Below are 286,351 nucleotides of genomic sequence, written 5' to 3' on the forward strand. Positions count from 1 at the left end.
CTGGGACTTGAATTGGACTTGAACCGGTTTACTTGAAAAGACTTGATATTTTACCCCAAATACAAAATTTAACATGCATATTATATAGAGATTGAAAATGTGACGTCATTCACGGGTAGAACCGCAAAGGATTCTGGGAACTCGTGGCAAGCGGTACTAGCGCACGCAGGCTTTCAATTAAAATCAGTTATACAGCGATAAAAAGAAACACAAGAAGCCGTTGTATTATTAACTGTAATAGCCGGTCGCATGACAGCCACGGGAAGCCGACGGGTAAAGAGATCGGTTGTTATCGGATTACGTCGTTGAAGAGAAATTGTTCAAGCCATGTTTCCGAAGTAACAAAGACGCGACGGGTGGCCTGGATTGCAGCCATTCAAAGATCAAATATAACGTCCCAGAACTCTCCAGCTCACAGGTTAGTCTGCTCCAAGCATTTACACGAAGGTCAGTGTTTTTTAGTAGTTAATACGTCATTTTCATAACATAACTGGTGATATAGGTTACAAGCAAGTCTGGCGCTGAACAGAAATTGTCGCGCTATGCTCCTTTATTTATTGTGCATAAATAGTGAATTGTCCTGACACAATATTGCGTTTCGCTTCTGTTATTATGGTACATTGACAAAAACATATACTTTTATTCACAGGATAAAACAGGTTTTTTGTATCACTAATTGCCCAGTACGATTACAGCATACAATATTATTGTCACTGCTACATTTCTGTGATGCTACCAGAAATTATTTCCACTACTAATTAATTACCGTTGAGCTCAAAGGTCCTATTAATAAACGGTTAACGAATGTGTATTTATGACGACGATTTGTGAGACTGGTAAACTTATGATATGTACGATGGTCTTTACTTTCTACACGGTGCATTTCAAGGTCCTGCACCCATCCGTCGGTAAACTGTACCTGGGCTTGTTGCAGTGACCTGAAGTTACTAAACTTCATGAGTGTATGCACTCACTCCAAGAACCGTATGATTATAAATATGCATATAAATATGCTAGGATGAGATAGCTGACTTCATCTAACTAGCAAATGTTGTCCAGGCTACGTTGGTGATACAGTTTTTTTTAATGTATATGATATTTTTGTCATGCGATTTTAAAGCCGGTCCTACAACCGCATCCAAGAATAACATGCAGCTTATCTCAGAACTGTCGGTGAAAATTATTCTTGGAGCTAGGTTTAATTGAGCTGCATTTTAAAGAGGTGCAATTTCACAATTTGTGTATATTTTCTAAGTTCACTATTTTGTCATGTGTTGAGAAAAACACAGATTTTAAAATTACATGGTCTAATATTTACATTTAGCATAACTGCAACATTATTTTTTCGTTGTTTTTTTTTTTTTAAAGACTCGAAAGGACTTGAAATTCAAAGTTTCAGACTTGTGACTTGACTCGGACTTTTACACCAGTGACTTGAGACTCGACTCTGACTTGCCTGACATTACTTGAGACTTGACTTGAGACTTGAGGATAAAGACTTGAGACTTACTTGAGACTTGCAAAACAATGACTTGGTCCCACCTCTGATAATAACCACTGCAGCCAAGAAGAGAGCCTGACGAGCCCAGTTGTAAGTAAGCTATTAAGACTCGACTGTACACCGTGTTCCTGTTTTCCTCCGAAAACAATAAGTTTCGTTGGAGCAGTCTTTCAACGCCTCTCTCTGTCAAGAAAAGTTGACCCACACAACAAAGTAAAGCTATTTTTCGGCTACGGACCCCGCCGTATTAGTCAGAGGTCCCTTTACTACAGTTCGGAGTCGTGGACCTTCAGTAACAGTAATAAATCACACAGCAATAGTACATTCACGTTGTTGTAAAAAGCATGATAATATATTAAGTAATCCAAAGTATTCAGAATACGTTACTCTCATTGAGTAACGTAACGGAATACGTTACAGAATACATTTTGGGGCATGTAATCTGTAATCTGTAATGGAATACATTTTAAAAGTAACCTTCCCAACACTGCATATAAATGGGTTATGAGAACAAAAAGTAAAAAAGTATTGTAAACTATAGAAGTGCACCTGTAGATAAACATAGCTACGAGGTAAACAGCACATTTGCTTTTATTTAATTTATTAAGACAGATGAAGCTCGAAACAGACCAGCAGCCTCAGTCTGAGATAAACTGCACCATTTAATCTCAGATTGTAGAACACCTGGGGGTCACTGTAGCTCTGTTTCATCTCCACCCACCTCCAGCATTCACTCACCAGCCCCATACTGCTGCCTGAGGATGCCTGCGTCTCCTGACAGGGGTGAAGCTGATGACCTGGCCACTGAGGTGGTGGATATGAAGGGAGACAGGAGACCAAGCTGAGACTCTTGAGACACCCGCTGCTTCCCCAGCCCTGGCATTTGACCTCCTGCAAAATTTTTGCAAGGCTCAGAGGTGGCCCTCCAAGATGAGGCACCTCCCAAAGCTGTGATGGTATTCCTCAGTGATCCACGGTTCTGAATGTGTGACACAGCCTCTTCAGCCACCATGCTGTCAGCCAGTGTGACATGCAGTGTAGCATGAACATTAAATTCCTGACTTTCATCAGCCCACAGATCAGAAACACGGCACTCATACACGCCCTCGTCTTCTTTCTTCACCTTGGACAGGCTGAGGCTGTGAGAGATGGCATTGCCCTGAACACGCACAGTCTGAAAGTCAAGCACAGAGATCATGGGAAAAAATGGCAATGCCTCAGTAACATCTGCTTTTATTATGCATTTTATTCATCGACCTGTAGTTCCATGTTTTATGACTAACCACCAAAATGTGACTCTTCATTAGTTGCTCAACACATCAACACAAAAGATTTATAAAGCCTTCATTATCTCTAATAAGGACACATGTTACTAACTCCTATATAACATATTATTTGCTAGTTTAGCATAAACTAAATGTGCACAAGAGGAATCTTTGAGCCTCACTTTTGTGCTGCCGCAGATCAATCTTCATGTGCCAGAAAGAATTTCATGCTCTCTCTAAAGTGTGAATATCATAGAACAAATCCAGGGAATAAAACACTTTCAACGGGACAGTAAAGCGGGTACTTACACTTATTTTTGTGGCTTCTCTTGAAACATCCTAAAAAAAGAGATACTTTTATCAGTTTTGAAAATCTCACTGAATGTCAGCTGCACATTTTGGCAACAACACGAGTTTTCCTTCATTTTGTTTCAGAGAGAGGAAATGGCACAAGCAGAGCTGTTTGTCTCAAAGACACCGCTGATAGCCTCTCTCCTCTCTCTTTGTCCCTTGGGTGTGTTTTCTTCTGCTTTCTTTCCCCCCTGCTACATGTTGTAATGGGCTGAAGGGGAAATGAATTTCCATATGCGCTCATGATGGTGGCTTGAAACACCAGACCTATCAGATAATGTTGACAATCACCAAGTGCCCAAAGTCTGAGTGATGTGTGGATTTTAAAATGGTTCAACAAGTGCTGCTTATCGCTACTGAAATGTGGAGAAATGCTTTAGCAGTATTCCCAAATATAGTCAGTGTTAATGCTTAAAGGATGTTAAAATAAATTGTAGTGCAGATGATGCAGGGTAGAGACAGAGACACACACATATGCGTGAGGGCTATAAGTACCTTGGCTCTGTTAGCCGGAGCAGTGATCTGCAGCTCATCTTCAGACATATCTTTCTTCAGGTACCACCACTGGATCTCCAAAGACATGGGTGCTGAGCTGACAGCTTTAAAGGCGCAGGGCATTTCAACATCATCTCCTTCCCCCACACTCACATCTTTAGGGACTTCAGTAAATGTAGCTTTGGTGTGTAAGGGTAGAAGAGAGAAAAAGGTGAGACGGCAATTTTGCAAGTTTTTAAATGAGCAATGCCCTCCTCTGCAGATTGGTCTTTCATCTGCCCCTATTTAAATCACATCCCTTTCATAGTCTGACACGTTTCTACTGAGGTATCCAAAAATCTCCCCTGGCTTTATTTAAGTGAAAGCATTTTATTTATCTATTCATGTTATTAGAGAAGGATAAGCTGCTTAGTGTCAGCATTAGCAGGGCAAGTGGCGCTTAGCTGAAGGAGCTTTTTAATGCCAATCTATCTCCGATGTTTCCTTCATGTCACTTCACTTACCATTGGCACAAATCATACAGGCTGAGTTGATAAGGAAACAATAAAGGATCCCGTCGAGTCCCGTTTTTTCCATGTCACAGTTAATTCTTATCACGTTCACGAGCGTTGGACGGTCATTTGACCTGGACGCGATGTTACCCGCCTGCTCAGATAACTCCAAATACAGGCACAGAAGAACCCCGATTCAGACGCAGCAGCAGCAGCAGCAACACGCAGGATCCAAAGCTGAGCTCGGGCATAATTAAACTATTATTACAAATAGTGGATCCCTCAGAGAAGAGGCGCCTCCTTCGTTCCCAGCTGACTACCATCTGAGAAAACGAACTTCCTGATCAGGGACTTCCTCTACCTTGGTACAGTGCTTCCCTGAAAGAAGAAAGGCTCCATCCTCACTAACGGTCTTGTGCGTGTGTTAAAGGTCGGAAGTACTGCAGCTGAGGCAGCCAGAGACCAACAGCGATCGCTGCTGAAAAGTGCAGAGCTTCGTCGCTGCGCCTCCTCTGTCTGCTGTCACCGACCTGCAGCCCTCCCGCTGCTGTGCACGCTGCAAAGAGACACACACACACACCGCCAGTCTTGTCTTCCCACTGCTTCAGGGCTCCAAATATAAATACCAATTTTCTTTTATGCATTGAACTCACACACTTGCTGAATTAGTGTGAAAGCTGAGCTGAGTCATATTAATTGAACGACACGTTGTTAATGGAAATGAATGAAAATGTAACTTTTCAAAGCCGGTGAATTTTAAAAAATCTATTTATGTAAAATGATAACGAAAAAAATGATTGACTTTTCATGTTCAAAGCTATGATAGTTGTAAATGAACCTATTCAAAAGTAATTTTAAACTTGTGCAAATGATGACATAAAATCTTGCAGCAGCCTCTCTGTGATTTCTCTATCATGATCCAAGGTGAGCATCACGTTTTCGGGTGTATTTTTCCATCCCTGCTCAAGTGGGGGAGACGGATAGTTGTAACACACTGCAATCCAAAATATCTGCATGTCTCTGTTATTAAATAGTAGAGCTATTTTTTATTTTATTTACTAATTGCATGGCATGAGTGAAATTTTACAATTAACCACATAGTCTGGGTACGTTGTAACATAATGTAACACAATGAAATAAGGGTGCTGACAAAACCTTAGTATGTAATCTTTTTTATTCAACACTTAAATGCACGGATAAACATTTGTGTGTGTGGAGGTGTGTGTGACAGAGTGCAGAAATATGGATTTTGAACCTATTCTAACAAAAACAACAACTTTTCACCAACTGAATATTTCATTCATTTTGTTTGGCCTTCATTCAGTCTCGCCTCATTGGCTCAGTGGGCATTGTAACCTACAACTCTTGCACTAAGATTTGAACATAATAATGAAGATGAAAAAAATGTATTTGTGCACCAGCTTCATTAACTGAATTGTATGCGTTTGTGTCAAGTTTTTAATCACCATCAGATGGCTGACCTTGGTGTGGTTTGCAAAGTGCTTCAGAAAGATGAGGAACTCCATCCATCCTATATTTCCATTACCAATACTTCCTACTGGCCCATCTCTGACAAGTGTCTGCATAACGTATGCATGGGAACACAAACATTGGAGGAGTTGTGTTGCCAATGGCATTAACTGCACATACAAGGGTGAACCTCTCTCTGCTGATGTCATTGCCCCGACTTGTTTAGTGCCACATTTGCAATCATTCTGTCTGGGGTTTGCACAGTTGTTATGCCAGTCTCATCAATATTCAATATCAGTGCTAACAACTAACCTGATTGGCTACCTCCCTGGACTTTTTGAGTGACAACAACAACAACAACAACAACAACAACAATAATGTGCAATAAACACTCACTCATTCTTTTATTTATTTATTAAGTCATTCTTTTTTTGCTCATACCTTTCTTGCACTTTAAGTTACTGTGTTGTGTTGTTACTGTGTTGTGCTCAGTTGTGTTTAGTTGTGCATAGTGCCAACATGGAACAGTTTCCACTTTCGTTGTACTATTGTAGTAGATATGACTGTGCAATGACAATAAAGAGTTATCTTATCTTAAATTACATTAAAACATACCAAAGTAAAGCAATCTCTCTCCTTTCGTCTCAGACATCACTGCCATAAAGCTTCTCTTCTGCCACTTAATATGTGCATCCAGCCGCTACATTACTGCCATCTTGTTGCCGCAGTCGGCTATTGCTGCCAAAAGCTTTTTGTTTTTTTTGTTTTTCTTTGGGAGCAACATCTGATATATGTGTGTTATTTTTCTTTTCTTTTCAGAATCAGAATCAGAATACTTTATTCATCCCGAGGGAAATTAGGGGTTACAGCAGGCAGCACGCTAATGGCGCATGCGCACTCACAAAGGAACCTTCTGACCAACTTTACACAAACATCAATGTCATTGCAATGGTGTTATGTCTCTGTCTCTGAGGGCGTGTCCATCATGTAACAATGACTGGAGCTGGCCAGCAACTTTTTTCTGATAAAGTTAGGGTTCTTGCACATGCACGCTGTCTTTGACAGGAAACTAAGGGGAAACCAGTGTGAGGCAAACAGGAGCTGGTCGTTTTTTGTTACTGCTCTGAGATCAGTTACAATTTGCACTTCCTATGGAAACACAGCTAGCATTAGCAAATAAATGAGCTCCAGTGATTTAGCATCCTAACAAATGAGCTTCCTCTTGCCTACCACTTTGGCCAACATGTGTGATGTATAGAAGATTGATTATTTGATCAATTTGATATAATTGATCATTTTAATATAATTTTTGAAAACTCAAGATGTAGACCTGTGTTTCTGAGGTCATGAACAACTTCTATTTCCAGTAGTATATGGCTAGTCAACGCAAATGTGATTTATAAAATATGATGATGGACATTAAACATTGTAAATGTCCATTGTAAATGAGCTCAGTCTTAAACACATGCAAGAGTAATTTTAATTAATACTGATCGGGGGCGTGGGGGGGCGGACTGGCCCTTTCAGCCCCTCTGCCACATGTCTTACTCTCTCTCTCTCTCTCTCTCCATCTTCCTGTCACTCTTCACTGCTCTGTCCAATACAGCCCCCCAAAAAAGGCCAACAAATATTTTAATAATGGTGGGGAACATTTTTCTGCAGAATAATCATTTTAGGTAAGTGGGTGACTGTAGCTCAGGAGGTAAAGCAGGTAATTTACTGCTCGGAAGGTTAGTGGTTCTATCAGGGCTGGACTGGGACAAAAAAATCGGCCCGGGCATGTTGACTACAGACCGGCCCACCAGGTATTATAGGAAAAGCCGTAAAGCCTGTGAATGAAAACGAACCCTGTTGTGACAGTGATGTACACTGTCTTGTTGGTATATATGTATCAATCTAATAAACTTAAACCTACACCATCACTTACATCATCAGACATTTTTAAATGAGAATAAGAAAGTGCACTACCTGCGACTACCGCTGGTTTCCTCTTTCCAGCGCAAAGAGGGCACTAAACAAACACGAGAGACGGGACTTGCGACAGAAAAGCCGATCAGCTGATCATTGATCAGTTTCATGATTGAAGTAGCAACAGGAGAGGGAGGGGGAGAGAATGAGAGAAGAAGAGGCAGCTGTGCAGTGTAAAGACACAGAATAACTCCAGCTTTGTGATTGGTTTTCATTCTAGCTGAAGTACAGGACAAATCGTGTTTCTTTTCACCTCAATATTCTTTTCACCTCAATATTGAAGTTCAACCTCCTCGGCTGTAATTAGTCCAGCCCAGAGTTGATCATGACCAATTGGCCAATCCACCACCTTTCATTGTTTATACCACAGGTGTCGAACTCCAGGCCTCGAGGTTTTAGATGTGTCCTTGATCCAACACAGCTGATTTAAATGGCTAAATGACCTCCTCAACATGTCTTGAAGTTCTCCAGAAGCCGTCATTCAGGTATGTTGACCCACGGTGATATCTAAAACCTGCAGGACACCGGCCCTCGAGGCCTGGAGTTCGACACCCCTGGTTTATACCATTACAACAGAAAAAAACAAAAAAAACATCGACCCATAAAAATGGAAAATTGCCATTGGGCACCGGGCAAATGGCCGGTATGCCTGACGGCCTGTCCAGCTGTGGGTTCCATCCGTGTATCTTCCAGTCTGCATGCCAATTAATCCTTGGGCAAGATACTAACCCCAGGTTGCTCTCCAATGCATCCATTAGCGTTTTATTGTTAACTAGAAAGCACTGAAAAGCATAGAAGAAAGGGAATGCGGTGTTGTATACAGCGCTCTGAGTACTCTGGAGAGTAGAAAGGGGCTATTCAAGAATCAGTCCATTTGCCATCTATAAGGTTCCAATAATACAGTTTTATGTATCATCATCATTATCAAGCCTGTAGACTCCTGGTGGACATAGAGCTGCAACAACACCACGCCAACGGACTCTGTTCTGAGCCGTTTTCTTCAGCTGGGTCCACGTCATTCTGGCGGCCTTTACTTCACTCTCGAGAGATCTTCTCCACGTCTGTTTGGGTCTCCCCACTTTCCGTTTTCCTTGTGGGTTCCAGTCCAGTGCTTGCCATTGTCGAATGGTTTTTGATGTCTTGACCGACCGGGTTCTGTCTGGTTCTCTTCCACAGGTCTGTGTTCGAGATCTTCTCAGGCCATCTGATGTTGAGGATGTGTCGCAAGCACTTGTTGATGAAGCTCTGTATCTTGCTGGTAATGGTGTTGGTCACCTGCCACCAGAGATGGGGAGTAACGCGTAATCCGATTACTTTTTTCAAGTAACGAGTAAAGTAAGGGATTACTATTGCAAAAAAGGTAATTAGATTACTGTTACTTTCCCCGTAAGCACGCTGCGTTACTGCGTTACTAAAACCATGATTTTTTTGCGAGAGTGTCTCATGTCAATGACGTAAGCGAGTGCGACTTTCGTGGCAACAGCTGTGTGCAGATCAAAAACAGATAATATAACGAGTGCCGGAGAGAGTATGACCGTGCAGCGTTTAAAGCGTGGAAGTACTGACCTTATGTGCAGGTGTGACCGCGGCGGCACACCTGCACCGGGGCAAACCTCCGCCCCCCCCACTCCTGCTATACAGGTGAAAATAGAGCAACAGGACTGCTGAGTCTTTTATTTTATTTTGACCAACACTCCCTGCCACATCTCGGACCCATACAGGAGGACTGCTTTCAAATTGGTGTTGAAGATGCAGATCTTGCTGCGCTGAGATAAGGCTTTGGAGTTACAGATGGGTCGCAGGATGTTGAATGCAAGCCTTTCTTTGTTGATCTGGCTCCTAATGTCTTCATCTGTGCCACCATTGCTGTTGATTAATCTTCCTAGGGTAGACGAAGCAGTCGGTTTCCACTAAGTCTTCTCCCTGTAGCTGCAGTGGATCTTTTTGTCAGTTGTTCATCTGCATCACCTCTGTTTTTCTGATGTTGATCTTCAGGTCAGGTAAGCTTGGACTGTGCATGTTGCTGCTTATGGGACAGAAGGCTAACGTCCTCTGCAAAATCCAGGTCCTCCAGCTGTTTGGTGAAGGTCCACTGGAATGCAGTATTGCTGCCTTCTGTGGTTCCTCTCATGCTCCAGTCCATGACAATCAGGAATAATGTCGGTGACAACATCCAGCCTTGCCTCCCTCCGGTTTTCACTGCGAAGGGGTTGGTCAGTTTTCCCTTGTGGATGATCTGGCAGGACGAGTCTTCGTATAGCTGTTGGATGATGTTGATGTGGGATTCCATGGTGCTGCATCAGTTTCCAAATGGTCTCCCTGTCGACACTGTCGAAGGCTTTTTCAAAGTCAACGAAGATTGTGTACAAGGGAGACGGCCATTCGATAGACTGCTTGATGATGATGCGCAGAGTGGCGCAGAGTGGCGATGCGCCGCCACCTTGTAAACAAGATGGCGGCGCGGCAATAGCACGCAGCGGACGCTCTGGGGCCAAAGTGGTGCTGCATTGTTTAAGTTTTTTGTGTGTTTTTTGTGTGCAGCGTGTTTATTTTGCACTATGTATGGATATCGTCGCAACTGGTGTCGGTGTCCGTGCATACAACAGCCAGACACTTTTCAACCTAAATAACCCGGTTGACAACATCCAGGATGGGCTGCGGGAAACACTGCGTGAACTCGGCTTGCTCCGCGAACCAGGCCTCGAAGCCTCGGCGTTGCCTGATGCCGGCGGCCGGAGGAGGGGACATCGGAAGCGGTGCGCAAGGAAGCGGAAGCGCGGCAAGCGGGCGGGAGTCTGTGCTAGGCTAAAAACAAACCCTAGCCGGCCGGCTCTACCATCCATCATCTTATCCAACGTCTGCTCCCTGGATAATAAACTGGATTATATCCGACTCCAGCAGGCTACACAGCGTGAGGTTAGAGACTGCTGTGTCTTTGTTTTCACAGAAACATGGCTCAGCGACAGAGTACCGGACACCGCTATTCAGCTAAACGGGCTGGCCTCGTTTCGCACCGACAGAAATGCAGCTCTGTGCGGTAAGACTCGCGGTGGCGGCTTGTGTGTTTACATCAACGCGAAACGGTGCAAGAACTCTGTGCTAGTTTCTAGTTATTGCTCATCGCTGGTGGAGTTTGTGACTGTTAGATGCAGACCTTTTTATTTACTACGGGAATTCACCACTGTTTTCATTATCGGAGTGTACATTCCACCTAGCGCTAACGCTAAGGAAGCGCTATGGGAACTGTATACAAAGATCAGTGAACTGCAAAATACACACCCGGATGGACTGTTTATTGTTGCTGGAGATTTCAACCATGCAAATCTCAAGTCAGTGCTTCCTAGATTCCATCAGTATGTGGACTTTGCAACGAGAGGGGAAAACACGCTGGATCTTGTTTACACAAACATCCCCGGCGCATATCGGGCAGAGCCCCGCCCCCACCTCGGCTACTCAGACCACATCTCTGTTATGCTAATTCCAGCATACAGACCACTCGTCAGGCGATCAAAACCGGTTCTGAAGCAGGTGAAAACCTGGCCAGCAGGAGCCATCTCTGCTCTTCAGGACTGCTTCGAGAGCACTGACTGGAACATGTTTAGGGAGGCTGCAACTTACAGCGACTTCACTGACTTGGAGGAGTACACGTCATCAGTGTCCAGCTACATCAACAAGTGCACCGATGACGTCACTGTCTCCAAGACCATCATCTCACGACCCAACCAGAAACCGTGGATTACTGCGGAAGTGCACGCACTTCCGCAGTAATCCGAGACTCTGCCCTCAAAGCGGGAGATAAGGTGGCGCTTAGAAGAGCTAGGGCCGAACTTTCTCGGGCCATCAGAGAGGCGAAGCGCGCACACACCCAGAGAATCCACAACCACTTCAAGGACAGCGGCGACACACGGCGCATGTGGCAGGGCTTACAAGCCATCACTAACTACAGGATGACATCACCTGCCTGTGACAGTGACGGCTCCCTCCCAGATGCGCTGAACAACTTCTACGCTCGGTTCGACAGGCAGAACAACGTGGCGACGAGGAAGACCACCCCTCCTCCGAACGACCAGGTCCTGTGTCTCACTACAGCTGAGGTGAGGAAAACTCTACGCAGAGTCAATCCACGTAAAGCTGCTGGACCAGACAACATCCCAGGCAGAGTGCTCAGAGAATGTGCTGATCAGCTGGCAAATGTTCTCACCGACATCTTCAACATCTCTCTGAGCAGTGCCGTTGTCCCCACGTGCTTCAAGGCCACCACCATCGTCCCCGTGCCCAAGAAGTCTTCGTTGTCCTGTCTCAACGACTACTGTCCTGTTGCACTTACACCCACCATCACGAAGCGCTTTGAGCGGCTCGTCATGAGACACATCAAGACCCTGCTGCCCCCCTCACTGGACCCACTGCAATTTGCGTACCGCCATAACCGCTCAACGGACGACGCCATCTCCACTGCACTCCATCTTGCCCTCACACACTTGGACAAGAAGGACTCACACGTTCGAATGCTGTACATAGATTTCAGCTCAGCATTCAACACGATCATCCCCCAACAACTGATCGGAAAGCTGAGCCTGTTGGGCCTGAACACCTCCCTCTGCAACTGGATCCTGGACTTTCTGACCGGAAGGCCTCAGTCAGTACGGATCGGGAACTACACCTCCAGCACCACCACACTGAGCACTGGGGCCCCACAAGGCTGTGTGCTCAGTCCTCTGCTGTTCACACTGCTGACTCATGACTGTGTAGCAACACACAGTTCAAATCACATCATTAAGTTGGCTGATGACACGACCGTGGTGGGTCTCATTAGCAAGAACGACGAGTCAGCATACAGAGAGGAAGTGAAGAGGCTAACGGGCTGGTGTAAAGACAACAACCTGTCTCTGAAGGTTGACAAGACAAAAGAGATGGTTGTTGACTGAGCATCAACGGCTCCTCTGTGGAGATCGTCAGCAGCACCAAATTCCTGGGCGTCCACCTGGAGAAGGACCTCGGCTGGTCCCTCAACACCAGCTCCCTGCACAAGAAAGCCCAACAGCGTCTCTTCTTTCTGAGAAGACTGAGAAAGGCCCGGCTTCCACCACCGATCCTGACCACCTTCTATAGAGGAACTATCGAGAGCATCCTGAGCGGCTGCATCACTGTCTGGTTTGGGAACTGTGCCATATCGGACTGCAAGACCCTACAGCGGATAGTGGGAACAGCAGAGAAGATCATCGGGGTCTCTCTCCCCTCTGTTGAGGACATCTACACCACACGCTGCATTCGCAAAGCCACCAACATTGTGGCTGATCGGACACACCCCTCTCACACACTCTTCACACTCCTGCCATCTGGAAAAAGGTACCGAAGCATTCGGGCACGCACATCCAGACTGTGCAACACAGTTTCCACAAGCCACCCGTCTCCTCAGCACACACACAAACATTATCACTCAGCTTAACTCAACTACCTCAAAACATTGAGACTGGACTGATTAATCAACACAAGCGCAAACACACTGACCTACACCACCAAACCATCGTACACACCAACCTGTAAATGCTCTTTTGCACAATATTATTACTGGACTTTTTGCACTAACTTCTTCACTTCCTAATTTTTGCTGCTACACTAAGGAATGTTTACTGTTCCTCCACTACCTCAACTCATCATCACAAAACCTTATTATTATGTTACGTTGTGTTTTTTTGTCACACTGTCACTTTGTTGCTCTTGTTTGCACATTTGCACGTGCACTTTGTTGTCTGCTGTCTGTTAACCAAAAAAAAAAGGCTTCCTTAGATAGTTAGACAGTTAGTTTTTGTTCATTTATGTTGTAATTTATGTTAGGTCAGTCTGTCTTGTCTCTGCTAGCCAGCTAACTAAGATAAGAGATAAGATAAGATAGAAGCTTATTAATCCCTCGGGTGGGTTCCTCTGGGAAATTCGGTTTCCAAAAGCACAGCACCAACAGAAGTTTCAGTTACAGAATGTTATATATATATATATATATATATATATATATATATATATATATATATACACACACACACACGTATATAAATACACACACATATATAAATACACACACATATATAAATAAAATATACAAAGGGGATAAATAGGAATAAAAATAAAAATACAAGTGAATTGCACATTTCAAGTATTGAGGTCTATTGCACCATTGACGATTTACAAAGGTATTGCACAGTGAGGTGAAGAGGCACTACAGCTTAGTTGTTCCCCCCTCTTTGTCCTCCTGTTTCCCCTCCCTCTCCCCTCCAGAGAGGAGTTAAACAGTCTGATGGCGTGTGGGACAAAGGAGTTTTTAAGTCTGTTAGTTCTTGTCTTGGGGAGAAGCAACCTGTCACTGAACAGACTCTTCTGGTTGTTAATGGCCGTGTGCAGAGGATGCCCAGCATTGTCCATAATGTCCAGCAGCTTCTTTAGTGTCCTTTTCTCTGCCACTGTCACCAGTGTCCAGCTTCATGCCGACCACAGAGCCAGCCTTCCTGATCAGTTTCTCCAGCCTGCATGAGTCCTTCTTTGCTGTGCTGCTCCCCCAGCACACCACAGCATAGAAAAGTACTCCAGCAACCACCGACTGGTAAAACATCCTCAGGAGCTTCCTGCAGATGTTAAAAGACCTCAGCCTCCTGAGGAAGTACAGTCGGCTTTGGGCTTTGTTATACAGGTGCTCTGTGTTGCATGACCATTAAGTTGCATGACCATTAACTAGGCCTCTTAGTTAGCTAGTTTAGTGTTTTCTGTTAATTTATGTTGTAAATTTATGTTGCATGTAGCACCTTGGTCCTGGAGGAACGTTGTTTCGCTTCACTGTGTACTAACTGTATATGGTTGAAGTGACAATAAAGCCAACTTGACTTGACTTGACTTGATGTGCTCTGTACATGATCTGTCTTGTCTTAATCCTGCCTGCTCTGATCTCAGTCTCTTGTCCAATGCCTCCTTCATTCTCTCCAAGATGATTCTGGTCAACACCTTGCTGAGGATGGACAGCAGCATAATTCCTCGCCAGTTGCCGCACTGAGATAAATCGCCTTTCTTGGGGAGCTTCACCAGGTACCCAAGCTTCCAGTCAGCAGGCACTTGCTCCTGTTCCCATATTATCACTAGGATAGGTTGCAGCATCTCCACTGCTGCTGCCACGTCTGCCTTGACAGCTTCTGGAAGCCCTGGTACCTTTCCATTTTTCAAGGACTTGATGGCTTTGGTGATCTCTGCCTTGATTGGTGGACTGCTGTTGATACAGAGGTGCTCTTCTGCTGGTGGTAGGTCGGGGACTGTTTGCGGTGTTAGTCGATTCAGGATCTCTTTGAGAGTAAATGGAGTAAACGGCTGTTTTTCCAAACAGCTGAACTCTTCTACTGGTTCACCACAGGGTTGCTGTCTCTCTCCTCTACTGTATATTTTGTCACTAATGACTGTCGCAGTACACAGGCTAATAGGCATTTCATTAAATACGCAGATGACACAGTCATTGAAAGCCTCCTTCATGGTGAAGAGGATTCCCATGGGCCTGTTGTGGATGAGTTTGTTTCGTGGAGTGATCAGTCCTTCTTAAAGATCAACACACTGAAAACCAAGGACATGGTTATTGACTTCAGGAAGACATCCCCCCATCCTGCACTAACAGTGGTGAATGGTGCAGCCATTGAACTGGTGGACAGTTATAAGTATTTGGGGGTTGTTCTTGATAAGACTCTGTCCTTTGAGTCACAACTTGCTGCTACAGTGAAAAAGGTTCAACAAAGACCTTTTAAGGAGGTTGAGAGGTTTTAATGTTTCATCTGTAATGATGACTCTTCTTTTTATAAAAAGTTTTATTGGATCTGTTTTAACCTTCTGTATCATTGCTTGGTATGGTAATATTTATTTGAATAATAAGACCAGACTTAGCAACCTGGTTAAAGTGGCTGGTCAGATTTCAGGGAGGTCTCAGGTCCAGCTTGTGGACTTCTATGACAGGCAGGTGCTGAGGAAGGCAACCTCTGTCATGTTGTGTTCTTTAATGATTTTCAACTGCTTCCATCAGGTTGTCGGTATAAAGTGCCTGCAGTGAATACAAAGAGACATAGATTGTCTTTTGTACCTAGTGCTATTATCATGGTTAATAACTCTAAACCATAAGGGTTGTTGCCATTACACACTGCACTTTTTCGATGATAAATTTAGGTTGTTTCCTCAGGGCTTATGGACATACTGCAAATTTCCCACTGGGGACAATAAAGTTACCATTACACATTGAACACTGAACCCATCTTCTTCTTTGTTTCTTGTCACTTGTGATTGTTTTCCCATTCTTGTCCTTGACTGGCTTCCTTGAGTTGAAACTTTTTCCTGACAAGGTCTGGGTGATCTCATACACTCACCTCATGTTGTTCTGCTTGGCTGCTGTTTCTGCCTCTTTTGTCATACTGTGCACAAATTGTCTTTTGTCCCGTCTGGCGCTCTTCTTCACTTCTCGGTTCACTTGACATCTGTTAATTTTTTGCTTCACCTCCTTTCTCTTCTCTATCTTCTCCCATGTGTCTTTTGTCATCCCATCTTTCTGCTCCCTCTTCTTCTTCCCCAGGACTTTGGTGTAAACGGCCTTCCAGGTCTTCTGTATTTCTGTCCAGGGCTTCTCTAATGTCTTTTCGACCAGATCCCCCAGCACCTCAAATCTGTTCCTGACTTCACAGTTGAACTCTTTTGCTTGCTTGCTGTCTTTCAAAAACTGTATGTTGAACTTGTGATGTGGTCTTCCTGAAGAGTCGCAGAAGAATCTCAACTTGGTCTTCAGTGTTGCCACTAGCAACTGTCCCAACTCTCCATAATACAGTTTTATGTATACTGAGGTGTTTTCATAGTGTTGCAATAATAACGAAAGAGGATGTATGTTATATCACAAGACACGGTGGTAAGAAGACTGATCAATTTGTTTAACTAACTCGTTTACGCAAGGCATTTTGTAGAGGGCATAGGAGGCGTGGTATTTTTCTTGAAACAACAACTGTGATCTCCACATTTCAACCTCTTTTCTCGAAATGATCAATAATATATTTCCCTTAATGTAGCCCCAAGCCCTTTCGTGGGGAAGTGAGACGTAGAGAGAGTGGTGGAGAAACGGCCACGCCTGTGATCTGACGTGACGCTAACTGAGTGCAGACCGTCAGCCCGTTCTTGTGGGTCACATGACAGGCCAGCCTTCCCGACTGAGCTGAAACACGTCCCATAACCATGGTAAGCACTTTACCGAATACCGACTTTAGTGCAACGTTGTGCATTCCGACATTTGCCTGTGTGAAGTTTTGACCGCTGGAAAAACTCATTTTGACTGTGTAACGTGATTTGATCTAAAGTCAGCTGCGTGAATGGTCCTTTGGCCTAGCTCGGCGTTTGACAGCAGCTAGCTAAGCTAACTAGCAGCCGACTGAAGCTATCGAGCAACTAGATGCAACATTTGTTTGTCTTTGAAACACTCATCGTGCTCCTATATGCAGTATGATATTTGCAAACAAAGGCTGCGGTACACATCAACATTTCTGACGCAAATTAAATAAGACTGTACAGTTAGGTTTTTGTTAGCGTCGTCTTTCGCTTTGCTGTGTCATATTTTAATGTAAGCATCTAAATGTTGCCTCCGACTTAGAGTAACCGAACACGGAGCATACAGACGGAAGCATGTCGTGTGAGATTGTGCAGGCGAGCTCAAACACCTGTAGCAGCTTCGTTTGGTCTGATGGACATTCAGTCGTTTCTGTAAAACTTTTTTCTTCAATTCACGGACGATCCTGCCATCAAACCTCAGTAGATACAGCCGTCGTGACTTCAAACATGCAAACAAATCTGACTCGATGTGTTTTGGATTTAGACATGGAAACAACAACTCGGGAGTCTGCTGAACTCCTCAGACTGCTCCGTTTTTTCCTTTCTCTTTTCTGGCGTTATAGACCATCAGACAAGTCAAACTTGAGTTCTTGCTTTTTATGCTGTGTTGCATGAAGAAAATCCTGCTAGATCAATCAAGGAGTGCTATAACTTGTATTTCCATCCTCTGTTGCAGCCAGCAACACAGCAGTCACCCCAGGATGAACAGGAGAAGCTTCTGGATGAAGCTGTGCAAGCTGTCAAGGTCCAGTCGTTCCAGATGAAGCGATGCCTGGTAGGAGCATTTCAGTTTATAGGACTATCATCTTGATTGTGATGTGCTTTTTAAACCACTGGTTCTTCCTAAGGATACTCCTGGACTTTTATGGTCTTTTTGATTAAAAGGAATACTACAATAATATGGATAATCAATAGAGATGGCTAATATAACCTCAAAATTCTGTCATGATATTTAAAGAGACTGTGAAGTAATCATATTTCTTACACTATGGGGAAAAAGGATGAACTAAATTTTATTGATGTAAGTAAATGAGGGGCATTTTCCATCAGTTAATCCCCTTTTCCTTTTCATAATGATGTCTCAAAGATGAATTCAAGGTCCGTTCAGGCTGTTCAGCGTGTTATACATGAAGTGTTTCTTGAATCACGCATGTGTTTTGGATGTGATATGTAATATATTTGTGGCCTGCAGGACAAAAACAAGTTGATGGACGCCCTGAAGCATGCCTCCAACATGTTGGGTGAACTAAGGACCTCCATGCTTTCTCCAAAGAGCTACTACGAGCTCTGTATCCTTTACATGTGCTGATTAGACATTTATGTCTCATCTAAACAGGCTGACTGTATAACAGATGCTACTAGCCAGTCGTTACATGTCACAGTTTATAACTTTATGATGTTTGAGGTGGGGTTGTCATATTGTCATTCATTTGCCTTCATGTTAATGTTAATCATATTTGAAGGCAAATGAAGCAGCAAGCAGGCGGGAGATATTCACTTGAAAAGGACAAGGAGAATAAGCGCTGCCTAGTATTTTACTGCATGGTCACATTGATTTGGGGAGAAAACTTCAGACACTGGGCCAGAAGTTGAAACAGCGTGGACAGTATGCTTGCATTACAACAATATCTTGTTTAATAAATGAGAGCTGAATGAAGGCAGTGCAAACTGATGTTTGAAAGTGCAGAGCTGGCTGCCTTCTAAAGTCAAACACTCAGGTTGCCATTGGAGATCTCATCCAAAATAGTCTTAGTTGAACAACTGTTGGAAAAAAGGCAGAACTACTGCACTCATTTAATTCATCCCCGTTTTTAGTTCTACTGATGCTTCCTTTGAGGATTTGTTGGAGTGTAAACTCTAGGCTTATAGAGCCGTAATGTAAAATTGAAAGAACACTTAATGCTTAGGTGGCCTGACAGTATTGCGCCTGAACACACTGTGTGCAGATTGAAAGTGAAGCCACTACATTATAAACATGCTGCAAGGAACTGCATTGTTGAATGTGTATGATTTGTGGCGTGTGTGCATTGGTCCCTAACACTGTCTGCAGATATGGCCATCTCTGATGAACTCCACTACTTAGAGGTTTATCTGACCGACGAGTTTGCCAAGGGACGTAAGGTGGCAGATCTGTATGAGCTGGTCCAGTATGCGGGCAACATCATCCCCAGACTGTGAGTATCAACCAACCTGAACTTCTGTCAAATGTGGAGCATTAGTGGCGTCTGTTCAGCGCTGTCTTCCTTTTACCCAGTAGAGAGGCGACATTAACATTTCAGCCATACAAATGAAGTGCTGAAAAACACGTGTTTGGTCTGAAAAGGTTGCAAATGTGCATCAGTAAGGCCAATGTCTCCATGTTATCTGCTTTTTGTTTGAACTGATATTTTCCTCCTAGGGCTATTTTATTATGGTGATATTATTTCAACTCTAGGCCCCTGTCCCAGGTTTCTACCTGCATTTGTGGATATAGCTCAGACCATACACAAGCAAATGTGGGCTGGTCCTTGTGTATCTGTGTCCAAATATTTAGACATTTGGATGCAGAGGCAGTGTTTCAGAATTAAATATTTCGATCTGTTGATGTAATGTTAATATGGATTCTGGTTGTGATGTGTGGATTTTTACCCCTCAGCCGTAAGAGGCTGAGGGGACTGTTGTTGTCAGCATGGCAGGTGAGCAGGTGCGTGGGAGGACAGCGCGAACATCTAAGTTTGTGAATGCGATAACTGGAGAATGAGGTCATGTAGGAGCTTCACATTGATACCATAGTTGACTCTGCTATGAGTCTCGGACGAGTTTCATTCCTGGTGATTTTGACCTCGTGGTCAGAATTAAGTTTCATGAAAATCCTCTCAAAATCTTGTGAATGTGATAACTTGAACAAGGCGACATAGAAATTGCAAATTGATAACATAAGTGTCTCTACTAGGAGAGTGAGGGTTAGCAGTGGTGGTCGCCAGTAAATGTGCAAAAGTTACTTTTACACATTAGTGGGTAGTCGCATTGGTGTAGGTGAAATGTGATGAATCCACATTTGTCACCTTGTGAGACTGTTGTCTGTTTATACTAACTTTATTCTCTGAAGTTGTGGAGACGTCTGTCTAATGAAGTCTTTTGTTTCCTCCCGTCTCTCCAGTTATCTGCTAATTACAGTGGGTGTGGTATATGTTCGGTCCTTCCCGCAGTCTCGCAAGGACATTCTGAAGGACCTTGTTGAGATGTGCCGTGGTGTCCAGCACCCACTCAGGGGCCTCTTCCTCAGAAATTACTTGTTGCAGTGTACTCGCAACATACTACCAGATGATGGAGAGCAGTCAGAGTAAGTAAGCTGAGCTTTTTCCCTCTGTGTGCACCCACGACTATCACAGTAGTTGTGGGTTTTTTTCCCTTTCCAACATTTCAATTACAAAGGAGTGTTTGCAACCGATGTTGCAATCTCTTTGCTACACTATACTATTTGCTTGTCTGCCTTTGCATTCATATGAACTTCAATGACATCCCATTCTTAATCCATAGAGTTTGCAGCTGTATATAAAAGCTTTGACTATTCTTGGAAGGCTTTCCACAAAATTTAGGAGTGTTCTATGGACTTTTTAACCATTCTTACAGAATGGCATTTGTGAGGTCAGACACGAATAAGGCCTGGTTCACAGTCTCGAACTCATCCCAAAGACAATCTATCAGGTTAAGATCAGGACTCTGTGCAGGGCAGTCAAATTCTTATGCACCATATTTGCTCCTCCATGTCTTTATGGACCTTGCTTTTTGCACTGGTGTGCAGTCATGTTGGAACAGGAAGGGGCCAACTGTTCCCACAAAGTAAATGGTAAATGTATTTATATAGCACTTTACTAGTCCCTAAGGACCCCAAAGTGCGTTACACAACCAGTCATCCACCCATTCACACACACATTCACACACTGGTGATGGCAGCTACATTGCAGCCACAGCCACACTGGGGCACACTGACAGAGGCGAGGCTGCCGGACACTGGCGCCACCGGGCCCTCTGACCACCACCAGTAGGCAACGGGTGAAGTGTCTCGCCCAAGGACACAACGACCGAGACTGTCGGAGCCGGGGCTCGAACCGGCAACCTTCCGATTACAAGGCGAACGCCCAACTCTTGAGCCACGATCGCCCCACAAGTTGGGAGTATAAAATTGTCCAAAATGTCTTGGTATACTGAAGGAGTAAGAACTAAGTAAGAACCATTCACTAGAACTAAGGGGCCAGGCCCAGCTCCTGAATTTCACCCCCCCACACCTTAATCCCCCCTGCATCTGATGCTTTGCATAGTGATGTAAGGCTTGGGCATAGAAACCCATTACATGAAGCTCTCTACTCCCTGTTCTTGAGCCAGTCTGAAGGCCATTTGAATTTTGGAGGTCTATAGCGATTGAGTCTGCAGAAAGTTTGCAACCTTCACACAGAGCCTTGTAGGTTTGTGTTTACTTGTGTTATCTTTCTCTAATATTAACATTTCTTTGAGAATTTGAAACATTTAAAAATGACAAACGTATAAAAACAAGTAGGAAATCAGGAAGTGGCCACATCTTTGTATGTCTGCTGTATTTTTTAATGCTAGTATTTTGTTGGGTACCCCAGCTGTTTAATACATTGGTAATGTTATAATTAGATCTTATTAGAAGTCATGATAGATCTGTGAAGTTATTTTAACCAGGCCTGCAACGCTTTTTCAGAATCTTTATTCCATATTTAGTGGTGAAGAAATTTCTAGTAGTTGGGGTTATGTATAAGTGACATAATGATGATGACAAGTGAACCGAACAGAGAAGGTAACGTCAGACTCACAGGAGGAAGATGACTCTGAAGATCACAGGTACTTTATAATAATGGCTTTTTAAAACATATAGATGTTAATTATCGCTGTATGTGTGATGATGTTCCTTCATTCAGATTGCCCCATAGGGTACATAGAGACACGTATACATGCTTACACTGTGGTCATTATTGTAAGCAGGGATGGGAATTGATAAGAATTTGGTGATTCTGATTCTATTATCGATATCACTTTGAGAGTCACCACCATCCTAAGCAGCATATGAAAGACATTCATGCAAATTATTTACATGCTGAGTGGCCAGATGTTTATGGGTGTTGGAGGTGTTTCTCCTCTTGTTGTGATCAGGTCATTACTCCAAAGTAAAAAACATTATTACACAGAACGCCTTTCTTAAAAGTAATGCATTACATTACTTAATTTCTCCCTGGAGAAAGACATTCGTTATGCTGCTTTTTACATTGCTTTCAGGTTACTCTGTTTACTGACCTAAATCACTGGATCGGATATCGGAGAGAAATAAAAAATGTAACCCGATCCATTAAATATCAAAAAAGCACCTCAGAAAACTTGCGACACAGCGTAACTCTGCTCATAACCGTAGCACGTCGGAGCAGTGTGGTCACGTGATAGAGCAGCTGTGTGTGTTTGTAGCCTCGCTACCAACCCAGCATTTCATCTCCGAGGAAGTGATCCCCGAGAGAAGTAAAGCAAGTGTGTAAGTCCATCTCTGAATGTAAAGCATTCCTGCGTTAAGCTTAACAAGCGATATATGGAGCGACTGCCTCTTCTTGCTGCTACTTCAATCATGAAACTGATCAATGATCAGCTGATCGTTTCTCTCCTTTGTTTTTGGTCCACTTTGCACCAGAAAGAGGAAACCAGCGGCTGAACAACAGCAGCACGTTTAAGCTTGATCAGCTGTTGTTAGAATTTATTTAATATTACTTTCTACTCGAGGATCTTTTTCTACGTAGCTGACGTAACTGTGCAGGGGCGGATCTAGCAAAGTTTAGCCAGGGGGGCCGATAGGGCATTAACTGGGAAAAGGGGGCACAAAGACATACTTTTGTTTCTTATTCTCATTTAAAATGTCGAGCTTTTAATAAATAATTATCTGACACCCAAAGTTTTAATTTGATGTAAAATGTATAGAAGTCCATTACTGTATATAGTAACTATTAAGTCTAATATATATACCCTAGTAAGCTATAGTACTTTTTCCTTTGGGAAGGTACCATCTGTGCAGTCTGCAATTTTGTTGAAGAAAGATGTTGAATCTATTTAATATTTCTTGAAAAATAATTTATTTCTGTGCATTTTTTTCACACTGCATCAAATTAAAGTTGATTACATCGATTAAGCATCATGAGGTGGAGCGTGAGGGGTGGTTCCCTATTTTTTTATTTTTTTTGCTGGGAGTTTGCAGCCCTATTAGTTAGGTTGCTTAATATTTCTGCTAAGTACTCTTTAAAATACCAGAATAGGGAGGATGGTGCAGGTTTAAGTTTATTAGCTTGATCAGTATTGCTGAACTATGAAACATTTTTTTTTTGCATACAGGTATAACAGAATCAGAATCAGAATCAGAATACTTTATTGATCCCTGGGGGAAATTATTTTTTGTTACAGTGCTCCATTTTAAACCAACATTAAGACAAGACAGACAATACGCTAACTAAGAATAGTACAATATATACATATATATACATACATACATACATAAGTCACTCATAAATAAATAGTTGGAAAAGAAACATGTGTAGCTGTAGCAGCAAACAGTGTGTTAAGTGGATGCGTTGTACAGGGAGCCACAGGCAGGAATGATTTCCTGTGTCGTTCAGTGGTGCATCATGGGTAATCTCAGTCTCTCACTGAACGAGCTCCTGTGACTGACCAACATGTCATGGAGTGGGTGGGAGGTGTTATCCAACATTGTCTTTATCTTGGACAGCATCCGCCTCTCCGACACCACCTTGAGGGAGTCCAGCTCCATCCCCACAACATTGCTGGCCTTACGGATCAGTTTATTAAGTCTGTTGGCATCTGCGACCCTCAGCCTGCTCCCCCAGCATGCAACAGCATAGAGGATCGCACTGGCCACCACAGACTCATAGAAAATCCTCAGCATTTTCTGGCAGATGTTGAAGGACCTCAGTCGCCTCAAAAAATAGAGACGACTCTGGCCCTTCCTGTAAAGTGCTGTGGTGTTTTTAGCCCAGTCCAGTTTATTGTCAATGTGTACTCCAAGGTATTTATAGTCCTCCACAATGTCAACACTGACCCCCTGGATTGAAACAGGGGTCAAGTGTTTCCTGGTCTTCCTGAAGTCCACGATCAGTTCCTTGGTCTTTGCCACGTTGAGCTGCAGATGATTCTGCTCACACCACGTGACAAAGGAGTCGACCACAGCCCGGTACTCTGTCTCATCATCCCTGCTGATGCATCCAACCACCACAGAGTCATCAGAAAACTTCTGAAGATGGAGGTCTCTGTGCAGTGGCTGAAGTCTGTGGTGTAGAGGGTGAAGAGGAAGGGGGAGAGGACAGTCCCCTGTGGTGCCCCTGTGTTGCTGATCACCTTGTCAGACACACACTGTGGGAGACGTACATATTGTGGTCTTCCTGTCAAGTAATCAACAATCCAGGACACCAGAGAAGCATCCACCTGCATCGCTGCTAACTTATCACCCAGGAGGGTCGGCCTGATGGTTTAGTGTAGTTGTTGTTTTAAACTTGAGTATGAACTTATACAAAATGCAGCAAGATATTTAAAAGTCAGTTTTATTGATTAAAAAACTATCGGATTCATATCGGTATTGGCAGATATCCAAATTTATGATATCGGTGTTGGACATAAAGTGGTATCGTGCCATCTCTAGTAATGACCAATCATTACGAGGCGTGTGGGACACATGCCAACACAAATCCCCAAAGAACACACGTGATCTTTTCTTAATATTTGGGTATGAGTACAAAGATGAAAGAGACTAAATAGAATTTATTAACATTTAGGTGATGTAATGTAGATGTGATCTGTGAACTGGACTTTTCTATTCAGGGATATTAAGCAGGATTTTTCATATAATAAATTATTAAGTCCACTGTTTGGATTAAAAAACGCGTCACTGTTCATGGTGTTATATTGGTGTTTTAATAGTTGATACTGGGAATTTAGAAATCACCAGAGGGGAAGGACAACTCTAGTCCTGCAATCTTCTGCATCCCTCTTGTTAAACTGCAGCTTTTACTCCACAGGGGAACAGAGGAGATGACCGGTGACATCAATGACTCCATTGACTTTGTCCTTCTAAACTTTGCGGAGATGAACAAGTTGTGGGTTCGAATGCAGCATCAGGGTCACAGCCGAGACCGAGAGAAGAGAGAAAAGGAGCGACAAGAACTGAGGATTCTGGTGGGCACCAATCTAGTTCGGCTCAGCCAACTGGAGGGTGTCAATGTGGAGAAATACAAACAGGTGTGTTTTTGCTGATCTGTGCAGTGGGGACTGGTCTCAGCACAGAAATCGATTTGTTGCTGTCATCTTAGAAAGAGGAGAGCTGCTGGTTCTCTGGTGTGTTCAACACTGATCACGACTTTCAGAAATGTGCGAGTGATGTTTGATTATCTGTGTTTACTTATGTTATAGTGATAGGGTTGTTATCAACTCAAGTAACGTTATGTTGACATTACCTGACTTCCTGTGTCTTTTCTGCATTTACTGGAAGTCCCAGAGATGTGATATAATATATGACTACACATTGCTTTATTTTCACCAAAATCAACTATGGCCACTGTTATGGCTTTATTGTGTGGTAATGGTTTGACACACACATTAGGGCGGAGTTATGTGCTCCAGTGAGTGATCGTCCTATCGGCCTCCTGTGAGCGATAGCATCACCACTGTGGGGGGTGGTAGAGGAGGCTAACACATGTGTGGCCCAAAAGCAATACGAAGATTCAGTGTTATTATGCACATCTGATTAAACTATGCTGGACGTCTGTGCGTAGTGTCAAAGTGGTCATCCCGTATTATCCTTTTATCCATTCCAGGATGCTTTTGGATGTAACCCCACTCCTCACTTTGAGTTTTCACAAAGCAGGATAGCACTTTGGAAGTAATGATACTCCAGAAACAAGTACAGCACAATGTCGTATCCTTGAGCATTGATGATTCTTTTGACATTGAATTGTAATGTTTCAGCGTCGTGTTTGCTGCATTTGACATGTATTTATACCGTACATACTTACATACATACTGTTGTTGTATTTATGATAATTTGTTCAGTCAAACCATTTTTCTTGTGCCTTTTTCTCTCCACAGATTGTTCTTCCTGGAGTCCTGGAGCAGGTTGTGAACTGCAGGGATTCACTGGCTCAGGAATATCTTATGGAATGCATCATTCAGGTACCTTATGTGAAAATTCTCGAGTCTCATTTACAACTAATCCAGTAGACCAGACTTTACTTGCTGTTTGTACCTTAGTTTATAACACTGGCTTTAGGGAATAGTAGGGATGACCAGAAATCATGCACTGTTAGTAAAAACAAACAAACACTGTACCATGTTAAAGGAAAACAAATGGGGGATTGGTCACATGTAAGCAGATTTGTTCCACCCGCCGTGTTCCCCAATAAGCCAACATTATTTGAAAAATTCAAATGGCCTTTATTTCAATCATCCTGGTTGTTTCAAATATATGACGTGCAGTCACAGTCATTCAGGCCTCAGCTAACATAATCTCGTCTCCGAAGGTTTTCCCAGACGAGTTCCACCTTCAAACACTGAATCCTTTCCTGCGTTCCTGTGCTGAGCTACATCAACATGTAAATGTCAAGAACATCATCATCGCCCTCATTGACAGGTATGGTTTTATTTGCTGGAGTGTAGCAGAGCTACCCAGTGAGCAAACTGCAATTTAGTGCTTTTTGAGACTGGTTGACTGACAGTACCAGTTACAGTTAGCCATATATTACTTTATTCTATACATTTTAAAAACATTAGTTTGTATTTAAATATTTGTATCTTAATCATAGTCAATTTAGAGTTCTCATTCAACCCAACACTTATGTCTTGTTAGGTTGTCGGAGGAAATTGGCACAGGGAGCTAACCAGAAGCTTCTAGCCAGTGCTAACCTTCACCACTGTGCTGCTCCATAAGCATGTTTTTTACTCTGGTCCCCAAGCTTAAACCTTTAACTGCAACATGAGGTTTCCAGCATTTTGTTCTTCCTGTTTAAACTAATGATGATTTGCTCATAATAATGCTTGTTCAGCAGTGAACAGTACAAACCTTTTAAAACCCTGATGCACAGCTGAGCTCAAGGACTTACTGTTTATGGAGATGTTTTTAAGCCAGCTTCTGATTTGTGTTTCAGACTTGCTCTGTTTGCTCATCGAGAAGATGGCCCAGGGATCCCTGCTGAAATCAAACTGTTTGACATCTTCTCTCAGCAGGTGGCCACTGTAATTCAGGTACGTTTCCTTAAATTCAACAAGGTTTGACATAGGGGTAGGCAATATATACTTGATGTGTCGCGGGTTTTTCCACGTATGATGATTAAAATGCCTTTATCATAACCATCGAGTATAGGTTGCCGAGGAAATATTAAGCTGTCTGCACGTAATTCACTGCAAGTTTTTGGTTTTCTCCCACACGCACAGAATGCATCATTTACCGGCACATTTTTGGCACATTGCGCTGAGCGAGAGTGTTTATATACTATCAGATAGGGGGAAATATGGCGATAGTGGGAGTTGCAGACTTGCTGTCATTTGGATTTCCAAGGTGGATGTCGAACAAAATGCGGTAATTTACAAAATATGACATAAAACTGTTGCTACAAAAGGTAGCAGTACCACAAATGTATTCCGCCAGCTGAAAAGTCATCCCCTGCAAAATTACGAATGTTTTAAACTGCGCGTGTGAACATCTCCCCACACACCAAAGAAAAGCTTAAATAAACCAGCGGCTGTGATACGAACTACAACAGCCAGAGAAACGGGGAAAACAGCACACGTGAGTCTGATTGCATGTTACTGTTTAACATGCAGTATATTTGTGGTGTTCGACACTTGCAGTGTAGGAAGATCTCTGCTTTCAGACAATGTGCCATTGGCTTGGTTGTGTGAAGTCGAGTGAGTTCGTGGCTTCCATGTTTGTTTAGGCACATTTTACAAAATTATGTAACAGATGTTTTCATTGTTTGTTGTTTTCGCTGTGTTTGCTGGTCGTAGAAATGGTTTATATGAGCTTTTACCTGAGATTTGGAGGTTCAGTGGATACCACACATGCTGATATTGACATAAAAACCTGACTTCACAGAGGCTTAAGCTGCAACTCACCCGCGGTACCGGGGGAGCTGGGGCGCAAGACCTGTCATGATATATCTAGAGTGTATCACAATATAGACAAACATTGTATTTGCCCTAGTTTGACCAAAGTAGATGACAGAGTTACTTTATTGAATGCAAAAGGTTTTTGGGAGAGAGCTATCCTTAACCATACGACTGTGAGCACATTAAAAGCACGTAATATTATTATGGAGCCACATTTAAAGTCTAACAGAGATGGTATATCATATTAGGATCTTAGCAAACTAGCAATCATAATTTATTTGTTACAGGACAACAGAGTCAAAGGCGGAGCCTCTCAAACTAGGTAGAGTACTAGAGTAAGTGTAACTAACAATGGGACTACTGCTCCCTTCTGTTGTCTACTCTTTCAGTCTCGCCAGGACATGCCATCAGAGGATATTGTATCGCTTCAGGTCTCTCTCATCAATTTGGCCATGAAATGCTACCCTGAACGTGTAGATTATGTAGACAAAGTCCTGGAGAGTACTGTGGAGATCTTCAACAAGCTCAACCTGGAACAGTAAGTCTCTGGCCCCCTGATGAACTCCTGAGTGAGCCGTGTGATGTCATGAAATCATAGAGCTGTGTTTAATAAAAGCTGCAGAATGCATTCATTCTTATAACATAAATTTGCATATTGAGATGTGTTATTAGTATTATTGAGGAAACTAGAAACTTGGTTGCTTTCATGAGTTGTGCAGATGAAAGATTTTACATCTCAGGACATAATAATCATCTTAACATTTGGCAAATACATCGTCAGATGCACAAAAGCACATGACATATTATACAGTGTCATTATTTATTTAACAAGATGGTAAGTCAGTGAAGCGGTACAGTCCAGGCTTCCTGCTTCCATGGGCATTAAGTAGCCGCCAGGTCCTGATTATCACATGCACTGTATTCTTTTAAGATTTTTACCTTACAATAGAAAGCGCCCTGAGGCAACTTTTGTTGTGATTTGTCATTTTTAAATAAAACTGAATTAAAAATGGTGCTTGGCTGACTGATCATCAGTTAAATGTGACCCCTCTGGTTGTTTGTAGGTGTGTCAGTAGTGAGTCAGCTGTGTGTTAACACACTGAAGTACCATGTTACAATAATCACATTACATATGTGGCATGCTAACACTAAGCTTGCAAAGAAGTCGACGTGATTTTTTTGTTGTGCCGACCGCAGACCAGCAGACCCTTCAGCAGGTAGCAGTCGTGCTGCATTTCTACCTGTTCGTGTTTCTAATGTAGAATCACCAATTTGTTTGGCCCTTTGGTCGGTTTTCAACTTTGCTTTGTGTTAAATAGCTGAAATCTAGGAGAAAGATCAAATGTGTCCTCATTAGTATAGATTTGTGTTGATGTGGGACTGCAGCCTAGAGTCAAAAGCAATGTAACAGTTACTGTAATTAGGCAAAGTACTGGATTACTTTGAAGAATAACAAGTAATGAGTAATACATTGCTTTCTTGAGAAACAACTGCAACACTGGTGTTGCAAAGCAGGAACAACATCAGCAGTGATCTGAGGGAAGCAGCCCTTTAATCTGGGTCAGGCTAGAAGACCATTTCCAATCAATCTGAACTCTGTGCAGTGAGAAAGATTATTCACAAATGGAAAACATCCAAGACAGCCCCGTCCAAGAGCGTGTTGTCCCACACAATCGACCCAAGAGCTCTGGAGGCCTCAGTAAGCATGTTAAAGGTCAAAGTGCAAAACAGAGGTTACAAGTATGCCTGATTTGGAAATGTTGCCATTTTCCAAACAAAATGTCTTCTCTCTGAAAAGAGTTTGACAGTGTGACTTCATTTTGCAAAGTTGCAACTGAACAAAGTCCTTTAGACAGATGAGAGCAAAGATGTTTGGAGAAGAACAAACACAGCATGTCAGCAGAAACATCTCTAAGCATATGCTTACTTTTATGTGTGTCCTCACTCAGTTTCTCAACTTTAATAATTTCCACAAACTTGATCTTTGAGCCCATACTGATCCCCCCTGAAGGTATGAGGGTTTTTTTGTCCCTTGGAACTGTAAACCTGAGTCGGCTTCTTTTAATCGTGCAGGGAAAAACATTTTCAGTCTCCTTTCTTCTCCCTCCTCTAGCATAGCAACCAGCAGTGCGGTGTCAAAGGAACTTACCAGGCTGTTGAAGATCCCGGTGGATACCTACAACAATGTGCTGATGGTCCTGCAGCTCAAACACTTCCCACCACTCTTTGAATACTTCGACTATGAGTCCCGCAAGAACATGAGTTGCTATGTGCTGAGCAACACATTGGACTACAACACCACCATTGTGGCACAAGAGCAGGTTATTAATCTAACAGCTGTAGATTTGTATTTAAACCGACAGAGCATCAGACAAAACACCCCCCTAGCAACATTTTACATAAGAAAGGATGTGTGGTTTTCATAGATACAGTTTTTGTAATTATTTTTTTACACATTTAAATATCGTCTTGATGCATCTCAATCATCCAGGAACGTAAATCTCCCAAAGTTGGTTCTGTTCATCTGGACGCAGCGTTTTCAGTGGGAGAAACGTTTCGTCATCATCAGGTGACGTCTTCAGTCTCAGCTGACTGCAGGTTTCAATCTTATAAACAGGACATTTGCATAATGACTGAAACCAGCCCACTGAAGGAACAATGGGCTGGGAGGTCAGTTCCTTAATCTTAATTATGCAAATTATCATGACCACGGATCAAAGACCACTGATCGATGGCCATGAGTCCCATTCACAGAGAGTTGGAGAATGGCTGCAATCACAGCATGTAAGATGGTGACAGAACACACCGGGTCAAAACACGCTGCACCAAAAACTGGTGCACCCCAAGGATCGGGTCCCCCGACACAAACAGAGTAACATAGTGTACGCTGTTCAGTGCAGGAGGAGTGCCAGGATTTATACGTCGGGGAAACCAAACAACCTCTGGCTACAACACAGAAGAGCCACCTGCAGTCTATTTACACCTACAGGCCAGTGGACACTCTTTCAATGATGAGGATGTAACATCCTGGACAGGGAGGAACGCTGGTTTGAGGGCGGAGTCAAGGAGGCCATTTACGTGAAAAGGGAAAGACCATCTCTGAATGGAGGAGGGGCCTAAGGGTACATCTGTCACCATCTTACAATGCTGTGATTGCAGCCATTCCCCAACTCTCTGTGAATGGGACTCATGGCCATTGATCAGTGGGCTTTGATCAGTGGTCATGAGAATTTGCATAATTATGATGAAGGAACTGACCTCTCAGCCCATTGTTCCTTCATTCGCTGGTTTCAGTCATTATGCAAATGTGCTGTTTATAAGGGTGAAACCTGCAGTCAGCTGAGACTGAAGACGTCACCTGATGATGATGAAATGTTTCTCCCACTGAAAACGCTGCGTCCAGATGAACAGAACCAACTTTTTGCAGACACATTTATATAGTTTCCCAACAACCTTGCAAATAGGCTTGTCAAAGTTAACAAACACCCCAAACTACAGTCGCCGTAGAGAAGCCCTCACCGACAGATGAAAAAGTGATGTTAACAGAAAACTTATGTAGGCTGTTTGACCACAGCCACAGTCTCTTGCTGAATGCACGCTGGTTATGTATGGCTGAAGTATCATCTGTACTTTGTGATGCAACTTGTCATATTTGCTTAGATTAGTGAGAAATCTGTATAAAAGTAGCTGTTTTTTCATTTTTGTTTTAGTAGTTTCATGTTAAAGTATTCTTTAAGGTTTTTGTGCAGACATCTAACCTGGTTACACAGTTTGTAAATAGTATCGGTTTAATGTTGTACCCTTTGTTCCTCTAGGTGGACGCCATCTTGAACTTGGTGTCCACACTGATACAGGACCAGCCAGACCAACCAACTGAAGATCCAGACCCAGAGGACTTTGCTGAGGAGCAGAGCCTTGTGGGTCGTTTCATCCATCTGCTCCATTCTGAAGATCCTGATCAGCAGTATCTTGTAGGTGTTTGCGTTAACATTGTGTCTTTCTACGTTCTCAGTCATCAAGGTTGTGGTAGTCTTGAGTGCTTGAAAACAAGGCAACTGGACATTTGTACAGGCAAGGCCAACAACGTGCCATGGGCTCCTCTGTGTCCCCCACTGTAGCTAAGCTTATCATGGAGGAAGGGGCTGAGAGGGACGGCACTGAGCCACAGGTTCAGGTATGCGGGTGACATTCACTGATTTACCAGGGAGGATATCAGGGTTACCATTCCTGGACTGTGCTTTGCTCGTTAAGGAGGCTGTAAGCCTCAACATTGAAGTTTACCGGAAGCCGACACAGACTCCCAGAAGCCTACGCTTTGACTTACCACACCCTCTGCAGGGCTCGCAAAATCGCCCCGCCCGTCGGGCTATATGATAACCGATGGGCGGGGCTGAGATAGATTTTGTTCACCCGACCGGAGATATTGCTAGCTCCGGGACGTGGGGCAAGCGATTTTGCGAGCCCTGCTCTGGAAGACGAGCGTGGAGTCATCAGGATCCTGCAACGTCAGGCAGAAATGTATCTTCTGAAGCAGAAAGGAAAGAAGAGGAAGAGTCGTGTGTTTAAAAAAACAAACAAAAAACCATCTTAGATATGTGGTTCTCCCAACTGGACCTAAATGAAATCAGCTGCACACTCACGTGTATCTCTACATCTAAAGGTCACTCAGGATACCAATGTTCACATTTTGGACCAAGAAGACAGGTGGTTTGCTAAAATGAGATCATCTGTGTCCACTGTGAACCATCTTCATTGAATAGAGGCGTAGCCTATGACACGAAGTATCAGCCACTTACTGTGCAGTCTGACATCCTTCCAGCCACTTCAGGTGACCTCAATAGCTCCACTGATGGTGGGGTGACAGTGTCCTACACCGGTTTCACCCTTAACACCCAGTGATGACCTAGGAATGTTTTTTGGCTCATGTGATGACTCGCATGATTAACTCATTCACTGCCAGCCATTGGCAGTGAATGAGTTAAACCCATTGACTCATTCACTGCAATTGATGGCTATAGACGTCAATGGCAGTGAATGAGTTAATAGTGGATCAATAACCCTCAGGAACCAATCCAAGGTTTAAATTAACCGGGTGCACTTGCCTCAGCGGCTACGTCGCCCTTACTCCAGTGGTGAGAATGAGGAGCTGGATGCACTGGTTGCCACAGAGCGGTGTGCTCAGCCCGACGTTATTCACTGTATTTGCTCAAAACTGTTCAGTCGTGAAGCTGTATTTATTTTTGTTTTACTAGTTTTATGTTGAAGTATTTAAGTTTTGTTTGGGTCTGATATTGGAACAATGATGAGACTCACTGTAGAGAGGAGATCCAACACCCGAACACCAGCAACACCGTGGAGGTCATTGTGCGTTGGTGGAAGTCCAGGCAGTGTGGACGTCATCTTCCTGGATCTCCACATAATATCTTACCTGTTGTTTCTATTCTTGATTGTGTGTATATGTGAATGTAATGTTGTTATGTGTGTGAAGACATAATGACAATAAAGGATTCTTATTCTTCTTCACTCCACCTTTTGTTTTCAGAATTAAAGAAGCCTCGTGGAAATGTATCTGAAGTTGTAGAAGTCCAGTTGTCTTCTTTTCAAGCATTTGAGACGAACCCGAAGAGTCTTAATTGTGCACATTATGTATTAGAAAGAGTCCTGCAGGTGGTCTCCTTTAAGTTGCTGCTAGAGATTCTGAGAATAATGCTGCAGTGTTTCCTTTGTCCCCACCTTATCTAGTTCTTGGGAAAATTCCAGCAGTTTGTACTTCTGTGAGTGTTTTTGCTGAGACCAGTGGTTTTCACTTAACTTTGTTCTTGTTTGCTTCAGATTCTTAATACAGCACGCAAACACTTTGGAGCTGGTGGAAACCAAAGGATTCGTTACACATTGCCTCCCCTTGTGTTTGCTGCCTACCAGCTAGCCTTTCGATACAAGGAAAACTCCTCCACCGTGAGCAAATGTTATTTTTCATCACAAAGCACATAATGCATTTTCTTTTATGTCCTGTTATGAAATCATACCAATTTCTTTTCCTCTTAGGATGACAAATGGGAAAAGAAGTGCCAGAAGATTTTTTCTTTTGCCCACCAGACAATCAGTGCACTCATTAAGGCTGAGCTCGCCGAGCTGCCTCTTCGACTCTTCCTGCAGGGGGCGCTGGCTGCAGGGGAGATTGGCTTTGAAAACCACGAGACTGTAGCGTATGAGTTCATGTCACAGGTAGAATGTTTAATAATACTGTCATGCCTTTAAATAGTTTATATACATACATGTGTGCACACTACCGGTCAGAGTTTTGGATACCTGAGTTTTTCCAGTTTTTTATTGAAAATTCTGCAGTTTAATGTCTCATTGCACTCTGAAATGAAAGCGGTTGGACTGAAAAGAAGAAATCATTGAATCAATTTAGAGACCAACATGTATTCTAACCCTTTGACCCAAAGTAGCCACCTTTGGTGTCTGAAAACACCCGTGGCACTCTTTCTACAATAGAAATCAAATATTGTTCAGAAGTTCTTCCCATATCTGTTGCAGAAGTTCCCATAAATGAGGCACTGCTAGTTGCTTTGCTTTCACTCTTCTGTCCAGTTCATCCCAAACAGCTTGATGCGGTTTAAGTCTGGAGACTGTGACTTATGTTTTGGGTCATTATCTTGCTGTAGGATGAACCCCTGACCAGCTAGTCATATACCAGAGGCTATTGCATGGGCCTGCAGAATGCTGTTCTGTCCTGAGTGCCTTTGATGGTGAAGGAAACTGTACTCCCTGACTTTCTTTGAAATTGCTGCAGAATAGTTTTAAATGTTGAACCCATGTTCTGTTCCCTGGAAAAGGCCTTTTGGATGATTCTCAAATGTGCAGAATGTTTCAGTTTTGGCTAACTTTACCTTTCTTTAACCTCTGGCAGTTCACCACTTACCCTTGTACCATTTGAAGCTATTCACTGAACTTGAACGACTTGAACTTCAATAAATAATTGGAAAAATTGGGGTGCTCTAAAACTTTAGAGTGTATAACCAAAAACATAACTTTATTTTGTTGTATTTTAAAACCATTAGACCGCTACAGTCCTCTTTCTGTCAATGGGTGGTGTTGTTCCATCCCCTCAACCTTTTCATCTCTTCTCTTGGTTCTCCATACTTTGTCCATATTAGGCATTCTCTCTCTATGAGGATGAGATCAGTGACTCCAAAGCTCAGCTGGCAGCCATCACCTTGATTATTGGCACTTTTGAGCGAATGCGATGCTTCAGCGAGGAAAACCACGAGCCCCTGAGGACTCAGTGTGCACTGGCTGCGTCCAAGCTGCTGAAGAAGCCTGACCAGTGCAGAGCTGTCAGCATCTGTGCCCATCTCTTCTGGTCAGGTCGCAGCACTGACAAAAATGGTGAAGAGGTGTGTTGGAATTAGGCTTTTTTCCCCACACACTAACATAAAGTTGTTGAAGATGGTTGTAGTAAAATCATGTGCATGCAGATGAGTGACGTTCTAAAAAATGACATTTAAATGGAATCATCAGTGTGTGGTGTAGGACTTTGTTCTAGAGGAGGAAGAAGGCTAAACAGTCACTGTATTAAACCCCAAAAGATTAGTTATGGAATCAAATGGATGGAAGGATCAGCAAGTTCAGTTTTACGGGACACAGTGCGCTTTAACACACTATATAATGCTGTTAATGCTATTGTGCACTTTAGTCTTTTTGCACATCTCTAAATGCTCCCTGCTCATTTTACACATTTAGATCCGTGATGGTAAGCGGGTGATGGAGTGTCTAAAGAAAGCCTTGAAGATTGCCAACCAGTGCATGGATCCATCACTGCAAGTTCAGCTTTTCATTGAAATCCTCAACAGATACGTCTGCTTCTATGAGAGGGAAAACGATGCGGTAAGACAAAAAAATGTTTGTGCTAACCAGTAACTGGTCATTTTGCCAGAGAGAATAATTTCTTCATTTGCCTCAAACCAACCACTCAAGTTAAAGTGTTGATTAACAGTTAGGTCCAATGTTCCCGCTAAGCACTGCTGGCACGTCTCTGCGCACAGAACATCTGCGTTGCACACAAAAAAAAATCTAACCTGAATTGAAATTAAAATTAAAACTTTAACAGTTTAGTCAGTGAGTGACTGGCTGCTCCTGTATGGGATCAGAACGATGCCACCGTATCCCACAGTCCAGCCAATGATGCGATTCACATTCGTATATACGCAGCTAATCAACGTCGACAGGCTATGACAGCGTCCTTATGTGCCGGTGTTTTAGCAAAGCGGCTGATGTGGAGTGAAGCCACGTTAATGACAACGTGTACAACCATTGGAGATGTGAGCAGGACAGACGGAACAACTGACGGACAAAGTGTGGACTTTATACCAGTTTGTAAATTGTGTTGATCGGCCACGTAAAACCAGAGTTATGATAAAATATCTGCAATGTTTGTTTTTCTTCCTGAATACTGTCGTTGTTTATATTTACTGCGGGAAGAAACGGTAAAAACAGCGTTTTATAAGGAAAACGCTCAAAAGCCTGTGAGCAAAAACTCCACCCTTTCCTATTGGTGGAAAATGTACCATGTGGACCAATCAAAAAAATGATATGGCAACATGACATTTAGTTGTTTAGGAAGGAGGAAGTTTTAGGAGTGACGGCGTGTTTGAGATGTGAGAGATTTGCAACGTTTAGCGTAAATCTTGTGTAGTTAGTGTGTAGTTAGTGTGTAGTGTAGTCAATAGTGTTGTTGTGTGTGTCAGAACAATGAGGCGACTGCTGAGTGTTACAGGTGTTACAGCAGTGATACATCTCCTGTTGTCAGGCCTGCAGGTATCAGGCTGTTGTTCTCCTTCATCTCATAGTGGACAGAAATTATTTTTTGGAGTGGCACAGATAATTTGTGTGGCATCAGATTTGATGCAGAACAGCTGATTGTAGAGCAGGGCGATATGGCCAAAAATATTTATCACGATATATATTTGAAAATTTACGATAACGATATAACTGACGATATAATTGATGCAAGACAAAATACAACTCCACAACATTACTAGCGCAAAAAGACAACCTTCCATTTATTTTCACTTAAACAAGAAGCTGGTTTTTATGTACATTAAAGCTTTATAAAAATGTAACAGTGCAAATGCAAATTCCTTGCTGAAAGTTTAACCAAAAGGCATTTCCAGTAGAAATGGGCTGACATATCCTGAGCATAACCATGTATAATATCCACTGAAGTTAAAAAGAGGTGCTTTGCAACATTAAACTGCAGTGTGCAGTACGCATTTTTCGGACCATAAGGTGCACGGGATTATAAGGCACATTAAGCGAAACAAAGCAGTCAGATAAATCAAACTTTATTAAACTCATTCTTCTTGCTTCCTCCACTTCTGTACCATTGATTCATTAATGTTGAATTCTCTGGCAGCTGCTCTATTCCCATGTTGTTGCAGTATATTAATGACTAACCTCGTATTGTGGATGGATTATCTCAGTTGTTCTCCTGACTGAAGTTTGGTCCGTTTACAGCATCCTGCCATGCGATTGCATTTGTCTCTAACCATGAGGAACCTTAACGTTAACTTTTATAAGTGGAAAAGTGTTAGTGTTCGTCCTCCAGCTTCACTGTTTATGTTATGCTAACATAGCTGTGTCGCTAGCGATCACGTAGCACATCATTATTTACCAGCTAGCCCAACTTCAGTAACCCTACAAACGTCACTGCTGTTTAGTTTCCTGTCTTCATTTATGTTGGAAGTGATAGCAGAGCTGTACGTTTGAATTTTTTCAGAAATCTCTGTCAGAACATGCAATATCATGCTTAGGTAACTAGCGAAACTAGCGAGCTAACTTCCGCTAGCTTCCTGCTAACTTCTAACTCCGTTAAATGTAATAAATTTTGTTTTCATGGATGCCTGGAAGTTAAACTTTATAGTTACACCTGGTAAAGCAGCAATGCTGATCGTTTTATTAAAGATGAAAGAATTTAGACAGTTTTTAACTCTCAGTGATGCTGCAGTGTTGTTTGACCTGAAGCATACGGAGTTTAGGACCCAGATTACTCCCAGATTTAAGAGCATCTTAGTCCGACAAATACGACAATAACGACGGCCGCTTGCATGTTCTGCAAAAAAATGTGCTTTGTTGTGTATCTGACGGACAAACACCAAACCAGTTCCACATCACGGAAGTTGCACCATTTTTACAAACCAGTTCTGGTTCATCTGTTTCACTCAACAATCGGCCATGTGCGTATGAAAACAAAGGCACTGCGCACGCGCGTTTTACTCCCATTCTATCGCGATATTTCATTTTCCTATCGTTGCCTAACATTATACCGGTATTACCGTGAACGGTATAATATGGCCCAGCCCTAGCTGATTGTTCTGTAAATAGTTTGAAATGTTTATTTAAAACCCGCCTTGGCTGCATTTTAGGTAAACTGCTGCAAAAACTTAACTCAGTTACTTTTTTGAAGAAGTAACTACAGTGGGGCAAAACAGTATTTAGTCAGCCACCGATTGTGCAAGTTCCCCCACCTAAAATGATGACAGAGGTCAGTAATTTGCACCAGAGGTACACTTCAACTGTGAGAGACAGAATGTGAAAAATAAATCCATGAATCCACATGGTAGGATTTGTAAAGAATTTATTGGTAAATCAGGGTGGAAAATAAGTATTTGGTCAATAACAAAAATACAACTCAATACTTTGTAACATAACCTTTGTTGGCAATAACAGAGGTCAAACGTTTACTATAGGTCTTTACCAGGTTTGCACACACAGTAGCTGGTATTTTGGCCCATTCCTCCATGCAGATCTTCTCGAGAGCAGTGATGTTTTGGGGCTGTCGCCGAGCAACACGGACTTTCAACTCCCGCCACAGATTTTCTATGGGGTTGAGGTCTGGAGACTGGCTAGGCCACTCCAGGACTTTCAAATGCTTCTTACGGAGCCACTCCTTTGTTGCCCGGGCGGTGTGTTTTGGATCATTGTCATGTTGGAAGACCCAGCCTCGTTTCATCTTCAAAGTTCTCACTGATGGAAGGAGGTTTTGGCTCAAAATCTCACGATACATGGCCCCATTCATTCTGTCCTTAACACGGATCAGTCGTCCTGTCCCCTTGGCAGAAAAACAGCCCCATAGCATGATGTTTCCACCCCCATGCTTCACAGTAGGTATGGTGTTCTTGGGATGCAACTCAGTATTCTTCTTCCTCCAAACACGACGAGTTGAGTTTATACCAAAAAGTTCTACTTTGGTTTCATCTGACCACATGACATTCTCCCAATCCTCTGCTGTATCATCCATGTGCTCTCTGGCAAACTTCAGACGGGCCTGGACATGCACTGGCTTCAGCAGCGGAACACGTCTGGCACTGCGGGATTTGATTCCCTGCCGTTGTAGTGTGTTACTGATGGTGACCTTTGTTACTTTGGTCCCAGCTCTCTGCAGGTCATTCACCAGGTCCCCCCGTGTGGTTCTGGGATCTTTGCTCACCGTTCTCATGATCATTTTGACCCCACGGGATGAGATCTTGCGTGGAGCCCCAGATCGAGGGAGATTATCAGTGGTCTTGTATGTCTTCCATTTTCTGATGATTGCTCCCACAGTTGATTTTTTCACACCAAGCTGCTTGCCTATTGTAGATTCACTCTTCCCAGTCTGGTGCAGGTCTACAATACTTTTCCTGGTGTCCTTCCAAAGCTCTTTGGTCTTGGCCATGGCGGAGTTTGGAGTCTGACTGTTTGAGGCTGTGGACAGGTGTCTTTTATACAGATGATGAGTTCAAACAGGTGCCATTCATACAGGTAACGAGTGGGGGACAGAAAAGCTTCTTACAGAAGACGTTACAGGTCTGTGAGAGCCAGAGATTTTCCTTGTTTGAGGTGACCAAATACTTATTTTCCACCCTGATTTACCAATAAATTCTTTACAAATCCTACCATGTGGATTCATGGATTTTTTTTTCACATTCTGTCTCTCACAGTTGAAGTGTACCTCTGGTGCAAATTACTGACCTCTGTCATCATTTTAAGTGGGGGAACTTGCACAATCGGTGGCTGACTAAATACTTTTTTGCCCCACTGGATATAATTAATTGCTCAACATTGGTCATTATTTACTGTATTTTGCAGACAGAGTTACTGACTCTCTCCCAGACCACAGACTCAGAGTACAAGTCAGAGCTTTATAAAAAAAAATTAATTAAAAAAAAGTTGTTTTCAAAATTGGAGTTCAAGTTATTTTTCCTTCCAATAGTGTTAACATGCTGCACAGGTCAATGACTAGATTTTTTAACATTTTCGTTGTAAGTGGGTTAAAGCAGTTAATTAAAGATAGTCTAACATAAATGCTGTAATTTGATTACTTTAATAAACATGTAGCTTGGATGCTGGCGTGACCACAGTGCACACGTCTGCTGTTGCTCACAGTGGTCCAAGGGACGCTCAGTTTGTGTGTTCGCTCAGACACGTGAAGCATTAGAGGGAACATTGGTTAGGTCTATAAATGTTTGGACAATGATACGGTTTAATAATGTTCGCTCTGTGCACAACAACCGTAGATTTTAATAATCAAAATTACTAAAACAGTGTAATTATCCAGAAGCTTATAGACCTAATTCTCTATTGTCTTACAAAGCTGCAAACAGCAGTCGGAGGGCTTGTGCGCCCTGTTGCATGTCCAAGCATGCCATTGTCAAGTTGAACTACGGCTTGGGCGTGGTGTGGGTGAGCCGCTATCTGGTCTGGGATGTTGATTGGTGTTGTTATTTACGCACTAAATATACTACCTTTGCCGACTAGGTGGTGATGGAAATTACCTACTTACTACAAGTCACCCTAATGCATATCATGCACGGATCCACCAACTGAAATGTTATTTGCATGGGATGATGATTATCATCTACTGCTGATTATCTGTTGCCACTAGGTGGCATTGTGTCACTTAATATTAGATCCCGACTACAGTTGTTTTCATGCTGGCCACACACCCCCGTCATGGAGTGTGATGTCACATCACCTAGGGCTGTTCGATATAACGATATAAAAACGTCCATCGTTTCATTTTACGCTATCGTTTGTTTCGTGGTGTCGCAAAATAAACTGTTTACAGCAATATTTTTTCATGGTTCTGATGTCACTGTAGTGGCTGTATGAATTCCTTAAAGTTCTCTCTTTCTCTTATATTTAATATAACCACACTACGGACGGAAAAGCACCTGTATTTATGCGTTGTCGTTAGCAACAACGACGGTAAAACCATCGCGTGTCTGCTTGTTCCACATAAACCTTTCACAATAAAGCTCAAGATCCTGTTGAGACTTCAAAATAAACTGAATAACGTGAACGAGTATGCAGAGTATTTTTTATTAATCCTTTATTTATCCAGGTAAAAAATCTCATTGAGATTAAAAATCTCATTGAGATTAAAAATCTCATTTCCAAGAGAGATCTATTTACGGATGAGAAGCAGAAAAGAGCCGTCAGGTGCTAATAAATAAAGCTCAGACTCAAACGTTAGAACAGGCTTTCCCCCGCAGCACGCCGTGTAATAAATACTCACAAAGAAACGGCGCCGTTACAACTTAAGTCTAAAAATGTATTGTTTGATGCATCGGTTAAAACACTCGACTCCAGCTACACGACGCGCAGCTGGAAACACTTCATGCAAGTCGAGCTGCTCGAGATTCACAGAATTTACAGAAAATGTTAAATGTTTGTGATTTATATCGTTATCGGACGATATAATTTTTATATCGGGACATGAGCTTTTGGTCATATCGCACAGCCCTAACATCACCTGTCGCGCCACCTTATTTGTGGCACTGTGGGTGATCGAGCACTTCTCTCCTTCGTTTTTTTCCCCTTTCCCTTTATGGTCATGTTTCACTGTGCTGAAGAATGACCTGTTGTCTTAATGAGTGTATTGAATCCTTGTGCTACACTCAAAAAGGTGCTTTGTGAGGTGACCTTGAAGCGCTTTGGCTAGTCTGCTGAGGAAGAGCTTCTTGTGAAGCCAGGATGTGTAGATGTGCTTTTTAGACTCAGGTTGGTTCGCACAGGTTTGTATATGATTTTGAAAATGAACTTCTGCCACATTCTTAACAGCATCTTGAATCTGGGCAGTTATTTTTAAAGTTATTTACTTAAATGTGAAGCAAGCCCCAACTTTAATTTCAGTGGTCACAAAAAAGTTTTTTAAAAAAATGTAAAGAGCCAGTTAAGGTAACTCGGGCATCTGACAAGGATGCCTGCTGGGCGCCTCCTGGGTGAGGTGTTCCAGGCATGTCCCACCGGGAGGAGGCCCCGGGGCAGACCCAGGACACGCTGGAGAGATTATATCTCTCGGCTGGCCTGGGAACGCCTTGGTATTCCCCCGGATAAGCTGGAGGAGGTGGCTGGGGAGAGGGAGGTCTGGGCTTCTCTACTTAGGCTGCTGCCCCCACGACCCGGCCCCAGATAAGCGGAACAAGATGGATCGATGGACACTTAAAAAATGGCATTTATATTGTGGCTGTTGATTGGTTGTCAGGACTCCTTGAGCCCTCCTCCCTATGTAGTCCCTCCTCGGACCAGGCCCCTGTTTTTATTAGTGTTTGGTGGGATTGTTTCCGTGACCAACCCTGGCATCCATGTCGGAGCTGGAGTGAGGCTTAGCCATCAAATTGAAAATGTGTCACTTTTTTACAGTCGCCTTTGTGTAAAACTCAGATTGTTGTTTGGATTTGAACAGTTGCTCTTATCTATTCCAACTGACCCACAGAGCGTGCACATGAATACTTTGGTACGAGTGAATGTTGTCCACCCAATAATATTAGAATGTAAACAGGAACCCTTGTGCTGTTCCTCCTCTTCCTCCCATCCAGGTGACAGTCCAGGTGTTAAACCAGCTGATCCAAAAGATCAGGGAAGACCTTCCCAACCTGGAAGCTAGTGAAGAGACGGAGCAGATCAACAAACACTTCCACAATACACTGGAGCATCTTCGTCTGCAGAGGGAATCCCCTGAATCTGAGGGCCCTGCCTACGAGGGCCTGGTCCTTTAAAGCTAATGTAGGTTGGAAAATATAAAGTCCCTTTTAGATGTTCCACTATATTAAGAGTAGACGACCGCACACTATCACAAGAATAAAGAAGTTGTGTTAAAGGCCAGGAATAGAAATAAACATTAAGAGCTGAAAGACCTCCTTTCGGTCCTTCATTTAGTTGTTGATGTCTCTTCATCATTCCTCCTTGCTATCCATCCTTGCATGTGTAAAGCAATGCTGCACGTAACTTTAGTGTGCAAGTCTTTTATTTACCATTCCTTTATAAGGCCACAATTAACCAGTTTGTCTGTATCCTGCACTATGTTAATGTTGATGGAGGACTTGCTAACTGTGTCATCATGCCTTCAGTTGTTGATATCTGTCCATATTGAGAGCGAATGTAATAGCCAAGTGTATAAAAACTACAGAAAATCTCAAAGTTGTAGTTGTCTTGCAGCGGGTTTGCATACGGCCTGGTTTCCTGAACATGAATAATCAATAACTCTGCTGTTCTTTAGGTTGGCTTTGTGGCAACTTTAAACAGATTGTGCCAAACCAAACTGAAGACCAGATGACCGTGCGATCTTTGGCCGTCACACTTCAGCGTTCTTCTTTTTGCCACATCGTGCTCGTCATTCTCTCTTTAGGCTCCTTATAGTGTCTCGTTTGAAGTCAGGACTTCTCACCACTGGATTGACCTGGTCAAAACTGTGGTGTGTTTGCATGCTTTAGTGTGCTTGGCATCAGAGGGCCAGTGTTTAGTTCACTCTCTATGGATCTCACTAATTACACACTGTTTTTTGTTCTTCCCCATGATATTTTTTGATAACAACCATGTCCTTTTGGATGAACATGTTAAGGAGGTGCAGCAGTTCCTCAGGATTGTATGTTGGCCGACTTGTCAGTGTACAATGGTGCAGAAGCTTTGTGTCGTTTTCCACAACATTTATTGATTTCTCTTTCTTGCTTATCAATGTTGATTTGTTGGAGTCGGCATTGAACTGTTACCTTTTTGCTTTTAAATATGTGTTTAAATGCACTTGTAAATCAGATAAATAAAAATACAGACTAAGTAGAAATGATCATTGTCTCTGAAATAAAATTGACATTAACAGTTCTTGAACTTTACTTATTTTACACACAGTATTTCCTGAGTGTGATTAGACTCTGCTGTGCTGTTGTATGTTGCTGAAGGATTATTTGGTTGTGGCTCAAACTTTGATTCAACGTTTGAAATGGAATAATATCAGTAACAGTTGCATTAAGATAGACATATAAGTCTATCTATATTTAACCCCCCCTCACCATGCGAGCTTTCTTTATCCTTCAAGCTTGGCCCTTGGGAACTTGAGGAGGACTGTGCTCTTCTGGACAGAGATCTCTGATGTTGTTCCTGGACTTTGCTGGTCGGGAGTCACTACACCTTTTTCCCCAAGGCCAAATAGACTTGATTAACACCAGTATGCTAAAAGAGATTAAAGAAGTCCTTGTGTGTTTAAACAGGGGGGTCTTCGTTTTGTCCTTTGATTCCAACATCAGCAGCATTTTGTCAACATGCTCTTCTATTAGGAGACTGTTACTCTTTCACTTTTTGCACTCATATCATCTTAAGTAACATCTAATCCTTTTGGCATATGTTAATATAAAGAAGTGCAATTTCATCAGTGTGTTTCACATTATAAAGAAATGATACTCTTCCCTAACCATCACTGGGTTATAATATGTAATTTTATGTATAACACTGAAAAGGGGTCTTTTCGGTTTCGTTTTATTATTTACTTTTGTGTATGACAAGCTACAACTTTTCTCTGTCAGTAGCAAGCTCCCCGGGCTTCATAAAGTTGAGGTAACTTAATTAGAAGAGTGGCTGGAGAGAAACACTTTCCTAAATGACCTCAGTGACTCCCTGGCCAGCTACTCTGGTTTGTACCACACCAAAGTAAAATCCCAGTGGTGCATGTTAAAATGAAAGAAAAGCAACTAACTTCCTGAAAAACAGTGTAGTCATGTATACTCTACACTGTAACATGTTAGTACTCGATTCTGATTACTATTACTAGGCAGTTTTCGTACCCGTGAAGCTAAGCTGGTGTACTGTATGTTATCAGTCTGTGTCTTAAAGTCAAATTCCCGACAGTTCCGGGGACTAAATTCTACTGAAGTGTGTCTGAGGAAGTGTGGCACGGTTCATCCTCTTTCCTGTCGAAAAAACTGTCGTATATAACTGTAGCTTTATTCGTTCACATACCAGACTATGAATATAGCCCCTGACACAGACTTTCAGCATGGCTTTTCCATTCTGCTCCCATTCGCAAACCTAACTTCAGGCTTATGTTCCAACTATCCTTTTCCCCAAGGAACTTGAACGCAACGCTACAACAGAAGGGCGAGCTGTGCGCATGCTCGCAGGTTTTACGTTATTAGAAGCCTATACAGAAGCGTGTACCTATTCGTTAATGGGGAGTCGTCATCTAGTTAGGTAGATATCGAAGTGGTTTTGTGGCACGTCTGTGTCCGCGTTTGCTGGATAAAGACCTGCGGCATTCATGTACTGACAGATATTTAAGTTACCGTAAAGCTGTTTGCGTGTCGCTGGAAGAAGGGACGATGTCGGCAAATAAAACAAAGAAGGTCAAAATGGCTACTAAATCTTGTCCTGAATGCGACCAACAGGTAAGAAAATACATCTTTAATTTTTAGGGCTGTGTTACTGATTGCGTTTCGTTTTATTGATACCAATCATGGCAGCCTACGGTAGTTTCCAGCTCTAGAGACGGAAACGGGGTTCAGTGCGAGCCCCGGTGATCACGATGTTTCTCAAACGGCTCAGCTGGTAGATGTTGATTTTCCGTTCGGCAGAGAGAGCATCGGCATCTATGTCCGTCTTCACGGTTGTGGCTTTGTGACTTTGTATGTATAAAACAGACGGACATATGATCACATATTTGCGTTAGTAATGTAAGGGACTGGTTCAAAAGTTCAGTAAATGAGTTGGGCTATAGTAGCGCATTTTCATTACCGTACCTCAGTTACTTGTGATCTTCACTGAGCATTTCGATTGGTTAAAGATAAAAAAAAAAAAAATCAGCCCTTTGGCTTTGTGAGCATCTCTTCCTGGAACTACGGTAATGGTGCTGGATCACAATGGACTCTTCAAATTAAAGCCAACAGTGGGTAGACTGCAACAAGTCTACATCAGTAATGCGCATGGTTAGTTACACAGTTCGACCCTGTCCTCACACTACCACCACACACAAGCATGTGTTACTGCTAGTGATGTGCGATACCACTGATTTCCTTTCCGATCCGATACCAAGTAAAATTCAGGGTGGTATCGGTGATACTGATCCGATACCGATACTCTGTACAAAAACGTAATGTTTCATTGCATTTCATAATACAATATACAATTGTATTATGTAATTGTAATAATAACATAACCATATTGCTTCATAATGATTAGAGGACATCAGACAACTTGTTTTTATTGCTTAATAATGCAGAATAATCATATAGAAATTAAAAAAAAAAAACTGACTGACTGGCTGTTTGTGGAGGTAAAACACATGACTCTGTTTGCGCTCAGCCATTGTTGTGAGTGTGCACGCCAGAGGCTGCCACACATTTATACAGCCGTATTCCGCACATGACTATGAAAAGCCTAAGAGGAAGTAGTTCCTTCCAAATTAGACGATCCGAATGATATAGTTTTTTTTCCACTGCGTTCATTTTAATGGAAAAACTACAAATTTACCCCAGAGTACTAAAATATATATATTATAATATGAGAATTGATTCTAGAACATAAATTGCTGGTATCAGAAGAATCGATATTTCGGTATCGATTCGCACACCACTAGTTACCGCGTTTCTTTCTTTTCATTAGCTGCGTCTGGCTTACTCTTCTGACCCTGTGAATAAATCCGTTGAAAATAGTTCTGCTCAGCAGTAAAACGGCTGCTGGTAAGATGTAGATGTTACACTTAGGCTATAAAAATATGAAATGGGTGCAGTACAAATGCCAGCATTTTATCACTGTTTAATTAAATATTCCTAAAAGCAGTTGTAAACAACATGTGCATGGTTTTGCAAAATTTTAACTTTATACCAAATGCTGTTGCTATTTGTAGTTTGAAAAACTGTAGATGAGTCATTAGTTTTTCTTTCTTGTTCACTGAAAGAAATCTGTCCGTTTTGTGCTGGAAAAAGTGCATTATAGTCAGCTTCAGTGTCTGAAGCTCCTCCTCAATGGTTCATAGAAACCATACCTGTAGATACCATCCATTCACCTTTTCTGCTTCCCACAAAGACATGGCGAGTGGAATCAAAGATCTCAAATTTGGACTCATCAGACCAAAGCACAGATTTCCACTGGTCTAATGTTTATTGGCTAAAACAAATCTATTTTGCTTGTTGCTTTTCCTTGGTAGTGGTTTCTTAGCAGCTATTTGACCACAAAGGCCTGATTTGCACAGCCTCTGCTGAACAGTTTATATAGAGATGTGTCTGCTACTGGAATTATGTGTAGCATTTATCTGGGCTCTAATCTGAGGTGCTGTTAACTTGTGATTTCTGATACTGGTGACTCGGATGAATTTATCCTCAGCAGTAAAGCTGCCACAAACGATTATTTTGATAGTCGACTAGTCACCGATTATTTTTGCGATTAGTCGACTAATCAGATCATCATCCATTGGATGTAAAACTACAGCTTATTGCACCAGCAGCATCTGCTCTTATATAACTATCATTAGCTTACAGCTTTAGGTGTGTAAGGTCTGTGCTAACTAACAATAAAGACAAGATGGTAGTTTATTAAATTTTAATGAAGTTTGCAGATTGTTTCGGTGAAGTTTAATAAACTCCTTGCTATCTAAAATATAACAGGACACCGGAGTAAATTCTCGAGCATCTCACACTTCTGATAATCAGCTGTCTGCTTGACGTTTATTCAGCTGTGTAAAAACTATAACTTTAATCTCAGCCAAACCGATTTACTCAGGAACAAATAAAATACTGAAAAAAGCCAAACAATAACATGTTTAAGTTATCTAAGTGACTCATATATCATGTTTAACCTGAGCAGCGAAAGACGGAGGTGGGTTTGAAAACGATTTGCCGGGAGTCCGGTGTTCTCGCGGCTCTAGTGAGCCTAGCCCCTATGGCGTGATTTTTGTGCCACTATTCTGAGCGCACGTAAAAAAAAATGCTAGATGGTGGGTAACAGGCATCTCCAAAAACGTTAGAGCACTTATGCAAATATTTGATGTCTTGATAAATCGAGCAGGTATTTGAAGTTTACACAGCACCATTCTCGCATGAAAATATCTTAAAAGTTTATTTTGTGACCCAGAAAGAGTAATATTTCAAACTCCGCCACTCTGTGTTCCTCCGCCACTGCCTCGTTTGAGTTTTGGACGAAATGGATTCTGGGATATTGCATTTCGTCATTTCGAGCTGATTGGAGACCAAAACAGCCAACAGATTTTTTTTTGCATCCAAGTCTGTGATTGGCTGGTTTTGTTGAGCGCGCACGGACAGAAATGTTGAGAGCGCGAGCAACACGTTGCGAGCGAGCGCAAGTGCAAAAACTGAGCGACAGGGGCTGCTATTGTGTGCGTGTGTATGGATAATAGCAAACACTGAAATACATTTTTTGCACGCAGCAATGAATTTTGTTCACTCAAATTTAGCTTTTCTTTGCTCAAAAATAAATTTCTCCTCAAAATACAACACTTGCACCTGGAATTTATTTTTACGTGCGCTCAGCATAGTGGCACAAAAATAACGCCATAAGCCCCCGGCTAGCTATCGAGCTAGTGGGTAACAGACGTCTCCGAAAACGTCGGAGTGCTTTTGAAAATATGTGGTGTCCTGATAAACTGAGCAGATATTTGAGGTTTACACAGCTACATTCTCGCCTGAAAATATGTTAAACGTTTATTTTGTGACCCAGAAAGAATAATAAGAGTAATATTAAAACTAACTAGCTGCCGCCATTGTTGGAAACTGTGCTGGGCCACGCTATGAATTCTGGGACGCAGCTTCTTCTTCTTCGGGGTTTAACGGCAGCTGGCATCCTTGTACATGCAGTGCTGCCATCTTCTGTTTCAGTCCGTTATTACACTCTTAAATCCTGCCACTTATTCCTGCGTCTTTTGTGATCTTGCAAAGCTTCAAACGACGCGTCGACTATTAAATCAGTCGTCGACGATTCTGATAGTCGACCTAATCGTGACTAGTCGACTAATCGTGGCAGCCCTACTCAGCAGCAGAGGTGACTTATGTTGTTCCTTTCCTGGGGCGGTCCTCATGTGAGCCAGTTTCATCATAGCACTTGATGGTTTTTGCGACTGCACTCGTTGACACATTCAGAGTTTTAGCAATTTTCCAGACTGACTGACCTTCAGTTCATAAAGTAATGATTGACTGTTTTTTCTCTTTACTTAGCTGATTGTTTTTTTGCCATTACATGAACACTGACAAGACACACCTGTAATGTGAAAACCATTTCAGGTGACTACATCATGAAGCTCATTGAGAGAAGGCCAAGAGTGTACAAAGCAATAATCAAAGCAAAGGGAGGCTATTGTTATTAGAGTTTCAAGATGGCGCCAGTGTGTGTGGCTCGCCGTCTGGCTCTTCCTCTGTTGTGTTTGCTTATGTTGTTTTTTATTGCTAGAGTCAACTCTCTTTTAATGTACAATCGCCAAAAACTGTTGGACCTCCGACTAGTTGCCAGTGATCTTACCAATGCAACTTATAATGGACATAAGGCGTTACCTCCATTCCTGTCTGGGATACCAGCTAACCTTTGTCGGACCCTGGCCCCAGCCTCACGGCGAAAGCGTTTCAGACGCCGGGGCAAACGTAGCGGTCTACTCGTGAAACTTAAGGCGTACTTGATGCGCTCTTCCCCGGCTCTTTGGAACGAACGTGGATCTGTGCCTTGTCATGCCTTTTCTCCGTGCTCTCTGGAGCCCATCGATGCCTGGCTGGTGCCCCTTGTTGGCTCGGATCAGATGTCCCAGCCACGAAAGATTTCCCCTCATCTTCGTCGGCGCGGTGCGAACCTACAGAACTTGCGGCCGCTGCGTCGGGTCTCGCTGTCAGCCACGAACACGCTGACCTCCACCAGGTTTGGATTGGTGAACACTAGATCGCTGAGTAATAAAACTTTTATTTTAAGGGATTTATTTATGACCCAAGGACTGGATTTCCTCTGTATAACTGAGACATGGTTGAGGGCCGGTGAGTCCAGCGCTTTCACAGATCTCTTACCTGATGGCTGCTGCTTTTTAAACTCTCCTCGAATATCAGGCAGAGGAGGAGGACTAGCGGCTGTTTTTAAGAAGCAGTATAAATGTAAACCACTGCCATTATCAACCTCACCTAGTAGCTTTGAACTGAGCATGTTTGAGCTAGGTCGGTCTCACACAGTGCTCTGTGCTGTGGTTTACAGACCCCCAAAATACAATAAGAACTTCTTAAATGACTTTTCTGATCTGTTGGCTGAAATTATGCCAAAATATGATCATGTCCTTATTATTGGGGACTTCAATATTCATGTGTGCTGCCCTGACAAGCCAATGGCAAAGGACTTTTTAAATCTTATTGACTCTTTTGATCTTGTGCAACCTGTGTCTGTGCCTACACAAAAATATGGGCACACGTTGGATCTTGTTTTAACTCATAATTTACCTGTCTCTAACTTAGAGGTTTGTGACATTGTAGGGTCGGATCATTAGCCTGTCTTGTTTGAGGTTTTCCTTCCTTTTACCAAAGTTAATCTTCCTCCTGTTGCTGCTAGGAGCTGTCGTATTTTTAACCCTTCCTCTGCTGGACAGTTCTCTATTGTTTTTAATCAGAACGGCGGCCTTCCTGATTTCATATGCAATGATACAGAAGAGCTGAGTACGTGGTTTTACTCTGTCTGCCAAACTGCTTTAGATTCAGTGGCCCCCTTTAAGCTTAGGCAAGTAAAAGCCAAATCTGAACCCTGGCTGAATGAAGACACCCGGGCTGCCAGAAGAAAGTGTAGGAGAGCTGAACGTAAATGGAAGAAGGATCAACTTCAGGTGTCATACCAAATGTTACAAGACTACTGGAATTCTTACCAGAAAATTGTAAAAGATGCTAAGAGGAAACATTTTGCTGCTATTATTCAGGCAAATTGTCGTAAGCCTCATGTCTTATTCAAGACTATTGACATGGTCCTTCATGCTCCACAGACTGCTGGTGTCGAGTCTTCTCAGGAAATTTGTGAAAACTTCCTGCACTTTTTTATTGATAAAGTGCCATCTGTCAAAGCGCAGACTTCCCAGTCCGTTCCCGACCCTTCTACCCCTGTCCCTAGTTCTGCTGTCTTTGACAGGTTCGAGCCAGTTTCCTTGCTCTGCCTGCAGGAGTTGGTTGCTCACATGAAGCCCTCAGGCTCCCCTTATGATGCTCTCCCTCCTTGATTTTTCAAAGAGGTTTTTCTCACTATAGCATCAGCTGTACAATCCATTGTAAATAGTAGTTTGTCCTCTGGTGTTGTACCTGTCAATCTCAAACATGCGGTGATTCAGCCTCTACTCAAGAAACCTGCTCTTGATCCTGATATTATTGCGAATTACAGACCTATTTCCAAACTGCCTTTTATCTCAAAGATTCTTGAAAAGGTCGTTTACAAGCAATTAATGTCCTTCCTAGAAGAACACGGTATTTTAGAAGTTTTCCAATCTGGTTTTAAAGCTTTACATAGTACCGAATCTGCCCTTTTAAGAGTTTTTAATGATGTGTTTTTGGCAAATGACTCAGGTGACTGTGTTATTATCGTGCTGTTAGATTTAACTGCTGCTTTTGATACAGTGGATCATAATATTTTAATCTCCCGTTTAGAGCAGTTGGTGGGTATGCGGAGTGCCGCACTGCAGTGGCTCAGATCCTATTTGGCAGAGTGAACTTTCTCTGTGAAACTGGGGGAGTTTGTATCCTCTACTGCTTCTCTTCAATGTGGGGTTCCACAGGGTTCAGTTTTAGGCCCGCTTCTTTTCTCTCTATATCTCCTACCCCTTGGGTCTATTTTCAGGAAACATGGGATTTCTTTCCACTGCTACGCCGATGACTCCCAGATTTATTTCCCACTTAAAAGATAAATGGCTTCTCAGTAGACCCGCTGCTCAGATGCCTTGATGAAATAAGGGCCTGGATGGCTTTGAACGTTTTACATTTTAATGAACAGAAAACAGAAGTGATGGTTTTTGGTGGCGCTTCTGAGGCCACTATTATAGATCTTGGTTCACTGGCACAGTATGTTAAACCAGTCATCACTAATCTGGGAGTTAAAATAGAGGCAAATCTTAAACTTGAAAGCCAGGTCAGAGCTGTTGTAAGCTCTAGCTTTTTTCATTTGAGGGAATTAGCCAAAATAAAGCCTATCTTATCGAAACAGCATTTTGAGACAGTAATCCATGCCTTTGTTACTTCTAGGCTGGATTATTGTAACGCACTTTATTGTGGGGTTAGTGATGCAGCTCGTCTTTTAACTGGAACAAAAAAGTCTGAGCACATTACCCCCATTTTAATTTCACTCCACTGGCTACCTGTACATCTTAGGATTGTTTTTAAAATTCTCTTATTTGCTTTTAAATCTCTTAATGGCCTGCCCCCCCCCCCCCCCCACCTCTCGGAGCTACTACAACCATATACACCTGCCCGTTCCCTTAGGTCCGCCAATTTGTTATTTATTTTATCTTATCTCATTTTAATTTTCTTTACTTATGCTATTAGCATGTACAGCACTTTGTGAACTCTGGTTTTATGTTAAAGTGCTTTATAAATAAAGGTGGTATGGTATTAAGAATCTAAAATGTAAAACATGTTTTGTGTCACTTCACACACATTTGTTTACTACATAGTTCCATATGTGTTCATTCATAGTTTTCATGCCTTCAGTGAGATTGTAAAATGTAAATAGTCATGAAACAGGAGAAAAAACATTAAATGAAAACGTATGTCCAAAAACTTTGACTAGTAGAATATGAAGGCAGATCCAAAGAGAGCCAACATCTCTACTGTTGGTGTGTGAATTACAATGTTGCTCTCCAGTTGTGCTGAAAGAAACTACAACTTTCTCATGAAAACTCTTGCCAGACTGTACATTTAATGTGCAAATAGAGCTTCACCAGCACAGTGCATTAAGGGACTGTCATTCATGCAAATGCAAGCTGGTGATGGAATATGAAGAGATGGCCAAAACCAAAAGTAAAGTTGTCGACATTAAAAACTCACGTTGGTGAGCTGCTGTATTTTAAAAGACGCAACGGCCCATGTGACTGGGATGGAAGCAGCACAAAGGGGCTGAGCTCACAGGCTTTTGGTGTCTGCTAGAGGAAGGAAAAACATCACCTTCAACAACATTTTGGTAAATATGTTGGTGTGATCACAGCATCATCTTACTGGGAGGTTATAATTATAACGCATTCACATGTTGTAGTTGCATGTCATAGGGCTGTTGCTATGGTAGATAACATAAAGGTAGTCTGTTGGCCTCAATTTAACAACAGACGTTCTCTGCAGACAGTGTCAAAAACATGTGAGTCTTAAACCTGCCTTCTCCTCTAACGCCATCAGATGGTTGCAAAAGGACTTTCGGTCCCATCAGATTGTATAGGAAATTACTTTTTGACTTTTCCTCTGTAAACACTGCTAAGTTCATGGACTCAGTCACAGGTTTTGGGTGATACTGAATAAAAGTTTATTTCAGAATACTGTGTTTACTGAGACTAAAAGCGAAAGCTAAGAAGTGAAATTGAAAAATCAGCTATTTGACCTGTTGCACCTTTCAATCGGGATGGGGTTGTTTGCGGCACACGACTACTTCCTTTCAAATAACCACTGAAGGCTGTTTCACCTTTTTAAATAATTTGGGTAGTCAGCAGACATTTAGAGATGTAAGTCTATTAGGGGTGGGCGATATAAACAATATACGATAGAAACTATATAAATTTGGCCAACGATAGAGATTTTGACTATATCGCTCTATCGCGATAGCGCATGTTGATGATGTCATCAAGCTGCGCATGTTTTGGTCGAAAGCATCGCAGCGGCTACAACCATTATCATCTGCAAATGATGGCGGGCGACAGTCACAGCAAAGAGATGAAGCACTGTTGAAATATGGGGAAAGCCAAAAACTGCGCTTCCTCCACTTCCGTAACATTGATTCATTAATGTTGAATTCTCTCGCAGCTGCTCTGTTCCCATGTTGTTGCAGTATATTAATAACTAACCTCGTATTGTGGATGAATAATCTCAGTTGTTCTCCTGACTGAAGTTTGGCCCGTGTACAGCATCCTGCTATGCGACTGCATTTGCCACCAGAATACTCACGTTAACTTTTATCGAGTGGAAAAAAAGTTGGCGTTCATCCTCCAGCTTCACTGTGCTAATGTTATGCTAACATAGCTGTGTCGCTAGCAATCACGGAGCACAACATTATATACCAGCTAGTCCAACTTCAGTAACCCTGCAAACGCCACTGCTGTTTAGTTTTCTGTCTTCATTTATGTTGGAAGTGACAGCAGAGCTGGACGTTTGAATTAGTTTCAAAAATCTCTCAGTCAGAACATGCTGTGAAATGTTTAGGTGTAAACTAGCGAGCTAACTTCCTGCTAACTTCTAACTCCGTTAAATTTAATAAATTCTGTTTTCATGGATGCCTGGATGTTAAACTTAATTGTTACACCCGATAAAGCAGCAACGCTGATGATTTAATTAAAGATGAAAGAATTTAGACCGTTTTTAACTCTTAGTGTTGGTTTGACTTTGGGACCTGAAGTGGACGGAGTTTTGGACCCAGATTACTCCGCGAAGCTCCTCCCTACGGCAGCCGTAATGCTCTGACGATCCATCAAGCAGTGCCGCTTACCAAAGTTGTACTAAAACATTTTTAACAGATTTCTGCAGCCAAAATCTGTTCGAGGTCAGTAAGCACAACCAGAATTCATACATAAGGCCCACTCTCGATTTTTGAGAATATTAAAGGATTTTAAGTCCTTATAGTGTGGAAAATACGTTATACAGAAGAAAAGAATATATCGCGATATATATCGTTACCGCACGTGCTTCAAATTATATCACGATATGGATTTTAGGTCATATCGCCCAGCCCTAAAGTCTATTATATCAAAATTTGGTCACTGTAGTCCAAACTAAGAAAATTCAAAACAACGTTTCCACATACTCATTCAAACTGTACTTTTTCTACTCATATTAATATGGAGCATGAACATTTTTCTTGTAAAACAAAGGAGGGCCTAGCAAAAAAAGTTTGGGAACCGCTGAGAGAACCCACACAAACATGGAGCGAACATGCAAACGCCACACAGAAAGGCCCCGATCAGATGGAGAAGTCAAAGTCCATCTCGATGTTACTGTTGCTTCTCACTGTGAAGCAATAGTAATCAGTGCGGCACCGTGCTGTTCATCTAAATGATATTAAATAAACAAAGAAACTCAGCCTGAAAATAATTGAAATTTTGACAAATTGCATGCAGTTTTTTTTCTTTAAATTGTAATTGTGAACAGTTTGTTGGTTAAAAGGCAATAATAACAATAATCCATCCATCCATTTATATAATAGTAATATAATAATTTATTTTTATTATTGTTGTAGTAGTAGTTTGTCATTTGATTATTATTATTAGTAGTATTCATTTTAAAGACTTGTTTAAATTCCTTAAAAATCTGTGCTTTGTTCGTACACATTGGTCAGGGGGACTTCTACACTTGTTTGTAGAGCACAAACCACTTCATGACTAAAAATATTGATAAATCACTATAGCTGCTGCTGTATAAAATGTTTATACTGGACTGGTTCTTACACAATAAAACATAGCCTTTATCCACTGAGCACTCAAACATACAACTTGCATCATTCACATCTATTCATGCGCCTCAGCTGTCGTGCCGTAATCCTTTGAGAGAGAAGAGTCTTATCTTTTGGTAACCCTTCCAAACAAGTCATACTTGTTCAGTCTGTTTCTAACTGTACTGTCATGAACTCATGAACCTCTAACATGCTAAGTGAGATCTACACTGTCCAGTGAAAAACATTGACATCAGTGAAACTTAAGTGGACGCTAGTGGGCTTGCAGATGTAGAAAATACAATCAAACCTTTGGCTAAATTCTTCTGCAAGTAATGAGTCATAGTGCGCAATGGTTATGATCCATTTAGTGCTAAAAATGGCATGATTTAGTGGATATCTTCATTCACTCCATTGAAGTTTATCAACTCATGTCATTTATTTGGAATAAACCTGCCCTGTGTTAGCTTTGATCCTTGAGATATGTGTCAGACATGGAGACCTCTAAGAGTGTGTCAGATTGTCTGCTGCAGGCTTTGTGCAGCTAAAACAGGAATCCACCTTGTGGAAATGATGTAGTGATGTTTTAACAGTAATGTTTCTTATTTCTCACTCTTTCTAGATTCCAGTGGCGTGCAAGTCCTGCCCATGTGGTTATGTATTTATTAGCAGGAAACTCCTTAATGCAAAGTTAAATGAGCGCTCCTCCCCAGCCATAGCAGGTAAGTTGGTAGTTGGTGAGTTGAAGATACAGTAAACCTACAGCCAATTGGAATCACCAGTTATTCCAACATGCATGTTTTTGGATTGCACAAAGCTAAAGAACAAGTAGTGCTGTAGGTTAAAGAAAAATGTGAAAAAATAAAGTGACATGATTAGGAAATTGCTACGGTACTTAGTGCAAAAACATACTGTCATATAACACTTAAATAGACATAAAAATAAGAATTAAAAGTGCTAAGTAGATAGATATATACATGATATATACATGAGTGCAGGTGGTGATCAGTGCCAAACATGGAATGATGCAGTGAACACAGCGTAGGGTCATGTGTTAGTGGTGGGAACAGTCATACGGTTATTGTTCATGTGTCCAACAGCAGAGGGGAAGAAACTGTTCTTATGGCGAGAGGTTCTGGTGCGAATGGACCGGAGCCTCCTGCCTGAGGGGAGCAGGTCAAACAGACTGTGTCCAGGGTGAGAAGGGTCAGCTGAGATCCGAGCTGCACGCCGCAATGTCCTGGAGGTGTACAGGTCCTGCAAAGATGGGAGTCTGCAGCCAATCACCTTCTCAGCAGAGCGCACAACACGCTGCAGTCTCTGTTTGTCCCTGATAGTGGCTCCAGCGTACCACACGGTGATGGAGGAGGTGAGGATGGACTCGATGATTGCAGTGTAGAATTGCATCATCGTCCGTGTTGGCAGGTTGAATTTCTTCAGCTGCCTCAGGAAGTACATCCTCTGCTGGGCTTTCTTTATGACAGAGGTGATGGTGGGCTCCCACTTCAGGTCCTGGGTGATGGTGGTACCCAGGAAGCGGAATGAGTCCACAGAGGTGATGGGGGTGTCAGTCAGGATGATGGGAGGGAGTGGAGCTGTGTGCTTCCTGAAGTCCACAATAATCTCCACTGTCTTCTGGGCATTCAGCACCAGGTTGTTGTGGCTGCACCAGGACACCAGACGTTCAACCTCCCTCCTGTAGGCAGACTCGTCCCCGTCCGAGATGAGCCCAATAACGGTGGTGTCATCTGCAAACTTGATTAGCTTGACAGACTGGTGGGTGGAGGTGCAGCAGTTGGTGTACAGGGAGAAGAGCAGAGGAGAAAGAACACAGCCCTGAGGGGAGCCGGTGCTGATGGTCCGGGAGTCCGAGACATTCTTTCCCAGCTTCACATGCTGCTTCCTGTCCGTCAGGAAGTCAGTGATCCACCGGCAGATGGGATCAGGCACATTCATCTGGGAAAGCTTGCCTCGGAGATGGTCTGGAAGGATGGTGTTGAAGGCAGAGCTGAAGTCCACAAACAGGATCCTGGTGTAGGTTCCTGGGGAGTCCAGATGCTGCAGGATGAAGTGTAGGGCCATGTTGATGGCGTTATCTACAGACCTGTTGGCTCTGTATGCAAACTGCAGGGGGGCCGTGAGGGTCTTGAGGTAGGAGAGAACCAGGTGCTCAGTCAAAGGAGCTTGCAAAGAAAAGCGTCTGGACTTCTTTAAGTTGCTTGAAGACGTTTCACCTCTCATCCGAGAAGCTTCTTCAGTTCTAAGGTCAAATGGTGGAGAGTCCCAGATATAAACCTAGTGGGAGTGACCCCCCACAGAGGGACAAAAGGACCCCCTGATGATCCTCTAACACTTAGAGTCCCCCGAGAGCAGCCATTTGGCTTTTCTACCTTTAAAACTCGCCTTCCAGCCAAATGGCTGGTAGGCTTTTAGCTAGGCTTTAGCTTCAGCCAAGTGGAAGCTAAATTGTCTAGTCATTCATATGTAAATTAGGTTGTTATCTGGGAATTCTGGAGGGGAGTGGGGGTGTGTGAATGAGGGGGTGGGGGAGCTGCTAAAAGCTGTGAACTTCCTTTTGTGTTTCATCTTGATGCATTCTCAATCATCCAGGGAAATAAATCTCCAAAAGTCACCAACTTGGAGTGTTTCAGTTTGCCATCTTAGAGAGAAATCAACACACATGGGTGTAGGTCCTTTGTTGCTGAGATTTATTGATAAAAACAGTACAAAAAACCAACCATTTGTACACATATTTACAAATAATAATAAAAAGTGAGTGAGTACATTTCAACATTTTCAGCAATCACTCACAATCCTGGCACTGCCATGGTATCTGTAGTCTGCATTTACCACATGTGTGTCTGTAGCAGTGAACACATCGCAAAGAACATATATATATAAATATATATATAAATCTCAGCAACAAAGGAAATACACCCATGTGTGTTGATTTCTCCCTAAGATGGCAAACTGAAACACTCCAAGTTGGTGACTTTTGGAGATTTATTTCCCTGGATGATTGAGAATGCATCAAGATGAAACACAAAAGGAAGTTCACAGCTTTTAGCAGCTCCCCCACCCCCTCATTCACACACCCCCACTCCCCTCCAGAATTCCCAGATAACAACCTAATTTACATATGAATGACTAGACAATTTAGCTTCCACTTGGCTGAAGCTAAAGCCTAGCTAAAAGCCTACCAGCCATTTGGCTGGAAGGCGAGTTTTAAAGGTAGAAAGGTAGAAGCTGCTCTCGGGGGACTCTAAGTGCTAATCGCCTGAGCCAAGGTGTGAAACTGGGTGTGGGTCCCAATCAGCCAGAGTTTCAGGTGTGTTCATTGTGAAACCTGGCCCCAACTTATCATGCGAATTCCTGAGGTCAGATGGCCCAGGATGTGAGTGGGCGTTAAGGCGTCTGGGAAGGGATCTCAAAACTGGATTATAGATGGCAGAGAGTTGGTGTCGTAAACCCCGCCTCTGTTCAAAGATGGTCGCTCACAGTGGACATAGATGCTTCTTTCACTCCTCTTTCAAACCATCTGTCCTCTCTGTCCAAAATGTGAACGTTGGCATCCTCAAAGAGTGACCTTTGACCTTTAGATGCAGATGGACTGCTGAGTCTTGTCCTGTGGAGGTGGCTCTTCTGTGTTGTGCCATGCGCTTGTGAAGTGGCTGTTTGGTCTCTCCAATGTAGAGGTCTGAGCATTCCTCGCTGCACTGTACAGCAAACACCACATTGTTAAGTCTGTGTTTTGGCGTTTTGTCTTTCGGGTGAACCAGTTTCTGTCTGAGCGTGTTGCTGGGTCTGAAATACACTGGGATGTCATGCTTGGAGAAAACTCTCCTGAGTTTCTCTGATACACCGGCTACATAGGGGATGACAATGTTGTTGCGTCTGTCCTTCTTATCCTCCCTCGCTGGTGTCTGGTCTTCTTTTCTGTGCCTCTTTGCTGACTTTAAGAACGCCCATTTAGGATAGCCGCACGTTTTGAGTGCTTCCTTTACATGTGTGTGTTCCTTCTTTTTCCCTTCAGGCTTAGAGGGAACACGTTCTGCCCGGTGGTGTAGGGTCCTGATTACTCCAAGTTTGTGTTCCAGAGGGTGATGGGAGTCAAAGAGGAGGTACTGGTCCGTGTGTGTGGGCTTCCGGTAAACTTCGATGTTGAGTTTGCCGTTCTCTTCAATGTGCACAGCGCAGTCCAGGAAAGGCAAACAGTCGTCCTTTGTGTCTTCCCTGGTGAACTTGATGTTTTTATCCACAGCGTTAATGTGCGCAGTGAAGGATTCCACTTCTTGTGTCTTGATTTTGACCCAGGTGTCGTCCACATATCTGTACCAGTGGCTGGGTACTCTTCCTTTGAAAGAGCCAAGAGCCTTCCTTTCCACTTCCTCCATGTAAAGGTTGGCTACAATAGGTGACACGGGGGAGCCCATGGCACAGCCATGTTTTTGTCTGTAAAAGCCTTCGTTGTATTTGAAATATGTAGTGGTGAGGCAGAGGTCTAACAGTGTGCAGATCTGATCGGGTGTGAAGTTGGTCCTGTCCTCCAAGGAGCTGTCTTCTTGTAGTCGTTTTCTGACAGTCTCCACGGCCTCCGTGGTGGGTATGCAAGTGAAGAGAGAGACTACATCAAAGGACACCATGGTTTCATCTGGATCCAGGGTAAGTTTCTGGACCTTGTCGGTGAAGTCGGTGGAGTTCTTGATGTGGTGTGGGGTGTTCCCCACGAGAGGCGCAAGGATGGTAGCAAGGTGTTTAGCAATGTTATAAGTGGCTGAGTTTATGCTACTGACTATGGGTCTGAGTGGGACAGCTTCCTTGTGGATCTTAGGAAGTCCATAGATGCAGGGTATGGCATCCCCTGGGTAAAGGCGGTGATATGTAAGGCGGTCAATAATTTTGTCCTTTTCAAAGTCTTGAAGGCAAGCTATAACTTTCTTTTTGTAGCTGCTTGTGGGGTCTTGCTTTAGGGCTTCGTAGGTATTGTTGTCACTGAGGAGAGTAGTGATCTTTGTATGGTAATCTGTAGTGTTTAGGACCACGGTGCATCTTCCCTTATCAGCTGGTAAAACAGTGATGTTGTGGTCTTTGCTCAGGGAAGCGACGGCCTTCTTTTCCTGTATTGTGAGTAGGGATGGGTATCGTTTAGGTTTTATCCGATACCGGTGCCAAATCGGTACTTTTGAAACTGTGCTCGAACCGGTGCTTAAAGAATGGAGAACACAAACTTTGTCCAAAAACCTCTCATGTTCAGCTGTTTTTTTTTTTTGTAAAAAGATAACAATGTTAGCCTTTTCTGCAGCTATGGGGCATATATGGTATCACTCTTGGCTGGAAGCAGTGCTTAAACAATGGAAAAAACAAACTTTGTCCTAAACCTCTCATGTTTAACTGTTTTCCACTTTTTCTTTGGTCATTTTAGCCTTTTTGGCCAGGGTGAAGGGAGTATCTGCCATCAAACAAGAGGACAGCCGCATGTAGCTATGATGATGTTTGCTAGTTCACCTTACATGCATTAATGTAATAACGTGGTTAGCCTACTCAACGTAAATTACACATGAACAACATTAAGCTACTCACGCAGAGAAGAACGGCTGCTGCTGCATCATCATCCTCATCATTTCTGCTACACTGGCAGGGCTAGGGGCCAGGACTCTATTCTTCGGGTTTTTGGGGGATGTTGCTCCGGGTCCGATAACTGGCAACCCACCCGACGTGCTCGGTGTGAGGTCTCGCAGCAAGCTATCAAATACGGCGCATTTCTCGGCTTTTAAAAAAAACGCTATGCGTCGCCAGGTGTTTCATCGGATTCTTGGTGTTACCTCCTTTGACAGTATCACAGTATCAGCTTAAAGCACTTGTTGCTGCTGAGTTTGCATATTTTGCTGTGAAGTACAGCCAGACTTTTGACCGCTTTGCCTTGGACATTTTTAATCTGGAGCTCTGCTCTAACAGAACGTACGTACCTGGCCCCGCCTACTATCCTCGGAAACGTAAAATGATTGGCTAGAAGTGTATCACAGCTCAGGAAAAAAAAGCACCGAAATAAAGCACCGAAATGTGCGCTGCTTTTCGGTCTGGTTACTACCGTTTATGTCAGAACCGGTGCCATCATGGCACCGGACACCGGTACCCAACCCTAATTGTGAGGTTGGATGGAGGGACTTTGGCACTGGAGAGCGTGGCTGAGACTTTCATCCTGATTTGCTCTGCTTCTGTCTGTGATAATTTATTAATCCGTATGGCAGATTCTGTGGCTGTGATGAGGTCCACTATGGGCAACTGTTGTGGAGAAATGGCAAAATTGAGTCCTTTGGCTAATACTCTCTTTTCAGGTTCAGTGAGAATCCTGTCTGAAAAGTTCTTAACCCATTTCTCCTGACTGGCATCAGGTGTGTTTTCTTCTCTGGGTTGTGTAGGTTCAGGATGAGGAGTGTGTGTTTTTGAAAGCAAGGTGTGGAATTTCCTGCGTTGTCTTTCTTTTCCTTTAGAGTGTTGGGCCCGCTGAGCCTTGTCCACAAACTTGTAAACCTCTTCTAAGATTGGAGAGGGTAGAAGGGTTTCCAGTTCCTGCAGGGTCTGGCTGATCTTGTTCTGGAGGGCATCTATAGTGAAATGGACCTGTCTTATCCTTTCACTTAAAAGGTGATTTTGTGCTCTCTGTAGAATCAAGTCTGCTCTGTATCCCCTGACAGTGGATCCAAGGCGCAGGCTCTTAGGAACAACTCTGCTTTGTCTGCATCTTAGGTTGAAACGGAGATGGTTCCTATAATCCGCTAGTTTCCTTGATTCCCTTTCATACTCCCGCACCAGTTGAAGGGTGTTCCTCCCAAAATGGTGCTCAAACCCCCAACCAGGTGCTCAAATGACTTCATGACCACAGATGTCCGAGCCACGGGTCTGTAGTCATTTAGTCCAGTGATCCTAGGTTTCTTGGGGACAGGGATTATGGTAGAGGACTTGAAGCAGGCAGGCACATGACATGCCTGCAGTGAGGAGTTGAAAATGCCAGAAAACACTGGGGCCAGCTCGTTTGCACAGTGTCTGAGGGTGGCAGGAGACACACCGTCTTTTCGAGCATTCAGACTCTTAAACTGCTTCCTCACACCTGCTTCATGAATATGAAGAGTTGTGGTGGGAGGAGGTGGTGTGAAATCCTCTTTTGTGTGGGGTGAGGAGGGGGGTGTTGTAGGTGAACGGTTTGAAGGTGGTGATGGCTCTATGGAGGGGGGAGAGGTGGGGGAATGAGTGTCCAAAGTGCCTCTATTGTTGGGGTCGTTGGAGGTGTGAAGGCTGCCTGATGGCTCGTCTAAACGACAGTAGAAGTCGTTAAGGGTGTTGGCTAAGAGCAAGTCGTCAGTGGAGTGGGGGGTTTTAGGCTTGTAGTTGGTGATATTCCTAAAACCTTTCCACACAGAGGCCGAGTCATTCTCTGAGATCTGCTGCTGCATCTTCTCAGAGTGCTGATGTTTGGCAATGTCCACTTCTTTAGTGAACCTGTACTTGGCCTCTCTGTAGCAGTCCCTGTCTCCGCTTCTGAACGCCTTTCTCTTTTCCAGCCACAGCTTTTTGAGTTTAGGAGTAAACCAGGGTTTGTCATTGTTATAACTCACCCTGGTGCGTGATGGCACAATGCTGTCCTCACAGAAGTGGATATAGGAGGTGACAGTGTCCGTAAACTCGTCCAAGCTGTTAGAAGCAGCCTTCAGTGTGTCCCAGTCTGTGGTCTCCAAACACGTGCGAAGCTCCTCCACAGCCTCGTTGCTCCACAGTTTTTTGGTCCTCACGACAGGTTTGGAGAGCTTCAGCCTCTGTCTGTACGCGGGGATTAGGTGGATCATGACGTGGTCAGAAAGTCCGAGTGAAGCGCGCGGCACCGCGCGATAGGCCCCGCTGATCGTGCTGTAACAGTGGTCTAATGTCCTCTCCTCTCTGGTCGGGCATTTAATATACTGCTTATATTTTGGAAGCTCATGGCTCAGATTGGCTTTGTTAAAGTCCCCAAGAGCAATGATGAGAGAGTCCGGGAATGTCCGCTCCATGTGCAGTATCTGCTCCGCGAGGGCACACTGAGCTGCCTGCGCATCTGCGTCTGGCGGGATGTAAACAGCGGCCAGGGTGAATGAAGCAAACTCCCGCGGAGAGTAAAACGGTTTGCAGTGAATAAAAAGGTATTCCAGAGAGGAAGAGCAGTGCTGAGCAATCACTGTTTCATCTGTGCACCAGCCACTATTGATGTAGAAGCAGACCCCTCCACCTTTGGACTTACCGGAGAGAGCGGCCTGCCGGTCCGCGCGCAGCAGATGGAAGCCCTCCAGCTTGAGCGCGCAGTCCGGGATGTCCTCACAGAGCCACGTCTCCGTAAAACATAAGACACAGGAGGAGGCAACGTCTCTGTTCATGCTTCTCATCAGGGCCAGCTCGTCCATCGTATTCCTGAGTGAACGTACATTGGAAAGGAAGATCCCAGGAAGAGCAGTTCGCAGTCCGCGTCTCCTCAGACGCCCGAGTGCGCCGGCTCGCTTTCGTCTCCTTCGGCGTCTCTCTTTCTTGATCAGAGTCTGCAGTAAATCTGCCGCAGATGTGACAAATATTGGAAGTAAATCCACAGGTGTTGTAGTCCTGTAGTTAAGAAGCTCTTCTCTGGTGTAAGAATATCCAGAGGAGTGCCCAGACACAGAAGTTATGCACAAAAACAAAACAGAAGTAACGCACTGAAGCACCAGGGCATATATATATATATATATATATATATATATATATATATATATATATATATATAATTTTTTTTTTTTTTTTTAGGGGTGCAACGATACTCGTATCGATATTGAACCGTTCGATACAGTGCTTTCGGTTCGGTACGCATATGTATCGAACAATACAAAATTTTTAATTTATTTTATCAACTTTCCTTCTGTCGATGCTGTCTGTGTTGAGCGCTCAGTGGATCTGCGCTCGACAGTGCAGCCTAGGCGGAGTAGTCGAACGCAGATTCACTGAGCGCAGGGCAAGCTAGCGAGACAGAAGTTAAGCTCTCCTTGCAACATGGCAAATTGAACCTCCCCCACCTCATTCAGATCTGGCGTTTGGAATTATTTTGGTTTTCATGTGACGTATGACCCTGAAGGTAAGCGAGTCATGGACTAAAGTAAAACAGTATGTTGGATGTGCCACGCAATGCTCAATTACATGGGTGGGAGCTAGTGCGTTAGCGCAGTTAGCTCGTTAACGTGTTGGCCGTCCAGCCCCACGCACGGGGCGATCCGCGGTAACTCGTTAACGGAGATTGCGTTAATGCCATTTCAGATTAACGCTGACAGCACTAGTGGGAACACAACGAATATGACTGCACATTTACACCGACATCATCCTAGTGCAAAGACAAGTGGAAGCAGACAAAAACAACAAGCATGCTACAAACTTTACCCGAGTCATTTAGACAGCCGTTAGCACATGATTCTCCTTATGGGGACCTGATATGTTTAATATGCTGCTGAGAATATAGCCCAGAAGAAGCGGATAGTATAGCTTTTATTTTGGAAAGATTTCTCTGTAATAAACTCTCTTTTCCAAAGATGAGTGATTCCTCAATCAGATACAGGGCTCGCAAAATCGCTAGCCTGACGTCCTGGGGCTAGCGATTTTTTCAGTCGGGCTACCAAAATCTATCTCTGCCCTGCCCGTCGGGCTATTGTAGGAAGGAAAAATATATGTCAATGCTTTTGCATTCTTTCAGAAATGTAGCTGGGTAATTATGTCATTGGCATCGGTGAGCCACTGTCAATATGTGACATATTGAAGTCGCGTTTGAATTTGCGCTTGTCTTTTGCTTTCACTTTGCAATCGTGCGAACTGTGTATAGAGAGCGACAGCACTGATCTGTGAGTGATGATAATTTGTGCACCAATTCCTCTGACATCGTCTTATTAATTCAATTCAATTCAATTCAATTCAATTTTATTTATATAGCGCCAAATCACAACAAAAGTCGCCTCAAGGCGCTTCATAGATACAGAGAAAAACCCAACAATCATATGACCCCCTATGAGCAAGCACTTTGGCGACAGTGGGAAGGAAAAACTCCCTTTTAACAGGAAGAAACCTCCGGCAGAACCAGGCTCAGGGAGGGGCGGCCATCTGCTGCGACCGGTTGGGGTGAGAGAAGGAAGACAGGATAAAGACATGCTGTGGAAGAGAGACAGAGGTTAATAACAGATATGATTCAATGCAGAGAGGTCTATTAATACATAGTGAGTGAGAAAGGTGACTGGAAAGGAAAAACTCAATGCATCATGGGAATCCCCCGGCAGCCTACATCTATTGCAGCATAACAAAGGGAGGATTCAGGGTCACCTGGTCCAGCCCTAACTATATGCTTTAGAAAAAAGGAAAGTTTTAAGCCTAATCTTAAAAGTAGAGATAGTGTCTGTCTCCCGAATCCAAACTGGAAGCTGGTTCCACAGAAGAGGGGCCTGAAAACTGAAGGCTCTCCCTCCCATTCTACTTTTAAATACTCTAGGAACAACAAGTAGGCCTGCAGAGCGAGAGCGGAGCGCTCTAATAGGGTGATATGGTACTACAAGGTCATTAAGATAAGATGGGGCCTGATTATTTAAGACCTTGTATGTGAGGAGCAGGATTTTGAATTCAATTCTGGATTTAACAGGAAGCCAATGAAGGGAAGCCAAAACAGGAGAAATATGCTCTCTCTTTCTAGTCCCTGTCAGGACTCTTGCTGCAGCATTTTGGATTAGCTGAAGGCTTTTCATTAATCGTTAGCTTACTATGCAAACATGACAAGTGAAATCTCCCGCAGCTTAAACATGTGAGAGGTTGATCGCGCAGAGAATCGCTGAGCTTATGTGAGTGCATGTGTAAAAGCATTTCAGTTCTGCTGAGCCAAATAAGACAGGTCGGGGTGAAGAAGTGACAGCCAAAGAAAAGCTTACCACAAAACGGAGAAGTTATGACAAATCAGACTATAAGGCAAAAAGAAAGTGCAGCTTTATGGTTTCATGGACAAAAGAATTTCTGTGGCTGCGATATGACGAGCTAAATAACCAGGGCTGCACATAAGTGGTCCGCAGGTGCGCATTCGCTGTCAAAATAAAAAACACGCACAAGATAAGAAGTTGCAACGCGTGTTTGCGTACATAAGATTTTCTGGAGGAGGACAGACATTTGTTTAGAACTCTTAAAGATGTCGAAGAAGCTCCTTTAAGCAATTACTGTGATGTTCCTCCACCTCCAAACAAATGTCAGAAGGAGTCCGAACCACAAAAGAAGCACGTATTCTCGGAAAAGTAGTTGCAGGAGGTGAGCTGGCTTCAAACAAATGATGAACGCACAGAGATGTGGTGCAGAATGTGCCGTGAAAATTTAATAAATGACAAATTAAAAAGGCATGAACATTTTTTTTTGTATCAAAAAAATATCGAACCGTGACACCAAAGTATCGAACCGAACCGTGGATTTTGTGTATCGTTGCATCCCTAATAAGAGCATATATATATATATATATATATATATATATATATATATATATATATATATATATATATATATATATATGCTCTTAACTCAAAAAGATCAATTGGAGAATAACTTCAGCAATTACTTCCTCTAAATCATCAACCCCATTTTTACAAGAAGTCCTACCAATTAATGGTTCAATCTATCTCTATTAATTGCACAGGCCTTCAAGCTGGCAGGAGTTAAACTGTTACTTAAAAAAGTCATCTCTTGACCCAGCGGTCTTAGCTAATTATAGACCCATCTCCAAACTCCCTTTTGTTTCAAAAATTCTTGAAAGAGTAGTTGTTAAACAGTAGATGCAGATGACTGCTCTGTTCATGTGCAGAGGAATGGAAGAGTTTCAGAGCTCATCACAGCACAGAAACAGCTTTAGTGAAGGTTACAAATGATCTTCTTATGGCCTCTGACAGTGGACTCATCTCTGTGCTTGTCCTGCTAGACCTCAGTGCAGCGTTCGATACTGTCGACCATAATATTTTCTCATAGCAATCAGAGTATGCAAATTACATTAAATGTAAATGGAGAGTCCTCTTCACACACTGAGGTTAATTATGGAGTTCCTCAGGGTTCACTGCTAGGACCAATTCTGTTTACATTATACATGCTTCTCTTAGGCAGCATCATCAGAAGGCATTGCATACATTTTTAACTTTCTGTCTACTATCTGATTGGCCTCCTGGTTTGTGGGAAAGACCTTGGAAGCCCAGAAATACAAAATATTTAGCTCCTTATACTGCCCATACACAGAAACCGTGTGATTGTGAAAACATGAATGAAATGTTAAAAATTGGAGACCTTGCTCAAAAAACAAAAGAGAGAAAACAACAAAAAAACAAAGCTGCTTTTGGTAACAAGGATTTGGGTGGAAGTCTGAACAACACCCCCCTGAACAGATGGCTAAACAGCATGTGGTATTTGTAATCCCTGCTTTAGACAAGCTGGACTTTAGGCGGAGGAGGACTGAGCGCATTCGCAGAGAGAGAATTGAGTGTCCTCTAACCAATGACATGGAGAACAGGAGGAGACCCCGGGCTAACAGCCAATCAGATCCCATACGAAGAGGACGAGGCAGACCAAAAACAGTGGGGCTGAAGAAACAGGAAGAGGAGAAAGGTAAAACAAGTCATATTCACAGATGCATTTTGTGGCACTGTTTTTTTGTTTGCTCATTTTAGGGACCTTTTTTTTAGTTTTGCCTTTGTTGTGTTGTCACAGTACAAATAGACAGGAGGACAAAAGAAATGAGCAGGAACTCACTAAATAAAGTGGCTATACAAACTATGGAATAATATCTATTAAATTACAAATGCATCCAATGAAAATGGGGGGAAACGGCGAGGTTAGATCTAGACTACCTGGCGCTTTGATATTGCCTTCTAGAGCTCAGTCTGCCCGTGACAGGAAAACCAGCATTGCCACAAACTTATACACACGATAATTAAAAATCCTCTTCTTTTTATAATTTGCTTGGGAAATGTGTGCAACACTTTCCTGCAATAAACATACATGGAAATACATACTTACGATGGTATTTACAACTGAATATTTGGTGTGAGCACCTTTATTCCTCAGCACATCCTGAACACTCTGAGGCAGTTTTCTGTCATTTCTTTAAGTAGTCTTCAGGAAGTGGAAGCTCTCCAGGCTTCTTATAAGTAAGTACAGATACAGTTTCAAACTGGTCCTTTGTTAAGTGTCTCATATGCAGACACAGCACTGCTCACCACTTTTTATATTCAAATGATTTATGTCCATGTTAAGCAGCTTAACAGACAAAGAAATATGATGATCAGAAAGTAAAATATAAAGTAAGGAGGGTGGATCAAGACTCCTGCATGTTACTGTGTATTAGCAAGGACTTGTTTGCACATCTTGCACTGATTCTGGGTTGACTATGCAAATCTGCAAAAGCAGAATGAAATAAATTGCCTTTGAGTTGTGTTGTGGAAAATTTAACAATAACCTGCAACACACCCAGTGAGCTTGATTTGAAGTGGGTTTAATAAACACATTGCAATGTGGAGAGAGCTCCCAGTGAAACCCCAGGGCCATCTCTGAGTTGTGGCCTCACATCTTACATGCAGAGACGCAGACAAAGAACGTTCCACATTATTTATTTGTAACAAATGTTTGGAATCATGTCTGATTTTCGTTCCACTTCTCACGTGTGCACCACTTTGTGTTGGTCTTTCACGTGGAATTACAATAACATTGATTCATGTTTGTGGCTGTAATGGGACAAAATGTGGGAAAGTTCAAGGGGGCCGAACACTTTTCAAGCCACTGTAGATCTTGCCACTCTATCTATGCTGTGTACTGCACTCTTCACTGTTGTAGGGCCATCAGCCCATTTAAAAGGTGTAAAACATCTTGGGGAAACTAAAACAACCACGTTTAACTCTGGAAGAACAACCGCCTTCTTTAGGTGCTTCCAGCATGTTTGAGGCCGATCAAAATCCCTCAATGAAATGTGATGAACCCAAATCCTGTCTTTACGGTGTCACACAATGTTTCGAAGTTCTGTACACATGTCAAAAGAAACCACAACTGCTGTTATTTTTATGTTTCCTCAGACAATGAGGGCCTAATGCACTTATGCACTGACATGCTGGAAAATCAGTCTAGCTACCCTACAAAATGAGCACAAGTTGCTGTAAAACCTGCATGCTATAATTACTCCAGTCACTTTCACTCATGCTCAGGACTCTAACGGAGTTTGTGATGTTCAGAGAGTCGTGTAAATGCATATCATTTGTAAAATGATTAGAAACGTCACACCACAGAATTTTTTCAGGTAAAACTGCCTGACTGTTTAATCAGGTGTCATCTGCATTCATTCGCTGATCCCTGTTGGGTGGCACCGAGTCTGCTCTGCAGTCGCTGAGTTGGAGCTTGGCACGCTCTTGTTGGATTGATCGTTGGGTCCTTCACATTTCTCTCTTTATGTGCGTTTGTGTGCATTTTATTTTTACCTTTGTTGCGATCCTACGGACTTTTCTCAACCTCCACACGCAGCCGGCCACAGTTTCCCAACCCAATTTTCATGTGTTCTCACATTATCAACAACAGCCTTCATTTCTCCTCCATGCTCTCTTCTCTCCACTTCTCACAGCTGCTGTGTCTCTCCCACCTCTGCAGCAGTTCACGGTTGTGGCGTGTCAGAGGCCCAGTGGGCCGTTCTTCTTCAGCTTTGCCTTTTATCTTTCACTCTTTTCAGTCTCTGTCTTTGCCATTTCAGCTCCCAGTATGGCAAATGTGAAACTCGGTCTTCTCAAGTGCATTCACACACAGTGATGTCGCTGGTGAACCTCAGCTTGTGATCAGGAGCGCATGCTTGCATCCATGATGGCATTCGTACATACTGCTACATGCTGCTGAACCCTTCAGGGTTTAGGGCAGTGCTGCTGTCTGTTCACCTTGTTGACTCTTGAAGTCGACGCCGTTGCTCTCGAACTGCATTTTGTCTTCAGGGAGAGATTGATTGTCCTCGAAGCTTGTTCTTCAGTGTAACATCTACCTGAAGGTGAAGCTGTGTAATATTCAGCCAAAGCACGGCTGGTGTGGTTCCAGTTATGTTAATCTATCATTTTGCTCCGGCCGCTGAGCTTGTGGAGGGCGCTGATCCAGTTCCGCAGCCACCTGTACCAACACACATATATTTAATATCATTTTCATCACTGCTCAATAACACTTTGCCTCTTGTTCTTCTATCCATCACTCTCTGTTGCACACACACTTCACTGCATTCCTCTTCTACAGCTTCTACACACTTCATGCTGCATGTATTCTTTCCCATATTTCTGAAAGAAAAAAAAATCATACAATCAAAACCTGGATTTGCCCGGACCACCCGAGGGGATCCTCCGACGGCCTCACTGGTCGCACTGCTGGGCTCAGCTTTGTGGACAAGCGCGTTCGCCGTCCGGCCTTTTCTTTCTGGTCCAACAGTGTTAACCACCATAAACTAAGGACAGAGTCCTTCCCACAACAGTCCTGAAGTCAGGCGTCGTATTCCTGAGGTTTCCCTCCCAGTGGTCCATCCAAAACAAAACAAAAACTACAAATAAAAAAACTTTTATCCCTGTCAGCATCTCTTTCTATCACACAACCATCTTCCACACACTTGGAGTTTTCAACCAGACCACGTAGAGGAAAGCCTCCCACGGCTCCAGTGGCCGTGTTGCTGAGCTCAGCTTCCTTTGTACGAACAAGCGCCTCCTCTGACCTCGTTTTCTGCTTGGCCGTCACCTAAAGATTTACATCCCTGATGAGCAGAAGACGTTCCACATGCATGTAAACTGGTGACAGGAGTGCTCTTACTATGAGAAAGTGATATTGCTATAACTAATGTGATGTGATTAAATATGTGATTAATGAAAAAAGAAATCTGCCACCACAGTTGTCTTTAGAGCAAAATGCTTTTGAATCTGTATGTGGACCTTATATTATGTGCACATGCTCCATTTGCCAATTTGGTTTTCAAACACAAGCAATGTATTTATTTACTAACAGTTTCTGAAGTAATAGGTGTATACTGAATATGGCCTTACAGTACAGATTGCTCTAGAATTTGCAGATACTGTTATGGTACTATGGGTCTGAGACTGCAGACACCTGAAACTATAGCCAGTGTTGTTAAGTACTTATTGCCGTGTGTGTGTGTGTGTGTGTGTGTGTGTTTTCACAGACAAACAGGAGAAGGAGGTGGATATATACGCGAGTCTCTCTGATGAGAAGGCCTTTGTGTTTTCTGTGGCATTGGCTGAGATCAACCGCAAGATCCTGGCGCAGAGACTTATCTTGTGAATCAAATCCAGAGTAACTAAGAAAACGGATGACCAAAGAGACGAGACCTCTCTGGAGCTGAACCTGGCTGTATTTCACTTGGATTACGAGACACAGTTCATGAAACTGCAAAGTCTTATCTCGTCATGGCGAGAAGGATTTGTGTTGGAATATCAGTTGCAACAACCATGGATCAGAAGACTTTTCCATGAAGTCAAAGAGAGGAAGAGCTTATATGTTATCGTATTCAAAATAAATGGACTGTTATGAAATGATCTTTACTGGAATGACCATGAAAAGACAATACATTTGCATACACGAGATTTAAAGCAAACTGTCAGTAATTAGTGCTTTGCACAGTGCTCACCATATTTTATATAATGTTAGGAATCTTCTGTAGCCATGCTTCACATGAGTTTCACAATGCCTACAATGTGGATGGACTAAAAACTGCAGTCAGCCCAGTGTTCAGCTCTCCTGGAGGAAGGTGGATGTTTCTGAGGCAGAGACACTAATGTTGCTTTTCAAATCTGTCCAACTTTGATTCCTTCTGTTCTTTTTGATCGCTATTGGTGGCTTTGGATGTCCACAGTGACGCATGAATCTGTTTGATTACTTTATAAAAATGTATTAAAGACAGTCAACCCAAACATTTGACATGTAGTTGGGACTCAAATGTTTATCTTTTCTAACTTTTGGTTGTAACTGCTGATCCCATTTCATATGTCAAACTTTGGCTTGCAGCGCAGTTGCTTATATCTGTATTTGGTAGAATAGCAAAGATGGTTGTAGAACTTCCAGTGGGAAAATGTTCTTTAAATCTTATTTTGGCACTAGGTTGAGTGACTTTAGATAACACCTAAACCTAAGTGGCCTAATAAGTGTCCAAAGGCATTTCTTAACATGGATTACAAACAGTTGCTGTACACATGGGTTACTTTGAGGAAATACTGAAACAAAGCAGTTAGATTGAACTGAACTGGCTAAAGGAGAGCTCTCAAGGTCCAAATGTTTCATTTTAGGAGTGTTGTGTGTGTACAGTAGGAGAGTAGATTTGAAATGAAACCATCAGCTTTTATTCAAGGATTAAATAAGAATATAGAAACAAAAAGATTTTGCAACAAATTGAGGAGATTGATTCAAACACCAAAATCAAGTGGACAGCACAGTGCAGAGCTATTAATCACACCACAACAGCGTCCATAGGGTTTCTTCAGCCAGTCAGAGTTAATCAGGTGACCATATCCCAGTTAACGATGCTTTTATTAATCTCTGGCTCTCTTCCACAGCATGTCTTTATCCCGTCCTCCTTTTCTCACCCTAGCTGGTCGTGGCAGATGGCCCCTCCCATCCCTGAGCCTGGTTCTGCAGGAGGTTTCTTCCTGTTCAAAGGGAGTTTTTCCTTCCCACTGTCAAAGTGCTGCTCATAGGGGGTCATATGATTGTTGGGTTTTTCTGTATTATTATTGCGTCTACCTTACACTATAAAGCGCCTTAAGGCGACTGTTGTTGTGATTTGGCGCTGTGTAAATAAAACTGAATTTTCACGAAAACAAAACAGACTGAGATTAACAAACCCGGCATTTAGGGAACTTCCTGACTTCAAGCATTTTCATACAATGCCAAGGATTTGTATCCGGTTACATTTAAAACAACATCAATACTTTTGTTTCATTATGTCCCTTAAAAGATGGAGAAACAATGCACTTTAAAGCTCTAACAATAACATGTTTGCATGTTATGATTGAGTATTGTAGGATTAGATTGCCTATACGTAATCTTTGCTTTTTCACTTTTCGTGAGCAAGTAGCACCAGTATTATGTACTAGAGTAAACTATCGTGCAGCGACTACAGAAAACCTGTGAAATCAACAAGGAAGATGTCATGATGGCTTCTTCCAACTATGTCCTTCTTCTACTGCATGTCACCTTCCATTGAAACTGGTTATGTGTCACCCTGTTCCACAGATGAGATGGAATAAAGTCTCAGGTCCGTAAGTATTTGGCCAGTGACACAGTTTTGTCATTTTGCCTGTGCACGGCATTACAGAAGGTTTGGAAACAAACCTTCAGGATATGAATGACGCGCAGACAAAATAATGTTTATGCGTTTCTACACACAGTACTAAGAAAACAATTATCTGAAATAATCCTATATAGATACAAGTGTATATTCAAAATAATGTAGCAATAATAAAATGCTGGAATTGGAACTTTGAAGAGACGCTGCTGACTTATCCAAAAGAAATCATGAATGTGTATACTGAGGATGAACCCTGAAGTCTAGCACTAACATTCATGAGCCAGTGTGCATGTGTTAATAGTTTATTGCTGCTAAAGGAGAAAACTACTTACTTACACAGTGCTGGTGCTTAAGCTAAGCTCCCTTATGATTCTGGCTCAATCCAAATAACTATACATGTTATACTGTGACACTGGAATTATGAACAACAGTTACATTTTAAAACATTTTAAAGTAAAACATTCAAACATTGCAACGCTGCCAGTAAAAAGCATATTTTTAAGAACCAAAATGAATTCCTGTTTCTAACCAGTCACATTTGTAGGATTCATCTCCAACAGTTTAACCTCGAATCAAACCTGATAAAACACTTAAGGATCACATGACGCATCATGCATTCATCAAGCCAATCATACAGTCACAGGGGATGACCTTATCTTTTAAAGGCTGTAAAGAAACATTATTTAAAAGGAGTTCTTTTCTCATGACTGCTTAATGGAAAATGTATCTAGTATTTGTCTAATGCTTTAATAAATATACACATTTAATCTTGATGTTAGCGCACACAGTGTCTGATATGCAGATTAGTGTGTATAGAAGCTGGAAGTGGGACACTTGTTATCTATGCATGAACACACAGTTAGCCCTGTTTGCAGGAACAGCCAGTTATCTGACTAAAATGTTCAAAGGCTAATTAAGACAAACTTTGAACTCTTGCTAGATGAACAGCTAAACTGTGTCCAACCAAGACCTGCAACACCAAGGTATTAATAACTCTAAATGGCAAAAATATATGTTTTAATATCAGAACATCACAAGACCTCATGTGTAGTCTGTTAACACCCTGATACATGAATCTAAGAATGCTGCAGCTGGGATGTAGTGCAGCAGCCATATCCATCTTTCCATTTCATATTTCACCAAGGCCACATGTGCCAGTGGGCACAGACCTGAGGTCAGAGTGGGGAAGTCAGACATCTGTTGATTTGCTCAGTTTCTTTTCACTGGAAAACAAAGCACACAAACACGATTTATAGAATAAGATCAGAAGAAAGTCCACAGAATGTAACATGCTCACATGCTGAAATATGTCACAATAGCCAAAGTACAAGACACTTCTATGGATTCACACTGACTGTTGGAAGTCAGGGAATACTCAAACCAGCACTTCCAGTTCCTGATTCCATCTCAGTTCAAAATGTTTGCTGTCTTCTCTTGACTACTACTACTACTACGCTACTTTTAAGATTAGCAAAAAATAAAGTTTCAATTCTAAGTATATAGTTAGGGCTGCATCAAGTGACCCTGAATCCTCCCTTAGTTATGCTGGAATAGACGTAGGCTGCCGGGGGATTCCCATCATGCACTGGGTGTTTCCTCTTCAGTCACCTTTCTCACTCACTATGTGTTAACAGACCTCTCTGCACTGAATCATATCTGTTATTAACCTCTGTCTCTCTTCCACAGCATGTCTTCATCCTGTCTTCCTTCTCTCACCCCAACCGGTCGCAGCAGATGGCCCCGCCCCTCCCTGAGCCTGGTTCTGCCGGAGGTTTCTTCCTGTTAAAAGGGAGTTTTTCCTTCCCACTGTCGCCAAAGTGCTGCTCATAGGGGGTCATATGATTGTTGGGTTTTTCTTTGTATGCATTATTGTAGGGTCTACTGTACAATATAAAGGAGGTGACTCTTGTTGTGATTTGGTGCTGTATAAATAAAATTGACTTGACTTTGCACATTTAGCTGTGATTCTACCTCTCAAACCTAGATCGTATGTAAATTGTGTACATTTAAAAATATTTATTGTGGCATGTTTTACTTAGGTTTAATAAACTTTGTCTCTTTTTTCAGGTTGTACACTGAGACATTCCCCTTCAACTAGTTACACCATAGTAAAGGTGTTTTTAAGGAACATTTTATATTGTTAGCAGGGAAACTGGCTTCATCTCAAGTGTTTGGATATCCCTATAACATGTGGAAATATTTAAGAGGCATTCTGATAGTATAGTTGTAAAACATAACTTTACTCTTACCGTAGCTCGTGTTTCAGACGAGTCAGTTTGTCTTGCAGACGTTCATTTTTCACTTGCGTGGGATTATCTGGGACGAACCAGGCTGCTATAAACTTGCACATCACTAAAACATGCTGGAGAAACACAAGAAAATATTCAGGTGGATATTTCAATGTTAAAAACAACCCAGTCTGAGCCACGTGTGATGAACAAACCTCAAAGAGGATGATAAAGGCAAAGCGCACAGCCAAGACCATCCAGAACTGAGACTTCAGCGAGTAGTCGTTTTCATTCCTGTAGTCTCTGTAGCTGCACATGTAACACAGTCCTGTTAATCACATCTGTGAATGACTCGTATATTTACACCAAGCAGAGTAATTCTGCTTATGTTAAAACATAATATATCTGTTATGTTTTAACCTTGAAGCACTTTGGTTTTAAATGTGCTATATAAATAAAGTTGGATTGTATTCTCACCTGCACTCTGTGATGCTGAAGTTATGCCTTTCCCAGGGATTTATGAATGCATCGAAGTTTGAACTATTCATATACGCTGTTGACAGAGTGTCATTAATGTAGCCCTCCATGCAGCTGCAACAAGAGCACGAAACACATGAGACGACACAGAAACCAGTCATCTCACATCTTCACACGTTTCTCTAGCAGCTGAAATCTGACTGACTCTGTGTAATCGAGCTTTCCCTTAGCGCACGGGCCATAATGGTAACGATAGACAAGTCGAGGAATAAAGTCCGATGTGATTCCAATAACCAGACCATTAGCGATCACTGCCAGCACACCGATGGCCTCCAACAGCTTTGTCCACACACCTGCAGACATATTAAACACACATTATATAACATTTTCAACCCACAGTGAATGTTTTGTGCTGACTTATAATGGACATCAGTGAGTTTAATCCAGCTCTTGATATCTTATTGCTATAAAAAAAAAAACATGAATACTGAAACTTTGAATTATGGATCCGTTTCTGAGTATTTGGAAACTGAGGCCATTTTGCTGGTCAGTCTCTTAAAATGACAGAGTGGCTTTATTGGATTCTAACCAGACAAGCTTGTTACAGGCACAGCTGCACTTATAACAAGCAAAAACGAAAATCTGAAAATTGGGACTGTATATAAAACTGGCTGTAAGTCTCTAATGGTTAATGCAGTAGTTCTGTTGAATCCTTGAAACGTTAAAGTCTGCACTTCACTGTAGTGCTGTACTGTGTCATGGTATAAACCCACACAGCTCACCGATGTCATTAGTCTTCTTGGGTACCAGCCGTTGCTCCAGGCGGACCATTTTGATAGCATCCAGACGGATCTCAAAGATGTTGTTGACGAGGGCTAGAAGGGGTGCGAGGGGAAATGCTGCCACGAATATGGTGGTGAAACTAAACTGGATCACTGGACAACACAGAGATAAGAATTTCATAGATTTGAAGTCATTTCAGAAAGCATTCACATTTGTTTCATGATGAAAGATAAAAACCTGGTGTAAAAAAATTATTTTCACCAGTTCAACAGTCAACTCAGGGCACTTTATGATTTAACCTCCTAGGACCTGCGTCCACATATGTGGACATCACTTTTTGGGTTATTTAGACCAAAATACTCAATTTTGCTCTACAAGGGCCTGATGTCCACCTACGAGGACATTATGCTGCTACTGTTCTATCAAAATTTTAAACGAATGTCCTCTTATGTGGCTCTCATTTTTCATAAAAACAAAAATAAGGTTAAAAAAAAAAATCTGGTAATTCTTTGTTTTTACATTCATCGGGCCCCAATCAGCCCAAATATCAAAGAGAAATTAAAAATGCTGCTGTGGAAGAGTTCGGGTCTTAGGAGGTTACGGTAGAGATCTGAAAAACGTCCCTGGTGCCAGAACCCTGGCGATCAGATGATCCCCTCTGTTTAGGAAAGATATGAAGGACATGCTGGTGCCCAGTGATGTCTACTGGAGCAAAAGCTGCAGCTGATTCAGTTTGTCTCTAAACTGCATCTGCTCATGACTGTCCTCCAACATTTAACCTTTGCACAAACATGTCAGGCATTCTCACTCGGGTGCCATTTGTGTGAGAAACAACTGACCCTGTAATCAGTGAGTTGTTTTTTGAAGATGTGGTCAGGAGACTAAGAGCACCCACCCATTTCCAAAAATTCATTGAACAGGCTGAAGGCATCACTGCTGGCCAGGTGGTAGTTACGCAGCCATTCACGATGTTTGCAAATGTCACATGGTTCAATACATCCATTTTCCTCTCGACAAGCCTTCCTGTAACAGTGACCGCATTTCCTCTCCAGCTTCTTTGCAGCTTTTTCATTCACAAGTCTTTTGCACCAGCTGGAAACCATACACATGAAGAAGTACAACACATTGATTACACCATTTTCGATGAGGTCCTGTAGCTGCTGAGCCATTTCCTTAAAGGAGAGCTGTAATGAAAACAGCACACTTACGGTACTGTGAACTCAACGATGTTGTTGAGAGTCTGTTTGAGCAGCATGATCACAGCCATCTGGATAAAGAGGTCTGTCAGACAGCCGCTGGGATGACACTAGAACACACGACAGTGATGAGTGTTAGCACTCAAACATATATATGGATGTTTGATTATCTCCATACCTCTTCCAGTCGATGCCCAGCGAGACGCACATAGTTTCCTGGATGGCCATTTATCCTGTGACGAAACAACGTCACATAAGCAGTCAGCTGGGGGAACATCTGTTATAATGCTCTCAGTATCATATCAGAGTAATGACAGCATGGTAAGTGTACAGTAACGTACTCTACACTATGTTCTGTGTCACTCTGTGAGGAAGATCTTCCAATAAGAGTTCATCTGCTGACCATTTTCTAGCTGACCGTTTGCATTAGAGAATTTTATTTTACCTTCCGACTTTCCAAGATGTTCATTTTTTATATATTTAATATTTTTTTATATATATTTTACAAATGCATTTGAGGAGTCTGAACAATGACAGGTTGGATATTTCTATACATGACTAAAACATAAATAACAAAAAGTAAAAATCTAACTTGGTTTGCTGTCAAAACCCAAGATCATTAGTCAGCCAATCATTTAAGCTCTAGTTTGTCTGTCATCTTAATGTTTAAAATAAATAAATAATAATAATAATAATACAGAGTACCTGCCCAGAAAAAAGGCCACATAAAAGAGAGAGGAGAAGAGGGTGAAGAACTGGAAGGTGAACATCTTGACTGTGAAGCTCCTCTCGGTAGCAGCAAGTGAGTTCAGCTTCTCTGAATACAAACACATGCACAGACAAACAAAATGTCTTATATTTCGTTTTCTCAGGAAAACATGTCAAAATTAGTTTATTACACATGAATGAGCTAAAATATAATGGCCTGCTTATCATTGCCACAGGCTGTGCTGTGGTTGCTGGCACCAAGACAACAGGTGCTTTAAAGCTTTCAGTTTATGCTTCGGAGCTTCAGCTGATCACAACAAAACCTCCGCCTACACCATCAGCCAGCCCAATGATCAGTCCCCACTTAGATCAGCACCACTCTTTAAGAGCACCCAAAGCTTTCCCTTTCCTGTCAGTAAACATCAGCTTTACTGACACGTTTTGCTTCTCCAGCTCATGTGCCAGAAGGCCGTCAGGAGCAGAATCACATGATCTGTGTTTCCCCCTTTTTCTGATTGGTCAAAATAGTCTGGCTCAACTGTGAATATATTAGTATCGTTATTGTTTGCAGTGAAATAAATTGCTTCTCACCAATATCACACAACTTCAGGGAGACCCATCTGTTGACCTGCAGGTGGAGTTAAAGACACAGAAGTTAATTATACGCATCACGTTGGTTGGATCCATACAGCAGCACTTTTCAGGAGATTCCAGTCAAACTGTCCTCTGCGTCTTTCAGCTTGAAGACTACATGTAAAGGTTTTTTGTCTAAAGAGCATTATCAGTTGAGTTCTATAAAAGGCAAAAACCCCATACCTGTTTTAAATTAGTCTGCTTTTGCTTTAATCCCCCTGAGGGCATGCTGCTCTGACTCTTTGGATCTCCTCGACTGAATATGGATAGAGCAGTGCTTTTAAAGGCTGGCACTGGCATGCTGGACGAGGATTATGTTGGTTTGGTCGAAAAGAAAGTAATATGTAGGTATGATTATACAGTGACAAACAGATGACTAGTGATGACCCTTGAACTGAATCAGCTTGACCCAGAGGGTGAGGGTTTTGGTCCAGACAACGAAAGCATTGATGGACAAATTACATCAGGTGTTTTGATCACATCTTGTATATTGACCTGTCAGATCAGTTTCAGGGGCAGGTTGAATGCTCCGATAGCTGTGAGACGCTCTGGCACAACAAAATTATTTTACTCACTTTTACTGGCTGCCAGGACTGCAGGAAAACAAAAGAGGTCAAGGATGAAGTGTCAAGACAGCAGAGACCATCAGACCTCATTGGCCCAGTCCAAACGCCCACGTAATAGTCGGGAGATTTCAAAATCCAACTGAAATGCGACTTCATGGGTAATGGTAAGGGTAAAAATCAGGAGGGAAAGAACGCAACTTAAAGACGCAACTTTCTTTCCAAACCTACACAGACAATAAGGAGAGCAAATCTCCTGTATGTCTGTTGCCAGACAATGTGGAGCAGTTTTGATAGCAAGTTTGGCCAAACAAGTTTCAAATACACTATCCTTTGGTTTTCTGTGCATGCTTTTGAGAACGACAGCCTCTCTGTTTTAGAGGTTCACCATCAGTTGGTCCCCAGACTCATTACAGGGCAAAAGATGCAGAGGCTGAGGCCGACTGTTCACTTGTGCTCTAAGTCAACACTCAAAGCACTTTATATTTTGAAAATGTACGTACAAATATATACAATGCATTTCCTATGATTTTAAGTGCTTTCTAAATATCACACTCTGACAGTGTCAGTGTCTGGCCAAAGGCCATTTGGAAATGAGGCAGCCCACAGCAGCCTGAGCCACAGCAGCCCAGACTAGAGTGCTGCTATAGTAGACAGCAAACACAAAGGGAGACCACTGTGTGCTCCCCAGCTTCAGCTGGCTGCAGCCCACGGCAAGATTTACAGAAGAAACTTGTTCAAACAGCATGTTTTTGGCTCTGTTTAAGCAGGGTGTGCAGGTTGGCTTTTAAACTTAACATGCTGGGAGATTGGTCATTGTTGCACACTGCAACAATGACCAATCAAAGGGGTCCCCTGGTCCCCTGGATAGTATTTTAAGCTGGTTAAACGGAACATGCTCTTCCTGTTCATTCTGCCAACACTGAGTGATGAAGATCCAGGTATACATACGCGGGTCATGATCTGAATGGTGATGTAGTGCAGCACAGCTCCAAGAAAAACAGATACAAGGTTGGCGTTGTCTTTCAAAAACTCCCATTTACTCTCAGACATCAAGGGCGCAGCGACAACTCGAAATACCACCAGAGCATGAGCGAGGCCGATAATCAGCATCAACTGCAAAACAATCACATCAACACATACTTTTATTCAGTGGGCCACAATTTCATTTGGGTTTTTATTTTATTTTAAAAGTCTGATTTTTATTTTCCATAAATCAGGTTCATGTTCTTCAAGATCAATCCAGATTCTGCACCTGAGAGTTATATAGCATTACAGTTCTTGTTTCAGGACTTTAAAGTGGTTGTGAGCTGGTTTTAGTCAGCGATGTGTCCTAGAGTTTCTGAGAAAAATCACACCAAGGAATGCTGCACACAGGCCCCATCCCAAACTCCATCCACAGCACGTGTTCAGTTTTACATATTTAGAGGTTTAGATGTGTGATGCATGGTCCAGGTCTCTTACCATGAGTGTGACCAGGATGAGGACCAGGGTACTCCGTAGATAGGAGTGTCTGAACTGTTTAGCTTTGCAGTTTGGATCATTCACTAGTTCCATGATCAGTTCCTCCTGATGAGATGCGCACACACAGATATTCACACATTAAACATATATAAAGGCAAGGCAAGTTTATTTGTATAGCACAATTCAACAACAAGGTGATTCAAAGTGCTTTACAGAGACATTAGAAACAAAAACAAATAAAAAGCATGATTTAAAATTGATTAAAACAAGCAAATAAACTAACTAACTAATTAACAAACAAACAAACAAAACAGTATATAAAATCAAAACAGATAAAATCAGTAGTTAAATGTAAAGTAGAAATTTGTGTTAATATAAGGGTTTTAACAAGAGCAGTAAAGGTTGAAGATGACAGAAATAACTTTATGTGACAAATTAAATGTCTTATCACTGCAGACGGGTGATGATTATCAGCTGATCAGAGTTCTTTATGCACACATGAAAGTCTTGAACTCTTCATGTGTGCATTTTGAGATCAGTGAATGAATGTTCGTGGTTAAGCCAAGTCAGTCATTATATGAGAGCAGACCCCAAACGACAGCATGTAACATTTTATTGTACGCAGACACAGCTAAAGGTCTTACCTCCTCTTCACACCAGTCATAGACCTTCCATTTAGAAACATGTTTAGCTCTGTGTCTCTTCCACAGCTCCAAGAACAGAGTGGCTAAAATGACACATTTTAATTCACCCAGAAGTACAAAAGAATCAGACATCAGATCCAATTTAATTACACATCACAGATGCTCAAACACTCACCCCAGATTGCCATGAACATTGCAAAAGCCACAGTGCCCTCATTGTCAAACAAATGTGTGACCTGTGCAGACACAACACGTGTGTGATGAAGAGCAAAATAATAACAATCACATCAAGAGCAGGACTGTTAGCTCTTCACTTAGCTCTGTATCATTGGAGGGGGAGGGGGGGGCTTTAAAGGGTTTTTGCAGCCAAGAAGAAGAACTACTGGTGGGAGGGGACTTTACAGCTGGTAGGTGTATTTTTGAATGTTAAATGATTTGAACTGTTTATGCATACACCTGAGACAACACATGAGAACAAGATTAACAGAAGAATTAAGGTCACCTTAGCATAGGTGCAGCTGTCTGACAGTTGCCATGTCCCACACCTCTTTTCACAGCGAGGACACATCGTGATGTTGGACTCGCACACTTCCTTACTGGGGACCAAAAGTATTATACATGATACAATATTAGGCCTTATAATACTGGTATGGCTCAGCCATGTATTTTAAATTTTTATCTTTAAGATTGTCTGAGATTCATCGTTTTGTATAGAAACAATATAGCACATGATGTTATTACATAAGAGGGTTGGTGTTGAAAAAGGCGAGGCCATAGAGAAACACTATAACACCCAGAATAGCAGCTGGTACCAGCAGTTTAGTGTACCAGGCAAGCCAGAGGTAGTACAGAGCCACCTTCTCCCCGAAGTACGACCTGCAAGGAGAAAGCAAACAAACACATGTTGGTACACTATAACCGTGCACTTTACCATTTACCCTTTAAAATAATGAACCAGGTCAAAGGTTCCCTTTCTGAAAACATGACAGTTTTCCTTCTCTGAAGAAATCCAGCGTAAAATCTATCATTGCTTTATGAAGCCAAGAGAAGTTGTCACGTTCTGCTAAAAGGTCCAGCAGATGTGCAACAGTAACAAGTGTCGGGTTGAAAAAAGGAGACAAAGCAGTAAACTTGGTAAATAGCAAAGAAACAAATCTCCATGCTCAAAAGGGGTTTTTTATTTTAAACTAATGTTTCTATTACTAATTAAACTAAAAGAGACGACCAAGCCGCCATTACCTTTAAAAGAGGGAGAACAAGAAAACCAGGCATGGTCACTACACTGCAAAGCAGGAGCAACCAGCCACCAAGCACACGGCTCACTAACTACAAAACCAACCGGCCTGTCTCACACTAGAGTGCACATTCAGTGCAACTGGATAGTGTAGTGTAGTGCACTCCTTTGGAGTGAGAGTTGCAAGTTCCAGTCCCACCCTGTATCCAGTGAGGGTCCTGGCTGGTCCCCCCGTGCTAAAACTGAGCCCTGGAATGGCGCACCACGTCTGCAGCCTGCCCGCAGCTCGGACACAAGCATCTCACTACATGTTCACTACATGTTGTACTGTGTATGTGACAAATACAATTTGAATTTAACTTTCTTAATTGCTGGTTAGAGTAGGCTGTCCCTTATCAATAGTACATTTGTACAATGGCTGAAACTAGCATCACTGAATGAACAACGGGCTGTTAAGTCTCTTCATCATTAATGTGCAGATTGTCACTGATCAAAGACGACTGCACATTAATGATGGACGTGACTTGGCCGAGTGACGAGATGTTTCTCCCACTGAAACGCGACGTCCAGATGAACAGAATCAACTTTTGGGATCATGACGCTGTTAGACAGAGAGAGAAACCATCAAAAACAGTTACAGGGATAGACCGACTTGATGTCATTGACCGGCTGTCTGCTAAACAGAGCTGTCCATCGAGCCCATTTTTTCCTCAGCTCTTTCTGCTGCTTTCTCTGAAAGGCACAGGGAGGGGAGGGGGGACAAGGAAGCATCAGGATTTCTGTAATATGTAATACAAAGAAGATTTTATGGCCAATTCAAAGCACAGATTGAAAGCTAATGTCTTTTCTCACAGTTTCAAATACTAAATTGTTCTCAGACTTTCTGTACATATGTAAATATTTAATAAGGATCTTTCATCTGTTTTGTATTTTTATGAACTGATGGAGTTTCGTGCTCACAGAATCAAGTATGTTTGGCATTTATCAAGACCAAACACACTTTGAAGAGCCATAAACACGAAGACAATACTTGTATTTCTATTACACAATTAGTCATTTAATAAAATCTACAGTGCTATTAATGCTCAAATTCTTAGCCAGTATTCAGTGCTTGTTTCGTACTTTGTTTCTTTACTGTGCTTCAGAACTGAATCTGATTTCCTAGTGAGGCTGTAGTTTGAGTTGCTTTGCACGTTGACCGAGAACATGGCGAGTAAAGAGCAGCAGGTTAGTCTTACTCACTTCATGAAGACAGAACATCGTTTCAAACACATCCTTCATTAACAGCTCTTCCAGGTTTTCTGACACAACAAAACATGTTTACATGAAAAAAAGTTGCACATTAACATACATACAGTACTTCCACGTTAGCTAAAGATTTACAGATTCTCTCACCTCCTGTGTTGATGTACGTGTGATGAAGGATGAAATGAACAATTCGGATCCTGGAGAAAAGATAAAAGGCTCAAATGAACACAGTGTGGATGCGTGGCGTTTTTAGGATTTATTTTTGGGCCTTTTTGTCTTTATTTGACAGTTGTGTAGTGAAGAACAGCCAGGACAGAGGGGAAGAAGTCGCAGGGGAAACACACGGGCTGCAGGCCAGACTCACACTCAGGCATTGCTGCATTTCGATGTGAAACCTGACCCTCAGATTAGCACAAATGAAAGAAGACCTTCCACGAGGAGTTTTATTAAACGGTTTCATTCTTGCATTGTGTAACAGTCCACAAAGAGCTCTCACACTAGTGTGCATTCAGAAAGTATTTGCATGCCACTTGTTTCACATTTTGCCATCACAGCCTTATTCCACCTCACAATCCTACACACAACACCCCATAATGATCAAATGCAAACGCCTGCTAGGTGGCTGGGTTAATCCAGAGTTCTTTTGGGTTTGAGAAGGATTATGTTATTTATTGGTTCTCACCCCAACCGGTCGCAGCAGATGGCCCCGCCCCTCCCTGAGCCTGGTTCTGCCGGAGGTTTCTTCCTGTTAAAAGGGAGTTTTTCCTTCCCACTGTCGCCAAAGTGCTGCTCATAGGGGGTCATATGATTGTTGGGCTTTTCTCTGTATCTATGAAGCGCCTTGAGGCGACTTTTTTTGTGATTTGGTGCTATATAAATAAAATTGAATTGAATTGGTTAACAGTGTTTTGTATTTCTCTGCGTTTGAGTTTTCTTATTATCCTGACCCCTGGTATCGCTTTCTTATTTTATCATTTGTGTATTTCATCTTAGTTAGTTATTGATGGTTTAACAGTACATCTTTGTCTTTCCTTGCGGTGTTCTTAGTCTCATCTTTGTGTCGGTCTTCTCTCCATGGTTGTCTGTCTGCCTCCAGTTCATGGACCCTGAACAATGTTCAGTCAGGTACAGTAAGGTAAATCTGATTGAACATTGTGTTATTGTATGTTTATCTCACAATATTAGGAACCATGAGGCAACTGTTGTTGTGATTTGGTAATAATAATAATAATAATAATAATAATAATAATAATAACTTTATTTATAAAGCGCTTTCAAACAAAGTGCTGTACAACTGTTTAAAACTGTATAATTAATTTAATTAAAAACTGAACATCTTTGGAGAGATCTGAAAATGGCTCTGCATCGTTGCTCCCCATCCAACCTGATGGGACTCTGATGGAAAAGGGCTCGGCGGGGGGTGAGAGAGAGAGAGACAGTGAGAGAGCGCAAGAGAGAGAGAGCGAGCAAGAGAGCGAGCGAGCGAGCGCAAGAGAGAGAGAGCGAGCAAGAGAGCGAGCGAGCGAGCGCAAGAGAGAGAGAGCGAGCAAGAGAGCGAGCGAGCGCAAGAGAGAGAGAAGAAAGCACCAACATCTCCTCCTGTAGGAAGAGTTTGTCACCTGGTTGCCTGGGTGACGGCTCCTTTCTCATCTCCACAACAGTTGCAAGAGTCAGAAACTTTCAGCAGGTACTGGTAGACTTCAAACATCTCACTGGGAGCACGTATGCCAAAAAAGTCTTTGTTGTCATGGGTAATCCTCTGAAACACACACATATACACATGCATGCGCACACATTATCATCACTTATTCATTCAGCTGTTCGTGCTTTGTTACATCAGAGATTTTTGGAGAAACTCACAGTGATGTGTATGTTTTTCTTTTTCAGCTGTGCTATGAAGGCTTCCTGTCTCAAAGTCTTTTGCTCATTGTCCACTTTATCGGCGACCAGCACATAGTCAAATGTTCTGTGGGTGGGCTGTTCAAAGACAAAAATATATACATGTATACAAATATATATGTATATATACACACACAAACAGAGAGGGAGAGAAATGGGAACATTGCACCGAGATAGAGCATGCAAACGAGACGAGAGACACAAACCGTTTCAGAGTTTTATCCTGAACATAAGCAGGAGATAAACCTGAATGTTTCCACGTCTGATGTCACACAGCTTTGTATATTTTATGTCTGCATGTTACAGACGACATTTGTCTGCTGTTATCTTGTTAATGTAGGGAAGTTTTAGAGAGCGACAGCAGATTCTTACCAGCGAACGAAGTAAAGGCTCAGCGTCATCCTTCTTGCTGCCCCACAGCTCCATATTTTCCTTGCACACAAACACACATACACAGTCAGTACTGAAATATACTCCACCACATGACATCATACTACACACATTTCCAATATATTGAAGACAAATTAAAGCAAAAGGCCTCTTTCAAACTTTTGAAACTAGAATTCATACATTTTGAAGTGAGAGTCAAACTCATAAAGTACAACACAGTTTGTCACTCGGTGCTCTTCTGGTAGCTCTTACAACAGTGCTGCTATGAAGCAGTCACTGGCTCGGTACCTGGAACAACTTTGTAATGTGTTATGCATCTTCACACTATGAAACAGGGAGGCCATAACCACATATGTAATGAGTTGTAACACACTTACTCATGACTAAATACTGGAAAAGCAATGCTTACAAGCACAGCTGCCAGTTATCCTGCCTGGAGGATTTTCTTTCTTTAGCTAAAACACTGTGATTCTGACATATGAATGTTTTTCATTTCCACAATTTTGGAAATATACGTCATTGTTCATCTGTAAAACATGCAACTCTGCACCTGTCCATGTCTGAGACGGATCATCTGCTGCCAACTGCACCTTCTTCATGTTAACACACACAAACCATTTTAATCACAATTGGATTCAACATTCAACACCAACCTGTTTCTGCTCAGCTTCTACAGTTTGTAGCTGGCATTACCAAATATACACCTAAAGGTACGATGTGCTTCACAAAGTCTTTAAGAGCTCCAAATGAAGTTCCACATTTAATGTTGAAATGGTTTATTATTAACGCCCTTTCCTTTTCTAATATCTTTCATGTACTTAGTTAAAAAACAAAGAGTACTAAGACCAGTGTGTATTTATTGTAGAGGGAGAGCATTCACAGCAGGTTGGTCTGGACCGATAGCCTGCTTGTCATTGACCTGACAATTACAACCAGTTTCATTTTCCTTAATCAAGTCAGAGTGCAGAGTCCAGCTGACATCATTACTGATGTAAATTTAGTTTCACTAAATCATCCAACACACGTTTATTATAGTCACCGTTTGCTATGAGTGGAAGCAGGATGTCAGTGACACATTTCTATTAAACATCCGTACATTTGTAAAGTTTAGAAACATGAGCAGAGTGTCAGACTCTGTCCTCTCCGGCCTGTGGCTGCATGCAGGCCCAGACCTGCCCGGAGCTCCTTTGTTTCTGCTGCTTGTGAAGCTCGTATCAGTGTTAAGTGGCTCACAGCATTCACACAGTTACTATCTGTCAGTGGCAACCTTTAGCATGGGTGTGACCCAGTGCCCATCCTAACCTGAAACTGATTTACCAGCTATTGGGTTACTTTCTTTAGGTGCAACCTTTGAACATCCTGCTTCTCAAATACAAACACCGTGTTTTTATTCGGTACTACATGTCAAGTCAGTACAGACTCGCCTGGCATTCTTCACACTAAACTGAGAATCAAGCCTCACGACAACAGGACAGGATTTCAGACTGTTGGAATAATCTGAGAGTAGCTAAAAACGTTTCTACAAATCAATAATAAAGCAGTATTTTCTTCGTGGACATGATTTCATTCAGCTGCATTTCTATCCAGGTCAGTTTCCAGTAAAAAGCCAGAGACGCCCCATCTCTGTCAGAGGATGAAAACACAGGCGCTCCATTTACCTCGACCTTCTTGAAGAACATGCTGAAAGGTGCTTCAGAGCAGATGTGGGTTCCGTCTCTCGACACTTCTCCACCCAGCAGCTCAGCAGTGTCTCTCCATCACTGCCGCAGGAACTTTGATGGAAACTCTTTCTAAACCAGCTCGTAGCGCTTCACTTCCGCATATTTTAGCTCCGTGTTTGTCCGTGTGGCGGTACAGGTGTGCCTTTTTACCTGTAGCACTGACGTCACATTTCAAAACAAGACTGTTGCGTTCAGGTTCCCCGGGAAGTGTAGTTCACTTGAGCATTCAAATCCTGAGAAAAACAGTACCTGTCCTCTGATCTGTGTTTGGCACGTTTTTAATTCCGTCTCAGTCAGTGTACGCCACACTGCACTCGCTTAAACTGTAAACGGGCTTCTGCTCTTGTTAATGCTTTAACTTTGGTTTTAAATGTCATATTTATCGGTTTTTCCGAAAAATAATGATATATGACACATCGATATATGTGCGTGTTAACTTATCAAATTTATACTCACTGTAATTAATTCTGTTGTGATCTAAACTGGCCACACAAATTCACCAAAGTCCCAAACTAACATAATGACTGGTCTGTAGGTCACCTCCTCAACCATGTAAGCAACAGCAGCTGCAACAGAAGGGCTCAGCTGGAGAGCGACATTGAGAATATTCTTCAGAGAAACCCTCAATCTTTTATTTTGTTTCCTCACTTTGAAATTCACAGCACAGCTTATTTATATCTGATCATTTAAAATAACAAAAAGACTTCCTCTTGTGTCCTTTGTGAAGGTGTCTGCTTCTCGACTACATGCAGCCCAAACTGCATGGGTGTAGTTTCACAGAATCAAAATAAAATGCAATGACTGATTCATGGTTTCAGTTGGGGAATCTGTAGCTGTGACTCCAGCCTGTCTGATGAAGCCTCAGCAAAGTGAAACTTGGAGCTGGTCTGTTTACATGCCATGTTCCTGTCCATGAGTTTTCTTCAGCAAGCCAAGCTACTTCTTGGAAAGACAACCTGAACACACCTTAAACATCGTCGGAGTTACTACAAAGCAGCCTTCCTTGTTTTAAAAAACAGAATCACATTTAAACTTTGCCATGAGTCTGTAACCATGACACAAACAGCAGGAACACTGTTCCTGCACAGCAGCACACAGTGAAAGGCCTCTGTCCTTTTCATGTTTAACAACACATTTCTAATTTGCAGAAGATAACAAAACTGCCGTCATCCCTAAAGTTGCCATGCAAAACTCCAGTTATAAAGCCTGCAGGTGAAGTACAGAACCATTACAGCATCACTGATACAGTCTGTATGCAAACACAGGCTGTTAAATGCTGAGATATGTAGGAAAAACTGTAACAGGGAGTGTGCACAGACACACTTTGTAATCATGGTATCCAGCTGTGCAGGATGTAGTTAAACTTAAAGGTGTGTTATGTAAGGTGTGTTAGCTAGTCTCAAAATGAAGGCTGAGTTTAATGTCACAGCTTCTTATTCACACTGAAATGTGAGCTCTATTTTTGATGCAGAACTTTCACACTTTTACACACACACAACATGTGGGAAATAGCGCACTGTTACACTGATTCAATACAAAAAGCACCTGTTTGTCACCTGTGCAGCTTAATGCAGAACAACGCAACATCTCAGGCACAAATTCTAACCAACATATTGTGGCATGCAGAAAAGTGTCCATGTCATCTCGTCTTTATCCCCGAGTTCAGTAAACCAAACTTAGCACAAAAAGTAAGAGAAAAACAGAATTCACTTTCGCGTCCCATTTATGGATATAATTCACTTCATGTTTCGTTCAGTTTATGTTCTAATTCTACTTCTTTGTCTTTGGCACATTTTCACATGAACATTTATAGTAAAATAATCCTATTTAATTCAAATACAGTGGAATTCTTACTTCTCCCTTTTAAAACTCTGGAGACAAGCCGAGGATGAGCCCCTCAACTCTGGACCTGGGCCCGCTGAAGGTTGCCAGGGATTGCAAGTGGACTTGGATCAGAGGCTAATTTTTCCCACAGAGATCGTAACAACTACTCTGCGACCAGACCTCGTCCTTTGGTCTAACTCCTCAAAACTCAGTCGTTGAGCTGACGGTAACATGGGAGGAAGCAATTGAGGAGGCATTTGAGCGTAAGAACCAGCGGTATGCCAACTTGGCAGCTGAGGCAGAGGACAGAGGCTGGAAGATCAAGGTGCGTCCAGTGGAGGTGGGGTGCAGGGGCTTTGTTGGCAGTACAACAGCAAAGCTGCTCTGAGAGATTGGGATCAAAGGACAGGCACAACGGCAGGCTGTAAGATAGATAAGATAAGATAAGTCTTTATTGTCATTGCACAGTCATACATAGTACAGTAGTACAATGAAACTGGAAAACTGTCCTACGTCGGCACTACATATAACAACACGACACGATATGACACATCACAACGCAACACAAACAACACAACACAGTATATTAACTTAGTATAAAAAAAGAAGAAGAAGTGTATGTGTATTGCACACTGTTATTATTGCACATTAATTATTATTGCACCTCGTTATAAATGTCCATCCATCCATTCGCTTCCGCTTATCCTGTTCAGGGTCGCGGGGGGCGCTGGAGCCTATCCCAGCTGTCATAGGGCGAGAGGCGGGGTACACCCTGGACAGGTCGCCAGTCTGTCGCAGGGCCAACACACAGGGACAGACAACCATTCACTCGCACATTCACACCTAGTGACAATTTGGATTATCCAATTAACCTATCCCCACAAGCTGCATGTCTTTGGACGGTGGGAGGAAGCCGGAGTACCCGGAGGGAACCCACGCAAACACAGGGAGAACATGCAAACTCCACACAGAAAGACCCCGGCCTGATGGTGGAATTGAACTCAGGACCTTCTTGCTGTGCGGCAACAGTGCTAACCACCGTGCCACCGTTATAAACATAAATATTATTATTGTTATTGTTTTAAACATTGTTACCTCCCCCCTAAAAAAGTCCAGGGAGGTAGCCAGTCAGGTCAGCTGTTAGCATTGATCAGGGCTGTTGTGAATTAGAGAACTAGCTAACACTGCTGAGAGGACCAGTCACTGGTTATGGCTAAAAAGGGCTGACATCACTTTGGCAGCTAAGGCAGTCAGCTAACCGCGAGACAATTACCATTTATTTGTATTTATTTTATGCAACTTCTTGCATTAAGTCATTTTAAAAGTCAGACATTTGGAGGTTAGTGGCTCCAGTCCAGCTCTACACACACACACACCTGGATACACCAAGGTCAGGCTCTGAGTGAGGCCTGTCACTATCATTATCACAATTATACTACACTATTATACTACTACTATATACTGGATCATAATAATGGATTGCATTTATATAGCAATTTTCAAGACCCTCAAAGCGCTTTACAATGCCAGTATTCATTCACTCTCACACTCACACACTGGTGGAGGCAGCTACAGTTGTAGCCACAGCTGGGGCAGACTGACAGAAGCTGCCATATCGCCCATCGGCCCCTCTGACCATCACCAGTAGGCGGGAGGTGAAGTGTCTCGCCCAAGGACACAACGACCAGGACAGAGAGAGCTGTCGTCCCACAGTTAACTTAAACATATTTATTTTTTTATTTGCACTCAAAATGAATCAATTTTCAGCAAAACCCAATAATTACAGTTCTGTGTTAAACAATTACAAAACTTTCAGATTCACACACACCACCACCAAACTCAGACATTAGAACAGTTGTTTCTACTACTCAAACTACATTTCTTATTTATATATTAATCAAACTAATTCTGATTTATATTTGACCAAAAATGCTTTATTATTAGGAAATAGAGAAAAGCATTTTTACTCACATAAGGCTGGATATTAAGACCTTTTAACCTCTCTGAGCTGTGTTGTGGAGGTGGCTAGTTGGAGGATTTCAATCTCTTTCTACTAATGCATAGCTTGGGAAACAAACAACAACGTGTGGGACTAATAAAGGTTATCTTATCTTATCTTATTGGAGAATTCATTAATGAAGCAGAACACGTGAAGTAGGCAGAATCTGGACTCATCGTTGAGAATAACTTTCCCCCACATGTTCAGGTTCAGTGGACATGTTGCTGATATTGTCACGATATTCATGTTCGATGTTGAAATACCTGCAGCCCACATGCACCCCATCGAGGCAGGAGAATGCCCGATGGTAACAGAATATGACTAAGTGCAAAGTATTAACTTGACCTTCAAAATCCCCAGATCGCAGTTCAGTCTAGTCTGCAGGAAGAATGAGTGATCCACGAGGGCCCTGCCTATAAAAAAATCTGGATTTACAGGATCTGTAACACAGGGGACTCTCAGAAGTCTCGCAGAGTCGGGTCTCCCTGGGTCAGAGCTGTTTCAGCAGCCGGAGGAGCCACACAATTTTAGACGAGTAGTTTACAACTTTACAACAGTTTTATTCCAGAAGATGGCAACAGTGTTAAATCAATGGTTAAAACTGACTTATCCAAACATTTGTAATTTGGATCCATTTCTTCAATTAAAAAAAGGACAGTTTATTCAGACTGGAAGATGTAGCAAATAATAAACCCTTCATTTTACTTAACATCTCTTTACATTTTGTGTACTGCCTGTCTCATTCATTAATGTGTTGGTGAAACTGGTGATGAAGGTGTGTTTATTTGTTTTTAATGGTAGTAATTACTATCACTGGGAAAACTTTCCATTTCTTATTTTCTCAAAAACCTTTGAATTCAACACTTTATCTCACAATACCAAATACAACAGGAACTAAAATTCGACAATAAGGAAACTGGAAGTATGAAGTGAAGCACTCTGGAACATCGCTGCTGGGTGAAGCAGAACAAACACAGGCATGCGGAGTAAGAGTACAGTTCACATATGACCGTACGATGAAACACTGAGCTGCTGACGGTGAGGACGTCACTGCCGTCATCAGTTGTCCTCACAGCCGGGACGCTTCCTGTAGTTTTTAGTCATCATATTCCTGAAGGAGGTGAACTGGCACCTGGACTCTTCTACCTTCTTTTCTTTTTGCACCTCTTTCTTTTCCTCTCCTTGACCCATAGCTCCACTCGTGTCCTTCTCTTCATCTTTTTGTCCTTTCTCAGTTTTGTCTAGATGTTCTTCTGTTTTCCTTCCTTCTGCCTCTTCGTCCTCCTCCTCCAGTAGGTGACTGAGATGCATTCCTGTCTCCTTTGCACTCACAAGAGAAAGCTGATCATTAGGTTGTTCCTTCGGCAGTTGCTTGGGTCTGAAGATCATCTTGTGCTGGAGGTCACAGGGGGAACTGCCTCTTGCCTCTTGCCCCAGGCTGGACAGGAACTGATAAGCCACCCTGCTATTTTCCTGATCGCTGCTCTCATTCACATCCTCCAGACTGTAATGTGTCCAGCGCTCAGGATGCACTAGGTAGTCTGGGACTAATCTCTTCTTTGGTGGTGTGGGACAGATGGATGACGGATGGCTTGTGTTTTGACTGTGAAGTGAGGATTCGTCTGCAACAGTGTTCTGATTTAGAGAGGAGAAAGTCTGCCTGCCAATACTGTCTAGGCAGTCAAAGATACTGTGGCTGCGGTCAGAGAAGGCTGAGGTACCTCCACTCAGACTGAATGAACTCTGAGATATGGGAATAGCTGCTGGTGCACACACATCATCATCATCATCATCATCATCACTGTGGTCTAGGTCTGGGTCAAATGGAGCTCTGCTGGGTTGTTGTTCAGGCTCAGATTCATCACTGGCTGACAGCTGGTCGCCATCGTCACTGTTTATCATATCACCGTGCTGTCTGACATGCTTCTGATCACACATCTTGACACCAACACTCTGACGAGAACCTGATGAGGGAGAAAGGAACAGAGCTGTGCTATAAATAACCATCATAAGGCCAACAAGGCTCAACTGTTGTTCCTCAAAGAACATTGCAAAATCAAAAAAAGCATTTCATGCTATTGTTTTGTAATTATATTTAAACTTGTTCTCTTGACGCTGCAGGGACTCCTGTTACAATGACAATAAGGATATACAGATTCTGGACGAGTCAAAACTGGATGCCAATACTTTGTGTTTTCCACAAACTCTCCAAGTTTTCAAACTGTTTCAATGTCTCTGAGCTTCTTTACTGGAATGCATCATTACAACGGTGGTAGAAAACCTACGATTGTACACTCGAGTCTGAAATCCAGCTGTGGCAGCCACAGCACACTACAAAAGAGGGGGTGAGAGGTGCACGACCGACTGAAGCACGTGACACAGGATGTGATGTCAAATTCAGCATGCAACACCCTCGACATGGCGATAATTATTAATAACAATATTTAAGTCATGCCACTAATACTGTAGAGTGAGCGTAGGCCATAATAATACACTGACCTTTATACTTAAGTGAGCACTCAAAGCGCTTTCTGCTGCAAGCCTCATTCAACCAATAACACACATTTCATGCAAGTGCTTCTGTTTACATTATAGAGGCTTCCTTCATACTGCCATCATTAGTATCATTCCCAGCTCTATCTGTCAATGAGCAGAGACACCACCCATCAATTAGTTTAAAAACAGGAATGTCTCAAAGAACTGGATGACCTCTAACTTTCTGCTTCCAAGTTCAGCTCAAACGGAGATTATTGTACTCGGCCCTAAAAATCTTGGGAATATCAAAGCTGATTCTTCCTCTGGAGGGCATTTCCTGCAGTAACACTGTGAGGAATCATGGAGTCATGTTTGACCAGGACATGTCTTTCTCGCCTTCAGTACTCAAGTTAAACATTGCAATCAGTGGCTGACAAAGTGACTGCTATACATCCTTCACTTATTCGGGTAAAGAGTGGCACTAACATAAATTCTTTTTAAAGAGAGATGCGGCCAAGAGGACAACAGAAACTGTAACCGTAACCGGTATAGCTCTGACTTACTTTATATAACCTTTTTGCAAACCCTGTTCTCCACAGCCTATCTAACAATAGAAGTAAATGTACTGCACGCTGGAAACACAAAGAAACATCGAAAATTACTTTGTGGCACAGCGCTGCGCGGATCTCCCGGGTTACTGATTCTGCGCAGTCCCGGCTCCTGTCCAGCCAGCTAGCACGCTAATGCTAAGTGCTGTTGCGCTGCAGAGCAGCGGTAAGAGAACTGCCGGGGATCATTCTCAAAAAACATTTCACCCTGTCAGTGGTTTACCTGACTGCTGGCGCTAACACCGACCCGGTAGTTTACAACGACGCGTAAACATCGACTTCCTCTACGCTTGCGTCTCAGAAGCTGCTGCCCCCAGCGGCCACAAACTGTGGCTGCAAAAGGATCAGACGAGCCTCCCGCGAAAAGTCTACACAGAAAAGGCGCGTTTCACTCGGGAAGCATCCTGACATATACTATGCACCGTTTTATGTTTGGAAGGAGAGTGCGGTGGCTGCCTTTTGTTGACACGGAGAAAGCTTATGATATATCGCGGAATGTTTTTAATAAAATTAAAGGAGATAGGCATTAATAGTTCAATGTTTGTTTGTTTTTATATTTTTTACATGATCGGTGAATACAAGTAAGAACAGCACAAAGTGTTTCAGGGATTTGTTTTGTTTTCTGAGAATGGTTTCTCCCAGGGAAGTATAGAGCGTCCACATTCTGATCTATCATTATTACTGATAAGTTTGAACATTTGGAGAATGGATTGGGCTTTTCTGATGATGGCATAATCTGGAAGATTGGTAAAATGTAATGTTTGCTTTTAAAAAGATAAAAGAAGAATTTAATAATAATGAGGATCATCCATGTCAAGAGATTTTAAAACTACGTTGGGGAAAGGAAAAAGGATGCAATCAAGTCATTTTGGCTGCACAGTAGACAAGATTACAGGGATTAATGTTAAGGGTCTGAACGGGATGATGGGAAGGGCCAAATGTACCACTGTCCAGTTGACTGTCTGTCCTTTGCCAATAATTTCAATAATTTTATACTCGTTTTGATACTGCAGATTTTAAAGAAAGGACAATGGACTGTGATGGCTGACGTAGCCCAGAGCACTACAATTCATCTGTCTGAGGAAATGGTTGGCAAATGTTTGTCTATGATTGAGCCATATAAAGCATTTTGAAAGCTTGTTAAGCACAGTTGAAGGGGAACTTAGGATCTTGATCAAACTGTTTTGGTTTGTATTAAATACTTGAATAGTTCCTAGAATACGGAAGACTAGTGTAATTAAGAAATAATTAAGAAATAATTAAGCCACTTCTCAACAGGCCGGGTTCCAAAGCCCTTAGTGAGTTTCGTCCAGTGGCCCTGACCCCTGTGCTTAATGTATGGAGCAAGTGGTTAATAAATAGCTCACCTCTTCAAAAGTGGATCAGTGGGAAAAAGTCACAAAGGGCACAGGAGGTGCAATGTTGTTGATTTGACTTCTGCCTTCAATGCAATGAGGAAATACATTTTACTTCAGCGAGTATTTAACGTGTGTGGGGGGGGGGGGGGGGGGGGGGGGGAATAATAACCTCATTTGTTGATTTATCTTTGCAAAAAAGAAGAGCTTGTCCCAAATGCACAGGCAAGAATGCACATCAAAAGAATCCATATAAAGAATCCTGCAATCCATGTTGCAGGAAAATGAACTTTTGTTTTCAAGAAGAGGCAGTATAACATTATTGTTCTTTACGAAATATGAGAGAACTGTTACATAATTTACAAAACAACAAATTGCAGCTGGACATAAAGATGTTTTGGACAAATTTCTAGTTCAGATGTTCTTTTTTGTTGAGTTAATAGAGAGAATATAGTTTATAATTTTATTATTATATATTATAAATATATGGCTTGATGTATACTCAATCATCCAGGAAAGGAAATCCCAAAGGGTTGATTCTGTGTGTCTGGATGGAGCATTTTCAGTGGGAAAAACGTTTCATCACTCATCCAAGTGACTTCAGTCTCAGCTGACTGCAGGTTTCCCTATAACCGTATCAACAGCACATTTACACATTGACTGAAACTACCACTGGCAAACAATAGGGTGTGAGGTCAGTCCTAGATATATATGTAGAAAGTTAGTATACCATTCACACTTCACTCCAGTTGGTGGAGGTACTGCACCAAAACGTTACTTGCTAACCGCCAATAAGAAGCCGAAGAAGTCCGCTCCAGTGTATATTAAAAACTCAGTGTTCAGTTCTTTTTTAATCAATTTAATCAAGGGACTCTGACACAGATAGTTGAGCATTGCTGAATTACTCTGAATTTATTTTTTTTAAAATGTGGCATTCGCAGAATCAGTTACAGATGTCATTCCCTCTTCACTCTTAAAAAATGGACAACCTATCTGTCTGGACCCTATAATGACATCAGTGTCCTCTTCATTAAAACAAAAATAATTGCAACATACAGTCTGTATCACCATATTTTCCAAAACAGAGGACACTTGACCCAGTTTTTAACATATTTAAACGATGCCTTCGTTTAAATATGTTAATTAAAAATGAAATTAAAAAATGGAATTAAATAATGGTACAGAAATAAGGCCTCATCTGTATAAGAAAAATACGACGGTACGAGGGAATTTTTTTTGCAGTTCGTCTGAAAAGCTGCAGTTGTGCTTTGGCATTTTTTAAACATCAATAGGCGCTGATGCACGCAGTCTGTCCCGTCTGTGAGCGCAGAACAACCACAAAGCTGCTGCTCAGGGATGAAGTCACACATACGAGTCCTCTGTGGGAAAATCCGGACATTTTCATTAGTCTCGAAAATCCCCCCGGTTTTTTGCTGTTTCACCATTACACTGACATTTCCCAGTGCTGATATGTAAAACCATTAAAATACAAAATCTTAAAATACAAAAATACAAAATCACCAGACCCGGCATGTGTGCAAAATTTCATGAGTTTTTGAGCATGTTTAGGCCCTCAAAAAGGCCCTTGTTTTTCCTGAATAATAATAATAAGAAGAAGAAACGGAGCAGACACAATAGGGCCTTCGCACTCTCAGTGCTCGGGCCCTAATAATAATAATAATAATAATAATAATAATTATTATTATTATTATTATTATAAGAATCATCAGGGCGGACGCTACTCGACACGTCTGCACTAGGGGGCGGACCATCCCGCAGCTGCCCTGTTGTGATTGGTTGAGACACTCCAAACCGGGATATTTTGAAAACAGGGTGGCTGCTGCTAGTTTTGTGACTGTTTTCCGAAGAGACGTTAGTGGCTTTCAGCCTAAACGTGCAGAAGAAAAGATTTTACAAGTTCTTTATGGAGCAGGATTCGCGGGATGCTGCGTGTCCGGGGAACGACGCCTCAGACGTGGTCGTGGTTAATCTGGACTTGGGTAACGGAGACACGGACAACGGCCCGGCCGGTAAAGGCTACGGCGGGGCGGATATAAATCGAGGTGAGGTCAGCAGCAGTGATCATCCACGTCCGCGTTGTAATCTTTTAAAACAGGAACCAGCTTGTAGGTTTCCTGCCGTGCATTTGACTGCTCTAGCACTGCTTAACTGACCCATGTGTGCTAATGACAGCGCATATGTGTTTGTAGCAGGCCTGTCACGTTAACGCTGTTAGCTTTCATGTTTCGCTCACGCGACGCGTCTACGCAGACGGTTCTGCAACAGTGATGCAGATAAACGTGCACACATCGTGCTGTAGGCTGAACCTTCAACACTACTGTGGCACTAAGCTATGCTTACATTTTGAATGGCTCTTTCAGCCCTCTGTGCAAATGTACCACATGCTAGTATACGCTCCAGCTGTTAGGTGTCGCAGATTAAGTGGTAACGCTCAAACAGATGTGTGGTAGACTTGCTTTTCAGGAGTCCCTACAAACCAGGAAATAAACGCTGAATATTTCATTTATGAGGTTAATTTAAACACAGTCCGTCAGTCTTATTGCTTTTGACCAGTAAAATAGTCCATGTGAACAAAGATTTTCCTCCATGGTGTTTCCGTCTTTAACAGCCTTGTTTAAAAACGAGGAGGAGAAGAAAGATGAAGATGGCAGTGATGACGACAGTGGAACATACTACTATAACACTGAAGCGTCGGGGACTGGGCTGCAGAGACGTGAGCCACCTTCGGGAGGAAGTTCAAGTCTTCCTGACACGTTCCAGACCAGCCACCTGTTGTTCTACGAGAGGTTCAAGGCCTACCAGGACTACATGCTCGGTAACCAACGTCTGCTAATATTAATAATCGTAACCCTGAGAAATTAGACTGCTGATCTCAGTCCTTGTGTTCTTGTGTGTGTAGGAGACTGTAAGCCTTCAGAGGTGAAGGACTTCACAGCAGACTACCTGGAGAAAACGGTGGAGCCATGTGACTGGTTGGCTCTCTGGTCTACTGATATCTTTGATGTTCTGGTGGAGGTAACGTAATGCTTTCATTAACCTGTGATCACACAGTCTAGTCATAACGACGCTGTAAGGACTGCTTTCCATCCCCCTCTGATGACACGTGTGAAAGCGGAGTCTGCAGGGTGATGGCTGTAGCTGTGTACTCCACTCTGCATCATGTTTAGCTGCGTGCAGCAGTGCAACAAGTGCAAACAAAAACCATCTCAGCTTTGTCAGCTTTATCAAACACCGATTGCATCTTGAACTTGTGACAGGAATGATGTTTGTGGCTCACACTGACTTGATGTCATTCATGACAGAATGTAGGCCAGCGAGTCCTTTACAGCAATTTAAATGCCTACAAACGATGCTGGCTGCCGTTCAGCTGTAGTGGTTGTAGGCTGTCAGTGCGCCGTCTACCTCAGCTGTCAAAATGTCTGTTGTCCACATCATTTACTCTGGAGGGAAGTGTAAGTGTGAAAGGAGTCGAGATGCGTGGATCAGTCACTTTTGGCTCATGACAGAGATGTTGAGGATATTCTGAACTTTTCTGTCACTAAGTCTTGCCTGTTTTATTTTTGTGCAGTCTCTGTTAGGAGAAAAGTTGCTTAAAGTGGATCCAACGTTGCCAGACTCTGACATTTAGTGAAAAAACTTTTATATTGTTTAAGAATGTAATCTAAGTGTTTATCAGAGGGAAAGTGTGATTTGTAGGACACTAGAGCCTGACATGCTGGCATGATGTTAGCTTATGACCAGCTGGTCTTTATCTGGCTTGTAGTCAGCTGTCCTGAGACAGAAGGGCCAGATGTGTAATCTGCTGTGACAATTTCAGGAATAAACAAGCATGTTCATACATTGTCAAAGGAGCTTGCAAAGAAAAGCGTCTGGACTTGTTTAAGTTACTTGAAGACGTTTCACCTCTCATCCGAGAAGCTTCTTCAGTTCTAAGGTCAAATGGTGGAGAGTCCCAGATATAAACCTAGTGGGAGTTTCCCCCCACAGAGGGACAAAGGACCCCTGATGATCCTCTAATCACATGAGCCACGGTGTGAAAGAGGGATTGGGTCACAATCAGCCAGGGTTTCGGGTGAGCTCATTGTGAAACCTGGCCCCACCCTATCATGTGATTTCCTGAGGTGAGATGGCCCTCACACCCACTCAGGGTGGGTCCTTGGTCCCTCTGTGGGGGGTCATTCCCACTAGGTTTATATCTGGGACTCTCCACCATTTGACCTTAGAACTGAAGAAGCTTCTCGGATGAGAGGTGAAACGTCTTCAAGTAACTTAAAGAAGTCCAGACGCTTTCCTTTGCAAGCTCCTGAGGCTACGATGACCTGGATGACTGAGAACCTTCACAGACACATGTTTATGCAAGTTTTTCTGTGTTGGAGCCCTGACTTCAGTTCAGGAGACAAGGCATGAGGTGAGGAGGAGGGGCAGAAGACAGAGGCCAGTGGTGAAGTCATGTAGGTTGAGAGTTAGGCATTTGTCATCTTTAAATTTAAAAAGTACGTATCTGGCGAGTCTCCAGTGACATACAGAGGTCCAACCTGAGCGCTGGATTCGAGGTGGCGGGCCAACATAGCCTGTGCTCCAACATTGCTCCTGTGAACTCTTAATGGATAAACGTTTTTAAGAACACATCAATTTGTTAGGAAATGTTATTGCACACTAATCAATGTATATTTATGAGTGCAGCAATCTTTTTTACTAAAAACATTACTTTCTCTACCTTTTTAAAATTTCTTTAGTTTTTCTGAAAGTGCTCAGTGGTTATTTTATAGTTTGGAAACACCACCCACAGTGCTATAGTGTTAGCTACACTATGTCACAACTATAGTGCACTGTAACGCTGTTGATGCCATCAGTGACTGTAGCTCACTGGAAAAGGACCAAAGAGGGGGCTGCACAGTGTCTGCTGCCTTTACAGAATGTAAATGCACATAATCAAAGGCGCAGCAAACAAACGTGCGTGCTAATGTAGAGCTTGGAGGACGTTGGTTTGTAATCCTTGGGTTGTGGCTGCTGGTGGTTTCAGGTGCGAGACGTGGAAGTGAAGGACCTGAAGGCACGTGTGAGGCTGGTGCTGCCTCTGCAGTGTGATACCAGAGGCGTTGAGCTCCATGAAGAGGCCATGACGTCTCTCCTGGAGGCCACTCAGCACAAAGTGCCCCTGCAGGAGCTGCAGGTGGTCTACGAGGAGTCTGGGGACATTGATCAGACTGCCCTTGCCCTTGAGCATGTAAGGTAGGACTTGGAGGCCACGGGGAGATTACATGTTGTTGTTTTGCCCTGACGTATATGTGACATCCTTTCCTTTCATCTGCAGGTTTTTCTATAAACACATCTGGAGGGAGTGGGATGAGGAAGAGGAGGATGATGACTTTGACTACTTTGTCCGCTGTGTGGAACCCCGGATACGACTGTGAGCACTCTAGGATGATCCTATATTAAGAAGTGTTGGTTTGTGCCCGTAGCCCTGACTAAAACATGTCTTATCGTAGCTACTACGACATGTTGGAGGACAGAGTCCCAGCAGGCCTGGTGGCAGAGTACCAGTCCTTACTGGAGAAGTGTTCCAAGTGCTTCCAGCAGTTCTCCGCGTTGCGCAGTGGCCTCAGTGCCGACTCGGACTCGGAGCTCGACAACGTGTCCATGGTAGAGGGCCTGAAGCTCTGTGACCAGCTGGAGAGCTTCAAACGCAAGCTGCGCATCATTGAGAACCCCCTGCTGAGGTAGTGTGCATCAGGGCTGGGCATCGTCACTGATTTCTAGAATCGATTCGATTCGATTTGAATCTGGGAAAATTGCCTCAGACAGTCAGAAATATTATAATTCAGATCAGTACATTTCCATATTTCTGTATCAATAAAAAGGAAACTGACACACGCAAGACTTTATCAAAGGTGTGAGCATCACAGCAGAGGCCTTTGTGTCAAAGTAGCTGAGCATAAAACACAGAAAAACATGAAGGTGGTTTTCCTGTTCTGGATTTTATAAAAACATTCTGCAGTACATCAAAAACGAAAGAAAACCATTAATCAACATATGAACGTTAGCTCTGACGTTACAGCGGTGTTATTAGAGATACGGCTAACAGGCATTTTGTATAATTTTAAAGAGTTTAAATTTGTTCAGTAAGTAAGTTATTATTAATCCTTTATTTATCCAGGTAAAAAATCTCATTGAGATTAAAAATCTCATTTCCAAGAGAGTAAAGGGGAAAAAAAACAGCGTCCGACAGGCTGTAAACAACGGTAGACTTGTGTGTAACAAGCAAGCGAATAATGCAAAAAAGGTTAAGAGGTGAAGCGTATTTTGGAGAGAGATCAAACTAACAGCGCAAAAAGGGCGTGAACACAAAGCGCCGACCCGCCGACGGATCAGAAACGGCGAGCTGTCCGCTTTCAGCCCCGACCGTGTCCGTGCTGTCGGGTGACAAAGTCACATCTCACTGATTCTGATCCGTCGGCGGGTCGGCGCTTTGTGTTCACGTCTCTGTGCAGAAGCCGTGTTCCTGCTCTCAGTTACTGTCTTAGCTGTTTGGTGGTTGTTGAAATTTTGAGGTTTAACCTGAGATTCTGGCATTTCGGGCAAAATAAATTTATATTAAAAAATCGATTCAGGATTTTAATGAATCGATTTCACATTATCCAAGCCAGAATCGATTTTAATCGATTATTAAAACCCTCGTGTGCATGTCCTTCATTGTTCCTTCTCACGCCCAGTGTTCTACACCCCTCCTCTCATGTAGATACGTGCTGGCCTATAAAGGAAATACGAGGCAGCAGTGTGTGCAGAGCAGAGGACCTCGAGCATCAGGCGCAAAGGTGGTTCATGTGGTTACTGCGTCCTGCAGCACCGTCCAGCTGCAGTCTCTGCTTAGTGCCAGACTCATTCCTCTATGCTCATCTGAAGACACTGAAATTCAGGTCAGTTGCACAGAAGCATAGCTGCGTGTCCAAAGATCACGTCAGCGAATACATTTGGAGTTTGGACCGGATTGTTTCTTCTTCTTTTCTACTCTACCTGAACTCAAAGCGCTTTTTACAACATGCCTCACACCCACAAGCACTTCTTTCTATCCTTTCTTTCCTTCTTTTTAACGTTCACACTCCGATTGATGCATCAGAGAACAACTTGGGGTTAGTACCTTGCTTAAAGGTATTTGGCATGCAGACTGGAGCAGACGGGGATTGAACCACCAACCTTCCAGTTAGCAGATGACATGCTCAAACCCCTGAGCTACAGCCACCCAAACCTTCACCTTAACCCCTCGCACTGACAGCATTCATGCTCTAATATACACCAAATTTTAATGTTGTTGTCTTGTAACCATAGTGAGGCGACTGTAAGCTGCTAATGGTGACTGTGTCATGTACGTAGTTCCACAGAGAGCCGGTATCAGCTGTGGATTCGTGCTATCAGGGCGACTTGGTGATTGTTCTCCCAGGAATGTACAGTGTCAGCAGCTCCATCTTCATACCAGACTCCATCACCATAGAAGGTAGGACACTCACGCCATGCTTGTGTAGAAGTGATGCTAATACATGGAAACCAAAGATGTCAATTCAGATGTTTTATGCATGATGTGCCGTTCCTCTTGAAGAGCCCTGTTTGTGTGTCCATCAAATTAAGAAGTACATGCAAGCTCGCCATGGTTGAAATGAAGGGGCCACTTTGTTTTACGCAAACGTTGGTTATAAGTTATTAACCTGGGAGCTTCACAGTGCACTTCATAGTTGTATGTACAGGTAGACTGATCTGTGATGGTCACATGCAGCTACACTTCAGGACCCCTCGAACATTGACACCATCAGCGGAGCTCCTGAGCTGCAGCTGAGCCCAAACGTTCGCAGGTTGATATATTACAAAAAAAGACAGCACATACGCTGGTGCTGTGATATCATATCACCTGTGATAGCACTCGTACATTAATACAAACATTATTATTGCTATAGCAACACCATTCAGGGAGACGAGATGGACATCAGTTATGAAGGTGCTGACGTGGAGCCGGGTGTAAATGCCTGCACCTGCTGACACGTCTGAGGGTGGATCGCACACATTTCCATCTTTGTCACATTTTCTTCATCCTGAATGCCGCGGTCTGTTTGCCAACTCAGCTGAGATCTCCTCTGATCGTGGTTACAGTTACATGCAGCCACCATTGAATGGAAAGTGTGTGAAATGCAGAGCCCCTTTGTGTGGTTTCAGGGGCTTCTTTAACTGTGTGTGTGTGTGTGTGTGTCAGGCTTTGGGTTTCCTGATGAAGTGGTGATTGAGAAGAAAAGCAAAGGTGACTCATTTGTGGAGTCTACAGGCGCTGATGTCAGACTCTCCAACATCAAGTTCATCCAGCATGATGCCATTGAAGGCATTCTGTGTGAGTATTACGTGCTCTGAGCTGCCATCACACTAACGCATTGTGTCATATTCAAACAGGCAGGGACGCAGGAGCTAACCTTTACTCTTTAAAAACCCAGCCGCAAACACTAAGACAAGTGCAGACGTAGGCTGATTACTTCATTTTGGGTGTTGTAGCTTTCCTGAACAAAGTGTCAGATCAGAAGAACAGTAAATGGTAAATGGCCTGTATTTGTATAGCGCTTTTCTAGTCCCTAAGGACCCCAAAGCGCTTCACACTACATTCAGTCATTCACACACTGGTGATGGCAGCTACATTGTAGCCACAGCCGCCCTGGGGCGCACTGACAGAGGCGAGGCTGCCGGACACTGGCGCCATCGGGCCCTCTGACCACCACCAGTAGGCAACGGGTGAAGTGTCTTGCCCAAGGACACAACGACCGGGACTGTCGGAGCCGGGGCTCGAACCGGCAACCATCCGATTACAAGACGAACGCCCAACTCTTGAGCCACGCCCAGTATTCTGTATAACTTTCAAACGCACACCTTAAACAGATAATTCTGAGGAAATGATATCTCGCTAATTTAGAAGATCATCATTTAGCCCGGAAAGCCAGTTTGCTGCGTTATAAAAAAAGCTCTCCTTAAAGCTACAACATCTGACTGATTTTCATGACTAATTGAAGAAAATATAAGCAGCCCTAGGTTTGTCTCTAGCACTGTAGCCAGGCTGACAAAAAGTCTGTACCACAGGCCTTCAGGCTGGCAGTAGTTAAACCGTTACTTCACTCAAGCCATCACCTGACCCGGCGGTCTTAGCTAATTACAGGCCAATCTCCAACCTTCCTTTATATCAAACATCCTTGAAAGAGTAGTTGTCAAACAGCTAACAGATCATCTGCAGAGGTTTATTTGAAGAGTTTCAGTCAGGTTTCAGAGCTCATCACAGCACAGAAACAGCTTTAGTGAAGGTTACAAATGATCTTCTTATGGCCTCTGACAGTGGACTCATCTCTGTGCTTGTCCTGCTAGACCTCAGTGCAGCGTTCGATACTGCCGTGTGTGTGTATATATATGTATAAAAGCTGCTGCTGGTAATCAGAAGTATAAGAATATTTTGTAGATATTTCTGTATATTTTTGAATTGTGGTGTTGGACGAAGAAGAAAATAATCCTATAAAAGTAACAACAACTTAAAACAAAAACTATCATTACTGTTTAATTTTAGCTTGTTAATTTTCACAAATACTGTAAAGGTGTTTAAAAATAAGCAACTTTTGATGTTTTCAGTTTAGTGAGGAAAAATCCAGTCTGTCTTCAGCTTGAACAAGTGTATTGAAATCTGGCTGAATGTCTAAGGTGGCTATTCAAAGTACAGCTAAGAGGTGATCATCAGTGACAGAGGATCTGGATTTGTTGAACTTCATCACTGAGAATGTGTGTTCACATACGTAGGTAGATCCTAAGTGGAGTAGAATTCTCTGGGCTTGTGTGGAAAGTCTTTGAGTGGAGAGTGAAACTCGGGCAGTGGGACTGACCTAAACTGCTCTGCCAGTAGTGTGTCAGACTAGGGAGAAGAAACTGTGTGCATTTCACTCTTGGCTGTGTTGAAGTCTTGAAATTGGCTTGAAAACTCACCATGCAATGCTTCCAACATGGATGAGTACCTGTGGAGGTGATCAGCTGGTGGTGTGGCTTCCTTGAGTGTTGGCACGTGAGTGAGAATATTGTCCCACATTTGGCTTAAGAGAAGCTGCAACTTTCTCTTGAAAGCCCTCACTGCTCTGTACGTTGCATGCACAAAAAGGCCCTTGCTTTGCAGTTTTCCCACACCGAGCCTCCTGACAGCTGTGTGGTAGCTTACGTTTTCCTCCAAAAGTTCAACAAACTGTCTGTGATTCAGTGCTCTGCTCTGATGAAGTCCAACATTTTTAGCTGTCAGACTTGGTCAACCATCTGTTCTCACACCTATCGCTTTGTCCCATTTCACGCCCAGCTTCTCCAAGCATGCATTTACCTTTGTGAAGAAATGACTCCCTGTCCCTTTCATTGACTGCATGGCTGCCAGCTCCTCCGTGATTTTGAAGTCTGCAGTGATCCCACGTAAAAAGACGAGTAGCTGGGCAGTGTCACGTACACCGCAGCTCTCATCCACAGCCTGGGAAAAGTAGTCAAAGTCAAACATGACCGAGGGGGCCAGGGGTAGCTGGCATCACCTGACGCTGTGCAGACAGAAGCAGATAATACGTCGAGGGTTTTCAAAATAAAAGCAACACAGTTGTATTGCATGCACAGCATAAACACTTGTTAATTTGTGCTTACAACATACCGTATGTGGCCCGTGTAAAATGCCCAGGTCTGTTTTAGGTCGTGTGGTCAGTTGGACTGGAGGTTGTGTTTATCTTAGGTGCATGGTGTTGTGTTGAGGTGTGTAGTAATGATGCCTTTCTTCTCGTTCCGGTTTGACTGCCAGGTGTGCGTCAGGGGACTCTGAATATGGAGAACTGTGTGCTACAGTGTGACACCACTGGAGTCATCGTGAGAACATCTGCCCGTCTCACCATGAACATGTGCGACCTGTATGGCTCCAAGGTGAGACCTGAACTCCACCCATCACATGGTTTTCTGGAAACAAAAGATATGGCCAGTTCCTCCATGCTGTGAAGTAGGGCTGCCACGATTAGTCGACTAGTCACGATTACGTCGACTATCAAAATCGTCGACGACTGATTTAATAGTCGACGCGTCGTTTGAAGCTTTGTAAGATCCCAAAAGACGCAGGAATAAGTAGCAGGATTTAAGAGTGTAATAACGGACTGAAACAGGAGATGGCAGCACTGCATGTACAAGGATGCCAGCTGCCGTTAAACCCCGAAGAAGAAGAAGAAGCTGTGTCCCAGAATTCATAGCGCAGCTCAGTTTCCAACAATGGCGGCAGCTAGTTAGTTTTAATATTACTCTTATTATTCTTTCTGGGTCACAAAATAAACGTTTAACATATTTTCAGGCGAGAATGTAGCTGTGTAAACCTCAAATATCTGCTCAGTTTATCAGGACACCACATATTTTCAAAAGCGCTCCGACGTTTTCGGAGACGTCTGTTACCCACTAGCTCGATAGCGAGCCGGGGGCTAGGCTAACTAGAGCCGTGAGAACACCGGACTCCCGGCAGATCGTTTGCAAACCCACCGCCGTCTTTCGCTACTCAGGTTAAACATGATATATGAGTCACTTAGATAACTTAAACATGTTATTGTTTGGCTTTTTTCAGTATTTTATTTGTTCCTGAGTAAATCAGTTTGTCTGAGATTAAAGTTACAGTTTTTACACAGCTGAATAAACGTCAAGCAGACAGCTGATTATCAGAAGTGTGAGATGCTCGAGAATTTACTCCGGTGTCCTGTTATATTTTAGATAGCAAGGAGTTTATTAAACTTTACCGAAACAATCTGCAGATTTCATTAAAATTTAATAAACTATCATCTTGTCTTTATTGTTAGTTAGCACAGACCTTAAACACTTAAAGCTGTAAGCTAGTGATAGTTATATAAGAGCAGATGCTGCTGGTGCAATAAGCTGTAGTTTTACGTCCAATGGATGATGCTCTAAGTAGTCGACTAATCGCAGAAATAATCGGTGACTAGTCGACTATCAAAATAATTATTTGTGGCGGCCCTACTGTGAAGTATGTGTTACACTGGAAACTATGCTGACCTGCCAGCTAATGACCTGACACAAGATCAGTAAAGCTTTGTGTAAAAAAACAAAACAACCCTATGTCCCAGTGTTCTTGTTGTGTGTGACGGTTCTCTGATCAGCTGACTGGTTATGCTGCTCCTTGTCTGTGTGCAGGGGGCAGGTGTGGAGATTTACCCCGGCAGCGTTTGCAGTCTTGTTGGTAACGGCATCCATCATTGTAAGGATGGGATCCTCATCAAGGTGAGATGGGATTCATCTTGCCAATATTCATATTTCTGCCAACTCCATCGTCCTGACTTTGTAAAGCTGTTATCACTGATGCTGTATTGTTAGTAGGCCTTTTACCCCCATTGTGGACACAGTAGTGCTTGTGCTTTGAGTGGCAGTGATGCAGTGGTTAGCACTGCTGCATTGCAACAAACAGGCTGCAGGTGTGATGCCCAGCATGTGCGTGTGCGTGTAGGACTTTGCTGATCAGATGGATGCAATGCCTTCCATCACCATGGAGAACAATGTGATCCACAACAATGAAGGCTATGGGGTGATTCTGGTGAAACCCAACAGTGGGGAAGAGCCCAGCATCCCTGTGGGCAGAAGTGAAGGTGGGTAAGGTGGTAATGTGAGGCAGCTTTGATAGCCCAGTGCACAATCTATAATCAGCTGCCCTTTCCTCGCAGAGCACCCTGATGCACACACACAAGAGGAAAAGCAGGGAGGATCTTTAGACCATCACTTGATCTCCACCTCATTTTCAACACCACCTGTCAGCACCACGTCCAGCAGCAGCCCCTCGCTACCTCTTTTGGCTGGGTCTGCTAAGAACAGCTCAGACGGTGATGCGGCTGCGTCTACAGGCAGGAAGTGGCAGTTTAGCCGTCAGCTAAGCAGGAACGTGGAGATGTCCAGCCAAGCTGTTGAGGATCTGAAAGACCACCAAATCTTTGTGTCCTTTCAAGGAAACCAGTTCAAGCGCAACGGCATGGGCGATTTTGGCACCTTCTGCTACTAACACTGTGACCTAACGTTACCCCTCGGCATTTCTGCCCAGTGTGTATGATGACACTAATCTTTTTGCCATAAAATAAATGTTGCAGGAATGTGTTGTTCTGATTCACGTGTGTGGAGCTGTGCACAGGCAGGTCTAAATATCAGCTCTGATGTTAACGTCCAGTGGCTGTGGATCAACCCTTCCTGTGGAATTTGCACAAATTCTTTTATCCGTTTTATTCCTCTGAGCTTTTTAAAAAAGAATTTAAATCCACGTTTGGTTTCTGTTTTATTCTGAGGTGGTGGCTTGCAGAGTGCTGAGGTTCACACAGATGCTTTTTAGAACAATGAGTTCAGATTTTTCAGACGTGTATGACAAAGTTAACAGTTTAGAAAAGTTTTATTTGCCATGTTCTGAAAACAGAATAAAAAATTAACTCTACAGTTTAATATTTAGAAAGAACCAAGTGTGGTTGATGATGCATTTTGTGAAATGGATGAATAAAATACATTTTAAAGTCATATTTCCATCCTCTTCTGTCTGGATGTGCACCTCACCTGGGACAAAGAACACATGTCGGACGGGTCTTTGCTGGCAAACTTGTGTGGCCGTCCTTGACCAGTTCTGTGCAATTCCATTAATGAAGAACAAAAACAAAACGTACAACTCCTTTTTAAATACCATGGTTTATGTAGTTAGGTCCTTATATATGTTTAGACACTGACAGGGGGGGGGGTTAACCTCTTTACTGAAACACTCCAAATATAGTTACATAATTATAGTTACATAACAGACATGTTTTTGAGTCTCAGCTTTCAGTGTATTCTTTCAGGATATGTTCTGTCATCAATGTCATAAAAGAGCTGGAGCTGATGTGAGGTGTGGTGCTTTCATGTGACAAATTTTGCTGTGAACAGGCAACAAGAGGTCAAAGTAGATCTCCATGCAGGTGAAACAAGCCATCTGTTATGTTGCGGGTAAGATTGACCCAGAACAGAAGTGATGTCACATGTCATCTGCATCACTACAGAAAACGGAAAAAAAATCAAAATTATAAAAGAAAATAGTAAAATAATCAATGCCAGTGTTTCTGACACTTTTAAATGAGTAAACATGCCCAGGGAACATAATTGGTGTTCCTTGAAACCAACATAACAGAGAAAGTCAGAGTGCTGGTGAACATCCACAGGAGACAGCAGTGGTAGATGATCATTTCCATGGTCAAGAGAAACCCCTTGACAACAACCAAGTGAACAAAACTCTCCAGGAGGAATAACAATATCCAAGTGTACCATAAAGACAAGACTTCCAGCTCTGGAAAAACATCCTTTGGCAGATGAAGACAAGATCAATCTACCCGAGTGATGGTGTGGAAAACCTCATGATCCAGAACATGCCACAGCCCCTTTAAACACAGTTCAGGCAGTGTGATGGCTTGGGCATGCATGGTAGTGAGTGGCACTGGCACACTGGTGTTTATTGATAATGTGACAGAATTCTGAGGCGTCGATTGCCTGATCTTCACTTATTGAAAGGAAAGGCCCACAAAAGAGCAACTGGAACTGCAGTAAAGGCCTGGCAGAGCACAAAAGAGGACACCCAGCATCTGCTGATGTCCATGAATCAAAAACTTCAAGGGTTTTCTACCAAGTATTAGAAATTTCCATTTTCTGTCATATAATTTGTCCGATTACTTTTGAGCGCCTAAAACGAAGCGATTGGGTTACAAAGAAATGTTTTAGCTCCACAATTTAAAATTCATCATGTACAGAACCCAAATTAGAAAAATGTCCGTCTAAATATTTCTGGACCCAACTGTATTTACAGCATCTAGACAGCTGACACTTTGACTTCACAGCCTCACCTGAAGTGGCTGTAGTTGCCAATGTCACTGAAACGTGCTTATTTCAAAGTGTAATCGTCTCCAGGGATGCGTCTCCTGCTACAGTGACTGTAGCACCACTACTCCAGCACTTACTGTGTCGCAGGCCTTTTAGAAGCAAATCCCGCCACGTCGCTTCATGACATTTTTCAGGCAGTTACTTTGAAAAACAGATCGAAGTAGAGGTGGGGGGCAGGATAAACTTCAACCCTGACCAGTGGGACATGAAACTGGTCAGCCACCTGTCAGATCTGATAAAAACCAACTAAATGTGCTTTTCCCTGCAGGTCTACTTACAGCACCATGAGTGTTTGCACAGATTTCAGTGTAGAAGTATGTCTGGTTTATAAAAATGCTATAAGGCACTGTTAGGCAGAGGGCAGGCCTCAGGTTGCTCCACACCAGATGCTGCTGGACTGCACCAGATGACTGTTCAGACCTGCACGGGGGTGGATTCCTGACTCGGCATGTGCCCAGGCTGAGAAGCACTGCGTCATCCTCGGGTGATTTCAGAGTCCACATGATAACGTTTTCATGGCTTGGGATGAGCTAGAAAAGCTTTGCGCATTAGTGACGCCTGAAGTTGTCCACAACATTTGTGTCACTTAAGAGTCCAACTGCTCACATTGTACAGAAACCATGTAAAGTGTATTTTCACGTCCATGAGACAAACAAACAAACAGCTGCACATGTGACAAAGACACTGGACAAAAACGTCATTTTATCTTAAGGAGTTATACAAACATTTCATGAATCCTTCTGTTCATCTTGCTATTAACATGACACCAGTTTACTGCTGGTGGTGTTAACTATCCTCCGTCCCAAACAGGCATGAACACAGTCCAGGCAGTACAAGTGACACAGAATCATTCCACATAAGGCAGAGTGTTAGATGTTTTTAAGCAAAGCGCAGTGCAAAAGTCCCATTTGTGTCCAGGTCTTCTTTAATCAAAATATTGCTTCATGTGTTCAATAAAAAATAATCTCAGGTTACGTGCTGGTTAGCTGTTGAACTCCACAGAAAATCTGCCAGCGTCCTGTGAAACCTGCTCAGAAAGACCCGAGCTGTGGATGCCAGCTCACTGGTAGTCTTCAGAGTCCTGGTTACTGCTCATCTCCAGCTCCTCAGCGCTCACCATGGCAGGGTTTATAGCAGCGTACCTTGTCCCGTGAAACTGGCGCATATGAATCTGTAGACAAGTTAAAACAACGTCAGCTGACAGCGTACGACACACAACGACATGATCAGTGAGAGAGCACAGCTCATCCAACATGAAAATCATCCTCCGTCATCTAAAGCTGCAACAGACTATCCTGCCTGCAGAAGACGAGTTCGGCTAGAATGTGTTTGTGGAGAAGTGCTACACAGGAAACAGACCTGGAAGAAACAGCCTACCTGTATGTAGAGGTTGACCTCAGCGCTCCTGCACAGGTACGGGAAGTTTCCTCCCGTTTTCAGGTGCGCTCTTCTGGCGTTAGGATACAGCTTATACATCTCCTCTTTGGCTTCCAGTGACAGAGCGCTCTGATCAAACACCTCAACATCCAGAGGAAACACCACATCAGGTGACAGGAGCAGCTGAATGGGTTCTGCTATACTTCATGACAACTCTGCTTTAACACTTACATCTATGATGGTCACAGCAACGTCCTTTATCTTGTGTGGCTCCACATACGAGTTCTGACAGTTGAGCGTTAGTCGCGATGCTAACTCACTTTGGTTCAAACTCTCCAGCTGCGGGACCAGGAGGGGAGACAGGAGAGAGGTGCACAAGGTTACACTGCTGTGTTCACAGTGGGCAGTCGGAGGGTCACCCACCCACCTCTGGCTCTATTCAGACACGGCTGATGGAGCACAAGGATGTCACTGCACTGGTTTAAAGAAAGCTGTCGGCAGCAGTTCAGGCTGTGTCGATAAATAAAAGGTGTTCAAATCAAATATTGAGGTTTAAGAATTGTATACACTGAGTTTCAGCCTCATATACTGGGTTTCCGTATATATTTGTATAATTGTTGCACCCATTTTCCAATTTCTTAATTAAATGGTCCTGTTCTTCAGCCTGAAAGAACACCGTGTTTAGCAAAGTGAAATATCTCTGCCTTGGAAAAGCTGATCGAGCAGTAAGGTATTCTGTGGTAACAACACTGTACAAGTAACAGACGCGCACACACTTACCCTGTCTACCATGAAATCAATTGCATCTGCCATTTTAGGGTCCACAGGTCCTTTTGCAAAGTTTCCCAGAACAATCTTCTTCAGCAGGAACGCTGGCATCAACCAGAAACTGAGGGACAACACAACACACATGAAATTGACCAAACACTTTGATCCATCCACCATCCATCCATCCATCCATCAAAAGCACCTGTTTGCAGTCCATGTCTGGTTAAAGATGGAGGTGTCGCTGAATGAGTTGCAGAGGATGAGCGAGTGCACTCGGGGAGACTTGTGTGTATACTCAGCAAACTTCTGAGCCAAGAATCCTCCCAGAGATGCTCCAAACAGATGTACCTGAAGAGTCACAGCAACACCGTCACACACTCGAGGCACACCTCGAAGCGGCCATGAGCTCTGCACCTTAATACACGTTCAGTTAAAAACAACATGTGAACGGTAACCAGCAGGAGTGAGTGAAAGCTGTCCTAGTTTTGGGTAAACATCTGTTCATACTGTGGCCATGATGGCGAGTGCCAGCGGTGTCCAACAGCAGGTTTCACGAGGTCGCAGTTCCAGCCATTCAGATGTAGCTCTGCATCCATATTCATGTCATGATTACATCCACACGCCTGCCACTGTCAGCAGTTCTGCTCTGGTGTGAATGGACTCCGCTACACACACTTTCTATCACAGTATCTGCAGAGTGCAGGAACTGCTTTCCCCACAAGGGGGCACTGTGGTGGTTCCTGAAGCACACTGCTCATTAGCCTAACCTGTGTTTTAGACCCTGGCAGAGTTCTGCATGACCTCCGTTTCTGCTCTCAGCTCACGGTCAGGGTGCTCGCACTCATAAGCTGCGGTTCTAGTGCTTTGGCCAAATCCACTGAGCGGGATCAAAGCCGACTGAAGCCTGACTGACACCAGCATGTAGGGATTTCAAAACCCGACAGCCTTCCATAATATTGTTTGTGTGTAGGCATTTATGAGTTCTTACTGAGATAAGGTGACAGCGCAGTTTAAAAACAATGATTATTACAGAGCCCAGTGCAGTCAGAGCCCTCTCTTTCTTGACCACGGTTGAGGTAAAGTTGTCAGCAGGAGGTGGGAGGACTGTTTGATCACAACTAGGGCTGCCACGATTAGTCGACCAGTCACGATCACGTTGACTATCAAAATCGTCGACGACTAATTTAATAGTCGCTAAATTGAAGCTTTGTAAGATCCTGAAAGACGCAGGAATAAGTAGCAGGATTTAAGAGTGTAATAACGGACTGAAACAGGAGATGGCAGCACTGCATGTACAAGGATGCCAGCTGTCGTCTAATGCCAAAGAAGAAGAAGCTGTATTGTAGCTGTGTCCAAATTTAAGGGCCGCATCTTTTGGAGGCCGTTACGTTACAGCAGGGGTCTCCAATCCCAGTCCACGAGGGCCGATGTACCTGCAGGTTTTAGATGTGTCCTTGATCCACCACAGCTGATTTAAATGGCTAAATTAGCTCCTCAACATGTCTTGAAGTTCTCCAGAGGCCTGGTAATGAACTAATCATGTGATTCAGGTGTGCTGACCCAGGGTGAGATCCAAAACCTGCAGGGACACCGGCCCTCGCGGACTGGGATTGGGGACCCCTGCGTTACAGTGACGTGACAAAGGCCATCCAAGTTCAAAGACTCATCCAAATGCGTCCTCCTTTCCCCCAGATTGGAAGGATGGCTCAGGTGTGTCCTTTGTGGCCCAACCTATCCCACAATTCATAGCACGGCCCAGCCAATTCCAGTTTCCCACAATGGTGGCAGCTACTTAGTTTTAATATTACTCTTTCTGGGTCATGAAATAAACTTTTAAGATATTTTGCAATATCTTAAATATCTTTCTAACATCTTAAATATGTAGCAGTGTAAAATTAAAATATCTGCCCGGTTTATCAAGACATCACATGTTTGCAAAAGCGCTCCGATGTTTTCGGAGACGTCTGTTACCCACCAGCTCGATAGCGAGCCGGGGTTCAAGGCTCCTTAGAGCCGGCAAGAACAGTGAACTCCCAGCACATCGTTTTCAGACTGTGCGCAGTCTTTAGCTACTCAGATTAAACTTGATATAGAAGTCATTTAGATAACTTAAAATGTTATTGTTTGGCTTTTTCAGTGTTTTATTTGTTCCTGAATAACTCTGTTTGGCTGAGATTAAAGTTTAAACACAGCTGAATAAACGTCAAACAGAAAACTGATTAAACTGAAGTGTGAGATGGTCGAGAGTTTACTTCAGTGTCCTGTTATATTTTAGATAGCAAGGAGCAGACGGCCGAGTTTATTAACCTCCAGAGAGACAATCTGCAAATTTCATTAAAGTTTAATAAACTATCATCTTGTCTTTATTGTTAGTTAGCACACACCTTACACACTTAAAGCTGTAAGCTAAGGATAGTTATATAAGAGCAGATGCTGCTGGTGCAATAAGCTGTACGTCCAATGGATGATGATCTGATTAGTCGATTCATCGCAAAAATAATCATTGACTAGTTGACTGTCAAAATAACCGTTTGTAGCATAATCACAACTCTGGTCTACATACAGATCAGTCACCGTCAACACAAAGTACGGCCTTACTTTATCCAGTTGCAGATGATCCAGAAGCTTCCTGAAGCCATCGCAGAACTCCATGAGATCCCAGTAGACGGGATACTGCAGCTGCAAATCACAGCACCAAAACAACGCCATCACCTTCAGTTAGTGGTGTCAGGCATATTCCATTATCTGGTTAGTAAGTTTGTACTTGGAACAAACTGTGTGGGGTTAGCAATGAACATTTCAAGCAGGTCCATCATGTCCCCGACTCAGCGGCAGACACTCCCACAGTTTCACAACTTCCTGACTCGGGCTGGGTATCATCACTGATTTCTAGAATTGATTTGATCCCGATTCACAAGGTCCCGATTCGATCCACGACTCAATTAGATCCAATTTTAACTCAGACATTCAGAAATATTATGATTCTGATCATTTATCAGTACTGACACTTGTGAGACTTCATCAGAGGTGTGAGCATCACAGCAGAGGCCTTGTGTCAAAGTAACTGAGGATAAAACAGAAAAACATGAAGGAGATTTTCCTGGCCTGGCTTTTTATAACAGATAACCTTAAAAACATTCTGCAGTAGAACAAAAATGAAAGAAAACCATGAATCAACATCTGAATATTACCTGATGCTGCTGAAGTGAAGCAGAGCAAAGTTACAGAGGTTTGATTAGAAACACAGCTGAGCGTTTTGCAATTTGGCATAATTTTAAAAAGTTTGTATTTCTTCAGTATGACACAGCAGAAATGAGGCTTTGTTGTTGGAAGTCATTAAAAAAAACAAAAAAAACAGCGGTGGACAGCGATGTTTGACTGGTGGGTAATTAGTAGAGCTGGGCGATAGAACGATAACGATATGTATCGCGATATAACTTTTACTCGATAGAGAAATTAAGCTATCGCGATAGACCTCGCCGCTCTTGTCCTCTTAAAAAAAAAAAAAAAAGGTCAGCCAATCCAAATTAAGTAGCGCAGAGCCGAACCAATCACAGCCGCAGCGTCACGTCGCGTGACTTGTTACGTACCGCACAAGTGCCAAGCCGCACGTGTGTTTGTTTGGGAAGCAGCCAGCGGGTAATGGAGGAAATGAGTGCGCCGACTAGAAAAATCAACCGAGCGTGACCGAAGAGAAAACAGATGATGGTTCCAATGCCGGAGAGATTGTCGAACGGAAGAGCCATAGAAGTTCCGTAGTGTGAAGGTATTTCGGCTATTTCAAGTCTGACAAAAAATAGAGTAGCTGCACTGTAAATTGTGCCGAAAGCAAGTCTGGAAATACAATAAACTGGTGCATGCGTCACACTGCGCCACGTTATTGTTTCGGTGAAATGAATTTCTACAATACTGTTAATTCTACTCTCTGCAGTGTTTAAATGCTTACATATACACACAGTTACTGTCCCTCCACACATACGACTCTGTTCTGCTTCTATGCCCCAGCTTTGTTTACTTTTTCCCACCGAGGCTTCTAGACTTCTGATTGGCCAATATTTCTGCACGGTTAGGAATCTAGCGCCACCTGCTGCTTTGGCATGTTCATAGCAGCGTTTTCCTTCATTTCTGCCTTTATGTGTGGACGGGATTATTTTTTTAAAACGAAAACGGAAAATCTCCGTTTTCAAAAATACCCGTGTACGTGTGGACGTAGCCTCAGTCTCTGACTGGAAGCGCTAATTCGTCATTCGGCTTTTGTCAGACTAAAGTAACTGTTAAAACTGTTTGAAAAGCTCAGCTATACAACAAGGAGAGATTGAGAATTTCCTTTTAGTTCTCAGTTTATTTGATATTGACAAAAGTTAGTCAGTTTTGTCTGTTCTTCTGTAAAACAAACTAAGATTTATTTTTAGAATTAATATTTTGTTTCTAAGTGGAATTGACAATTTAGTCTGTTTCGTTTGTTCTATTTTGAAACTTAAACGCTTTAGCGGCTGCCTTTTGTGTAGTTTGCAATATTTGCCTTTATTTATCTGAAAAAGTCTCATGTTCCTTAAGTACATCTACCCTGTTGAACTTATTATGGGAAATAAATATTTAAATAAAAACAAGCTGCTGATTATTTCACATTTTACTTGTGAGCAACGGCACATTTAAATCTTACAAATATAGTTATTTGGCTTATATCGTGATAGATATCGTTATCGCCTGAAATGAAAAAAACATATCGTGATATGAAAAAATCTCATATCGCCCAGCTCTAGTAATTAGCAAGTAAATAATGCAGAAAACAGGAAACTGAGCTGTTCAGGGATTTTACCGTGGTGGCAGCAAAGCAGCAGAAGTCAGAGGGAATTCATGACGATGTTATCAAACATGAAGTGTAGTTTGAATCTTTTGGTTTCGTGAATGTTGGTCGGAAAGTGAGAAAACCTGCAGCATCAGAATCTGTGAGCTGTCGGCTCACAGATGCACCTGATGTGTCAGGTCCACGCTTTGTGTTTGTGCTGAATCCGCTCACCTGCTCTCATTTACTGTTTTAGCGGTTTGCTGGTTGATGAAATGGTTTTGTGAGGTTTAACCTAGGGCTGGGCGATAGGACCTAAAATCCATTTCACGGTATAATTTGAAGCATGTGCGGTAATGACTTACATCGTGATATATTCTGTTCTTCTGTATAACGTGTTTTCCACACTACAAGGGGCAAAAGCCTTTAATTTTCTCAAAGATCGACAGTGCGCCTCATGTATGAATTCTGGTTGTGCTCACTGACCTCGAACCGATTTTATGCGGTACCCGCTAGCTTCCACCTAAACATGACATAGCATGTTCTGACTGAGAGATTTCTGAAGCATTCAAACGTACAGCTCTGCTATCACTTCCAACATAAATGAAGACAGGAAACTAAACAGCAGTGACGTTTGCAGGGTTACTGAAGTTGGGCTAGCTGCTATATAATGATGTGCTACGTGATCGCTAGCTACACAGCTATGTTAGCATAATATAAACAGTGAAGCTGGAGGATGAACGCTAACTTTTTTTCCCCCACTCGATAAAATTTAACGTGGGGGTCTGATGGTCAGGGACAAATGTAATCGCATGGCAGGATGCTGTAAACGGACCAAACTTCAGTCAGGAGAACAACTGAGATGATCCATCCACAATACGAGGTTAGTCATTAATATACTGCAACAACATGGGAACAGAGAGGAGAATTCAGCATTAATGAATCGATGGTACGGAACTGGAGGAAGCGCAGTTTTTGGCTTTCCCCATATTTCAAAAGTACTTCATCTCTTTGCTGTGACTGTCGCCCGGCATAATTTGCAGATGATACTGCTTGCAGCCGCTCCCATGCTTTCGTCCAAAACAGGCGCAGCTTAATGACACCATCAACATGCGTTATCGCGGTAGAGCGGTATAGTCAAAATCCGTGGGCCAGATTTATATAGTTTCTGCCGCCCACCTGTAGTTTAATCTGAGATTCTGGTGTTTCTGGCAAAATACATTTATATTTAAAAATCGATTCAGGATTGAATGAATCGATATTGCTTTATCCAAGGTAAAATTGATTTTAATCGGAAAATCTATTATCAAAACCCACTCCTAATCCCGACTGAGGCTTTGTGCTACTGTGGCAGAGCGTCTCATCTTCCAGTAGCAACTGGACTTAATATGTTATTCAAAGAACTGCCAAAGAAATTTGAGGCAGACTATCCTGTGCAGAGTTACTGCACACAATAGTCCACCGGGATCGCTCACCGAGATGACTCTGTAGCCCCAGCCCGTCAGAGCCAGCACCTGCTGGAAGAACACCTCCGCTGTGCCGCTGACTGGAGGGAGGAAGATGATGGGACAGCGGACACTCTTTGGTCCAGCGTCGTACAGTGACCACACCTTACTGTCATCGTCATCAACAATAATCTGAGGAGAGAAACACATGACAGAGACCAGCTGCCTATTTAAAACAACATGCCAACAGAAAGACTGCAGCTCTTAAAGGTTGTGATGGAGACTAGGGCTGGGCGATATGACCCAAAATTCATATCTCGATATTTTTTTTTAAGTTTTAAGTTAAGAACAAAAAGAGAGTTCTAGTCACACTGTGTCCCAGATGTCACACGGGCACTTTTATTTACATACAGCGTAGATGTACATGAAGAAATTACTCAAAAATAAATTATCAGCATTTATTAAATAATCATGGTCCATAAATAAAAGAAAACAATGTTGTTTTTGTGCATAACAAAAAGCTCACAATTGTGCAGTCAAAATGTAAACTAATAGACGCTGAGCGTAATAACAAAGAGACAGATTTCACAGCTGCACCACGTCTCTTACAGGTGCCATTTGTGGTCCTTATACACACAGTACGGTAATATTACGTTGAAGCACAGAACGTATCACTCCGCGAGGCTCCTCCTCGGTAGCTGTAATCCTCCGACAATCCATCAAGCAGTGCAGCTCCGTAGCTTAGCAAAGTCATATTAAAACATTTTTTGACAGATTGCTGAGCGCCGTGTTCCACATAAAATCGGTTCGCGGTCAGTAAGCACAACCAGAATTCATACATAAAGCGCACTGTCGATTTGAGAAAATGAAAGGATTTTAGGCCGTGCAGCCCCTCCGGGCTGCATGTCGTTAGCGCGGTTAGCTCGTTAGCGCGGTTAGCTCGCTAACACGTTGACGCCGTCCAGCCCCACGCACGGGGCGATCCGCGGTAACTCGCTAACGGAGATTTTCCTCTTTCATCTTGTCATTGCCTGCAGGTGAAGCTATGGGGGAGGGAGAGTTGTGTTCAGTGAAGGAGAGGCGAGGTCGAGTAACGTTGCGTAGAGACAAAAGTGGACGAAAGAGGCAAACCTGCGGCTCCACAAGTATAATTATAACGTAACATAGACTATATCGATATAAACGATATTATCACATCTTATATCTCGTATGAAAATATATCGATATTTTTAAAAAACTCGATATATCACCTAGCCCTAATGGAGACCAAACATTTTACAGTTGCCGTTTCCTGAGCCCATTCAGTCACATCTCTGTTTTTCAAAAGCATTCATTATATGTTCTGATTTTTGTACATTTTATATTCATTTCATCATTCAGCGTGAATGTGATGCCAGGTTCTTTGTTGGCCATTCTACGTGCCGCCCATCTGTGACTAAATGCTCACTACATGTATCCATGTTGGAGTTTTATTACAGCGTTCACTAAATACAGAATGATGAGTGCTGCAGGCCTGGCTCATGTTACATATATGCTGCGGTAAACGGACTGCTTCTACTCTACCCAAACATTTTTCTATGCATGTGCTTTCTATCCAGCATTCATTCTGTTGGATGCCTCAGTATATGCTGTTATTTTTGGGCCTCTATTCTGAGTGCGCCTACATAATTTTTGCAAATACAAATGTTGCATTTTGAGGAGAAAATTATTTTGAGTGAAGAAAATTCATTGCTGCTTGCAAGAAATGTATTTCAGTGTTTGCTATTATCCACACACACACACACACACACACACACACACACAAATTCTGATTGGCTGTTTTGGTGTCCAATCAGCTCGCTAGCTACTGCATTCCAGAAACACTGTCCAAAGTGTAGCTGAATCCAGTGGAGTGGTTTGGTTTAAACTAGATTAAAACCCATTTTTGGGTAGTGTCTTTAATTATTTTAATTTAAAATATATAATTTTTAAGACCATTGTTGGTTTTATTCTAGTTTAAACCAAACCACTCCACTGGATTTGGCTAGTAGCTAAATCTTTATCTAATATCTTTTATCCTGTCTTTCTCTTCTCACCCCAACCAATCACAGCAGATGGCCCCGCCCCTCCCTGAGCCTGGTTCTACAGGAGGTTTCCTCCTGTTAAGAGGGAGTTTTTCCTTCCCACTGTCGCCAAAGTGATTGCAATAAGTTTCTTAATTATTTTGTGGAAAAGGTTGCTAGTTTGAGACCTCCGACTCTACCTATTGCTGACCCAGCCATGCATGGTTCTTGCTCAAGTCTGTTCTCTGCTTTTCTACCAATTGTTTTATCTGATTTAGAGAAACTTGTGTTGAATGCTAAACCGTGTGGCTCTCCAAATGACGTTGTTCCTCCCCGTTTTCTTAAAAAGGTATTTCCTATCATCGGACCACATATTCTGAACATTATTAATACTAGTCTTTTGTCTGGTCAAGTACCTAGGGAATTTAAGCATGCAGTCATACATCCTTTACTTAAGAAACCAGGCTTAGACAGTTCAGTCATATCAAATTTTAGACCCATCTCTAAGCTTCCCTTTCTTAGTAAGATTCTGGAAAGGATTGTTTATACTCAGTTGATGGACTACTTGAATGACTCTAAATTGTCAGAAATCTTTCAGTCCGGCTTTAAGCCATTCCACAGCACGGAGACAGCCCTCGTAAAAGTTATGAATGACATCCTGATAGCGACAGACCGTGGTAAATATGCAGTGCTGGTCTTGTTGGACATGACAGCTGCATTTGACACTGTGGATCACGATTTGCTGATCTCCCGCTTACAGCACTGTGTGGGAATTACTGGTTCGGCACTTTTGTGGTTAAAGTCCTATCTTTTAAATAGGACATTTTGTGTTAAGTTGGGGTCGGCCTCATCCTCTGTGGCCCCTCTGCTTTGGGGTGTTCCACAGGGATCTATTCTTGGGCCGTTATTGTTTTCATTGTACCTCTTGCCTCTTGGCGCGATTTTCCGAAAGCATAAAGTGCCATTCCATCTATACGCAGATGACTGCCAGCTCTACTTACCTCTTAGTCATTCTGATAGTCTCCCAACTGGACCTCTGCTTGACTGCCTTACTGATGTCAAAGCATGGATGGCAAAAAACTTTTTAAATTTTAATGATCGGAAGACAGAAGCAATTTTATTTGGCCCAAATCGTTCTTCTCATACTCTGGATGTTGATCTTGCAGCTTTGACTTCCCAACTAAAGAGTTCGATCACAAATCTCGGAGTTAAAATTGATTCTGCACTCACCTTTGATGACCATGTAAACGGGGTGGTAAAATCAGCATTTTATCACCTCAGACGTTTATCAAAGGTTAAGCTCTTTCTTTCCAAGCGTGACTTGGAAAGCGTTATTCATGCCTTTATTACCTCACGTTTAGATTATTGTAATTCTCTTTTAACAGGGGTTGGGCAGGGCACTTTGTCACGCTTGCAATTAGTGCAAAATGCTGCGGCACGATTTTTAACTGGTAGAAGAAAATTTGATCACATCACTCCGATTTTGGCCTCTTTACACTGGCTTCCAATTGAATTCAGGATCCGTTTTAAAGTCCTTTTATTGGCTTTTAAATCCCTAATGGTCTGGCACCTGTTTATTTGTCTGATTTGTTGAAGCCCCACGTCCCCACTCGTTCCCTTCGGTCAGCTGAGCAGTTGCGGCTTTCGGTCCCAAAGTCACGGCTGAAACTTAGAGGAGACCGAGCGTTCTCTGTTGCCGCGCCGATGCTTTGGAATAACCTTCCTCTCCATATTAGACAGGCTGCATCAGTGCCAGTTTTTAAGTCTTTATTAAAAACCTATTTTTATTCCCTGGCTTTTAACTCTGTGGGTAACTGACATTTTTATTTTATTTTTTTTATTTTTTATTGTTTTTTAACTTTATTGCTATGTCTGGTTTTATTACTATGTGCATATTAGTATTGTACAGCACTTTGGTCTACCAGGTGTGTTTTTAAAGTGCTATATAAATAAATAAATAAATAAATAAATAAATAAATAAATGATGATGGCTTATGGGGGGGGGGGGGGGGAGGTCATATGATTTTTGGGGTTTTCTCTGCATGTACTATTGTAGGGTCTACCTTATAATATAAAGCACCTTGAGGCGACTGTTGCTGTGATTTGGCACTGTGCAAATAAAATTGAATTGAAATTGAACACTTTTTACTCTCTACTGCACAAATATGGGCACTGCACAGCTGTGGATTAAATGAAGCTTGGAAACAAAAGATTTTTTATCGTCCATGCCGCCCTAGTTTAGCTGTCCGAGCACGTGATGCTGAAAGCAGCGGCCCTGTGACTACTGCACACAACATCAGTATAAATGTGACCATGTGACAGATGGCTGACTGACCAACATGTGTTAAGGACAGAAGCCTTCAGTGCTCACATGACAACAAAGCAGGAAGTCTGCAGTGGCAGAAAGCCTCATGCACACCAGATCTGAGGACAGCCAGGCATTCAGTAGCTCACAGACTAACCACTTGGAGCCTAACTATTTCCTGGCACGGCGACAGAGTGAACCCATGTTCAGACAGCACCACCAACAGCAGTGTGTTAGTGTGAGCAGAACTAAGCTGCTGTGACTCTCCCTGGAGGAGTGTCACTGGAACTAAAGAGAAGATATCGTGATGAAGAGCAGCTCTAACACATGGACGGGGGAAACGTGGTACATACTAGCACATAGTAGTACTAATGTACTAAAGTACTAATGTAGTAAAACTAGTTTGTGGTGCAACTCAAATGCGGCTGCACCAAAATCCTGTGGATCATATGAGATGTTGTCATGTTCAGTGCCAAAGGTCACACCGAGCACACGACTGGTGATCTGACCACAAGAATGCTTGTGCATCCACGTGTAACCCTCCATGTATTCATGTGCACTGTCACAATCACTATGACATTTCAAAATGAAATACACTGCCATGTCAGAAACACACGTATAACAACATAAACAACTCCAAACAACGTTTTTAGAGCGTTTCCTGCTCAGTCATCTCTGAAAACTCAGACATGGATGATGATGATTCTGAAATTATACCTTCATATATCACATACATTTACTTTTAAAGTCCTATCCACCCACCTTTCCCCACTTTAAAGTCCGAGGCCAAATTTGAACATGAGCATTTAAAAACTATTAAAGAAAAAAGTCTAAATTGTCTTACATCAAAATCAGGGTCTGTAATTTAGAACAGACGTTAAAAAAACCTCAAAGTTGTGTTTCTAATGCCACTTCCTGTAAACTCTCCCCGACTCCTCCAGGGTATGCTCGCAAAAATATTTAACAATCATTTTGTAATTAGTCGAACTACATGTGCAAACTCTAGACTGCCTACTGACATTTTTGTTTTCATACTGCTCAATCCAGCACGAAAGTTAAATAAAAATGGCTTTTTCTTCATGTTGTGGTTCAGTGGAGCAGAAGGCCTCGGTGAGCTCGGATCATAGTTTCGGTTCCAGCCCGCCTCCGCCATGCACCTGTACTAAACAGTAACCTGGCTTCTAACCGCAAGCGAGTTTGTTTTTCCTCGCAGGCACAGAGAGGACATAACAAGTGTGTACTTCCTTAATGACGCAGTGGGCCGAGCAGCTCTGTGTACTCACTCTCTTCAGTGGCACCGTGCTTCTGAACCAGTTGTAGTCCGGAGACACTTTAATCTCGTCCATCTGTGGACACACAAAGTAGCAGTCACAGGATGGCGGCGTGCTTCGGCCGGGGGAGGTTCGGGGAGAAAACACCACCCGCCGCGGCTACCTGCTGTTAGCTCCGCGGCTAACTGCACGAGAGCACCGGCTAAATGACTTACCACAGATGTTCACCGCGGCCCGAGACGCCGTGACGCCGCTGTTCCCGTGCTACCTGTGGACGTCAGTCACCGTATTCGAGACTCCAGGTCCATGTCGGGGTACCGTTTCTTAAGCGGCCGCCTGCTCATGTGACTCTGCTTTCACACACTTCCGTAAAAGCTCCTGGCTGCCGCGTTCACCTCCGTGCCACTTCTTCTATTGGTTTAATGAAGAATGAATCGAAAGCTTCCAGCGCAGCGCCCCCTGCTGTTTCCTTTCAAGCTAATAATCTAATTTATCTAACGCAAATATGGCGTAACTGCTCCAGGTTTGTATTATCTGCAGTGATGAGGATAAAACACAGAAAAACATGAAGGAGATTGTCTTGGCCTGTTTTTATAGCAGCCAACCGCCTTAAAAGTATTCTGCAGTAGAGCGATAAGTAAGCAAATCATGCAGAAAACAGATTTTTGATGGTAAACTGTTCTTGGAGCACAACGAGAGAGAGAGAGAGAGCTGTGCAGGAAGCGTGATATTATTGCGGTGGAAGCAAAACAGCAAGAGTGAATCTGTGACGATGTTTTTCAAACATGAAGTGTAGTGTCGTCTCCCAATTCAGGGGGTGAATCTTTCGGACCGATTTGAAAGCTGATTATGTCACAACGAAGGCTGCTGCAGAAGCAGATGAAGAATATCGAAAAACTAAATGTTAACCCTTTGCACATTTCATGTAATTTTGCTTGGCAGTTTACTTATTTTTACTGTTTGTCCTTTTTTGTGCTCCTTTATTTCATCTGCACTTGTCTGTTTGTGACGTCTGCACTGTGCCGTGTTTTTGTTATTCAATAAATGCATTGCAAAAAACAACAACAACAAAAACAAATGCGTCCTCCGGATTTGAAGATGGGACGGGGGTATCCTTCGTTGTCCACGCTATCCCAGGATTCATAGCATGGCAGAAGAGTAAGCTTTTAATAGTAAGTACTCAGTTTTATGTCACTCATTTATGCGGCGAAACAAACGTTTTAAGAAGCCTTGCACTTCCGGCCTGCGAAGGCCATGTACGTCGAAGGATGCCCCAAGAGCACCTGGCTGCAGCCACTGTGGAGCTCCACAGTACAGTGTACCTTCTCAAGGATGCGGCCCCTGAGTGGCTGAGTTCCACATTTCCGCCTGTAGGTGGCGATGATGCAGCCGCAAGTTGGTTACTACACAAACATCTAGAACTAAAGAAGAAAGTCGCCGCGTACTGTTCTGTTTCAGCGGTGTGGTTCCGAGTTTTCTTCAAGGATACGGTGACTGTTACCAGGCCATGGATAGCTCGTACCGCTCAGACACTTCGGGCTATAACAGCAGCTATGTGCACTCGCAGTACAGTCACCCCGCGCTTCACGAAGCGCGGGAGCCGGACCTCACGGCTCCACAGTGGACGCCTCCGCCGGCTTACGACGCTCGTCCCTTCGGTGTGGGTTTCACGGGGCCACCTTTTGCCCAACCTTATGGATTTGACCCCTCTGTGCCCCCGCCTGGTTTCGGCTGCCCACCCCCCGGACACCTCCTGAACGCGCCACTCCCAAGCATCCCCGGAGCCCCCCAGCAACTCCAAACACGGCCTCACGCTCCTCGCTGTGACCGTGAGCTAGCGTCAAACCGCAGCCACACGGAGCACCGTGGCCCGGTAGCGACACGGGATCCGGACGATGATGTGACCCGGCAGAGGAAGCAGGACACGAAATGGGTCAGACAGTTCTTACAGGCCACAGGGAAGAAGAGCTGCGGGAGGCTACAGAGCCAGCACTCGCCGCAACTGAGCTCCATCTCCTCCCTCAGACAGGCTCTGTACGGGGCAGCTCAGCTCATTTCACGGCTGGAAGACCTTTGTCACACTCTGACTCACTCTCTGCACGGTGACGGTGAGTGGACGCACTCATACTTAAGGGCTTTAGGCATCAAGGCAGAGCTGGCGGACAAAGCCAGACTTCTCGCCGACACCTCACGGTTAGGTGAGCTGAAGGCTCAAGTGTCCCGGGCTGCTTGCAGGAGGCTCCGCAGACTCAGAGCCAGGAGAGAAGCAAAGACGGAGGAGAAAGACGCGGAAGAGCGCAGGTCTCTCAAAGAGACCGCTGTAGACAAATGGAGGATGAAACTGATGCAGGAAGTGGAGGAGAAGAAAAAGGTATGAACGATTTTGTCAGCCACGTGTTTAAAGAGTTAACTGTTACACTTCCCGTGGCTGTAATCATGGCCAGGGTTTCATATTATGAAGCCAACTGCATGTTTGGGACAGTTTGTTCCACTTTTGGCTCAGATCATAGTGCTGCAAAGACTGTGTTTATGAGCGGCAGCCAATCAGACTGCAGCAAGCTTAAAGAGCGGTTGGTACTGAAACAAGAGGTGCTCCAAAGCGCTTGTGTCAGGGCTGCATCAAGTATGGAGAATGAAACGCTCTGAAGAGGGCTCATTATGGCCACAGCTTGTTCCGGTCATAGCGCCTGTCGTCCTGTGTGGTGTTGTTCCAAATGCTAACATCAGTGTTTGTGTTGCAGGAGAAGGAACTGAAGATGGCTGCAGACTCTGTCCTTTGTGAAGTTAGGAAGAAGCAGGCGGATGTGAAGAGGATGCAGGACATCCTGAGATCCCTGGAGAAGCTGCGTAGGCTGAGGAGAGAAGCGGTATCCAAGAAAGGTGGGAGTAGGTGTTGTATCGAGCTGGATGCACTCTCAGAGTGGACTCTCCCCCTGTCTATCAGGTTGCAGCAAACCTGAATCTTTCTTATTAATTTATGCTGGAGTCTTTAATGCTTTAGTATTGAATGGGCTTTGCAGACTTCACCATGGTTACAGTTGGACAATTTTTCCGAGCCTTAAAAACATTTGACAGACCCCCAAAAGTCGTTGGTGGCGTTTGAATGTGTTCTTACTTAAAGACATGTTATTTGCTATAATGATTAGGGGTGACATACATTTTTTTTCCTGAGATGACACAAAAATGGGTGTCTGGTGGGATGCTACGAAAGAATATTTGAGGACGAGGATTATTTCCTTAGCTTCCTTTTATGAAGAAGACAGCTAATGAAAATATCACCACACAGGAATCTCAGCTAAAAGGAGGCTTTACATTCTTATACTAAGAACAGGGCTATGAAAGAGAGCCTTTGATTGTGCTGAATGGGATTATTTGTTTAAGACATTAGAAAAAGTTGGCTTTGGCCTTCGTTTTGACACATGGGTTTATATTGGTTGCATTTTATTCACAGAGATCCATGAGACAAGGTTGCCCCCTCAGCCCTGGGTTGTTCACAACTGCCATAGAACATTTGGCACAAAAGTTGAGAAACAACATGAAAGTTGCTGTGGACAGCAATCATCATAAACTTATTTTATATGCAAATTCATAACATGACATGGGCAGAATAATGCCCATGTTAGGACAGTCCCCTTATACTTTATTCAAACAGTGGCAATTTTGGTGGTCCTCAGATGGTCTCAGATACTCCTGTATACAAATTGCCTCCGACTATACTGATATGGTCAAAGCAAACATGAGACCAATGCTGGAAAAAATTGGTAGATTGTTTAGAATAAACCTTACACAATGATGACTGCACATTTGATTTATTATATAATATCTAGTATCCCACTTATATATTCAAGATTCTTACTTTAAAGAACTGGATAGTTTGATTCAGCAGTTTCTCTCGGGCAGGTCAAGTCAAGTGGCCTTGTTGTCAGAAAGTTCCTCCGAGACCTGGTGCTACATATTACATATAACAGGCAATCAACAAAAGACTATATAAAGTACAAGTGTGCCAAAATTGCAAAACAAACAGTGCAACACCAGAACTATACAGACACAGGACAGTGCAGTCACAACACTGCAACAATGACAGTGGGTTGTGCAAAAAGTGTGTGTATGAGGAAAAAAAAGTGCTTGTGGTAGGTGTGTGTCAGTCCACTCATTGAGTGTTCAGGAGTTTGATGGCTTGGGGTTTGGTTCCCAAACTTTTTTTGCTGGGCCCCCCTTTGTTTTGCAAGAAAAATGTTCGCCGCACGCACACACACACACACACGCCCATATTTTGGTTTATTTCACACCTCAAACATTTAGTAAACAGTTAAGCAAATACAAGTAAACAGCAATAAATTACAGGTAGTAATAAAATAAACTACTAACTCTTTCACGCTGCGTCCGCACCTACACGGGTGATTTTGAACACGCAGCTGGTTCGTCCACGTAAACGACGTTTCGAATCAAAACTGAAATTTTTTTTAAACTCTTTTGCTGTAACTGCTGTCCTGCTGTAACTTTACTGTATAAAGAGCTCACATCTCCAACATGTCAGGAGTAGTTAGTCATTATGAGAAGTGTTTGTGAACTAAAAATCAAGAATGTGGGATCCTGTTAGTCCCTGATTTAAACAGCCCAGCGCTGCTCCTGACGCAGGGAAAAGCAACCCTGCAGGGAGACCTACCTCTGCACCTGTGCAGGTGAAGCCAAAGGGCAGATTTGCTTCACCATATTTTCTAGTCTTTGGCTTAGAATGAAGTTGGTTTGGAAACATATTCAGTGACGCTTCATCTCCTGCTTTGCGTTTGTGTGGGCGCCCCGTGCTGGCAGTGTCCAAGCATTTTGTTTTTGTTTTTTTTCCCCTTTTCATACTGCACCCCCCTGCAATGGCTTTAAACTCGCACATAGATTCAGACATGAGACATGTGACTCCATTTATGCCAGGTGTCGTGGAAGTTTAACACTGAAAAGTACAGCACTTCTTTAAATACAGGTCATCCTTGACCCCTCAGAGAAAGAGAGAGTGTCACCTAAAGACTGCTTCCTGCCTCATCCCACCACTTCCTGAGAGATATTAGAACAAAAATCTCCACCTGTCGAATCCCCCCACACGGCCCCTGGGTGTCTCCAATGTCCTCACGAAGCCTAGTTGAGCATGCAATAAAGTTGAAACTAAATGCTGTCCCGCATGAATTCAACTGAGTGACACAGAAGCGAAACGTGTGATAAATAATAAAATACATTTCCATCACACAGGCATTGTGACTGAGTTGCAAAACGATGAGGTGTTCAGCAGCACCCTGGAGCAGCTGAGACTGGTGATAAAGAGGAGGACTGTAGTTTACTCGGCAGAGGAGAAGGCCCTGATGGTGATGCTGGAAGGAGAGCAAGAGGAGGAGAGGAGGAGAGAGCGGGAGCGCCGAGTGAGGAAGGAGAGAGAGCGACAACTGCAGAGGAAGCACAGAGTAGACTCCATGCTGTTTGGGGGTATGGCTGTGCACGTGTGTGTGCATGTGTGTGCGTGCACAGGATATGACTGTGTTGTCATCCACTCCTGTTGTGTTTGTTTGATAGAGGAGTTCCCAGGCAGCTGTGCCCTGCAGCCCTTCAGAGACTATTACAGCCAGGCGGAGCACTCGCTGCCTGCGCTCATCCACGTCAGGTCAGTCTGCTCGTCACACATCTTTGTACACTTTGCTTTCTCTGTTGGGCTCTTTGTGAGGAAAGTGTAGAAAATATGAATAATAATATAATAATAAATTTTATTTATAGGCGCCTTTCAGACCCTCAAGGTCACCTCACAGTAACACGTAAACAATACCATAAAAAACATAAGAAAAATGTACATATAGCAAACATGGTAGATAAAATCTAGACACAAACAGTCATAAAAGTATAAAAGCAAATATAAAAACTGAGCAGGTAAAAATGGCCTAAGACAGATCAGGTGTATGCAGTTCCAAACAGATGGGTTTTGAGTAGTGATTTAAAAGTGGTGAGACAGTGTGTGGTCCGGAGAGCAAGTGGGAGTGCATCCAAAGTCTCGGGGCAGAACAACTAAAGGCTCTGAGTCCAATGGTAGTCAGGCGAGCAGGTGGAACTGACAGAAGGGAAGCTGAAGAAGAGCGGAGTGTACGAAGGGGCGAGTATGTGTGGAGAAGATCGGATAGATATGGAGGAGCGAGGTTATGAAGCCCTTTGAAAGTGAGAAGCAGGATCTTGACACGGAGGTGAACTGGGAGCCAATGGAGCTGTTTAAGAACAGCTGTTATATGTTCAGTGGATCTAGTTCTGGAAATAATACGAGCAGCTGTATTTTGAAACAACTGCAATTTATGGATGATTTATGAGGTAAATCATAGAGAAGAGAATCACAATAATCCTGACGAGATGTGACAAGAGCATTGACAAGTATGGCGGTACTGTGTGGTGTGAGTGAGGGACGAAGACGGTTAATATTACGGAGATGAAAGTAGGAAGACCGAGTGATATTATTTATATGTGCTGTGAAGGACAGAGTGCTGTCGAGGATGACACCAAGACTCTTAACCTGAGGGGAGGGTGTGACATCAGAGTTATCAATGGATAACAAAAGACTGGTTGGAACTAGAGTCAGTTTTGATCTGGAGCCTATTAAAATTCTGTTTTATTGCCATTAAGTTTAAGAAAGTTGTGAGTAAACCAGAGCTTGATTTCACTTAAACAGTCAGAAATGGATGTGGGTGGGAGAGTAGCTCTGGGTTTGGAGGACAGGTAGAGCTGGGTGTCATCTGCATAGCAGTGAAACTGGATGTTATGCTTCCTAAAAATATTACCTCGGGGTAGGAGGTAGATGATAAAAAGTAAAGGACCCAGGACAGAGCCTTGGGGTTCACCGGAATTAACTGGAGTAGATACTGATCTGTGACGGAGTAATTGAACAAACTGTGAGCGGCCAGAGAGATAAGAGGTAAACCAGGCGAGTGCTGAACCATTGATGCCAATAGATGCTAATCTGTGAAGGAGGATGCGGTGGGAGATGAGTCCAGAGTCAGCTGCAAGCAGAAGATCATTGGAGATTTTTACCAGAGATGTTTCTGTGCTGTGACATGAACTGAAGCCAGACTGAAACTGTTCGTACCGGTTATTGACAGTGGTTAAACTGGCATCTTATGAAAACATGGCTCGTGGTCTCTTAGATAAATATTATCAGTATAACTGTATTTGGTCTTCTTTCACCAGTTGGCTCTTTGCCACTTGATGTACATGTAGGTAAGTGAGTAGTGGTTGGTGTGTGCAGAACAGAGTACAACAGTGTCCCAGCCTGAGTTGGCTGGGACGTCCACTCTGGGGAAGCGTGGCAGCGGTGTTGAATGTGGATGATCCTTCTCGCTGCAGAATGAAGGGCTTGGGAATGACAGCAGCTGCTGACATCCTCTTCCTCGGCACCGTGTTCAACATACCTGAGTGCTGCAGACCTTCAAACTTCTGCTTTCCTCGAGGTGTTCACACTGATGATGATGAGCTAACTAAGTGTGTGTTACTCCCACTCTTCATTCCAGTGGCAGCAGCAAGGCTCGTGTGGGGACGTAACAGCTGCAGTTGCGTCTGGTGTTTGCATTTATCATAGTTTTGAATGTTCCCACATGTATAATGTTAGAAGTGACAGAGAGAGGACTCGTATGGCAAAAACAGCTGTTCAGTAAGAGAACGAGCTATGATTCGTATACCAGCAGTTTGACTAATAACATGAGTTCTGCCACCCACGTATTTGTGTTTCAGAAAAGAATGGGACACATGTTTGGTGGCAGTAGATCATCCTGGTAGTTCATCCGTTCCTCAGAGCTGGGTCCTGCCGAACCCCCCATCAGACCAGGCCTGGGCCTCCGCCCTGCAGACGAGTGACACGGACTGTGAGAACCTCTGACTGGTCCTCGGCTGCACAGTGCAACAACCAGGTGACGGTGACAAAGATGGCCGCAGCTTACCTGGAGCTTTCAACGCGCTTCCATCGACACTTAGACGAGAGGAGCAGCAGTCTCTGCATTTGAAACGGATGTAAGCCTTCTTGGGACAACAGGAAGTGTTTTATCTGTGAGGTGCAGCGTGGAACAGCCCACAGTATGGACTTATGCCTGTTTTCTTTACTCAGTAACAGTTTGTATTTTACTCTGATGAATTTTCTAAAGACAAAATAAAATGAACAATATGAAGTTGTCACGCAGTTTATTATCCACAGCAACATATTACTCATGGTTCAGTGCCCATGTGTTTAGGAGAAAGTGTCACCTGTAGCCCGACTCACATGAGAGGGGTAAACGCTGCTCGATCACAGAGGAGTGGGCACAGCAGGACGGTGTCTGCGTCCTCTGATCGTGGCTTTTCTCAGCTCTGTGGTGTGCAGCAGCTTCATTTCTATACAAAGACTTTACACTATATTGTTAGCTACAAATACTACAGCCCCCCTTTAAGACGTCTGGTCTTCTGATTAGCTGCCCTGTATAAACATCGGAGCCAAGAGCTGAAAAGGTGTTGATCTCACAGGGATCACGTGTACTTTCTTTGACCTCTTCGGTCATGTTGCCATGTTTAATGATTGTCCTCCACTGTGAAAACACGTAATGCACCTAATAAAGTGACCGGGAGGTAAGTGTGGCCACTATGTTGTTAGGTATAATTAGTGTGTGTTAAGTCCTTATTGACTTCAGAACAGCCTTAGTTGTCACGCTCAAGAACTCAGTCTGACATTATTTGGGCTTTACCTCACAACGGCTTATCCTAAAGAAGATGCCTGCGCATCAGCAACAATACTTGGGTAGACTGGCGTTCAACAGTGCTGAGGAGGCACTAAGGAGCTCTTCTGCAGACAGTTTAAAGCAGTCTGGTCGTTCTCCCCTTATTGCTGCCGCAGCTGCTGCCACCAAGCTGCTCATTGTGTGTGTGTGTGTGTGTGTGTGTGTGTGTGTGTGTGTGTGTGTTTTAAAGATGCCATCAGATCATCAGTTTCTGAAATACTCGGGTCAGCCTGGCACCAAGTCCCTTCAATCACCTTTTTTCTTTGTGCATTCTGATATTTAAACTTCAGTAGTGCGTCTTGATTGGGTCTAGATAGCTAAAGGGATTAAGTTGCTGCCGTGTCATTGGCTGATTATATACTTGAACACCTAATAAAATGGTCTGTGTATATACACATATACATTCAGACTCAGACAGGTGCCCTGGAGTCTAACATTTGTGTGACTTCACACAAATATTAGGGACATGTGGGTGTCCTCGCGACTGCAGGCACCATCTGATGTCCTTACTTGCTTCTCTTGAGCTGTCAACTGTGTACACAGTAAGTCAGCTGATGAGGGTTACTGGAGATCAGTGGATTAGTGTCCCAGGTGGTTCTCTAAGTGATGAATGATACATCACAAACTAAGTGACTGCAGCTCTGACCACACAAAGACACAAGGGTAAGCTTTTTTTCTATTTTCAACAGTGTATTTCATTAGATCTCTCCGTGTGTATATGCGTGTGTGTGTGTGTGTGTGTGTGTGTGTGTGTGTGTGTGTGTGTGTGTGTGTGTGTGTAGGGAGAGTGGGGGATTTAGAGCACATTTTATTGTATTTATGAAAGGCACATAGTCTGCTATGTGACTTAAAGAGTAGTGAGTGTGCAGCATCAGATAATTATACTTGTCTTAACAAGTCTTGCACAGCTTTTGAACTTAGAAATAGTCATATACACATTTGTTCTTATTCAGCAGCAGAAAGCGTCAGAGGTGACACACAAAGCCTTCAGCATCTGTGGTCTTTGGTGTTACGAGTCCTCGGCCATCTGTCTGCTGGCTGTGTCTTCATGCTGCACAAACCTGATTAGTGCTGAGTGCACAGTTGTGTGTACCATCTCTCTCACACACACACATTAACACCTAGAGACAAACTGTAGGTTTGTTTGTTTGTGAAAGAGGCCGTCCATTCTCTAATCTGAGCTCGAGATGACAGAAAGGAAAAGCTCATGATGACTGTTTTCTAGGAAAATCCTTTCTCGCTGCTTCATGCTCTGTTTATGAATGTGATAAACACTTCAGCAGAGCTCCTCTTCGTCCTTGTTTTCCGGATAGGAGTAGTTTCTATGAGCCTAGAGGAGGATAACAGAGGCTGCATCATTCCTACCGATGCAGAGTAATGATGGTGTCGTGGTACCTGTGTGCTGATGACTGAGAAATGGATTGAGCGTTGTTGGCAGTCTGACATCTTTATTCAAGCCTGACTGAGCATGGAGAACACAACTGTACCTTACAACAAAAATTGTACTGTTTGACAAAAAGAGTAGTTGAAGGAAGATTTATGGATTGATTGTGCTGATGAGGACAACCTGTACTCACTGAACCGCTTCGACGTCTGATGTGCATCACCTTTATGAAGATGAAAATCGCCTGCTGAAGTTGAGTGGAATCCCCTCTGAGGAGGACAAGACTGGACTTGGACTTTGTAGCACAGACTTATTACTGTAGAATCTAAACATTCGACAGTTGTTGATCCAAAGTAACACTCAAAGCAGTGATGCTCTTACCTTTCTTCACATGCTGGAAAAAGTAAATACAAAAAGCATTAAAAGAAATTATAATAACCCTGTTATCACATAATGTTAATTGTTTTTATAACCTTATTGAATATATTAGCGATAACAATAATGTTTGACAGATTACAGAGAGAAAAAAGAGACGGTGTTCTATTTGGCCTAATGGAAATCTTCAGGCTTCTCGTGGGAGGAATCATCAGGGACTCTAATATAAAAGCAGAAAATATTGAAAGGCCAGCAGAAGTGGAGTGCACACTTCTGCAGTTAGAGCGGAGGGGTTAGAACAGGGCCACTGCCTGAACGCTGCAGCTCTCTGAGCTTGTGGAAATACAGATTGTTGTGTTTCCTTTCAGGGAGCACGGCGGTCCACATTACAGATCCACAACTGGAGGGATTGTGTGAGTTGTTCTATGGCTGACTTATCTTTGTTTTCTCAGTGGACTGAGCAGTATGGATGGTGTACCTCTGAGGGTGCCTCAGAGTGCTTCCTTTCAGGAACTAAAATATTCTGTCAGTACGACTGTCCCTGACTACTTCAACATCCTGCAGGAGACAGAGGTGAGTGTGTTTCTCTCTCTTGTGTTTCCCTGTTTGTTCCTCCTCCTTGCTGTTCTGTCTGTTGTGCAGTGTACCTTCTTTGCTGCACTGCTTTGAGCTGTCACCATTATTTCACTCCTTTAAAAAACACCAAAACAAACAAACCCTATCACACTGACAGGTGATAAGTTACAGGAAGAACCATGGCTCAATATCTGACTTTTTATGTTTTTTGTATGTATGTGATTAGTACACACTTACTAGCACTGCCAAATAAAAGACAACATTGCTCTTTACAGCTTTATGAGTATATGAAAGATGAAGGTCGATCTCGGACAAGAATGTTACAGCTGATCAGATTCCATACACAACATCACAGGTCTCTGTGCAGAAGAGTGCAGTCCTAGGATCAGCTGAGATACTGCACAGAACCCTCAAACTCGCAGGTAGAGGGCCTTGCACATACCACTAAAGGATGTACGCTTTAACAGGTAGCACTGGTATGGATCTGTCTTAGATTCAACCAGGTGCTGGAAACATTTCGTAGATTTTGGTCCATATTGACATGACGTCAGAACCCTGCACAGGAGGGTAAGCCACAGAAGATCACAGAAAAGGCTGGATGCTTGCTGAGTGCTACATCTAATCACTTTAATAGAAAGTAGATTAAATGGGAATGGGATAGAAAAGGTGGTCGTGACAATACAGAACATAGTCTGTCTGTTATTTTTATTTATTTATTTATTTCATTTATTTGTATACCACTTTGGTCTACCAGGTGTGTTTTTAAAGTGCTGTACAATACAAATTTAAATATAATAGTAAAATAGCAAAAACCAGACATTGCAAAAAAAAAAGAAGTCAGTCACCCACAGAGTTAAAGGCCAGGATGGAAGATAAGAAACATCTGACCCCAAAATAAAAACTGTCATCAAAGCTACCTGGGCTTCAAATCACCTCCAAAGGGCTACGAGGGGATTGTCTCCATGCCACATTAATGCAATAATTAATGGGAGAGCATCCCTATCAAAGTATTTTTCATCCTCATTACTGAGTACAAATCAACATACTTTCCAGATGTTAGACATTTCTGTATTGTAAATGGTTTTTAGAGTAGTCATTGGTAATAATGTGAGATGCTAGATGCTATGTTTCACAAGCCTTACATTAGCCAGTCAAGTGTTGTTTACACTCAACTGGCTAATGTTAGCAAGCCAAAAGACTAAACAATAAAATAATGAAAAGCCTGTCATCATTGAGTTGAATTTAAAAATGTAGCTTCAGACCTACAGAAGGACTTACACGATGTTTGCATGTTTGACAGTATGGATTCAGTCTGGAGAACTGGGTGCTAACTGGGCTGCAAAGTGGCTTTGCCACCCAGCACCAGCTTAACCCCTCTTCCTCTTCATCAAGCCTGCTGTCATCTTGTCCACCATACTGGATGCTGTTTAGCAGCCCTCGACAGCGGTCCCACAGCCTCAACTCCTCCATCCTGCGTACCAAGGCTACCATCTCACCTTCAGATGACGAAGAGGGCACTACACAGAAAGCCAGGACGAGTTCCATAGTGACAGTGAGTCCGGGGGAACAGCGTCCTTCTGCAAACTGTCAGCGTGGTCAGAGGAAAGCACAGAAGGCCTTTGTCCCTGACCTGCTGAACCCCCCGGCCTGTCTGAGCAGCCTGCCCCACCAGCGCAGAAAGAACCTGCGCCAGTGTTCACTGTCAGTGCTCGACACGCCCACACAACAAGATCCCAACACAGAGACTTATCCCCAGAGCACTTCATCACACACAGCCTCGGACACGAGGATCCCTCCCAGCAGAACCAGCACAGCCAGCATGGTAAGAGGAACACGTGAGCTGTGTGTTTATGTGTGCGTGTGCTTTTGAAACTTTTACTGCAGAATGTAATACACAGTACAATACAGCTGATGACTGTGATACAGCATCACTGTCCAGGGAAAAAACACTAAATTCATACAGCCGTCTTCCAGCTTTACTTTGTGTTTATTGTCATAATTTCAGTATGTGGCTGTTCATTCACGAGGCCATGTGAGTCGGCAGTGTGGCGAAGTCTCAGTAGTCTAGACTATTGATAGTTCTATTTCCTGTCTAAATATAGCTTGAAGCTCATGGCAGTACCATCACCTGAGCTGCACGGTCAATCTCGAGTATAACTAGAACCAGACAGGCTCAGCATGATAACAGGTTCACTCTGTTTATAGTCAGGGTTGTGACTATTGAGATGTGTCAGATATTCTCATGGGATTACATTTCTTTTAATGTCAGCACTATTAACTATGAAAGGAAATAAGGTCTTCCTATCCAGCTTTTCTCCATTTTGCATTTTCAAAATGTTTTTCATGGATTTACACTCTAAAAATAATCTGCGTAAAGTATGCTCTCTGAATGCAGCCAAGGTGCAAGAGCTTCACGAGGATTAGCTAGTGTGAATTCTCACTAAAGCTGCATGTCAGGTCTACCATGCCCTGTTCTTTCTCAGCCACTCACTACATTCACTGCAGTCTGCCATTTCTTAGATATTCAGACCAGACACCTGTAGAAACCCCCCTGTCATGTCAGGCCCCAGGGGTTTGTCCTCCTCTGCTTTGGACTCTACAGCAGAACTCCTGTCAGCTCTAAACCCAGCGGAGAGAGAGTTGCTGGAGGCCATCACTGCAAGGGGCTACTCTCTTCATACTGCCATCACTGCCCTTCAGAGGACAGGACAGCAGACCCCAGATGAGGTCAGTGTTATATCCAACAACAAGGCAGTGCTGCTCGAAAACACTTGGTCAACTTTTGGCTCCAGCTGTCGGGATCATGCAGTCTGTTCTATAAACACTGATGCAGTACAAATACAGCTACTATAAGTCAGTGTGAAAATAGTGGTCACACTTGGACCTACAGCATTATGGGTCCATGAACCAAACAGAATAAATCTGAAAGGACAAGAAAGGATAGGTGAGAAACCAGGATCAGCCTTAACTGTGCATGGATTAAATAGCTTTAAAGAAACAAACTTAGTCCTTCAGCAACATTTGTTAGTTCTGATGCTGGAAGATTAAAGACTAGTGTATTTCATGATTTCACAGAGCTCACACTCTGATCTGAACTCTGTGCCTCAGTCAGTATGAGGTTCTCTATCATTGGCTTCGTCTGCTCACCCCTAACTTGTCGTGGCAGATGGTTGCCTTCCCCAGCCTGGTTCTGCTGGAGGCTCTTCCTGTTAAAAGGGAGTTTATATTTCCCACTTTCACCAAATTTCTTGCTCATAGAGGGTCACATGATTGTTGTTGTTTTTTTCTGTTTTCTCTGTATTAATGATTGGTCTTTACTAGAGATGATGCGATACCATTTTTTTTATGTCCGATACCGATATCATAAATTTGGATATCTGCCGATACTGATATGAATCCATATAGTGTGTTTTTTAATCAATATTTTATTTTTTAAATATTTTAATCAATCAATTTTAATATCTTGCTGCTTTTTGTATAAGTTCATACTCTGTTATACCTGTATGCAAAAAATACACTGCACCCAAAATATTTCATAGTTCAGCAAAATGGATCAATCTAATAAACTTAAACCTGCAGCATCCTCCCTATTCTGGTATTTTAAAGAGTAAGCAACCTAACTAATAGGGTTGCAAACTCCCAGCAAAAAAAAAAAAAAAAAATAGGGAACCACCCTCCACCTCATGATGCTTAATCGACGTAATCAACTTTAATTTGATGCAGTGTGAAAAAAATGCACAGAAATAAATTATTTTCCAAGAAATATTAAATAGATTCAACATCTTTGGGTGTAAGATTCAGATAATTATTTATTAAAAGCTCGACATTTTAAATGAGAATAAGAAAGAAAAGTATGTCTTTGTGCCCCCTTTTCCCTGTTCATGCCCTATCGGCCCCCCTGGCTAAACTTTGCTAGATCCGCCCCTGCACAGTTACCAGCCGTCAGCTGCGTAGAAAAAGATCCTGGTGTAGAAAGTAATATTAAATAAATTCTAACAGCAGCTTATCAAGCTTAAACGTGCTGCTGTCGTGCTGCTCTATTACATTTTTTATTTCTCTCCGATATCCGATCTAGTAATTTAAGTCAGTATCGGACCGATACCGATACGTAATATCGGATCGGTCCATCTCTAGTCTTTACATAACAATATAAAGCACCTCAGGGTGGCTGTTGTTCTGATTTTGCACTATAAATGAAATTGAATTAAATTGTTATCTTCTTAATCACAGTAATAAGAAATGACTGCCTTACAGAGCATATTATTGTGTTCCTGTTTGGTCTGGACACTGTGCTTTGTGTATGTTAGAGCAGAAACAGGTTGCAGTAATGTGTGGATGGTGGATTAGTGTTAGTCAGAGCATTACTAAAGTTTATATACGTTGTAGAGGAACATCCACAGTTTCAAAGGCCTGTAACAGAAAAGATGACACATACGTTTTAACGAAATGGTTGGTTTGGAAAGTAAGTTGTTGAGAAAGTTCTACAGGAAAGTTAATTTTTTTTCCCCAAATCACTTTAAACTTACTCTCAACTTCACTGAATATTGAAAACAACAACTGGCCCTAATATAATCCTCAGCTGTCGCACTCATGCACCAGGGTTGTGTTTTTGCTTTTATTTATCACCCATCTGTAAACAAATGGAAAATATAAAATTACATTTTACAAATTAAACTACACATATTCATACTACTTTTTAATTTATTACATAAACCTTACCCAATGAATCAATCAACTGACTAACAAAAAATTATTTGGCCGTTATTTTGGTTAATAATGGAGTTCCACCGGGTTCTGTGCTAGGACTAGTTCACCCAGATACCCAACTTTATCTATCCGTAAACCCAGATAATGCGCAACAATTAGTTAAACTGCAGGAATGTCTTAAAGATGTAAACATATGGACTACCCAAAATTTCTTGTTTCTAAATGCAGATAAAACTGAGGTTATTGTATTAATTGAATCTGATTGGAAACAGTCAATAACTTTTTCCATGTGACAGCTCTTCTCTTGTATGAATGAATATTTGGCAGATCTTGAGTTATCTGGTGGCGTGTGACCACTTGTGTCAGCTGGGTTATGACATGTCCCAGGTGGAAGAGGCCTTGGAGATGTTTCAAAACTGTGAAACAAAGGTAAGTTTTTAAAGTTATCGGAGACAACAAAGCTTGGCACTTTTTGTCTGATGAAGTCAGTTCGATTAGAAACTTTAAAGAAAGTAAATGTTTTCTTTCTCGAGGCAAAGGAGTTCCTACACCTGCTGAATCAGTTCAATGAGATGGGCTTTCAGAAGAATGCCATCAAAGAAGTGCTGCTGGTTCATGAAAACCACCGAGATCGGGCCCTGGAGGAGCTGATGATGCGTGTGTCCTGATAAAACACACACACTTTTCACATTGATATCTTGCAGACAATCATCTGTATTCTAAAAATTGCAGTCATATCTGACCTTGTGCTGGTATGAAACAACTGCACACATATAGTTGATGCTGACACTGCATTGTTAGATGATCTATTCATATTTCTGAATTAACCCATATCTTCTTTACCACTTTTTTAGATTCGTTTTGGAACAAAAATACTCTGATTAAAGTCCTGCTGTGTCTAAATTTTGAAGTGACGTAAATATTTGTAGTAATTGTGAACAAACTTATTAAAAGTGTGAAATTAATTTACACCATGACCATCTGTTTTCTTCAAGGACTGTGCAATAAAAAGTGTATATTACAGGGTGGGTCCCACAAACAAACACGATAAAAAGCTACATTAGTGCTAGCTTTGCAGCTTCATCCATCAATCCTGCTTTGATTCCTCCGTAGACAGTCTGAACAGTAAACAGTCTGAAATAATAGTTTGGGCAGACTAAACCAATTCTTTAGAGGTGCGATTGAAACAGCTGCAGTGTGGGCTGTAATCCTTTGCCACATATTATTAGAATAGAAATCAGAATGATGATCACCAGCTTTTAAATGTGCTGAGAGCATCCCAGGGGACATCTGTGACAGACATCAGTGTCTCTCAGGTTCTGGCTTGGGCAATTTCCTAAAAGGGAGGGAGTGGGTTTAGGAAGCCTCATCAAAAATGTATATATGGATCCAATCCTGCCAAAACCTTTCATCTCACGCCGGAGCCTCCATTTGTTCTCCTCTATGGTGTACTCTGTGGTCACGTGTCTGCTGAGCGTGAACACAGAATCTCCTCTGACCGCTGCCGTGAACAGAGAGCTCTTGCTGTTCCCGTACTGACCGGACATCACTGTCCACTGATCTGAAGTCAGGTTGTAACAGTCCATCACACATTGTAAGAAGTCTTCACATGGTCCATTCCGCATCACATAGAGGTTATCCCTGTGGGCCACCATATGAAGACCATAACTGTGCTGGCGGATGAGTGTAGTGACCAGATTCCACCGATTGTGTTCAGGTACGTACTCATGGATGTCTGTGGCCCCTTTCCCTTTCCAAAGACAGATATAGATCCTCTTCATGGCTACAGTGGACACCACTGAGGCTGCAGGGCACGGGAGGGAGGAAACAAAACTCCAGTTCTGATCAGACAGCCCATATCTCTCCACTGATGACAGAGCCTTCTTGTTATACTCCCCTCCTATAGCATAGAGACATCCCTCATGACCTATCAGAGAGAAGTTGTAGCGTAGCTGCTGAGGTCCACAAATCACTGACCATGAATTGGCCACGGGATCGTAGCAGAATCCAGTCTCCACCACCTTCTTGCTTAAATCATACAATCCTCCGATTATGTACAGTTTGTTGTCGAGGACTGCCACGCCTGCCATGATGGTGCTGGTGCTCATAGGAAGATGTGTGAGGATTCGCCACTCTTTTTGCTCTTCATCCAGATGACACACTGTCCTCTGGGCATCCTGGAGCAGCTCAGTGGATGGAGAGTGACTGCACACTGCCATGTAGCTACTTGGGAGAAGAGACTCAATGTACTCCAGCAGCTTACTGGGTAAGCTACGAACCTCCTCCCCTAGGTCAGCGTAGATGTCTCTGATGAATAAAGCTGCTCTGTGGAACAACTCCCACTCTCCGTAGGTTGCAGCTGTATGAAACATGAGCAAGCAGTTTTGGGAATTTATAATATTGATCAAATGCTTGGTGAGAGCTGGCACCTGGAGAAAAGCCGTACACTCTATTGCTTCGACGATCTCGTCACTGTTGAGGATGGGTCGCTTCCCATCCAGCACCTGCAGCAGAACTTGAAATCCCAGATTCCCCACACATTTCAGCTGGACCTCCTCCTGTTTAGACTCTCTCATTCCTGACTGGAACAATGCTCTGAAGTACTCACAGTTTTTGACTACAGTGGGTTTATCCACAGTGAAAACACAGTCTTTAATGCTGACTCGCAGGCTGTCTGCTCCCTTATATTGTCCTGACTGTTGGCTCAAGTGTGGGCAGCTGCTGGACTCCATGACATCTGTTCCATAAATCTTCATTTCATCTCCGGTGGAACTGGAAACGACGAGAAAAGTTTGAATCACGCCAAACTACAGCACGTAGACTGCGTCGTACCACAAGCTTGAGCGAATCCCTCTGATCCAGACCAAGGGTATCTGACACTGTATAAACTATTTGTTTGCAGAGCTCTGACAACAGACTCTATACATAGCAGCTAGAGGTGTGTCACAGTTCAAGTACATTATGAGGACATGCAGCCAGAGCAGAAAGAGGAGCTGGATAGTAGCTGTCAGTGTGCTGATGATTCACCCTTCATTTGTGGCTGACAGTTCTGGAACAGCTGAAGCTTTGTCCTTGATCGACATAAGCAAGAAAACTAAAACAATGGGCTTTTCCCCAGGGGCAGGACCTCCACTGGTATCTTTATCTTATGTTTATTGTGTCTTTTTCCAACGTGTTTCCAACACTACAGTCGACATAAAGGCAAATGTACAGGTCTACACAGGTTATAGTAAGATTCTGCTCATAATTTCAAAATTAGAGTGAAGTTACTCACCCCGGTTCTGTTAGCCGTCAGGGCTGGGGGGCTGGGAGGAGGTGCTGGCCGTCAGACTGGGGTCTGGGATGCGGGGCCTCCCTGGTGGTGTGTTGGTGGTCCTTGTCGTCTGGGGCTGGGCGCTCATGTATGTACCGGCTCACTCCTGGTGGCCGATTGGTGGGGCCGGGCGCCTGTGGCCCGGCTGGGCTCCTTCCAGGGGGTGGGATGCCCTCAGGCCTCTGGTCTCAGGGCCTGAATCTCGGTCCTCTCTGGCACAGCTGGCTGCAGGCAGAGCCCGCGGGCACGCCACTGCAACCCCCTCTGGTCTCTACTCCGCAGCTGCTGGGTGACCTCTCCTTTGGGGCTCTACTCAGCTCTTCCCAGGAGGGTGGCACGGTTCCCCCCCTTTGGTGGTGCTCCTCGGGTCCTTGTACTCTGGGGCCTCTGGATATCTGGGGCCTGGATCACCTCCATACCTGCTTCATACCCTGGTGGACGGGGCTGTGGCTCCCCACACTCCCTAGCAGATCGTTACATGGAGAAACCTTTGGAATGCAAGCATGCTGATCCACACAGGTATGCACACAGGTGTACACACGGGTGTTCACAGACGCGGACTACAGCTTTCTTGGCTGCTGCCTCAAAGCACATTGTGCGCTGTCTATCTTGCGTGCTGCACAATATCATTTATTATTTAGTATCTACTGATATCTACTGCTAGCTAGTTTATTGTGATGGTGCCGTTTTTATTATGTTGCTCTTTGTTGTTTGCTTTCTCTTCTGTTTTTTTCTCCATACAGGTGACCCAGGTGTTTTGTTTGTTTTTCTTTCTTTTTTCTCCCCCTTCTCACCGTCTCTTCTCCCCTTTGGTTTTCTTTCTCTCCCTCTCTTTCTTTCATTCTTTCTCCCTGTCCTATCCCACAGTCATGTCTGTCCCGTTTGTAGCAACCGAAAATAAAATAAATTCATAATTATATTAAAGGTCAATCAAATGGACCAATATGGCAAGGCCATGATGATCCACTTGGTAAAATAAATCCGCTTGGCATCTTTCTTGGCCTTAAGACAACAATTCTGATGCTATAGATCCAAACGGGACACACAAAAAAACAACAAAAACAAAAAAACAAAATTAGAGTGAAGTATAAATATCTTGATCTCACTTTGGAGCCTACTTTAAAGGTTAAACACGATCATGCTAAAACTTGTTCAGCTTTCTAAAATTTATCCTACAGATTTTTAAGTAAATTAGGCCTTTCCTAACAGGAAGGAAGCTAGAGTACCTAGAGAGAACCCACAAGGACAACATACAACCTCCACACAGAAAGGTGCAACTGCAATCACTACTGTGATGCCTGTGTGTTAATGTTTGTACAGTAAATGTCTAAGTGTGTAAATTGCTGCTGAGAGGTCCTGAAGCAGTGTCTTGGTGATATAATTTAGCCTAGTCAGGGCTCTAGACTAACTTTTTGCCATGGGCATACCGGTACGCCTAACTTTAAAAAGTTGAACGTACCGGCACAAAAGTTAGGCGCACACAAATTTTATAATAATTTATATAATATAATGTGTTTTTCTGGATACACTGTTCTTTTTCAGCATTCAAAGATTGATGAAACCGTGTCAGAGCACTGGCTATGAATTTCAGAAGGATCAGGCCTTAACATAAGGCAAGGCAAGGCAAGGCAAGTTTATTTGTATAGCACAATTCAACAACAAGGTGATTCAAAGTGCTTTACAGAGACATTAGAAACAAGAACAAATAAAAAGCATGATTTAAAATTGATTAAAACAAGCAAATAAACTAACTAACTAATTAACAAACAAACAAACAAACAAACAACAGTACCACCTCCACTGGACCCAGTGGAGGTGGTGAGTGACAGGAGAATGGCGGCTAAGCTGTCATCCCTGTTGACAACGTCTCCCACCCCATGCAGCAGACTGTGACAGCACTGAGCAGCTCCTTCAGTGGGAGACTGCGGCACCCACGGTATGGGACGGAGAGATTTCGCAGGTCTTTCCTCCCCACTGCTGTCAGACTCCATAATAAAGACTTTAACTGATCAAGCACACACATCCATACATGTGCAATAACACTAAGTGCAATAATCCTTTCTGGCATCATTGTATTTTTACTCAGTTGTATATAGTATTCGTATTCTATTTTTATCTTATTGTATATTTTTATTCTATTTTATTCTACTGTATATAGTATATTATTTTATTCTATTCTGTACAGCTGTGTACTGTATTTATTCTTATTGTATTCTAATTTTTGCATCATAACTTTTGCACTGTCCACTTCCTGCTGTGACAAAACAAATTTCCCACGTGTGGGACTAATAAAGGTTATCTTATCTTATCTTATCTTATCTTATAAAATCAAAACAGATAAAATCAAAACAGATAAAATCAGTAGTTAAATGTAAGTTTTGAAATTTAAGCTTAAAGTGTGGATTTGGTGCTTTATTCAAATGCAGCTGAGAACAGGTGAGTCTTCAACCTGGATTTAAATAAACTGAGTGTTTCAGCTGATCTGAGGCTTTCTGGGAGTTTGTTCCAGATATAAGGAGCATAAAAGCTGAATGCAGCTTCTCCGTGTCTGGTTCTGACTCTGGGAACTGATAAAAGACCGGATCCAGATGACCTGAGGGACCTGGAAGGTTCATACTGGGTCAGGAGGTCATTGATGTATTTTGGTCCTAAACCATTCAGAGCTTTATAGGCCAGCATCAGAACTTTAAAGTCTATCCTCTGACGGACAGGCAGCCAGTGTAAGGACCTCAGAGCTGGACTGATGTGGTCCACTTTTTTGGTCTTAGTGAGGACTCGAGCAGCAGAGTTCTGAATGAGCTGTAGTTGTCTGACTGATTTTTTAGGTAGACCTGTAAAGATGCTGTTACAGTAATCAAGCCTACTAAAGATGAATGCATGGACTAGTTTTTCCAGGTCCTGTTGAGACATCAGATCTTTTATCCTTGATATATTCTTGAGGTGATAGTAAGCTGACTTTGTTATTGTCTTAATGTGTTTTTCTAAGTTTAGGTCTGCATCCATCACTACACCCAAATTTCTCGCCTGGTTTGTGGTTTTTAGATGTATAGATTGAAGTTCTCTGGTGACCTGTAATCGTTTTTCTTTGGCGCCAAAGACTATTACCTCAGTTTTGTTTTTGTTTAGTTGGAGAAAATTGTGGCACAACCAGTCATTGATTTCCTCAATGCATTTACCAAGAGCCTCCTCTCCTGCTCACCCTGAAAACTTCCAGGAGATAGCTGCTTACATTGAAATGATTCATTAAATAAGACAGCAACCCCTCCTCCTCTCCTGCTCACCCTGACCTCACTGATAAAACTGTAGTTAGGAGGGGTCGTCTCGATGAGAACAGCTCCACTGTTACTTTGGTCCAACCAAGTTTCAGTTAAAAACATAAAATCAAGGCTGTGCTCAGTGATTAAATCATTAATTAAAAATGTTTTCCCAGCTAGAGATCTAATGTTTAATAAAGCCAACTTAAGTGTTTTAGAGGTATTACTTGTCCCCTCGTGTTTGGGAGCAGTCTGTGGCACACAAGGTATGTTTACTATGTTTAAAGATCTTTTAGAGTGCAGCTCTCTGTGTTTTGACCAGGCCACATGTCTCCTGTCACCTAAAAGTACAGAAATTTTAAAACCTTCTAGTAAACAGAAAAGTTAGCAATAGTTCTTTTCCTATTACAGCTACATCCACTTCTGTCGTGCCTAGGCTGCTCACTAGGGCTGGGTATCATCACTGATTTCTATAATCCATTCGATTCCGGTTTTCAAAGTCCCGATTCGATTCAACTTAGCCTCAGACAGTCAGAAATATTATAATTCTGATCATTTATCAGTACTGACTTCATCAGAATTGTGAACATCACAGCAGATGCCTTTGTGTGAAAGTAACTGAGAATAAAACAGAAAAACATGAAGGAGATTTTCCTGGTCTGGCTTTTTATAGCAGATAACCTTAAAAATATTCTACAATGTTCTGCATATAAAGTTTAAATTTCTTCAGTATTGAACAACAGAAAAAATAGGCTTTCTTGTCCGAGGCAAGGCAAGGCAAGTTTATTTGTATAGCACAATTCAACAACAAGGTGATTCAAAGTGCTTTACAGAGACGTTAGAAACAAAAACAAATAAAAGCATGATTTAAAATTGATTAAAACAAGCAAACAAACAAACTAACTAATTAACAAACAAACAAACAAACAAAACAGTATATAAAATCAAAACAGATAAAATTAGTAGTTAAAAGGTTAGTTTTGAAATTTAAGCTTAAAAGTGTGGATTTGGTGCTTTATTCAAATGCAGCTGAGAATAGGTGAGTCTTCAACCTGGATTTAAATAAACCGAGTGCTTCAGCTGATCTGAGGCTTTCTGGGAGTTTGTTCCAGATATAAGGAGCATAAAAGCTGAATGCAGCTTCTCCGTGTCTGGTTCTGACTCTGGGAACTGATATAAGACCAGATCCAGATGACCTGAGGGATCTGGAAGGTTCATACTGGGTCAGGAGGTCATTGATGTATTTTGGTCCTAAACCATTCAGAGCTTTATAGGCCAGCATCAGAACTTTAAAGTCTATCCTCTGACGGACAGGCAGCCAGTGTAAAGACCTCAGAGCTGGACTGATGGGGTCCACTTTTTTGGTCTTAGTGAGGACTCGAGCAGCAGAGTTCTGAATGAGCTGTAGATGTCTGACTGATTTTTTAGGTAGACCTGTAAAGATGCTGTTACAGTAATCAAGCCTACTAAAGATGAATGCATGGACTAGTTTTTCCAGGTCCTGTTGAGACATCAGATCTTTTATCCTTGATATATTCTTGAGGTGATAGTAAGCTGACTTTGTTATTGTCTTAATGTGTTTTTCTAAGTTTAGGTCTGCATCCATCACTACACCCAAATTTCTCGCCTGGTTTGTGGTTTTTAGATGTATAGATTGAAGTTCTCTGGTGACCTGTAATCGTTTTTCTTTGGCGCCAAAGACTATTACCTCAGTTTTGTTTTTGTTTAGCTGGAGAAAATTGTGGCACAACCAGTCATTAATTTCATCAATGCATTTACCAAGAGCCTGTACAGGGCCTCGGGCTCCTGGTGACATTGTGATATATATTTGTGTGTCATCTGCATAGCTATGATAGTTTATTTTGTTGTTCTTTATAATCTGTGCCAGTGGGAGCATGTAAATGTTAAACAGAAGGGGTCCCAAGATGGAACCTTGGGGAACTCCACATGTGATACTTGTCTGCTCAGATGTGAAGTTACCTATTGATACAAAGTATTTCCTGTTTTCTAAGTATGTTTTGAACCAGTTTAGTACAGTTCCTGAAAGACCTGTCCAGTTCTCCAGTCGTTTGAGTAATATGTTGTGGTCGACTGTATCAAATGCTGCACTGAGATCCAGTAAAACTAGGACTGACATTTTTCCACTGTCTGTATTCAGACATATGTCATTAAACACTTTGGTCAGAGCGGTTTCAGTGCTGTGGTTCTGTCTAAAACCTGACTGGAAGGCATCGTAGCAGTTATTCTGTTTTAAGAAGTAACTGAGCTGTTGAGAAACTGCTTTTTCAATGATCTTACTTAAAAATGGGAGATTTGAGATCGGCCTGTAGTTGTTCATTTGTGTCTTGTCAAGATTGTCCTTTTTCAGTATAGGTTTAATTACAGCAGTTTTTAGTGATTCTGGAAACACACCTGACATTAAGGAAAAGTTGACGATCTGTAACAGGTCTGACTCTAAAGTCTTTGAGACCCTTTTGAAAAACTTGTTGGCAGGACATCTAAACAGCAGGAGGAGGAGTTCAGTTGACCTAAGATGTCCTTCAGGTCTTTGCTGTTAATCGGGTGAAACTGTTTCATAGTGTTTAAACAGTTTTTCAGTGGACACAGTACATGGACACAGTACATTTCTGTGAAGAATTTGGCAAAGTCATTGCAGGCCATGGTCGAATGAAGTTCAGCTGCCACTGGCACAGGAGGGTTTGTTAGCCTGTCAACTGTAGAAAATAAGACCCGAGCATTATGGCTGTTTTTAGTGATGATGTCAGAGAAGTAGGACCTCCTTGCACTCCTCAGTTGTAAATTATAATTGTGAAGTTTCTCTTTATAGATGTCATAATGAACCTGGAGGTTTGTTTTTCTCCATCTGCGCTCAGCTTTCCTACACTCTCTTTTTTCATTTTTCACCAGTGTGGAGTTTCTCCATGGAGACTTTTTCCTTCCAGAGATAACCTTCACCTTAATGGGAGCAATAGTGTCCATTACATTTAACATGTTAGCATTGAAGCTATTGACGAGCTCATTGACTGAACCTTTGGACAGGTCAGGTGTTAATGGGAAGACCTGGTTAAAGATCTCACTACTGTCTTCAGTTATACACCGTTTTGTGATCACTGCTGTTGATATATTTATGTGGTCTGAGATTTTACTTTCAAAGAAAACACAGTAATGATCAGACAGGCCCACATCAGACACAGTAACCTTTGAAATGCTCAGGCCTTTGGAGATCAGTAGGTCAAGAGTGTGTCCTCTGTTATGTGTGGCCTCTGTTACATGCTGAGTCAGCCCAAAGTTCCCCAGAGTGTTACTCAGGTCTTTAGTCCCTTTGTCCTGAGGGTTGTCCACATGGATGTTAAAATCCCCAACAATAATTACACAGTCAAAATCATTTAAGGTCATTTAAGTGAAAAAAAGAAAAAGAAAAGAAAAAGACAGCAGCCGAAAGCGCTATAAACAACGGTAGACTGGTGGGTAATAAGCGAATGAATAATACAGAAAACAGAGATTGGAGACGGGAAACTGTTCTTGAAGTACAGAGAGAGAGAGAGAGCTAGCTGTGCATGAAGTGTGATTTTAATAGTCGTGGAAGCAAAACAGCAAAATTCATGACGACGTTGATCAAATGTGAAGCGCAGTTTGCTGCTTCTTTTGCTGCTGGCTTGGTGGATTTTGGTTGGAGAGACAAAACCTGCAGCTCAGAATCAGCACAAAAAGACGTAAACACAGCGCGGACCGGACGCATCGGATTCGCTAAGCTCCGACAGCGTGTCCGTCTACGGGCCGTCGGGTGAGAAAGCCGAGAAAGACAAAGCTGATTCTGATGCGTCGGTCCGCTCTGTGTTTATGTCTTTGTGTGGAGTCCGTGTACCTGCTCTCATTTGCTGTTTGGTTGTTGTTGAAATGGTTTTGTGAGCTTTAATCTGAGAATCTGGCGTTTCTGGCAAAACACAGTTATATTTAAAAGTCGATTCAGGATTTAATGAATTGATATCGCTTTATTCAAGCTACTCACCTCCCACTTCCACCTGCACTTTCAACTGGACCAAGGCCAATCAGAGAGGTCCCACCCCTTACTATCTCTGATTGGTTTAGTCCACGATAGGGGCAAAATGTGTGTCTGTTGTTGACCACAGGGAAGGTTGCAGATTTTTTTTTTTTTTTTTTTTTGCTACCCGAACAGTTGGTCGCACAGGTGCAACCAAATATTTTTTTTTAGTCGCACCACTGAAAAATTTGGTCGCATTTGCGACCAAATTGGTCGCACTCTAGAGCCCTGCTAGTATGTATTTAAAGTAACCAATTTTAGGAGTTAGAAACTAAGTAAGAAATAAAAGATCCCAAAACAAGATTCATAATCTTATACTTCCTGCTCTTGCTTGGTATATCACTTTACAAACAAGATCAAAAAGACTTTTTGGGACTTCCGGTTGAGCTTTGATGGAGTAGGACGCGAGTCTGGGAGCTCCCGCCGATTTCGATTAAATTGTTATTTATTCGCGCGTTTTGGCCGTATTTTCAGTCCTGTTTTGGTTTGTGGATTGTCTTGTTGAGAAGTTTTACTCGGGCCGGCGTAAAATGGCAGCAAAAAATGTTAAAACCCGCAGTACTATTCAGACACAACTGAGGCCTAGTTTGCAAACCGCGACCACACCCTCGAGTGAGCCGTCGTCTCCTGCAAAGCCTCCCACATGTCAAGCTAATCCTGATATTGAGGCTCTCAAGGTCGAGTTGCTGGCTTCGCTGAGGAAAGATATCGCCGACATCTTTAAAAAGGAACTTCAGGATGCTCTGGGTGATGCTTTGTCTACCATTAAGTTCGACCTGCAGGCGGTGAAGACGCAGCTGGCGATCGATAAAGCTGCAAATGACGCTACCATGTCTGAGCTAAAAGGTACGGTGAAGGAGATGGAGCACGCACTTACTGTCTGCTCTGATGATATAGCTGAGATGAAAAACACTATCAAGGGTCTCACAGCTCATGTAGCCAAGCTGGAAAGTAAGTGTGAAGATTTGGAGTCCAGATCGCGGCGAAACAATGTTAGGATAGTGGGAGTACCGGAGGGCCCTGACACGTGCACCACTGCCGCCGTAGCTTCCTTGCTAAAAGAAGCATTTGATCTGGGGAAGGAGCCGCTTTTGGATCGTTCGCACAGGACCCTCCAACCCGCACCTAAGCCTGGCGACCGTCCACGAGCCATTGTATGCAGGTTTCATTACCACACTGACTGTGTCGACATTTTACGACGTGCTAGAGAATGCCGACAGATTAAGGTTGGAGATCGGACCATCTCCGTCTTCCCCGACTACACCGCCAGGGTGGCACGGGCTCGTGCTGCATTCAACACGGTCAGGCAGCAACTCCGTGGCATTGACGGTGTTCGGTATGGCCTGCTTCATCCAGCGCGACTCCGCATCACATATAAGGGTGTCGAGAAGGACTTTGTTTCGGCAGAGGAGGCCAGTGATTATGTCAAAACTTTGATTTCTGGGTGAGCTTCGTTAGCTCCTCAGCGTGCTAAGGGTTCACGCTCTCCTTAGGTTTAACGCCACCTGTGCATTGTTTTCTTAGGCCATTGTGCTGGTTATTGTACTGTTGGTGTGCTGGTTCCTTTTATTTTCATTGTTATTTATTGAAACTGGATCATATAATATACTCTTGAACTTCGGACCAGTCCGGCACAATCTTCTCCAAGCTTGCTGCATTGATTTGCATAGGACTGAGTTGTTTTTAGTTTCTGTTAAATTTTTATTTATTTATTTTTTTGTTTGGTTGTTTTTGTTTTAATTGTTTATCTATTTATGTATGTTGTTTTTGTTTTTTGTTTTTTTAAATTTTATGCACTTTCGGTGATTTGTTGGAAAGTTCTCCTTCTGAGGAAGTCATATTTTGTACTGTGAGATCTTTTTTTGGTTGGTTGGTTTCCTTTTTATTTTTTCCCTTTTTAAAAAAAACATGTTTACTGTTACGCGCACACTGTTATACTGTAGAGAAGTTGGTGAGAGGTTATTTTCCCCTCTCTCGCTTTTATTTTTATTTAGACAACAATTAGTCCAGTCACTTCGGTGAATCATTTTTGCTACTTTGGGGGTACACTGCTGTCTCCTTTGTTCTGTTCTGTGGAGACTTGGGGGTGTATTTGTGTTCAGGGTTGGGTTGGGGGGGGGCTGTCCCATTTCGGCTCTTCATGGCCACTGGCATTTTGGTTTGGTCTTTTTCCTCTTCCTTTTTGTAAATGGTTAATGGAAATATAGACCCCAGCATTGCTGGGTCAGGTATGCCTCTTAGATTCATTAGTTGGAATATCAGAGGTATGGGTAACCCTGTTAAGAGATCTAAGGTTTTTACTCACTTGAAACGTCTAAATTCTGACATAGCATTTTTACAGGAGACTCATCTTCGCATTAAGGATCATTATAGGTTATATTGCCCTTGGGTAGGTCAGGTCTTTCACTCAAATTTTAATTCGAAGGCTAGAGGAGTGGCCATTCTCATTAATAAGAAAGTTCAATTCACTTTGACCAATGTTGTCGCTGATAGGAACGGTAGATACATCATTGTTGCTGGTACCCTAATGCAGAAAAAGGTTTTGTTGGTAAATGTATATGCCCCGAATTTTGATGATGCTGAATTCGCTAATAGATTGCTGAGTAACATCCCCTTTCTGAATACACATTTGCTTATCCTTGGTGGTGATCTGAATTGTGTTTTTGATCCAATTTTGGATCGATCTAGTCCTCGTAATTTGACTCAATCATCTATGTCTAAAACATTCTCAGATTTTATGAAACAGAATGATCTTGTTGATCCATGGAGATTTCGCAACCCTTCAATCAAAAAATTTTCATTCTTCTCTCAGGTCCACCAGTCTTATTCCAGGATTGATTATTTTTTCATCGACAGAACTCTTAATTCATGTGTTAATTCTTCCGACTATTCTGGTATTGTAATATCTGATCATTCTCCTCTGCTATTGGATGTTCATCTTTCTACCCATAAACGTAGCCCTCCACTTTGGAGATTTAACTCTCTCCTTCTGGCGGATAAAGAATTTTGTGAATTTATTTCAGGCTCTATTGAGGAGTTCTTGTCCTTCAATCAGGATGATTCTGTCTCATATTCTCTGCTATGGGAGACTCTTAAATGCTACCTGAGAGGTCAAGCTATTTCTTACTCTGTCCGTGCTAATAAAAAGATTAATGCCAGGCTTAAAGAACTTATAGCTGCAATTAGTAACCTTGATCAAAGTTATACACTGAACCCTTCTCCAGAATTACTGAAGCAGCGCCTTGATTTGCAAGCAGAATTTGATCTTATGTCAACCAAAGAGGCTGAGCACTTATTACTACGCAGTCGTGGCTCATATTACGAATATGGTGACAAGGCTAGTCGCTTGTTGGCACATCAGTTACAACGTCAGGCCTCCTCGCGTGTGATCCCCATTATTAAACACTCTGATGACAATATTACTACAGATCCCTTGGAAATTAATTCTACCTTTAAAACATTTTACTCTTTGTTGTACAGGTCCGAATTTCCCACGGATAAAGCTAAAATGAATGCATTTCTTCATAATCTTTCAAAGCCTGTTATTGGTGCTAATGATGCGGGGCAATTGGACTCCCCATTATCTGTTGAAGAAGTATTAAAAGCTATTACAGCTATGCAGTCTAATAAAGCCCCGGGCCCGGATGGGTTTCCAATTGAATTCTATAAAACATTTATTGGTAAATTGGCACCATTGCTTTTGTCTGTGTTTAACGAATCCTTGGAAACCGGTTCATTACCACCTACTTTCACACAAGCAACCATAGCGCTCCTTCTCAAAAATGACAAGGACCCAACCTCCTGTGGTTCCTACAGGCCATTATCTCTGCTTAATGCCGATGCAAAGGTATTGGCTAAAGTAATTTCATCTCGCCTTGAGGATGTGCTTCCTCGAATTATATCTGAAGAGCAGAATGGCTTTATAAAGGGACGGCAATTGTTTTTTAATACCCGTACACTCTTTAATGTTATTTACTCAAAGCGTCTATCTGAACTTCCTGAACTTGTGATTTCTTTAGATGCTGAAAAGGCTTTCGATAGGGTGGAGTGGGAGTACTTGTTTGCAGTTTTAGAGAAATTTGGTTTTGGTGATAAATTTATTTCCTGGATTCGGCTTCTTTATTCGTCCCCTAAAGCCAGTGTTCATACTAATGATGTTTACTCTGATTATTTTGCGCTGGGTCGTGGTTGTCGTCAAGGTTGCCCTTTGTCTCCCTTACTCTTTGCCATTGCCATCGAGCCTCTGTCTATTACATTGCGATCTTCTTCTGTATTCAGGGGAATCATCCGTAATGGAATTACACATAAAGTATCATTGTATGCGGATGACTTGTTATTATATATGACTGACCCCGCATGCTCCATCCCTGCTGTTTTAAGTATTCTGGAGAACTTCAGTTCGTTTTCAGGTTATAAATTGAATTTAGGGAAGAGTGAGTGTTTTCCTGTTAATACGGCAGCACGTCAACTTCAACAGTCCGATCTACCCTTTCGTCTCAGTCCGTCTGGGTTTAAGTACTTAGGGATTAACGTGACTCGCTCTCTAGCTGGCCTTAAATCAGCAAATTTGTCTCCTCTTATATCTAGGGTCACATCTGATATTCAAAGATGGGGTAATCTCCCCCTTTCTTTAATCGGTAAGATTAACGTTGTTAAAATGAACATCTTACCAAAATTTTTATTTTTATTTCAGTCAATTCCCTTATTTTTGCCGAAACATTTTTTTGTTTCACTGGACAAGATTATTGGTTCTTTCATTTGGGGAGGGAAGCCACCTAGGGTCTCTAAAACTTTGCTGCAGCGATGCAGATTTAGTGGAGGACTTGCATTACCTAATTTTTTAGTCTATTACTGGGCCGCTCACATCCATAAACTTTGCTACTGGCTAAAATCTTCTGGTTCCTCGTGGTGTAAATTGGAGCTATCATCATGTAAGGGCTCTTCTTTACCGGCTTTGCTCTATTCCTCTTTACCCGTGAGACCCTCTCTGTACACTGATAATCAGGTGGTTCTTAACACACTCAAAATCTGGTTTCAGTTTAGACGGCACTTTAATTTTGTAATGCCGTCTTCCTCGGGTCCTCTAAGCGAAAACCATTTGTTTCCCCCTTCACTTTTGGACTCGACATTTTCAGTGTGGTGTGACAAGGGTATAAAACAGTTCAAACATTTATATGTGGATGGTGTTTTCGATAGTTTTCCCAACTTGTCTTCTCGTTACAATCTCCCTGTTACCCATTTGTTTCGCTATTTTCAAATTCGAAATTTTGTTGCCAAGTGTTTCCCAAATTTCCCCTCTTTACCTCCAGAACAGCAGTGGGAAACTACGTTATCATTTGTTCCTCATCACAGAGGAACCATTTCGAAACTCTATGATGCTATTCTGTCTTTTAGTAACCACTCTAATGTTAAGCTTAAGCGTACATGGGAAGAAGAACTGGGATTTCGAATACATGAGGAGTCTTGGGAACGGGCTATAACGAGGATACGATCTTCCACCTCCTGTGCTCGTCTTGGACTTATTCAATTTAAGGTCATACACAGGGTGCATTTCTCTAAGTCTAGACTTTCTGAATTGTATCCAGAAGTGGAAAATAAATGTGATAAATGCCATGGTTCTCCTTGTCACCTTAGCCACATGTTTTTTCTGTGCCCTGAGCTACAAGGTTTCTGGACAAGGTATTTTGCTATTATGTCAACTGTTCTTGGGGTAACTCTTCATCCTTGTCCTCTGATTGCTGTGTTTGGGATTCCTGCTCGCTCACTTACACTTGATTCCACACAAAGGGATATTATAGCCTTCACATCCCTATTAGCGAGACGTCTAATATTGTTGCATTGGAAGTCTGCTAAGTATCCTACTATTTCCCGGTGGCTTAAAGATGTCATGTTTTTTTTAAAACTTGAAAAAATTAAATATACGTTGAGAGGTTGCACAGCCAAATTTTTTCACAAGTGGCAACCCTTTATCTCTTATTTTGCTAGTCTAGAGGTATTGCCTGTTTAAATCTACTTTTGTTACTGTTATATTCCTCTAATATGTTTGATGGTTGTGTTGATCTGGTTGGGACTGGGGGGGGGGGGGGGCGTTGTGTTTTGTTTTTTTGTTTTTTTTTGTTGTTTTTTTCATATATATATATATATATATATGTTAATTTACTTAGGAAAATTAAGAAAGGTTGATTGTATTTCGGTAACTGCAAGTACTGTTTTCTTTTTTCAATAAAAATATTTTCCAAAAAAAAAAATGTGGCTTTAAGATCTGGCAGATGACTTCTGCAAATTACACAGTTTAATGTGTTTTTCTCAATAAAGCAGCACGACTTTATCCACATAAAAAAAATAAAATAAAATAAAAAAAAAAAGACTTTTTGGCTGGATATAAGATTGTAAGAGTTGGTTAGACGGCCAGTTTTTGCAGTCCAGGTATTGAATAATCACACCCCATCCTATCTTAATGACCTTATAGTTCCTTATCACCCCAATAGAGTACTTCACTCTTTCCTAGAGTATTTAAAAGTAGAAGGTGAGGCAGAGTCTTCAGTTTTCAGGCCCCTCTTCTGTGAAACCAACTCCCAGTTTGATTTCAGAAGACAGACACCCTCTGTACTTTTAAGATCAGGCTTAAAACATTTCCTTTTGATAAAGCATATAGTTAGTGCTGGATCAGGTGACCCTAAATCCTACCTTAGTTATGCTGCAATAAGTGTGGGCTGTTGGGGATTCCTATGATGGACTGTGTCTTTCTCCTTCTCTCACCCCTTTTTACTCACCATATGTTTATTCAGCTCTCTGCATTTAGTCATTAGTTATTATTAATCTCTAGTTCTCTTAGTCCTATGTTCCTTCCCTCACCCCAAAACAGTTGTGGCAGATCCCAAACAGTTTAATCTGTTCATCTGGACATGGCGTTTTCAGTGGGAGAAATGTTTGGTCACTCACCCAAGTGTCTCAGCTGACTGCAGGTTTCCCCAACCTTATAAACAGTACATTGAACAATGGGCCGTGAGGTGAGTTCACTGATCATTAATCTGCAAATTGTCATTACCATTGATCAACAAGCACTGATCAAAGACCGTTGATCACTGATCAAAGGCCATGAGTCCCACTCACAGAGAGTTGGGGAATGGCTGCAATCACAGCATTGTAAGATGGTGACAGATGTACCCTTAGGCCCCCTCCTCGATTCAGAGATGGTCTTTCCCTTTTCATATAAGTGGCCTCCTTGACTCTCTGCTCAAACCAGCGTTCCTCCCTGTCCAGAATGTTACATCCTCATCATTGAAAGAGTGTCCACCAGCCTGTAGAGGTAGACTGAGGAGTCCTGGCCTGACGAGTTAGCTCTTCTATGTTGTGCCATCCGTTTCGTCGATGTATAAATCCTGGCAATCCTCCTGGCACTTAACAGTCTACACTATATAACTCTGTTTGTGTCAGGAGACCCGATCCTTGGGGTCCCCTGACACGCTTTTGGCAAAGTGTGTTTTGAGGTTTCAAAGCCACAGGGACATGGTGTTTAGAAAAAATGTGTCTCAACTGTTCCAATATTCCTGACACATACAGGATCTCTAACTGTTTTTACTTGGGCAGCAGTTGTCCATCTCTCCTGGATCAGCTGGAGCTTTCTTTGTGTGCCTTCTCAGCTTTGACAAATGACAAAAACTCAGGGCCTCCTTGATGTGCTGTTCTTCTGCTTCCCTGGCTGCTGTGCCTGTGGGGAAGGTGTTTGCTCTGTGTTGTAGCGTCCTGATGACACTCAGTTTGTGCTCCAGTGGATGATTTCCACTTCTTCCATGAACAAGTTGGCCACAGTGGGTGAAACTGGGGAACCCATGGCACACCCATATAGTACTGACCCTTGTATGTCAAATAGGTGGAATTAAGACACAGTTCTAAAAACAAACACACTTGGTCGGTGCTGAGAGTGGTCCTGTTGCTGAGGTGGGGGTCATCCTGTAATATCTTAAAAGCTACCTCCAACACTTCAGACAGAAACGTGTGTTCCAGTCGACCACAGCATGTCTGTCTGAAGAGCTGCCACTCGGACAACATCCAGCACAGGGACGCCACAGGGGACGGTCCTATCACCCTTCCTCTTCACCCTCTACATGTCTGACTTCAGGTACAAGTCTCAGTCATGTCATCTGCAGAAATTCTCTGATGACTCTGCCATTGTGGGCTGTATCAGGGATGGACAGGAAGAGGAATACAGGAGTGTGGTGGACAGCTTTGTTGAGTGGTGGGAGCTAAACCATTTACAACTTAACATCACAAAGACAAAGGAACCTGGACTTTAGGAAGCATGCTCCTCCTCCTATCTGTCACCATCAGAGGGGCTGACGTGGAGGTAGTTGAGGACTACCGGTACCTGAGGGTACACAATGATCAAATGCTTCGATCGGTGGATCTGGATGTCACTGCCGTGGAGGTCTCCGAACCAGCTCCCCTCAGGTTGGGTTTAATAAATGCCAGATCGGTGGCGAATAAGACCTTCATCCTGAAGGATTTCTTTTCTTCCCATGCATTGGATTTCCTCTGTTTGACTGAAACACCCGGTGAGTTAAGCGTCTTTTCTGAACTGCTGGCTGTGCTTATTTTAGCACTCCGAGAGCTACTGGTCGTGGCGGGGGGTTAGCTGTTGTTTTTAAAGCACACTTTGAGTTTAAGCAACTATCCTCATGGACACGCCACACAAGCTTTGAACTTTGCCTGTGTGAACTTGGCCACTCGCCTTCATTGCTGTGTGCAATAGTTTATCGGCCTCCTAAATATAACAAGGAGTTTTTATCTGAGTTTTCGGAGTTTCTCGCTGACTGTGCATCCCGGTGTTCCAGATCTACTGCCGTTTAGATCAACTGCTGTTGGTCGAACAGATGTGTGGCAGTCTTGCGTTTCAGGAGTTGCTACCGACAAACCAGCATGCAAATAAACCTTTGAAATGAATGAAATGACACTAATATTTCACTAGTGTTGTAACATCACATGTCGTTAGAGTAGTCTGCCTGTTTCTTTTTTCTGCGAACAAACATTTTAGAGTTGGTAGTTATATACAGTCTGTATAAGTGTGGTTAATCTAATAAACATTTGTAAGGAGATGGCAGTTACTGTGAATTCACAGCAGTTACACAGTGATTAGTAATAAACAGAGTGAGTGGATTTAAGAAAGTCAGTGACTCAGGTGTGGAGATTGGTTGCCTCAGGGCTGTGTTTTAAGCCCCCTGCTGTACTCACTATACACATTGCAGTTATCCTTCTATCTTCTAGTCTCCCTCAGCATGTATCACCTGGAAAGTCACGCCAGTGAAGCTTAAGACCCTTAATGAACCGAACATCAACTCAAAATAAGCACAGATATGCAATGTGTATAAAATATTTCTAACCGTACTTGTAATAAAAGTTAACATAATGGAAGGATCCTCAAATGGACATCTTCAATAAACAACTGTAATGCAGTATCAATACTGTGAGAAATATTATTAGATGAAATAATGCTGTAAAGAATATTATTCATTTGCTATTTATCTAGGGAGTGAAGAGTAACGCAATTTCTATTCTCCGTATGTCCTGTACATGTGGCAGAATCGACAAATAAAGTTGACTTTGACTTTGACTTTGACTTTATTAATGCAATTATAATGATGCAGATTATATGGCAGCAATAAAAGAATTTCTGTATCTCCACACTGTGTAGCCACATCAGACACCACCTCCATTGTCAAGTTTGCTGACGACACTGCTGTTGTGGGCCTGATCTCCGACAACATCGAGACGGCCAACCTGGAGGAGATTAGGAACCTGGAGACCTGGTGCAGGGAGAATAACCTCCTCCTAAACATCAGCAAGACTAAGGAGCTGATCGTGGACTTCACTAAAAAGCAGGCGAGGAATTACAAACCCCTCATCATCAGTGGCACGCCAGTGGAGAGAGTGGACAGTTTCCTATACCTGGGTGTCCACATCACTCAGGACCTGTCATGGTCCTGTCACATCAACACCCTGGTTAAGAAAGCCCGTCAGCGTCTGTTCTTCCTCAGAAGACTTAGAGACTTCCATCTGCCACTGAAGGTGCTCAAGAACTTCTAAATGGTAAATGGCCTGCATTTGCATAGCGCTTTTCTAGTCCCTAAGGACCCCAAAGCACTTTACACATTGTTACGAAATCAGTTTTACCCTGGTTCTTTTTATTCCTCGAGCATCCAGAGATGGCACCGGACTCAGTAGTCATTTTCACAAAACTTTATTCATCTTTACTCATCTTCATTTAAGGGAAGACTGGCAAGGGAAGACTTGCCAGGCCGGTGCCCCTCAGCAAAATCTACACTCCTTTGTCTGTGAAACACAGTTTTGTAGGGGCGACCCTATCATAAAACCCCCACGGTGTGCTGCAAACTCTGTGTCTGTGTGCACGAGCACATGAATGCCTACATGTGCGCGTTCCCGCGTGTCTATGTGAGTGCTCGTGTGTGACCGTGTACGCATACCTGTGTGTATGTGTGTGTGGATTTCCACTCAGCATTAACTCCTCTCTGTTTTACTTTCACAGTTCAAGTGGGGGAGGGGTCTCCTACAATCTACTCCTAAGTTCACGACACAGTGAAGCCTTTATTATATTGAGGGCAGTGTCAGTGTCTCTACAATAGTTCTACATTCTATGTTAACACATTTCTAAACTCTAAAATAGGCTAAACATTCTACAACATCCAGTCATTCCCATTCACACATACATTGGCGACGGCAGCTACATTGTAGCCACAGCTGCCCTGGGGCGCACTGACAGAGGCGAGGCTGCCGGACACTGGCGCCACCGGGCCCTCTGACCACCACCAGTAGGCAGACATAGTATCTTGCCCAAGGATATTTGGCATGCAGCCAGGAGGCAGCCTGGGATCGAACCACCAACCTTCTGATTAGTGGCTGACCTGCTCTGCCACCTGAGCTACAGCCACCCACTTCTACTCCTGCACTATCGAGAGTGTCCTGACGGCAAACATCTGCACCTGGTTTGGGAACAGCACCAAGCAGGACAGGCGAGATCTGCAAAGAGTGGTGCGCTCGGCCGAACGCATCATTCAATCAGAGCTCCCTGACCTGCTGTCCATCTACACCAAGCGGTGCAAGTCCAAAGCTAGGAAGACTATGATGGACCTCTCCCATCCCAACAATGGACTCTTCTCACTGTTGAGGTCTGGGAAGCGCTTAAGGCCAAAACAGAGAGAATGAAGAGGAGCTTCTTCCCCCAGGCTATTCGGGCCCTGAACCAGGTGTAGGACTGGACTCTCCCACACACGTCACTATAAGACTGGACTCTCACACACATCACCACACGCACCACCACACATTTCCTATAATCCTATAATTCCTATAATTTATAATCTTTATAATCTCTTCTGCTATTTGCACATTCTTTACTGTAAATTCCTAAGTTCATTTGTAAATTTTGTAGTAAACTGTAAATTGTAAATATTGTAAAACTTTTCTTCTGTCATTTAATGGTCGGGCATTGTACAGCTACAAGCATTTCACCCCCATGTCATACTGTGTATGGTTGTGTGTGTGTGACAAATAAAATTTGAATTTGAATTTGAAAATTTGATTTGGTTTGTCATCTGTTTTTGAGACTGGAGGAGACGTAGAAATCTTTTGTTTTAAATCGTAGTTAGGAAGATTCCTGTTTGAAAACAAGCACTTTTTGTGAGAAATGCAAGAAGTACATCTGCAGAAAGCACACAGTTACATTCTGTCCATCATGTGGACAAAATTGAAAATGTTGAGCATTGAAAAACTGAGAACGTTGGGCAAGTTCAAAAGAAATGTGTTTGTAAGAACGAAAAACCAAATGGTACCTACAATAGTTATGGAAAGTCTAACTGTTGTATGTCTGTGTTCTACATGTTTATCTGATGGGAAATAAAGTTGCTATTGTTTTATTGCAGTTTTTTGACAATTCTGAGTGGATTTACACAGTACGGGTCACAATGACCCACAACAAAATCAATGTCATTTTTTTGTTTTTCAACATAATACAAGGGTTCATTTCCAAAACTTGCATATGATCTTCAATTTGTAGCAGATCCACTATTACACAGCAGCTGGAGCAGTCTCCAATGGAGGTCAGTCCAATGCTGCCACCTGTGGCCAAGTACCATAGCCTACTACTAGATTAACTTGTGACACATCTGCACCTGCTGCTATGATCACATTGAGTAGAGGCTGAGTGGCTGCACTTACCCCTGGTACATCCACATCTACCCACAAACATGTTGAAAGATGCAAACCCAGCAATGTGGATTGTCAACACTGAAAACAATCAGTAAGCAAAGACAACAGGGATCAATTTTGTCTGTTTATTTAGCACCCACAACATTTGTAGTCGTCTTCTGCACAGGGGAAGTCCACACACACTGTGTGGTACCACTTTCCACAGAAGGTGCAATCTGCAAGACTGAATGAGATTGTCAGGGTCATTGTCTGACTGTTTATTACTAATCACCTGCTGTACATTCACAGTAACTGCCATCTCCTTATAAATGTTCGTTAGATTAACCACACTTAAACAGACTGTATATAACTACCAACTCTAAAATGTTTGTTTGCAGAGAAAAGACACAATTTTTCAATTCAATTCAATTTTTTTCTTTATTGTCCCACAAGGGGAAATTAGTTTAGCAGCAGGAGGATAAGAACAACAGAACAATACTATAAAACAATAATAACAATAATAATGATAGAAAATTCAAGGACAATTATTTGCCATTAAGGAGACAAGACGCAGTAGGGATAAAAGAGACCTGGAGTCTTTTAGTCCTCCTCGGAGGTACTCTAAAACGGCGGCCGGAAGGCAACAACTCAAACTCACTGTGAAGTGGATGGTTCACACAGTTAATAATAGACTGAGCCTTTCTAAGCACGTTTCTATTGTAAATGGCCAAACGTCCATCTTGCCAGCGCCCTGAAATTTTGCTAGCGGTTTTTACCAGAAATCCCAACCGATTCTTATTCTTCACCGTCAGGTTACCAAACCAGGCAGCGATACAAAAAGACATCACAGATTCGATAAAACTTCTATAAAACAAAGACAACATCTCAGATGAGACATTAAAAGATCTCATTTTCCTTAAAAAGAACAGCCTTTGTTGAACTTTTTTAGTAGTGGCATCAGCATGAGATTCAAAACACAGTTTATGGTCAAGTACCACACCTAGATATTTATAACTCTCAACGATCCCAATATCGGCAGTTTTAATGATAGTGGGTGATGAGCTATAAGAGGACTTCCTAAAATCAATAATCATGTCTTTAGTTTTTGACACGTTCAGTGAGAGGAAGGACTCATCACACCAATTCACAAAATCATCTACAACCTGTCCATGGCCTGACTCGTCCCCCACTAGAAGACTGACGATTACTGTGTCGTCAGCAAACTTCAGGATGTGTCTGTTTGTGAAATTGCTGCGACACTCATTTGTGTACAGAATGAACAGAAGGGGAGAGAGGCAGCAACCCTGGGGTGATGCAGTAGAGGAGGAGAGCACATCAGAAAAGACATGATTCACCCTCACACATTGTGACCTATTAGTCAGAAAGTCTGTCACCCAGCCGACCAGACTAGTGTCAAGCTTGAAATGATTGTAAAGCCTGTCAGCAAGTAAGAGGGTTGAATTGTATTAAATGCAGATGAAAAGTCAGCAAATAATAATCTTGCGTGGGTGTGGGGGGCCTCAAGATGCTTATACAAGAGATGCAGGAGTGTGACAGCAGCATCCTCCACACCTCTCCCTGCTCTATAGGCAAACTGGAAGGGGTCAAGATGGTGTTCAACATGCATTAAAATCTCCTTCTTAATTATCTTCTCAAATGTCTTCATCACTAAAGAAGTCAGAGCCACAGGCCTAAAATCATTCAGTGCCTTAGGAGAACTGCCCTTAGCAACAGGAACAATGACAGCATGTTTCCAAATTTTAGGTACCGTCTGTAGCTCTAAAGAAAGTGAGAAGATATAGTGAAAAATCCCACTCAGCTGATCAGCACAAGTTCTCAGTACCTGTCCACAGATGTTATCAGGTCCAGGACTCTTGCTTTTGGTGTGTCTGAAAAGATTAGCTACCCCTGTCTCATCAATACAAATAGATGGGGGAGTGATAGTCCTTTCCCTCAGTGTGCTGGTCTGCCTAGAGCAGTCAAAGTTCTCAAAACGAAGGTAAAAACTGTTAAGATCGTCTGCCAGATGTTTGTCAGAGGTAAACCCTTCTAGGGTAATGCTGCTTTTACCTTTAGTCTGTAACCCTGCCATTGTTTTCATACCAAGCCAAGCTCTTTTGAGGTTGTTACTACTGAGTTCTGCCTCAATCTTATTTCTATACCTCATCTTGGCAATCTTTATTGCAGCCCTCACCTCCTTCCTCAATATTCTCACAGTGGGAGCGACTCCCTCGTTAAAAGCAATTTTCCTTTTAAGAATCAGATCCTTAATATCTTTAGAGAGCCACGGTTTGTTATTAGGGAAAGTCTTAAATTCTCTGACTGGAACCACAGAGTCTTTGCAAAAAGAGATGTAGCTACACACCACATCGGTGAGTTCATCCAAATCAGAAGTGCTCTCTTGAAACAAGGAGCAGTCAGTGCAATCAAAACACCCCTGAAGGGCAACACAACTGTCTTCTGTCCAGACATTAGTCCGCTTCACACAGGCCTTCTCCCTCCTAACCACAGATCTGTAGACAGGGAGGAGGTGAATAACATTGTGATCCGAAGAACCTAGCGCAGGTCCGGCCACAGACTTGTATGCCCCCTTAATTGGTCCATAACACAAATCCAGCGTTTTGTTATGCCTTGTAGGACAAGTGACATATTGAAAGAAATTGTTCAGTGATTTCTTAAGATTACAATTGTTAAAATCACCGAGAATAAAATTTGGAGCATCCGGTGAGAGAGTCTGCAGATTGTGTACCACTTTAAAAATGGCATCAGCAGCAACTTTAACGTCAGCCTTAGGATGAATGTAAACAACAGTGACAAAAATTTGAGGGAACTCCCTCGGTAAGTAAAAAGGCCTGACAGATACTGAAAGGAGCTCGATGTCAGGAAGACACAACCGCTCCCGCACAGTAAAATTATTACACCAGCCCTGGTTGATATATAAACAAACCCCTCCTCTGTGAGATTTGCGTGTTACTCCACAGTTCCGATCCAGCCTGACAGGGGTCCCAAAGCCGCTGATTCGCAGTGAAGTGTCACTGTCCATATCGGTCAGCCATGTCTCGGTAAGCGCCATCAGACAAGCCTCCCTGTATTCCCGTAGATGAAGCACATTCCCTTGTAATTCATCCGTTTTGTTCCTAAGAGATTGGACATTGGCCAGAATCATAGAAGGCAGAGGAACACGATTCCTCCTCCGAAGTTTTCTTACACGCTGACGCACACCGCCTTTCTTTCCGCGTTTTCTCAAGCGGCGGGGCTTTCCAAAATTTGTCTTTGACCGGGGAAATAAATCCTCACCAAGAATCACATCTGTCCGAGCATTAGAAGAGTCGTGCATAGACAAACAGGACCACCGTAATCCAAGGAGTTCCTCGCGTGTATAAGTGATTGTCAGTGAGAGTGAATGACTCCAGGTGAATATCGCCAACAACAATAAAACTAAGGTGTAGAAGATCTCCATCTCGGCAAAAAGTTAAAACCACGGTTAAGAACAGAGTTAAAAACAAAGGTTAAAAACAAAAAGAGAAAGTAAATGCCAATAAACACCTGCTGCAGGTGGGGAGGGGAGAGAGCAGCGACATGTGAAGACGTGTTTTTGCGAGCTCTGCTTAGATTGACCATTTGCGTAATTTTCCCGCTCCCCTTCTAGTACGTCCCGGCGCGAACCCGTCTCACAAGTGCCTAATCTTTCGAATCAGTTGTATTTTGTAGTCTAAAGCTGTTCAACATGCCTAAATCGCTCAAGCAGAAGCCGGGGCCTGATGCCTCGGACTTGCCTGGTGCGGATCCGGCCGCGGGGGTGGGGCCCGGGCCGGATCTCGACACAATCATGGCTGCCATAAAGCAAACGGAGCAGAATGTGCTAGCCAAGATCGACTCGTCTGTGATGGCAGCTGCAGGTGAACTACACAAGAAAATAGACGACTTGGCGGGTGATTTAAGGTCAGAGGTCCTGAGTGTGCGCGCAGAGTTTGCGAAGGCTATCGAAGACATGCAGAAAGAAAACGCCACGCTCTCGACCCGCACTGATGATCTTGAGGAGGAAGCTAATGGCCAGGCTAACCGTGTTGTAGCACTGGAAGCTAAAGTTGATGCGCTATCTGCCCAAGTCGTCCGGTTGGCAGACAAGGCCGATGATTTGGAGTCCCGGCAACGTCGTGATAACTGCAGACTAATTGGAGTGGAAGAGGGATTCGGAAATATTCGACCGGAGAAAGCCGTGGCTGAATTGTTGAAGGAAGCGCTCGCCCTCGACTATACGCCGACGCTCGATCGGGCGCATAGGAGCCTGCAGCCGAGGCCAAAGGATGGAGATGCCCCGAGACCGATAATCGTCAAGTTCCACTATTTTCAGGAGAAAGTGGATGTTCTTCGAAAGGCCATGGGGGCAGGTCCCATTACCCGTAATGGGAAGCGTTTCTACATCTACCCAGATTACTCGGCCACCGTTAGAAAGAAGAGATCGGCCTTTACCGAGGTGAGAAGATTGCTCCGCCGGTGTACGGGAGTGAAATATGGTCTCCTGTATCCAGCTACATTGAAAATCACGACCCCGGCTGGCGAACAGATGTCTTTCGAAGACCCGATCAAGGCAAGGCACTACGTCGAGACCAATCTGCGCCCACGGGAGACGGAGGGAGAGTGACAGTTAATTCACGGACCACAACAAGTATCACACGCTGCGTGCTACCATTGAGGTAGTCTGCACAGGCTGTGCATTGACTGGTGAACGTCGCCACGCTACGGTTGGATGCCCTTTATGATTGGACAAGGTATAGCTATAAGATGTTGGGGATTTCTGTGGATGTCATGTGGCCTGGGGAATATTTTATTTCAGAATATCTTCGGTATCCTTATTGGTCTTAGTTCCAGCCCGACACCATAACCCCAACAGTGCTTTTATTTTGCTTTTTGATGTATTCTGATTAATTAATCCCCTTTTTCTTATCATCAGTGTCATTATTTTTATTGGGTTTTACCCCTTTCTTGTGGGATTATTTTCCAACCGTGAGTGTTCAGAGCCGTACCGGCCTGTAAGTGGATGGGTGCCGACATGCATGCGGCAATAATGATGCTGAGTCAAGGGTCCTATTATACTTTGTTCTGTCTTTGCTGAGTTCATGTAAGAGTTTAAGCTAGTGTAAACGTGTTATATGCCTAGGAGAGAGAGGAGTGTTTTCAGGGCAGTCTCAGGTTTGTGGAAGACCAGCCCAGGGGTCCAGGATGGTGAGAGGTTTATCTATGTTTATCTGTTTGTTTTTGTTAGTTTTGCTTTGGGTTTATCTGTGGTTTATGTTGTGGCTCAAACAGGCACTGAAACACTGAGATATAACCAACGTGCAGGATCAGTCTATTATCGATTGTGGCACTATGACTCTGGATAATGTGAATAATCAACAGAAATCGGTCTCATTCATTAGCTGGAACGTCAAAGGGCTGAATAATTTGGTTAAAAGAAGCAAGGTATTTAGTCATTTGAAATCGCTCAAACCTGACGTGATGTTTCTACAGGAGACACACTTAAATACTAACTCCCAAAAAAGATTAGGTTGTAAGTGGATTGGACAAATATATCATTCACGTTTTAACTACAAAGCCAGGGGAACAGCAATCTTAATTAGGAAGGGGGTTCCATTTGAACACTCTGAAGTGATATCAGATCCTAATGGCAGATATGTTGTTGTAGTGGGCAAGCTGTTTAACACACCACTAATACTGGCTAATATTTATGGACCTAACTGGGACAACGCACAGTTCTTTCTTAATTTTTTTTCGACTCTCCCAGACCTTGTCTCCTATAAACTAATTCTAGGTGGAGACTTTAATTGTGTCCTTTCTCCCCAGCTGGACCGATCAAGCGTAAGGTCGAGCAACACCCTCTCGTCAGCAGCAGTGGCTATTAATTCCCTACTTCGTTCTTACGGCTTATCAGACCCTTGGCGTGCAACAAACCCATCTACGAAGCAATTTTCCTTTTTTTCCCCTGTACATCATAGTTACTCCAGGATTGATTACTTCATTGTCGATAACCAGCTACTTCCCTTGATTACCAGCACCAAATACCACAGTATAGTGTTGTCAGATCATAGCCCTGTGCAGATGGGTCTGGTTTTTCCAGGTAATGTAGCGCCCCAACGAACGTGGCGGCTAGACCCCCTATTACTTTTATGTGAATGCTTTAAAACGTTTCTCAGCAATCAGATTGACTTCTTTCTAGAAATTAATGACACCCAGGATGTGTCGAGGGGAGTCTTGTGGGAGTCTATGAAAGCCTATATTAGGGGCCAAGTTATTTCTTATGTGGCACACAGAGACAAGGAGCGCTCTAAACAACTTAAAGAACTGGCTGACAAGATTGCGGATATGGATAGGCGTTACGCTCTTTCACCTACGCCAGATCTTTTTAAGGAGAAATTACTGTTGCAAACTGAATTTGACACGCTTATGACATGGAGAGCCGAAAGAAATATTTTTAAATCCAGGCAGGTATATTATGAGCATGGAGATAAAGCGGGGAGGCTCCTTGCACTTCAGCTCAAACAGCGGTCAGCTGAGCGCGTGATTTCGGGAATTGAAATAGGTGCTGATTCGATATCTCACGACCCCCGAGTCATTAATGACCAGTTCAAATATTTTTACTCTACCCTATATCAATCAGAGGTGGGCAGTAATTCATCCGAGATCTACTCGTTTCTTGACTCGCTGGATCTTCCCAAGCTCTCTCCGGACGCTCAGTCGCCTTTGGAACAGCCGTTGTCGATTGAAGAGATAACGAACGCTATTAAATTATCTCAGACTGGAAGGTCGCCAGGTCCGGACGGTTTCCCCATGGAGTTTTACAAGGAATTCTCTTCGAAGCTCACACCTATTTTAGAATCAGTTTATGCTGAAGCTTTTGCTACTGGCAATCTGCCGCAGACGCTTACCCAGGCCACGATCTCAGTCTTACTAAAGAAAGATAAAGATCCTGTACAGTGTAGCTCATACAGGCCAATAAGTCTTTTGTGCTGTGACTATAAGATTTTAACCAAAACTCTTGCACTACGGTTGGACCCTATTATTTCCACCATTATTAATGAGGACCAAACGGGCTTCATTCCCGGACGGCAGTCATTTTTTAATGTGAGACGACTGTTTAATGTGGTATTCTCCCCCCATTCGACAATACAACCGGAAGTTATTCTGAGCCTTGACGCTGAAAAGGCGTTTGATAGAATCGAATGGTCCTACCTTTTCACAGTTCTGGAGAAATTCGGCATGGGACCTACTTTTTGTAGATGGATTAAAGTCCTATATTCAACGCCTATGGCTGCAGTCAGGACAAATGGTCTGATTTCGGAATATTTTTCGCTCTACAGGGGGACGAGGCAGGGCTGTTGCCTGTCACCCTTCCTGTTTGACATTGCGATCGAACCGCTGGCAATTGCTATCAGATCTGATGAGAGGATTAAAGGTATATCCAGGGGTGAGGTAACTCATAAAACTCTGCTTTATGCTGATGATCTCCTTTTGCAGATATCAGACCCAATTGGGAGTATGCCCCACCTTTTCCGCTGGCTGCGGGAGTTCAGCAACATATCGGGGTATAAGGTTAATTTATCAAAATCTTTATTGTTTCCATTGAACAATCTGGCAAAACAGACCACTTATGACGATTTGCCTTTTAAAATTGAAAATGACAAATTCACATATTTGGGACTGGAAATAGCTGGCTCGATTAAGACTATTTTCCAGTATAACTACAGGTCTATTCTGGACAGTACTAAATCTGATCTGGGTAGGTGGTCAAAACTTCCACTTTCGCTGGCAGGACGGATAAATGTGGTGAAGATGACTGTAATGCCCAGGTTTCTTTATCTATTCCAAATGATCCCCATCTTTCTCCCCAAATCCTATTTTGCCCAGCTGGATCGCTTTGTCTCTTTGTTCATATGGAATAAAAAACCTGCACGCATAAGGAGAGCAAGCCTGGAGAGAGCTAAAGCTGATGGTGGTTTGGGCTTACCTAATTTCTTATTCTATTATTGGGCTGCTAACATTGTCAAGCTGACATATTGGATAACCATGTTTGCGGATGGGGAGGGTCCAGTCTGGGCAGATATGGAACTGAGAGCTACACTCCCAATCTCTCCGATTTCGATCTTAACTGCCCCTCTCCCACTGAATGTCAAAGCATCTGGGCTGAACTCCAATTTGGTGGTTCAAAATTCAATTAAGATCTGGGGTCAATTCAGGAAACATTTTAACTTGACAAATACTTGTAGCTTTTCTCCGATAATGTTCAACCATCTTTTTACACCATCTCAAATAGATCATTCATTTGCAGTCTGGCACAGAAACGGTCTGGTTTTCTTTCAAGATCTCTTCACTGAGGATGGCTTTGTCTCATTTAAATATTTGTGTGAAGACCATAACTTACCAAAGTCTCACTACTTCAGATACCTTCAGGCTCGGAGTTTTGCCTCTAAATTTCTCCCAGGGTACCCGTCTCTGCCCTCTAAGGACCTATTGTATCTAGTTCTTAATGTGAGTCAGCCCACTAAAAGAGCAATATCGAAGATTTATGCATTGATTCTTGAAAGCTGCCCTCATACATGGGACAAACCTAAGGCGGCGTGGGAAGGGGAGGTTGGAGAACTCATGTCAGAAGACATCTGGAAGAAAGCCATACAGCGTATACATACGTCTTCTCTCTGTATTAGACATGGCCTGATTCAATTTAAGGTCGTCCACAGGCTCCACTATTCTAATGACAGACTGTCTAAACTGTACCCTGATGTTGCACCGAATTGTCCTAGATGTGATTACTCTCCTGTTTCTTTGGGGCACATGTTTTGGTCATGTCCCTCCCTGTATGGTTTCTGGACATCAATTTTTCAATCACTGTCAGCTATATCGGGTGAAACACTGCGGCCTGACTCTTTGATAGCTATCTTCGGTGTACCTCGGGAAGAGCTGAGACTCTCTCCCCTCCACAAAAACGCAATAGCCTTTGCCTCGTTGCATGCCCGCCGTCTGATACTGCTGAGCTGGAAGGCGTCGAACCCTCCTTCCTACGTCCATTGGATTAGAGAGGTGATGTTGGGATTAGCTCTGGAAAAAATTAGGTATACCGTGCGCGGCTTGGAGAGTAAATATGACAAAACCTGGTCACGGTTCATAACTCATGTCAAGAGTCTGTCTTTTGCCTGATTTATTGTTCTTTACTTGTTGGTAATTTATGCTCTTGCTCTCTTCTCGGACTGCTGTCCATAGTCTCCTCAATGCCCGTACTTTGACTGTTGGGATTTCTTTATTCCCTTTTTCTTCTTTGTTTCCTCTCTCATGTGCCGGGGTCCGGCTGTTGGTGCTATAATGACTGTCACAGATTGGTTTGAGTGTTTCTCCCCTTTTTTTTTTTTTTTTTTTTTTTGTGTTGTGTGTATTGTGCTTCCTGGTTGTGGGGATGCCACCTGGATGGGGGTGGGGGGTAGGGTTCGCAACTTTTGTAAGAAATTCTGGACTGTTTTGTTGGAAAACTATAAATAAAGTTGTAAAAAAAAAAAAAAAAAAAAAAAAAACACCTGCTGCAGGTCGCCACAAGAGCAGCGCCCGTCTCACAGCTGGTCGCCGCAGGCAGACTACGCTAACGACATGTGATGTTACAACACTAGTGAAATATTAGTGTCATTTCATTCTTTTCAAAGGTTTATTTGCATGACGCACAAACTGACAAGTTTGAAAGGTACAAATGTGTTGTGCATGAAACGAATTCAAACGTGGTGCAGATGTGTGTCACAGGCTGATCTGGCTGTAGGCTGTGGCACTTGGCCAGAGGTGGCGCTGGTTGATTCGAGTCCATGTTAGAGCACAAAGTAAACTGCTCGCTTTAGTTGTGAAGCAAAAACGCTGAAACCGGAGAAATAAAACGTAGGAGAGGAACGATAACGACGACGATTCTCACTCCCTTAGCTCCTCCGCTTGATAAAATGACATCCATCAGTTTTGGAGTGCAATGGTCAAGTGTAGCCATTCGAGACTTGCAGTGGTTATTCTCTTGAACTCCTCCTTTATCTGTAGACCACACAAACAGAAGAATTAAACCTTGCAGACTATTAGCTATACCGCATTAATGAATGCTCTAATACATTGCGCAACGACGTACTGGGAAACTCACAGAAAGCCTCCGCCTACCCCACTCCTGCTTTACAGGTGAAAATAGAGCAACAGGACCGCTGAGTCTTTGACTTTATTTATTTTCTGCTGTGTTTTACTTGCATCTATTTGAAAGACTGAGTGTAAACACAAAAATATTTTATTTTATGTGCTGGAATGTGCAGAAAATAGGTTTAAATGTTAAACTAATTTCTTCCAGTCAGAGAATGTTGCATATAATTAAATTTTTGCTTCATGCATAAAATTAAAAGATTAAAACTGATAAAACAAGTTAAAAAAAGAGACTTTTCCATTTGATTACATTTTGTATGATGATTATGCAGAAAAAGTAGAATTGGGCTGTCACGGTCTCGCTGGCAGACCGTGGGGATGTGGGGAAAGGAGGACCCAAAATGCAGGACTCTACAGTGCAACAGTGTTTATTTACAGTGGTGACAATCCGAACAACAATAAATCCCCCCGTGCGATCCCAACTCCCGTTCCGTGTCTTCTCCTTTATCCCGTGCTCCGTGCTCTGTCTCCGTTCCCTGTGTACTCTCCGTGTGCTGCCTCCTGGTCACCACAATTCCTCCTGAGGAAACACGCATACCAAAGGCAGCCGTGAGTACAAAACCTAACAGTAGACTTGCACTAACCTTGCACAATACACTTAAGACTGACGGGAAATCACTCAACGATCCAGCGTCGAGGAGCTCTCAGCCACACTGTTTTGAAGCTCCTCTGACGAGGCTTGATCGGCGCCAGGTGTGTGTGGATTCCTGGGTGGGACCGGTCAGCTGGCAGGGCCACACCCACCAGGCCTAAAAGTGCCTGCCACGACCGCACCCTCACATACACAAGCACACACCCCTAAACACCTGACAGTACACCAACACGGAAAAACAGGACAGCAGACACAACCATAATAACAACAACCACAATAATGATAATAATAATAATAATAATAATAATAATAACTACAATAGTAGTCCACACTGCTCACGGACCCCGAATCCCTGGAACTGGGTCCGTGACATGGGCTGAAAAATCTATCGCTTTATCACCTACTCAGGTTGTAAATCGTGTTTTTAAAAAGTAACTAAGTAACTAAGTAATTAATTACTTTTGAAAATAAGTAATCAGTAAAGTAACGGGATTACTTTTTTGGGGAAGTAATCAGTAATTAGTTACTGATTACTTTTTTCAAGTAACTTGACCAACACTGACTATCAGTAACATGATAGCACCACCCAGCTGTATAGAAACTCCGTCATGCTAGCTCACGCAGTACGAGTTATTGTAACTGACTGTAAAAAGTCAGCACAACGAAAAGAAACTCCAGCTAAACTTGGTTTATATCTGACCCAGATAGACTGCAGCTCATAACTGAGAAACACCAAACACTCTTCATGTTATCATTCATATTTCATCCACACAAATATTTTATTTCTTTTTGTCCACTGGGCAGGTGACCTGCAGAATCATGTCTGCCCCAGCTGGATACCTTTTCACACACACCGTGACGTCAGACACACTCACTTCTGCTTAGCGCACAATTTCACTTCATTCGTCAACCATCCACACACCACGTACTGCCCAATAAATACTTTGCAGTGTATTTCACCCTTGGACTTCTTTTACGTTTGCGGCAGGAAACGCGACTTACTCCAAAACCCAGGCTACGTGTACACAACAGATCACAGAATTCTAGTTTCTAGGTATGTGTGTGCATGTGAGTGTGTGCATGTGTGTGCATGTGTCTGTGTGTGTGTGTATGCGTGTCCATGTGTGTGTGTTTTTGGGGATGCATTTGTGTGACCTCCTGCTCACCAAAAGGGTCATAAAGGCAGGACGTTTACTAAAGAAGAAAACAGAACCCTCACATAGGCTGTGCCTATAATAAAAGACTACAGCCTCCCCCCACCATTCAACAGGCTGGGGAGGGGGTCACAAACACAGGAATGTGCTTTTTTTCATGTATTCATGTCCAGGTTTGTTCATGTTCATGTCAGGGTTCTTCATGTTGTGTTTTAGTTCACCCAGTTTAGGTTAAAGTTTAGTTTTGCATCAGTTTGCCTTGCCCCTTTCTTTGTACCCTTCGATCAGCCTTATTGAACTGCTGGAGTGATGATGTCCTATGACAATGAGATTATCACATGACATTTTTGAATGGGGATATTTCTTTTGAACTGTTTTCAATTTAACGTAATATTTAAGTGTTTCTTAGTTTCAGACTAGTTGGTTAGTCTATTTCAACGTTTTAAACCATATCCCAGGGTTTTTACTTCACCATTGATGGGGTTTTAACAAGCAAATAAAAGACAGAGCTTAAATCTGTAAAGATTAGATGAAAAATACTCAAAGGATAAATTCAATTGGTTTATTATTTTGTTACATAAGTTGAAAAAAGTAAAACAAGTAACTACAGAAACAACAAAAGAAAAGTTAAACAAGTAAATGAAGGGGGGAAAGGAGGAGGGGAGAAAACCCCAACAATCCCCTCTGAGCAAGCACGAGGCGACAGTGGTGAGGAAAAACTGCCTTTTGACGGGCAGAAACCTCCAGCAGAACCAGGCTCAGGAGGGGACAGTCAACTGCTGGGACTGGTTGGGGGGGGGAGGGTGAAAAAAGATGAAGAAGGTGGAGAATATGTGTTGGGGGGACAGGAGAGGTGCAAAGTAAGATGGGGCACAGGTGGAGGAGGACGAGGCTAAATCATCTGAATAAGCGGCAGAACCAGCCTTTTTTCTTCTTTTTCGGGTAGTTTTCCACGAGCTCGTTCTCCAGGATAAGGGTTCTCAGCTGATCGTTTGTTTCTGCATTCTGCTGCTCGAGTTGCTGGCATCTTTGCTTCATTTCTTTTAAGGTTGCTTGTTTTTTTCTAAGCTTTTCTTGCTTTTTGTTGTGCATCTCTTCTAACAGCTCGTTTTTTCTCTGGATTTCTTGACTCGTACGCTGCAGGTCTTCATGTATTTTCTCTTGTTGTTGCTTTTGTGCCTGCATTTCAATTATTTGGCTCTTCAAGTCATTGGACTTCAACAACATCTCATTAATGACCTTTGAGTGTTTCCTCTTCATTCCATCAATCCTACACTGCATCTCTGAACATCGTTTTTCCAGTATTTCCTTTTCTCTTTGCAGTTCAGGAGTTTCATCACAAAGTTCTAGCAATGCTAGATTCCTTCTCTCAAAGTCCTGGATAATACGTTTTTCTTCTTCCTGTTGCTTTCTTTCTTCAAGAAGCTCTTTATTTTTGCGCTTTATTTGACCAAACCTGACTATCAGATTGTTGTACAATTTCCGTGTGGCTTTGAGTTTGTCCTTCATTTGTATTTCCTTTTCTCTTTTCAGTTGAAGTGTTTCCTCATATTCTTTATTATAAAATTCTTGCAATTCTAGATGCCTTCTCTCAAAGTCCTGGATAATACGTTTTTCTTCTTCCTGTTGCTTTTTCTCTTCAAGAAGCTCTTTATTTTTGCGCTTTGTTTCACCACACTTGACTTTCAGATTGTTGTACAATTTCTGCATGGCTTTGAGTTCGTCCTGCATTTGTATTTCCTGTTCAGTCTTCTGTTGGTGGATTTTTTCAATTGTTTTCTCCGCTGCATTGAGCTTTCCTCGAAGCACCTGATTCTGTTTCTCAATGTTTTGGAGATCCCACTGTATCTCCTCAATAGTAGCTTTCTTTCCTTGAAGCTGGGCAGATGTTTCTTTTAATTCAGCACTCTGTGTTCCTGATGAAAGAAAACGAGAAAAAATCTTCTCTCGTCCTTCACCAAACTTCACTCCCGAGCCCTCGTTGATCATTTTTATATCAGGCTGGCGTTGCTGTTTTTCTTCCAGGTCTTTATTTCGTGCTTCCAGTTGTCTGCACTTTTCCTCTAGTTGAAGCTTCTCTTCTTCAATTTGTTTAATTTTGTAATGTAGGTCAGATTTTTCCTTCTGACTTTCCTGTAATGTTCTTAGGACTGATAAGACACCATCCGTGGTAATTTCTCCTGAAGAGATTGGCCGCACAATTTCTCCTGGAGAGATTGGCCGCACAATTTCTCCTGGAGAGATTGGCCGGCCAGAACACAAAGGACAGGCAGCATAATCTTTTTGTCTTTGTTGGCCTTTTCGTGGAGGCATGTTGGAGCCTGTGCACAGTGACTCTGAAAAGGCTTAGAAATATTTCCAAATGGATCTCTGGTCGAACGTTTGAAGGCTGTGAACAAACTGATTAATTGCTGCTTCTGACCCCTATTTATAGACTTCAGATCAAAGGCAACATAGTCCTTGTGACATCATCACTCCGTAAGCCAATCAGATTGTCACATGACATTTTAGAATGGGGATGTTTTGTTTTAAATTGTTTTCAAATTTAACTTTAGTGTTTCTTAGTTTAAGACCAGTTGGGCCAACACTTTCAGGCTGCTCACAAGGTGCAAAATGGCGGTACCTGCTCCACGTCACGGGTTCTATTTATGGACTCACCTGGCAACTTTAGTGATGTCACTGCTGATGTCACTGTTGGTGTGACCTCATGACTCATTCATGCTATCTGAACTGTGGTGTAATTATGAGGTCACAGGGGGACGTGAATTTATTCACAAAGTTGATAGAGAGTTTGGGTCATAACTCAAAGACGCAATGATGCAGTCAAATCATTTGGAATTAAATATCTCTGTCAGTGCGCCCCAGGGTGGCTGTGGCTACAATGTAGCTTGCCATCACCGGTGTGTGAATGGGTGGATGACTGGATGTGTAAGGTGCTTTGGGGTCCTTAGGGACTAGTAAAGCGCTATACAAATACAGGCCATTTACCATCTGTAAATTACAACATTTAGAGGGTTCTGACATCACAGTCATCTTTCTGACATCACATCCAGTCTCTCTGCTGTGATGTCAAATATCAATGCCAGACTTGCTTCTCTGCTGTGATGTTAAATATCAATGCCAGACTCGCTTCTCTGTTGTGATGTTAAATATCAATGCCAGACTTGCTTCTCTGTTGTGATGTCAAATATCAATGCCAGACTTGCTTCTCTGCTGTGATGTCAAATATCAAGCTGAAGTCTATGTATCACGTGTCTCTCCCATTTTGTAGAATTTGCGACCACAAAGTCTGGGTTCTTTTCTAGGTCAGCTCTTACTCGTTCTGGTAGACCTGCCAGATTCATCTCTCTGTTGTGATGTCAAATATCAATGTTTGACACAATTTCGGACCATCTGCTCAAGCCCAACAATAACAAGCATTGCCCTGGTGATTGAGGATCAGATTGTCCTCAATGACGTCTGTGATTTCCCTAATGCAGTTGCACTTTTTCTTGGACTCATCTATGCACTTAACCTGGACTATCTAAAGGACTTAAGGTACACTTTTGAAGTAATTCAAAAGGTGTTCGTGGGTCTTGGTACTCAGTGCTCTGCCTGGGGTTCATGCTTTAAAGAATAATTTGCTGAAACGGTGGGCAGAAAAGTGTTCGTGATAACAAAATCTGTTCTCATGCTGGGTTTTTTTTTAAGTAACCCAGTGCTATGATTTGACCATGATTTGGTCAATAAAGTCATCTTAAAAGTCACTGCATACACTTCAGTAATTATTTAATTTATTTCTTTTTATATTCATACTAGAAAAAAAAGCAATATCTGACTAATATTTCATATTATCAGTTCCATTGATATCGTACAGATAAAAATATTGGTAACAGCATTGTTTGTTTCTGTGGGTATGTTCTTGGTATCTTAGCAGTTCTTGTCATTACCGCTTGATTATAGTACACCTGAACTATCCAGTGCTGGCTCTGCACTTAGGATGTATCATGATTTAATAGTTAGTTAGTTTTTATTTTCATGTGCTATGAAACAAGTGTGTGTTTCACTTTACATGTTTGAACCTTAGGGGTGACACAGGACTTTGTATTGCTATAAAAACTTAAAGAAACAGAATAAAACATTTTCCCATCGTAAAGAAAACTCCCTTAAAATATGGACAATAACAAATCTCTGTGTAAAAGAACAGTACCAAAAAAGATGTGTCACAGTTTCTGGATGATCCCCACAGAAAGTACAATTAGTATTTATGTCCCTTTTAAATTTGACCATGTAGTGACTGGCTGGATAACATTTATGTAGAATTTTAAAAGAGACTTCTTTCACCTTATTTATGTAGCCCTGTCTGCAATTATTCGGGCTTGCAGTATAAAGAAAAAGTCTACTGTTATAAAAAGTGGTTAAAATATAAATAGTTGATAAAAGGTTTAAAAATCAAATGCAAGTACAAATGTATTTCATTTACAGTTAAGAGTCCAATAAATAAAAGGGTTTCATGATTTAGAGTTCATTTTCTGTGCACACTAAATATGTTGGGGTGTAACCTAAGCTTATTTACCCATCTAATGTCAGTTATCTCAATATTGTATTGTCATTGGTTGTTGTGCTGACGAGCCAGTCAATGTCACTCTTCTCTGTTATGGGGGCGGGACGAGTGGTAACAGTTTGTGTGAATCTGTGGGAGCGGACACAGAAGCTAAGTCCGAAGAGAGAGATGTCGTAAGGCAAACGTGGTGTGGATTTTGCATCTAAGTGTATCATTGAGGTCGACTACCCGTGGTCCTGATATTACTTATTTGTGATCTGCAAGAGGTAAATGAGACTGTGTGCCTTGACATTTGTACTGTAACTATTCGTTATAGTGATGCTAACTAGCGACTTGCTAATTAGCGCAGCTTACCGCGTTATGTGCTGTGATGCCATGCTGTATGTTTAGCTCTGTGATTTTCAGTCAAAGCATGCTAATGCTAAATCGTTATGTGATAGCATTTGGTATTGTTAGCTCAAGTGTTTTAATATGTTTAGAAGCCGAGGGACGCTCTGAAAGGAGAGGGAGAGAGAGGTTTCTGCCCGGATGGACCCTGCTATTTCCTCGCCCCTGACTGTTTTCTTACCCCTGAATGTCTTCACTACTGGTGAACTAACTGCTAACTGCCCGTTTCTGATTGCCCCACTAACAAACTCATTGGACTTGTGAGTACTAACTGGAACTAAAGTGCACGTATTTTGTTTATTGCTCAGTTTGAGTGAAGCGGCCATCAGTTTTAGGCCTCACCGCACCCGAACTTCGAATCAGGCCTGCAACAAGCACTGTGCTACCGGTGTAGTGTGGACAGGTTAAAGTGTGTGTGTGTTTGTGTGTGGGGGCCCACTGTTACAAATTTAGTTTAAATTGAGTAAGTGTTGTAGTTTTAATCAAAGTTATTATCAAAGGTTGAAATTCATCCCTTTTAAAGGTGTGAGCTGTTGTAACTGAAATAACAGTTGGCACTAAAGAAAGAGGTATTTTATGTTGATAATCTTTTATTGAAAATCCATGTAGTCACATTTACAGTATTTTTGTTTGTTCATTTGAATTCAATTCATTTTATAAAAGTAACTGTTTATTTTATTCATTTCTTTTTGTCTAAACAAATACCCGGTGAGGGATAAATTCGTGTAAAATACAGTTGTGGTGGTCCTTATTAGTTAAATTAGAGGGTATCAGGTATCATTACTAGTAGCACTACGAACCCAGGCCCAGTCTCATTGTACTACATACTCTAGCTTTACCATAGCTACGTGGGACCTGGGTTACATTTACAATCAAATATTTATGGGGGACCATCCAGACTGTCTTCCACTTGATATCTGTTTGCACTATAATATAATATAATACATCATGTTGCTATTTAATGTTTTTTGTTCGTGTTGCAGCTGCTCTGTGAGCCAAGCTTTCGTTGTCTAAATTCAATGGCAATATATCTCTGTTGAACTTCTACAACTGTGCCATCAGCAGCGTTCTGACGTATGGATTTCTAGTGTGGTTCCCCAGCTGCACCAAGGCCCGATCAGCAAGCACTCCAGCGGGTGGTGAAAGAAGCTGGCAGAATTATTGGAACAAGTCTGCCAGAGATCAGTAATATCTTCCCCACTCGCTGTCTGAGGAGGGTGCACAGTATCCTGCGGGACCAACATCACCCTGCGCGCCACCTTTTCCATCTGCTGCCCTCAGGGAGAAGGTACAGGTCTATACAGGCCAGAACATCCAGACTGGCCAACAGCCTGTATCCACAGGCTGTGAGGCTCCTGAACTCTCTGCCCCCCTCTCACGGACAATAACCATATCCAACTTCTTAATAGCAATGAACTGGTCTGCATTGGTGCATCATATCTTTATTCTCTTTCCCCCTCCTGCCCCCCCCCCCCCTTTCTTAAATAGATAACTATCATATCTGATATCATATCTCACAGTACAATAATATTGAATGGGTTGCATTGTTGTATTTTGTCATGTTTCTCAGGTCTTTGTCTGAATTTCTACGAACATTATTGCTAAGGATTGTCTTATTGCATTGGAGTCACACTGGGTTAAATATGTACACTTGGGTTTTAAGGGGTATTTATTATTTTCTTCTTTTTTTTGGTTGTATGGAAGCCCCAAACGCAATTTCATTGTTCTTGACAATGACAATAAATAAATAAATACTAAATACTAAGGGGCGTCATTAATTCAAACCCTGATGCTATAAAAATCTGTGTATGCTTTGAGTAAGTCGAAGATCAATTGCTGTCTGCGTACAGAGTGTTCTTCCCACACGTGTGTATTCATTAAAATCATTGTTTGACCAAGATCATCTGGACCATGGTGGTTTGTACTCTCCTTCCTCAATATCTGAACCCTAACACCGATAAAAACCCTGAAAACTATACATTTCACACCTGAGCCTCAACTCTCGCGGCCCGGTACCAAACGACTCACGGACCGGTCCGAGGCCCGGGGGTTGGGGACCGCTGCTCTAGGTTATCCTCTGACAAAACTATTCACAGCTTAAAGGCTTCTAATTTTGGTAAAAAGAAAAACATCCCTCAGGATAAATAAAATTCATCTTATCTTTAAACAATTTTATGTAGGTTGTCCTAATAATTTGGCTGCTGTAACAGTGCTCTCCAAACATTTGCATCGATAAGGTTTATCTTGTTAAAAGGAAGCTGCTAATATGATCACAAATGTGCTTTCTTTTAATGGGAGATTTGAACTTGAAATGGGAATGAAAATGTGCTACACAAATATCCTTTGGCACCCAGAAAAGCTTGGACTGTCCCTGTACAGAGGTAAGAGAAACAGTTACAAATATATGGTTTATTTATGAAAGGATGGACTTCTGAGCCCTCTCTTGAGTGAAATCAGACAATTTGCTCCACTAGCATGGGGACAGCTTCAGCTTAGTAAACCAGGGCCCTATTTCAGGAAGCCGGTTTAGTGCAAACTCTGAGTAAGTATACCCTGAGTTAACGAAAACTCTGGGTTTTCAGTTTCACAAAGCGAGTTCAGATGAAGCCTGAGTGAGTTACTATGACGACACTCTCCGTGAAGCTAACCTGCCCCCTAGCAGGTTTACTTCAACTAACCCTGACTGTCTCCGCCTCTGTGTCGGGAACCTGACTGTAGGAAGTGTCAGACATGGCGTGCCCCTTCCTTGAAGAGCCAGTAGATGTTGAAGCCCAAATTCTCTGCAGAGCTCTCCGCCGGGAGAGAGTGATTAGAGCGTGCTTAATTCATGATGTGGTGATACTTGAACTACTACTTACATTTTACATTTATTCTCAGGGTTCCCAGGCGTGATTGGCTGTATAGATGGCACTCACATTCCAATCATTGCTCCTTCAGTAAATGAAGGAGACTATGTGAACAGGAAGTCTTTCCACAGCATTAATGTACAGGTACATAGTTCCCTGTAGCATTTCAAACTAACAAATTATTTCATTATAGTAATGGATGCTAATTTGTGTTCTCTGCACTGTGAAGATCATATGTGATGCTGCCAACATTATCACAAATGTGGAAGCCAACTGCTCAGCCTCTGTGAGTGGTGGTGGTGGAGGACCCCCACCTGTTTTTCGGGCCTCCGCTTTTTTTCTAGTGGCCATAACGGGTCACATTTGAGCATACAGAGTAAGCAAATATTTACTTGTAATGTGCTCAGATAATTTCAATAAGTGCTTACAGAAAGAAAAGTAATGTAGCCTCTAACTGCAATTGATTTACATCGGACAAACAGACCAAGCACTATGGCTCATAATACAATTACACCTCACCTGTTTGGACTATATTTTTATATTTCATTTTTACTTGCTGCCAGGAACATTTGGGGCCTGTTGGGTTGCACCTGCGCTCACATCACATCATGAAAAAAAATGTATAAAATACAAAATAAAATATAATAAAATAACGTGTAAAATGGGTGGAAATCCCTCGATCAATGTTTAAATTAACACTCACGCATTGACTCTGTCGGCTATGTTTTGCCATGCATGCTCCCTTTGTTTTGCAGCTGGGGCTGTGTTACTTTTTTTCTGCAAAATTTGCATGTTATCGGCATATGCTGCCATCAGAATTTCGGCCTCAAGCGCTGTAAAATACATTGACCGCGCCTTCTTTCCCTCCTTCTCCATGGTGACTCGCTTAATCTGTGCTCCACTAATCAGGGCTTTATGTATCCTCGTGCGCGCGCTTAACTCATTCACTGCCATTGACGTCTATAGACGTCAATTGAAAACATACGTTGACTCATGGCTGGCAGTGAATGAGTTAACTTGGGGTTAAAGCAACTCCGCGTTGATTGAACTAAGTGTTATCAGCCTTTCTGAAACCGAATATTCCGAGTTGGACAGTTCGGGGTTACTCAACCCTGAGTATCGTTTTTCACTCTGAGTTTTCTAAACCGGCTTCCTGAAATAGGGCCCTGGTGGTGCTTCCATCCAGTTCAGTTTAGCTTTTTCAGGCTCCGTTTGAAATCTTTTTCCTAAAATGGAGAGGTCAGTGCATCATTTGCACACGACACCGTTTCTGCTTTCCCCGGAGCAGTAGAGGCACACTGTGATCACAGCACACATCTGGATCTTATAGTCTTTTTATTTTCAGTATTTTCATCTGAGAGAAGAGAAAACAAGCATATTTCTCAGATTCAGCATGTTTGGATGTCTATTTTCTCCCTGTTAGCATCATTTGAAAGCAGGGGCATCTGTCAGGAATAAGTCTGTGTAACGGTCTCTCTGAAGATATTCCTGTCGATGATGTTTGGGAAGGTGAAGACGTGTAATCCTGCTGAATGTAACCTGGTGATTCTTGGTGTGATGGGCTGCGGGAAGTCAGGTCTTTTAATCTTTCACTTCAACAGATGTTTAATCTTCCTTTTTAAACTGAGGGCTGACTGATTTGCTAGATTGTTTTTACTTGTAACCAAATAACTGTTTTAGCAATTCATGTTTAAGAATCACAATGTTACAACTTCAGTGAGCCTGCATGAACACCAGATCCACCAGGAAATAAAGTAAAAGATTTTCAGTAGTAAGTAGAAACAAAACATTTCAACTTTCCAGAGGAAGTTGTTTCATGAGATGGACAGTTCCATAATTCCCTGGGTGGGTTTTATTTAGCATTTTCCCTCAAACGTTCAATGTGTTTTTGTAGCAGTGGTTTTCTCATGCCCCTCACTAACCCTGGTCTCTTGAGGCTCTGTAAATTCTCTTCTGTCTTTGTTCTTGTTTTACAGCACTGACAGTAAAATTTCTCACAAAGCGCTTCATCACTGAATATGACCCCAACCTAGGTAAGAAAACAGACAGCATTGCTGGTCGATGGTGATGAAAGTGCTGTATTTAAAGTGAAATTTCCACCCAGTATATTTCCCCTTCATGCTCAAGTATTTGTATTGTGTCTTGGAAGCCAGTTTCACCATATTGTTGTTTGTGTTTTACAGTTGTAATTGTCTTCAGCCTGTTGTGTTTCCTTTTAATGTGACTTTTGTTAAGTTTCTGTGGGACACATTTTCACTCTTGAGTGCATCACCCCACCCCCATGCTGTTCTGGAGCCGATTACGTTCAGAGTTTCAAATGAAAATGGACTGAATACGTTTCATTTTCATTGATTCTTTTACTCGCAGTATGCTGTAAGTGATATTTAGCATCTCTGCTGAAGAGTCATATGTACAACCTGTGGAGCCTTAACGTTCTCACTGGGATTTGTGTGCGCAGATCTAACATTATGAATGAGAAATGACTTCGATTTGTAGATTTGTTTAAAAACAAACTTTCACATTTTAGACATTTGTACACAGTCCCAATTTTCAGAGGCTCAGAAGTAGCTGCAGAGCCAATGGTTTTGTTGTCAGGAGAGTGGCCTGGCTCCAGTCAATGAATCAGAGAGCAGCCTGGGGTTCAGTATCTTGCCCAGCGGTACATTGGCATGCAGACTGGAGCAGCCATGTATCGATCCCTAGTGGATTACCTGCTCTACCTTTTGATCTACAGCTGCCCCTAGAGAGGCGTGTTCCTCTGTCTTTCTGTGACAAACTGAGTAAATAAATGATCTAGAGTTTATAAAATATGTTGTGTTGAGCTTCTATTTGGTGGCTATTCACCGAAAGTCTTAGTAGGAGTTCCAAAGAGATGCTGGTGAGTAAAGGCGACTGCACTTTAATCACATATTGATGAATTGAGTTAAAATCCTCTGTGATGGTGTACAGAGGCAGAATTACAAACTGTATCATGGTCTAGAAGCACTTATTATTCTCTTTGACCTGGTGACAAACAAAAGCGATTTCTATATCTCCTCTTTTCTCGTGTAAGGGACAAAGTCAGACCTGAAAACAGTGACTGACATGTAATGTTTAAGCGTATGCACTTTAACATTTTAGACTTTTAACCCTCAGCTGTGATGGAACAGACTCATTTATTTCAATGAACATAATTATTTTTCTATTCTTTGTCATGAATTCATGAATTTCTGCACTTTGTTTTATCTGCAGTAGCATTGTTGCCTTTTACAACATTTTGAGGTTCTTTATAGCTCTCTAGCATTCATTCCTCTGATGATGCCAATGGCTGCACTCAGTCGGTCCCTTTTAAAGTAAAATGATGCATCAAATGCCCCTTAATATGAGTGCACTTAGAGACTGAAACAGAATGCCCGAATTAACAAAGAAGCTTGATAACCTTTATCTGGAGATACCTGTTTATCTGGAGTTTTGTCAGATTAGATAAAGCAAAGAAAGCCTGGCTATGTTGAATTTCCTTCTTTGTATAGCCCTAAGGTGCATCTGAATATGCAGATAATCCTAGAACCTTCATGCAGTGGGCTTCTTTCTTTCTTAACCTTCATTCAGACTGAAAACAACCACTGAACATGATCAAGGTTTTTTCAAAAAGCTGCAAGAAGCCTTTTCACCCCCTGTACTGTGCAAGCTGCATTTCCCACAAGCTACACAAGATTATAAAAGTTTAAAAAAAAAAAATTTCTCTGGTCCCCTCCCCAATCAGACCAGGAGTGACATGTTTAGCCGCATGTTCTCCTTAAATTGCTGGTTGTCTGAGTGGTGTCCCAGAAACGATGTGGGCTTCATAGATAATTGGCAAACCTTCTGGAGGAAACCTGGTCTTGTTAGGAGAGACGGCATCCATCCCACTTTGGATGGAGCAGCTCTCATTTCTAGAAATATGGACAAATTTATTAAACCCCCCAAAATATGACTATCCAGAGTTGGGACCAGGAAGCAGAGTTGCAGTCTGACACGCCTCTCTGCAGCTTCTCTCCTCCTGCTACCCCTCCAAAAACCCATCTCCATAGAGACTGTGTCAGCTCCCAAACAGACAAAAAACAAACTAAAAACCATCAACAAACGACTTAAACATAAACAATTACAAAGAAAGAACAATACAGTATCCACATCTGAACCAAAGAGTAAAACAGTGAAATGTGGATTATTAAATATTAGGTCTCTCTCCTCCAAGTCTCTGTTAGTACATGACTTAATAATTGATCAACAAATCGATTTACTCTGCCTTACAGAAACCTGGTTGCAGCAGGATGATTATGTTAGTTTAAATGAATCAACACCCCCGAGTCATTCTAACTACCAGAAATCTCGAAGCACAGGCCGAGGGGGCGGTGTGGCAGCAATTTTTCACACCAGCCTATTAATTAATGAAAGACCAAGACAGACTTTTAATTCATTTGAAAGCCTGATGCTTAGCATTGTCCACCCCAGCTGTGAAACTCAGAAACCAGTCTTACTTGTTATCATCTATCGTCCACCTGGGCCTGACAGAGAGTTTCTGTCTGATTTCTCAGACTTTATATCTAATTTAGTTCTGAGCTCAGATAAAATAATTATTGTGGGTGATTTTAACATCCATGTAGATGCTAAAAATGACAGCCTCAACATGGCATTTAATCTGTTATTAGACTCAATTGGCTTCACTCAAAATGTAAAAGAACCCACCCACCACTTTAATCACACTCTAGATCTTGTTTTAACATATGGCATCGAACCTGAACATTTAACAGTGTTTCTTGAAAACCCTCTCCTGTCTGATCATTTCCTGATAACATTTACATTTGCAATAATTGATTACACAGCAGTGGGGAGTAGACTTTATCAAAGTAGATGTCTTTCTGAAAGTGCTGTAACTACACTGTTAAAAAAACCATCCTAAAACAACGGTAATATTCCGGCAGCTGGGGGGCCAAAATACGACTGTGAAATAACAGAAAATAACTCCCCATAAAAATACGGTTATTTCCAGTAATGAAAATACAATTAGTTGCGCTAATTTGACATGGGATCTCGCCTTTTTCAAGTGCTGCTAAACATTAAATCAGGAACATGTTAATGTGATTAAACAATGAAATCATCTATAAATTGGAAAAAAAAAACCATCCTAAAACAACGGTAATATTCCGGCAGCTGGGGCGCCAAAATACGACCGTAAAATAACAGAAAATAACTGTCCCATAAAAATACGGTTATTTTCAGTAATTAAAATAGAGTTTGTTGCGCTAATTTGACATGGGATTCTGCTTTTTCCAAGTGCTTTTAGGAACATTTTTACGTGATCAAACAATGAAATTACCTATAAACAAGGTCACTGAATGTGGAAATATGAAACATAATGCGTAAATGTACAGAAATATACACTCTTAGAAGGGATGTGTTAAAATTGACACATCATGTGTTAAATTTTAACACATGTGCTGCATCAGATCAGGGACAACACATGATGTGTCAGTTTTAACACAATTAATGTGTCTGCTCCTTTAACACATCTTCTGTGTTAAAAAATGTAAACACAAAGATGTGTTATTTTGACACAAAGATGTGTTAAAATGTGTACATTTCAATTTTTTTTAAAAAAGGAGAAAAAGATGGGTATATATTATACACTTATTGAATTCCATTTTTTATTTGGCATATTATAAATCATTACAAACTGAATGAACAACAACTGTCAGAATCTTTTCAATTAAAATGTTTTAAATTCAATTTTAGCCAAAGCTATATCACAATTTTTACTTTACAAAATCAAACAAAATTCATATCTGACTAGCTTTCTATCTCTCTAGATCATTAAAATGTCAAAAAAAATTGAATTTTTTCAATATATATATATAATGTTCTGATATAATCCAGACAATACATGAATTAAAATTTTTAAAGGTAACAATTGTCATCTTCAACAAATTGTCAACATTTAACAAATGTGCAGTTGCATGCAAACAGAAAAACATACATTTTGGCGAATATAGCATCCAGGTTATACAATTTTGTACCTTGGGTTTAAATACAAAAATCAAAAATTTCAGCCAATCAGTTCATATTGTCTGACCTTTCCACTGCATAGGCATAAAAATGGTCAGTCCTGATAAGCAGTGTATTTGACAAAGATGCCAAATGAGGTTTCTCACCTCTGTGAACAGAGACTCTCTACATTTTGGACAGGTGAACATTTTACTTGCATACTTTAATCTGTGCAATCAGCTCCAGTACTTTGGTTTTCCTTTGGGTGGACAGCGGCAGGTCATAGACAAAATCAAAGAAGGTGAAGACGGAGCCAAGTGGTGCTGGATAGGACAAGTTACATACCCAGTACAGTTTGAAAAGCTTATCCACAGCACACGTCAGGCCATCATTCAGAGAAATGGTTACTCTGTCATTCTTAGCAACAATGATGTACTGCCTGGTTGCCCTCTTTAGATCACCGATGCATATCAGCTGGGGTTGGTGTGTTGTGGATGATGCTTCAGGATCACTGCAAAGCGATGCAATACTTGTTCCAGGCTTGGAGATGGGGGAAGATAAAGATAGTATTCAGTGAGGTGTAGACAAATGCTTTCCTCAGGTAAATACCGTGAGAACTTTACTGAATACATACCAGTGCAAAAAAGGCTGCAACGACTGGCACCAACTGGTGGGAGTAGGTGTGTTAACACATGGCGGGGGGGTTCTTGTTTCCAGGGCAGCTACTGATTTGAGCTTCGGAATGATACTGGCTTCCCATTTTCGCAAAAAGAGATCCACCTTTCCTCCTGTAAAATTGCCAAACTCCAAGTCCAGCCTACGGAAATAAAAGAAGTGTTTAAGTTTAAAATGAAGCATTAAATACATTAAATCAAAAGTACATTCTGTCCATTTGGTAGCTGTATGGCTAAAATCAAACTTTACAGTATCACATTTCTGTTACCCATTCCACATCAAGCTTACCTACACAGTGAAACAACAATTTACTTGGAGTGGTATTTGAATACAAGTCCATTATTCCTTAATTTTAGCTATGATTTGGGTCCCATCAGACCCTGAGAAAAAATTAGGACTTTTTAGCTGATGTTCAACTTTCTAGCAGACAATTTCTTATGTTGTCTATCTGCGGTTTGTCCTGTAGAGCTTTTTTGTTGAAAATAGTGCTGCTGAAAGCAGAGTTTCATACAGATTTAGGTGATTTTTTGTAGGGTTTTCACTTCCACGAGCAGCACTTTCTGCATTGTCATTTGATGTCCCTACTATTAGATAGTCATTTGGTGGTACGACTAAGATTTTGGACCATGTGAAAAGTGATGCTCATTGTAATCAGTGCGCAGGGAGTAATGATCAAACTCTGAAGTTATAAAACTTTCAAAATATTCACTAGGAGCTCATAAACATACCTCCAAATGTATCGACTCCTGTTACATACTTTGTATGCAAAACACAACTGAGTGGAGAAGGAGTACATAAACCATTACCAGAGAACCAAGCAACTTACCAGACTTGGCATGTCCAAAAACCGTGGGTACTCTCCGAATATTCCAGGCTCTGAGACTGGTGTATGTTTCCTCCATGCCTGACATGATAATTGGAAGGTTCTCAGCTGAGGGCCGCAATAACTTGGGTGACCCACTCATCTGTGCTGCTGGTATTCCCATCCTCTCGCCTGAGCTTCTTGTCTTCACCACAGTCATCTGTCACTTTTCGCTTCTTATAATGTCTCTGCCCCTGGTCGAGATTCCGTCTAAGGTTGCGCAGTTTAGTCTCTAGGAATCCACAATGAGAGACTGGATCATAATAATGCTCCTGAGGAAGAAAGGACAGAGGTATATGGGTAACAGCTGAGCAATTTTAACTGAGAAAAAAAGCTCTAATAAATAATTAGATAAAGGTTAAACGATACACAGTAAGTGGGAACAAGTGCAATTTTCAGTATGTAGTGGAATTTACATTATTAAAATGCTAAATTTACTTACAAATCCTTCCCCCTGTCCTGCCACTTAAGGGTGGAAAAGTGGTGAGGATGCTTTTTGCTACAGTTAGCTTCTCTGCACTAAGAGGGTAACTGGAAAACAAAGGTAAACTTTTTTACTTCTGTGCACTTCAACATTTTTAAAGGAAAACATTCATTGCAAAATTTTAACAAAGTACAGTAAAGTGCGATACTTACTAACCACACCTCTCCACCAAATCCCCAATGCAAGTCTTCACAAGGAGCCTCCTCGATGGCACCGACAGGTTTCATACTCCTTAAGAATCTGTGGGGCTTTCCTGAGTGACTTCAGGGGTTGACTTTGTTCTTCTGTGGTAATGGTAGACTGTGTAAAGGCAACACCAGACACTTTACCTCTCTGCAATAATCTTCAAAGTCATGACAGCAAATTTCCACAGAGCATAAAAGCACGAGTTTACTCAAAAAGCTGCAGCAGAAGAAGGCGGTTTCTTAACTACGTGATTATAACGCAATGACTAAAAGAAATTCTGAATAATAAATAAATTGATTTTATCTTCTAGTTGCTACTTGGTGAATAAATCTGATCCTGACTAATAGTGATGTCTGATGTCTGTGGCACTGCTGACAATAAGAATTTTTTTTTTTTTTTACAAATTTCTTTCTCATCTATAAAAGTGGTTACAAGGACTTTGACAGATTCTAAGTTGTCATATGTGTGCTGAAAAAATGAAACACATGGCTAAATAAGTAAGATAATTTGCATGGTCAAGTTGCTGTTGTTTGGTTTTTTAAATAACACTGACTATTACTTCCTCAGAAGTTCTGCATAAAAAAGAAACTATATCAGAGCATGTTTCCAGCAATAAGCCTTAAAAAAGAATGTGCACATACTTTAGTTAATCATACTAGATGCAAAAACTGCTTTAACTGCTTGAAAAAAAATTATCTCTGTCAATATGAGGTATATTTCATGTTAAAGTTACTCAGTCTTTATTCCTATTCTCTGCTAGTAAACGAATGGTCGCGGTGATAACTACATTTGCTATATTCAGAGCTAACGACAATATTGTCATTTTACTCAACACTGCTACGGTTAGGTGCTGACTCTGGCGTTGCTCATAGACAACATAATGCCTGTCGGAGCCGCTAGCCAACTACCACACTGGTTCTTAGAGCAATTTCTGAATACTCTAATACATAAATAAAGTAAATAGATAAATACATGAATAAAGTAATACATAAAAATACTACCAAAACACATTAACTCTAATGGAGTATGGCACGAAATCCAAGAACTAATAATAAAATTAAGAGTAGGATATGTTAGCAAGACTGTTACATTAAGGTTAGCTAGGTATAGTTAAGCAGTAATTAACTTAAACTCTAAACTCCTATATTTTATATAAATTCACATTCTTCCAGAAACCCGGCATATTTTCAGTACATTAAGATAAACTGGTAAATGATACTTACTGTAAGGTCTGACAACATACTAGGCGACGTAACCTCCATCTTTGTCTCCTTTGTCTCATTGGCGCGAAAGATAGCGCCCCCTTCCCGCCGCCGCCGGTATGTCATGTTGCTGGGCAGAATTTGTTTCAATTTTAAGCATGTGTGTTCTTACTCATTTCATTTTCTACTTTTGCTTCAATTGTATTCACATGTTACGGTCAAAATTAAGCCTGTTCTTTGTGGATACTTATGCTTATAGTATAGCCATGGCCATTAATTGGTATGCCATACATATTGAGAAATAAAAAATTAATCCTCTTTCAGAATTTTAGTACACCATACCTTGGTCCACATTACATTATAAAATGTTTTATTTGTTGAAAGTAATGAGGAAAGGATTAAGGAAAACAAACAATAACTAAACATTTTATTTATTCAGTTAATATAGTTATAATACATTGTTAATCTACAATCTATTTCACTAAACACAGGGCTAGTATCAAATTACTGAGCTGCTAATTTTAGGTCCTGTTGTTAGATTCTGAAAATAACACACAAAATGTGTTAAACTGTGCAACACATCAAGTGTGTTAAGCGTTTTACACATTTTTTCAATGTTTACACATTTTCTTACACATGTTATGTTAAAATTTACACAAAATGTGTTAATAGTGTAACAACACATTTTTTGTGTCATTTTTTAACACATCCTTTCTAAGAGTGTACAGTTAACAGTTGGTTTAAATAATAATTGATTGCATGCCCTGGGACAGACTGACAGAGGCGAGGCTGCCATATCGCACCATCGGCCCCTTTGGCCATCACTAGTAGGCGGAGAGTCTTGACCACGGACACAACGACGGAGAGTGTCCGAGCCGGGGCGCGAACCGGCAGTCTTCTGATCACAAGGCGAACTGCCAACTCTTGAGCCACGATCGCCCTAACTAGCAACGATAATAATACTTATGTGATGTAACACAAGCTTATAGGGATCATGTTATATACTTTTCCATAGCATTAGGGGCGATCGTGGCTCAAGAGTTGGGAGTTCGCCTTGTAATCGGAAGGTTGCCGGTTCGAGCCCCGGCTCGGACAGTCTCGGCCGTTGTGTCCTTGGGCGAGACACTTCACCCGTTGCCTACTGGTGGTGGTCAGAGGCCCCGGTGGCGCCAGTGTCCAGCAGCCTCGCCTCTGTCAGTGCGCCCCAGGGTGGCTGTGGCTACAATGTAGCTGCCATCACCAGTGTGTGAATGTGTGTGTGAATGGGTGAATGACTGGTTGTGTAAAGCGCTTTGGGGTCCTTAGGGACTAGTAAAGTGCTATACAAATACAGGCCATTTACATTTGAATTCAACAGTTCAATCTTTCAAATATTGGACAGATATTTGTGAAATCATGAAACATTTGTGAATGTATTTTAACAATCTAAATATGCATATGTACAGACAGATACATTTAATAATCATGACAATTATGTTGTATTACATTACAGTGATTTAACGTTAATTTACATTCACATGTGAAGTCAAAGTCTATTTACGTAACTTTAATGATATTCTAGAAGAACAGAACATTACTGTAAAATGCAGTAAAATACCTTCATATTAGGGTTTTTTCCTATGGTCGCAGCCATACCCGCGAACTTGTTGTTGTTAGTTCACATTCATTGGCCGATGCTTAGCGTCATGTTATTTATATTAACTGCAATTCCTACCTCTATATTTCTTTTTCAAAATATATAATTAGCACAGCGTGTCCGTGCAATGTTTTACATTGTGGCATGCACAGAAATCTTAACAACGAAGCTCACAGAGAGATTGAGCTTGTTATTTAACCCCAAGCTGGTAGGGGGAGCTATTTATTGAAACACTTGCCAGTGCTACAATGTGCCTCAAGGTTCAACAACAGCACAACAGAAGTCACTCTCTACAAAACAACAGCTGTCAGTGACGCTGCACCACGGCGTAAACACAGCATTCAAGATAACAGTTAAAAGTAACGTAACCATAAACAATAAAACAAGAACATCTAAACAGCAGCACATGTCCCAAGGCATGATGGGAGACATTCCTGGATGTATTTTTACGAGCTAAATATGCATATGTACAACAAAATATATTTAACAAACAAGTAAATTGTGTTTTATTACATTTACAGTGATGTTATGTTATTTTACATTTGACATGTCAGATCACAGTCTACTTTTGTAAATGTAATGATATTCTAGAAAAACAGTACACAACTGTAAAATACACAGTAAAATAATGTGACATTACTATTTTTTGGAACAGTGTAAGTTTAAGAATATAATCCACCCACTGTTATCATCTCCAATGCCCTGTACCAACATAGAGCAGAGCAGCTATCTGAACGCTACCCCAACAGAGGTCGATTATCTTGTTAATAATTTCACCTCCTCACTACGTACGACTCTGGATACTGTAGCTCCTGTGAAAACTAAGGTCTCTAATCAGAAGTACCTGACTCCGTGGTATAATTCTCAAACACGTACTTTAAAGCTGATAAATCGTAAGCTGGAGAGGAAATGGCGTGTCACAAATTTAGAGGATCATCATTTAGCCTGAAGAAATAGTTTGCTGCTTTATAAGAAAACCCTCCGCAAAGCCAGAACATCTTACTATTCATCACTGATTGAAGAAAATAAGAACAACCCCAGGTTTCTCTTCAGCTCTGTAGCCAGGCTGACAAACAGTCAGAGCTCTTTTGAGCCAACCATCCCTTTAACGTTAACTAGTAATGACTTCATGAACTTCTTCACAAATAACATTTTTATCATTAGAGAAAAAATTACCAATAATCATCCCACAGATGTAATATTATCTACAGCTACTCTTAGTACCATTGATGTTAAGTTAGACTCTTTTTCTCCAATTGATCTTTCTGAGTTAACTTCAATAATTACTTCCTCCAAACCATCAACGTGTCTTTTAGACCCCATTCCTACAAAACTGCTCAAAGAAGTCCTGCCATTAATTAATTCTTCGATCTTAAATATGATCAACCTATCTCTAATAATCGGCTATGTACCACAGGCCTTCAAGCTGGCTGTAGTTAAACCTTTACTCAAAAAGCATCTCTAGACCCAGCAGTCTTAGCTAATTATAGGCCAATCTCCAACCTTCCTTTATATCAAACATCCTTGAAAGAGTAGTTGTCAAACAGCTAACAGATCATCTGCAGAGGTTTATTGAAGAGTTTCAGTCAGGTTTCAGAGCTCATCACAGCACAGAAACAGCTTTAGTGAAGGTTACAAATGATCTTCTTATGGCCTCTGACAGTGGACTCATCTCTGTGCTTGTCCTGCTAGACCTCAGTGCAGCGTTCGATACTGTCGACCATAATATCCTATTAGAGCGATTAGAACATGCTGTAGGTATTACAGGTACTGCACTGCAGTGGTTTGTATCATATCTATCTAATAGACTCCAGTTTGTGCATGTAAATGGAGAGTCCTCTTCACACACTGAGGTTAATTATGGAGTTCCACAGGGTTCAGTGCTAGGACCAATTCTGTTTACATTATACATGCTTCCCTTAGGCAGCATCATTAGAAGACATAGCATACATTTACACCGCTATGCAGATGACACCCAGCTCTATCTGTCCATGAAGCCAGATAACACACACCAATGAGTTAAACTGCAGGAATGTCTTAAAGACATAAAGACCTGGATGGCCGCTAACTTTCTGCTTCTTAATTCAGATCAAACTGAGGTTATTGTACTCGGCCCTGAAAAGCTTAGAAATATGGTATCTAACCAGATTCTTACTCTGGATGGCATTACCTTGGCCTCCAGTAACGCTGTGAGAAACCTTGGAATCATTTTTGACCAGGACATGTCCTTCAACGCACATATTAAACAAATATGTAAGACTGCTTTCTTCCATCTGTGCTACATCTCTAAAATTAGAAATATCCTGTCTCAGAGTGACACTGAAAAACTAGTTCATGCATTTATTACTTCCAGGCTGGACGACTGTAATTCATTATTATCAGGAAGTCCTAAAAACTCCCTGAAAAGCCTTCAGCTAATCCAAAATGCTGCAGCAAGAGTCCTGACAGGGACTAGAAAGAGAGAGCAGATTTCTCCTGTTTTGGCTTCCCTTCATTGGCTTCCTGTTAAATCCAGAATTGAATTCAAAATCCTGCTCCTCACATACAAGGTCTTAAATAATCAGGCCCCATCTTATCTTAATGACCTTGTAGTACCATATCACCCTATTAGAGCACTTCGCTCTTGCTCTGCAGGCCTACTTGTTGTTCCTAGAGTATTTAAAAGTAGAATGGGAGGGAGAGCCTTCAGTTTTCAGGCCCCTCTTCTGTGGATCCAGCTTCCAATTTGGATTCGGGAGACAGACACTATCTCTACTTTTAAGATTAGGCTTCAAACTTTCCTTTTTGCTAAAGCATATAGTTAGGGCTGGACCAGGTGATCCTGAATCCTCCCTTAGTTATGCTGCAGTAGGTGTAGGCTGCCGGGGGATTCCCATGATGCATTGAGTTTTTCCTTTCCAGTCACCTTTCTCACTCACTATGTGTTAACAGGCCTCTCTGCATTGAATCATATCTGTTATTAACCTCTGTCTCTCTTCCACAGCATGTCTTCATCCTGTCTTCCTTCTCTCACCCCAACCGGTCGCAGCAGATGGCCCCGCCCCTCCCTGAGCCTGGTTCTGTCGGAGGTTTCTTCCTGTTAAAAGGGAGTTTTTCCTTCCCACTGTCGCCAAAGTGCTGCTCATAGGGGGTCATATGATTGTTGGGTTTTTCTCTGTATCTATGAAGCGCCTTGAGGCGACTTTTGTTGTGATTTGGCACTATATAAATAAATTGAATTGAAATTAAAGGACATATTATATTTTACACAGGCAAGGAGCACACAGGCCAATGGAGCAGAGCTATTGTTATAATTAAAATCAGAAACATTACACTGATAATATTCGGGTTCTTCTTATTTTTATTCACTGCTCCGTTACTGTGTTTACTGGAATTGTTTACTTCCTGCACAGCTATAGAAAGCCTTTGAAAAGTTAAACATGACTGTTCTGTGTCCTTGCATATACAGAAGACGTCTACTCGTCTGAGGAGGTGGTGGACCAGCAGCCGGTCACACTGAGAGTGATGGACACCTGTGAACAGGTATGAGCCAAAATTTGGTTTTCATACAGGAAATTATTCTGTGGCCTATGTCTGGTTTTCAAAATAAAAGCCCCAGAATGGTTTGCACTTTTCCTAAATAGCTTGCAATTACTTACTGGTTCATATTAAGACGTGTCAGTGGGGTAACATTTTCAAAATAAAATCTTCTAGTTAATTTTAGAAAATTTACATGATACCTAGGACGGTGTCTGACTTGTTTTTCTTTCCTTTTTTCGATTGTCTTGTCCTGCGCTATCAGAATTATTGTCTGAATTCCAAGAAAAATGCCCAACAGATGTGTCTGTGACGATTCTCAGTCATCCAGGTGATTGTAGTCTAAGGAGCTTGGAAAGAAAAGCCTTTGGACAACTTTAAGTTTCTTGAAGATGTTTCACTTCTCATCCGAGAAGCTTCTTCAGTTCTAGGAGCAAATGGTAGAGAAGCTTGTCTGTTAAGCCCTATGGGGAGTGCCCCTAAGAGGGTCACGGACCCCCTACTAATCCTCTACCTAATCGCACGAGCCAAGGTGTGAAAACAGGTGTGTGTCACAATCAGCCAAGGTTTCGAGTGAACCCATTGTGAAACCTGGCCCCACCCGATCATGTGACTTACTGAGGTCAGATGGCCCAGGATGTGAGTGGGCCTTAAGGCGTCTGGGAAGGGATATCAAAACTGGATTATAGATGGCAGAGAGTTGGTGTCGTAAAAGATGCTTCTTTCACTCCTCTTTCAAACCATCTGTCCTCTCTGTCCAAAATGTGAACATTGGCATCCTCATAAAAAGTGACCTTTGACCTTTCGGTGTAGATGGACAGCCGAGTCTTGTCTGGTTGAGGTGGCTCTTCTATGTTGTGCCATGTGTTTATACCAATCCTCGCTGCTCTGTACAGCATACACTACGTTGTCAAGTTTGGGTTTAGGAGTTCTGTGTTTGGGATGAACCAGTTTGTGTCTGAGTGTGTGGCTGGGTCTAAAGTACACTGGGATGTTGTGCTTGGAAAAGACTCCTGAGTTTCTCTGATAAACCTGCTACATAGGAGATGATCGTTCCGCTTGTCTTTCTGATCCTCCCTAGTTGGTGTCTGATCTTCTTTTCTGTGCATCTTTGCTGATTTGGTGAAAGCCCAATTAGGCTAACCACATGTTATAAGAGCTTCCATGTTACATGTGTGTGTTCCCTCTTTTTCCCTTCTGGCTTAGTGGGAACATTTTCTGCACGGTCTTGTAAGCTGCTTGTTTAAGTGAAAATACATTGATGGGTTTTTTTGCACTAATAAAGTTGAGGAGTTGTAAAGTATTTTGTCTCGTGTCAGTTATATCGTCAGTTATATCGTTATCGCAAATTTTCAAATGTATATCGTGATAAATATTTTTGGTCATGTCGCCCTGCTCTACTTCAGATATCCAGCACCAAAACTCTGAACTGGTGGAAAGAACCAAAAGAGCCTGGATGTAATTGTCAGGTGTATTACCGTGACAGTGTGAGCAGTTGTTAGATGACGTAAAGGCCATCTTGAACATCTGTTGACCTGTATAGTGCACTCTACGTAGTATTTTGTATTGTATTAATAGTAGAGTGGGATTTCTAATCAATTTAAAGGTTTTTCAGCATATCTGACACCAGAAGTTTTGGTCTAAGCTGACTGATAGATGCACTTCCCATTTTGCAAGGGAAAAGATATCGATACATCTATTTTTGAGAGTGTCCTGTAGATATCTGACTTTCAAAATAAAAGCTTGTCTGCATACCCAAGGTATCAAAATGCCCCCCACCCGCACGTTTTTTACTTTTTATTTATTTATTTATTTATTTATTCATTTACTCTGATAAATCTGCTCAGCTTTTTATCCAACTTTTTTCCATCCAAGCTTTTGGCAGCAAAACACTGGTCAGCTCCATTAGCAGCAACATTGGACATTCATTTCTCTAGAAATTGAGATAATTAGTGCACTGTGCTGATAGCAAAATCTTTTAGTCTAGAATCTAATGACAGCTCACACAGTAATTTACAGAAAATGAAATTGAGTATGTGTGTGTGTTTGTAGGAAGGTCCAGTGAACAGTGAACGTTATCTGTCATGGGCAAACGTCTTCCTGGTGGTCTACAGCATCGATAACATGGAGAGCTTTAATGGCTGTCAGCTGTACCTGCAGACACTTGCCTCACACAACAAAACCTTCAGGCCACAAACTCCCATCATTCTTCTGGGCAACAAGAAGGACATGGACAGATACAGGCTGGTATCTGTGTGTGTGTGTGTGTGTGTGTGTGTGTGTGTGTGTGTGGCAGCGTGTAAATTAGTCTGTAGACCTTTTCACTGAAATTAGCCACATGAAGAAAGCTTTGTCTCAGACGTCCCTGGAGAAATGAAAAAGACACCAAAGTCCTCATTTGTAAATTTGACTACCTTTAGAACACCTTTTTGATTTACACTCATTAGACACTTAATTAGGTACAATTTGCTGGTACTTTGGTTGAACCCACTGATCATGAGACACAAACAATTAACATATGTTTAACTTCCATCTGTAATGCAGTGGACTCAACAAACCATTGTTGACGGTTAGATACTCAAAATAATTGGACAAACTAGTATAATTTAAAATAAAATTTTGGATTAAAATGCTTTGCAGTCAATGACTGCCTAAAGTCTTGACGCCACGATCATCACCGGGTGCTGAGCTCATTTACAGCAGTCACTGTTTTTTCTCTCTCTGCCTTTAGTTTCGGCTTTAGCAACTGAAAAGCTCTGTTGTGCTGAGAACGAGTGACTGAGCTGAACATTGAAAAATATGTTATTTCTTTGTCTGCACAAACTCTTGGGTTGGTGTTGGAGTGTCCTTTGGGTCATTATCCAATCGTACTGTCTGCTGTCTGATCCGTATTGTTATAAACCTTCGTTTTAATTCATGAAGACATCTGTTGGTTGCAGACTATGACAGTGATACTTGTTGTAAAGGTGTTTTTCCTAATCAGAGAAGTTTGTCCTATCAGACAGGTGCGTCAGTCGGATGGTGAGGCCTTGGCGTCTCATTTTGGATGTGTATTCTTCGAGGTGTCAGCCTGTCAAGACTTCCACTCTGTACAGCAAGTCTTCCATGAGGCAGTGAGGAGGGCGAGGAAAGGCGGTGCCTGTGGCTGCTTGGTCCCCGCCATCTGTGCCAGCGAGGACAAAGCACTTCTGGGTGTCCCATCCTTTACTACACCATGTTACAAGGAGCTGCCAGTGCCTGCCAACGCGAAGCTGATCACAGTGAAGACATCCAGAGCTCAGAGCAAACGGAGAGCTTCCACTCTCACCTTACTCAAAGGGTTTAAGATATTTTGACACATTCTACTGCATGTCCTGTGATACTGTAAGAGAGTTGTAGGTCCTTATGTAGACAGGCTTCTGAAGCAGCAAGAGCAGCTCCACCCTACAGACATTTGGCAGGTTCAATGAAAAAGCCTGAACAATCTTAACAGAGGCTTTTCTTAATATGTTGATTTTATGTTGAGGTTTTACACTGAAAAAACGGCCATGTTGGATTTACTTAACTCAATAGTGGACATTGGTTGCACACAACTGCTTTGCCTTGGCAGAAATTTAAACAACTGAGATAAATCAACACAACGTATTCATGTTCAGTAAACCTGTGCATTTTGTGTTGATAAAACGCAAGCGAAACATGTTCAGATGGAGTAAGTTGAGCTCTTGGAATATTTTAATCCTTCACAATTTTGTCATTTTATTTCAACACTGTTCAATAACTTTTACCACAGTACTACTTGGTCACTTAAATACTACATGGTGTCTTCATATTACATAATGTTCAACAAAGTCTGGTTAACATAAAAAATGAATGAATCTACAACAACTACCATCCTCCTATCTTGGTTGCAGGGGGGCATAACCCTGAAGTGATAGGGTAAGAGGCGGTGTACACCCTGGACACCAGTCTATCAAATATAGACAAACAACCACTTGCACTCACAGGTAACTTAGAATCACCAATTAACCTAACCTAACTCTAATGACTGCATGACTTTTAACTGTGGGAAGAAACTAGAACACCCAGAGAGAAACCACTGTAAACTAGCCAAACTGTGGATTTGAACTCAGGACCTTCTTGCTGGGAGGTAACAGCACTAACCTCCATGCCACCAATCCAGGTATAACAAAAGTAGGAAAGCAATGATTTCATGGCTTGATGCAGAATCTTCTGTGCATTTTTGCCCTTGACAGGTTAAACCACAGTAAATAGCGATAGCACACACGTGGTGTGTCTGTAGATATCTGCCTCTTATAATTCCACTGATTTTCCTGCAGTTTGAAATCTCGTGTGATCTTGTGAATTTTGTGAGACCAGCAACTAACCACTCTCACTAGATTGGGAAGGACACTGTCTCAGCTGAACTCTGGACACACACATACACTGATACACACTCATCCCCCCTCCCTTTCCTTTTTTTTTTTTTTTTGGCCTGTCCCATTTGGTTCTTTAGCCGTCAGAATTGTTGTCTGAAGACCAACAAGGATACCCAATGGATTTACTTTGCCAAATGGATCATCGTGGCATTGCCGTATTGGTCCATTTGGTCGATCTTTGTTTTTATTATTTATTATATTTTATTTCCAGATGTTACAGACGGGACAGACATGAGTGAGAGATAGGAAAGGGAGAAAGAAAGAGGAAGGAAAGGAAAAACAGAAGGGGAGAGGGACAGTGAGAAAGGGGGGGAGAAAAAAAATAAAAATCTCCTGGATCACCTGTTGAGAGAAGAATAGAAAACAAGCAAAAAAAGACAAAAAAAAAAGAAACAAAGCAACATACTAAACACAACACCATCGCATTAATCTAGCTAAGTGTAAACAGCAGTAAATACTAAATATTCAATGTTGTTGTGCAGCACGCAGGACAGATGTGCTTCGAAGTAGCAGCCAAGAAAGGTGTAATTTGGGTCTACGAGCAGTGTACACCCGTGTGCATACCTGTGTGGATCAGCGCGCTTGTATTCCAAAGGTTTCTCCATGTAACGATCTGCTAGGGAGTGTGGGGGGGCCACAGCCCCGTCCTCCAGGGTGTGAAGCAGGTATGGAGGAGATCAAAACTCCAGACATCCAGAGGCCCCCAGAACACAAGAGACCAAGGAAGACCAACAGAGGGGCAGCCACGCCACTGTTCCAGTAAGAGCCGAGGAGAGTCCCAGATGAGGGCTCACTCAGCAGCCGCGGAGCAGAAGCCAGGGGGAGTTGCAGTGACGCGCCCGTGAGCTCCGCCGGCAGCCAGCTGTGCCTGAGTGACCGAGCCCCAGGCCGAGAGGCCGGGGGCACCCCACCCCCGAAGGGGCCCGAGCGAGCCCCAGGCTCCAGGCCCCGATAAGCGGCCGCCAAGGAGTGAGCCGGTGTGTACCTGGACGCCCATCCCCAGACACAAAGAACCACCAACGCACCGACACCTGAGGGAGTCCGCCACTGGCAGGGGAAGTGGTGGTAGGGGGAGATAGGCCTCCAAACCTTGGAGGGCCTGAGGTGTCCCCAGAGAGGTGGCGCCTGATACCCAACCTGACATATAGACACAGACATACAGGCACACACAGACACAAACATCCATTCCCCCCCTCATGCTCTCATATGCACTTACTCCACACTCAACCAACGTGGAGACAGACATAAAGAGACGCTGTACACACAATCACACTCCCCAAGCGTACTCTACAAACCGGGTCTAGGTACCCTTGCCCCTGGAGGGGGGAACTGCACCCAGACCCAGGTGGTGTTACCCTTTTCCCTGCGGTGGGGAGAGGCAGACCACCCCGACTCCGTAGCAGCAGGGAGGCCCCACACTCCAGACCGCAGTCGGACGGCCAACTCCTCCTACTAGCCCTCCCCCTCCAGCAGGCCGCAGAGAATGGGGGTGAGAGAAGACTCCAAACCTCCCTCCACCCGCTCATTGTAGTGTTGATGCATGTGTGTTCTAAGGTGCATTTAAAACCCAGGAGGGCATGGAGCTACCTGCCAGAGAGCAGCAGGTAAGCGCATGGTCCCTCCTGCTAGCCCTCAATGTCTAAGTGTATTTAAAATTGAGAGGTGGGCAACGACGCCAGGGGTGAGGTGTACACCCTGATGGTACTTTGGACTCCGTGATTGTGCCCACCCCCAAGATCCTATATGTATGTGTAATGAGAGTGTGAATAATGTGAATGTCTAAGTTGTGGGATAAAATTGAGGCAGAGGCAGCCAGAAGGGGACAGAGGGGGGGGGGTAGCCTCCTCTGCACCCTGGTGACATACCCCTACTCCAAGGCCCTGCATGTGTGGGTGGTTGTGGTGCAGCGGGAAGAGAGAGGCAGCTGGAGATGGGGAGGGAAGGAAGGGAGGGGCAGGTAACCCCTCCCTGGGGCCAGCTCCCCCGCTGACCCCAGTAGGCACCCCCATCCCCCCTCCCTTTCCAAACGCCGTCGATGCTTGTTCCCTCCTAGAGAACACGGCGGGTTTGGGCCCAGCGCTGGAAGAATAGCTGCAGGGCAGGATGGCTGCTGTGTTTGCTTGGGACAACTCCTCACCCCCCACCCACCCCTGTTACTGGTCACGTGCTCCATAATGTTGTGCTGTGGACATTTATGTGCTTTCTGTGCAGAGGAGTTTTTTGTTTCCTGTTCTCATGCTGTCCTCCCAGGAGCTCAGCATGAGTAGAGGTCTCCTTTTTCCCTCTTGGACTTTCCCATTGTTTTGTATTTCAGTGTTTTTCTGTAATACTACCGGTCCCTGACCTGTCTCCCCATGTGATGTCTGTGTTGTGTATGTAAGGTCGGGGGGTCCCCATTTCACTGCAGGGCAACTTACATGTGACAAATAAAGTTCTGATTGATTGATTGATTGTTTGTATCAGGTCATCTCAACAAGAAGAAATTAAGTTGTTGAATTTCATACAGATCCTACATGATTTCCTAACGTTCAAGATAGAAACATGAAATTTTTGTGCTCAAATTACAAGGTAGACTTTTTTTTTCGGCTTGAGATGGAGGCCTTCCTCAAACCACGATCCAAAGGTGTAGCAAGATTTTATTTAATTTAGCTATATTATTGACTTACTTCACTCGAACATGATTTAATCTACTCTCTCTGCATATCATGTAGTTTCTACATGACACAGTTACACTTAACTTTAAAGCATGAGGCAATTGTGTTAAATACACGCAAGATGCTTACATAAATCCAAGAGATGGCCAATCCCTTTTTTTCAGCGTAGTTTGTTTTTCTTATGACCTCCTTAATGTTGTCATATATCCACTGAAATGATGGATAAACCAAACCATTATGTCACTGAGAAAAAGACATGCATGCCTTATAAGCTTGCTCTTCCAATGTGGTGAGCAGCATGAAGGAAATTCTTTCTCTACGCTAAGTAATGTTTTCCCATATCAGAGACATTTATACGAACAATGACAAGTCCGAAAGGCCTTCAAGATCAAAGCAAGTGATTTATTGTGATGCAATAATATCTGAGGCATCAGCACAACACACAAAAGTACTCAAATCTCATTAAGTTTTTCCCATTTCAGTTCACAACACAGGATGGAGGAAGACTAGAACATTCGGTGTCTATTTGTCAGACTCCCTGTGGACAGAACCTTATTGAAAGCAACTTTACAGCCCATCAAACCAGAAATCATCATCAACACCACAAGAGGAGCCCTAGAAACTGAACCATCAGCAGGGGCAGAGCTGCCTCCTTTAGCCACCCCAAAACTAACAATGGCGAAGCCCATTGGGGGAAGCACACATAAGCAGATCTGAACTTACATCCAGAAACTGTTTTTATAGAATACCTTTACAGGGAACCATTTTTATACAACTTTTGTTCCCACGTGGACACATTTTATGAGCGCAACCACCCACTGAAACTGTAATGTAAACTGTTATGAGCTTTATTAGGAATGAATAAAAAAGAGAACTGTTTTCTGATCATTTGAGGGTTTCATAAAATTTCACTCTGAAGTCATGAAAATAAGAATAATCAGAAAATTATGATCAATTATTAAAGCAAACACTGCCACTCCCACTGCCGCTGGTATTCACTGTGACCTCTTCAGCTCATAATCTTCACTTCATCTGGAGAGTCGAGCTCAGCAGCTGTTATTTTCTCTTTCCTCTCTTCCTCCTGTTTCTCTTCCACCGCAGGATCTGGGTACAGGCAGGAGGTGTTGCCATCTTTCCATGTGACCACAATATTTCCTGCATTGCTCTGCTCACTTGTGTCACTGTTGGACATGTGAGGCTTGTTTCCCTGCAGTGGCATGTCTGATGCTGGGTGTGTGCTGTTTTCTTTGAGCAGCTCCTGATCTTCATTTTTCTGAAGCAGAGATGTTGCAGCCTTGTACTCGGCTATCTTCTTCCTGCTCCTGTTTGAGTTAGTACAGAAACCTTTAATATAATATACAGTATGTTCGCTCTCAAAAAAATAGCAGTCAAACAACTTCGGGTCATACTTATTTGCCATGGCTCCCATTCCCAGGAGAAGAAAACCAACAAGAAGGCAGACAAAGGCCAGTCCCAGCAGTACAAATGTCCATGTGGTTGCTGCAACACGAGGATAATTAAAACCTGAAAACCTCCCTGCCCTCTTTCATATGAGAATATCATATGCACACTGCAGAATCAGTAACACACACACACAAACAAGAGTTAAATAAGGGCTTGTCAGTATTTCCCAACTTTTTATTTTTGATAATCTGTAGAATATTAGCCTCAAAACAAATGCGTATCTACAGATGTGAGATGTTTCCCTGATTAGAACATGTAAAAATTTGACATAACAGTATTTTCTACATGACAGCATTACAACATAACAACACTAACCTTTTAGTCAGCGAATTTCTCTGGATTTTTGAATGCTCGCTTTCTTACTAAAATATGTGGCATCAACGTTTTTGCCAAATGTGTAAATTAACAGTCCGAGCTGTTCACAGCTACTCCCCCTGACAGCCTAATGAGTAATGAAAATGAACCAGTGCCAAGACCCTTGTGGTCTGGTTCACCAGCATGAAGCTGAGAAACTGCTGAGCAGAATTCTTGCTCTGAGCTTTATCATTTAGCTTTTCCCCCCCGACAAGTTTCCGTTTTCTATATGGAAAAGCTTTCAGCATGTGGCAAAGTGGCTGGGACAGAATTCATTTGCCATTTGTCACTTGCATATATTGTTATTTTGTGTTCTGATATCTTATAGTCTATCATAATGCTTTAATGTAGTGATGGGTCCAGCAACACTGACGCACCGACGCATGTCTCAAGCTCACAGAGTGAAACCTGTATCGGTGCGTGCGTCGCTTTAAGAAAAAGTCACGTGATCGATACAGCTGTGTTTAAAAGATGCCGAATTTTTCTGAATAAAAACTTATAATAAACTCTGAATCAATTACATTTAAATGGGTAATATTACATTCACAATACTGTCATTTTAATTTTCACTTAATGTCATTCACAATATATTTTAAAGATGTCTGCAATAGTTGCAATGTAAAAGATATAAAATGATTCCATGGAAAGTACAATAGCTTACAGTGTGTACAAGTATGACTAGGTCATTGAATCAGTGTCTGTTGAGTCTCAAGTAAGGTGCCTGCAATGATATTTAAGGTCCAGCAGGTGTCGGTATGGAGCAAAACAGCAACACTGTGTCGACACAGATACAGTTTGGGGAATATGCTGAAAGGCTTCACGAGGCCTCATCTACCCATCACTACTTTAATGTAAACACAGCACATGCAACCTTGGCTCTACATACTATCCCAGGTCTGTTTGTGGTAGCATTGGTTATATTCACTTCATCATTAATTGATTTGAATCTTTCATTTGTTTATGTAGCTTGGTTATACTTACCATTGTGTGTTCCTTTGAGCAGGTCCTATGTGTAAAACAGTACTTCCTGATTTTATAGGATATGATGTCACTGATTATGTCAATTGGGTGTAACCAAATGAAGAGGTGTTTCTTTTGTGTAAAATTGTTTATTTCATTTAAAATAACCTCACGAGTCAGATTAAGTGAAGAGATTGACTTTTCAAACTGTTTAGTTGGGTGAATGAGTTAAGTGGAAAAATCATTTTATTCCTGTTTCTTTGTCTAGACTGTGTTGTGTTGCTTAGTCTATCCTGTTTTCCCAATGGTAGAGGTTAATGAGATCCAGGTGTGAGTAGAATTCTGTATAAAGCAGGTGAGATTTTGACAGGTTCTTATGTTTTTGTGAAACAATTGTTGAAAGGCGACGCCAGAAAATAAAGAACACTTAAAGGAAACTTGAACAGTCTGCAGATGCTGTCTTCCTATCACCTCTCATGCTGCTTATGTTATGCTACTTCACACAGCATACTATGTCTCAGGAAAAAAAAATATTGCAGACTATCCAAATTACCAAGTATTTCATGTTACACATCCATTTGGATCAAGTATTCTAGCAGGAGCAGCACTTACGGTCCTCTGTGCGGTAGAACCAACGTAGATACTCTCTTTGTTCCTTTGTCATAGCTGTCAGCTCTCCTGTTTGTGCTTCATCCTCGTACGTCAAATCGTCAGAAGCTCTCCGATGTCCTTAAGAGGACACACAGACAGACCCCACAGAAGCTTTGATTGTCAAACACAAATGTAGCAAACTGAGGATTTCAGTATCAGCTCTTAAATTTGTCTCTGTACCAGTAATGATGAAGTGGCAGGAGAGCAGGTCCTCTACTGCCAAGTATGCATGCAGAGTATCACTGGGCAAGATACTAACCCCAAGTTGCTCTCGGATGCATCCATCGCATTATAAATGTGTACGCATGTTAGGAAGCACTAAAAAGCTTAGAAGAAAAGTGCTTGCGTGATTGGGTGAATTTGGCATGTTGGGCGCTTTCTGTGCTCTGGGAGAGTAGAAAAGCGCTATACAAGAATTAGTCCATTTAACATTTACATGTGCTGTTCATTAAACATACTCTTCTGAATGTAATATATTTTGAGTTCCTTAGTGATAAACTGTAAAGATTTTGTTGGCCAAAGATTCAGGTCACTGTGACCTGACCTCCTCAAAGCACTTTCTAACACAAGTCTCATCCACACGATCACACACACATTCATACAGCTCTTATCTATACACTTTGATCTAACACTCACACTCCAGTGGATATATCAGGACAACTTGGGATTCTGTATCGTGCCCAAGGATACTTTGACACATACAAAGTACGTTATGTGGATCCAGCTTTCTAACTGCTAGCTGACTCACAGTCTCTCATGACAAGAATGTTCTGCAATGAGTTTTCTTTGCTTTTCTATCTTTATTGCAATCAAAAAACACAGGTCACTAATAAGCACAATAGTATGGACAAGTTTGATTTAGACAAGATTAGTGAAAGAAATTCACTGACGTTTAAATGAGCTCCACCTTTTTCAGCTGAAGAATTAAAGTGATAAATGAACACTTTAATAGAATACTTAATAATATTAACTACTTTTTGACTACTTCAATATATTTTCATGAAATCACATTATTGCACTTTCACTTTAAATTTGTCCGAGTTCCTTTTCTACTTATATGTGAACGTGTTGCGTATTGCTAAAGCAGGATTTACGGTGTGTCCGCGTACATGTTTTCAGTCGAATGGTGGGGGTTCCACCCACCCTAGATACATTCCCGTGCAGTCATCCAATATCCTGACTGCATGTTGTTGGAAGCGTATGACATAAGCATCTGCCAAATGTAGACTGGTTAATAAGTGAGTCAGAATAGAGGAAAGAGTGATAGCAGAGTTCACTAAACTACAAAAGTCCAACATAAAGAAGCACAGTGGCTGCGGTGGACATTTTCATTGTTTTTAACTCTCTTTGTGTGTTAGAACTTCTCTGCTGCCGGCTGACAGACCAAAATCTAAAAGAGCAACAGTGGCCTGCAGACCAGCTGTTACACACACTTTGTACACTGCCTCCATCTGACAACAGAGGCAGACTGCAGGCCTACAGGCAGGCCCTGGACTAAAGTGGGCAGTGAACCCGCTGTCTTTGGTGGACCATAAATCCTGCTTCAGTGTGAAAAGTGTGCAAAGAACAGAAAAGCTGCTTTCTGTTCAATAACTACTGAGTCTTACTGAATCTTTCCTGGCAGATGTCCCCCTGATCCAGAGATCTCCACTTTGGGTGTTTGCTGTGTTGTACGAGGATCGCATGCTGGCCATTGTGTGACAGAAGCATTGATAGCTTTCTACTGATCAGTTGGTCCCGGTCACAGTCCCATATTAACCAAGCAGCATCCACCTCGGGTTCATGGCAATCCTGGGTGTGCACTGGCCCTTCGTGCTGGGCTGACAGACACCTAGATGATGCGACACACATCAGCATGTCCCGACTGATCCAGATCCACTGCTGATATTCAGAGTCTAGGTTGCATGTCTTCAATTGGACTTCACCTGTATCTGCTGAATCTTCCAGACACAGGTTGTGCTGGGTGTTGTGGATCATGAATGCTCTTGCCCCTGCAGGTGTTGACAGTATAACAACGTTAGATATAGACCACTTAAAAAATGATATTTTGCATGGTTGGAGCTTAACAAGGTTCCAAGTAGAGCTTCAACATGGAACAAGACAAAATGCGAGTGAGACAAAACATTTTTTTGAGCATGCAATTGATTTAAAATAACGCTTAAACTGAAACAGGCTGTTTTACAGCTGATCAAAAGTTTAGGACCACATGCCTTTAAAAGGCCATATCTGTGTAAAAATGTCAATTCATTGTCATTTTCTGTCAGGTAGTCAAACTGTCATGATGTTCTGACGGCAAAGGCAAAAAAAAACTTTCCCTTTTTGAATGTGGTTGGGTTGTTGAACTGCATAAGTCTCTCACAGCACGCCATCGCTGCTGAGGTGGGACACAGTAAGAAAGTCATTTGGAATTTCTTAGATGATCCTGAGGGTTATGGAACAAAAAAAATCAAGTGGCAAGACCCAAAGAAATGTCACAAGCACTGAACCAGAGGATCCAACTGGCTGTCCGTCAAGACACTGGACAATCCTTGACCCAAATTAAGGCTTTTACTGGTGCCAACCACAATCGCATAACCATCAGACGACATCTGAGACTGAAGGGCTTTAAAAACAAAAAACGTCTTCAAACTAAAACGTCTCTGTTTTGCACTTTGCAAGATACCACCAAACATGGGACATTGAAAGGTGGAAGAAAGTTTTACTCTGATGAGAAAAAAATTAAACCTCGATGGTGCTGATGGTTTCCAATGTTACTGACGTGACAAGCAGATCCCACCTGAGATGTTTTCAAATTTACAAAAATGGACAACAGTTCCAGACAGTAGATGCCCTTCATGCAGTTGTCTTCAGCTATGGGTGGCTGTAGCTCAGGTGGCAGAGCAGGTCAGCCACTAATCACAAGGTTGGTGGTTTGATCCCAGGCTGCCTCCTGGCTGCATGCCAAATGTCCTTGGGCAAGATACTGTGTTTGCCTACTGGTGGTGGTCAGAGGGCCCGGTGGCACCAGTGTCCGGCAGCCTCGCCTCTGTCAGTGCGCCCCAGGGCAGCTGTGGCTACAATGTATATGGGAATGACTGGATGTGTAAAGTGCTTTGGGGTCCTTAGGGACTAGTAAAGCGCTATATAAATGCAGGCCATTTATCATTTCACCACTTGGAGAAATTTTCCCACTCACTTCATAGAAACGCTTGCATCAAGCATGGCGCATCGAGTTTTTAAAGTGATCAACAATAACGCTGGAGCTACTCATTGCTGAATTCATGTTTGGAACTTTGACTTCTGTTTTGGAGGAGGGTTAGTGGTCAGTTTAACCCTCATAATGTCCTCCCGATTTCCATACAGCTTTGCTCCTCAGGGGTCAAAAATGTCCCCACTTCATTTGACTGTTTTTTAAAGTATAAAGTATAAATTGTCAATCAATTCAGTGTTACACCTTAGTTTTACTTAAGACCAACACATTAACACAAAATTTACTCAACATTTTACATTTTAGGGCCACCAGACCTTCTTTACAAAAACCACACCCTGTTTTTTAGCGAAAACAAATTGAGAAAATTAAATATTTAATTGTTTAGATAATTTTGACTATCTGACTAACTACAGAGTGCTGTATGTTGAACTTTAGTGAGAATTTTTTTTGAACCATTTAAATTTTTTAAATGGCAGCACGTAATCACACCGGTGGTCCTCAGGAGTCAAAAATGTCCCCATCTAGTTTGATTGATACTTAAATAAGACAAAATTTGGATTTTACAGCAGTAAAATTTTTGTATCTCTACAGTTCAAAAATGTAATAAGCTTTGCCCTGCACAGAGTGGATAGTGAAACAAATGGAATCATCATAATGACATTATTTCATATTTATTACTTCCCCCTCCTCATTGCTTTATTATTGTAGCTCTAGTAATAAATAATAATGTAAGGATTCTGGATCAGCACCGTGATGCCCATAGTATATACAGTATTCTGAAGAAGGTCTAAAATGTCCCTGTGTGTGCGTGCATGTGTGTTTTATTTAGATGGATTTTTTTTAATTATTACTCATGATATAACATTGTGCAGACATGGCTGGTAAGGACATGAGGAGGAAACAGCAGGAGCTGTGTGAGGCTACTAAAGGCAGGGCTATAACATTTTTCTGTCATCATTTTATTATAGATTAAGTGCAAGAGTTGTTAGGTGTGGATAATTAGATTATAGTTTATTGCAATAGCAAGTTGTGCCTTGTTCTCAGATAGACAGCAAGTGGAGAGTGATATATGAAATGATGGAAGGAAGAAGAGAAGCAAAGAGTGATTCACAGGCAGAGCCTAAATTATTTCTCACAGTTTTTTGTGTCCTTATGGTTCCAAGCGCTGTCACCAATCTTTGCATTTTGTTATTATCTCATGACACTTGTTTAATCAGCTACCATCTCTCCTGTGGACTTTTTAATGTCTACAGTCTCAGATCAACACAGCCCTGCCCTCCAGCACTATCCACAGCAACCCCTCAACAGCAACATTGTACCCATCATGTAAACCATCGGCTACGTTTGCTTTGCCTTGTTGCCCATATTAGATTCTTGATGAATGTGTGTTGTTGTTATTCAGCCTGGTTCAATGTGCCCCTTTTTAACTTTGAGCACCCGCCCCTTTAAGCCTCTCTGCACAGCCCTGCCGGGCGCTGGCGTAAACTCTCGACCGTCTCACACTTCTGTTTGATCAGTTTTCTGTTTGACGTTTATTCAGCTGTGTGAAAACCCTGGGGAACCCTCCCGAGGGAGTAATAAAGTTACATTTAATTTAATCTAATAACTTTAATCTCAGCCAAACCGATTTACTCACGAACAAATAAAACACTGAAAAAGCCAAACAAGAACATTTTTAAGTTATCAAAGTGACTTGTACATCATGTTTAACCCGAGTGGTGAAAGACCTCGGGGGTTTGAAGACGATGTGTCGGCTCAGATATTTGAAGTTTACACAGCTACATCCTCACCTGAAAATATGTTAAAAGTTTTTTGTGACCCAGAAAGAGAAATAAGAGTGATAATAAAACTAAGTAGCTGCCGTCATTGTTGGAGACTGGAATTGGCTGGGCCCGCTATGAATTCTGCCATATGGTTTTTCAATTTTGTTGTCCGGGTGGAAAATCTGGAGAAAGGTGGGATTCTCCCGGAAAAATCGGGAGGGTTGGCATGTATGGTTGTGGCAACATCACTAACCTTGTCAAACACCTCAGAGTAAATCATATCACAGAATATGAGGAGCGTATGTTGAGACTGAAGAGGAGGACAGGGACAGGTGGTGCTAGGGTGAGAGTCTCTCACGGAGTCCTTTAGTGCTGCAGGCAGGCAACGTGTTCAAATAGGCACAACTTCAGGTTTTTTATTTCTATATGATGAACTCTGCATTGTTACGTGATAAGAACAAGTAATCTGATGTCCTGTAATCATTATGACGCTATAATTTGAGATACAATAAATAAAATCCGTTTTTGTACAAAGTATCGGATCAGTATCGTCGATACCACCCTGAATATTACTTGGTATCGGATGGGAAAGGAAATCAGTGGTATCGCACATCACTAGCAAGCGCCCAGTACGCTACGACACGTAATGGGAAATTCACAGACAAACTCACGGATTCTTCCACTGACCGCTGCGGCACACCTGCACCAGGGCAAACATCCGCCTGCTATACAGGTGAAAATAGAGCAACAGGCCCGCTGAGTCCTTGATTTTATCAAAAAAAGTTGTAAAGTTGTTTTTGTAGGATGGCACATTGATTGTGTTTAAATATCAGAATCAGAATACTACCATACCTTGGTACGTCTATTCTGCAAGAGTAATTTGGTTTTACAAAAGCAGTTTTATATCTTTTTAAAAACAAGAGTGTTGCAGTGCTCGCATTTAATCAAAAGACAACTGAGTAGAAGATGCATTTTTATTAAAGAGGTTCCATTCAGTCACTCTGAGTGACGGTTGGCATGTCACTTTTGGATTCACCTCTCATCTTCATCACCCTCATCGCTTTCTTTATTGCCTTCAAGTAGGGAGTCTTGTTCTTCAGAGTCGCTGTCAGCAAATTCATCCCACCAGTGGAACTGTTTGCTTGCATTACTTTTCTCATCATCACTGTCTTCCTCTCTAAACTGTCTCCTAAATCCTCCAGGAAGCAGATCCTCCGCTGCTTCTCCTTCATCCGGGTTGGCTTCATAGTCAACCTCAGCAGCAGCAAGGTCACTTTCATCTTGATGAGCTTCATTGCGTTCCTCTTCATCGTTGCTGCTGTCAGCATTTTGATCATCATTATTATAATTGCAATAATTGTGGTCATTTTCATCATCAGCATTATTGTCATCATGTCCATCATCAGAGTTGCTGTCATCAATTTCAAAACGAATGTTGAAGAAATTATTCTGATTGATGTGATCATTGTTGTTGTTAAGCTGCTCTGGCTCCCAAAGTCTCGCAACTTCACGTGGTAAAAATATTATAACATGTTCCACACCATTTTCAAAGACGTTGTCCATATCTCCCCAGTTACCACCTTCAGCCAAGAGTGGTTGCTCTACATGAAAGTTCAGTTAGCAAAGTCACAGCTAATCAAAAGAAACTTCAACACTGCATTACGTTTCTCTTGTACAATAACAGATCAAGTTCTTACCCTCATTAGGCTGAGCATGGGCCCCATCTCCTTGTTCCATCATCTGAACTTTAAAGATCCCACAAAGACATAAGTTATTCAAGTTAAGCAGTACATTTCCCATCTGTACTGTAGGGCATGCTCAAAAATCTCACTGTAAATATCTACCATCAGCTATCAAAGTTACAGCATTAAAAGTAAGTGTCACTTATAAAGCAGTTCCCCCAAAACTCACCTTTTTTTCAAAGAAACTGCTCTATGAAAATGTCCTAGTTCAGCTGTGTGTGTATCTGCTTGTTGCTGGAGTCAAAAATATGTTTCAGTTGTAACATTTAAACCTGCACTGTAACTGTGCAATAGCTGTGATGTCATAAGAACTACCAGAGTTCCATCCCATGACTGTTCCTTAAAATTCCACCTCAGGAAGGCCAACTCTGATGGCCTTCATCAGGGCTTATGTAAGCTTACTTCAGGAGTACCAATGTAGCCACTGTACTCCAGGTACCCTATGACCCTGATGGAGGGAGGTGTTAGCCCTTTTCTAACACAAAAATCAGTATAAATCACAATATACTGATATTTAAAAAACATAACCATGCTAACAGACAGCCATTTCTAAGTAGTGATCAGTGTTGGTCAAGTTACTTGAAAAAAGTAATCAGTAACTAATTACCGATTACTCGCCCAAAAAAGTAATTAGTTACTTAGTTACTTTTAAAAAACACGATTTACAACCTGAAGAGGTGATAAAGTGATAGATCTCTCAGCCCAATTCTACTTTTTCTGCATAATCATCATACAAAATGTAATCAAATGGAAAAGTCTCTCTTTTTAAAACTTGTTTTATCAGTTTTAATCTTTTAACTTTATGCATCAAGCAAACATGTAATTATATGCAACATTCTCTGACTTGAATAAATTAGTTTAATATTTAAACTTATTTCCTGCACATTCCAGCACATAAAATAAAATATTTGTTGTGTTTACACTCAGTCTTTCAAATAGATGCAAGTAAAACACAGCAGAAAATAAATAAAGTCAAAGACTCAGCGGTCCTGTTGCTCTATTTTCACCTGTAAAGCAGGAGTAGGGTAGGCGGAGGTTTACCCTGGTGCAGGTGTGGCGCGGTCAGTGGAAGAATCCGCGACTTTCTCTGTGAGTTTCCCATTACGTCGTAGCTACTCGGTGCTTGTTTGGAAGTTTAGGGTTTTTTTTCGCTGTAAAAAGAAGTTTTCTTCCCACGCACAGCGGACACTAATGTTTTTGTCACTTTTTATGGAATCAAACTCAAAGTAAGGTCAGTACTTCCACGCTTTAAACGCTGCACGCTCATACTCTCTCTGCACTCGATATGTGATCCATTGTTGATCTGCACACAGCTGTTGTCACGAACGTCGTGCTCGCTTACGTCACTGTCATGAGACATTCTCGCAAAAAAATCACGGTTTTAGTAACGTAGTAACGCAGCGTTCCTACGGGAAAGTAACGGTAATCTAATTACCGTTTTTGCAATAGTAATCCCTTACTTTACTCGTTACTTGAAAAAAGTAATCGGATTACAGTAACGCGTTACTTGTAACGCGTTACTGTAATCCGATTACTTTTTGCCCCGATTACTTGCCCATCTCTGCACATATGTGGACGCCAGGTCCTAGGAGGTTAAGGTGCCTGGGAAGGGAAAAACTGCATTATAGGTGGCAGAAAATTCACCTCTGTTCAAGGATCATCATTCACAGTGAACATAGATGGCCTCTTTCATTCCTCTTTCAAACCATCTGTCTTCTCTGTAAAAGATGTGAACGTCAGCATCCTTGAAAGAGTGACCTTTGTCTTTTAGACAGACATGTACAGCGGAGTCTTGTCCCATCGAGGTGGCTCTTATATTTTGTGTCATGCATTATGTAGAGGTCTGAGCACTCCTCACTACACTGCACAGCGTACAGTGCGTTGTTTAGCTTGTGGTTGGGAGTTTTGTCCTTGGGATGAACCAGTTTTTGTCTAAGAGTGGCTGAAGTGCACTGGGATGTGATCCTTGGAGAAGACTCTGCTGTGTTCCTCTGATAAACCTGCTACATAAGGGATGACAGTGTTGTTCCATTTGTCATTCTGTTTCTCCCTAATTAATTGAAACCTTCTTTCCTACCCATCTTCGCTATTTTCATGAAAGCCCAATTGAGATAACCACATTTTAAGAGCTTACTTCACATGTGTGTGTTCCTTCGTTTTCCCTTCTGGCTTAGAGGGAACATTTTCTTCCTGGTGTTGCAGGTTCCTGATTACTCCAAGTTTGTGTTCCAGAGGGTGGTGGGAGCCAAAAAGGAGGTACTGGTCCGTGTGTGTGGGCTTTCGGTAAACTTCAATGTTGAGGTTTGATCTCCACTTGGCAGTGTGCATGCATGTACAGTGTGTGTATGGTGTGTAGTTCAATGTGTAGTAGCAGTGTGTGTCCATTTACCTTTGTGGTGGGGAGCCTGTCTCAGCAGCCGAAAAAAAAGCTCTAAGCTGCACTGATTCTAGTTGCTGGTGCCTTGTCTTGCGGTCTTGCGGGTTGCACACTTCGTGCTCACATGGGATCCTGGAGCCAGCCATTCCCCTGGCATATTGCCCATGGTCACACATTTCACACAGACAGCGGATCCTGGCAGTGGCTGCCTGAGGTCAGTGAGTTCTCTGATGTCGCGGGCGCCCCCCTGTTCCCACGGTCTTGCAAGTTCACGAGCAGTAATGTAGAAACTAATGGCTTATCTGTTGAAGCCGGGGCAGTCAGTGTTTATTTGTGTGTTGTTTTCTGGGAAGGCCAAGAAAGAGCTAGAACACCTAGCAGGAACTCCCTGCTCATTGACTCCCTGTAACTAAGGTTACGGACTCCCTGCTGGCTAGGCTACACGGGGCTATGTCTACCCAGGCTTGTCTAACCAATTTGGTGTTCATTTCATCCCTCTACCTGCATCACCTGTCCCATCACATGCTGGCAGGTTCTGGGGACCCTGACATTGCACCTGAGCTGCTGGCCACTTCCACTCACCTGGCTTCCCTACCCTGCCAGCTCTCCTCTTTCCACCATGCCTAAGTGGGCAAAGTGGGGATAGTGGATGCCTCACAGGCAATGGTGAAGTTTCTTGGCCCTCGGATGGCATCCACTCTCCTATCTGCGTGAGGCCAGGCCCATCCTCCTGCAACCCCTCCCAGCACCTGCCCTCCAGCAGGAGCCAGTAGAGGGCGACTATCAGGAGGAGGATACTGACTCTGGGGTCCACTTCCCCGACATGCCCATCGTCCACAAGTTGGACCACACATACAGCCCAACGGTCACACTTGTACTTGGCACCTTGTTAAGATCCAACCATGCAAAATATTGTTTGTTTGTTTTGGGTTTTTTGCCATTTTTCAAGTGGTCTTCAACTTTTGATCGGGACTGTATATATTATATTAAGTATTAATAAAATCATTTCAAAATGTGTTTGAATAACAAGGTTATTTACCAGACAGGAGCAGCAACAGTAAGATCCTGGCATCAAACATATCTGAAAAAGACAGAGTAAGGGGATTCTTTCAGAACACTCAATAGAAGCTGTACAATATAATGCCAAGTGCAGCAATATCATCCTGTTGATATCAAACATACATTGACTATATATCTATTTATTATCAGTACATTTCTTTTATATGCCCATTATTTCATCTCTTTTATTCCTTATCTTGCACTTTTAATCTTTTGTGCTACTGACAGGAGGGTTACATTTTGTATTCTATTGTATTCTATTCTGATTACAAGACTATACTAACTATGTTTTTTATACATGTTTACATGCAGATAAGAGAGAGCCAGCACAGTGACAGATTTATTCTGGTCAACCAAGAGGAAAGTGAGCACACATCCAAAGAACCAGCAGTACATAGAGAATAGTGGTGTATGTTATTTCCACAGCCAGTAAAAAAAATAGTTGTATAGTGTTCATGTTGTTTCAAAACACCTTTCGTGCTTGACTGACATATTTCAGCTTGTAGGTGTCACCAGAATCATCATAAAACTATATGAATAAAACATTTCAAATAATATTTATTCTTTTAATAGGCAACCATATAATGTATGGGTCAGAGAGACAAAGTTTAGACCATGTGCCAAGATTACCCACTGGACCAAACGTACTGATGAAGCAATACAACTGTTCAGTCTAAAAGCATTGCTTTCATCCATGCAACTTTGAAGAGTGTCAGCTGTGTCAGAAGTCACTTCTCTGTCTGGCTCACAGTGAACAAATCTCATTGTAAAGACCTATTTGAACAAGCATGTGATGAGCCAGTCAACTCCAGATATATACCTTGCATATAAATATAATATGGTGAGAAAAAAACAACTTAAACATAAAAAATCGCAAAGAAAGAACAATACAGTATCCACATCTTCACCAAAGAGTAAAACAGTGAAATGTGGAGTATTAAACATTAGGTCTCTCTCCTCCAAGTCTCTGTTTGTACATGAGTTGATAATTGATGAACAAATTGATTTACTCTGCCTTACAGAAACCTGGTTGCAGCAGGAGGATTATGTTAGTTTAAATGAATCAACACCCCCGAGTCATTCTACCTACCAGAAACCTCGAAGCACAGGCCGAGGGGTCGGTGTGGCAGCAGTTTTCCACACCAGCCTATTAATCAACCAAAGACCCAGACACTTTTAATTCATTTGAAAGCCTGATGCCTTGCCCACCCTAGGTGGAAAACTCAAAAATCTGTCTTATTTGTAATCATCTATCATCCACCTGGGCCTGACAGAGAGTTTTGGTCTGATTTCTCAGCATTTTTATCTGATTTAGTGCTCAGCTCAGATAAAATCATTATTGTGTGATGTTAACATCCATGTAGATGCTAAAATCACGGCATTTAATCTCTTATTAGACTCTGTTGGCTTCTTTCAAAATGTAAAAGAACCCACCCACCACTCACTAATCACACTCTGGATATTGCTTTACTGTTGCCAGAGTGCTGCTCATAGGGGGTCATATGATTGGATTTTCTCTGCATGTATTATTGTAGTGTATACCTTACAATATAAAGCGCCTTGAGGTGACTTTTGTTGTGATTTGGCGCTGTATAAATAAAATAAAATTGAATATAAATCTCCATAATGTGTTTCTAATATTACTGACCACTCAAAGCACTTTTAGAGTACAAGTCACATTCTAACCATACATTTGAATATTAGGTCAGTTTTATGATTGTTACATACAATTTTTCAGCTGGTATGATTAATGATTATGAAGGCCGGAGAAACCTGCGGTCAGCTGAGGATGAAAAAGTCACCTGGTTGTGACAAAACATTTCTCCTTCTCAAAATGCAATCAACTTTCTGGGAATGTGTTCAAAGACATTTATATGGGATGTGGCACTGATAAGCTTCAGTCTGACTCATTATCACTGCTGATTTTCAAAAGGTTCAGCAGCTAACCTCTCACCATCATCCTAATTTAAGGGCTTAAAATCATTATTAGTACTAATCATTCATTTTATCCATAACATATGTTTAATGTCTTTATCCCTCTTCCCTTTTTAATTACTTCTATCAGACTACCCCAAGTATTTTGTTTCTTAGTGCTGTTTGACTGCAAAGACGTCTTATTTTCAGCACACCTTTGGATCACTTGCACAGATGTAATACTTATTTTGTTTCTGATGAAACATGTCCCTCTCTTCAGAACTAGTCTGTGGCACAAAAAGAAATGTTTTGTTTTTTGGGGTTTTTTTGCAAACGGCATGAAACAAACTGTGAAACAACTTTCCCCTTCATAGAAACCTGCTGGTTACACTTACGTAAATCACAAGAAACCGTCTATATTTACTGATAGTGTACTTACTTTTTGATGCTCCAGCTCTGGCAGAAGAAAGGAGAGAGTATCTGTGTGCTATGCAGGCAGAAGGCTAAAAATGAGACTTTCCAAAGTGAATGGGGAGGAGACTGTCCAATGTTTCATTACTCCGCCTTCTTTTTCTGAACGCTGATTGCGTTAAAGCCCATAAACAGAAACACTGTGATATTTTGTTGAATTATTAAACAGAACTACTATGTGAAGCTGAAGCCGGTTGCTGTTCTGCTATAACTCAGTCATGCTGTCCTGTTAATCTTTGATATCAATATGAAACTCATTCTCACAAAAGTGCTGCAAAGTCTTTGAACCAAAGTTCAGACGGTTGCATTTCAGGTCTTTGACCCTGTTGCATAGTTACTATTTATATGACCTCGTTGCAACCTTGGTTTTTCTGTTTGTAAAGGTACATGACTCATTGGTCAAACGCCTGCGGGCTAACTGCTGGCTGTAAAAAGATTCATTTTTATAGCACACTTGTGGAGAGGTGAATAACCTCTGTGTCAAGAAAGAAAAGCACATCTTGTTGTGTATATAAAAAGATTCTGGAAGGTATATTAATGGGTGTTTCTCCCCTTTTCACTCGTGTTTATACTCTGCATTTAATCATTAATTATTCATCTCTGGCTCTCCTCCACGGCAGGTCTTTTGTCTTGTCTTCCTCCCCCCAGCAGATGGCTGCCTCTTTCCTAAGCCTGCTTCCCACTGACGATGTGCTTCCTCATAGGGAAATGGAATTAGATTGATTCTTGGGGTTTTCTACATTTTCTTTGTATAATTTGTAGGATTACAAGTGGTTTGAGGAGATTGTTGTTGTGATTTGGTGCTATATAAATAAAACTGAATTGAGTTGTATGTGAGGCCTGGCACTGAGGAGAAAATGACTTGCACTGTTTGAGAGAACGAGCTGGAAAGGATGTGCAGCAGATTAAGGATAGAGATCAAAATGTGCTTAGAGGTGAAGAGCATGTGTTCAGATATGAGAGTACTTTGATGAACTGAAAGAGAGGAGGACAGATGGAGCACAGCTCCTGAATCAGGAAGAGCAGAGGATTAGTAAGGAGGAAGGGAGGGAAACTATAGACTACAATGTCAGTAGAAGCACGACAGAATACATGTATGTGAATTAGAGAGAGAGATACAGGTTTTCCACCTGAATATGTAACATGAAAGGTGACTGTTGTAAAGATCCAGATTTTAGCACATCCCAGCACACCCACTCACTTCACCAGATGCACCTTGTTTACTTCTCTCCCCTTTGATTGGGTGTGGTGCTTGTCCTTAATTGCACTCACCTGTCACACATTATATAAGGACTGCATTCACTTTTGGCTCACTCTTTCTTCACTCCCACACGGGGCGGCAGCAGAGCATTGGCAGTCCATGTGTGTCTTTCCTTTATTGATTTGGGAATAAAAGGAGAACCCTGTGAACGATTAGATGACTGCTTATTCTCATTCTAATCGGATGAGCCCATGATGCTGATTACTTAAACCCTAAGCCTTCCTTCCTTCCTAACAGTGAGAGTGAAGACAGATGAGTTTAAATATCTAAGTTATAAGGAAGTCAAATTTAATTTATATTGCACTTTTCACAGAAAATTAATAAATCACAAAGTGCTTCACAATAAAACATTTGTTTGGTTGATATATGGATTGGAGACAGTGGCACTGAGCTGAGCATGCTCAGATGATGGACAGAATTAGAAATGAGTCCATCAGAGTGACAGCTCAGAGTCAGAGAGGCTGAGATGGTTTGGTGCAGAGGAAGGAGGGTGAACAAAGGATGATGAAGAGGGAGACCTCAGCAGAGGTTTATGGGTGTAGTGAGGGAGTGCATGCAGATGGTTGGTGTGACAGAAGATGCTGGAATAGTGTGAGATGGAGCAGATGATCCGTTGTGGCCATTTTGGTTGCGTCCACATATGTTAATCTATTTTATTTTAAACAAATGCAACACTCCACGGCTGCAGGATGTACTGTAGGTGGAATCCCTTCTCTACACTTGCTATAGTACATGGCACTTTAAACAGCACATGTCCAAGTCTCATTGAGGTGTAATGTGCTCCTTAGCGGATACTCAAACTGCATCTTCTGTTTGTAGTATAGTTCGACTGGATTCTTGTTTTGTCCATCCTAATTGTGTTTACCACTTTTCCTTTATGTAAATCATATATGCTTTCCCATTATGCCCAATAATTACACCTTTAACATTTCTTTGGCTGTTACTTGTTATAATTCTGTCCACAACTTTGTTTCAGTTTTTCATGGACAGTTTAATATTTCCTCACTGCTTTAGTGTGGTTGTCAGTTCAGTTCTTCTGAGGCTTGTAACTAGGGATGGGTACCGGTGACATAAACGGTAGTAACCAGACCGAAAAGCAGCGCACATTTCGGTGCTTTTTTTCCTGAGCTGTGATACACTTCTAGCCAATCATTTTACGTTTCCGAGGATAGTAGGCGGGTCCAGGTACGTACGTTCTTTTATGCAGAGCTACAGATTAAAAATGCCCAAGGTGAAGCGGTCAAAAGTCTGGCTGTACTTCACAGCAAAATATGCAAACTCAGCAGCAACAAGTGCTTTAAGCTGATACTGTGATACTGTCAAAGGAGGCAACACCTCGAATCTGATGAAACACCTGGCGACGCATAGCGTTTTGTTAAAAGCCCAGAAATGCCCCGTATTTGATAGCTTGCTGCGAGACCTCACACCGAGCACATCTACTGCGGGTGTGGTGCCTGTTATCGGACCCGGAGCAACATCCCCAAAAAACCTGAAGAGGAGCGTCCTGGCCCCTAGCCCTGCCAGTGTAGCAGAAATGATGAGGATGATGATGCAGCAGCAGCCGTTCTTCTCTGCGTGAGTAGCTTAATGTTGTTCATGTGTAATTTACGTTGAGTAGGCTAACCACGTTATTACATTAATGCATGTAAGGTGAACTAGCAAACATCATCATAGCTACATGCGGCTGTCTTCTTGTTTGATGGCAGATGCTCCCTTCACCCTGGCCAAAAAGGCTAAAATGACCAAAGAAAAAGTGGAAAACAGCTAAACATGAGAGGTTTTTGGACCAATTTTGTGTTCTCCATTCTTTAAGCACCGGCACCGTTTCAAAAGTACCGATTTGGCACCGGTATCGGATAAAACCTAAACGATACCCATCCCTACTTGTAACTTTATCGCAAACACATCTGGGCTTTGTCTTGATGTATGTTCAGTTATTCAGGTAAGTAAATCCCAAAAAGTAGACCTGCTCAATTTATCTTCTGTCCAAGTATTTCGATGTGACCTGAACATCAACAGAATGTTAAACAAAGGCTTAACACAGACCCACAGCTGTCAAATACAATTAAATCTTTATTATCCAAATCTGAATACATTTGTTCTCCAGAGCTAGATTATATCACTCAAGATGTTTATCATGTTCAAGTCGTACTCAGGAAAGGAAAAAAAGACTATGAAGTTTTCCAAGTGTAGTCAACTGTCTGAATGCAAAACTCAAAAGCTCCTCCTTGTTTTTAGCGTGTAATGTGCCTTTATGGCATTATATAAAACAAAGCAGAGGTGCTCTCATGTTCGAGTGAGCTGTTGAAAGGATCTAAACCCTTCGAACACCTCAACATCTTCTCACTAACACAGCAGAATGCACCTGAATACATTTGTGATGGACTGACAACTGAAGTACAAAGCCATCTCAGTCCTGTGAGTGCCATTTATCCCACAATCACTGTGTTGTCATCTGGAAACTCGTAGTAAGGTACCTCCAGGTTGAGGGGGGCGGGGCCTTTCCTGATGCGGCCAGAGGCATCATAGTGCGAGCCGTGGCAGGGGCAATAGTAGCCACCGTATTCGCCGGCATTGGCGATGGGTACACATCCCAGATGTGTGCACACTCCCAGCACGATGACCCAGCTGGGGTTGATGACTCTGTCCTTATCATGCTGAGGGTCTCGCAGCTCTGTGAGGCTGACAGCAGCCTCGGTAGCAATTTCCTTCTCTGTGCGGTGACGAACAAACAGTGGTTTGCCTCGCCACTTGAAAGTCATGTTCTTGCCTTCAGGGATGTCACTCAGTTTGATTTCTATCTTGGACATAGCCAAGACATCAGCTGAGGCACTCATGGAAGAAACAAACTGAGTGACCACCGTCTTGGCAGCGTAGACGCTCACCACCGCTGTCGCCCCAGTAACCAGGTAAGAGAAGGTTCTCCTGGATTCACTGCTGTCCTGAGATGACTTGCTGGGGTCAAGCACCTCTGGACGCCTGTAGTCAGAAAAGTCTGGTACTCTGATGTCTGTATGAGCAAATCTGACTCCTGCAGATCCTGCAAAAACAGTAGCTGGAAGTTAGACTACTGGGATTAAATAGAGTAAAGATTCATCACCAATGAATGGTGCCCAAACTATTAATTCAAAGCAAATTAAACGAAACTAGAGACTACTAAATGATTTTCTAAACAGATCTGCCTCTCCAGTGAGCTGCGAACGAGTTCAAGGACCACCACAACAGTGTCCTTACCAGCTTTTGCCCAGCAGTTAAAGAGGAAGACTGACTCCCTGACGGTGGCCAGGAAGCTTCAGCTTACACATCAGGGTGAGACATTCAGAAAGAAAGTAGCGTCTTTATTATCATGTTTTTCCTTGGCATACATGTGCTGCACCAAACACATCTGAAAACATTTGTTCTCCAGTGACTGGCTGGATATAATTGATGAAACAGATAATATGATAGCAGACCACCTCTACTGCAAACAAAGAGTTACACAGTTTTTTTCTTAGCCTCAACAGCTTGAAAAAAATGCAACTGGGCTTTAAAGTTTCCAGCTTTAAATTAGTGGATCCTTTGTCTAAATTAAGTAGTATACTGCATTTATTGGTTTGTTTGTTTCCTTTAAAATGCAACTTCTGCAAATATAAAAATGTTTATTTAAGAAACACATGTGAAACACAAACACGATTTTGATATTCTTACTAACAAGGATAAGGCAGTAACATTCAATATAATTCAGAAGTTACAAGGCTGCAAGGTTAAAAAAATCACTCAAAATACATCTGATCACCTACACTACAAAAGCACGTGACATTTATGAGTGCCAATGCAAGAGCACACTTATTATTCGTCAGATTTATTCTTATTCTCCATCTTCAGCCTCACATTTCATACTTGAAATGTGCAATTCACTTGTATTTTTATTTTTATTCCTATTTATTCTATTTATCCCCTTTGTATATTTTATTTATATTTGTCTCTTCATTTATATGTGTGTGTGTGTGTGTGTGTGTGTGTATATATATATAATATTCTGTAACTCTGTAACTTCTGTCGGTGCTGTGCTTTTTGGAAATCGAATTTCCCAGAGGAACCCACCCGAGGGATTAATAAAGTTCTATCTTATCTTATCTTTGCTGTGACACTCGCCTCGCAGCTTTGACACAATCCCCACAACTTATATCATTTCGAGCAGCTCAATTGGGATGGTGTGCTATTACTTTTGGTGGTGACTCGTCGCCTGATTATTATTAGCATATTATTACTACTTAATTCTACTCATGTTACTTTAGATGGCTATAAAATGAGATGATTTTATAAGCCTCTGCGCTTCTTGTCAGTTTAGCTTTGACTTCAAATTGGGCAGATGGACCTTTGAGTCCTTGGGTCAAGTAAGCTCAGAGTGAAGAGCAAGTTTAGACAGTGCTACCTTCTTATCACTTCAACTGACTGTTACCAGAGGGGGAAAACCCAACCGCTCAACTTTTCTATGTGGAGAGCACAGTGAAGAGTAGGGAACAGACAGGTGAGCCTCATGTAAAAACATGCTGTACTATGTATTAGAACTACACTCTTCAAATTAGTAGTCCCAGGGCTGGTAGTCAGGTATGGAGCAAAAAAAATACGATTACTTGATTTAGTGCAACGATAAGTTCCTGTGTCTGGAGTTTTGTCTGCGACCTAAGAGGAGAAACGCACATACAGAGCAGGAGACGTATCGCATACTGGGTGGCACTGAACGGACCCCAACAACGCTCACGCCACGCACACTGCGGTACTTAACAGAGCCTCTAAAAAAGGTTTTGTATCAGATATTTAGAGCCCTGAGATGATGTCGTCAGTCCTGATTATCTAACACTAACGTAACGCTCACGTCAGCTGTAGCCTCCTTTTAGCCCCAAAGGCTAACTGCCTGTATAAGAAAGCTAACAGCAGCCGACTGTATAAACGTAAGAGGGAAAACCTCCTACTGACAAATATATCAGGATATAGACAGTCCGCGGGATCCGACGTTAAAGTTAAATGTGCTTTTTCTAAACAAAAGGCTAACATTACCAGTTCAGATAATGCTAAAATTCAATGACAACTTACCATTGATGCTAACTGTCACAGCAGGGCCTGTCTTTGGGCTTTGACCGTTTAGCGACTCGCGACACAAAAACTGTTTCTTCGGGTTCAACAGAATATTCTCTCCCTTTACAACAACCCCGGGTACAAGAGCTTTCAGAGGCCCCGCAACTGCGAAAGCGGTGGCCTGCATGTAAGGGGAAAACACCCCTGAGCGGGCAGCTATAGACATCATGTTTAACCGCTGCAGTAACGACCTTGTGTCGCTCGACTGCGCACCCCTCGATCTGGCGGAACTCAGTGCGTACTTACGTAACATGTAACAGTTACGTACGTATACGTAAACGTGACCAAAGCCCTTTCATTTAAGGTGAACAATGAACATTTACAGCACAGGTGACAATAGTACAGACATTCTGTATTTACAGATACTTGTGTTAAAAATTACTAAAAGCTGAAGTACCGATTCAGCTTCTTTTCTCAAGTAAAGGTTAAAAAATACAGGCTCTGAAATGTACTCAAAAGTAAAAAGTTGCTCCTTGAAGGACGAGTCTACCATCTATTTTTACACAGAGGAAAATTAATCGTGTGCTATTTTAATATTTTAATAGTAATACACGAGAATAAAAATGTTATTCCATTTGAAATTCTAACGAATCTGCTCAGCTTGTTATGTAGGACACATGTAGTGACAAAGACATGTAAAAATGAACTATTTTCTGTTGCCCACCTGGTAGAGGGTGACTTTGCCTCCACACCTAAACAGGAATATGTGAACAGTCAGGTCTTTAAGTCACCAGATGTTTCACAAGATATCTTGGCTGATTTCCATTTCCTACATTTTCAGTATAGTGGATATTTTCTTTATACTAGACCTATGCAGTTAGCATGAAGGTGGAATTCAATGAATGAATCTAAGCATCGTCAGCTTAACTACAAATTAATCTACGACACTTGATGTGACCCAACACTGACCATGAGCATCACAGCCACAGTCCAACACAGTGCCCTACTGTGAAATCACCACAGTACTACCAGCTAACCAATTTATCATCTACTAAACTACTGAATATTTTCATGCAACATTTTAATAACGCAACATTGTTTTGCAGGATGTTTCCCGATATGAAAATACATAATTTATCAAAACACATCATACACAGATCCAGTATGTGATTAAAAATGAACTACCTTTAAATCTAATTGCACCTCTACCTCTCCTGTCCCGTCTTTCTGAGATGCTGTCTTTCTCCTCCTCTGAGAAAAGCTATTCCACATTTTTTTCTCTCCCTAAATACAGTAGCTGGACATTTAGCTGGCAACACATTGTGTGATAAACTGCACACACAGTTGTATGTTAGCTGATGTCTGTTACCTAATAGAGATGTTGCATTTGAAATTACCTGACAGTTAAAAAACTTTACTCCCTTTATACTCACTCCTCAGAAGCGCTAGCGAAATGCCTAAATATCAAGGCTACACTGGATTGAATAGTATGTTGCTTTTAATAGAAAAACACCATACAGGACAGTGTGACTGCAATAAAGAAGAAGAAACAATAGAACGTGTTTTAATGCACTGTCAGAAATATGATGCTGAAAGAAGACAATTGATCAAAAAGCTGGGTGATATGAAAGTGAAACTGGACTTGGTTGATTTATTTCATAAGAACTTGAGAAGTGAAAGTTATCAGGCCATATTTTGCTTTTTAACCCTGTAAGACCCAACCCATCAAAAATAGCCAGAAATTCTTTTTTCTTTTTTAACTGAGATGTTTAATAATCCTAATAACAAAATCCACTTTTTCTTTGGTATATCATGTTGTGTATAATATGTTTTTATTATATATTTTTTGTTTTGCATTTGATACATTGGGCGTTTTGGCAACTTTTTGTTAGCAACAATGTTAATTTTAGACAAAAACAAAGAGTTTTGTCCATAACATTTTATGGACAAATTATGGCAAGTATTGATCATGTTGATGAGATGGAGGTCTCAGAAACTCGTGTATCAAATATGACACAGAGGGCATTATAGGGTTAAGGCGGACTAATTTGTTTGGAAGGATTTGAATGTTTGTTTGTTTTTTTATCCTTTTGTGGACGTTTCGGTCCACACTCCACACCAGTTGGTGGCGGTAGTGCACCATTTTGCTGTTTGTCAACCGCCAATAAATATTATAAAGAAGAAGAGGAGGAAGTCGAAGAAGAAGAAACAAATATGGCGGCTTCCTGTGGGTCAAAACGGCGACAAACTGAGGAAGTTTTTCATTCTGTGAACTTGACACTTTGAGCCGACGCTGCTTTCAGTATGTGGACGAGCGCCAAGACAATAAGAGCTTCTGTGGAATCGCTGAAGCGCTGTCAGCGTTGCTGTATGGGGACAGTATGGAGGGGCGACACTGACCGCGGGCAGCGACAGCTATGTAGAGTCCTGTCATCGGCATCAAAACCCAAATGGAGGCTCCTGTTTTTTGGCACTGATCACTTCGCTGTGGAATCTCTCAAACTTCTCACATCCTGCAGGTGCGTGTCCCACACAAGCCGCTTACAGGCGTGCACACGGGGTTTCACACTGCAACGTGTTACATATCATGTCACATATCATACACACAGAGGAGGATTTTTTTTTTTTTGCAATATTATTGCAATAGTTTGCAATAATATTGTAATGTATTTTTTTATTGAAATTAATCTTAATTAATTTGTTGAAATTGTTTCCTCTTCAGACACAGCAGTTTAACCTGCCAGAAATCGTCCTCTTGCCTAACGTGCTATTTAACTTAAAATGTAATACGAAATAAGCTCCAAATGTATTAGCACAGAGTGCCGTCAGTTTTATTAAATAATAAATGCAGTAGATTCTGAAGAAAATGGCCTGTGAAGATTTTTTTCAGCTTTTTTTTTTTTTTATATCCACATCTCTAAATTTACAGACAGGAACTGTGTTGTGCCACAAAGTGATCGTCAGCTTTTTGCAAAACAACGTTTATGTATCATTTATGTATGACTGTAAAACTCTTATTGACATTAAAAAATGACCAGATAGATTATAACGTAGAAAACAGGGTATGCAATACCTCAGGTAATTTATTTATTTTTAATGTAACCTCTTTGTAAATCCTATTGACTGCTGACTTTTTAAGAATATAAGCAAAGATATTAAACAGAAAACACACATCTGAAATCACCTTTGGCACAACCAAGGAAACGGCTCTTTTACATTTACTGAGATCAGTAGCAGACTTGGCGTTTCAGAGTGAACATAAGTCATCTCTAGCATGTTTTACACCGTAATGGACTACAGTTTCTGTGCTATGCAGTGCAAACACAACCAGAGTTCATACATAAGGCACACGGGATTATAAGGGGCTCTGTCGACTTTCAGAAAAATCAAAGGATTGATTTAAGTGCGCCGTATTTTCCAAACAACACGGTAATAACGACGGCCCGCTAGCATGCTCTACCAAAAATAGTGCTTTGTTGTGTGTCTGACGGAGGAAAGCTAAACCAGTTCCACACCACTGAAGTTGCAGCATTTTTACAAACCAGTTCAGGTTCATCTGTTTACAAAAAAATTGTAAATGTAAAATAATAAAATCAATATTCTTCTGTAGCAATAACAAAGTATAACATAAATTATTCTGTAGCAATTACACAAGAATATCCAGTAATGTCCCTGCCTACAATTAAACACATTCTCTTACTGAAAATCATCTGCTGTGGCAAATGGGTGCAAGCCTTTGACCACAAACGTAGTCACTGCTCGGTGACATTCGTCTGGCCTGAAAGGAGACGCTACCGGTAGACTGCAGCGAGGACTGCCAGCATCTGAGCCAGACTCTGTCTGTGTCTCTGATTGTGGTTATCTAAATGCACAGTAATAGCAGGTTTGTAATAAGGCAGATCGCACTAACATAATATGCACTGTTAGTTGATTATTTATTTACCTGCCGTATGAACGGGAGAGGACGTGTTTCCTGTTTCAGACAGTTGTCTTCAAATCTCAGTAGCTGATCAGTTTTTTAAAAAAAATCCTCAGATTTGCTCCTGTGGCACCAACAATCAAAGTCACTTTCTTTCCCAATGCATTGCCCTTTGCTCACTTTTAATTTCAGCACGTTGTCTTGAACTACAAGTGTACATTCACTGAATTGTAGCAATGTCAGTGGTTGAGTGGTGAAGTTCAGTATTTGTATCATACTCATTGATCAGTGAGTGTACATAAACACACAGGTTACATACAAATGGAGCTTTTCTGTGAACTTCTGTGAGAAACAGTCCTTGCATAAAATACTAAAATACTATTATCACTTTCAAACAAGTCAAAGTTCTTGTGAGAAAAGCGCCACCTCTTGGTAATACTCTGTAACTGAATGATAGTGGCTTCGTAATAGTTGACACATCCCACAGGGAGGACCAGGCAGCAGTTCTTGCTGGCTTTATCTGTATGTGCAATTCCAGTGTCCTATGTACATTTAAACATTTAGAGAGGGCAGGGCTGCAACTATTCATTGAGTATTTACAATAATTCAATTATAAAAACTCTGGACACATTCTTCGCTTAATGCACGGCTCTGTACTGCGCCATTGTCACCATGAAAACAAGACATTGCACACTTTTGTGACTAAAAACAGACCTGCAATAGAAACTTATTTAGGAGAAGTGTGTGAATAAAATCTACATGGGCGAGTAAAACTCTTACAAAACCCTGAAAGACAGAGTGAAGGTAATTTTTTATGCCTTAATTTAGATTGCATACATATTTTATGTTATTTGACTTTGATCTTAGACTGTACTTTAGTGTATTTATATAATTTTGCATTTAAGAAATGTTTGTCTTTACATACAATCAGTGGGCTTGGTTATTTTTTGACAAATGGAACAAAAAACATTCCACTTTCTAAAACGGAAACTAATGAGCACTTGAAAGATCTTTATTTTTTCTCTTTTGAATATTTATCAATGCTCATTAATAAGACACAAGTACTAATTGATGGAATAGATTACTAAAAGAATCGTTAGCTTGCAGGAAATAGATGAGGGCTTCATTGACACAGAACTGTGTTGTAGTTTAATTCCAGACTCCATGATCAGAAATCTCACTGCATACATTGTTCACAAACACAAAGTCAATAAAAGTGAGGAAATGAATACAATCAGTTTAATGCTCTATTTTCCACTTTGATTTCCTGGTAAAATGGAGCCTTTAGTATCTGGTATTGACTTTAAAACATATTTTTGTCCTAGAGAGTTGAATACACTGCTGGCGTGCTACAGTTATTAGTTTGTTTTTTTTATACTTAACCCTTCCTTTTGTGTTGTAGGGGCACCAGTGAAGGGATAGTGGAGACCCTTGAAGTTGTTACCTTGGCTGGTGATGTTCCAGTGAAGAGGTTTGCTCAAGAGAACCACCTTCCGCTACACAGTTGGCCCCCTGATGATGTGAATGGACGGTTTGATGTTGGTGTGGTCGTGTCTTTTGGCTGCCTACTTCCTGAGAGACTAATCAGCAAGTTTCCATAGTGAGCATTTATCGTTGATCAACTAATCGTTAAAACCTGGGGACTGGTGCCGTGCTGTGGTTTGACTATGATCTCACGGTCTCTGAAATGTTGTGACAATGTCCTCAGTACCCAGGGCTGCCTCTTATAGCTCTCACCCTGGGTCTTTCAAGGGTGGGTTAATTGTTGTAATCAGATTTTTCTTTTCTGTTTTAAGAATCCGTTTAACATCTCAGTAAACTCATGCAAATGCACTGGGAAGAGAAAATAAAACAAAATAGGTGATACTGTGGAGAGACACATAAATACAGTGTACATATGATGGGTGACAAATTAAAAGAAAAGGCTGAACCCTTGGCCCTGTCACTGAGAGGTCCAATTAGCACTTTCTGCTGACATCCACAAAGAGAAAATGAATGAATATCTAGATTAGTGATACCCCCCAAAATCAAGGAAATATATGACTTTCTCTTGTATTTTGATTAGAGTGAAGATTTAAGATTGGATAGGTCCCCTGGGTTGTTTTTTTTTTGGGGGGGGGGGGGGGGGGGATGGCTGATCTAGATGAATGGTGTCATTAGAGTTTAAGAGAGTTTGAGTTTTAAGTCTCTCTAAGGCAGTCCTTCCCAGAGTGTGGGACCCGCCCCCTGGGGGGGGCACAGAGCCATTGCAGGGGGGGCGCGGTATGAAAAGGGGGGGGGAACAATAACGCTTGGACACTGATAGCACGGGGCGCCCACACAAACGCAAAGCAGGAGATGAAGCATCGCTGAATATGTTTCCAAACCAACTTCATTCTAAGACAAAGACTAGAAAATCTGGTGAAGCAAATCTGCCCTTTGGCTTCACCTGCACAGGTGCTGAGGTCGGTCTCCCTGCAGGGTTGGTTTCCCCTGCATCGGGAGCAGCGCTGGGCTGTTTAAATCAGGGACTAACAGGATCCCACATTCTTGATTTTTAGTTCAAACTAGAGCTGGGCGATAGAACGATAACGATATGTATCGCGATATAACTTTTACTCGATAGAGAAATTAAGCTATCGCGATAGACCTCGCCGCTCTTGTCCTCAAAAAAAAAAAAAAAAAAAAAAAAGGTCAGCCAATCCAAATTAAGTAGCGCAGAGCCGAACCAATCACAGCCGCAGCGTCACGTCGCGTGACTTGTTACGTACAGCACAAGTGCCAAGCCACACGTGTGTTTGTTTGGGAAGCAGCCAGCGGGTAATGGAGGAAATGAGTGTGCCGACTAGAAAAATCAACCGAGCGTGACCGAAGAGAAAACAGATGATGGTTTCAATGCCGGAGAGATTGTCGAACGGAAGAGCCAAAGAGGTTCCGTAGTGTGAAGGTATTTCGGCTATTTCAAGTCTGACAAAAAACAGAGTAGCGTGCACTGTAAATTGTGCCGAAAGCAAGTCTGGAAATACAATAAACTGGTGCATGCGTCACACTGTGCGCCACGTTATTGTTTCGGTGAAATGAATTTCTACAATACTGTTACTGTTAATTCTACTCTCTGCAGTGTTTAAATGCTTACATATACACACAGTTACTGTCCGTCCACACATACGACTCTGTTCTGCTTCTATGCCCCAGCTTTGTTTACTTTTTCCCACCGAGGCTTCTAGACTTCTGATTGGCCAACATTTCTGCACGGTTAGGAATCTAGCGCCACCTGCTGCTTTGGCATGTTCATAGCAGCGTTTTCCTTCATTTCTGCCTTTATGTGTGGACGGGATTATTTTTTAAAACGAAAACAGAAAATCTCCGTTTTCAAAAATACCCGTGTACGTGTGGACGTAGCCTCAGTCTCTGACTGGAAGCGCTAATTCGTCATTCGGCTTTTGTCAGACTAAAGTAACTGTTAAAACTGTTTGAAAAGCTAAGCTATACAACAAGGAGAGATTGAGAATTTCCTTTTAGTTCTCAGTTTGTTTGATACTGACAAAAGTTAGTCAGTTTTGTCTGTTCTTCTGTAAAACAAACTAAGATTTATTTTTAGAATTAATATTTTGTTTCTAAGTGGAATTGACAATTTAGTCTGTTTCGTTTGTTCTATTTTGAAACTTAAACGCTTTAGCGGCTGCCTTTTGTGTAGTTTGCAATATTTGCCTTTATTTATCTGAAAAAGTCTCATGTTCCTTAAGTACATCTACCCTGTTGAACTTATTATGGGAAATAAATATTTAAATAAAAACAAGCTGCTGATTATTTCACATTTTACTTGTGAGCAACGGCACATTTAAATCTTACAAATATAGTTATTTGGCTTATATCGTGATAGATATCGTTATCGCCTGAAATGAAAAAAACATATCGTGATATGAAAAAATCTCATATCGCCCAGCTCTAGTTCAAACACTTCTCATAATGACTAACTGCTCCTGACATGTTGGAGATGTGAGCTCTTTATACAGTAAAGTTACAGCAGGATACAAATAACATCAGGCTGATCCTGCCACGATTTGTTCCCTCGGTTCAAATCACAGACAAACAGGATCCCACAGCTGTTTATGTTTTTGAACACATTTTGCACAGAGAGGCATTTTTTGAAAAATGTATTGATGCAATGTTGAACATTATTACACAGGAAAAAACAACTACAGTAAAATAATGACAGCGTGACGCCTCTGCCTTTGTAAACAGAGGGACAGTAACTGCGTGTAAAACCTGCAGACAGTCAGATTAACAGTATTTCGTCTCTATCATTCTGCAATTCATCTCATGTAAACAATAACGTGGCCACAGCGTGACGTGAAAAAGGCATATACCTTTGATGCTGCGTGACCAACTCTGTATTCCTCGTCCACACGGAAACGCAAAAAAGGAGTTTTAAAAAATCTCCGTTTTCGGAGATTCGAAATGCCGTTTACGTGGACGAAACAGCTGCGTGTTCAAAATCACCCGTGTAGGTGCGGACGCAGCGTAAACGAGTTAGTAGTTTATTTTATTACTACCTGTAATTTATTGCTGTTTACTTGTATTTGCTTAACTGTTTACTAAATGTTTGAGGTGTGAAATAAACCAAAATATGGGCGCGTGTGGTTGGAGGATGTGTGTGTGCGTGCCGGGAAGAGGGGGGGGCGCAAATATTTTTCTTGTAAAACAAAGGGGGGCCCAGCAAAATAAGTTTGGGAACCACTGCTCTAAGGCACAGTCAAGCCCATAATTATTCACACCCCTGGCACATTTTGACTTGAAGTTACTTTTATTTAACAAGTGAGGTTTTTTGTTGTTGTTTTTTTCGTTTGTATTTGGACTGGAAATGACACAGGCGTCTCCCAAAAGATAATAACACGATGTACAAGAGGTATCATTGTGGGGGAAAAAAATATTTCTCCACTTTTATTTAGATTTGATCAAAAAGTGTCATGTCCAAAATGATTCATACCCTTCACAAACTGTCAGTCTCTGGGAAAATCCAAAAATTTATATCACCATTTCAAATAGTCCAAGCTGTTCTAAAGCATCCTAATGACCCTGATTAATTGGGAACATCTTTTTTAACCAAATCAACAGGCGAAATTCAATTCAATTTTATTTATACAGCGCCAAATCACAACAACAGTCTCCTCAAGGTGCTTTATATTGTAAGGTAGACCCTACAATAATACATACAGAGGAAAAGAAATCTCAACAATCATATGACCCCCTATGAGAAAGCACTTTGGCGACAGTGGGAAGTAAAAACTCCCTTTTAACAGGAAGAAACCAGGCTCAGGGAGGGGCGGCTATCTGCTGCGACCGGTTGGGGTGAAAGCTTACAGCACCTGGTACTCCCAGGCGGTCTCCCATCCAAGTACTAACCAAGCTCAACCCTGTCTAGCTTCCGAGAGCAGACGAGATCGGGTGTGCAGCAGCTCTCTGCAGTTGCTTATGGACAGTCATGGCTAAGACAAAGAAGCTCAGTGAGGACCTCCGGCTGTGCATTGTGGCTGCTCACAAGGAAAGGGATACAAGGCCCTATCTAAATATTTTCAAGTTCTAGTGGCTACAGTATAAAGTGTTATTAAAAAAATACAAGATGGCCACACCTGTGCTGGCCAGATAAGATAGTGAAAGAGGTGAAAAAGAATCCAAGGTCCACCACTAAGGCCATCCTGGGGAATCTGGGCTCTGTTGGTGGCAGACAGTCCAACGCATACTGCACACTGTTGGGTTTCACGGATGCAGACTGAGGAGGACGCCAATTCTCCAGAATTGCAAATGCTCATCTGGATAAGGAAGAAGATTTCTGGTCTTCTGTGTTATGGTCAAATGAATCAAAAATTGAATTATTTGATCACAATGATGTTTCCTTCATTAGGTGTTTAAAAAAAAAAAAAAAAAAAAAAGGGAGAAGCCTCCAACCTTGAGAACACCATCCCCTCCTGTCAAACATGGTGGTGGGAACCTAATGCTTTGGGGATGTTTTTCAGCCAATGGACCAGGGAGTGTAATCACAGTGAACGGCACCATGAAAAAAAGAGCAACACATGAGGATTCTTCACAACAACATCAGGCAGTCTGCAGAGAAACTTGGCCCTGGGCACCGGCGAACATTTCAGCACGACAACGACCCAAAACACAGCAAAAGTGGTGAAGAAATGGCTGGCAGACAAAAACATTAACATTTCGCAGCGGCCCAGCCAGAGTCCTGACTTGAATTAAGAATCTGTGCAGGGAGCTAAAGGGTCTTAGACCCTCCAACCTGAAAGAGTTGGAGCTCATTGCTAAAGATGGGTGAAAATACCCGTGGAGACGTGCAAAAAAAGCTGGTCTGCAATTATAGGAAGCTTTTGATTGATGTAATAGCCAATAAAGGCTTTTCTATTGATTATTGAGAATGGTATGAATAATTCTGAACGTAACACTTTTTGCTCAAATCTAAATCAAAGCTGAGATTTTTTTCCCCACAACGATACCTCTTGTGCAACATTGACGCCCATGTCATTTCCGGTCAAAAAAAGCGAACTCGTTGGTTAAATAAAAGTAACTTTAAGTCAAAATGTGCAGGAGTACGAATAATTATGGGCTTGACTGTGCTCTAAGGAGCACTGAAGCTGTTCTACACAAGGCATGAGATCAGAACCTGTATATAAATCCACAGAAACAGACACTGCATTCTCTTTCAGTGGGATTTTGAATGTTCACCCTAGCCTGCTGCCAAGATGGCGCGGTCCAGCTCCTATCTTCCACACCATCTTGCATGGTGACAGTGTGACAGGAGTCTCCATCATCCAGATCCGACCTCACAGGTAAACAGCAGATAAATGTCTGAGTATTTTCTTTTTCCTGATAACAACCATAACAGAGCTCAATATCACCCTGCAGGTTTGATGTGGGGCCTATTCTCAACCAGCAATTCTATCAGGTCCCTGAGAATTGTACTGCTGATGAGCTGGGAGGTACTCTAGCCACAATGGGAGCACATCTCGTGAGTTAGAACATGCAACGTACAACTCCAGTTCCATAAAAGTTGGGATGTTATGTAAAATGTAAATAAAAGTAGTGATCCGAAAGTCTCATAAACCCAGTCTATTTACAATAGAACGTGAAAATCTATTAAATGTTTACATTGAGAAAATTTTCCATTTTAAGGACAATATGAGCTCATTTTGAATTTTATGGCAGCAACATCTCAATACCAGATGTTCTCAGCTGGTGAAAGGTCTGCAGGCAGGCCAGTTCAGCAACAGGAGTCTTCTATTTCAAAACCCTATATACGCCTTTCAGCATTGTTAGAGCATTTCCAGATGTGCAAGCTGCCAGCTCCATAGGCACTAATGCACCCCCATAACATCAGAGATGCAGGGTTTTGAACTGATAACAAGCAAACCTTGGTAAAGATTATTGAACCTCTGCCCCAGCTTTACTTCAGAGAAACACTACCTCCTTAAGATACTCCTTTAGATACTGATTAGATCAGGGGTCTCGAACTCCAGTCCTCGAGGTCCTGAAACTTTTCCATGTGTCGCTGTTTTGAGATTTGCAAATGAATTTTTTTTACCAACTTTCGCACAATGTCAGCATTTTCAGAACTGTTGCAGATCATGGTTATTTTTTTTTACCTTTTACCAGCAGGACTGTAACATGATTGCTTGTGTGTGCTTTTGCAGCTGATTAACACGTTGATGTCACTGTCTGAGAGAATGGAAAATCAAAGGGAACAAGGACAAACTGGTGCAACATTTGGTGCGTAACGCTGAGCTGGATACATATAGTTGTCTGAATGAAAAACTGGTCTTCTAACTTTCAACATGATTTCCCCCAACAGCCCCAAAAATCAAGATGTCCATGAGCTGGATTGTGTGGGAGGAACAGACTTGTGACCAAATTGACCGTCTATATCGTGCAGTCGGGTCCCGGGTAAGGCTCATTGCATAACTAAGTCATGCCAAACTCTCTTGGAGATCTCAACAATGACCCTCTCTTACATCAGATACCTTTGAGGACTATGTGGATGGGCAGAACAATAAAACTTCTGGATTTTGCTGGAAAATGTCATGTGTCATTATCAGGTAAAGTGATTAACCAAACCGGTAACACAATAAACAGACCGTATGAGTGTTTGTGACGTTGGTGGAGTTTTAAATGAATGTCTTGGCCAGATTCTATGCATAAAGTGCCCAAATATTTCTCCTTGAGTTGGGATCTTTTGGTGTGAACAAGAAGCTAGCCAACAGAGGCACAGGTCATGTGACTCAAAGTTAAGGGTAGCTCAACAGCTTCTAAAAGATGCAAACCAGTGAAAATATGAGGATAGGACTCTCTCATTAAATCACAGCGGCCTTGACAGCCTCTATTTTTAGAAAAGCCTTGAGCTGATCCTGTAATAAGAGCACTAACCTGGACTTGAGAGGATATTTTTCCCATATCAGCTTCTTTTCCTTGGCTAAAATTCAGAATCACATTCAAAATCCTCCTCACAGTCAAGGTCTTAAGTAACAAGGCCTGATCTTTTTTTGAAGACCTCATAGTGCCATATCACCACAATAGTTCCTCTGATACTGCTGGTTTACCTGTGGCTCCTGGAGTATTTAAAAACAGTATGGGAGGCAGAGCCTTCAGCTTTTAGGCCCCTCTCCTGTGGAACCAGCTCCCAGGTTGGATTCGGGAAACAGTCACCTTGCTGCTTTTAAGATTAGGCTTAGAATTTTCCCTTTTGATACTGCATATAGTTAGGGCTGCATCAGGTTACCATGAATCCTCCCTTAGTTAGGAAGCACTAGGTTTAGGTTCCTGGGAACTTCCCATGATGCACTGAGTTACTTAAGTGATTAGTTGTGAGGTCTGTCATCAGCTAGAAGGAACGTGAGACTACTGCAAGCAAGAAATAGTAAATGGGAAAACTCGGATGATTTCAAGGCATTAATTGCAGCCAGTGTGATGACTAGTTTCTGGTCTCTGCGTCGGGGATATTGGGCTTTCGGTATCAAGGACACTTTACATGCAGACCAGAAGTATCTAGGCTCAAACCACAAGCTTTCCAATTAGTGAACAATCCAGACATACTAAAAGAAAACTCCAATTTTTTGTGGAATTTGTGAAGAAAGATGACAGTTTTTCAAAAAAAAGATCATCTCAGCCACAAAAATGAACATACATGATCATGTAAATTGTCTAGATAATGTCACTGCACCTGTGTTGTAGACCTTTGTTAATAAGTAAACCTTTAAATAGAAATATTTGTAGAATCAGAGGTGGGAACCTCTAAGTGAGAGCTATGGAAGTTGTAATTTGACATAAATGTGCCCTACTGTATGGTATTCCAATATTGTATAACAATAACACTGTGCTGCCATTATCATTCACATGCTGTTTGCAGATCAAAGAAGGAACCCCATCCCCGGTTCAGTGAGCTTTCAGAAGGAGTCAAATACTCTAGCAGTCTGCTGCAAGGTTGGTCCAACTGTTCCCTCGAGCACCCCTGACCTTCTTCACTACATGCTTACCATAGCGTCTGCACTTTTCCTTAGCTTTAGTAGTGAGGTGACAGGTGACTTTCACACAGTTGCCACCATTGCTAAGCAACATATCAAAGACATTGTATTTGTGCAAATTAATTGAATGGTGTGGTTAAATGTTCGTCTGTGTTGGAGATGTTTCTCCACGTTGTTGTGATCAGTATTGGATTCATTACTAAAAAATAATGTGTTACACAAAAAACACTTTTCTTTAAAGTAATGCTGTTCATTGATTAACAAGCGACTGCCTCTTCTGGCTGCTACTTCAATCATGAAACTGCTTAACGATCAGCTGATCGGCTTTTCTGTCGCGAGTCCGTGTCTGTTGTTTGCTTTTGGCCCACTTTGCACCAGAAAGAGGAAACCAGCGGCTGAACAACAGCAGCACGTTTAAGCTTGATCAGCTGTTGTTAGAATGTATTTAATGTTACTTTCTACTCGAGGATCTTTTTCTACGTAGCTGACGGCTGGTAACTGTGCAGGGGCGGATCTAGCAAAGTTTAGCCAGGGGGGCCGATAGGGCATTAACAGGGAAAAGGGGGCACAAAGACATACTTTTCTTTCTTATTCTCATTTAAAATGTCGAGCTTTTAATAATTAATTATCTGACACACAAAGTTTTAATTTGATGCAAAATGAATAGAAGTCAATTACTGTATATAGTGACTATTAAGTCTAATATATATACCCTAGTAAGCTGTAGTACTTTTTCCTTTGGGAAGGTACCATCTGTGCAGTCTGCAGCTCTGTTGAAGAAAGATGTTGAATCTATTTAATATTTCTTGAAAAATAATTGATTTCTGTGCATTTTTTTCACACTGCATCAAATTAAGGTTGATTACGTCGATTAAGCATCATGAGGTGGAGCGTGAGGGGTGATTCCCTATTTTTTATTTATTTATTTTTGTTGTTGCTGGGAGTTGGAACCCTATTAGTTAGGTTGCTTAATATTTACGCTAAGTACTCTTTAAAATATCAGAATAGGGAGGATGGTGTAGGTCTAAGTTTATTACATTGATCAGTATTGCTGAACTATGAAATATTTTTTTTGCATACAGGTATAACAGAATAGCTTTAGTGTAGTTGTTGTTTTAAACTTGAGTATGAACTTATACAAAATGCAGCAAGATATTTAAAAACAGTTTTGTTGATTAAAAAACACTATATCGGATTCATATCGGTATCGACAGATATCCAAATTTATGATATCGGTATCGGTATCGGACATAAAAAAGTGGTATCAGTCCATCTCTACTTTAGAGCAGACTCTTTGTTGAGGAGAAACATACTCTGTCAACATAAACTCACACATACTGTAGTGAGAGCAGTTTGATACCAGCATTCAGACTTTGGCAGTGTTGCATTTTTTCTTGTCACCTGACCAAAAGGAAGACTTTTTGTAAAATATCAGTCATAAAAGCACCGCACATTTAAATAGCTTTAGGATTATAGCACCACAGTTTCATCCACAAAGAAGCTGTCAGTACATACAATCTCTACACCATGATGTTGTTTGAGCTATAAACAGCACCAGATAATTACAGGAGCTAAAGAATGTAACAATAAAATTGCAGCAAAACCACATATGAGCGGGCAGAGTCAGGTATGGGGTCTTCACACCCCCTTCTTTCCCTGTTTGTCATTTGGAGCTGGGAGGAGGAGTTGGCTGCCTGGTCGGGGTCTGGGCTTTTCTCTGGGCAGTCTGTGTGCCACCCCAGAGCAAAGGGAAACATCTCCTGTGTCTGGGGGCGGATTGCCACTCTGGGGAGGATGGCACCTGGACCTTGGGGTATAGAGTATGTATTTATATATGTGTATGAGGGTGGGAATGCATGTTTGTGACTGTGTGCCTGTTTGTCTATGTTTATGTGTCTGGTTGGGTCTTAGACTCTTCCTCTCTGGGAACATCTCGGGCCCCCACCTATCTCCCCCCACCACACTCCCTGCCGGTGGCTGATGACCTCACCTCTTGGTGCATTGTAGTTCTTGGTGTCTGGGGCTGGGTGCTCGGGTGTGTACTGTCTCACTCCTAGTGGCTGCTTGGCGGGTCCTGGTGCGGGTGGCTCGGTCGTGAGGGTGATGCTCTCCTCAGCTCTTTTCTAGGAGGGTGGCGCATCCGCCCTTTCGGTGGACCTCCTTGGACTCTTATGTTCTGGGGGGCCTTTAGATGTCTGGGCCTGGATATCCTTCACGCCTGCTTCATTTCCTGGAGGGGCAGGGCTATGGCTCCCCACAACTACTATCAGATATGGATAGTAGCATTCATGGAGAAACCTTTTGAATGCAGGCACGCTCACGCACACGGGTGTTCACAGACACACGCTATCTTCCTTGGCTGCTCCCTTTAAGCATATTGTGCTCGGTATCATTCAAAATGTATGATTTACAGTTACTTAAGATAAGATAAGATAAGATAGAACTTTATTAATCCCTCGGGTGGGTTCCTCTGGGAAATTCGACTTCCAAAAAGCACAGCAACGACCGAAGTTACAGTTACAGAATTGTTATATATACACACACACACACACACACACACACACACACACACACACACACACACATATATAAATACAGAGACAAATATAAATAAAATATACAAAGGGGATAAATAGAATAAATAGGAATAAAAAATAAAAATACAAGTGAATTGCACATTTCAAGTATTGAGTCTATTGCACTGTTGACTATTTACAAAAAGTATTGCACAAAAGGTATTGCACAGTGAGGTGAAGAGGCACTACAGCTTAGTTGTTCCCTCCTTTGTCCTCCTGTTTCCCCTCCCTCTCCCCTCCAGAGAGGAGTTAAACAGTCTGATGGCGTGTGGGACAAAGGAGTTTTTAAGTCTGTTAGTTCTTGTCTTGGGGAGAAGCAACCTGTCACTGAACAGACTCTTCTGGTTGTTAATGGCCGTGTGCAGAGGATGCCCAGCATTGTCCATAATGTCCATCAGTTTCTTTAATGTCCTTTTCTCTGCCACTGTCACCAGAGTGTCCAGCTTCATGCCGACCACAGAGCTAGCCCTCCTGATCAGTTTCTCCAGCCTGGATGAGTCCCTCTTTGCTGTGCTGCTCCCCCAGCACACCACAGCATAGAAAAGTACTCCAGCAACCACCGACTGGTAAAACATCCTCAGGAGCTTCCTGCAGATGTTAAAAGACCTCAGCCTCCTGAGGAAGTACAGTCGGCTTTGGGCTTTTTTATACAGGTGCTCTGTGTTGCATGACCAGTCCAGTTTATTGTCCACCCACAGCCCGAGGTACTTGTACTTGTTGACCACCTCCACCTCCTCCCCCTCTATCTGAACTGGCAGTGGACCTTCTCTAGACCTCCCGAAGTCCACAACCAGTTCCTTAGTCTTTGAGGTGTTGAGTTGCAGGTGGTTTGTGTGACTCCATGTGACAAAGTTCCTCACCAGACTTCTGTACTCCTCTTCCTGATCATCCCAGATACACCCCATGATGGCTGTGTCATCTGCAAACTTCTGAATATGGCATAATTCAGAGTTGTAGCAGAAGTCAGAGGTGTACAGGGTGAAGAGAAGAGGGGACAGCACAGTTCCCTGTGGTGCTCCTGTGCTGCTGACCACAGTGTCAGACGTGATGTCCTTCAGCCTGACGTACTGTGGTCTGTCGGTGAGGTAGTCGGAGATCCAAGCCACCAGGCAGGGGTCCACCTCCATCCTGTTCAGTTTTTCCTGAAGCATACAGGGCCGGATGGTATTAAAGGCACTGGAAAAGTCAAGAAACAGGATCCTGACCGTGCCTTTTCCCCCATCCAGGTGTGAGTGGGCTCTGTGTAGGAGGTACAGGATGGCATCCTCCACTCCGACACCCACCTTGTATGCAAACTGTAGTGGGTCCTGGGCATGTTGTACCTGTGGTCGGAGGAGGTTGAGGAAGAGCCGCTCTAGAGTCTTCATAAGATGTGACGTCAGTGCCACCGGTCGGAAGTCATTCAGCTCATTGGGCCGGTTCTTTTTGGGGACCGGGACGATGCAGGATGTCTTCCATAGGGCGGGCACTTCTGCTTATCTAGGATGTTGCTGTGGTCTCCCTACTGTGTTGTTCTCTTTTTGCTTGTTTTCTTCCTTTCCCATCAGGTAATGTAGCAGACTTATTGTGTCTTTTCTCTTGGTCCAGTATGGCACAGCTGTACTGGTCCACTTGGGAAAACAAATCTGTTGGGCATTTTTCTTGGCCCTCAGACAACAATTCTGATTGGTACAGTGCCGAGAAACAGACCAAAAAAATAATCAAAGAATGGTGAAAAAAGACCTTTATTGAAAAGTCTTTCAGATAAGCAAATGGTTAAACTTTTTCCAAGATGGCGCCAGCAGTATGCACGGCGACACGTCCGTCAACTCTGCTAGCTTTGCTTTGGCTTGGCTAGCCTTATCCTTCTCTATTTTATCCCAAAATGCCCTCGCTCTGCATGGCTTTACTAAATGTAAGATCATTAGCAAACAAGACGTTTGTATTAAACGACTTCCTAAAGTCACAACAGCTGGACTTTCTATTTCTGACAGAAACATGGCTTCAACCCGGTGAGTCTGTAGCTTTTTCGGAACTGGTCCCTCCTAATTTCTCATTCTTCAGCCTCCCTCAGTCCTCTGGTAGGGGGGGAGGCTTAGCCACCGTGTTCAACGCTCGATTTCATTGCCATCAAACATTACAGCACGACTCATTTTCTAGTTTTGAACACCAGCTGTTTGAGTTACACCTGAATTTTGCTGCGCCTTTGCTGTGTGCCCTCATATATCGCCCTCCCAAGTTTAACAAGGATTTTATCAAAGAGTTTTCAGGTTTTATGGCTGGAATCGTTCTTAAATTTGACAGTTTTTTAATCCTTGGTGATTTTAACATCCATGTGTGCTGTGACTCTAAACTTTTGGTCAAGGACTTTTTTAAATATTATTGACTCTTTTAACTTGACCCAGTGGGTTACTGGTCCCACGCATGAAAAAGGTCACACTCTGGACTTGGTGCTCTCCCACGGGTTGGATGTGTGCATCACGGAAATATCCGAGTTGCGCATCTCCGATCATCTTCCTGTGTTGTTCATTCTAACACTGCGCTGCTCGATGGATAAGCCGTACGTCCCAGCGCGCAAAAAGCGAGCGCTTAATGTATTAACAGCGCCTGCTTTTTATGCTGCCTTTATGGACTCTGGAATAATGAACTCCAACTGTAAAAGTGTTGAGGACCTTTCGGACATTCTTCCTTCTACCTGCACTGATATCTTGGACTCTATTGCTCCGCTCAGGACTGTGCATTTATCAGAGCCGTGGTTGAATGAACATACGCGCTCCCTCAGACGTGACTACAGACGCGCTGAAAGGAGATGGAAAAAGGACAGATTGTATGTTTCCCTACAGATTTTAAGGACTCGTCTTTCTGCTCACCAAGAAGCTGTAAAAACTGCAAAGACACAGTTCGTCTCAAACTTAGTGTCAGTAAACAGTCACAGGCCTCAGGTACTTTTTAACGTTCTTAATCGCTTTCTTAGTTTATGTGATAATTCTGGAGTCACTTCTTCACCAAGTATGTGCGATGATGTTTTAGCATTTTTTAATGACAAGATCCTATCGATTAGGGCCCTTGTCTCGTTGTCTGCTGCCTCAGATCAGAGTCCTTCTCCTGTGTGCTCAGCTGTCTTAGAGCAGTTTGATCCCGTCTCCCTTAAGGACTTGACCGCGGTAGTTAGTAACCTAAGATCATCACACTGCCCCTCTGATTGTCTCCCCCCGAGCTTGCTTAAAAGCACTTTTAATACTGTTGGGCCTTTCATCCTGAGATTAATTAATACGTCCCTTGCTACAGGCTACGTCCCATCATGCTTTAAACAAGCTGTAGTTCAGCCTCTTCTTAAAAAACAAAACCTGGACCCAACTGTTCTGTCCAACTACAGGCCTATCTCAAAGCTTCCTTTTCTATCTAAAGTCTTGGAGAAAGTGGTCTACCTACAGTTGCAGGCCCACCTTGATTTTAATATGATCTCTGAAAAATTTCAATCTGGTTTTAAATCACTACATAGCACTGAGACGGCACTTTTAAGGTTTTTTAACAATATTCTTTTAACTCTGCCCTGCTGCCCTTTTATTTTTGGACTTGTCAGCAGCTTTTGACACGGTCGACCGTGACATCCTGTTATCACGGCTAGAATTTCATGCTGGCCTAAAAGGATCTGCCCTACAGTGGTTTCGTTCCTATTTGTCAGAAAGGTTTTTTTTTTATGTCAATATGGGCCCCCACAACTCCAAAATAGCCCCTCTTAAATACGGTGTACCTCAAGGCTCTATTTTGGGTCCTGCCCTGTTCGCACTCTATTTGTTGCCATTGGGCTCAATCTTCTCGCAGTACAGCATTTCATTTCATTGTTTTGCTGATGATTTGCAGATTTATCTACCTTTAAAAGCAGGGTCAGACCATCCGCAGCTCTCATTACGCTGCCTTGATGATGTCAAACAGTGGTTGTCATTAAATTTTTTAAAGCTAAATGAAAATAAAACTGAGGTTGTCATTTTTGGCAACGTTAATCATATCGACAGCACTCTGGGCGCCTTTTCCTCGTATTGTAAAACACATGTAAAAAACCTCGGTGTCTACATTGATGGTTCTTTTAAATTGAATAAGCAGGTGAGTGCAGTAGTTCAGTCCTGCTTCTTTCAGTTAAGACAGCTAGCCAAGTTAAAGCCATACCTTCCAGCTAACGTCTTTGAGCATGTTATTCACCTTTCCCTTACTTGCAGATGAGACTACTGCAATTCATTGTGTTATGGTCTAGATCAGGCCTCCATCCATCGTCTTCAGATGGTTCAAAATGCTGCTGCTCGCCTGCTAACTGGTACCAAGCGGAGAGAGCATATAACCCCAGTTTTAGCTTCTTTACACTGGCTTCCTGTCTCCTACAGGATCCAATTTAAACTTCTACTTTTTGTTTTTAAGTCACTTAATGCCCGAGCCCCTCCTTACCTGTCTGAGCCCCTCTCTGCCTATGCTCCACGAAAAACCACGAGGTCTAGCTCAAAACTAATGCTGTCCATCCCACGGACTAACCTCAAATCTCGTGGTGATAGATCCTTCTCTGTGGCAGGTCCCAGACTTTGGAATAGTCTCCCCTTAAATATTAGATCTGCACAAACACTTGAGCATTTTAAATCATTACTAAAGACACATTTCTATGCCCTGGCTTTTAACACACTATGACCCAAGCATTTTGGTCTTATTTGAATTAGTTTAGTTATTGTTTTAATAATTTTACTGTCCTTTTATTGTTTTTTTATTGTTATTATTGTATTACATTGTTGCTTTTTAATACCATTTTATATTGTTAAGCACTTTGTGCAGCATCGGCTGTTTGAAATGTGCTATATAAATAAATTTGACCTTGACCTTGACCCCTGAGCTTAAACTTCCTGAAATGTTGCAGCAGTAGTACTGCTTTCTTTGTTTCACTTTGTCCTGTTGATTGTTGCCCTAAGTTTTATATTAATGTGTGTTCCAGGATGGCTGGGTGGGATTCAGATCAGTGCTCCTGAACAAAAGACTCACTGCAGCTGATTTCTATAATGGCTACCTGCATCAGACACGGCAGAAGAACACGCCGTGTGAGACGGCTGAAGGACAGTTTTTCAGTAAAAAAGGAGGAATTGAAGTGCATCAAATGAGAAAAAACTCAAAGTTGTGACGCAACAATAATATTCTCACTTAAAGTAAACACAACACCATCTAATGAAATGTACTGTTTTTAATGTGTTATACTTTTAAGGCATTTGCATTCATGCCACAGTTATTTTTTGCTGTATTTATTCTATTGCAATAAATGATTGCAATGTTGATCAGCAGTTTCCAGGAACAATAATGAACTGATTTTTTTTCCCTTTGAATATTTACCTTAAGGACTTTTCCCAGTCTCTACCAGTGTTAATGGTTGGGCTGTAGATGTGATGGTGTTTGGTTGGTCTTTCAGTCTGGAATTGCCCTCCTCTTTGCTCCATACTGGAATCTCTCAGCAGCAGTTGTAGTGTATGATAAATTAAGACACCAAACACTGTGACGTTAACATGTACACCATACATAAACATGTCCAAATACAGCAGATTGACCAGTATTTATAGCTACATCGGTTGTTTTCTGCTTTTCTTCAGAGAGCTTATATGACCTTGTTCTAGAAAAGTTGGGGTGCTGTTTAAATAAAAGAAAAATGCAATCCTTTGCAAATGTTGAAAATTGTGAAAATGTTTACAATGTTCTGTTTTATTCGCATAGAAAACCTATCAGATGTTGAGAAAATGTCCCATTTTGTGAAAATATTAGTTCAGACTCAAACTACATAAATTTCTTAAATACAATTTTTAGCTATTAGAGAAAAAAGGTATTCATGGTACAGCAACATCAATAACTGTTGACATTTTTTTTCCTATTGATCCTTTAAAGTTGTTGCATAACTAAGAGAGGATTCAGGGTCACCTGATCTAATCCTAATTATATGCTTTATCAAAAAGGCAAGTTTTAAGCCTAATCTTAGAAGTATAGAGTCAAACTAGGAGCTGGTTCACAGAAAAGGAGCCTAAAAGCTGAAAGCTCTTCTTCCCCTACTACTTTTAAATACTCTAGGAACCACAAGCAAGCCCACAGTCTGAGAGTTAAGTTCTCTGTTGGGGTAACACAGTACTATGAGGTCTTTAGGATAATATGGAGTTTGATTATTCATGTATGTGATGAGCTGCTAACGAGTATTTTATTTAGTAATGACCCCAACACTGCTGTCGTCTCCGGAGACAAAAGTTTACCTTTTTGGAAGGTGTATGTCCTGTTACATCTGGCATAAAACTAACACCGCGCTTCATGAAATCATACTAAAATTCAAACGTCGTGGTGGTGGTAGTATGATGGATTTTCCAGATTTGATGGAGTTTATAAATTCTGTTTGACTATCTGAAAATCCGGAAGGAGAATGTCTGGCCATCAGATGTGTCCTGAAGCTGAAGAGCTCTTGGGTTATGGAACAAGAAAATGATCTGATGATCTGGTCCCTTAAAAGTCTGAAGTTAAATCAAGATGCTTTGACATGACCTGAAACAGACTGATCATGGTCGAAAGTCATTCAATGTGGCTGAAGCAATTCTGCAAAGAAAACTAGGCCAAAATTGCTCCACAGTGATGTGAAAGATTCATAGCTATTGATCCCAAACGCTATGAGATAACTGACCAATCATTTTTAGTCATTCAATGCTTTAATAATTAATAATCCAAGGAAGAAGTGTTTTACTGGTGAATGCTCAAGGTGGATAAACGAACATGTCCCTCCCTGAGCCTGGTTCTGCAGGTTTTTTCCGTCCCATTGTTGCCAAGTGCTGACTCAAAGGGGTTGTTTAATTGTTGGGGTTTTCTCCATATTTTTGTACAGTTGTTACCTTACAATATAAAGCACCTTGAGGCAACTATTGTTGTGATTTGGTACTATATACACCGCATTCCAAATTATTATGCAAATGATATTTCTCTTGGATTTTCCTAAACAGTCGATGCAAGTAACAGAACAATTTTCGAGTCATCAGCTATTAGTTTTATTAGTATAATTTGAACGTTACTGAACAACCCTCCCAATGAAAACATACTGTTTTTTAAAAATAAAAAAACTTAAAATGCACTGTTTCGAATTATTAGGCACAACAGAGTTCCAAAATATTTCATAGGTTGTAAAGAACTGAAAATGGTTATTTGTTGAATTTGCAGCATTAGGAGATCATATTTACTGAAATCAAAAGCTATTTCAATCAAAAAGATCTTAACAGGTCATGTTACGTATTAACATAGGACCTCTTATTTGATAGCAGTTTCACAATTCTTGCATCCATGTAACTTTTTGGAGAGTTATTGCTTGAATGTCTGCAGGATGTCAGAATAGCCTCCCAGAGCTGGTTTTTGGATGTTTTGAACTACCGCCACCCTCCTTGGTCTTTTGCTTGAGAATGCTCAAAGGTTCTCAATCCGGTCTTTTAGTGATGACATGATGAATCCTGCTTCTGGGCCCAAACTACCCTGCGTATAAGGCTTTTGTGGGTTTTTTTTTAACATGTTTTAATGCTTTGTATCTGGTTCTATTTATTCCAACCCGTTCTCACTCCCAAAGCGTAACATTTTACGCTAGGTGACAAATCGTCACCATATTACGTTTTCGGCTACCCACCACGTTCCTAAATGACGACCTCGGAAAAAAGAGGAAATATGAGAACCGTCTGGACTGAATCTACACATGTTCGCTCTTTTTCTTCAAATCGCTTAGAAACACGCTATTTAACATCATTAAAGTCCTGGTTAAGGTCCGGAATAAGGTTATGGTCAGGGCTAGGGATAAGGTTAGGTTTAGGGCTTTAATACAGGGCTGGAACGTCTACTACCGCAGGAGCGTCATTGCACTGGATTCCATCCATAACCCGCCGCGTACCATAAGAACGCCGAAGGTCTCCTTTCGCGTTCCTCAGGAACGCCGCGGGACGTGACAAAACGTCGACATGTTACGCCTCGGTAGTGAGAACGCTCTGTTTATTCTCAAAAAGCCCCTAAAAACAGTCAGTGATCACTGTCACCCTCTCGGTTTTTATTACCGCTATTCATTTTAAAGCTCAGTTTTTAAAACCTTACGATGGAACTACAGTCCAGCCCATTCAGCAGTATATTGATGACTAACCTCGAATTGTGGATGAATTATCTCAGTTGTTCTCCTGACTGAAGTTTGGTCCATTTACAGCATCCTGCCATGCGATTGCATTTGTCCCTGACCATCCAGAATACTCACGGCAACTTTTATCGAGTGGAAAGAAGTTAGCGTTCATCCTCCACCCTTCACTGTTAATATTATGCTAACGTAGCTGTGTTGCTAGCGATCACATAGCACATCGTTATATCAGCTAGCCAAACTAAAGTAACCCTACAAACGTCACTGCTGTTTACTTTCCTGTCTTCATTTATGTTGGAAGTGATAGCAGAGCTGTATGTCTTAATTTGTTTCAGAAATCTCTCAGTCAGGACAGGCTATATTATATTTAGATGGAAACTAGCGAGCTAACTCTTTGCTAACTTCTACTACGTTAAGTTTAATAAATTCCGTTTTCATGGATGCCTGGATGTTTAACTTAATTGTTACACCTGGTAAAGCAGCCACACTGATCATTTTATTACAGATGAAAGAATTTAGATAGTTTTTAACTCTCAGTAATGCCGCAGTGATCGTTTGGTTTATGGACCTGCAGCGGAGTTTGGGCCCAGACACGGTTAATGACGTCAGACTTAAAGACCGGATAGAGGTCAGGGGAGGTCGGGGGCCACACCATGAGTTTCTCTAATTTTATGCCGATAGCAGCCAATGATGCAGAGGTATTCCTTGCAGTATGAGATGGTGCATTGTCAGGCATGAAGATGATTTTGTTGTGGAAAGCATGGTTCTTTTATTTTGTACCATGGAAGAAAGTGGTCAGTCAGGATGTCCACATACTTTGCAGTAGAGCTGGGCGATAGAACGATAACGATATGTATCGCGATATAACTTTTTCTCGATAGAAAAATTAAACTATCGTGATAGACCTCGCCGCTCTTGTCCTCTTAAAAAAAAAAAAAACAGCCAATCCAAATTACGTAGCGCAGAGCCGAACCAATCACAGCCGCAGCATCACGTCACGTGACTTGTTACGTACAGCACAAGTGCCAAGCCAAACATGTGTATTTGTTTGGGAAGCAGCCAGCCACCGTACCGCCCGGGTAACGGAGGAAATGAGTGTGCCGACTAGAAAAATCAACCGAGCGTGACCGAAGAGAAAACAGACGATGGTTCCAATGCCGGAGAGATTGTCGAACGGAAGAGCCATAGAAGCTCCGTAGTGTGAAGGTATTTCGGCTATTTCAAGTCTGACAAAAAACAGAGTAGCGCGCACTGTAAATTGTGCCGAAAGCAAGTCTGGAAATACAATAAACTGGTGCATGCGCTACGTCCACACGTACCCGGGTATTTTTGAAAACGCAGATTTTTCTATGCATTTGCACCTTTCGTCCACACGTAAACGCCGTTTTTGGTCACTGAAAACGAAGATTTTTGAAAACTCCGTTTTTGCATTTACGTGTGGACTAGAAAAACGGAGAAAACGCAGCATCAAAGGTGTGCGCACTTTTTGACGTCACACTGTGCGCCACGTTATTGTTTCGGTGAAATGAATTTCTACAATACTGTTGCTGTTAATTCTACTCTGCAGTGTTTAAATGCTTACATATACACACAGTTACTGTCCGTCCACACATACGACTCGGTTCTGCTTCTATGCCCCAGCTGTCATGGTCCCTGTGCCTCACCAGCTGATTCTGTATTAGGCAACATGTTTTCTCTCTCTCTCTCCCCCCTGCCGGGGCGATGCTCATTATGGGCTCCCGCCCCTGGCCCACGCACCTGCTGCCTATCGGGATAATCACAAGGCCGATTTAAGACACCAGCACTGTGTCACTCGTCGCTGGATCGTTGAGTTATCAGCGTCAGTCGCTCAGTAGATTGTAAATAAGGATCTGTGAGTTCGTTCCGTCTGTTCGCCTCTAACTATAATCTCTGTGTACAGATCTATCCCGGACCTTTCCCAGCCTGCCTGTCATCCCGTGGACGAGTGAGTGGATGGTGTTTCCCCAGTGTGGGGAGTGAAGAGAGAGAGCCTTTGGAGGGCGTCAGATTCCCGTCTTTTCCCTCACATACCCCGGAGCCCTGGACCCCCCTCCCCCCCTCCAGCACTTTGTAAATAGCATCACCTGGTGTCGTTGTGTAAATAAAATCTGTAAATCCTGTAAGGAGTCCCGGTCTGCGCCTGAGTCCGTTAACTGAAACCTGACACCAGCTTTGTTTACTTTTTCCCACCGAGGCTTCTAGACTTCTGATTGGCCAACATTTCTGCATGGTTAGGAATCTAGCGCCACCTGCTGCTTTGGCATGTTCATAGCAGCGTTTTCCTTCATTTCTCCCTTTATGTGTGGACGGGATTATTTTTTAAAACGAAAACGGAAAATCTGTGTTTTCAAAAATACCCGTGTACGTGTGGACGTAGCCTCAGTCTCTGACTGGAAGCGCTAATTCGTCATTCGGCTTTTGTCAGACTAAAGTAACTGTTAAAACTGTTTGAAAAGCTAAGCTATACAACAAGGAGAGATTGAGAATTTCCTTTTAGTTCTCAGTTTATTTGATATTGACAAAAGTTAGTCAGTTTTGTCTGTTCTTCTGTAAAACAAACTAAGATTTATTTTTAGAATTAATATTTTGTTTCTAAGTGGAATTGACAATTTAGTCTGTTTCGTTTGTTCTATTTTGAAACTTAAACGCTTTAGCGGCTGCCTTTTGTGTAGTTTGCAATATTTGCCTTTATTTATCTGAAAAAGTCTCATGTTCCTTAAGTACATCTACCCTGTTGAACTTATTATGGGAAATAAATATTTAAATAAAAACAAGCTGCTGATTATTTCACATTTTACTTGTGAGCAACGGCACATTTAAATCTTACAAATATAGTTATTTGGCTTATATCGTGATAGATATCGTTATCGCCTGAAATGAAAAAAACATATTGTGATATGAAAAAATCTTATATCGCCCAGCTCTACTTTGCAGAGGTCACTTTCACACCTTCAGGGACCCTGAAGGGGCCGACCAGCTCTCTCCATGTAATTCCCACCCAAAACATGACTCCACTACCTCTTTGCTGACCTCACATCCTTGTTGGCACATGGTGGCCATCCACCACTCCATCCACATGGACAATATAGGGTTGCACGGCACTCATCAGTGAACAAGACTGATGAAAATTAGTCTTCATGTAGTTCAAGGCCCACTGCAGCCGTTTCTGCTTGTGAGCATGAACCTGTGTGTGCCGTGACTCAGCCACAAATCTCTTGACAGTACAATGATCATGCTTATCACCAGAGGGCAGGGATAGCTCAGTAGGTAGAGTGGTGGCCCCATGATCGGAAGGTCGGGGGTTCAACTCCACTGAATGGCTACCTTGAGGTACCCCTGAGCAAGGTACCGTCCCTACACACTGCTCCCCGGGCGCTGCATTGGTGGCTGCCCACTGCTTCACTGGGTGAATGGGTTAAATGCAGAGGAAAGATTTTCAGCTCAAGATATTGTTGCATTATTATTCTTTGTAAATAAACGTTTATTCTGAGAATCCTGTGTTTGCGTCCACCAGCTTCACTATCCTTGACAAATGAAGAAAATTTGAAAAAGCACCACAGAGATAATTCAGTATCTCGGTGCTGCCTCACTGGCTAAACAGGATGCTTGGCCTTTCTAAATGAAAATCCTTTGATTAAAAAATACCATAAACACACGTCTCTGACTAGCTTTTTTGTGAGCTACCTACATTTTGAACTTGACTATTTTTTTGCAACTTTCATGATGTTATTTTTAGCTTCTGGCATCCCTTCACATAAGATGTTAAACACTGTGGCTGTTGACAGCTCAAATGGCGACAGGTATGGCCAGTGTTGGGTAAGTTACTTTAAAATAGTAACTTAGTTACATTACTAGTTACTTCTCTCAAAAGTAACTCAGTTACTTCAAGTTACTCGTTACTTTCAAAGTAACTAGTTACTAGAGAAAGTAACTTTGGTTTTACTCAGAATTCTCTTGTTAATGTGTTGCTTCCATAACTTTGCCAGTCTTCTAGCTTGCTTACTTGCCACAAGTGCACTGTGCCACCTACCAATAGAAAGGAAAAGATAATGTGCATATTTCCACGAGAGAAATCCCACGCCTGGACCGTCATTGACTGCTGCCATGATTCTAGCCTACGTCACAGCGTTATGTGCGCCTTTTACATCCAACACAAAAACTGCAGTCGTGGTGCTTTCGATTGTACTCAGAATTCGGAAATTCTGCCTTCTGAATAGGAAGATGTAGGTAACATCAGACTGCAGATGAGCTGCATACAGGCTGGACTGGGACAGAAAATTGGCCCAGGCATTTTTTTAAAAAAAATTTTATTATCTTTTTTTTTTTTTTTTGTGTCCCGTTTGGATCTTTAGCATCAGAATTGTTGTCTTGAGGCCAAGAAAGATGCCAAGCGGATTTATTTTACCAAGTGGATCATCATGGCCTTGCCATATTGGTCCATTTGATTGACCTTTATTATAATTATGAATTTATTTTATTTTCAGTTGCTACAAACGGGACAGACATGACTGGGGGATAGGACAGGGAGAAAGAATGAAGAGAGGGAGAGAAAGAAAACCAAAGGGGAGAAGAGACGGTGAGAAGGGGGGGAAGAAAGAAAAAAAAGAAAGAAAAAAAAAGCAAACAAAAAAAACAAAACACCTGGGTCACCTGTATGGAGAAAAAAAACAGAAGAGAAAGCAAACAACAAAGAGCAACATAATAAAAAAAACGGCACCATCACAATAAACTAGCTAGCAGTAGATATCAGTAGATACTAAATAATAAACGATATTGTGCAGCACGCAAGATAGACAGCGCACAATGTGCTTTGAGGCAGCAGCCAAGAAAGCTGTAGTCTAACTATTAATCATAGTTTTGCTAAATAAAAGGATCTGGCTTGCATCAGTCACATGATCACATTTAACCAATGATCGCCCTCGACGGCAGAACGCGCTGGTTACGAGCCGGGAACGAGCTCACAAAGAGCACGCGCATTTTTTGCGGTCCGGAGCTGTAGGAGAAACACAGACTTCCTTCATCCACCTGCTGGCCTCCAACACTTGCTAATGTTACTGAATCTGTGGAAGCTCCGCGATAGCCACCACACGAAGTAACGAGTAACGAGCCTATCTAAATCCCAGTAATGACTAACGCGTTCCTGATTTTGGCATAATAACTAGTTACCGTGCTCGTTACCACAATAATAATGTAGTTACTGTAACGCGTTACTTAATAACACGTTAGTCCCAACACTGGGTATGGCACACTCAAAAGTAAAAAGAATTTATCTAGTAATATTATTATTATAATTGCTGTAACTAAATAATTTGCCATATATGGGATGAATAAAGTATTTGTTATTGTCATCTTCTTCACATCTTTATGATGTTTTTCCACAACTACAGTTAACAGGTGTTTCTAATTAGAAATATAGCCACTAACAACGAACAATTAATTTTTTAAGGATAACTTATATAAAGCTTTTTGATTTTAATATCTTTAGATTTCACACCTTTTTAAAAAGTTAAACATGAATATCTGTTAACTTTATTATTTTTCTATTTTCAATGGGGAAAACAACAACAACAAACAAAACTGAACCACATTGCTGGAAAGTAGGAAACGATAGTCCCTTTCTACGGACCGTACCACGTTACACTTTGAACAAGGGAATTGTCACGTGCACTTTCACCATCGTTACGGACAGAAAGGAAGAAGTAAGATCGCTTCTTTTCGTTTCAAGGAACGATTCTACATTAAGCCATTCAAATTTAAAAGGAAGCAAATATCATGCTGATGTTGGTTCTGACCGGTTCCTTTAAACCTCTCCACCCCCTTTACAGCTGTCGAATGGAAATGGTTCAGCATAAGGAGACTGCCATTTTACACAGTGACTTCTAGTTAAATCTATGAAGTGACAGACCACAAGTTATCCACACGTGTTGTGGTCAGTTTGTTTTCCGAGCGGTGCAATATTTTTAAACGTCACACTGTTACATAATAAGCAAATATCCAAAACACGATTTCGCCTGTTAAGCACAAATCCAACTAACAGTGAAGTAAAGAACCCGGGTAAGTAGTTGAGCATTTTAAGTTAACTGTTGTCGCTAGCGTTAATGACACAGACAACTCACGAAGAGGCAGCTGCTGGGCTTGGAGCATAGTTTGATGGCCCGGCAAAAATATTGTTTAAGTCACGTCATGACGAGTTTGGGTTGGTTCGCGTAAGGGAGCTGTGCTTACAGTATCATTTGGTAGTAGCGATACGAATCATTAACTCACTTGAAAGGTTTGTGAATATGTGCACATAAATATGTCCAATATAAATGTATGTATTGTACAAAATACACATACATGTGACGTCACCGAAAGCGGAAGTCACCCCTGCCACCTCTCTCGCAGTAATAGTGGACTTTTTTTTTATTTAAGTCTGATCTGTTAAACTGTTAAGCTTCTCTGCACCAGGCAACAAGACCGCCTCCCAGCTTTAATAGCAAGCTCGAGTTTAGAAGATATATAGCCAAGAGGTCTGAGCTAAACCTTTGATCCTCTGGAGTGTATCACTTCCTGTATTAGTGTAAAGCAGAGAATCATAGCATGCTGCATGGATGCTACTTGTACTGCAGTAAACAGCCAGCACCAAAACATATTTTGGACAGCTAAAGTCAGCAGTTTATCTTCAGGCTGTTTTTCAGGGTTCAGTCTTCTGCTGGTCAGCTCATTGGATTAAAGTTAATGTAGTAAAAGAGAGAAAACTGTATAATTCTGAATTATACTAATGCATGAAGCATTCACACAGCAACCTGAGGTAACTGATTGTTGCTGAGGTAAAGTTGTTTGTTTTTGTCAGAGAAGTCTGGAATTAACATCTCCAGTAAAATAAAAAAATGCTGTGTGACAGCAAGTAAAGTGGTGAATGTACTCTTAATATAACCAAAATAACTGTTTACTATCTTGATAATCAATCATCCAAGTAAGGAAATCACAAAAAGTTGATACCGACGAGGCCTGATCAGCAGCAGGTGTGTGGCTTCGGGTGTGGCCAGTCCCCTAGCAGGGCCACCCCCCCACAAGTGCTCAGACACACAGCCACCCACACACATATGTACAAGCATAGAGAAGGGGAAGCAACACCAAAAATACATAATAATATAACAGGTCCATGACTGCCCAGGGGTCCTGGGTCGCCCAGTCCAGGACCCCTTGCTGTCATCGTCTTGACTTTGTATCTCAAATTATTCAAATGTTTCACCTTCCTAAGGAACATTATGAAGGTGCTAAGAAAAAAAGGCAAAGATGTGGTTGTCGGTGGCCTAACCAACTTCAACTTCATTTGTATGGTACATTTAAAACAACTATTGTTGACCAAAGTGCTTTACAGGTTCAGCAAGTGAAAACAGTGATAAGGGACAATAGAAATAATGACAAGACAGATGTGGAGCACTAGTAGTGATTCAGGGCCTGACAATGCAAGCGTGTCAGCAGCATTTGCAGCTGATATTTAGTTGTAACTCAATGGCCTAGGCATTTTTAAACAAGAACATTTCCCTGGGAACTACTAGACTATTTGGGAAATTCTTGACTATTGTGGCAGATTATTGACACACTATCATTTATTTTGCTGTTGCCTTTAACTTTATAGGTTTTCCTGTTTCTACAGTAACATTTAATTGTCTGGAAGTCAGTAGCATGCTCTCTTTGCTGCATTTCAGTTGTGGCAAGCAAACAGCTTCTGGATATGTTACACCCACCACTGATGGTGGTGGTAGACTGACTAGTGTGCAAACTGGTAAAGACTTGACACAGTAATTAAGATCATTAATGTGGTATTGTAATCATTATTTCTTTTAGACCACAGTCATTTTAATGTTTTTGTGAATTGCTGGGTTATGAATAATTTGTTAATGTTCAGTTGTTTGCCAAGTTAGCTTGCTTCCTGTGGGTTGCCATCGTTAGATAAAGTGATTAGATTCCTAATCACTGAAGTCAACTTAGCTTGAGTGTCTAGTGGCTCTAGCATATTGATTTATGTGTTGGATGTCTTTGTAAAAAATTTTTTTCTTTTTTTTAAACATATTTGTTTCAGGGCTCTAGACTAACCTTTTGCCATGGTTGCACTGGAGCACCTAACTTCTTTTTTTCTTAGGTGCACCCAAATGTTTTAACCACATCGCTTAACACCGCAGCTTTACATGTTCACTTTTTAAAAAAAATTGCTGTCCATACTAGAGATGGACCGATCCGATATTACGTATCAGTATCGGTCCGATACTGACCTAAATTACTGGATCGGATATAGGAGAAAAATAAAAAATGTAATCCGATCCATTAAATATCACGAAAGCACCTCACAAAACTTGCAACACGCCGAGAAGTAAAGCAAGTGTGTAAGTCCATCTCTGAATGTAAAGCATTCCTGCGTTAAGCTTAACAAACGATATATGGAGCGACTGCCTCTCCTGCTGCTACTTCAATCATGAAACTGCTTAATGACCAGCTGATCGGCTTTTCTGTTGCGAGTCCGTGTCTGTTGTTTGCTTTTGGCCCACTTTGCACCAGAAAGAGGAAACCAGTGGATAAACAACAGCAGCACGTTTAAGCTTGATCAGCTGTTGTTAGAATGTATTTAATATTACTTTCTACTCGAGGATCTTTTTCTACAGCTGACGGCTGGTAACTGTGCAGGGGCGGAGCTAGCAAAGTTTAGCCAGGGGGGCCGATAGGGCATTAACAGGGAAAAGGGGGCACAAAGACATACTTTTCTTTCTTATTCTCATTTAAAATGTCGAGCTTTTAATAAATAATTATCTGACACCCAAAGTTTTAATTTGATGTAAAATGAATAGAAGTCCATTACTGTATATAGTAACTATTAAGTCTAATATATATATACCTAACTAATATATAAGCTATAGTACTAATATGTAAGCTATAGTACTTTTTCCTTTGGGAAGGTACCATCTGTGCAGTGTGCAATTTTGTTGAAGAAAGATGTTGAATCTATTTAATATTTTAATATATTGAAAAATAATTGATTTCTGTGCATTTTTTTTCACACTGCATCAAATTAAGGTTGATTACGTCGATTAAGCATCATGAGGTGGAGCGTGAGGGGTGGTTCCCTATTTTGGGGCAGGGATAGCTCAGTAGGTAGAGTGGTGGCCCCATGATCGGAAGGTCGGGGGTTCGATTCCCCTGAACAGCTACCCTGAGGTACCCCTGAGCAAGGTACCGTCCCTACACACTGCTCCCCGGGCGCCCAATGGCTGCCCACTGCTTCACTGAGTGAATGGGTTAAATGCAGAGAGGGATTTTCCCCACGGGGACCAATAAAGTACACTTTCTTCTTTTATTTATTTATTTTTGTTGTTGCTGGGAGTTGGAACCCTATTAGTTAGGTTGCTTAATATTTACGCTAAGTACTCTTTAAAATACCAGAATAGGGAGGATGGTGTAGGTTTAAGTTTATTAGATTGATCAGTATTGCTGAACTATGAAACATTTTTTTTGCATACAGGTATAACAGAATAGCTTTAGTGTAGTTGTTGTTTTAAACTTGAGTATGAACTTATACAAAATGCAGCAAGATATTTAAAAACAGTTTTGTTGATTAAAAAACACTATATCGGATTCATATCGGTATCGACAGATATCCAAATTTATGATATCGGTATCGGACATAAAAAAGTGGTATCGTGCCATCTCTAGTCCATACTGGCAACATTGATTTGTAAAGGATTAACTAACAATCTTGTTCTTTATTTGGAGCACATTTCTACAAGAAAGATAAGTTACCATATTTTTTGGACCCTAAAGTGCACCAGATAATAAGGCGCATGAAACCAAACAGTCAGATAAGTCAAACTTTACTCAACTCATTCCTCCACTTCTGTACCATTGATTCATTAATGTTAAATTCTGTCACAGCAGCATGTCTCTTAACAGGTGCCATTTTGAGGTCCCTATACACACACAATATGGTAATATTATGTTGAAGCGCATATTAATCTGTGAGGCTCCAGTAGGGCTGGGCCATATCATATTGTTCAACAGTAATACCGGTATAATGTGAGGCAATGATAATACAATGAAATATCGCGATAGAATATGGGTAAAACGCGCATGCGCAGTGCCTTTGTTTTCATACGCACATGGCGGCGACAGTGAATGAGAAGGGGCGAAAGTGGATCGTTGAATGAAACAGGTGAACCAGAATTGGTTTGTAAAAATGCTGCAGCTTCAGTGGTGCGGAACTGGTTTGGCTTTCGTCCGTCAGATACACAACAAAGCACATTTTTTGGTAGAGCATGCAAGCGGGCCGTCGTTATTACCGAACTGATTTTATGAACACGGCGCTGAAAAATCTGTCAAAAATGTTTTAGTACAACTTTGCTAAGCTACGAAGCCGCACCGCTTGATGGATTGTCGTAGCATTACGGCTGCCGTAGTCGGGAGCCTTGTGCATTGTGTGTGTGTGTGTATAACCTCTTTTTAAGTTTTGTGGATATTATACGTGGTTATGCTGAGGATGTGTCGGCCAGTTTCCACTGGAAATGCCTTTTGGTTAAACTGTCAGCAAGGAATTTGCATTTGCACTGTAAAATGTTTATATAGCTTTAATGCACATAAAAAAAAAAACAAACGAAAGGATATTAAGTGCGCCTTATAGTCCGAAGAATACGGTAATGAAAAAGTTCCTGTGCTTAAAGTGCTTCACTGAGCTGAAATTTAAACTTAAAATGTCTCAAGATATATAAAATGAAGTCCAAATTAAAAGTGCCTCAAAGACTTCGAACTGAAGATCTCAGTATCTGAACATCTTACCTTGGGCATCAACATCTGAGAGGTTCCGCTATTGACTATCTCTCATTGGTTTAGACCACGATATGGAGCAGCAGCACGGAGTTGGTGTGGCGGTGCTTCAGCAGCCCTCTAAGCAGCTCTAAGCGGCCCTCTAAACGCGACCAAATTGGCCGAACTCCTAGAGCCTTGTGTTTGTAATTGGTTTCTTTTGTGTCTTGTCCTGATGTGTCTCTTGTGTGTATGTGTGGGTTTGTGTTTTACTAGTACTACTAGGCCTTGGATGGATAGCCTTGACCCTGAAACACTGTATGTGTCTCAAGAACACACTGGTCTGCCCTCACATGTCCTTGCTACCGTGGAAGGCCCCAACCTGGAACTGAGGGGGTAAGTGTGTGTGTGTGTGTGTGTGGATATGGAGCACCATAACTACTCTGCATCCAAAAGTCCACATTAGCAAAAATGCACTGGTTGCTAATGAAGACTAGCTAACATAGTTAGAGGAAGCTAAGAGCAAAAGATGCACCAGTTGGACACATTTCACAGTTGCTGTTGCCGTTTCCTTGTTTGCAATAGTTTGTGGTCGATGTCCAAACCACTGTTTGGAAAAGTTTCATCAGAAGCACCGTTCTTTTCAACTTTTTCTCACCTTTCTTTCACCTCTCTCTCTCTCTCTCAATGTCTGTCATTACATTAACTTTGCATTTTTTGCACTTAAGATAACAAGTTACTGTCTACCGTCTTGATAGTGTCACCTTCAACTCATCTCTGTCTTTTCTTCTTCTCTTGTGTGTTTGCATGCATGTATGTGTGTACACACACAAAGTAAACTAAGAACACAGAAAAGCGATAAAGCAGCACTAATGTAAATGACAACAAAGTGCGGTAAAGACTCTTAATCTAAGCTGTAATTAAGTAAGTTGCGTGAATATGCACAACTGCATGAATATAACGCAAATAAAATTTCCCGGAGGAACCCACCCAAGGAATTAATAAAGTTTCATCTAATCTAATCTGAATAATATAAAATCTGATACCAGCGTTAAATTATTAAGGTGTATTGGTGTATTTATTATTTTTGCATAGAACCATCAAATCCACTTTTTGTCAAATTAAATGCTTTAAAGATCTGGTCCACATCAGAACTGCACAAATAATCTATAAAGCAGCAAACCAATATTTGCTGCAAATAAGATCAAATCATCATGGCCTGATAGGAATCCTTATGTTCAGCTAGCCTGTCGTAATAACTAATGTAAATATCACAGCATTTAAGTCACAGATAAAGTAAAAAAGAAAGGGCATCATTATATATTGTCATATTTTCGCTCAAAGTGCTTTATTATGCCTCATTCACTGATTCACACCCATTAATACAAGCACTTCAGATATACTCACAGTTTGTTGAAATCACACATTTATTATCTCATATTAATTATGCACATCAAAGCTGACCAAGAAAACCGCCTTCATATTTTTCTGTATTTTACCCTCAGTTATTTTGACACAAAGGAATCTGCTGTGATGCTCACACCTTTAACGCTGGTTTGAGGGCGGAGTCAAGGAGGCCATTTACGTGAAAAGGGAAAGACCATCTCTGAATGGAGGAGGGGGCCTAAGGGTACATCTGTCACCATCTTACAATGCTGTGATTGCAGCCATTCCCCAGCTCTCTGTGAATGGGACTCATGGCCATTGATCAGTGGGTTTTGGTCAGTGGTTGTTGATCAATGGTCATGAGAATTTGCATAATTATGATTAAGGAACTGACCTCCCAGCCCATTGTTCCTTCAGTGGGCTGGTTTCAGTCATTATGCAAATTTAAAGTCACTTGGATGAGTGACGAAACCTTTCTCCCACAAAACGCTACGTCCAGATGAACAGAATCAACTTTTGGAGAGGTGAAAATACTAGTAGTGCTAGCTGCACGGCGTCAACACATTAACGAGGTAACCGCTGACGCTAACCGCGACGCTAACGTGTTGACGCTCCACGCATGGGGCATTCCGCGGTAACTCGTTAACGGAGATTTGCCGCGTTAATACGGTTATGGTGTTATGGTATCATTTTAACGAGAGTAACGGTGCAGCACAAAAATAGTAATCTCCAAACGTTTTCTTTTTTATCGACCAGCTCCTCTTTGATAGCTGCCGTCTCCATCTTGTCGTTGCCTGCGGGTGAAGCGATGGGGGAGGTGGAGTTGTGTCCAGTGAAGGAGAGAGGCGAGGCAGAGTAACGCAGCGTAGAGACAAAAGTGGACGAAAGAGAGGCAAACTTGCGGTTCCACAAGTATAATTATTATGTAACATAGACTATATCGATATAAACGATATTGTCACATCTCATGTCTCGTATAAAAATATATCGATATATTTAAAAACTCGATATATCGCCCAGTCCTAATTCCACCATCATCTTTCTGTGTGGACTTTGCATGTTCTCCTGTGTTTTCGTGGGTTCTTTTGCACTGTCCACTTCCTGCTGTGACAAAACAAATTTCCCACATGTGGGACTAATAAAGGTTATCTTATCTTCTCTCCAGTAGAGCAGGGCGATATGACCAAAAATATTTATCACGATATACATTTGAAAATTTGCGGTAACGATATAACTGACGATATAATTGACACAAGACAAAATACTTTACATAAAATCGTTTCGAGGTCAGTAAACACAACCAGAGTTCATACATAAGGCACACGGGATTATAAGGGGCTCTGTCGACTTTCAGAAAAATCAAAGGATGATTTTAAGTGCACCGTATTTTCCAAAACAACACGGTAATAACGATGGCCCGGTAGCATGCTCTACCAAAAATAGTGCTTTGTTGTGTATCTGACGGACGAAAGCTAAACCAGTTCCACACCACTGAAGTTGCAGCATTTTTACAAACCAGTTCTGGTTCATCCATTTCATTCAACGATCCACTTTTGCTCTTCTCGTTCTGCGTCAACGCCGTGTGCGTATGTAAACAAAGGCACCGTGCCTTGCTGGAGGGGAAAAGTGAAGACGCCCATGCAGAGTGCAGCATATGTAAGGAATAACAGACGGGTGTGTTTTAATCTGATCCAATTTGTCTTTTAGACAGTGGAGGAAAATGTGTACTGTCTTACATTGTGTCGAAATGAAGGCACAGAGGTCAAATGCTGCCTTTTGCAGATTCGGTCTGTTTATTTTTTTTAAATTTGTAGTAAATTATTGCCTGGTTTGTTTGTCACTGTATTAATATAGTTGTGCTCAACTAACAGTGTCTTTTTTTTGTTTCTTTGTTGAGGACTTACGTGGGTCAAAGCATGTTTTTATATTAAATTATAACATGTCAGTAAACTGTATGTCCCTTGATATAATTATTTTCCAGTGTAACCCTTGGTGAACTTAATTGTTTGTGTGTAGCTGTGAGTTTAGGCTGCACACACAAAGGCGTTATTTGATATTGGTTCATGTATATCTTTACACACAAAAATCACACACAGACCTGTGCAGCATGTAAGACAACAGCGAAAACACGGGCCCCTCAGGCCGGAACCTAATTGTTACTCTTGGTGTAGCTAGTCCAGGGATTAGCTGCTGGCTGGGGAGTACTATTCACTCCCCTTTTCATTCCCTCTGACCACTGGGCCTTATCACCATCAATCTGACACCTTGTTTATCTGACGCTGCAGCCAGATTTGCTGGCCTAGGAGAAATGTTCACAAAGGCCCTGGATCATCAGCACTTTGATTGTGGTCATTCATATGGCTATTACGCACTCTAGTCCCAGTTATCCCAGCATCCCTCTGTTTCCATGAACTACATGCAGTTTTTAGTCTCTGTCCCAGAGCCTGGTAAGCTAACCTGAAGGCCTGCCAGTTTGTCTCTGACGTTTTTGTTCTTCTTTCATCTCAAACATAAGTGTCCCTTTACTTGATTTTTTTTTTTTTTGGTTTGTTTTTGTGTTCAAACACACGGGTTTTCATGTGGATTGGTTTATTTTTTTCCCTCTGGTTTTTTGCACACTGCTGCCCTATGACACCAGTCCTCGGGGACTTAACAGCAAGTGTGCAATCTGGAGTTTGCCTCTACCTTCTGATCGCCTTGTGAGTTTACTTCCATTGTGCTGAAGAAGAAGAAAGATACAGGTTTTATCAGCATGGCTTCTTTTAAGCTGGATTTTCTCCCAGAGATGATGGTGGACCATTGCTCTTTAAATGCTAGTCCTGTGTAAGTAACCCTTCCTAGCCAGGTTCATTATTCCAGGTGCCTCTTGAAGTCAGCTGGAAAGAATTGTAGTGGAGTGTACATTTAGCAATAAATATGTGTACTACAAGATAGTGAAATTCCTCAGAAGTCCCGATTTCAACATCTTTTTTTTTTTTTGTTATATATATACAAGACATTCAGTGTTTGTGTCGGCAGTCTATGTATATGCTTTTATTTAAAGCTGTATTTCCTTTTATAGTGAAAGAGTTAAAAAATAAATACTTAAAAAAAACTAATTATGCGCTCCATCAAATATGCATTCTGTTTAACAAAAAAAACGAGCTTGTAGGTCTTTCACTACATGGGTTCCTTAAAATTTCAGCAAAAAGTCTTCCCTGGAAAAAAAGTCCAGATTATTGTCAATAATGGAATTTGTATTTAAGCAGGAGTCCACTATGTGTATGTTACTGGCATAGTGCAGCCTGAACTTTTCTGTACATAACCTGATAAAGATGGTGTGAGATCGCAAAAGCCAGCGCAGCTTAATTAGACATTAAAAATTCCTTAGTGCATTGTAAGGCTAGTACAGGTAATAATCTGTAGTGCTTTGATTATTTTAGTAATTGAGTGTTCTATCGCTTATTCCATTTGAAATCACATAAGAAGTACTTATGCATTAATTAATAAGTAATAATAAATATTCAGGATAGGAAAAAGCCCCACAGGGCAGCGTGTAAAATGGGTGGGCAGCGTGCAAGGTCCCCTGTGATGACCCTGTTTTTCCTGAGACAGGAGGATCTGGCAATGGCCTCCAGGGCTGGCAGAGGGCTGCCTTTTGGGGCATTGTTAATAACCCTCTGTGCAGCCTTCCTGCTCTCAGTATTGGCCCCTGTGTACCAAACTCCCAGGCAGTAAGAGAGCATGCCCTCCACTGAGGAGTGGTAGAAGGCCAGCAGCAGCTTCTGGTCTTCAGACTGAAAAAAGCACTTTCTTTCAAACAATACTCGGTTGAGACGAGGAATATATCCTCCACACCGCTGCCCTGCCACCAGCCTGAGTGGATGATACAAAGCAGGGCTGATTAATGTTTTCATGTTGTTTACACCAAATTCTGACCCTACCGTTCACAGCAGACATTGACTCAACAGACCATTAGAATTGCTTCAGTTTCCTTGTTCTTGTTTTGTTCTTATCTGATAGGAGTGGCACCTGGCATGGTTTTCCGCTGCTGTAACCCATTTCTTCCAAGATTAGGCGTGTTATGTGTTCACAGATGGACTTCTTAATATCACGGTTGTTTACCTTAGTGGGCTTGTTATTGAATTAATGTTGGCTTCGTATCAGATTGAAGCAGCCTGACTATTCTGCTCCGATCTCAGGCATAAACAAGAAATTTTCACCCACAAAACTGCCGCTCACTGGATATTTAAAATTTTTAGACCATTCTCTATAACTTAGAGAGCTGATTGAGCAAATTAGCAGTATCTGAAATACTTAGAACAGCAGCATCAAAAACCGTCCACATTAAGTCACTTAAATAACTTTTCCTCACCATTCTGTTGCCTGGTTTGAACTTCAGTGCATCATCTCGACTCTGTCTACATGCTGGAATGCATTGAGTTGCTACCATGTGATTGGCTCACTAGTTATTTGCATTAATGTGTCGTTGATCAAGTGTATCTAACAAAGAGGCGAATGCCCTAAGCGCCTTGAGATGACTGCTGTTGTGATTTGGTGCTAGATGAGTAAAATTAAAGTGAAATTAATTCAATTAACATATTTTGTGTCCCTTTCGTGAGTATTCATAGAATTAATCAGTAAAAACCACAATCAGTCATTTATGCTCCTAATCAGAGGTGATTTTAGAGAAATGTGTGAAAATGTGACCATAGCCACTTTCTGTCAGACCCTAATCGATAAATGTTGTACATGTACACTATTGTTTAATGCATACTTTTAAGTTTGTTTCTAGCTCCAATTTAATGGACGGTTGTCTGTCTTTCTAGTGGGAAGAAGATGAATGGGTCCCTGGACCACCCTGACCAACCAGATATTGATGCCATTAAAATGTTTGTTGGACAGATTCCCCGGTCTTGGTCGGAAGAGCAGCTTCGTGAACTGTTTGAACCTTATGGAGCAGTCTACGAGATTAATGTTCTCCGAGACCGCAGCCAGAATCCACCGCAGAGCAAAGGTCGGCGGCATGTAGTTATACTCACATAAGGTCATTAAGAAACAGCAAATATCCAGATGAGAGAGGCATAATGCAACAGCTGTATTCATTCTGAACCTGTAGTAGTCTAATATGTCACCCTTAAATGTAACTTCTTTGTCACAATTACAAACACAATTTGTTCAAACTAAATGGGCTGCAGTAGGGGTGGGCAATATAAACGATATACGATATAAACGATATAAATTTGGCCAACGATAGAGATTTTGACTATATCGCTCTATCGCGATAACGTATGTTGATGATGTCATCAAGCTGCGCCTGTTTTGGTCGAAAGCATCGCAGCGGCTACAACCATTATCATCTGCAAATTATGGCGACAGTCACAGCAAAGAGATGAAGCACTGTTGAAATATGGGGAAAGCCAAAAACTGCGCTTCCTCCACTTCCGTAACATTGATTCATTAATGTTGAATTCTCTCACAGCTGCTCTATTCCCATGTTGTTGCAGTATATTAATGACTAACCTCGTATTGTGGATGAATAATCTCAGTTGTTCTCCTGACTGAAGTTTGGCCCGTGTACAGCATCCTGCTATGCGATTGCATTTGTCCCTGACCACCAGAATCCCTCACGTTAACTTTTAATGAGTGGAAAAAAAGTTGGCGTTCATCCTCCAGCTTCACTGTGCTAATGTTATGCTAACATAGCTGTGTCGCTAGCAATCACGGAGCACAACATTATATACCAGCTAGTCCAACTTCAGTAACCCTGCAAACGCCACTGCTGTTTAGTTTTCTGTCTTCATTTATGTTGGAAGTGATAGCAGAGCTGTACGTTTGAATTAGTTTCAAAAATCTCTCAGTCAGAACATGCTATGAAATGTTTAGGTGGAAACTAGCGAGCTAACTTCCTGCTAACTTCTAACTCCGTTAAATTTAATAAATTCTGTTTTCATGGATGCCTGGATGTTAAACTTAATTGTTACACCTGGTAAAGCAGCAACGCTGATGATTTAATTAAAGATGAAAGAATTTAGACCGTTTTTAACTCTTAGTGTTGGTTTGACTTTGGGAAGTGGACGGAGTTTTGGACCCAGATTACTCCGCGAAGCTCCTCCCTACGGCAGCCGTAATGCTCTGACGATCCATCAAGCAGTGCCGCTTACCAAAGTTGTACTAAAACATTTTTAACAGATTTCTGCAGCCAAAATCTGTTCGAGGTCAGTAAGCACAACCAGAATTCATACATAAGACACACTCTCGATTTTTGAGAATATTAAAGGATTTTAAGTCCTTATAGTGTGGAAAATACGTTATACAGAAGAAAAGAATATATCGCGATATATATTGTTACCGCACATGCTTCAAATTAGATCGCGATATGAATTTTATGTCCGATACCGATATCATAAATTTGGATATCTGCCGATACCGATATGAATCCGATATAGTGTTTTTTAATCAACAAAACTGTTTTTTAAATATCTTGCTGCATTTTGTATAAGTTCATACTCAAGTTTAAAACAACAACTACACTAAAGCTATTCTGTTATACCTGTATGCAAAAAAAAATATTTCATAGTTCAGCAATACTGATCAATGTAATAAACTTAAACCTACACCATCCTCCCTATTCTGGTATTTTAAAGAGTACTTAGCATAAATATTAAGCAACCTAACTAATAGGGTTCCAACTCCCAGCAACAACAAAAATAAATAAATAAAAAATAGGGAACCACCCCTCACACTCCACCTCATGATGCTTAATCGACGTAATCAACCTTAATTTGATGCAGTGTGAAAAAAAATGCACAGAAATCAATTATTTTTCAAGAAATATTAAATAGATTCAACATCTTTCTTCAACAAAATTGCAGACTGCACAGATGGTACCTTCCCAAAGGAAAAAGTACTATAGCTTACTAGGGTATATATATTAGACTTAACAGTTACTATATACAGTAATTGACTTCTATTCATTTTACATCAAATTAAAACTTTGGGTGTCAGATAATTATTTATTAAAAGCTCGACATTTTAAATGAGAATAAGAAAGAAAAGTATGTCTTTGTGCCCCCTTTTCCCTGTTAATGCCCTATCGGCCCCCCTGGCTAAACTTTGCTAGCTCCGCCCCTGCACAGTTACCAGCGTCAGCTGTAGAAAAAGATCCTCGAGTAGAAAGTAATATTAAATACATTCTAACAACAGCTGATCAAGCTTAAACGTGCTGCTGTTGTTCAGCCGCTGGTTTCCTCTTTCTGGTGCAAAGTGGGCCAAAAGCAAACTAGAGACACGGACTCGCGACAGAAAAGCCGATCAGCTGATCGTTAAGCAGTTTCATGATTGAAGTAGCAGCCAGAAGAGGCAGTCGCTTGTTAAGCTTAATGGAGGAATGCTTTACATTCAGAGATGGACTTACACACTTGCTTTACTTCTCTCGGGATAACTTTGTCGGAGATGAAATGCCGGGTTGCTAGCGAAGCTCCAAATGCTATCCAGACCACCGACAGGTCCCGCATGCCACAGCCGCTCTATCACATGATGCATACTGCTCCGACGTGCTAACGTTCTGAGGTGAGTTACGGCGTGTTGCAAGTTTTGTGAGGTGCTTTCGTGATATTTAATGGATCGGATTACATTTTTTATTTTTCTCCGATATCCGATCCAGTAATTTAGGTCAGTATCGGACCGATACCGATACGTAATATCGGATCGGTATCGGACCGATACCGATACGTAATATCGGATCGGTCCATCTCTAGTTGGAATTATGGGGGACTCCAATTCAGTGACCCTTGGTCACTAGTGGAAACAGAAAATTTGCAATTTTTCTGAAATTATCTTAACCATTACAGAGCTGTCCCAGATATACTAACCCATGCCTCTCTATCAAAATGTGATGGTTGATTGTTGTGTCAATGTCAGTCACAGTATTTAAAAGCCCATCTAAAGAGGTTGGTATAAATGAAGATAAAATGTTACTGTAGGGGTAGGGTAGGTGACACTGATAAAAGCATCAGGGGCTAATGTTTTGTATTTTATGGGTTTAATTTTATCCTTAAAATAGGTTTAAAATTCATAAAGTTAAAGTTAACTTCCCACTTTGAATCTGATTAAAATTTGTGTTATTTAAGAGACGGTCCGCTGTGTTAAAGAACTCTCTGGCTGTGCTTATTAGCAGTAATTAATGTTGAGAAATAGTTGGTCCATAAATATTTGGACAGAGGCAACTTTTTTTTTTAAACTGTTGTTCTGCTCAGATGCAGTTGAAGTTCAAATTTCAGCCTGAATTTAGTGAGTTGAACAAAAAGATTGTATAAAAATGTGAGAAAATAAAACACATTTTAACACAATCTTTTCATTTCACGGGCTTAAAACTAATTGAATGAATTAAATAACTGAAAATAAAATGTTAATTTCTAATACTTGGTTGAAAGCCCTTTGCTGGGAATGACAGCCTGAAGTTTTGAACTCATGGACATCACCAGATGCTGGGTTTCTTCCTCTTTAATGCTCTACCAGGCCTTTATTGCAGCAGCTTTCATTTGCTGTTTGTTTGTGAGACTCTTTGTCTGAAGTTTAGTGTTTAACTAGTGAAATGCATAATTATTTGGGTTAAGATCAGGTGACTGACTTGGACTATTTCACTTCTTTACCTTAATAAACTTCTGGCCAATCAGTTTGACTTCAGCAAACTTTAGTTTGCATTTAGCTGGATTCGAACAGACGGTCTGTCTCTGAACACCTCCGAATTAATTCAGCTGCTTCTGCCATAGTCACATCATCATTAAAAACTAGTGTCCAAGTGCCACTGCAGCCATGCACGCCCAAGCCATCACACTGTCTCTGCCGTGTTTTACAGATGATGTGGTATACTTTGGATCATGAACTGCATCTTCTTCATACTTTTTTTCTTGTCATCATTCTCATAGAAGTTGATCTTGGTCTCATCTGTCCAAGGAATGTTTTTCAGAGATGTGCTGGCTTTTTAGTTGTTTTTTAGCAGTCCAATCTAGCCTTTCAATTTTTGAAGCTTATGAGTGGCTTGCACCTTGCAGTGAACCCTCTGTATTTACTTTCATGCAGTCTCTTTATGGTAGATTTGGATAGCGATACACCTTCCTCCTGGAGAGTGTTGTTCATTTGGTTCGTGTTGTGAAGGGGTTTCTCTTCACCATAGATTTTAAGGGACTTAGAAACAAAAGTGTCTGGACTTTTCTGGAGTTTGTTGAAGACATTTTCACTTCTCATCCCAGAGCAACAGCGTTTGGGAAGGATCTCAACCTTGGATTATAGATACCAGACAGTTGGTGTCGTAAGCCACCCCCTCTGTTCTAAAATGGTCGTTCATAGTGGACATAGATGGCTTCTTTCTCAGATGAGAGGTGAAATGTCTTCAAGAAACTTAAAGAAGTCCAGATGCTTTTCTTTCCAAGCTCCTTAGACTACCGTGACCTGGATGACTGAGAACCTTCACAGACATTTCATTGGGTTTTTTTCTCTTCACTAAAATGCTGTTAGTGTACTACCATGGCCTCATTTGTCTGTTCACCTGGAAAACAGAAAGAAGAAACATGATCTAATTAAATACATAAATGGCCAGAAATAAACAAATCAGTTTCAAAATATAGAGTTAATACTGAAGTCAGGTGTTTTTAAAACAACAACAACAACAACAAAACCCTCCCCAAACATCTAAAGTATGTCCATGGTTATGTGTAGGTCCAACAACATGCTGTTTAAAACCAAAAGACTTCATTATTCTGGGGATAATGGATTAAGATAAGGGAAACAAGTAAGATCATTAACATAAATGATAAAATCCCCAGCAAAAATAATATGATTACATAAAAATACTATTGACGATTTAGAAAACAAAATTTTGGAGGTGTTTTATGCTTTAAAAAGCAGCACCTGAAAGCTACAGACTTTATCAACCTTAATAGGTGAGCATTTAAACTGTTAAACATTACAGGCAAACCTCCACCCTGCCCACTTTCTCTGGAAGGAATTAAACAATCATAAGTGGGAGGGCATAATTCACCAAATAGACCGTACTCTCCAGATTTCATCCACATTTCTGTTAAGAACAAAATCAAGCCAATAGAGATGGAGGAAAACCAGGTGTGGAGGTTGAGCACCTTGCTTTATTGCCCCATTCCACGGCCACAGGTGTGAGTAGGGTCAGAGATAAAAACGCTATTGCAGAGGTTTTTTTACTGTGTCAAAAAGATGCAGAAGCGTGCATTTCAGTATCGTGGACTGCTGTTTTGGAATATCATTTGTGCCTGTGTCTGCCAAGAAAATTCTCTAAAATGTCCAAGACTATGGCGCCTTGGATAGATAGGGTTTAGAGAGACTTTTCGGAGATGCTAGATGATGTGTGTAGACCTATCTGAGGGAGAACCTGTGGCCGGAGATTAATGAGATGGGGCTGCTCTACTCACCTTTAGATGATCTGCAGACCAGGCAGAACAATCCTGAGTGCACTATTTCACAACTGGGTGATGGTTACGAGTGAGAGCATAGGAGGAGGTCCGTTGCAAGTGGAGGGAATTCTTGCTTGTCCAGGATGTTGTACCTGTTGAAGATGGAGGCTAGCTGGATTATTTATTCATTTATTTATTTATTTTCCTCGGCAGCTGCTCTTTTAGACTCTGGACCCAATGTAACTGCCATGGAGTCAAGCTGACCAGTTTCTTCAAGTTCCTAGAGATCCACGGCCGGGTGATAGGAAACTGGGATAGACTTCAATACTGTTTCTGCTGGGGCAATGGCAGTTGCACCCACTCTAACTAAGAAATCGATTAGGTTAATCCAGCCCTTTAAAACTAATGGACACGTGAGCTGTTTTCCAAGGCTGTCTGTCTTGACTACACTTTCCAATAAAGGTGAAAAAGAGAAATATTTGCAATGGTTGGAGCTGAAACGTTGTAGACATGTAGTGTGAGTTGTGGAGGAGTGGAATTTATGGAGAATTTCATGTCAGCTATCCAAGATAGAATTTTTGTTTTTGTAAAGTTTTGTTTATTAAAATAACCTTGTTGAATTTAATTTCTCTGGAATCTTGCAGCATTTTGTGATGAAAGCTGGCACACGTGTAGAGAAGGTAACCCAGAGGAGTAGTCCACTGACAATTTCATGTTTACAGTAGAGATGGCACGTTACAATATCATAAATTTGGATATCTGCCGATACCGATATGAATCCGATATAGTGTATTTTTAATCAATAAAACTGTTTTTAATATGTTGCTGCATTTTGTATAAGTTTACACTCAAGTTTAAATAAACAACAACACTAGAGCTATTCTGTTATACCTGTATGCAAAAAATACACTGCACCCAAAATATTTCATAGTTCAGCAACACTGATCTAATAAACTTAAACCTGCACCATCATTCCTATTCTGGTATTTTAAAGAGTACTTAGCAGAAATATCAAACAACCTAACTAATAGGGCTGCCAACTCCCAGCAAAAAAAAAAAAAGGGAACCACCCTCCGCCTCGTGATGACGTAATCAACTTTAATTTAATGTACGTGTGTAAAAAAATAAATAAATTAAATAATTTTTTTTTAAAAATGCACAGAAATCAATAATTTTTCTACAATAATTAAATAGATTCAACATCTTTCTTCAACAGAACTGCAGACTGCACAGATGGTACCTTCCCAAAGGAAAAAGTACTACAGCTTACTAGGGTATATTAGACTTAACAGTTACTATATACAGTAATGGACTTCTATACATTTTACATCAAATTAAAACTTTGGGTGTAAGATTCAGATAATTATTTATTAAAAGCTCGACATTTTAAATGAGAATAAGAAAGAAAAGTATGTCTTTGTGCCCCCTTTTCCCTGTTAATGCCCTATCGGCCCCCCTGGCTAAACTTTGCTAGATCCGCCCCTGCACAGTTACCAGCGTCAGCTACGTAGAAAAAGATCCTCGAGTAGAAAGTAATATTAAATACATTCTAACAACAGCTGATCAAGCTTAAACGTGCTGCTGTTGTTCAGCTGCTGGTTTCCTCTTTCTGGTGCAAAGTGGGCCAAAAACAAAGGAGAGAGACGATCAGCTGATCATTGATCAGTTTCATGATTGAAGTAGCAGCAGGAGAGAGAGATATCGGTTGTTAAGCTTAATGCAGGAATGCTTTACAAACACTCAGGGATGAACTTACACACTTGCTTTACTTCTCTGTGGGATCACTTTCTCGGAGATGAAATGCCGGGTTGGTAGTGAGGCTTCAACCAGACCGCTGAGAGGTCTCGCGCAGCCGCTTTATCACGTGACGCACACTGCTCCGACGTGGTAAGGGTATGAACGAAGTTAAGTCATGTTGTGACAAGTTTTGTGAGGTGCTTTTGTGATATTTAATGGATCGGATTAAATTTTGAATTTCTCTCCGATATCCGATCCAGTAATTTAGGTCAGTAGTGGACCGATACGTAATATCGGATCAGTCCATCCCTAGTTTACAGTCACAGATGAATTTTAATAAAATTTGTATGTGATGTTATAATTTTCTAACATTTCTAACAGGACGTTATCACATTCCTTTGAAGTTTTTAAATTTGAGCACACGTGAAACCTGAAAGCAGTTTGAGATGAAACTTGGCCCAGAGGAGAGAAAAAATCTGAAAGTTTCACATCAACTGTTAAGGGTGACTTTTAATGAATTTTTGAATATGATGCAATCAGGCTCTTTCAGTGCAATGTTTGTTTTTATGTCTGCGCAAGCTTACATTTGCGATCAGCAATGAAGGAGAATCGGTGCAGTTGTAAAAGTGCAAGAAAATTTATATGGTGGACAGGAGGCGGCTGGCCTCACTGCGGCTCACAAATGATAGCTAACTTGACTGTGTCACAAATGCAGCCCAATACTGCAAATTTCGCATTGCTATAGGAAATAAAAATCACCAGTTTTCCACAGGCGAATATCAGTGTGCATACAGGGAGTGCAGAATTATTAGGCAAGTTGTATCTTTGAGGAATAATGTTATTATTGAACAACAACCATGTTCTCAATGAACCCAAAAAACTCATTAATATCAAAGCTGAATGTTTTTGGAAGTAGTTTTTAGTTTGTTTTTAGTTTGAGCTATTTTAGGGGGATATCTGTGTGTGCAGGTGACTATTACTGTGCATAATTATTAGGCAACTTAACAAAAAACAAATATATACCCATTTCAATTATTTATTTTACCAGTGAAACCAATATAACATCTCCACATTCACAAATATACATTTCTGACATTCAAAAACAAAAAAAAAACAAATCAGCGACCAATATAGCCACCTTTCTTTGCAAGGACACTCAAAAGCCTGCCATCCATGGATTCTGTCAGTGTTTTGATCTGTTCACCATCAACATTGCGTGCAGCAGCAACCACAGCCTCCCAGACACTGTTCAGAGAGGTGTACTGTTTTCCCTCCTTGTAAATCTCACATTTGATGATGGACCACAGGTTCTCAATGGGGTTCAGATCAGGTGAACAAGGAGGCCATGTCATTAGTTTTTCTTCTTTTATACCCTTTCTTGCAGCCACGCTGTGGAGTACTTGGACGCGTGTGATGGAGCATTGTCCTGCATGAAAATCATGTTTTTCTTGAAGGATGCAGACTTCTTCCTGTACCACTGCTTGAAGAAGGTGTCTTCCAGAAACTGGCAGTAGGACTGGGAGTTGAGCTTGACTCCATCCTCAACCTGAAAAAGCCCCACAAGCTCATCTTTGATGATACCAGCCCAAACCAGTACTCCACCTCCACCTTGCTGGCGTCTGAGTGGGACTGGAGCTCTCTGCCCTTTACCAATCCAGCCACGGGCCCATCCATCTGGCCCATCAAGACTCACTCTCACTTAGAAAAACCAGTCTTGAGATATTTCTTGGCCCAGTGTTGACGTTTCAGCTTGTGTGTCTTGTTCAGTGGTGGTCGTCTTTCAGCCTTTCTTACCTTGGCCATGTCTCTAAGTATTGCACACCTTGTGCTTTTGGGCACTCCAGTGATGTTGCAGCTCTGAAATATGGCCAAACTGGTGGCAAGTGGCATCCTGGCAGCTGCACGCTTGACTTTTCTCAGTTCATGGGCAGTTATTTTGCGCCTTGGTTTTTCCACACGCTTCTTGCGACCCTGTTGACTATTTTGAATGAAGCGCTTGATTGTTCGATGATCACGCTTCAGAAGCTTTGCAATTTTGAGACTGCTGCATCCCTCTGCAAGATATCTCACTATTTTTGACTTTTCTGAGCCTGTCAAGTCCTTCTTTTGACCCATTTTGCCAAAGGAAAGGACGTTGCCTAATAATTATGCACACCTGATATAGGGTGTTGATGTCATTAGACCACACCCCTTCTCATTACAGAGATGCACATCACCTAATATGCTTAATTGGTAGTAGGCTTTCGAGCTTATACAGCTTGGAGTAAGACAACATGCATGAAGAGGATGATGTGGACAAAATACTCATTTGCCTAATAATTCTGCACTCCCTGTATGAGGAGAATCGTGCAGACATCTAATTTCTCGCTGAGGAGTTTCAACAGCGTGTCCTGGATTTTGCTGGTTTTTCCTCTCCTTTCTCCGTGAACCCCGGTGACGCTCCAGACCACCTGCAGGTGGAGCTCATCAAGCTACAGTGTGACGCTCAGTGTCACATTTGGCACCAACAGCTCCTGCTTTTCAACTTTTACCACCAGCTTTATGAAAGCAGGTTCCAAGAGATTTGAACATTTCTAAGAAATTGATAAGCTTGTTTGGCAAGACATTCTTGGTTATGAACTTTAGCAAGAAGTCACCAGCATGACATCTTGTGCATCAAAATCACTGTCTCTGAGCCAGACCTGGCCTTTTTAATGCAATCGAGATCTCAGTGTCACCCTTCACATTAGTGCAGGCAAGTTATTTGTTAAGTCTTTTGAGGAGAATGAATTCTACAATCTCAGTGAATGGATTTTTATTGGAGGATATGTTTAACCTTCTCAAAAGTTTTCAATAGTGATTTTGGTAAAACAGTTAAGATTTATTTGCGTTCTGTGTGAAGAAATGAAAAGTATGCCATTTGCAATAAAAATGTCATTAAATAATTAATTTGCATTTAATGTTAATGGTTTGTAGAATGTCAGGCTGAATGGTCAGCCCCCACCTCTCCTCCCCACATCGGGCCCTCTTTGCAAAAGGTTTGGACACCCTGGTATACTGTTTGGTTCTGAGATGTTTTCCAATTTCTTCTATTACTATACTGTTTCTAAGAAGCTCCCGTGAAAGTTTTTCAATAACCAGACTATGCCATTATAGTGATGGGGACTACAACACACATTTGTAATCTGTCCTTAATTGGAACAAGTCCGAGTGGCTTTTGGAGAACTACTAACATATAGAAGTTCCTGTACTTTATGAAACATATAATGTGTTTGGTCACTGTGTGATTGTCTGTCCCTGTGTGTTAGCCCTGCGACAGACTGGCGACCTGTCCAGGGTGTACCCCGCCTCTCGCCCTATGACAGCTGGGATAGGCTCCAGCGCCCCCCGCGACCCTGAAAAGGACAAGCGGAAGCGAATGGATGGATGGATGGATGGTCACTGTGTGTTAGACAAAAAGATGGAAAGTACAGCTACTGCTGTGGTATTATCCCACATGTTTGTCTATAAATCAGTCCTCAACAATTCTTAAAAAGAAACCACTGTTTTCTTGAAACTTTTTAATTTTGTAAACGGAATAGATATCATTTCATCAACAGCATATACGTGTTATTGTGGATCTGATTTGAATGAATAATAATAATCGTTGATGAATTAAACACAACCCATGTTGTTTTAAAATCATGTGCGGCTCTAAACGGCTCATGGGCAGCACAGTGGTGGAGTGGTTCGCACTGTCGCCTTGCAGCATTCAGATTCCTGGTTGGAAACCCAACAGGGGCCTTTCTTTGTGGAGTTTAAAAGTTCTGTCCATGCTGGGTGGGTGGTGGTGGTGCTCTGGCTTCCATCTCTGATTAGATTAAGTGCTTAACATGTATAGAATAAAGTGCTCCATGAACATGTAGGTTAAATTATGTTACATGTATTCTTCACTGACCACATTAATGAGTTAAGAATTGTTATTTGCAAAATGCATGCGTGCATAATAGGGTTATCTTTATTGAGCTGAATTTTATCAACACCTTGCCTATGAATGTTTATGAAGTGTTAACAGTAGTTATTTCCCTTGTACTTTGTGAGGTACAGGAGTTTAAGAAAGTTTACATCACTGTCATATGTTATTTTTAATGCATATTGTAATACAAGGCATTATTTTATCCTTTGCTTCTTCTGTTATGTGACATTCTGTGCATTTTCTAGAGGTGGCAAAATAACCCCTCAAAACACTATTATTATTCTGACATTTGCTAAACCTAGAGTAATATTAGTTCATTTTTATGTTTTAAAAAAGACTGAATTAATTGAACCAGTTATACTACTAATCTTCTGAAATTGAATATATTGATTTTATTTTTGGTTTGCTTTGTTAATGTCCTTTGTTTTTAATTAGCAAAAAAGGAAAAACATGATCTTTGTATGATGTGAATCAGCTGAGTAAGATTTTTCTTTTTCAATCTCTGGCAGGTTGCTGTTTTGTAACTTACTATAGCCGCAAATCAGCCTTAGAAGCGCAGAATGCTCTGCACAACATGAAGATTCTGCCAGGGGTAGGTGATAGTCCTTGATTTGCCCTTTCATCACATGTGCAGTTCACATTGAAACCTTGAACTTGAATTTTTGGTTATCCATCAGAAAAGTGGATAGAGATTAAGCATATTTTGTCTGTCTGAAAGGAAATTAAATCACTCATTTTGAGACATCAAAGGCTATTGATTTCTGTGACGTCTCTATTTTTTTCAGCAGTTGTCCACAGAGGTGCACTAAGCATTTACCCTCCAGATTCTTTGCATAGCAGTTGGTGTGATGTTCCCAATAATACTGGAAAAATAGAAAAGTAAAACTGCAGATTAGAGGAATTAAACGGCAAATTGACTAAGGAAGATAAAAAAAATATCAGTTCAAGAAAAAAACCTGTCTCCCCCTGTTTATCAGGATTGGTTCAGTTTAAATCGCAATCCTTATAATCATACTTTTTTCAATGAACTATGAAACTATTAAACCTACAAATTCACTAACAAGTGGCTAAGAAAGAATAAAAGGAGGGTTTAAAAGTGCTAAGTACATAAATAGCTATCCACTGTCAAATCTTAACTAGTTTTCTTGATATTAAGATAGGGTTAGTGTTTGGGTCGGTCAGCTATGGGGCCTCCTCCGAGTGGGATATGCCCCGAACACCTCACCCAGGAGATGCTCAGGGGGTATGCTAATCAGATGCCCCAACCACCTTAACTGTCTTTTTTCGATCCTGAGGAGTAGTGGTTTTACTCTGAGCCCCTCTCGAATGACTCCTCTCCCTATCTCTACAGGAGAGCCCAGCCATTCTTTGAAGGAAACTAATTTCTGCTGTTGTATTTGCACAATCTCCCTCTTTTGGGCTTTACCCAAAGCTCGTGACAGTAGGAAGGTGAGGGTAGGTTACACAGACTGGCTGGTAAATTGAGAGCTTCCCTTTTACACTCGGCTCCCTCTTTGGCACGACCGACAGTGTCTGTATAAATGCAGACGCTTCCACAGGTCCATCTCTGTCTCTCACTCTCCTCTCACTTGTAAACACAACGCAGAGATAAACTCCTCCACTTCAGGCAGCAACTCATCCCTGACCCGGACTGAGCACTTCACTCTTTTGCTGCTGAGGACCATGGCCTTTGATTTTGAGGTGCGGATTTTTATTCCCGCAAATTCACACTGGGAACCACTCTAGTGCTTGTTGGAGGGCCTCGGGGTACTGGTCGTTTGGTACTGGGCCGCGAGAGTTGAGGCTCAGGTGTGAAATGTATGGTTTTCAGGGTTTTTATCGGTTTTCAGCGTTATTTTGTTATCGTTTTTATCGTTAACTCGGTTTTCCTGGGTCTTTTCACGTGTGTTATGAATAAATCTTCTTTTTTTCGGTACCAGTACTAGTTTTATTTTGTTGTATTTATCCGCGACACCTTAAAGGCCGGTCCATGAAAATATTGTCGGGCATAAACCGGTCCGTGGAGCAAAAAAGGTTGGAGAGCGCTGTCTTAGAGGATAAAGAGCTAGTCCAGTGTTCGGCGACCAAGACGAAAACCGCATTGTCCCTCCTCTATCCGAGGTTCCACTAATGGACCAACTGCACCCTGCCATTTACCTTCTGAGGAGTACAATCCCCCCTCCGTGTGATGTTGCAGAAAGACTTTCCACTTAAAATGCAGTATTTCAAAAACAATCTAAGAAAAATGTCAATGCTTGATCAATAGTGAAAGTGTCACTCAGTTTTGTTTTTAAATTAATGAAAAAATGTTTTAAAAAAAAGCAGGTCTTTTAACATAAAAATGCAGCATAAACATGCACTTCCTTATTTTAAACAATCCTTGTCTATTTATTTTATTTTCTGTTCTTCTGTAAGAAGTAGTGTAGTGACAGTGCCCCCTACTGTAGAGAAAACTTGGTACAGATCGCAGCAGCCAGCTGATGCAAAAGGAGCTGATCTGTAGGCAAACATGTAATTCAGGACTTGTTGGGACAATACAATAGGACGTTGCCATGTCATATCTTAGTAAATAACTGCACTGAAGATGTTTCATGTGTCTTAAAGGAAAATATACCATTTGTCGATATTATCTATGTATGTATATGTATCTATGTAAAAGAGAAAGGTCTTTCTGTTTGTGGAGCTTTTCAGGTATCTGTAGTCAAATGGGATCCAAACATCTCTAACAAGCACACAATAGTAATTTTACATAACTTGGCACATGAAACCAACATATTCGTTTCTGTATCTCTACATGTTGTGTATTTTATGAAATAATATATATATTTACTGTCTTGCTCAGATGCACCATCCAATCCAGATGAAGCCCGCTGATAGTGAGAAAAACAATGGTAAGGATTTTGTAGCATAAGTACCTGCTAATAAACATACTTTTATGCATGTTGAATGTTGCAGGGCACCATAATTCTTGATATAATGCACAGAAGTTTAATGTTGTCTTATGTTTAATACAGCAGTGGAGGACAGAAAACTGTTTATTGGAATGATCTCCAAGAAGTGTAACGAGAATGATATCCGACTGATGTTTTCGCCATATGGACAGATAGAGGAGTGCCGGATACTCAGAGGCCCTGATGGACTTAGCCGTGGTAAGACTTATTTGTGATAAGGTTTAGCTTTCTAGCGTTTGCTATTCTGTTGCCAGGCTTATACACAATTACAGGTTGAAGTGTGATATTGTGTCTTGTCTGTCTGCAGCTTTGTTATATGGCTGAAAATGACTAAGTCCAGTAGTCATCTTTTGTAATAGTTTATGGTAAGTAGGGCCGCCACAAACGATTATTTTGATAGTCGACTAGTCACCGATTATTTTTGCGATTAGTCGACTAATCAGATCATCATCCATTGGACGTAAAACTACAGCTTATTGCACCAGCAGCATCTGCTCTTATATAACTATCATTAGCTTACAGCTTTAAGTGTGTAAGGTCTGTGCTAACTAAAAATAAAGACAAGATGATAGTTTATTAAATTTTCATGAAATCTGCAGATTGTTTCGGTGAAGTTTAATAAACTCCTTGCTATCTAAAATATAACAGGACACCGGAGTAAATTCTCGAGCATCTCACACTTCTGATGATCAGCTGTCTGCTTGATGTTTATTCAGCTGTGTAAAAACTATAACTTTAATCTCAGCCAAACCGATTTACTCAGGAACAAATAAAATACTGAAAAAAGCCAAACAATAACATTTTTAAGTTATCTAAGTGACTTATATATCATGTTTAACCTGAGTAGTGAAAGACGGAGGTGGGTTTGAAAATGATCTGCCGGGAGTCCGGTGTTCTCACGGCGCTAGTGAGCCTAGCCCCCGGCTAGCTATCGAGCTAGTGGGTAACAGACGTCTCCGAAAACGTCGGAGCGCTTTTGAAAATATGTGGTGTCTTGATAAACTGAGCAGATATTTGAGGTTTACACAGCTACATTCTCGCCTGAAAATATGTTAAACGTTTATTTTGTGACCCAGAAAGAATAATAAGAGTAATATTAAAACTAACTAGCTGCCGCCATTGTTGGAAACTGAGCTGCGCTATGAATTCTGGGACACAGCTACTTCTTCTTCGGGGTTTAACGGCAGCTGGCATCCTTGTACATGCAGTGCTGCCATCTTCTGTTTCAGTCTGTTATTACACTCTTAAATCCTGCTACTTATTCCTGCGTCTTTTGGGATCTTACAAAGCTTCAAACGACGCGTCGACTATTAAATCACTCGACGACGATTTTAATAGTCGACGTAATCGTGACTAGTTGACTAATCGTGGCAGCCCTAATGGTAAGTAAACTAAAGAATTGTAAATTAAAACTCAGCGATCCCCAATGAGCAAGCACTTGCAGTATGGAGCAGAATAAAAACTCCCCTTTAACATGTAAAAACCTCTGGCCTGACCAGGCTCAGGGAGGGAAAGCTGTTTTCTTAGGCCAGATTAGAGAAGGAAAGACAGAAGAGTGTCCTGATAACAAAAATTAAACAGGACATAGCACAGATTATGAACCAGGAGCATAACCAAGAAAACTGTTCAAGATCTAATGCTCTACTGAATGCTTTATTAAAAAGGAAAGTGCATGCAGAACTAGGGGTAGGCGATGTATTAGATATACTTTATGTATTGCGAGTTTTGGTTTGGTTAAAATGGTTCTTTTGCAACCATAAACTATAAATTCCCATGGCAATATTAAGCTATGTGCATGTAATTCACTGTTTTGTTTTGTGATTTAACAAGGAGGATGCCAAACAAAATGCAGTAATTTGCCGTAAAACATGCCACAAAACTATTGCCACAAAGGGTAGCATTGCCATAAATTTATTCCACCAGCTGAAAAGTCATCCACTGGGGGTGGCTGTAGTTCAGGAGGTAGGTAGGTCACCTACTGATCGGAAGGTTAGTGGTTCGATTCCTGGCTCGTCCAGTCTGCGTGTCAAGTATCCTTGGGCAAGATACTAACCCCAAGTTGCTCTCCGATGCATCCATCGGAGTGTGAATGTAGTTCGTAAGCAC

The 286,351-nt window shown here is 42.0% G+C and overlaps 15 protein-coding genes and 2 long non-coding RNA genes across 36 annotated transcripts in view; 9 read left to right on the forward strand and 8 right to left on the reverse strand.

Moving 5' to 3' along the window:
- The window catches only part of vstm2b (V-set and transmembrane domain containing 2B), a 30,521-nt gene extending 25,867 nt beyond the window's left edge, over positions 1–4,654 (reverse strand). Inside the window, exons 1-4 of one of the 2 annotated variants that reach the window (XM_082531296.1) lie at positions 4,116–4,653; positions 3,613–3,791; positions 3,076–3,105; positions 2,240–2,675 (exon numbers count right to left, since the gene is read on the reverse strand). In XM_082531296.1, the coding sequence (XP_082387422.1) occupies positions 2,240–2,675; positions 3,076–3,105; positions 3,613–3,791; positions 4,116–4,188 (718 nt within the window). In that variant the 5' untranslated portion in view covers positions 4,189–4,653. Of the gene's footprint in view, positions 1–2,222; positions 2,676–3,075; positions 3,106–3,612; positions 3,792–4,115 lie in introns of both variants that reach the window. The other variant, XM_082531297.1, reaches the window with a different exon arrangement.
- Positions 4,655–16,628: 11,974 nt separating this feature from the next.
- vps35 (VPS35 retromer complex component) lies at positions 16,629–44,204 on the forward strand. 2 transcript variants are annotated; one of them, XM_082530804.1, is made up of 18 exons: positions 16,629–16,772; positions 17,596–17,694; positions 18,112–18,208; positions 18,970–19,093; positions 20,059–20,241; positions 24,983–25,202; positions 26,049–26,132; positions 26,480–26,589; positions 27,104–27,200; positions 28,454–28,602; positions 30,178–30,385; positions 31,880–32,035; positions 33,897–34,019; positions 34,110–34,289; positions 35,225–35,464; positions 35,811–35,954; positions 42,926–43,112; positions 43,606–44,204. In XM_082530804.1, the coding sequence occupies exons 1-17, from the start codon at positions 16,770–16,772 to the stop codon at positions 43,103–43,105; spliced, it is 2,397 nt and encodes a 798-aa protein (XP_082386930.1). In that variant the 5' UTR covers positions 16,629–16,769; the 3' UTR covers positions 43,106–43,112; positions 43,606–44,204. The 2 variants fall into 2 exon arrangements, with proteins under 2 accessions (XP_082386930.1, XP_082386929.1); XM_082530803.1 differs by having other exon boundaries at positions 42,926–44,204.
- Positions 44,205–45,476: 1,272 nt separating this feature from the next.
- On the forward strand, positions 45,477–72,910 carry cUnh16orf87 (chromosome Un C16orf87 homolog). Its single transcript, XM_082531401.1, has 4 exons — positions 45,477–45,760; positions 56,563–56,662; positions 68,409–68,588; positions 72,163–72,910. The coding sequence occupies exons 1-4, from the start codon at positions 45,695–45,697 to the stop codon at positions 72,279–72,281; spliced, it is 465 nt and encodes a 154-aa protein (XP_082387527.1). The 5' UTR covers positions 45,477–45,694; the 3' UTR covers positions 72,282–72,910.
- Positions 72,911–73,313: 403 nt separating this feature from the next.
- Positions 73,314–89,680, reverse strand: LOC309705191 (anoctamin-9-like). 2 transcript variants are annotated; one of them, XM_082530818.1, is made up of 24 exons: positions 89,409–89,678; positions 87,733–87,792; positions 87,322–87,438; positions 87,081–87,220; positions 85,609–85,658; positions 85,456–85,514; positions 84,866–84,945; positions 83,721–83,855; positions 83,482–83,575; positions 83,155–83,215; positions 82,980–83,062; positions 82,336–82,440; positions 81,823–81,987; positions 80,267–80,303; positions 79,673–79,784; positions 79,146–79,200; positions 78,980–79,077; positions 78,667–78,863; positions 77,771–77,923; positions 77,194–77,341; positions 76,989–77,102; positions 76,727–76,820; positions 76,533–76,645; positions 73,314–75,506 (listed from the first exon to the last, which is right to left on the reverse strand). In XM_082530818.1, the coding sequence occupies exons 1-24, from the start codon at positions 89,427–89,429 to the stop codon at positions 75,473–75,475; spliced, it is 2,325 nt and encodes a 774-aa protein (XP_082386944.1). In that variant the 5' UTR covers positions 89,430–89,678; the 3' UTR covers positions 73,314–75,472. The 2 variants fall into 2 exon arrangements, with proteins under 2 accessions (XP_082386944.1, XP_082386945.1); XM_082530819.1 differs by lacking the exon at positions 87,322–87,438 and having other exon boundaries at positions 89,409–89,680.
- Positions 89,681–93,833: 4,153 nt separating this feature from the next.
- Positions 93,834–96,758, reverse strand: tssc4 (tumor suppressing subtransferable candidate 4). 3 transcript variants are annotated; one of them, XM_082529910.1, is made up of 2 exons: positions 96,601–96,758; positions 93,834–95,258 (listed from the first exon to the last, which is right to left on the reverse strand). In XM_082529910.1, the coding sequence occupies exon 2, from the start codon at positions 95,230–95,232 to the stop codon at positions 94,354–94,356; it is 879 nt and encodes a 292-aa protein (XP_082386036.1). In that variant the 5' UTR covers positions 95,233–95,258; positions 96,601–96,758; the 3' UTR covers positions 93,834–94,353. The 3 variants fall into 3 exon arrangements, with proteins under 3 accessions (XP_082386036.1, XP_082386035.1, XP_082386037.1); XM_082529909.1 differs by lacking the exon at positions 96,601–96,758 and adding an exon at positions 96,432–96,594; XM_082529911.1 differs by lacking the exon at positions 96,601–96,758 and adding an exon at positions 96,333–96,437.
- Positions 96,759–99,500: 2,742 nt separating this feature from the next.
- On the forward strand, positions 99,501–111,313 carry shcbp1 (SHC SH2-domain binding protein 1). Of its 2 annotated transcripts, XM_082530887.1 has the most exons (13): positions 99,501–99,795; positions 100,362–100,568; positions 100,653–100,768; positions 102,777–102,985; positions 103,068–103,163; positions 103,243–103,473; positions 104,493–104,670; positions 105,125–105,245; positions 105,993–106,124; positions 108,579–108,697; positions 109,958–110,044; positions 110,268–110,406; positions 110,482–111,313. In XM_082530887.1, the coding sequence occupies exons 1-13, from the start codon at positions 99,657–99,659 to the stop codon at positions 110,811–110,813; spliced, it is 2,106 nt and encodes a 701-aa protein (XP_082387013.1). In that variant the 5' UTR covers positions 99,501–99,656; the 3' UTR covers positions 110,814–111,313. The 2 variants fall into 2 exon arrangements, with proteins under 2 accessions (XP_082387013.1, XP_082387014.1); XM_082530888.1 differs by lacking the exon at positions 105,993–106,124.
- Positions 111,314–113,300: 1,987 nt separating this feature from the next.
- On the reverse strand, positions 113,301–127,089 carry spg21 (SPG21 abhydrolase domain containing, maspardin). Of its 2 annotated transcripts, XM_082531181.1 has the most exons (9): positions 126,903–127,089; positions 126,700–126,762; positions 121,100–121,261; positions 117,437–117,517; positions 115,041–115,186; positions 114,851–114,959; positions 114,302–114,409; positions 114,071–114,211; positions 113,301–113,864 (listed from the first exon to the last, which is right to left on the reverse strand). In XM_082531181.1, the coding sequence occupies exons 2-9, from the start codon at positions 126,760–126,762 to the stop codon at positions 113,754–113,756; spliced, it is 921 nt and encodes a 306-aa protein (XP_082387307.1). In that variant the 5' UTR covers positions 126,903–127,089; the 3' UTR covers positions 113,301–113,753. The 2 variants fall into 2 exon arrangements, with proteins under 2 accessions (XP_082387307.1, XP_082387308.1); XM_082531182.1 differs by lacking the exon at positions 121,100–121,261.
- Positions 127,090–127,189: 100 nt separating this feature from the next.
- On the forward strand, positions 127,190–134,861 carry pdcd7 (programmed cell death 7). The gene is made up of 5 exons (XM_082530980.1): positions 127,190–129,058; positions 129,429–129,567; positions 131,926–132,156; positions 132,244–132,331; positions 134,431–134,861. Exons 1-5 carry the CDS (start codon positions 128,195–128,197, stop codon positions 134,573–134,575), a joined length of 1,467 nt encoding a protein of 488 aa, XP_082387106.1. The 5' UTR covers positions 127,190–128,194; the 3' UTR covers positions 134,576–134,861.
- On the forward strand, positions 134,843–143,450 carry ubap1lb (ubiquitin associated protein 1-like b). Of its 2 annotated transcripts, none has more exons than XM_082531104.1 (6): positions 134,843–135,294; positions 137,655–137,775; positions 139,079–139,600; positions 140,299–140,505; positions 142,813–142,914; positions 143,019–143,450. In XM_082531104.1, the coding sequence occupies exons 2-6, from the start codon at positions 137,668–137,670 to the stop codon at positions 143,151–143,153; spliced, it is 1,074 nt and encodes a 357-aa protein (XP_082387230.1). In that variant the 5' UTR covers positions 134,843–135,294; positions 137,655–137,667; the 3' UTR covers positions 143,154–143,450. The 2 variants fall into 2 exon arrangements, with proteins under 2 accessions (XP_082387230.1, XP_082387229.1); XM_082531103.1 differs by lacking the exon at positions 134,843–135,294 and adding an exon at positions 135,748–136,106.
- A 294-nt stretch (positions 143,451–143,744) lies between these two features.
- On the reverse strand, positions 143,745–145,241 carry kbtbd13a (kelch repeat and BTB domain containing 13a; the record flags this gene model as incomplete). The annotated part of the gene is made up of 1 exon (XM_082541293.1): positions 143,745–145,241. The coding sequence occupies one exon, from the start codon at positions 145,239–145,241 to the stop codon at positions 143,745–143,747; it is 1,497 nt and encodes a 498-aa protein (XP_082397419.1).
- Positions 145,242–178,017: 32,776 nt separating this feature from the next.
- On the forward strand, positions 178,018–183,634 carry LOC309700587. The gene is made up of 3 exons (XR_014274697.1): positions 178,018–180,272; positions 180,407–182,053; positions 182,267–183,634. It is a non-coding gene; the product is annotated as an uncharacterized lncRNA (long non-coding RNA).
- A 2,686-nt stretch (positions 183,635–186,320) lies between these two features.
- rasl12 (RAS-like, family 12) lies at positions 186,321–206,352 on the forward strand. The gene is made up of 5 exons (XM_082541117.1): positions 186,321–186,596; positions 186,997–187,053; positions 199,514–199,587; positions 201,634–201,828; positions 202,587–206,352. Exons 1-5 carry the CDS (start codon positions 186,515–186,517, stop codon positions 202,914–202,916), a joined length of 738 nt encoding a protein of 245 aa, XP_082397243.1. The 5' UTR covers positions 186,321–186,514; the 3' UTR covers positions 202,917–206,352.
- Positions 190,649–194,683, reverse strand: LOC309711093. 2 transcript variants are annotated; one of them, XR_014277879.1, is made up of 6 exons: positions 194,451–194,683; positions 193,194–193,341; positions 193,000–193,088; positions 192,522–192,829; positions 191,655–191,837; positions 190,649–191,560 (listed from the first exon to the last, which is right to left on the reverse strand). It is a non-coding gene; the product is annotated as an uncharacterized lncRNA (long non-coding RNA). The 2 variants fall into 2 exon arrangements; XR_014277880.1 differs by lacking the exon at positions 194,451–194,683 and adding an exon at positions 194,229–194,246.
- Positions 206,353–207,069: 717 nt separating the features above from the next.
- On the reverse strand, positions 207,070–222,781 carry LOC309710125 (uncharacterized protein). The gene is made up of 6 exons (XM_082539364.1): positions 222,564–222,781; positions 220,191–220,232; positions 211,687–212,070; positions 210,041–210,157; positions 208,060–208,150; positions 207,070–207,972 (listed from the first exon to the last, which is right to left on the reverse strand). Exons 2-6 carry the CDS (start codon positions 220,228–220,230, stop codon positions 207,660–207,662), a joined length of 945 nt encoding a protein of 314 aa, XP_082395490.1. The 5' UTR covers positions 220,231–220,232; positions 222,564–222,781; the 3' UTR covers positions 207,070–207,659.
- A 3,130-nt stretch (positions 222,782–225,911) lies between these two features.
- uqcrfs1 (ubiquinol-cytochrome c reductase, Rieske iron-sulfur polypeptide 1) lies at positions 225,912–229,218 on the reverse strand. The gene is made up of 2 exons (XM_082533273.1): positions 228,933–229,218; positions 225,912–226,896 (listed from the first exon to the last, which is right to left on the reverse strand). Exons 1-2 carry the CDS (start codon positions 229,141–229,143, stop codon positions 226,286–226,288), a joined length of 822 nt encoding a protein of 273 aa, XP_082389399.1. The 5' UTR covers positions 229,144–229,218; the 3' UTR covers positions 225,912–226,285.
- A 1,863-nt stretch (positions 229,219–231,081) lies between these two features.
- Positions 231,082–255,246, forward strand: mtfmt (mitochondrial methionyl-tRNA formyltransferase). Of its 3 annotated transcripts, none has more exons than XM_082531081.1 (9): positions 231,082–231,433; positions 234,236–234,304; positions 239,526–239,648; positions 239,725–239,827; positions 240,510–240,585; positions 240,668–240,759; positions 240,833–240,911; positions 242,219–242,292; positions 249,861–250,466. In XM_082531081.1, exons 1-9 carry the CDS (start codon positions 231,219–231,221, stop codon positions 250,041–250,043), a joined length of 1,014 nt encoding a protein of 337 aa, XP_082387207.1. In that variant the 5' UTR covers positions 231,082–231,218; the 3' UTR covers positions 250,044–250,466. The 3 variants fall into 3 exon arrangements, with proteins under 3 accessions (XP_082387207.1, XP_082387206.1, XP_082387205.1); XM_082531080.1 differs by lacking the exon at positions 249,861–250,466 and adding an exon at positions 254,959–255,246 and having other exon boundaries at positions 231,083–231,433; positions 234,236–234,433; XM_082531079.1 differs by having other exon boundaries at positions 231,084–231,433; positions 234,236–234,433.
- Positions 255,247–258,670: 3,424 nt separating this feature from the next.
- The window catches only part of celf1 (cugbp, Elav-like family member 1), a 55,255-nt gene continuing 27,574 nt past the window's right edge, over positions 258,671–286,351 (forward strand). Inside the window, exons 1-7 of one of the 9 annotated variants that reach the window (XM_082532715.1) lie at positions 258,671–258,757; positions 258,884–259,112; positions 264,108–264,227; positions 270,026–270,213; positions 281,804–281,886; positions 284,137–284,185; positions 284,309–284,443. In XM_082532715.1, coding sequence (XP_082388841.1) covers positions 264,124–264,227; positions 270,026–270,213; positions 281,804–281,886; positions 284,137–284,185; positions 284,309–284,443 — 559 coding nt within the window. In that variant the 5' untranslated portion in view covers positions 258,671–258,757; positions 258,884–259,112; positions 264,108–264,123. Of the gene's footprint in view, positions 259,113–264,089; positions 264,228–270,025; positions 270,214–281,803; positions 281,887–284,136; positions 284,186–284,308; positions 284,444–286,351 lie in introns of those variants that run through there. The other 8 variants (XM_082532716.1, XM_082532714.1, XM_082532717.1 and 5 more) reach the window with 8 other exon arrangements.

This window comes from Aulonocara stuartgranti (genome assembly GCF_965226115.1).
Source record: "Aulonocara stuartgranti genome assembly, chromosome: 1".
Classification (NCBI taxonomy): domain Eukaryota; kingdom Metazoa; phylum Chordata; class Actinopteri; order Cichliformes; family Cichlidae; genus Aulonocara; species Aulonocara stuartgranti.

Bases quoted from the DNA above. Each gene is read 5' to 3' on its own strand.
- vps35 (XM_082530803.1), top strand. The intron at 20,242-24,982 runs GTAAGTAAGCTG...TTTACTCCACAG, and splicing joins GATGATGGAGAGCAGTCAGA to GGGAACAGAGGAGATGACCG. The intron at 25,203-26,048 runs GTGTGTTTTTGC...TTCTCTCCACAG, and splicing joins ATGTGGAGAAATACAAACAG to ATTGTTCTTCCTGGAGTCCT.
- cUnh16orf87 (XM_082531401.1), top strand. From the start codon at position 45,695: ATGTCGGCAAATAAAACAAAGAAGGTCAAAATGGCTACTAAATCTTGT. The intron at 56,663-68,408 runs GTAAGTTGGTAG...TCCCTGCTTTAG, and splicing joins CTCCTCCCCAGCCATAGCAG to ACAAGCTGGACTTTAGGCGG. The intron at 68,589-72,162 runs GTAAAACAAGTC...GTGTTTTCACAG, and splicing joins GAAACAGGAAGAGGAGAAAG to ACAAACAGGAGAAGGAGGTG.
- LOC309705191 (XM_082530818.1), bottom strand. From the start codon at position 89,429: ATGTTCTTCAAGAAGGTCGAG. The intron at 82,441-82,979 runs GTAAGACCTTTA...GCATCTCATCAG, and splicing joins ATGACTGGTGTGAAGAGGAG to GAGGAACTGATCATGGAACT. The intron at 75,507-76,532 runs GTAAGAGTAAAG...TTTGTTTTCCAG, and splicing joins CGTCTGAAACACGAGCTACG to TGAAAAGAAACTGAGCAAAT.
- tssc4 (XM_082529910.1), bottom strand. From the start codon at position 95,232: ATGTGTGATCAGAAGCATGTCAGACAGCACGGTGATATGATAAACAGT.
- shcbp1 (XM_082530887.1), top strand. From the start codon at position 99,657: ATGGAGCAGGATTCGCGGGATGCTGCGTGTCCGGGGAACGACGCCTCA. The intron at 99,796-100,361 runs GTGAGGTCAGCA...CGTCTTTAACAG, and splicing joins CGGGGCGGATATAAATCGAG to CCTTGTTTAAAAACGAGGAG. The intron at 110,045-110,267 runs GTGAGATGGGAT...GTGTGCGTGTAG, and splicing joins AGGATGGGATCCTCATCAAG to GACTTTGCTGATCAGATGGA.
- spg21 (XM_082531181.1), bottom strand. From the start codon at position 126,762: ATGGACGAGATTAAAGTGTCTCCGGACTACAACTGGTTCAGAAGCACG. The intron at 115,187-117,436 runs GTAAGGCCGTAC...GTGACTCTTCAG, and splicing joins ATCATCTGCAACTGGATAAA to GTACATCTGTTTGGAGCATC. The intron at 113,865-114,070 runs GTAGGCTGTTTC...ACTTGTCTACAG, and splicing joins AGGTCAACCTCTACATACAG to ATTCATATGCGCCAGTTTCA.
- pdcd7 (XM_082530980.1), top strand. From the start codon at position 128,195: ATGGATAGCTCGTACCGCTCAGACACTTCGGGCTATAACAGCAGCTAT. The intron at 132,157-132,243 runs GTATGGCTGTGC...TTTGTTTGATAG, and splicing joins AGACTCCATGCTGTTTGGGG to AGGAGTTCCCAGGCAGCTGT. The intron at 132,332-134,430 runs GTCAGTCTGCTC...TTTGTGTTTCAG, and splicing joins CCTGCGCTCATCCACGTCAG to AAAAGAATGGGACACATGTT.
- ubap1lb (XM_082531103.1), top strand. From the start codon at position 136,054: ATGATACATCACAAACTAAGTGACTGCAGCTCTGACCACACAAAGACA. The intron at 137,776-139,078 runs GTGAGTGTGTTT...CATGTTTGACAG, and splicing joins ACATCCTGCAGGAGACAGAG to TATGGATTCAGTCTGGAGAA. The intron at 140,506-142,812 runs GTCAGTGTTATA...AATATTTGGCAG, and splicing joins GACAGCAGACCCCAGATGAG to ATCTTGAGTTATCTGGTGGC.
- rasl12 (XM_082541117.1), top strand. From the start codon at position 186,515: ATGATGTTTGGGAAGGTGAAGACGTGTAATCCTGCTGAATGTAACCTG. The intron at 199,588-201,633 runs GTATGAGCCAAA...GTGTGTTTGTAG, and splicing joins TGATGGACACCTGTGAACAG to GAAGGTCCAGTGAACAGTGA. The intron at 201,829-202,586 runs GTATCTGTGTGT...CCTATCAGACAG, and splicing joins ACATGGACAGATACAGGCTG to GTGCGTCAGTCGGATGGTGA.
- LOC309710125 (XM_082539364.1), bottom strand. From the start codon at position 220,230: ATGTTTGATGCCAGGATCTTACTGTTGCTGCTCCTGTCTG. The intron at 210,158-211,686 runs GTAAGACTCAGT...TGTCCTCTTAAG, and splicing joins CATCTGCCAGGAAAGATTCA to GACATCGGAGAGCTTCTGAC. The intron at 207,973-208,059 runs GTATGACCCGAA...TAACTCAAACAG, and splicing joins ATGGGAGCCATGGCAAATAA to GAGCAGGAAGAAGATAGCCG.
- uqcrfs1 (XM_082533273.1), bottom strand. From the start codon at position 229,143: ATGATGTCTATAGCTGCCCGCTCAGGGGTGTTTTCCCCTTACATGCAG. The intron at 226,897-228,932 runs GTAAGTTGTCAT...CTGTTTTTGCAG, and splicing joins TGTGACAGTTAGCATCAATG to GATCTGCAGGAGTCAGATTT.
- mtfmt (XM_082531079.1), top strand. From the start codon at position 231,219: ATGTGGACGAGCGCCAAGACAATAAGAGCTTCTGTGGAATCGCTGAAG. The intron at 239,828-240,509 runs GTGAGTTAGAAC...GTGCTTTTGCAG, and splicing joins CCACAATGGGAGCACATCTC to CTGATTAACACGTTGATGTC. The intron at 240,760-240,832 runs GTAAGGCTCATT...CTCTTACATCAG, and splicing joins ATCGTGCAGTCGGGTCCCGG to ATACCTTTGAGGACTATGTG.